This window comes from Pituophis catenifer, unplaced genomic scaffold, assembly GCF_029215685.1.
Source record: "Pituophis catenifer annectens isolate HBS135680 unplaced genomic scaffold, rPitCat1.0.hap2 SCAF_1, whole genome shotgun sequence".
NCBI lineage: Eukaryota > Metazoa > Chordata > Lepidosauria > Squamata > Colubridae > Pituophis > Pituophis catenifer.
The window spans coordinates 317,001,595-317,289,952 of record NW_027256881.1 but is presented as its reverse complement, the minus strand read 5'-3'; the positions used below and the strand labels follow the sequence as shown (position 1 = coordinate 317,289,952).

The window sequence follows — 288,358 nt, the reverse complement described above, 5'->3', positions numbered from 1 at the left end:
TGGATTAGACTGATGAATTCGGAGATCACTGGAATGTGCTTGAAAAAATTAGAGGTGGGTTATGATTGTGGGTATTGGCTAGATGCAACTATGCCTCAACAGATGCCTCAATCTATTTATGACTCTTGAGGTCCTATTATTGCAGATAAACATGGTTGCTTTCAAGTTTGATGACACTTAACTAAATTGGTAGTCCTTTAACCACTTTAACCACTATATAAACAATATATAAACCACACTGGCTTTATATATTCAATTCAATATTCAATTATACAGAAATCAGATAACATTTTGTATGGATAAGCCAAGCCCATTGTCTAAGAGCACTTCTCCATTTGCACTTTAATTTCTGGAGCATCAAAAAAATCAAGAAGCAAGGCATGACCACATGATCAAACACTACACTTCTTTGTTTTTTTATGCATATGTCATATAAATCTCAAACACACAGTCACATCCACTGTTTTACGTATTTTGACACCACGCACACCAAACACCTTATTTAATTGACTGATACTTCACAGAAATATAACTCCTCAGTTAAGAAGCATTTCCCTCTCATTTCTCCCTTGTGTGTCCAATCACACTTGGCCAATAAAGAACCTATTCTATTCTATTCTATTCTATTCTATTCTATTCTATTCTATTCCATTCCATTCCATTCCATTCCATTCCATTCCATTCCATTCTATTTTCCATCAAGTATGCTGAGACCCAACTCTTGTATGAAACTACTAATTACTGTGGGACAGTTAAAGATGCCACCAGTATAAGTGCAAGGGAATAGCCATTCATACTCTTCACATTTTGGCTTGACAACAAATATGCAGTCTTGAACATGAAGATCTCTAGCAAAAAATTTCTTCAAGTTCAGCTAATGATTCAATTTATTTATTTATTTATTTATTTGTTTGTTTGTTTGTTTGATTTATATGCCATCCTTCTCCAGAGACTCAGGGCGCCTTACAATGCGTTAAGCAATAGCTTTCATACTTTTGTATATACCTGCTTAGTAGGGCTTTCGACCCCCTCCCCCCCCGAAGCGGTGTTCTTTTTATACAAAGTCAGCTTATTGCCCCTACAATCCGGGTCCTCATTTTACCTGCCTCGGAAGGATGGAAGGCTGAGTCAACCTAGAGCCTGGTGAGATTTGAACTTGCAGTAATTGCAGGCAGCTGGCAGTTTAAGTGCTACTTAACAGCACTTTAGTCCGCTGCGCCACCAAGGCTCCTTGGTTGCTAAAGAATTGGACTGCCCTGTCTGACTTTTCTTTTAGGTAAGATTTTTACACTCTGAACATTGTACTTTAGGAAAATAAATAATCTCATGCTAAGTTCTTTCTAGACTGTATCATATTACAGGTAGTCCTCAATTTACAACAGTTCATTTAGTGACCATTTGAAGTTACAGCAGCACTTTTGACCAGTTTTCACACTTACAACCATTGCAGCATCCTCATAGTCACATATTCAAAATTCAGGTGATTGACAACTGACTTATATTTATGACGGTTGCAGTGTCCCAGGGTCATGTGATAACCTTTTGTGATTTTCTGACCAGCAAAGTCAATGGGGAAGCCACTTAGCAACCATGTTACTAATTTAACAACTGCAGTGATTCATTTAACAACTGTGGCAAGAAAGATCGTAAAATGGGGCACTTTCATAAAATTTCACTTAAAAATGCCTTTGGCAATATTTGTCATTAGATGTGACCGGAAGCCATTGTTTAATCAGTTCTTATTGCATTTGGCGACATATATTATGAGGGGTGAGGGGTTGCCTCATGGCCCAAAGTAACTTTGTGGCAGCAGCATCTTCTTTTTAGTGAGTGAGTTGGGCTTCCTCATTTTGCTTGCAGAGTTCATAATCAATTTAATTTTCATATTGCCTGTCCAAAAATGTTCAATTGTAGATTAGTCTTGTATGTTGTCAAAAGAAGGTATTTGTTATCAACATTTAATATTCTTAGAAGTACTTTGTTAGTCTGTCTCCTCCTTCCTTTCATATACCAAGGCCATTGTTCCTATTCACCCAGATGCTAGTTTGCTTTCATTTTTAATATTCAGATATTCTGTGGTTATTAGGTTGCATTCTTGTTGTTGCATCAAAAAGGTTTTGCACTGTTTGGTTTCTATTTTTTCTACATCTGTGATTGGAGAACAGACTCAATTGCCTTAATATTGTTTGGCATGTTTTGGACTTGGTCTGAAATCATTCTAGCATTTGGAAGCTAGATCCAAACATTGTTTTAAACGTATGTGTATTAATACTGATGACTATTCAGTTTCTTCCATGAGTTTCTTGTCCATCAAGGATGATGTGATGCTCCTTTGATGTGAAGTGAACCCTTCTAATTGACTAATTGCCAGAATATTCCTATTCAGTCTTGATATTTCTGGTGCCTTGATTCATGGTTCTGACATTCCACATATTATTACAGCATTTCTTTTCTCTCAGGACACATCAGCAGTTGGACATTATTTCGGTTATAATCCAATCACATTATAAGTACCAGCATTATACATGTTGCTATTTGATTTTTCCCGATAGCTCATTTGATAGCTTTTGAGCTAGACAGTCTCTCTCTCTCTCTCTCCCTCCCTCCCTCCCTCTCTCTCTTTCTCTCTCTCTCTCTCCATGTGCATGTGTTTCTGTTTAAATTTTGTGTTTAAACATTGTGTTTTAACATTTTAAACATTGTAAACATTGTTCTGGAAGTGAATGTCCATTTGTTTTCTTGCTGTTGTCATTTTATTGTCTGGGAGATCCCTTTTAATCCATTCCTTGCTCATTACCTCCTTATCATGGTTGACCTTTTCAAGAGTATCCAATCCCAGAGTTCATACCATTGGAACATGCAAGTCCTCTTCACCACTTGAAAGTAACAATCCATGAAGTGGATTTCTTCAGAATGAATTTATTAAGTTTTGAAATTAGTTACTTAAGATATAGTCATGGCCATCAACTCCTGAGAATTAAAGAATTACTGTATATATTCACAGCTGATATGGCCAACACTACTACTTACCTATAATTGTTATAATTTATCTCAAGAATTAGAGGTAATATTCTCCTAATATCAGTTTCAGAGGAACAAAATTGAAAGGATTCTATTGCAGTGATATTTTGCCTGCAGGCTTCTATAAGCATTTGGTTGCTACAGTGGAAAGTGAATATTGGGCTACATAGATCTTTGATCTAAACATAGCTCTTCTAATATTCTTCTGTAGTTGTTCCAAGCAGGGTGGAAGCAAGATGGTAATTTAAGGAAGATTCCAGAGAGGGCCAAAAGAAGAATTTACAATTCAATCCTATGAATGTTTATTCAAGAGCAGGTTTCTTCTCATTGAATGTGATTCATTTCCAGTAAAAGAATTAAGACATTACATAATAAGATGATAGTTCTAGAGGTAAAAATAAATGAATTGTCAAGTGCCGAACTAAGCATTATTTCAAAGAAGTCTAGATTAAGGAAGAAGGAAAACCCAAGCATGGGAGGAACTTACATATAAGTCAAGAAATCATAGGATCATTAGAAAAGCGACAACTAAAGCTTCCTGTAATAAGATCTATGTTGTGTACTGAAACAGGCAAAAATTGGCTACTGTTCATAGAAAACTGGCATTGATCTGGGCAGAATTCTAGAATGATAGGAAGAAACAAAACATCTGTCTTAGAAATTATGCCTTTCTGGAATCTGTGAACAGAGTCTACAATGAGGAGGCAGTAAAATCATCTCAAGGGAACCAGAATAAATATTTGCTTAGACCAGGGTGTCAAACACAAGGCACGCAGGCCAGATCCAGCCCGCAATGTGGTCAGATCCAGTCCACGGAGCCATCCTGGAAAATATAAGGTGGTGTCCTGCATCACTATCCAATGCAAAGAGGAAACATCGGACCAGCATGGCTTTGGCCTCATCTACCCAATACGAAGAGGAAACAGGCCAATGTGGCTTCGGCCCAGTCTACCCAATGCAAAGAGGAAACATTGGGCCAGTATGTCTTCGGCCTGGTCTACCCAGTGTAAAGAGGAAAGTTTGGGGAGTGGCATCAAGCTGCTCACACCCACCCAGTTAGCCACGCCCAGTGAGTGGCATCAAGCTGGCCATGCCCACTCAGTCAGCCATGCCCACCCAGCCTCCAAGGTCAACCATAGCCCTGATGCGGCCCTCAATGAAATTGAGTTTGACATCCCTGGCTTAGACCATTAAATAAGAAACTGCAAGTATTATCTGACTTGTCCTCCAAATGCGGTGAGCTGCTTAGATCACAATAACTTTTCTCATTCATCAAATTGAAAGATATATTTCCTAATTTTTTTTCCCCTCAAACTAAGACAAATTATAATCATGTTTTCTTTTTATAGTGGCACCTGCTCTTCTTTATACACCTCACATACGTTTTTTCTCCTTAGGTTTCCCTCCTCTTAAGGTAGAGGTAGTTCTCAATTTACAATCATAATTGAGCCCAGAATTTCCATCATATGTCATGATGGTTGCAAGTTGAGGCACTCAGAGAACCAATCCAAGTTTACAACATTTTTGCAGCAGTCATTAAGTGAACATCATGGTTATAAAGTGAATATTTGTCCACAATGGACATTCGTTGCCAAAACATGAAGTAAAGGCCAAAAATTGCAGTCACATGACCACAAGACACTGCAAATCCCTGTAAATGTGAATCACTTGCCAAACACCCAAAATGTGATCACATGACCATGGGGGAGAGGCCCATTCATCAGAATTTTAAATGCAATTGTAAGTACCTTTTTGGGGGTTTGTCATAACTTTGAACAGCTGCTAAACAATTGGTCATAAGCCAAGGACTACCTAGACTTCCATTTGAATGTTCCTTTCAAAGATCTTGACTGTTGCAATTGTAACTTACTTTTGAAAGTAATCCAATTTGCTGGATTTTACCAATTAACCCAATTGGCTGGATTTTACTTATAAGTGAAAAGAGAAATGTACCAGGTACAGAAACTCAGTGAAGATGTTCATGTAAAAATTGTGCACCACAAACCATTTTAGAATACATTAATTTATAAGGTGTTAATGGTCACACAAATTTGATCCATTTGGAATGCTACTTGTACTTCTCTCTTGAAACTATATCCTAGGTGCTGTTCTGAAGCTAAAAATATATGCTGGATTTCAAAGTATGTCACAACGAACTTGGTGGGGGTGTGGGAGGGATAGAAAACAAGCTGCGTGGACAAGCTTAAACAGAGAGAAATGAATGGAGAAACACCAGTAAACAAACAGAAGCCCAAGAATTGCAATTAAACAAATATGCTCTGAAATGTGGCACCCCAAATGCTTTGAACAATTGGTTAACAATTAGCATTAATAACATATTCATCTCAAGAAATCCAAAAGAAAGATTTATCCACAGTTTTCAATATAGGATTATTTAAAATTGTCAGTTTCTTATGGCCATAATGCTCAAATTTAAACTTCCTCCCAAACATTACCCAATATGTTTTGCAACCTTTAATTGTAGAAAAGCAAATTAACTTTGAAAAACTAATAAAAACCATGCCAAAATAGCCTTTTTTATTGTATTTATTAAGTAAAACAACAACAAAAATCAAAATATCAAAATATCAAAAGGACCAAGTAATGGTTTACTAATTTTACTTATAATGACTTTTAAATTTTTATTTCACAAATAGAGGTCACAAATATAAAGCCAGTGATAAAACTGGAAAATCAACAAAATTAAAACCCCAATCTTCACATGAAAGTTGTAATTTAAATAAAGAAATGATGGGATCTCTTCATCTCTTAAAAACTTTCTCAGTGTGTTAACACTCCCACTAAGGTGGATGAATTCAGTTGCAGTGGTGATGAATGAATCATTGGAAGATCTGAAGGACTGGATTAGCGAGAGATCTTCATGAAGAAAATCTGTTTATATGGTTGCTGAAAAACAACACTGATTTGATGGCACATAATTCATCAATTTTCATCAGTATTAATTTGAATTAAATAATTTAAAAGATTTACCTCTAATTTTTCTTTAATGTTGAAATAATAATTCCAATATATTAGAAGAATTTAAATAATGTGCAAAATTCCAATATTTAAAATTTCCATAGAAAATTTAAAACCTTTAGGAAGCTATTGCAATTAATGGAACATGCTGATTAATTACCAAACTGTTCTCCCATATCCATACATTGTAGTAATGAGAATTGGTAGTTATTAATTGTACACAATATGTCATCAGTATATAATAAATATTTCTTTTTGACTTCAACAACTAAAAGCCCAAATGTTTTCAATTTTTCAGTAAGAAAATCAAATTCAAGAGGAAATAGTGTACATTTTGATATCTTCCAAAAATATTTTGATAACTGACAACATAATTCTATTTGTAACTATTCTGACAAATTAGAATATCATGTTTTAATCCAATTAACAAAAATAGGATGAAATCCAAAGTTATTCAATGTAATGTAAACTCTTTCATGTCAAATAAATTTTGTAAGCCATGAAATAACCACTATCAAACACAATTTAATGTATTGTGCAGCTAAATATTAATTAATGATCTTATCTTGTAACTATTCCAAGGCATGATGCTGTTTTATACATTCAGATTACACAGAATGAACTATTAAAGAAAATGCGCTATGATATGATCTTTGTATCAGAATCACTGTTAAATTTTTAGCAAAGAAATTAACTGCAGCAAGATTATTATATGCACTAAGGTAGAAAGATTTGACCAGAACGGACAGATGCATGGTGAAGATGGTGGAACTTGCTGAGATGGCCAAACCAATAGATTTAATTAGATTTAATTAGATTTTTTTTTTCTCTAAGTCCAATTTTAAATCCAGATAGAAAGTTTTCTTTTTTGGGCTTTAGTCCTTTAAATTTAAATTATGATTTTGATGATTAGAATAAAAATAGGTTATAAAATGTAAGTAATGATATAATCATAGAATAAGAGATTAATTTATACTTATAACTAGTGTAAAACAAAATCAATTTTCTTTCTATTTTCTTTCTTTTTTTTCTTTTCTGCACTTTTGGCTTTCATTTTTTCTTATTTCCTTTTTTATCTTCTCATTTTAAATATTAGTTCTTGTTGGTTTTTATCTTTCTTCTTAATTTTTTAATTGCTTATACACACACACATTCCTTATTAAAAAATTAAGAAGAAAGATAAAAACTAACATTATACACATACATGCATGCATGCATGCATGCATGTATGCGTACAGATATTGGTGATACCCCATCTTCCTTGTGCAAAAAAAAAATTTAGCCTAAAGATGTGTGATCAGTTTTCCCCGTGACAATTGATTTTCATCAAAAGACAATATCTTATTCAGGATTTAGGCAAGAAAAACAAAATGCACAGGTACAGTATATGTGGTACCTCGCTCAATAGTAGTAACTGTGAGAGGGATCTTGGAGTCCTAGTGGACAACCATTTAAATATGAGCCAACAGTGTGCAGCAGCTGCCCAAAAAGCCAACACAGTTCTAGGATGCATAAACAGAGGGATAGAATCAAGATCACGTGAAGTGTTAATACCACTTTATAATGCCTTGGTAAGGCCACACTTGGAATACTGCATTCAGTTTTGGTCGCCACAGTGTAAAAAAGATGTGGAGACTCTAGAAAGAGTGCAGAAAAGAGCAACAAAGATGATTAGGGGACTGGAGGCTAAAACATATGAAGAACAGTTGCAGGAACTGGGTATGTCTAGTTTAATGAAAAGAAGGACTAGGGGTGACATGATAGCAGTGTTCCAATATCTTAGGGGCTGCCACAAAGAAGAGGGAGTCAAGCTATTCTCCAAAGGACCTGAGGGTAGGACAAGAAGGAATGGGTGGAAACTAATCAAGGAGAGAAGCAACCTAGAACTAAGGAGAAATTTCCTGACAGTTAGAACAATTAATCAGTGGAACAACTTGCCTCCAGAAGTTGTGAATGCTCCAACACTGGAAGTTTTTAAGATGTTGGATAACCATTTGTCTGAAGTGGTGTAGGGTTTCTGCCTAAGCAGGGGTTGGTCTAGTAGACCTCCAAGGTCCCTTACAACTCTGTTATTCTATTCTATTCCATGTCCCAGGCAGAATTTCATGCTTACAGTAGTAACATTCTAATAACAGTCTATGGCCTTCAGTGGATTGTTTCCTATAAGGAAACAAGTTGGAATGTAAGATGGCTTAAATCCATTTCCAGATTTCCAACCTTTATTTCATTTTGGCCATAGTGACAGCCAGTGTCCATTCTGTCCAGACCAAAGTTAACTTTGTCTTCAAGTAAGTGTATTTTTTTCCTCCCGCCTACCGCCATAATAACACCAACTGCTTTCCCTTCTCTGGGCATGTCTTGTCATGCCTGGTTGAAAAAATGAAGGAGGGAGGGAGCCAGTATTTTATTATTCCTTTGTTGAACCTATTTTTAAAAAATCTGCCAGTTTTTTACAGTTTCAGGGCCAAAAAATAGAATTTTACAGATGTAAACTCTGTGGCAAACATCACAGTAGATCGCTATGAAATATCCAGGGAAGGACAAATATAGGAAATGGGAAGACATATTGGTATGCTAGACTCAACCTTTGTCTGAGACAGAATGAAATCCAGCAGGTGGACCAGGAGAAACAACAGAGGGAAAAATGGAAGCAGTATGCTCCGTCCCATAATTGGGTAGACCAGGTTGCCCTGATAGACCGGTCCCACCGAAGAAAAAAAAAGAGGGAAAAGAACATTTTGATGCCGAACAAGGAAGCTCATGTGGAAGTCACCATCCAGCAGACTCGAGGAAGGTTCAGAACTATGTCATCCATTCTATCTTCGTAAAATGGTGCTTGTGCTCAGTGTAGCTCAGCAACACATTTGAGCTTGAATTTCACAAGTGACCCCAAGCATGTACACACTCTACTGTGCAAGCTAAGATCTCTACAGTAGTGATTACGTATCAAGTCAACATATCGCTTACATCCTGTCAGCTCAAAGGTACATAAAATGTACTGACAAACAGGATACAGACAATGTTCAAAGGAGAAGAAAATTTGCTGAAAATTCTTTAGGTGCTTAGCTATGAGAGGCTCTCTATTAGGTTATATGCGAATGTCCTGTCTTTCAGTGTACATTTTTTTGCTGCTGCAGCTTGCAACCTCCCTGAATTCCTACTTCAATTATCTCTCTGGAAAACCATTGGAAAGAGCTCCTCTGCAGGCACATATTCAGAATAAGAAGTCTATACAACTCATGACACCACAAAGGAAAAGAGATTGTTGGGGAAGGGGAGAGGGATGGAAAAATGCATTCTGTCACTTATAATAATAAAACTATTATTATCACATAATAATAGATTTATTAAGTTCACATAAATAAAACTGAAAAACACTAGCAAAAGAATCTGGAAGCAAATGAAAATCCAGATTATAAAAACAAGCAGGGAAAAAAAATCAGACCCCTGCTTTCTTTTCTTAACTTTTCGTAAAAAATTAAAAATATGAACAAAAGTTAATTTGGTATGACCTGACTATGAATTCATAGATGACAAAGCCCATTTTTCTCTTTTTGTAGAAAAAACAAACATCAAGAGGATTTATCTGCCTATTCAAAAACTAAATGCAAAGCATTACAGCAGTTTCTTGTCTATAAAATGTTGTTGACCCATCATTATTCAATGACTTGTGGATAATTTTTTCTCAGTCATCCAATTAAATATCTCATTAAGAACAGATAGCTAGCCTGGACTTGTCCAGGCTTATACTGGTTGCAGTAACTTTGAAGTTTTTAGTTAATAAAACCAAACACTGCATTTCATTCTGTTTACTCCTTGGCCAGATCCCACTTTTCTTAGCACTAATTCAAATTTACGAATTGCAACATAACTTCTTTCACTATAATGTTCAATAACAATATCCCAATTTTGTATTTTGTGTTTAAACTTTACCCAGGTAGAACCTGTTGGTTTTTCACACGCAGCAGTGTTTTGAAGCAAGGATAAAAGACATTTCTGTTTCCATTGCAGGTTCAAGCCAGCACAGAACCACTACAAATAGGCTGTATATCCCTTCGTAGAAATGTTCTTTCCAAGAAGTGCACGTTTTATTGTCTTTTCAACACTAAACAAAAGCTTAAAATCACAACCTACGCTTCTGAAAACTTGGCTTGCATTATATTGCCCAACATTTTGAAATGGAAAAAGTTGTGATTCCATTCTTCCTTCTCCCTGTTGCTTTTATTGGAATTTCTGGATATTGGAATTACAATATATTAAAACCTTCTGTATTGGATTTCTCATGCCCACTCATCTAAGGAAGTCCAGCTAGAGTTGCTTTAATTCATCTCCTGGACATTTGGGGTTGTGATTTCTCTTGTTTTGAATCTCTGGAATGCACTCCCAAATCTACTTATATATGGCAAAGTATTATGCCAAAAATATCAAGGATTTACATGTCCTGATTATATGAATCAGTGAGCACTCAAATTATTTACATCACCAACAATGAAAATTTGAAATCCATCCTTTGAGTTGTCCAGTAAACTCAAAATAAAATCTTTTCTTGAATCAGTTTTGAATTAAAATCCACTGAAATCAATTTGACATTTTTAAGACTTGCAAACATTACTCTTCCATTATTGGATGTTCCTGTTATTTAATCTATCAGCTACATTGTCCTTAATATCAACTTTAAAAATATTCTTAAATTATTGATACTCATAGGATGTGGGACTAGTTTTAGATGTGAGCTCATCAGAGATTAAAGTACCCCAGGTTTCTTGGAATCAGTCAAACTTCCAGGCTACACTGAGCCTTCAAAACATACTTGAATTGATTATATAGTTATTCATCTGAATTAGTGAGAAATAAATAAGTTTGGAGTCAAGAAAAATGCCTTAAAATAGTAATTACAAAATAATTGATTTGAAGTGTGTATTCTAGATTTCACACATAATTTCCAACAAAACGTATTGCCCCATATCTTTAAGTACTGTAGAGTTAAATACATCAGTCTGATATAGTGATTAAAGCATCAGGCTAGAAACTGGGAGACCGTGAATTCTAGTCCCACCTTAGGCACAGAGCCAGCTGGGTGATCTTTGTCTAGTCTCTTTGTCTCAGCCTTAGGAAAGAATAAGGTGTAAGAGTAAATTGTAAGCCAATTCTGAAAAACGTTGCCAAGCAAACTGCAGGGACTTGTCTAATTTCCAAGAATCAGATATGATTGAATTGGAGGGGAAAATATTCAAGAGCCTCAGTATCAAAATTCAATCTATCACCCAGTCAAGCTCAGACGTGACTTGCTGCTCACTATCTGAGAAATGAAATACTCTAAGACAAAATCAGCAGTTTCTAGGACTTTAATGGAAATAAATAAAACTTCCCAATAAGGCCCACAAATATTGATAATCTACTGAATTTTCATTCCACTTAGATACAGCCATTAAAATATAAACAAAATCCAACTCTTTACATTGTTGTATTGATATATTACAATCTAAGAGAGATAGAAAATGTTATGTCCTTATAAGGACACCCGCTGGGGATTGGCTAATCCTCCGGCGGGAAATTCAAAATGCTGTCTCCCAGACTGCCGGGACCGCTTAAAAGGAGAGCTCCGGCAGCGCAGCTGCCAGTCTTATTCTCACTCCAATAAAGTGCTGAATGGACCATGCTGGTCGTGTCTTCTTTTCCTGTGCCTGATCTAACAGAAAAGGTTTATCCCAGTGAATCTTATAATCCAAACACTTGCAAAAATGCTGAACCACCCATATAAACTCCAAGAATGAAATAAAAGTTGTTTAGAATTATTAAAATATCACCAGTGTATATCACTGATATTCAAAACTGGCCAATGCAATTTCAATAATATCACTAGACTATCAAAAACCAATTGCTAACTGTTCAAAAATAAAATAAAATAAAAAAAGCAGAGAAGAAAATGGATACCATGCTATAACTCAAAGCTATCCGAAATAAATTTGTTTATTACAAATCTTACAAGGGACTGCAAATAATACATTTCCAACCAGCTAATAAAATACTGGGAACCCATATCTACTCATCCCTTGCTTTAAAAAATTAATCTGGACCTTATTGAAAGCTATTTCAGTATCTAAAAATACTAATATTGCAGTGTCCATTCTATCTTGAGCTATATCCAGCATATCTAATAATAAATGTAAATTATATGATGCTTGTCTATTTTTAATAAATCCAGACTGGGACAGGATGAATTATGTATGGTAAAACCTTCTGGAGTTGCCTGGCTAATAAAGCAGTTAATATTACAGTATCAACATTATTTAATGAGATAGATTTTAAAATCACCACTATATTATGCCTCTTAGAAAGGAGCTATTTACCTGACTAAAAGAGATACACCTCTTCTTTAAAATAGTAATTTTGATAAAAAGTACACATACTTACTTATAAAATTAATACAAAAGAAAAAGAATAAAAAGAAAAAATGGAAGGTGCAGAAAAAATAGAAAAAGAAAACATAATATAGTAAAGAAAAAGAAAAGAAATATATAAAGAAATTACTACTCAATTGTGAGCATGTAGGTCAATATTCTGTTACCTTTTCATCTCCAATTAAGACTAAGAAAATTAAGGCTAAGAAAATGTCAGAAACTTTATAAGTATTACATTGTCATTCACTGTGTCATAACACAACATTGTTCCATTGCCTATGAATTCAGACATTTCCAATTCAGTGTTCTTCATATATTTTTCATCAACAATCAACATGACCATTTTTCATGGGTTGAACAATATGGAAGCTATAGTCCAACACAACTTGGAGTGGACTGTTGTGACTTCTTAAAGACCACTTTGCCCTTTCCCCAATAGTAAAGAGCTGGTAAACTGAATTTCTATTATATAATATTAATGTGAGATAAGCTCTGCTCTTTCCTCCTTCTTTTCTTTTTTCCCCACATTTTCAAAAGAAACAGTATCTTCCTTTTTTTTTTTTTCACATTTGTTCACTTCCTGTTCAATGATGCTTAACATCATTTGGAGTCATCGTTAAAAAACTGTTGGTATTGCTTAAAATACAGCCACTTCCTGTTACTTCTTGCAGAAGAAACTCAGTGGCTTATTTTTGACTTATTGTCTTATTTCATTACAACAACAACAAAAAGTAACAAAAACCAGAAAACTGAAGACTTCCTGCCTTCAAACTTAGCAACGCCCCTTTTAAAATCAGCCTCAGCTATTCAGAAATATAAATGCAAATACAATTGTGATTGTAGCAAGAATAGTAGTTGGTGAATGTGGGTGTGTGTATTTGTGTGTGTGTGTGTGTGTGTGTGTGTGTGTGTGTGTGTGTGTGTGTGTGTGTAAGAAGCTCCATCAGTAAATGAAATTTGCTCCTGATCCAGGGTCCTACTACCATATGTGGTGGGAGTGCTCAAAAGCAAAAAGTTTTTGGCAGCAAATAAGGAGCTGGTTAGAAGAGATGTTAATGTTAAAAATAGAAGTCAAGCCGGAATTTTTCTTACTGGGCATGACAGATGGCAAATATGACAAAAATGTAACCTATTTAATATTGCATATACCTACCGCAGCAAGACTAGCATTTGCTCAAAAATGGAAGTGTAAAGAAATACCCTCAGAAGAAGAAGTAATACACAAAATTTACAGCTGTGCAGAGATGGACAGACTTACTTTAGAACTCAAAGACAAAAGTGAATCAACATACTATGAAGTCTGGAATAAATTTTATAATGGGTTAGATAAGAGGAAGAATGCCAAAAACAAGGGATAATGAATGTCTGGAAATATCAATGTATATCAATATATCAAGGTATATTGAATTTGTGAATGTAATATAGGTTTATTAAATATGTGTATAGCTGTTTAGGAAGTAAAATACTGTATACTTGATATATAATGAAATAGGAGATATATAAATTTGTATATAGATTAAGGAATATATTACTTGTTAACCTGAATTTGACGCAAATGTTAGAAACCAGAGCAATGTCCATTGTTTTACTTTTAAAACTAATAAAATATTAAAAAAAGAAAAAAGAAAGACATTTGCTCCTGCCCAGTGGTGGGTTCCGCCCGGTTCCGCCCGGTTCTGCCAAGCCGGTAGCAGTGACGACACCAAACTGGTTTTGCCCCCTATCCTCCTACCCCCCTCCTGCGCCCCCCGCCCCTCCCCGCATTATTCTTACTTTTTATTTGGCCCTACCCCCAATCTATTGCTGCCTCCTGAGTCCCAGCAGGAGACTCAAAAGAAGTCTGAGAAGGACTTCTTCTAGAAGGAAAAAAGCTGTTTAAACTCTTGCCATGGGGCTTCAAAGGGCTGCCCTACAGCTGATCAGTGTTAAAAGGCAGAGTGCTGGTAGACCGGTGCCTGCAAAAATAAATGGGTAGACCAGTGCTTGCAAAAATAAATGAGTAAACCAGTGCCTGCAAAAATAAATGGGTGGACTGGTACAGCTCTGCAAGTAGTTAAAAGCCTGGTAGACCAGTACCTCTGCTAAGCCGCCCCAAGTCTCCGGAGAGGGGCGGCATATAAATTTAATAAATAAATAAATAAATCCTAAAGAATTGTCACATGACCCTCAAGCCACGCCCATAAAATAAGCCACACCCAGAAAACCAGTAGTAAAAAAATTTAGAACCCACCTGCTCCTGCCCATACTGGCATTGGCCTCTTAAAACTATTTTAATAAAGAAATGATATTGTTGGAATGGCCCGGCCATGTTTCTAACAAATATATTCATCTGGTCTCCTATAATGGAATTTATATTACATTTCAATTACACAGAGTGTGTGAGAGAGACAGAGGGAGAGGGAGACAGATTTTCCATAAAAGGAGTCACTTAAACTGGAGAAGGGATGTGTTACACTGAAGTAGAAACTGATTTACAGCCAGTGGAGACAAAGATATGTTGAAAAAAGGATGGGGTTGCAATTCCTCTTTTTAGACTTATGTGAATGAAAATGTGCATGTATTGGATATAGCAGCCAGGTATATCATTGCATATAATGTATCATGTAAGTTACAAAGACTTCTATTCACTTCCCAGCCTTTTTTTATGGTTATCAGCATTCTTCAATCTTGTAAATGTTTTATGTCTATATGTGCTTAGAGAATAGTGTACTGTCTGGGTGGATTTGTTTATATCTTAAGTTCCCAATTTCTACATCTGTTATCCAACCATTGATAAAATAAGTCCCAAGTTCAAAAGTATTCTGTGTCCAATATTTTTTTAATTAGAACTTCTTCCATAGGTGTTTCCTCGCTTTTCCAATATTGTGCAAATACAATTCTTGCCGCTGTTAAAACATGTAATATCAAATATACATTCCCTTTATCATATTGTTCTAGTATTGTGCCTAACAAAAATAGTTCTGGCTTAAAATTTATATACTGTCTTGTATATAACATTTTTTCTAACATATGCATTTTCACCCAAAATTATTTTGCTTTTGGCCACATCCACCACAAGTGGTAATATGTGCCCAGTTTTTTATTACATTTCCAACATTTCGTGGACATATTTTTAGGCATTTTTGCTAGTCTCGCTGGTGGTAAGTGTCACCTATAAAACATTTTATACAAATTTTCTTTATAAGTGGTTGCCATCATCAATTTATAGTTTCTTTCCCAGAATTTTTGCCAGTTATCTAGTTCTATATTATATATATAAAAAAAAAAATGCCCATACTATCATTGTCTCTTTCACCTGTTCATCTTCCATTTTTAGGCTTAGAAAAAAGTTACATAATTTCTTAATTAACTTTTCATCTACTATTAACAGTATTTTGTCAAATGTTGTTTGCTCTTTATAAAAGCCATATATCTTGGCATCTTTATCGTACCTCAATTGCATTGGCATTTGTGGCCACCATGATAAATCAACACCCTGTTCTTGTAGTTCTTGTTTGATTTTTTGTTTCCCTTCTGCATTTAAAATATCTTTATATGTTAAAAACTTTTCAAAATTTTCTAGATTAGGGTGAACAAATGCGTCCATTGTTGAAAGCCATCCTGGTATTTTCATAAATATTTTAGCTTTTACTTTTTTCCATATTAAAAATAGCGCATTTCTTACATAGTGATTTTGGAAATATCTATGAATTTTATTGTTATCATACCATAAAAAAGCATGCCAACCTAGTTGAAAATCATGACCTTCTAAATATTTTGTGTCTGAGAGTTATCCATTCTTTCACCCACGTTAATACACATGCTTGATAATATAGCTCCCAATCTGGTAGTACAAAACCTCCATTATTTTTAGAGTCTTGCAAAATTTTCAATATAATTCTAGCTAACGGCCTAGAAAATGGCTGGAAAATGTCCAGAAAACAGCCGGAACGCGACCTGAAAATGGCCCAGAAAACAGCTAGAAAAATGGCCAGAAAATGGCCTGGAAAACGGTCCAGAAAATGCCCCAGAAAATGGCCTGAACACGGCCTGGAAAATGGCTGGAAAACGGCCTGAAAATGGCTGAAAAATGGGCAGGGGTGGGGCCAGCCAATGGTGGGATTAGCCCCAACTAAAGGGTAGGATTCACCCAACCTGGCTGAATCCTACCTCTGCCTTTAAGGCAAGTGGCCGGGAGACGGGGCTGAATGTGATGAGTGATGTCACCCACCCAGTCACATGACCAACTGGCCACACCTACCCAGCCAGAGAACCAGTTGTTAAATTATTCAAATCCCACCACTGTTCATATTTGCTGAAAAGCCAGAAACTCACACTACAATGATTTCAGGGGTTCATTTTGAAACGCTTTGTATGTTCAGATTTGTAGAAAATGACTGAGCTCCGCTTAGCTCAGTGAGCTAAGTGAGCTGAGCTGAGCTAAGAAAGAGGCCAAGTAAAGTTTATCTGGCCCAGTTTATTTGGAGCCATTAAAAAAGCAGTTCTTACTTTGAACTTTAGGTTCAGCAATGAACTCAGAGTCATACCTGTCAGACAAAAATAGTATTAACTGACTCACAGGATGCTTACAGTGCATTCAGCACAAATACTGTTTCTGAGAAATGTTCACTATATTTTGTTCACTATTAATTCAATGTGGAATACAGATTGTTGATAGTTAATCTCCTATGAAAAGTTGCCCTCCTTTGGAATTTTTATTCTGCTAGAAATACTGTTTGGTTTTACTATTTTCAAAAGATTATCTGTTCTCTCTCAGTCTAATAACTGGGTAAATACACACAGTATACACCTGATGTTTAACAGTAGATATACAATCACACTCACATACTCTGCAGCTAAAAGGGAGGATTTTTTAAAAAAATGCATTCATACCCTGTTGCATTTTGAACCAGGGTGTAAGGATAAATGCTTGGCATTTATTCTAATGAGGACAAACAAACATTAAAAACACAGAGGCCCCAGGTCAATCAGGACTAACATGCTCCACTCCATTTGTTTTATGGCACTTTCTCTGATTGTTTTGCAACCCAGAGTTCAGCTGGTGTGGAGTCATGTAGCTTAGCAACTTGCAATAAACATAGTGAAACTTCCCCAAATGATTTTCATACCTAATTGAGAATAAATGAGAAACTGTGACTAGAAACTTTGAAGAAGAGAAAGAAAAGGAAAAGAAAGAGTCATCTTTCGGTGTTTAAAAAGAGTTACCGTAAATTCATGAATTGAGCAGCCCCTCTCAACCAATCTTCAAAAGCATTCATTTCTGAAGTTTATTAAATTTATACCCTATCTTCCCCCAGGTGTTCAAGGTGGCATATAGTCCAACCTATTAAAAGCAGTACCATAAAATAGATTAGGAATAAAGGTAAAGGTAACAGTTTCCTCTTTCCAGTCCTGTCTGACTCTAGATGGGGTGCTTATCTCCATTTCTTAGCCAAGGGAGCCAGTGTTATCCGAAGGCACTTCCAAGGTCATGTGTCCAGGGTGACTATACACCAAGGAACACTGTAAACTTCCCACCGAAGTGATACCTATTTATCAGTTGCATTTGTATGTTTTCGAATTGCTAGGTGAGCAGGAGCTGGAGCAGGTAACAGGCGCTCTCCCCATCATGCAGCACTTGGGTCTTGAACCTGGGCTGTCGACTTTCTAGCCGAAAAGCCCAAGTCTTATCCGCTGTGCCATCACGCCCCTAGATTAGAAATACAAGTCAAAATAGGCAAGAAAATGATAAGGTTTGCCTCCAGAGGTTGTGAATGCTCCGTCACTGGATGTTTTGAAGAAGGCATTGGACAATCATTTGTCTGGAATGGTATGAGGTCTGCTTCAGCAGAGGGCTGGACTAGAAAACTTCCAAGGTCCCTTCAAACTCTGTTATTCTGTGTAGTGAAAGATAGACAGCAAAAAAAAATTCACCCAATTCCCTGATATTATAAGAGTTACCCTTTCTTTATTTTGTGTACCAGCCCTTTAAAAGAGGGTCTGGCTAATGATGAAATATGGCAGCACAGTGAAAGGCAGTGAAAGAAACAAGATAGAAGACACCAAGTCTTGAGCAAAAAAGAGGCAGGAAGAAGTTTGTAAAAGGGCTGAAAGTTCAAGAACAGAACAGATACATGGAAGGCCACAGCGGTCCCTCACCTGAACAGCAAATAGGCACCTACAGGAAGAGCTACCAGCACTTGTAGTAACACCAGTGGCCTTGTAAACAACTTTAGAGACTCTTCAGGGGAAGAGTCTTCTAGAGCAGCGGAAAGTGTAAAACAGGAAGACTCAGGAAGCCTGAAATGCCAGCTGCCTGTTGTTGTAAAGATCTCAAAAGAAGGAAGTCCTGAGCAAAGTTAGACATCAGCTTTCAAGAAAGTTAAATATCCAGTAGCTGCAACCTTCAAGGAGCAAGCAATGTCCTATGTCTCCACCCAATACCAAGTGAGTGTGGAACAAAGTGGGCCCTGGATGTAAACCAGATGGATGGGTTTATTTTATTTATTCATCGCATTCTTATATGACCCATCTAACCTGAGTGACTTTGGGCAACTTACAATAAACAAATATTTATACATGAATTTATACTGCACAATGTGGTTTTTTTTAAAAAAATAAAAATAAATAAAGATGGCAGCAATGGTGCAAACTTTTCTGTCTTTCAGGTACATCCCACATGCAGATACCCTTCTGTATGGATTTACTGATTTATGGGAAAAAAATAATGCTATATTCAGCACACCATACAAGAGTAAGTAGATAGACTATAGAAAATTTAAGTCATGTAGAATTGAATTCTTCTTTTTCTTGTGCCATATCTGTCATTGGACATTGGTGATCATGTTGGTGATCCTATTTTTATCAACAGCCACACAAAAAAGTGCTGTTGAGTTTTGTTCAAACCAGTCCCTTAGATTTTGACGCCATTATGTTCTTTTTCTGCCTGGACCTCGTTTGCCTTCAATCTTTCCTTGGAGGATTAAGTGAAGTATGTCGTATTTTTCTGGGTGCCGCATCACATGTCCAAAATATTCTAACTTTTGCTTTTTTATGGTTTTGATGATTTCCCTTGGCTTTCCCAGGCGGTTTATCACCTCCTCATTTCTGACTTTGTCAACCCAACTTATACATAATGGCCACCTGTAAATCCACCTTTCAAATGCTTCTAATCTCTTCAAGTGGCTTTCTGTCAGAGACCAAATTGAATAATGAACTTAAATAGAATACTGTAAACATAATTCCTGGGAATAAGTACCCAAATCTAAGACTTTGTACTATTTATTTATTTAATTCAAGTTTAAGACTTCCTGACTTCACAAATATTCTCGGTAGTTTAAAATTGAAAGAGAATGGAAAAAAATTATCAAAGAAAAGGAATACAATTAACCAGAAGACCAACATGGAACACAAAAAACCCTCAAAAGATCCAAAATCAAAGGGGCTCAAGCACCATCTTATTCCAAGGTCTATGAGAACAACCAAGTTATTAATTGTTTGTGAAATGTCAATAAGATGACAGCAGTAGGGATCTCTGTAAGGACAGCAACCTAGAATGGAGGATTCATCACCAAAAATACAAATACATTTTGGTGTTGAAGTTTCCTTTTGTAACAAAATCCTTCTGAAGAGAATTGTTCAACCTCTTATCTGGTTTTGATAAGACCAAACATGGATGACACCCTCTCCTCTGATTTTTTTTTATTTCTTTATCCCTTCCTCTATTTCTTTCTTCACAACAACAGTACTGGAGGTATATTAGGCTGAGAGAAAGTAAGTGGTTCAAAGCCATTAAGTGGGCTCCCAAGAATTTAAATCCAGTACCTTATCTACCACACCACAGTTGTGCATTTCCATCACTACCACTCATACCGGGGTTTTTTCTTTGTCAAATAGAAAGCAACCCTTCATTCACTCTTCACTATTTGGAGAGAGAGAAAAAAAATCATTTTCCTGTTGAATAATTATAGTAGTCTTCTGAGCTGAAAAACAAGACGTTGCGTGTTTGATTTTTAAAAAGTCCTAAAATGTTATTTCTGAGAATTCTGACTACAGAATTATGGTTTATAGAAAAAGGTACTAATTCACAAAACACTTCTTTCTTCTTTTAGTGCCTTCCTAGCAGTATGACACACCATAAAGGAGGACTTTTAAATGTCCCATGATGGACTTTCCCTCTATTGGTGTAAGGATTCCAAATCTATTTGAATCTGGAGGGGTGAGCAAACTATTTTTAAGGGGAAGTGAAAATATTGAGAAGTTTTTCAGTGAATTATAACTGTCTGCTATCCAACAATTTATCTTGGTCTGTCATGATGAGTGTTTACATTGCCATAATGTAAATGTTTTCTGATGGAACATCTATAGGAGACCACAGGTACCACTGCTCTTCTCAAAATGCTGAAGGCAGCTCTATCCTGCATCACAAGCTCTGCTTCTTTCCTATGTGCATGCAGTCCCACACTGCACATACATACAACACAATGTAGGTTTCACATTTGACCTCCCTTGATCCCACTACAGATAGTTTTATTTTAGGTGCTGGTTCCAGGAATGCAAAACTTAAAAAAAAGAGAGAAACAAATCAAAAAGAAAGTTTGATGATGATATAGAAAAGCCTTAACAGCAATATAGAACTTCCACCTTCAGAATCTATCAATAAAGGTTTGATAATTTTAATCTGTTTCACTGAAGGCTGGGAAGATGCTAGCGATGGACAATAAGGAAAGCAATGCATTTAACATGCTTGGCAGGTAACAATGACAAATTATTATGATTGGTCACATAGTCAACCAAATGTTTAAACTGGATGTTTGGCATTATTATCCACCTATTCAGTTTTTCCCAAGGACCCAAGTTAGGCAGATGTTGTCGTTTAATGGTGTTAAATGCTGCAGGGTATAAGCCGTTCCAAGTAATGCCGTCTTTTGCAATTGAGTAATGGGGATTTTGTCAATGCTAATGGTGCTCCAGTTGTTTGGGGATTGCACCAAGTGACATATTACTATTGGTACTTTTGGTATTACTATTGACAAGGAGTTGAATGTCTTCTTGTGATCAATCTAAGCCACATTCAGGTCAGTCTTCTTTCTCTTGCAGTTTTTCAAAATCACCTCATCAATTAGGAGCTGATCTTTTGTTTGGGCAGTTGCTTCAGCAGTTTCTGTTCAGGTGGCAGGAGCTTGTTTTCAACTAGATGCTGTTGGACTGCATTTAATTAGCAATTTGAAAGTTGTTGGTAAGCAGGTAATTGACTTGTAATTGCCTGGTGCTGTCCCTTTTGCTGGAGCTTTTATTGTCAAATAGCTTTTGCCAGATGTTAACCAATCTTCAATTTCACCTCCTTACTGAATGCTATTAAACTGCTTTGCAACAAGTCAGATGTTTCAACCAAAAACCATGCAGTTCATCTTCACCAAGTACTGACCCAGAACTGCACTGTTTATTCTTTATCAAGTGTTTTCTCATTTATTGATGGATTAGGAATGATTCTGCCTATAGTTCTAATTCTACTGAAATTTAAGATTTTGACTATTGTGTGTAATTTGAGCTTCCTATCTGCTGATTTTAGCTATAGCTGTTGTTTGCTGCTGTATTATCTCCAGTGACTCCTTGATCTTCCTTGTTTCTAGGTGATATTTCTTCATTAGGTACTCTTTGGTCTTGTTCTTCAGCTTATTTTCTTTCATCTGTTCTAGCTTGTTTGCATCTAATCTTAACATGCTGGTTTTATTTTCCATCCAGATCTTCTATTTTGATGGCACACAGTTTGGCTCTTTTTCTTCTTAGTTGATTTTGCATCCCGGCATTCATTTCATTTCATTTATTGGATTTATATACCGCCCTACTCCCGAAGGACTCAGGGCGGTGAACAGCCACAGAATAAAACACATAAATACAAAATTCAAAAACAGAATAAAACCAAATTAAACAATTTGGCCGAGACAAATTTAAAACACCCAATAATTTTAAAAACAAATTAAAATTTACATTTTAAAGGGGAAAGATTTAGGCCAGGCCGGCTTGATGGAATAAAAAAGTCTTGAGAGCGCGACGGAAGGTGCGCAGATCCGGGATCCTCCGTATCTCCGGGGAGAGCTCATTCCAGATAGTAGGTGCCCCCACAGAGAAGGCTCTTCCCCTGGGGGCCACCAGTCGATATTGTTTGGCCGACAGCACACGGAGGAGCCCCTCTTTATGAGAGCGTACCAGCCGGTGGGAGGCTATTGGTGGTAGAAGAAGGTCCCGTAAATTCAGGTTTAACTGCAGCTGTGCTGTACATTAGTTGGTTTTTCTTCCTATAGTGAGCTGATGCTTATGTTTGAAATTACTGTCTTGGCATATTTTAAAACAGGTCGTTCTATACTTACAACAGTTCGTTTAGTGAGCATTCGAAGTTACAACAGCACTGACATGACCATTTTTCATACTTATGACCACTGCAACATCCCTATGGTCACGTGATCAAAATTTAGACTCTTGCCAACTGACTCATATTTATGACAGTTGCAGTGTCCAAGGATTATGTGATCACCTTTTGTAACCTTCCGTCAAGCAGTCAATCGGGAAACCAGATTCACTTAACAACCATGTTACTAACTTAACAACTACAGTGACTCACTTAACAACTGAGGCAAGAAAGGTCATTAAATGGGACAAAACTCAATAAATGTTTCACTTAGCAATAGAAATTTTGGGCTCAATGGTGGTCATAAGTCAAGGTCTAGTAGTAGTGCTAGCTGTTTCTTCGTAAGCTTTAGTGCAGACAGCCTTGTTTTTTACATTCGGCTCAGTTATTCTTTGTTTCAGTTCCTTTTTTGTTTTACTTAGAAGGCTTTATTCTTTCTGAGAAGAAGGCAGAGGGGAGAGTGTCTGGTGTGGGAATGAAAATATAATTATTACGATTATGATGTGATGTCTCGCTGCCTGGAGGCCGTGCGGTCTGGATGGGGAGGAACAGGCTCAGACTCAACCCGTCCAAGACCGAGTGGCTGTGGCTGCCGGCGTCCCGATATAGTCAGCAGGTGCCATCGCTGACTATTGGGGTGAATCTTTGCCCCCCACGGAGAGGGCTCGCAATCTGGGTGTCCTCCTGGACGCACGGCTGTCTTTAGAAGAGCACATGACGGCCGTGGCCAGGGGGGCCTTTTATCAGGTTCGCCTGATCCGCCAGTTGCAGCCCTTTCTGGACCGGGACGCCTTGCGCACGGTCACTCATGCCCTTGTCACCTCCCGGCTGGAGTATTGTAATGCTCTCTACATGGGGCTCCCCTTGAAGAGCACTCGGAGGCTCCAACTGGTCCAGAATGCGGCCGCGCGGGTGGTTATGGGAGCAACCCATTGTGCCTGCATGACATCCCTCCTGCGCAAGCTGCACTGGCTCCCAGTGGTCTTCCGGGTGCGATTCAAGGTGTTGGTTACCACCTTTAAAGCGCTCCATGGCATAGGACCCAGGTACCTTCGAGACCGTCTTCTGCCACCAATAGCCTCCCACCGACCAGTCCGCTCCCACAGAGAGGGTCTCCTCAGGGTGCCATCAGCCAAGTTATGTCGGCTGGCGACACCCAGGGGGAGGGCCTTCTCTGTGGGAGCCCCAGCCCTGTGGAATGAACTGCCCCCGGAAATACGTAAGATCTCCAACCTCCAGGTGTTTCGTTGCGCATTGAAGACCCTGTTGTTCCGCCAGGCCGGGCTATCAACATAATAATTTTAATTGGAGTATTTTAAATTTTTGGGGTTTTAATCCGGCCAAATTTATTTAATTATTTTAATTTTTAATCATTGTTGTGTCTTGTGTTTTTAAATTGGCTGTACACTGCCTTGAGTCCTTCGGGAGAAGAGCGGTATAGAAATAAAATTATTATTATTATTATTATTATTATTATTATTATTATTATTATTATTATTAACTTGTATTTTTGGATTTTAAGTGTTAATAAAGGTTTTTCAAAAAAGAAAAAAGAAAATGAAAGAAAATGCTTGCTTGCTTGCTTGATCACTGATTCACGGAGTTTGCCATTACAATCTAAGCTATTTTGGCAAGGCTTCGATTTCTTTGCTCTGTCTAGACTAGTGGTGGGTTTCAAAAATTTTACTACTGGTTCTGTGGGTGTGGCTCCATGGGCATGGCATGGCATGGCTTGGTGGGTGTGGCTTGGTGGGCGAGGCAGGGGAAGGATACTGTAAAATCTCCATTCCCTCCCCACTTCAGGGGAAGGTTACTGCAAAATTCCCATTTCCTCCTGGTCAGCTGGGACTTAGGAGGCAGAGAATAGATGGGGGTGGGGCCAGTCAGAATTTTTACTACCAGTTCTCTGAACTACTCAAAATTTCTGCTACCAGTTCTACAGGCTGAAACCCACCTCTGGTCTAGACCCTTGCAGTTCTTCCAATTCTACTTTAGTGAACACTTTATTTCTTATTATAAATCAAAATTGATCTGTTAGCCTCTGTTCTGTTATTTCTGGATGTTGTTCTTTCCAGAACCAGCAAATTCTTTTCAGATATCTTCTTTTCATTGGATTGGATTTGCAATAACAGTTCATTATTTCTTTGCTTTCAGTCTTCATATACTGTATGTGTAAAAGGTAAATAACCTTTTTTCCAGTGATCCTGCAGTTGCTCAGCCAATAGTCCTAAGTTCTGTAGCCTATTTGTTACCAGATGTCCAGGAAATCCAACACCTACCACGGTCCTTGTTGACACCGATGACGACTGATCCTATAAGAATTTCTGTAAATTGTGTCTCACCAATTTATGGTGTTTATGGGAAAGTTTATGGGAAAGGCATTCTTTATCTGGCTTCTCTGATGAGACTTGTTCAGTATGGTTGAAACTCTGACATACAGTAGCTCTCATCTTCCTCAGAGCACACAAGCCCCATATTATAATTATTATTATTTTGGATTGTCACACAGTCAGCCAGATATTCAGATTGGATTTGGCATTTTTGTCCGCCTATCGAGGCCTTCCCAAAGGCCTTATTATTACCAATATTACATTAGATCAAAAAAAATGCAGGATTTTGTAGCATGGTAGAACAAGTAGAACAAGTTCGTAGCTGTAACTAAGGGCTGCAATGATGGAAAATAGTGGGACCAGAAAGCCACTTAGGATGACATCTTGTTTTGACCTTTTCATTAAATGTTACAAACAGAATAGGGAAGTATGTATCATTATAAAAGTAATATTCAAAGTTATCAGGTTTTTTTCGTTTCCTAAAGATCTGCTTTAAAAATTTACTTTGATCTGATGTAACCGAAAATGACATCTGGTGTTTCAAGATGTTATCACAGAAGTGACATAACTTGTATGGCATCCATCAGCTGAGTTATGACATCCTGAAACCATTTGCCATTTGGTGCCATTTGTTTTCCCCACTTGCTCTCCTCCCACTGCAGATGCCTATGAAGAAAGGGAGAAGGAAGGAAACACAATGGGAGAGAAAAACAAAGAAGAGCAGGTGTAAGAACCCATCGTTCACAAGTCATGTTGAGTCCCCAACAAAATTTCAGTGATCTTGGAAATATCCAAGTATGCTCTCTAAATTCAGAGAGGTGCCTTTACCACCTCTCTGAATTTCCTTACTAACTTGCATTGACAAAACCAGAAGATTTCTATTGAAATCTCTGCAATCCAGAACCTACAGCATGCTCAGTTTCACTGGCTAAAACTCTTGAGTACAGTCTTTGATTTACAATTTGAAAATTTGAGCCCAAATTTTCTGTTGCTAAGCAAGATAGTTGTGTGTTTTGCCCCATTTCTTGCCACAGTTGTTAAGTGAATCCCTGCAGTTGTTAGGTTAGTAACACAGTTATTAAATGAATCTGGTTCGCCACTGACTTTGCAAAAGATGACTACATGACCCAGACTAACAGAATAACAGAGTTGGAAGGGACCCTAGAGGTCTTCTAGTCCAACCCCCTGCTCAGACAGGAAACCCTATACCAGGGTGTCAAACTCAAGGCCCTGGGGCCCGAATGAAGCCATGGGGTGCTTAGACCTGGCCTACAGGGCTGCCCTGGAAACAGCAAAGGACTGGCCCGCAGTGCCTCTGCCAGTGAAAACGGAGCTCAGGACGGCTGAGCCCAAGCTCCGTTTTCACTGGCAGAGGGTTGGATGAGGCTGTCGCAGACAAAAATGGAGCTCAGAAGCCTGTTTTCACTGGCAGAGCGCTTGGGCCGCCACAGGCACCCCCAACAGGAGTGACATTGAGCTGGCCACGTTCACCCTGGCCACATCCAACCTGCACCCCCCACCAAGGTCAAACACAATGCTGATGCTGCCCTCAATGAAATCAAGTTTGATGCCCTATACCATTTCAGACAAATAGTTGTCCAATCCCTTCTTAAAAACCTCCAGCTTTGGAGCACCCACAACTTCTGGAGGCAAGTTTAAGACTTTAACACTTTAAGACTTGTGGCTGGCTGAGGAATTCAATCAATCAATCAATCAATCAATCAGAATAGCGTTCCCTTCCAACTCTATTAATCTGTAAATCCCCCCTAGTCCTTCTTTTCTCTAGACTAGCCAAACCTAAATCCTGCAACTGCTCTTTATATGTTTTAGTCTCCAGGCCTTTAATCATCTTAGTTGCTCTTCTTTGCACGCTTTCCAAAATCTCAACATCTTTTTTGTAATGTACTGACCAAAACTGGATGCAGTATTCCAGCTATGACTTTACTAAGTCTTATAAAGTGGTACTAATACTTCATGTGATTTTGATTCTATGCCTTTGTTTATTCAATGAAGAATTATATTAGCTTTTTTTGGCTGCTGCCGCACACTGTTCTCCCATATTTAAGTAATTGTCCACTAGGACTCCTAAGTCCCTTTCACTGTTAGTGTTTTTGAGCCAAATTTTGCCTAATCTGTACTTGTACCTTTGGTTTTTCCTGTCTAAGGATAAAATCTTGCTTTTGTCCACATTAAATTTCATTTTGTTGGATAGGCCTATTGTTCAAATCTGTCAAGATCTTTTTGGATCCTGAGCTTGTCTTCTGGGGTGTTGGCTATTACTGGCAGCTTAGTGTCATGAGTTTCCCTTCTATTCCCTCATCTAAGTCATTTATGAAGATATTCAAGAGTACTGGGTCTAAGATGGAACTTGTGGTACCCCACTGCTTACTTCCTCCATGTAAGTGTAGTACCATTCAGGACGACTCGTTGAGTACGGTTTGTCAGCCAGTTATAAATCCATCTGGTGGTGATGCTGTCTATACCACATTTTACTAGCTTACCAAAAAGTAGGTTGTGGTCTACTTTGTCAAATGCCTTGCTGAAAACTAAGTATATTATGTCCACGCTCTAAGGTAAAGGTAAAGGTTCCCCTTGCGCATATGTGCTAGTCGTTCCCGACTCTAGGGAGTGGTGCTCATCTCCATTTAAAAGCTGAAGATGTCTCTGTGGCCGGCATGACTAAATGCCAAAGGCGCACAGAATGCTGTTACTTTCTCACCAAAGATGGTCCCTATTTTTCTACTTGCATTTTTTTTTACTTGCTTTCAAACTGCTAGGTTGACAAAACCTTGCAATCGACATGCTCAGCATCTTAGCCACTGAGCCACCGTATCCCACACTCTACTAATCTACTAATTTATTCACTTTGTCAAAGAATGAAATAAGATTGGTTTGGCATGATCTGTTTTTAACAAACCCATGCTGGCTTTTAGTTATAACTTTATTTCTAGACATTCACAGATTTGTTTTTTGTTTTTATTATTTTTTCCAGTATCTTCCCAGGTATTGAAGTTAGGCTGATTAGTCTGTAGATTCCTGGGCCTGTTTTGTCTGACCCCTGCACCCCCCACCCCCAGGATACTGCAGCCATTATAAATATGATTTATAGCGTCTGAATTTTGATTATGTAACCATAGGGATGTTGCAATGTCATGTGAAAAACTGGCATAAGTCACTTTTTTCAATGTCATTGTAACTTTGAACAGTCACTAAATAAACTGTTGTAAATAGAGGACTACCTGTAAATATATCTACTTAGGTTAAATGTTAATAGAAGAGGATATATGTAGCTCAGGGTTGAATTGGGGAGTCCTGGGTGCTCTCTGAGTGCTCTCTATTTGCTTGCACACGATTTATTTTTACCTGACTAGATAGTATCTTCAGACCATAAGGTCAATCATTATTTGGATTTGGAAGAAAACCCTTAGACCACGTGTAAGCATAGCACCTCTCTGGTATTCAATCCTTTTTTTATAAAAAAAAAAAAATCCCAAATGAGCCTTTTAAAACAGCACGTCTGCTTTAAAAATTGCATCAACGTTAATGAATCATTTCCCCTCTGGTATCTGCCCATTTATCTATATTTCACATTCTTCTAATTTCTTAACCCAAATGAGAGAGGTTGAAGGACAAATAGGCAAAGCAGCAGTGCCAAGATTGGTGGCTGATTGGAGAAGTTAACTGAAAAAAAAACCCTTGTGGTTATCATCATCCTGAAGTATTTCTACACATGTGGTAAATTCAGAAGGCATAATATGATGATGACTGCATACTATCAAGGTAAGTGTTGCTTCTGTTTTGCAGAAAAAATATTTTATTTCTGAAGCTCTGATAGAACACTGAACTGGATGGCAAATGGAGGCCTGTTTTATGATTATATTAATTGTTGTGATATGTTGGTTCATTCCTGGCTGCTATTTTTGTGGTTTAAAAATGTGTTCTATTGTTTTTTTAAAAAAAATATTGCTAGTTGTGTGATGGGTGGCTGCATGCATTTAATGCATTAATGAATAATTAAATCATGTTACTCTCTGTCTATTGGAAATACAGTACAAAAAGTATCACTGGTTATAATGTTTTTAACATTCCCATTTTCATTTCTACTAATTTTATCTACTAATTTTGGTAAGATTTCAACAATGCTGTTTGTCTTTAAGCAGTCATACTTCATTGTGGTTTTTTAACTGGTTTTACAAAATGTCATATGCCCCTTTGGTTTTGTTTTTTCAATTGTATCTGCTAAGTTGTGTACTTAAATTCATTAATTTCTGGATACAGTGGTCTTCCCATGAGGTAGTAGTTCTTTGGACTTATTTTAAAGATAAGTCTGGGATTTGTTTGAGCACTTTTTTTTTTTTCAAATAAATTATCTTTGGTAATACTAGATTTGAGCTCACAGTTTGTTTCTCACATAATTCCACTCCAAATTCTCTGCATTCATTTTCTTGATTGAAGCATTCTTACTTTTGCACCACTGGGAGTTATGATATTCATTGTATCTACTAGGTGTTTTTTGCAGGAAATATTTAAAATGTGCCTACTTATTTGTGGTTTGGATGATACATTTCCAATGTCTAAATGACCCAAAAGGACACTTTCCGTTTCTTCCTCTTGCAAATGCCACTAATGACTAACTCTAGCCGAGACAACTGACTAAAATGTTCTGAGTTTATTTATGTGTTAAGAGAATGGAAAGAACCATATATGTATGGTGAAATGTTAGGTTTTTTTTTAAAAAAAGCAGATGGACAATCCAGTTATCAGAAGCCACCAACTGAGACATTAATAGCCTGATCATCTATGAATTCAACTTACTGTACACAGTTTTAAAAGAACATTACTACCCATTCTTTGGGCAGTGAATTCCTTCTGTAGCAACCTCCTTCTGCAGATGAGGAGAAGGTTATTATTTTATCTATTCCAGATGCATCAAACTCGTGGCCCATGGGCCGGATGCATCAAGAGCTGGCCACGCCCACCCCCATTTTAGCAAAGAGGAAAAAAGTCACAATACATCACGTGACGACAACTTGACAATGCGCGTGTGATACCCCTATCCCATCATGTTTATTTCATCACCCCTAATTTGGTATCATGCAACAAAGGAAAAAAGTGTTCTCTACCTACATTTGTCTTTCTTACTCAATGAAAAGCCCCAAATGTTCTCACTTTTTATACCAATTTTTTTTTCAACTTGCTAATAATTTTGATTTTTAAAATATGAAGTTTTTGGACCTTGAAAAACGCTTTCAGGATTTGATTAACCATTCTTTTGTTGAACAAATCAGAGAACCTTTCCAGGAATAAGCATACTTTTACAGCAATTACAATGCAAAAAGCTAATTCAGTATACATAGAGGGGATGTACGTTCAGTGATATCATATATTGAAATGGGAATTCAACTTTTGTTTCATTCTAGAACAAATCGTTTTTCCAGAATTGTTGAACTTTATGCCCAGAGTTGATCTATGAGAGACATGGGTGGTTTTTAAATATGATAGATAGATACTGTAGATAGATAGATAGATAGATAGAGAGAGAGAGAGAGAGAGAGAGAGAGAGAGAGAGAAGATACCGGAGAGAGAGAGAGAAGATACCGGAGAGAGAGAGAGAGAGAGAGAGAGAGATACCGTAGACAGACAGACAGACAGACAATCAGACAGACAGACAGATAGTTCTCTTTTACCAACCTTGGAAGGATGGAAGGCTGAGTCAACCTTGAACCGGTCAGAATCGAACTCCTGGAGTGAGCAGTGAGTTATCATGCAGTACTGCATTCTAGCCACTGTGCCACCACAACTCTAATTCAAGCATGGAGTATGTTAATTGGATAATTCCTGTGATAGCCACAACAAATTCACTCCACTGTTGACTGATTAATTTTGCATTTTTAAACAACCTTGTATATTTGGATAAAGCAACTTATTATTACTAATAGCTAATAGCCCACTTAAAGAAAGAGGACAACTATAAGAGGTAAATAATTTGATTCACAAATGGGCATTTCTCTTATGTTTCAAGAATTTGCTCAAATTTACTCATAGTTGGACACTGGCCTTGTTACAAATCCCAAGAGGTATGTGGGGAGACGTTTTGCCCATTTATCTAGGAACAGTTTGAATCCATTGGGCCTGATGAAATGGTTAGAGCCCTTATGCCTGTGAGTGCAGCCACCTGCTCATTAGCTCCATCCCCTGCTGGTTTGTTAAGAAAGCCAAAAGGGTGTATTGTAAATGAGTTTTAACAGTGTTGAAATCTTCTTTGGGTGATGGGGTTGTTTCTTAATATCTTAAGAAGAGCTTGGCCCCCTTCTCAAGAAACCATCTCTGGGACTTTACTATGAGGGACAATTTTTGTCCAGTATCTAATTTCCCTCTTCTGAGGAAGGTAGTTGCAAAGGTAGTCCTGCAACAACTTCAGAGAACCTGAGATGAAGCAGATTGTCTGGATTCCTTTCAGTCAGGATTCAGACCTGGGTATTTTTCTAAATTGACTCAGGGGATATGGGAAGGAAGGTATAGTATTATGTTGGCTGCGTCCTGGGGTCAATTCTAGATGGTGGTGATTGGAGAAGAAAGATCCCACCTTGGCCTCCAATGTGTGGGATGCTCTCTTCAGTCCTATTCAACATCTGTATGAGACTTCTGGGTAAGCTCTTCCATTGCCATGGGATGAGGTATCATGTGGTATCATGATGATGCCCAATTATACATCTCTCAATCTGGCAAATTAAGCAATGCTATGGACATCTTATCCCAGTGCCTGGAGGCTACCAGAGTCCAAATGAGGAACAACAGGTTCAACCAAATGTTGGCAAGATTGAGTGACTTTGGATTTGGGGGCTTGCCAGCTCTAAAAAACTCCCATCTTTAATGTTGGATGGTTTTGCCCTGTCCTAGACAAGCCCTGTGTACAATCTTCCTAGACTTACATGCCCTACTCAAAGGCCAGTGGCAATCATAGTTAGAAGGACCTTTGCTCAAATTCATGTTGTGTACCACTTGCCCTGTTCCTAGATCGAGGGGCTTTACTCAGATCACTCATGCCCTAGTCTTCTCCCAGTTAGACTACTTAATACACTGTACATGAGACTGCCCTTCCTGGCAAAGAATGCAGCAGCATGAGTAGTTTTGTTTGTTTCTAGAAGAACATGTTAAACATCTGCTCTGCAAGCTGCATTGGTTATCAGTTGCCAATTCAAGGTCCTGGTTTTTACCTTAAAAAGTCCTACATAGTATGGGATCAAATTATTTGAGGGATTGCTTCTTTCCAATTACATGTACATGTCACATAAGGTCCAGCAGAGAAGGCATGCTGCGGGACCCATCAACTAGAGTACCACATTTGGAAGGTCCAAAGCAGAAGGCCTTTTCTGCTGCGGTAATTACTGTCTGGAAAGCTTCATCCTTTTGACTTCCCAGAAGTCCCCCAAGACCTGGTTGCACCACCAGGCTGGAGGCTCCAGGAGATTGGTAAAATATTGAGATTGCTTTTTAATACATGGTCTTCATCCAATATTTATTTTTCTCTTTTAGCTTTAGGCTTTTGAAAATTTTAGAGCTTTTAAAATAATATTTATTGTTTTTAAAATATTCATTGTTTTTTAGTTTTGTTATACACCAGCCAAAGTCACTTGTTTCTGAGATGAGCAGCTATATAAATATGACAAATAAATAAATCAACTGGCCAGTTTTCTCTAATGGTTAAGGCACCACGTTAGAAAGTGGGAGACTGTGAGTTCTAATCTCTCCTTAGCTATGAAAGCCAGCTAGGTGACTTTGAGCCAGGCACTTTCTCAGCCCAATGACCTCACAGGGTTGTTTGTTGTTGTGGGGAAAATAGGTGGAGGAAGGTGTGTTGGTTATGTTTGCCAACTTATTTGTAAAAATAATAAAAGTGGGATACAACTAACTAAATAAATAAAATTGGGCTTACTCCAGGAGTAAGATATATTACAATATTTTTCTATTACTCCACACAATAGTAAGATGTTTCATATTGGCTGCAGTAGAATAGGCTTCTTCTACTCTATTTAGACTAGGATACCCCTCATTGAACCTAGCCAGATTTATGGGCACTGCAGTCTAATTCATCAAGAGAGTGCCAGGCTGGGCTATATGGTTTGAAAACTGCCTTTCTCAAACTGAGACATTGGGGGCCTCAATGTGATGCAACAGTTTTTGCATCATCAACTTCTGTGCTAGTTTTGCAAGAGGCCTGAACAACTCTGTGTAATCTCCACCCTTTTCACTTCCTTTTGCCTTTCATATTTTCTATCACACTATTGTAAAAGATAGCAATACCAGTTCAAAGCAAAGAGAATGAAACTTCCTTCAACTTGATGCCCTTTAGCTCCCAGAATCTGTACGTGCAGCATATTTGGAGAACATCAGATTGGGGAAATCCTAGTGGCCACAATATTTTTTTTATATATTAGGGAGTCTGCTCCAACATATATATTCAGCTGTATATTATCTTCATTGAAACAGTGCATTGGCAAAGTGGCCTCTGCTTCACATTCTGTGGCTTTCCAGTTGCTGCTGAATTGTAGTTTCCAGTATCTTTCCCCACTGGCCATGGTAGCTGAGCTTCATTAACATCTGGCGGGTTACAGGAGCAGTCTATGAAACCTTAGATCCAAATACTATGAGTCTTTAAGACATCAGGAGGATTCCTTGTTGAAGTTGCTACAATAGGTCTAGCTGGAATTAATTTTAGTCAGAGGTGTTCAAATTTTTCTACCTCCAGGGAAAGTACCTCTATGCTGTTTACATTATGCACTGATTGGTCTCAAAAGGTACCTTTGCATATTTGGCAGATTGTAGTGGTACACTGCAAACAGCTGCAATTCAGGAGCCTTGGGCTTTTGATGCCTGACTTCTGATTTCAGCCCTTCCACACACCTCATGCAATGTTGTTTCTGAGAAAATGATTGTTGAGAAATTCCAAAGGTGCTTTTTCAAGAGGCAACTGGACTTTCTGGTTTTTCTTTGAAGACGTTTTGCTTCTCATCCAAGAACCTTTTTCAGACGTTTCACTTCTTATCCAAGAAGAAGAAGCTTCTTGGATGATAAGTGAAACATCTTCAAAGAAAAACCAGAAAGTCCAGTTGCCTCTTGAAAAACCCCCTTTGGGACAATCATGACCAGGATGACTAAGAATCTCCATAGATACTGTTGAGAAATGATCTCCAAGTCTTGATCTAGGCTCCATGGCAGAAAGCATAATGAGTAGATTACTTATGTTCTCCAGGTCAATTCCAAAGAGATGCAGTTTCATTGATTTCAAGTACTCATCTCCACCCCAAAGTTTAAAACAAATATCCTACAATCTGCAAAGTTTGACTTACCCCTTTTGTTTTTTTATCCTCACCCCAAACAAAAATAAGAGCTGAAATTTTGATCCTTGTTCATTGGTGTAGTTGCTGATGGAGTCATGTTGACTTCCCGCCTGGACTACTGCAATGCTCTCTACATGGGGCTCCCCCTGGGGTGCACCCGGAGGCTCCAGCTGGTCCAGAATGCAGCCGCGCGGGGGATTATGGGAGCGCCAGGGCGCTCCCATGTGACACCTCTCCTGCGCGAGCTGCACTGGCTCCCAGTGGTCTTCCGGATGTGCTTCAAGGTGTTGGTGACCACCTTTAAAGCGCTCCATGGCTTAGGGCCGGGGTATCTACGAGACCGCCTTCTGCCACCAATAGCCTCCCACCGGCCAGTACGCTCGCAGAGAGGGCCTCCTCAGGGTGCCATCCGCCAGACAATGTCAGCTGGTGACCCCCAGGGGGAGAGCCTTCTCTGTGGCGGCACCCGCCCTCTGGAACGACCTCCCCCCAGAGGTACGCACAATACCAGACTTCCGGACTTTTCGTCAGGCCCTGAAAACTCATTTATTTCACCTAGCCGAGCTGGCTTGATCCCATCTGTTTCGGTTTTAATTTGAAATTGTTAATTGGGTTGTTTTAAATTGTGGGCTGAAATTATGTAATTATTTTTTAAACTGTTTTTTAAATTTTGTATGCTTTGTTTTATCTTGGCTGTTCACCGCCCTGAGTCCTGCTGGAGAAGGGCGGTACACAAATCAAACAAACAAACAAACAAACAAACAAACAAACAAACAAACAAATAAATAAATAAATAAATAAATAAATCTGCCCATTGACCATTTTAAGCCAGAGAAGCACTCCCTTTCAACCTATGCTCTCCATGGCCATTTTGACTTGAGCTACCAAAAAAAAAAAAGACACCTGGTTCTATAACAGGAAGAGATACCAATAACTTCTTCTAAATTAGTTTCTTGGGTTGAAACAAGATGAGCAGATGCTTGGAACATTGGGGTTAATAGCTTATCAAGTTGCCTATCTAACAAGTGGCTGGTGTGGAAATCCTTTGTACCTGCAACCTGTCAGCCAGGGTAAGTTTGAACACAGGTCTAATCCTTTTCTGAAAGAGTGCTAAGCCTGTACCAAAAATTAGCCCAACTGTCAGGCTGCAGGCACAGAAGAGCACAGGGTGAATTAAGAGGGAACTGTCAGTAGTAAGCAAGATCCATCTTCTACCTGAGCTGCCACAATGCTGGCTTGTGGGAGGAGGAAGAAATCCAAGGGAATTTCCAGTTGCTTTCTTTCATTTGTTTCACATCATTAAAGTGTTGTTAAGGCCTTTAACTTTCTGGCCTCCTCACTGAGGCAGAAGAGGGCTGGGCAACTGGGGCAGGATATGTTAAGATTCAAGGAGTAGAGGAGATACTTTAATACAGCCATTTTGTTGTGTGCTTACAGTCCTGAATTAGAAGAAAGTGTACATTCACCTCAAGAGTTGCAAGCACTGATGTTCCTAAAGGGCCGTGCTTTTCCATCTTGGCCACTTTAAGATGAATAGACTTGACTGGAGAATTCTGGGAGTTGAATCCTTCTTAAAGTGGCCAAGATGGAGAACCCTGCTCTAGGGTAATAACATAGTTTCTACAGAAGATAATAATGAAAATGATGTTGATACATGACAGAAACCTCAACTGAAGTTTTGAGACACACACAACACACACACCCTGCAATCAACCCGGTGACAATTCCACATGAATCAGGTTTCCTTCTGGAGGGAAAGATCACTAAAGAACACTGATACTTTCCAATGATTTATCTGTTTATTAGATTTTTATCCCACTTTTATTACTTTATAAGTAACTCAAAGTGGTGAACTTACATAATACTCCTTCCTCTTCCTCTTTTTCCCCATAACAACAACCCTTTGGGTTGGGCTGAGAGTGATTGGCCCAAAGTCACCCAATTAGCTTTCATGCCTAAAACACGATTAGAGCTCAGTGTCCTGGTTTCTAGTCAGCAGAGGCAGAACAACTCTTAGTAAACATCATATACTATTATTCTGCATCACTTCCTAGAATAACAGAGTATACTCTAGATCAGGGGTGTCAAACTTGCAATGACACATTGTCGTCACATGACATATCACTTTTCTCCCTTCGCTAAACCAGGAGTTGGCATGGCCAACGCCTGACACATCTGGCCCACTGCTCTAGATGGATCTCTATGGGAAGTGAAATGCTTTATCCGGAGAACTGTTATTGAGAATTCCTGCTCTCAATTAACCATATGCCAGGACTCAATAAACCAGCATACACAGGAAGCAAAGTTTCTTTTGGTATTATGGTCAAAGCTTTTGAAGGTTATTGCCAGCACCTTGAACTGAGTCCAGAAGTGAATTATAGGCCTATGAAGATGATGCAATATTAGTTTAATATAGCATAATCCTCAATCCCAGTCAGTACCCAAGTTTCTATAAGTAACATCAAATTGAAACTTCCAACTTGTCTTTATTGTGATATCCATAATGTATTGCAGTGATCTATACAAAAGATTGCCTGGGTGAATGAAGCTAAGCTGTTTTCACAGAGCTAATGTTATAGTCGACAAATCAGCCTAAATTTAAAAAACTATTCCATGCCATCAGGAACACCTGTGCTTGTGCAGAAATCGCGGCTTTTAGGAATGAACTTGAAAGTAGATTAGATTACCTAACCAAACCTATTTTGCTTTTAGGTTAACAGGGGCTCCAAAGGAAGGAAGCATTTGTGGACTGACCTCATGGGTATCAGCAGTATGTGCAATTCCACAGACCTGCCATTCGAAGAAAGCCGCGAGCTCCTGATTGTAGTGTACAGCTTCATTTTTGCCATAGGCCTACCAGCTAACTGCCTGACTGCTTTTGTGACACTCGTACAAATTTGGAAAAAAAATATCACAGCCATCTACCTGTTTGGCCTGTCCCTGTGCAACATTATGTACCTGAGCACCCTTCCCCTCTGGATTATCTATGTGAAAAATGGCCATCGTTGGAATATGGGGATACCGTCATGCCTGGTGACTGGATATATCTTTTTCTGCAACATCTACATCAGCATTCTTCTCCTGTGCTGCATTTCTATCGATCACTACAAGGCTGTGGTACGTGCACTGGAAAGCAGAGGGAAATGCTTCAGGTCCCAAAGGACTGCTACTATGGTCACAGTCGCCTTCTTTGGCATCATTGCTGCAATCTATTGCCCTGTGTTTTTCAACAAAAATATCCAGGAAAAAAACACAGCAACTTGCTTTGAAACTCCCCTCAATTTCAATTTGGCCCTTTACAATATCAGCCGGTTCTTCTTGGGATTTCTCATTCCTTTGGGGCTCCTTCTTTTCACAAACTATAGAATTTTTCGAAGTATTAAGACCAGCTGCAGCCTCAATCCAGACCAGAAAGCTAAAGTGAGAAACGTGGCAATTGCCATCATTTCTGTATTTGTACTGTGCTTTGCTCCCTACCATTTTGTGCTCCTTGTGAGAGCCATTATCTTCTTTCAGCACCGAGATCAGGTATGCACATTTGAGAAAAACATATATACTACTTCTGTGATCTTTCTGTGCTTTTCCACTGCCAAGAGCATTGCAGATCCATTTATCTATGTGCTGGCTGGTGAAAATGTCAGGCGTGAGATGTATCGCACATGTAGAGTGTGTGGAATTCATTCGTCAGATGAATCCCAGTGATATCAGAAACACACATGTTGGGAAATAAAGAAGACAATATTATTGCCCTTCACTATTGAAAGTTTGTGTGGCTTCTTTAAAAGACCTGAATGGAAAGTGGATAACATTTTCAAATGCACTGAAACATTCCCTTTCTCTGGTAGTCACCATCTGTTCCAGAGAATTCTGATCTTCATACATTGAACTTAGTCAATGGGCCTTCACAATAAAGTCACAATATTGTGATATGTCTATGCAATGCTGAAGACATAATGATGCATTGATGAAGGATTATATGACATTGTTGAGAAGCTGCTAATATGGTTTTGGGTCATTTATCAATTCTTTGCTAATGAAGAAAGGACTAAAATGAAAAAAAGCACAAGCCATAAACAAATGCAAAGTGAATAAGCAATGCTCCTCTCTGGGATACCTTCTAGGGCAGGGGGGACAAACTGGCGGCCCACAGGCCAGATGTGTCACGCACAGGCCAAGCCCACCCCAGCTCTGTGAAGACAAAAAATGTTGCGATGTCACATTATGGCCATGTAACATGGTGAGCTTGACACCTATGTTCTAGGGTGTTGGGTTGTTTTTAACTGCTGACATAATGTCTTTGAATAAGATAAGTTATTATTGAATTCTTGAATAAATTTCCCAAGTCTTTATTGTATTTCCTTATTGTTCACACAAACACAATGTTGAATTTATGCAGTCCAGATATCTATGAGGTTATATGGCAACTGATAGCACAAATTGTATATGTTCAAAGAAAATATATATTTGTATCTAAAGATGAGTTTCCGACTTCTGAAATATACAAGGGAATTCAACTTTAGGTTAGAAAGGCCCTTAGATCATCTAGTTCAACTCCTTGCCCAATGCAGGATCTACTAGAACATCCTTGATCATCCAGCCTCCATTTGAAGATCTCCTAATGAAGAACTCATCACTTGATGTGACAGTTTGTTCCACTTGCTGACAGCACATTCATGAAGTTTCTCCTGATTCTAACCTGGCTGAAATGCTCCCTTATAGTTTTAACCCACTGGCTCTGATCCTAACCTTCTAAGGCAATTTATTTATTTATTATTAATTTTATTGATCACCCATCTTGTCTCAGGGCAACTCTGGGTGGTTTACAATATTTTTTAAAAAAATTGTTTACAAAACCTACATACAATTCAAACTAAATAATATATAATGATAAATACTCAACCCTAACTAATAAATAAAATAAAAATAAAACATGGAAGGGGCCAAGCCAGGCTGGCTGGCTGGAGCTTAGATCAACTCCAAACTTCTCTTGTGCTTCCTGTAAAAGGCGTTGGCTAAACCAGCTTTGCTTAACCTTGGCAGCCCCCAGATGCAATAATGAATAGATCTACTTCTATGTGACTACTGTTCACATAATTCAAGAGTGTTAACATACTTCCCCTTAGACATCTTTTCTGTAGGTTTAGACATTCTCAGAACATTGCCTTGGCATAGTGATTAAAATGAAGTATTGCAGGCAAACTCTGCCCACAGCCTGGAATTAAATCCTGACGAGGCTCAAGTTTGACTCAGCTTTCCATCCTTCTGAGAGCAGTAAAATGAAGGCTTAGGTTACTGGGGAAAATATGCAAATATTTATATTGGAAGCCACCAGAGAATGCTGTAAAACACTATGGGGCAGTATGTAAGCCTAACTGCTATTGCTATTGAATTATTCTTAATACATCTTGATTGCCAGAACCTTCATCATATGGTAACCTTTTCCTGAACTTATTCCAATTTTTCATTGATCATTTTGAACTATGGTGCCCCAAAATGGATGCAATAATCAACATGAGGTCTAACTAGGGCAGAGAAGAGTGGAACAATTACTGTAATTTCCACAATTTGGTCTCTATTCCCCAGTAAATGCACTCTAATAGCACTTGCTTTTTTAACAGCTGCATGACACATCTAGTTCATGTTTACCGATAGCCCACAAGGTCATCTAGATCCTTTTTGTAGATACTACTTCCAAGATGCATATTATATATGGTTTACACTTTTCTTATTCAGATGTAGAACATTATTTTTTTTCTCTTACATTCTACCTTATTTATTTCATCTTGGTGCTCAAGACTTGTGGAGTCTTCCGTCTTTCATCCAAAAAGTTAGCCCAGCTATATATATATATCATCTGCAAGATTAACAAGTGGCCCTTCAACTACTCATCCGCACATGGCCGAGAGCTGTGAAAGTCGACTCAATTCTTTCCCTCAAGCTGAAGTGGAAACATTAAGAAGCACCCTTTCATGTAGTCATTCACCAGCTGTGAATTCATCCAGCTGTGGTCTCATCTACTCCCTATTTTATCATTTAATTAAGGGGACTAGAATGGGATAGTCTGTCAATGGTTTCTTGATATACTATGTCTTCAGTGCGTCCTCAAAATTCTAAATGAATGACTCTTTCAAAGAAGTTAATTTGATATAATCTGCCCACTGTTATTTGTAGTATGCCTCTTCAAGTGTTCACAAAGATTATTAAGAGTGGGTCTATGTTCACTTCTACTAGTTCCTTCGATACACTGAGGTGTACCAACTGGCCCTGGAGACCTGAATTAATTGAAATTAACTACCTTTTTCTTCTTACCCTCTTCCTTATCTTACCTCAAGCCACAGTGCTCAACTTAAGAAAAATAGTCACAAATGTATAAATCAGCCCTTTATAATGCAACATCTTCCCCAGACCACAACTTCCCAACATAACAGTATGCAGAGTGTCAAGTTGGGAATGTTTGGGCCCGGATTCTATTTTCATATATTCTGTTCATTTACTATGAAAAAAAAAAAAAGTAAAGATGTCTTTTTTTCCAGGCTTCCTTCAAGGTATAGTTTCCTGTTTTAGAGGAATTGAGAGTTGAAAGAATCATGCAAAATGCCAGGTTAACATTCCTTTATTCTATCCACGTCTCTGGTGACTCAAAACTGAAACCTCAAACCATTTACAGTAACTACTACTTTAATCCTACCTTTATTTCTAAGATTGCAGAATTTCATATACAAATTCAGCTAGAATAGCCACTGGTCCAGTTTCACTCAGAAAATGTCATGGCATTTGAACCCAACTCTTTCTTCCCTAATATTGTACCACATAGTAATTGTATAAAATTCTGCTTTGGAATTAATTCATGAATTTCTAGTAGCCAAGATATAAATGGCAATGGTGACCTACTGCTCTCTCTAATAAGTATGATGCTTTGATTTTTTTTCCAAGCAGAAAATTTCCTTTACTATTAATTACTTTGTTGATAGATTGTTCACTGAATGTTCGTTGAAATCACAGTTCCTCCAAATATTATTCCAGCTGCCTGGGTGCTAATCCTGAACTATAATATTGGTTCATGTGCTAAAAGAGAAAATAGATCTCTATTTTACAATATGTATTTCAACTGCAATGTGTAGATGTGGTCACCAGATGGCACCCAAAGCTATCTTATTTCACTAACAGTGCCTAACATTTGTACAAAGAAAATTAGCATGCTCTTTTCTATTTTTCTAACTTTCTGTCTCTCTTTCTATTTAATTCTACTTCTAACCCACCAGAAACAATTCTTTGTGGCAATATAAACAACAATATGGTCTCATGGTTTCCAGCCTGGAAACCATAAGACCAAATTGGCTAACAAAGAGGTGGCCGTGGATGAGTCATAAATAATATGGGAGAAATTGTCTTGCAGTCTTTGTGGCAGGTAGGTGCAGGCAGCAGCACTCAAATGATTTTGCTTGATCTTGAAGTTAAACAAGGTTGTTTTAATGATTAGACCAGATAGATTATATAAAGAAGAGCAATATGATGTAACCTTAGAGAGAGCTGGAAAAGCTTCTTGGATGAGAAGTGAAACGTCTTCAAAGAAAAACCAGAAAGTCCAGTTGCCTCTTGAAAAAAAGCACCTTTGGGACAACCATGACCTGAATGACTGAGAATCTCTGTAAACATATAGAGAGAGAAGTTAAAATATATTAATACTTATATCTGAAGCCATTTCTTTATCTTTTTTCTTTCTTTTCTATTTTTCTTTACTTTTTGCTTTTCTTTCACTTTTTGCTTTTGTTTTGATTTCTTTTTCTTTTTTCTTCCTTGCTTTATACTAGCTTGTGTTAGTTTTTATCTTATTAAAAGTTTTGATTATATATGAAAAGTTAAACAGTCAAAATGTGTAAGAGGACCAGGAAATAGTACGTGGTAACCTAGACTAAAAAACTTGGGGGGGGGGGGAATCACAGAAGATAGTGGCAAACCACATCCCTGTTATTACCAGAAAATCTCTGGTGACTGTGCAAAAGTTAAAATTATTCAAAAGTACTTTGCATGTTGAATCAGTCCAAATGCAGCATGTCGCAATGTATGCTAGTATGACAGCATATTTGTCTCTCAGTGCACAGATTGAAGGAAAACACTAGAGTCCATTTGCTGCAGGAGCCCTTGTCTGTCTTCCTAATCTTCTACCCTTTTCATTAAGAATTCATAAATGTTTTCATATAAAGTGTTAACTTTTTTCCTGTATATTTGCATCCAAATTATTTCATGGCTTGGTCCTTTCACACCACTAGCTATTATGTTGGATTCTGCCGTGTTGATTAATTCATTTTTGTTCTGCCTAGCATCTGGACCAAACTGTGCTTGCTCTGATTGGCTTTTAACCTGCTTGTTTTCACTGGGGGTAGTGAAGAATGCTGCCTCCATTAACTTCAGCATCCACAATTGGTGCAAAAAATAATTCCTAGTTGTCTAAACTCATGATCCCTTCCCCCACCCACCTCTACCCCCCCCCCCCAAAAAAAGCTGGGTCTTTGTTCTGGTTTGTCGCTCCTCCCTCAACTCAAGGGCTGTTTCTTTTCTTCCTACTCTAATTCCCCTTTCTTCATCTTCTGTTTCAAATTTCCAAGCTGCCTTCCCTGGTCCTCCGTCTTCTGCTTCTTTCCTGAAGAATTTTGAAAGCTGTGGGCCCAGAGTTATTTGCTGCTGCTGCTGGCTTCATTTTCTTCCCCTCCCTATTTCCCTGGAGCAAAAATTGGTTTTTTTTCCTTTTCCCGGACCTCCACCCCACCCCCCTTCTTCCTAATCTGGAGAAAGAGACAAAGCCAGCCTAAGGAACACCCAACATTTTAGCAAAGGCTGTGCCCAAAGGGGAGAGGGTGAGATAATTGCAACAGCTCAAACCAAGGAAAGCAAGTGAGAAAGAAAAAGGGAGATGGGACAGCACCGGAAATATCTGGATACTGTTTGTCCAACATCTCACAGAAAGACGTCTTCTTCAACTTCCTAAAGCTGTTGATGTTCTGTGCTCCTGTGAAGTTCACCAAGGCTTATGCCTTTCATTAAAATGTGATGGTCAGAAAAGATACTACCAGATTCCTGATTTTTAGCCACCATAGACTAACATAGTTCGCCTCCTACAATGCCCTATGAAACTATAACCCTGATTTTTTTCTGGAAAGAAATTTTGAGCCTAAAACTAGATTACATAGATTTGGATTATATAAGCACGCTCAAATACACTGGAAGATCCTGCCCACCTAGCAGGTTGAAAACATGCAAACGTGAGTACCAGAAGATAAATAGTTACCACTTTGGTGGGAAGGTAACAGAGTTCTGTGTGTCTCAGTGTATAGTCACTCTGGCCACATGACCACAGAAGTGTCTTCGGACAACACTGGCCCCCTCGGCTAAGAAACGGAGATGGGCACCGCCCCCTAGAGTTGGACATAATTGGACAGGAGAAACTTTTACCTTTACTTTGATATCCTTTGCGTAGGAATAAGTCCTCCCATTTATATAAAGAAGAAGTTCATTGGCTTCTTAGTGGTTATGGGAGCAACATGGCGCTCCCATGTGACACCTCTCCTGCGCGAGCTGCACTGGCTCCCGGTGGTCTTCCGGGTGCGCTTCAAGGTTTTGGTTACCACCTTTAGAGCGCTCCATGGCTTAGGACCTGGCTACTTACGGGACCGCCTACTACCACAAACAGCCTCCCACCAGCCGGTACGCTCTCATAGAGAGGGGCTCCTCCGGGTGCCGTCAGCCAAACAATGTCGACTGGCGGCCCCTAGGGGGAGGGCCTTCTCTGTGGGGGCACCTACTATCTGGAACGAGCTCCCCCCCGGAGATACGGAGGATCCTGGATCTGCGCACTTTCCGCCGTGCTTTGAAGACACTCCTATTCCAGCACGCCGGCCTGGCCTAATTTTTTCCCCTTCTTTCAAATTTTTAAACTCAAATTTTAATTTGTTTTAAATTATAGGGAGTTTTAAATTGTCTTGGGCAAAAATTATTTAATTGGGTTTTAATCATGTTTTAACTTTTGTATTTATGTGTTTTATTTCGTTGCCTGTTCACCGCCCTGAGTCCTTCGGGAGTAGGGCGGTATACAAATTTAATAAAATGAAAATGAAATGAAATGAAATGAAATGAAATGAATGAAAATTGGCTTGAGGATGCCCAAGTCAAGATGTCTTACCTTTTGTAGCTGAGCTGGCCCCCATGATATTCTTCCAGGGAGCAGAGTCCTCTGAGAGTCTTTCCCCAATGCTGCATTGAAGGGCTCACTTATCGTTCCTTGAGTCAGCTTAAACATTTATTGGCATGCCGCAGCATTTGCAGAGGGATTAAAAAGGGCAAGAATGGATGCACTGTTGCAATATAGACCCTGGTTGGGCTTGCAGGGGAAGGATAGGCAATGGGATCCATTTCTGCAAACTCAGTGTCTTCATTGCCACAGTTACAACACCTGTTCATTGTTCTTTCAGCAGTGATCTAGGATAAGGAAAAAAAGATTACCTTGAACTGCTTCCCACTATCCAAATTGTTAAAGATAAGAATCAGCAGGTCATAGTTTAATTTTGAGATGACAATGTAAGGAACATTGTTAGTGTTATAATTAATAATAGGGAGGGAGGGAAGGAAGGAAGGAAGGGGAGAGAGAGAGCGTGGTGGCTACAAACTCTGGTCCAGAAAAAGCTTTGGTTGCCCAGAGTGTTATTTGTCCTAGGCTGGCTTTCCAAGACTTTTCCTATCAGCTGCTACCTGGCTTTTTTTCAACCAGAATTATAATTGACTAAGGCGTGTAGGATTCCCTCTGAGCCATGGCTTCTCACTAACATGTATTTCAACTGCACCTATTTGATGGAGACAGTATAATCATAATGAGGCCACATGTCTGCATCAAATTGTCATTTAAGCTACAGTATAGCTGGCTTTTTATTCTGTTGCTACCTATTGCTGCTATCTGGTCTCCCCTGGATGAATCCATTAATCTTGCTTGTTCCTTGGTTTGAATGTTGAAGATGCCTGCATCGTACTTTAATAATAGCCTTGTTGGTATCACACACTTTGTTTTCAGCTTTGGCAGCTTGAGACTTCACAATGTGCAGGACAGAAACAAAAGAAACAAGAGCTGGCAGTGTCTTTAGGTGCATTTATATATATAATAATATCCTTTTGATCCACAAGGGCAATATTTTGTTAGCTGAAGATGCTGTGTCTCATGACAAAAGGATGAAGGCCACAGATGGCAGAGCCAAATCCCGCACATGCATAAAGCTGGGTTTTTCAAAAAAGAATATACAGATGTTCTTTTCTCATCTGTATGCATGAAATGTGCCAAGAGTATTTTGAGCTTAAATTACTATTTTTTCATGTATTTCATATTTGAGAAAAGGGAAGGAACCCAAAAGTTCTGCACTGCAAACAGAGGGAGCTCTGGAGGGCTAGGAAACAAGGGATAGAAATCAAGAGTTGAGACCATTTTATTGTATGCCACTCAGTCATTTATGTGAAATGGACAGCTATATACATTTAATAAACAATAATTATCTTTTATACACTCCAGAAATGCATAAATTTACTGGAACAATTGGCATGTTTCTGTAATTCTCAAAAATGGCTAGCATAGTGAAAGTGGCATCAACTATAAAGCAAAACTAGTATGATTGGTCTCCAGTTTTCTTGCTCCCCTAGGCCCTTGGGAAGTGGCACACTTCTAAACAAAACCCTGGGTTGTCCCAACATCATGGTATCTGTGGGCCTTTCCATGTTTGGATCTAACCAGGGCTCAAGCATCTCTCTTCTATTGTGTATCCATCAGTGGCGGAATTCAAATTTTTTTACTACAGGTTCTGTGGGCATGGCTTGGTGGGCGTGGCATGGTAGGTGTGGCAGGGGAAGGATACTGCAAAATCCCCATTTCCACTCCACTCTGGGACCAGCCAGAAGTGGCATTTGCCAGTTCTCTGAACTACCGCTACCGGTTCTCCAGAACCTGTCAGAGCCTGCTGAATAGCACCCCTGGTATCCATGATGTTCTATAGTCCCCTATTTTCTTAGAGTTGCCCAGATATTTAATGTATTTAAATACACGCAATAAAGGTAGGATGGGAATTAATACTCAGACAGAAAGTCTCATGCGAGTACAGGTAGTCCTCATTTAGCAACTGCCTCGAACAGTTTGCATTCACAATGGTGATAAAAAAGTAACTTTGCAACCAATGTATTCATCATTTTACAGCCAATTAGTACAAGTTTTTGTGTACTAATTGACCTGTGCCTGACCTATTTTTAAGTTTTTCTCTTCCTTCCAGAGTGGAGAGATTATTTAAACAAGCTATCTCTTCCTGAGCTGCTTTTTTTCCTCAGCACAGGGGAGCGCTAAAAAGTGCTAACTGCAAGTTAATAAACTCAGCTCCTTCAGCTTAATTACCGTAGTTTGCCGCTCCTGCCTAACACTGACAAGACCCTAATCAGTTTCACACTAAAGGCTTTTGTTTGCCTCTGGTTTGCAGCTATGACTGTGCTAGGCAAAGAGCTGGAACTTGGGCATTCCTTTTGATGTCTATCCCTGTTGTGTGCTTGCTTATTCTCTTGTAATCCCTTCCTCTCAAAAAAAAAAAAATCAAATATAAACAATTCCCCTCTTACTGATTATCCCAGTAAGCATTCCACCAGAGTGGGGGAGTAGGGAAAAAGGAATATAAGATTTGTCCTCTCACCTGATTTCTTGGGAGGCAAGTTTCTTTGTCATCCCCCAGCTGCTTGGGATCTTCTGACATAGTAAAGGAAAACTCTGGAGCAAAATCATAAGGACAGTCATAGTCATGTAATTTTCCATTTAGTTACCATTTTGCTAAATAATCAAGTTGTGATCCTAATTGTGATCACTAAATGAGGACTACCTTTATTGCTTTTGGTCAATTCAAGCATGGGGGAAAAGCAGTTCACTCAGCAGTGGGGAAAGACTGATGGGTCCAGATAATGCTGGAGGCTAGTGTGCTGCTTTGCAATATACCGGTTTCTCTTTCATGTGTTTATAAAGTTTTAACACTATAGATGGAGCACACAGTCCTGTGAGAACCAATGGAGGCATCAGTGGCCAAATATCAAAAAACCACATGGGATTTCAGGAGTGGGAATTGCCACCCAGTAAGCAGCAGCAAATAAAGCATGGGATAGAAAACAACGCAATGGCCTAAGGCAGATGCGTGGGGTTCTGGGTCCATACATCTTAAAATCACCAAGGTGGAGAAACATTGCTATAAATTCCCATTTTAGACTCTGGCATGCTGGGCATCCATTGTTTTACCAATAAAGAATATTTGTAGCTCAAGGTTGAAATGGGCTTGGTTGTTTTCTTGCAGACTTTTCATTACCGAAACTAGCCTTGGTCACTAGGAGTGGTGATATTACCTAGTCTGGGTAATGAAACGTCTGCAAGAAAACAACCAAGCTCGGAGAGCACCAAGGGCCCCCCCATCCACTGATTTTTCCGGATTTTCAGAAGAGAAGCACGGACTGACTTCAACTATCTGCATTTAGCAGCTCATGGGTAATTTTCTCCCACTTAATGGCTTTACACGGAGGCCACAAACAAAGCAGGCTTATTGGGGTGTCACAGAACGAAAAGCCGAAAGAGGAGGACTATTAGGCCATCAGTCCCGCCGAGCTCAGGAGACTGGCGCCCAAGGACCCGCGCCAAGGCCTCCGTGATGACCAAGGACCCCGCCGGCCTTGGGCAGATTTTTTTTAAAAAATTCGCCTGTACAGACCCGGCCGCTAACGGCGGGGAGGCGGGGCTGAATACCGTAGTAACTTTGAGCCCCGATGGTAAGCCCTGTATAAAACAACGAGAAGGAGGGGCCACAGGGAGAGCAAGCAGCCCAGCACTCCTCCGGTTAATAGAACATTTGATCTCAGAAGAAAGGATTTCCCTCGCTTACTGCCCAATGGGAAGCTAAAGTTGTACTGGGCGGGCTCACAAGTTGCCCAGATGCCTCCTCTCTTCCAATGGGAAGTCCGAGACGATATCTAGGGCGGGGCTTTCGTTTCTTTGTGGAGTTTTACAAAAGATGGCCAGAGTAGGGAGCTGGAAGAAAGGGGGAGGGGCTTCCGCAGCCGTTGGTCCCTCCCCTTTTTCTCAGGCGCCGACATCATTGAAGCAGGAGCGGGCTCTCCGCGCGGCAGTCGGCTTTCGTCAGCGGGTAAGCGGGTACGGGAGAAACGGTCGCGGTGGGAAAGGAAGGAGGGAGCCGCCAGTTTCGAAATCCGAGAGGCAAAAGGAGGAAATTAACGTGGTTGAGCTAGCCGAGGAAGAAGGACCCGCGCGGGATCGCTGAGCCGTGGCTCCAAAATGGCGGCCGTGGAGATGGAGAGGGGATGAATCATTCCTTCGTTCCCGGCGCCCCATAGCAGCTTTAGCGAGTTTTCTTCTTGTTTCAAGTCACTTTTTTCAATCGGCTACTTTTCCTCAGGAGCTCCTCCATACCCCTCTGGCTCCCTCCTGTCGCGTCTCTCTCAATTCCTTTATCTACTTGAAAATCTTTTAAATGTGGGAATACAGTCCCCATCATTCCCAACCAGCGCGGTTATTAGTCATACTCACTAGGAAATAACAAAGTTCCTACTCGTCTGGGAGTGTTTTAAGAAAGGCCGTTGTATATTGTTTTCTTCTCGGCTACTTTTTTTAGGGTCACTGCCGAATTCTTTCTCCTGATTTGTTTCCTCTTTGCCTCCCAGACGCTCAAAAGTGCTTTCAGGTTCTGCTTCTCCATCCCATCCACTTTCAGAACTTTCACCATCTGGTCTCCTTTCACAGGCAACTTTCCTATGCTTTTCACACAAGCAACTTTGTCACATTGCTTTCTACAATTATTTTCTTCTGCCTCTCGATAGAAAAGGTTTATTTTCATCTGTTTTGTGTTGCCTAGTTACATTCCTTTTTTCTTTCTAATCCGTTCCCATTAAAACTTGGAAGTACTTTTTCTTGGTCGTAACTTTTTTTTATCCCAACAAACATTTCACACAAGGAAATGTGGCACACGTATTTCCCCTCTATGATTGATGGTTTGAAGTTTCAAGTGACATTTATGCCAAAAGATTCTTGTGCAATATGGTTCACCTTTTTATAGATTTTACAAAGACAAGGTGGGTTTTAACAAAAAGTGGAGTTCATGAGTTTGCTTTATTTTTCAGGAGAACATAGGATTAGGTATCCTTTGTCTCCCATCTGTGTTGAAACAGACTCATGTCTGTGGTTGAACATTATTGGAGCTGTTTTGAGAAAATTAGCTTTTGCATCTGTTTGACATTATTTTAATATTTTCAGCTCCTAAACTGTAAAGTTAGAAAACACGCCACAAACAATGCTTTGGATTTAGCTGCCTTTCATAAAATGTTGTTAAACTCAATAGTTTCACAGAACAGGATAGCCTAACTTATTAATCAGAAATAGAAATCTGCCAGAATTCCTGCATACAACAGGAAATATATGAACTGAGGGGAAAGGATGCTAGGTTTATAATGTTACATCTGAATGAATATATCCTCACCAACATTTAATAAAGCTGTTCTAAAATACACTGTACTATTTTTATGTTAAATGGAGAAAAAAACAATAGGGTAGTAATTTTGCCTGTGTTAGAACCATTGTACCTCAGTTTTATTACTATATTATCCATTTTTCTGTACCAGTCATAATTGTTAATTAAGCCTTTCACTGCTCATCATCATCTTTTTAATAATAAAATGCTTATTTAAATACTTTCCTTCTATTGTGGTTTACATTGTATAATAAATTTAGGAATAAAAAAATCACAGCCAACAACATTGTTCTGGGATCCAGCAATATAACCCTGGTAATTCTAAGCAATACTTTAAATTCCTTAAAATACCCCTTCTGCAATAGCTCTTAACATATCAGTTTTGTAATTAGTCTACTCACTGCTAAATAATTTGGTACTTTAGCTTTTTATGTTAACCTTCCAGCTCACCTTTTTTCATTGCATTTATGGGATAAGATTTATTTTCATGCATCAATGTAATCCATTGTTATATCATAATCCTCATCTTCATCCCACTTTTTAATCACTAGATTCCACACATCCCTAGATATTCTACTGATTTTCAAAAAGCCAATTTCCATAATCATGTTAAATCTATGACTAATATTTGTCAGTTCCTTAGTTGACCAGGTCAATAAAATTTATCTTACATCATGGTTTTGCTCAAAAAAATCATTCTAGATTTTTTTTTTCCTCAGCTAATTTTAAATATGCTTTTTCACCTCAGTTATTTGCTAAATACTCTTTGAACTCAGTCCATAGTAACTATGGTATATTTTCTAAGAGAAACTGGTAATATCAATATCCTTAAAGTTTTAAAATTTAAATGGTTGATAAAGCTATAGTTATGAATAGTTGTGTCTTTTAGTGCTGCAGTAATATAATTTGGAAAAGTGGGTAATATTTTTCAGTTCATTTAAGACTATACAAACGGGGGATAAAAATCAATTTTAAAAAAATTAAATCGATTTTTTAAAATTTAAATCAGATTTTTTTATTTTTATCAAATTTATTTAATCAAATGCTTTTGGAGTAAAAATCTAAAGATAGTTTTCTATTTAAGGTAAATTAATAATTTAGTTTATTCAGCATGAAATGGAGCTAAGTTATGTAGCATGAGGCTATATATTCTGCAATATTTACATTTTGTAAACTCAATGAATCCAAGCTCTGCAAGCTGAGATACACTGCATTGATGCATTCACACAATTTCACAGTAACCATGAGATAAATCATGAAGCAAAGTTCAGGAATATTCCTTTATCCCATTGTTTTGCAAATCTACATACACTACAAACTGTATGATTGTTTGAAGAGAAATGCATCTGTACCACCAGGCTCTAAGTGTGAGGAAGAAGGGCAAGCAGTAAAAATGAAAGTGAAACCTTCTAAGCAGCTTATAAATATAATATTAAAGAGCGCGTATAATTTCAGATCCATCATAGCAGCGCCTGTTAGTGGGCATCCACTCACCTGCTGCCTGCCACATCCCTCACCTTGTGTCACTGCCGCATCACCAGCCCTCCCATTAAAGTGAATGGGACTGTCGGTGAATCAACAGTGGGTCAGGAGGAGCTGCTGCGGGACAGAGATGACAGTTGCTCTTTAAAGATTATTTAAATCGAGTTGATTTAAATCAAATTCACCCTGTATGCAACTAAGGAGTAGCAACCTAAAACATGATTCAACTGTGTATGTATGTATGTACATATAGATCAGTGGTGAAATCCAAATTTTTTTACTACCAGTTCTGTGGGCGTGGTGTGGCTTGGTGGGCGTGGCAGGGGAAGGATACTGCAAAATCTCCATTCCCACCCCACTCTGGGACCTCAGCCAGAAGTGGTATTTGCCGGTTCTCCAGAACCTGCTGGATTTTACGCTTGATATAGATGTATAGAAGACATTTTCAGTTATCACAATGAATTTCTTGCAGGAAATCCATGCAGTGTTTTGTTGGACTGAGTTTCAAACTAGAAAGTCTCTATTTAGCATCTTTCCACAGAAGTTACTACGTGGCTTTCCTCTCTGCTACATTGACTTCCACTCCCAATCTGCAATTTGGGAATAACACTGACCTCTCTTATTTAGTAGTTGTAAGAAAGTTTTGAATGTAAATGCTCCATGAAACACATAATATAACCATAACTAAAGGAAATAGTTAGCATACTTTTATTTATATTATTTTGTTCATAGGAACAGCGGAAGTCCCACAATGTATGCCAGATACTTTATTTAATTACTGAATACACTTCTTACTGGTCTCAGGTAGGTGGTGCTAGACCACCTGCTGTATGGAATCTTCTATAAAATGGGAGAAGAGGAAGGACTGCATCAAGCACCATTATTGGTAAGTAATAAATAATGTAGGGGATAAAAGTTTTTCACTAAAAAGAATGAGTGTATAGAAGCTGAAGAAAAATGGATTAAACAATTACTTGTTACTTTATCACTGGTGTCATATTTTCATGCCTACATAGACTTGGTTCTCGGAGCATCATAAAGCAAAAAGTTTAGTTTTCATTCTGTTACTCATGCTAGATCCTAGTTTTTGTTCTATATATCACTAATAGAAACAATGGTATATTTTTCGGTACAGTGGAAAAGAGCAAAGTAACAGTTCCACACCCAATGAGCAGAGGAGGTCAACAATTAAAAAATACATTTAGCAATTATTGTTGGATCTCTCCCATAGGAGCAGAAGTTGTACTTATAAACTTGCATATCACAATATGTCAATTTCTCATTGATATAATGTATGTTTTTAGTTTATATGATTAGACTTTGTTTTTTGCACATACAAAAGTTTGTTTCAACATAGTTTTAAAAATCCTGACTGGTTGCTTTTCTAATCCAAAAATCTGACGTGTTAATTCAGAGTTCCCCCAACCTTTCTGGCTTTGTGGACTGGGAGAGAGGATGGTTCTGTGCGAACAGCATGCACGCATGCCCACCGCTCACACAAATGGACTGTGCATGCACATACTCTCCCGCTGCTCGTCCAAGTAAGGATGCATACGCTTGCCATTTCTGCGTCCCAGTTGCAAATAGTTCACAGCCCACTAGTGGGCTGCAGCCCAGACGTTGGGAACCCCGTGTTAATTTATTACCCTGATTTCCTTGTCTGTTTAAATGTAATGCAAAAAAGACTGTATTTGTCTTTATATTGCAACACTTTCTGATATTTAGATCTGTTAGATCAGTGCCTATTCAAAGTTACATGGTTGATGAATGAATAATGCTTATGACCAGTCCTTGAAGTTCTGGCTGTTGCAGCCCCCCCGAGTCACATGTTCATCATTTAAGACCTTCCCTGCCAGCTACCCACTAGCAAAACCAATCAGGAAGCCAACAGGGAAGGTCCCAAGTCATTCCGGTAAGCCCTGTCTCCCTGCACTTGCGTGGGACCCTGCTTTCCCAAGCTTCTGTGCACTTGCATTAAGCTGCGCCCTTCTTTCCCTAGTTCTCTTCTGTACACAGCCTGCATTGCCCCTTCCCATCCCCCTTCACTTGCTCATAGTCTGTACTGGGCCACCGCTCCCCCATAGCATGAAGCGCACTCTGGTCATAAATGCAGAGAGGCTGCCAAGAGCCTAAATTTTGATCACATGACCACAGGGGTGCTGCAACAACCATAATTTTGGAGACTGGTCACAAATGCTATTCATTCAGTGCTATTGTAACTTTGAACAATTGCTGAATGAATTAAGTCAGAATTACCTATATTAAAATACTAAAATATTTTTGTTGTCTTCTTCAAATATTTCTTTCTACATCATAGTCCAATTCCCCTTAGTGATGGGGAGGAGGAAGGAGGGTTATATCTAAGTAATAACTCTTGAGGAAGGTTGGACTTGACTAGCTGAGAAATCAGAGTACATTTCCATGAATAAAGATAGATTTGAACCCGGTCTTCTCTATCCTAGTTCAGTATTTGAATTGCACAGCTCAGAATTCTTTCCTTCTAATCAATTATTTATTCCTCTAATAGCAATTACATATGCTGATTCTTGTCTTCAATAACCTAAGTCATTTCTGGTATATTGGGGGCAGTTTCTAGGATCACTCTAACTATAGGTGATATTGGCTATGAATGTCTTGGAATTTTATATCAGATTGTGACCTTCTGACAAGCAACTCAATGGGGCAGCCAGATTCACTTAAAAACTACAGTGCTTCACTTCACAACTGTGGCAAGAAAGGTCCTAAAATGGGGCAAAACTCACTTAACTGTCTTCCCTTAGCAACAGAAATGTTGTGCTCAATTGTGGTCATAAGTCAAGGACTACCTATATTTGGTATTAGTCTACGATAGTACTATGGTGAAAAAATAATACAGGTACTCAGAACAGAATAACAGAGTTGGAAGGGACCTTGGAGGTCTTCTAGTCCAACCCCCTGCCCAGGCAGGAAACCCTACACCACTTCAGACAAATGGTTTTCCAACATCATCTTAAAAACTTCCAGTGTTGGAGCATTCACAACTTCTGGAGGCAAGTTTTTCCACTGATTAATTGTTCTAACTGTCAGGAAATTTCTCCTTAGTTCTAGGTTGCTTCTCTCCTTGATTAGTTTCCACCCATTGCTTCTTGCCCTGCCCTCAGGTGCTTTGGAGAATAGTTTGACTCCCTCTTCTTTGTGGCAGCCTCTGAGATATTGGAGCACTGCTATCAAGTCTTCTCTAGTCCTTCTTTTCATTAAACTAGACATACCCAGTTCCTGCAATCGTTCTTCATATGTTTTAGCCTCCAGTCCCCTAATCATCTTTGCTGCTCTTCTCTGCCGTCTTTCCAGAGTCTCCACATCTTTTTTACATCGTGGCGACCAAAACTAGATGCAGTATTCCAAGTGTGGCCTTACCAAGGCATAAAGTGGTATTAACCCTTCACATCTAGATTCCATCCCCGTTTATGCAGCCTAGAACTGTGTTGGCTTTTTTGGCAGCTGCTGCATACTGCTGGCTTATATTTAAATGGTTGTCCACTAGGACTCCAAAATCTCTCTCTCAGTTACTACTATTGAGCGAGGTACCACATATAATGTACCTGTGTATTTTGTTTTTCTTGCCTAAATCCTGAATACGATATTGTCTTTTGATGGAAATAATTGTCACGGGGAAAATTGATCATACATCTTTAGGCTAAAAAAAATTTTGCACAAGGAAGATGGGGTATCATCAATATCTTAAATTTTGAAAGTTTGGAATGGAGTTCTGTGCAGGAATAAGAATCTGCATGAATGAATTCATAAATGACTTTTTTTTTTTTTTTTTGGAGCTTCAAGTCAGGGCTGACTCCTGGCATCTGCCTTGTCACATCCATGCAGGTTTTTTAGCAAGATTTTGGAAGTGCTTTGCCATTGGTGTTGCCTTTTTTCTTTTCTTTTCTTTTCTTTTTTTTTATTAAAAAGTTTTAACAAGTATTACAACAATTTTTTCCCATCCCTCCTCCCCCCCTTCCCTCCTCCGTTGCAGCTGAAAACGGATTTTGGGAGCCCGTTTTCAGTGGCAGAGTATTCAGGCCACCACTGACACCCCTGACATGAGTGATGTCAAACTGGCCAGCCCTCCTCCCCCCCCCCCCCCCCCCCGTCAAACATAATCCTGATGTAGCCCTCAATGAAATCAAGTTTGACACCCCTGCTATACACTATTGCTAACTTAAGAAAATATTTATACCTCTATATAGACATTCTACTTTCAGAGTGAAGGTATGTATCTATTAATTGTATATCCAAACTGCTTTCATTTTAACTTTACTGATTTTCAAATACAAAAAGTTAAAAGATAAAGACAAGAAAGAAAAGATTTTTAAAAGAAAAAAGATCAAGAAAGAAAGATAAAGGTGCAAGAAAGAAAAGAAAATAGAAAAAGAATGATTTCTGACTTTGTTTAGTATGGTTATGAATAAAAATATATCAAACTTCAAAATTAACATTTGTTGACAATATTTCTACAATCACATTAGATATAGTATATGTCATATGATTTAGTCAAAACACCATTAACTATGATTCAGGCTTTTAGAGGTTTATATATTAACTTGATTCCTTTAATAAAATTCATACCTTCTAGAACTTTTGACAATTTGAATTGGCAATTTTTGTTTAAAGTTTTCTTAGCATCTAAAATATTTTTTCATCCACTATGCTAAACAGCTTTCATTTAAAATGCAAAGCCTTTTTAGAAGATGGTTAACTAATGATATTTTTCTGTTTTCACTAGGACACAATGTTTGTACGTGGACTGAAGAGGAAATGCATTGAAGGTGAAGATGATATTGAAGGAACTTTTACTGGCTTTAAAGCTATTCCTTCGTATAACCTTCAGCGCCAGTCACTGCTAGACATGTCATTGGTAAAACTTCAGCTCTGCCACATGCTTGTTGAACCTAATCTGTATCGTTCAGTGCTAATAGCCAATACAGTACGGCAGATCCAAGAAGAAATGACTCAAGATGGAAGCTGGCAGATGATAAGTCCTCAGAGTACAGGACCAGCCTCTCTGGACCGTCTTGTTTCAACAGATATTCTCTGCCGTTCTTCCAAAGAGCAAACTGAAGAAAAGCTTGCTCAAGAATATAGTGGTTTCTCTAAGAATTTTGAGGACACACAGTCACAAGAGAATGTAGACATCTTAAGGCCTGCTGTACTACAAGCATCCAGAAGCTTGCAGGGAAACGTGTGGGAGATGGATAGCATTCCAGAAAATAGAGTAAACTTCCATAAATCGTCATTAGATCAAATATTTGAAACCTTAGAAACTAAAACTTCTGACGCTGTTGAAGATCTTTTTTCAGAAGTTGACAGTTCTTATTACAATCTTGATACTGTATTAACAGGAATGATGGGCAATACAAAAATGGGACACTGTGATGTTCTTGAAACCTTTCCTCAAGGAGCCACAAATTCTAATTCTAACTGTAAGTCTGATCTTAATGAGCTTGATCATTTTGTAGAGATTCTGGTTGAATCTTGAAATTAAGAAAAATCCCTTGAAGAAGCTAGGTTGTAAACAATAAAACTTTTGAGATATTTTGTTCTCTTAAATCTGGATGTGATCTTCCCTTACCGACTTGCCCCCAATTCACATGATTTTGCAAAATTGAGTTAATTTATAAAATTAACCCATAATTTGTAGTGTTCAGTCTTGTTAAGTATATATTTTAGTGGCCACAGTTCAGAGATAATCAAAAGCATACATTTAAATTGTCAAGAGCCCAAACTTTTTAAAAATCAATTTAAATCTACTACAACCCATTCTATATCGCAAATTACTTTGGAAACTCCCTAATTTTCAGCAGTACACTGGCATGTCAAAAGATCTCTAGGTGTAATCATGTACTCTCTCTTCTGACCATGCATTTTTCTATTTTGGGGGCCTAATTTATCAGGAGGTCCTTCTAATATTAAGGGACAAATTAGTATATCAGGATTCTTCTTTCTTGCCTATGTCATAACTGTAGGGTGCAACTGTTAAAGACACTCCAGTCCTTAAAATACCACAAATGAAATCAAATCCCATAATGTCTAGTTTAGGAGTGCTTCCTGCAGCCTACCAGAACCTTTGAGATTATACCACTGAAATTCAGAAGCAAAGTGGTCAACTTGAGTACATTATTTCCCAGAAGTATTTTTTTAACCACCCCAGAGGAACTGAAAATTTCAGTGCATCGCTTCTAGTGATATCACCTTACTCAAGGGACTAAGTTGCAGCCTAGCCCAACAAAAATTATTCATTAAGAATAATTTCAACTTAATTCAAATTAAGAAACTTTCAACTATCCCTGGCATTAGTGCCTGCTGTTTTGTTTTATGGAATTAATTTGGTATAAAGACAAAATGCTTCATTTTTCCCTCCTTAGTTTCACACAAATACTATATTCTGTAAGCTTATTTACCACATGAGCTCTTGAAAAATTGTAAAGCAGCTATTTCTCATTTTCCTAGTCTTGTTTCTTTTTAAAATTATAGTTTTTTTTAAAAAAAGTATCAGTGTTCAGAATATTATAGCTATTTTCTGAAGATATATTTTTGCTATGAATTCTGTCTCAAAACTGCTTATTTAATATCTTGAAATATTTGCAGTTGTATTTTTTAATTGTTTTGAAAAAAGGGACTTTTCTCCCTTATAACTGACTTCCCCTGCATAGTGCAGTACAGTAGAAGTATGTGTAATTGTTAACTACAAGCTGAGCTGTTATCAGCATTCAGCCTTGAAGTAGAGTATTAGAGATCAAGTTATTCTTGAAACCTAAACATCTAAGGAAGAGCTTCCAATAGGCTTCAGGAACTCTTGATGCATTTAAACTTCAGTTCAAGCCATGTTTTTGTTATCTTCAAGCATAAATTATATGGGTTTTATTTATAAATATTTATATAGCTATGCCATCAAACAAATTATTGGCTGAAGTTTACCATTTACTTTTATATTTAGGGGAAAGCACCCCTTTATTGCACTAATTACTAACCAACTGTTACAGAGGCCTTCGAGTTCTCCAAACTTAAATTCTTCTATTTGCCAGTCTGTAAATGTGCATTCCTATGAGTCCTTATAAACATATTATCTCAGCAAATTATTTAAAAGAAACATGCATTCACATGCATGTAATTATCTACTAAAAATCCTAGTGCATACCATTTATAATAAATTGCTGAATTTTTTTCCTTGTTAACTGGCGATATAGGTAAAACAATTGCAAGGTGAGAAAAAAAAAGTACTAAACAATTATTTTGAGAAAGATAAACATTTGCTTCAATATCAATATATTACCATCACAGGCAATTTTAGCTATTTTGCATTTGTTCCCTGTGATTAAAATTGGATTGGTTGCTTGTTTAAAATAAATTCTTTGAAAATGGTTTCTCTGGTAGATGCCTAGATCAAATATAGATTTCAAAATATTGGACACATTTTCTCCCAGCATGTCATAGATGCAGTATACCTTTGTGTAAAGGAAGTTAACCCTAACTCTTTAAACCAGTAAGGTTCATTATGCACAATTAAAGCAACTGCTCTATGCATAAAGATCCATGTCTTCTGTGTACATCATTAAATGTCTTTGTCTTGGTTTATATATTAGAACTTAAGACCATTTTGCATGATTATCCCTTCCTGAGATTTAATGGGGCAGCTTATAAGAAAGTAGCTTCATGACTGTGGCCTTAATAATTTAAGTGCTTTTGAAACAGCTAATTTGAAAATAGCACTGTATGTTTTTTAATCTTGGCAAGTACTGTCTAATTTTGTAATTCAGTTTTGTGCCAGACCACACAATTTGTAAGGAGATCTTTCTTAAGCATTTGGAAGTGACTAATATCTTTTTATATTAAAGTTGAATATGAAATGACTATTCTGATATTAGTAATTTTTGTGTACTAATTTTGGTCTTATAAGAACAGGACTGATGAAATTTCTTTCTTAGTAGTGTTATTCAGAACACTACTTAATGAAGTGTTTTAAAGTAGAAAATATTTATTTAAGTATTCATGTTTTTTTAAGGGTAAAATGTTATATTTACCCAAGCAGGATTTAGAGAAAATCTATTGGAACCTTGAAGAACATAACATTTACAGAATTTTATGCTTATTCTTCAACATATCCTTGACATTTATCTTTCAGATACAGACGCTAAGCTTGATTTGGGGGGGGGGGGTGTCCCTCAATACCTAGTTTTAGTGTTTGGGATCTTCACCCTATTTTGTTCTGTAAAATATTCACAGGGTGTGGATCTTTCCATAACAAAATCCGAAATAGTAAACAGAAAAATTGTAACTGGATAATGGAAAAATGCTATTTTTTATTTTTACTTTTTTGCAAACTGGACAGTCTGAAGCTGTAGACTAGTCATATAAATGACTACAAAACCAGTTGCCTCAGTCCAAACAATATTATCTATACAGAAAGGAACTACAGGTAGTCCTTAGTTAATGACCAAAATTGGGACCAGCCACAGAGGCATAAAGCAAAAAAGTAATAATGAGAATAAGTTCCAGTTGTGGTCATTAAGCGAATTGTGTGGGCATAAAGTATGACATCATGTGACCATGACTTGCAACTTCCAGTCAGCTTCTCCAGTGACTGCTGGCAGAAGTCAGCAGAAAAGGTTGCAAATATTGGTCATGTGACTGTGGGATGCTGCAGTCATAATTACATGCCAAGTGCCAGGTATATGACTAATTACAACTAACAACATAAAAAATTGCTGAAAAAATTAATTTAGACAATGTATGTTCTAACTTGGGTTTATTAAAGGTTAAGGAACAATGTGTTACTTCTAATGAACACTGGAAAATTGTGAAAGCCAAAGGCTACCCAAAAGAAGTCAGTATGTGCTTCATTGGCTATAGAAAGGTTTTTATGCTGACCATCTTATTGCCCTCATGAAAAATTCATACGCCTAACTGGGAGCTATTTATTACTGTTGCAGTTCCCTTCTTAGGGCTAACTTCAGGCTGTACTATGAGCAGGTGAGTGAGACTTCTATTCTTTGCTTCCTTCTGATTGCAGGGAGCTTCCTCTGAAAGTTGGGAGGGTCAGTTTGGGTCCGATAGGGTTAGCCAAAGAAAGCAATAGGTGAGTTTGGTCCTGGTTGTGTCCAAAGGAATAGTGAAGGCAATTTTGTTTATTATAGGAAGTCCTTGACTTAAGACCAGTCATGTTACTACAGCCATTGAATGGATGTTTTATAGTCCGTAAAGCACCCCTTGGCCATTGTATATGGTTGCGCCACTCCCCCCACCCCCCACACACAATTTGACTGCATATCAAACCGGTCAGCTTAATGATTCATTGCAACCTTCTATGGTCACCTAGCTACAATTCATGTTTTTCCAGTTTCTAGCAAATAAATGTTAATTCATATGAGTGAGTTTGCTTAATGATTGCAGCATTCGCTTAATGACATGGTAGATAGCTTCTGTCTCTTAGGATCACCTATGAACAGTAATGGAACAAGCAATCAATAGTACATTTCCCAATGAGGGATCCCTGGTGCTCTCTGAGTTTGCTTGTTTTCTTGAAAATGTTTGATTACCCAAACGAGGTAACATCAGTGCTAGTTTAGCACTGATGATTTTACGTAGTTTGGGTAATGAAATGTCTGCAAGAAAACAACCTCGGAGCACTAAGGACCCCTCATGTCAACCCTGAGCTACAAATATTCTCCTTTATTAGTACATTTCCCTATCTCTGTGATGGCGAACCTATGGCACACGTGCCCGAGGTGGCATCCAGAGCCATCTTTCCAGGCATGCGAGCTGTCTCCCAACTCACCTGCGTATGTACGCGCCTCCCACCTGTTCGGGCCTACGGTGCGCATGTGTGCAATTCAGGGGACCCAGCTGGTCTTTGGAGCTCTCTGCAGGCATGCGCATTTGCGCATGCGTGTAAGAATACTTTGCGCAGCATGCGCATGCATAGATGGTGTTCTCATTTGCATTGTGCGCAAAAACCACATGCACAGATGGTGTTATTGTGCGCGCAGAGCACGGGAGCCGCTTAAAACCTGTGTATGCACAGATGGTACGATTATGTGTGCAGCGCATGGGGGGAGCCACACAAAAGCTGTGCACATGCACCGATGGTGTGGTTGCATGTGCAAAGCATGAGGGCACACGCAACTGCCATGCACGTGCTTAGATGGTGCAGCTGTGTGCGCAGCGCATGGGGGAGGAGCCATGCGTTAGTGCGGATAGCATGCACGAAGCGCATACCTGTTCAGCACTCAGTGAGTAAAAGGTTTGCCACCACTGCCCTATCTTATACTTCCATGGTGATACTTTTTGTTATTCTACCATTGGAAGCAATGGAGGGTGCAGGCTTTGCTTTCTGTTACCCATCTTTCCAACACTGAAGTCTCCCAAGCTTCGGGGGGGGGAGGGGGGAGAAAATCCCTTGCAGTCTTTCTTTGGGATGTAACTGAAACCTGAAAAAAAAAGGAAGAGAAAAGCTGCATAATAAAAGACAGCATTCAATCTACACACACCATTTTTACCACCTTGAAGCAAGTACAGTATCACCCAGTGGTGGGATTCAATTTTTTTAACAACCGGTTCGTGGGCGTAGCTTAGTTGGGGGTGTGGCTTGGTGGTCATGTGACCGGGCAGGCGTGGCTATGTGCATACGGACTACTCGGCTGAAAAAACTCATTCCTGACTGGTCCTCGCACTTATGACCATCCTCACATTTATGCCCGTTGCGGCATTCTTAACAACCGTGTCAGTCATTTCACCACTACTTGTCTTCACCACGGTGACAAGATAGGGCGCAAAACGTAAAATGTGAGGACAGTCGTAAGTTCAAGGACTGGTCAAAAGTGCGAGGACCAGTCAAAAATAACTTTTTCAGCCCTCTGAGTAGTCCATATGCACAAAAGGATACAGCAATAGAGTGGGATGAAGGAAGGAGAATAGAGATGGAAGAAAGAAGGAGAGAGAGGTTAGGAAGAGAAGGGAGGAAGGAAGGGAAGGGAAATTAGAATAGGAGTGAGGGTAAGAGGGAGGAAGGGAGGAGGAGAAGGAGAAAGGAAGAGGAAGTAGGGAGGAGAAGAAGCGGGGGGGTGAAAGAAAGTAAGAAGGAAAGAAAAGAGAGAAGTGGTAGGTTTGAGGAGAAAGATTGCTGTACAGTAAAAAGATAAAATGGAAGAAAGGCAACCCTAAACAAATATAAAGAATGAATTGTTAAACTTTAAAGAATAAGAGAGAACAAATATGAATAAATAGCAATAATTAGAAACACACATACAAACATACAATTTATTTTCTTTGAACAGAGTATTTGGCCGGTTCACAAATTTAAACAGTGTTTAGTCATTTCAATTAAATTTACAATTTCTATATTTCCTTTTTGCCATATTTATTCCTTATCTATTTTTTAAAAAAACCAATACCCTTCATCTTCATCTCTAATCTTAAATCAAATTCAATTTTTCCCTTCTATTCTATATTATACCCCTTCCCATTGTCATCTATTTTTATATCCATTCTCACATTGGTTAATTATGTAATATTACAGTATTATGTATTATTCAACATTTTAATATAAATCAATTAGTTATATAACTATCTTTTTTGTATATTAATTAATATGAACATGAATATTCCAATTTTTTCCATGCAATCCAATTTCTTACAAATCAATTAATTATATTTACCAATAATAATAATTTCCCCCAAATAATTTCCCCCATATATTCCTCCAAACCACAACTTAACCATTTCTGCTTTCAACACAATATACAATTAATAGTATCTCAATTATTACAATTCCCTAGTTAAATAGAGCTTTTTTTCTTTTGTGTTTTAAAATCTTGAACCTCCTCTTTTGCCCTAAATTTCCCATTGTTTGCAGTTTTGCACCTACCTTTTTTGGTGAGGAAAAAGAAAAAGAAAAATCTGCCTGCCTAATTTTCCAACGTTGCAAAACAGCAAAGCCAACAGCCTGTTTTACTTTCAGTTTTGTTTTTCAGCATAGTTAGGGGAAAAAAATCTGCTCAAGCACTCTGCAAGCAAGCAGCAGAGCCCTGAGCAAAACAGCTGAGAGCAAATCAGCTGAGAGTCAGGACGCCGATCTAATCAACGGGCTAATTAGCCTATGCTGAAGCTCCCAGGGCCAATAAAATTACAAAAAAACACTGAACCGTTTGTTAAATTGCTGGCTCCCACCCCTCGTCCACCACTATTTATTGGCAATAAATAGTGGTGCGGAGGGGCGGGGTAAGGGGCAGGGCAAGCCAGCAATTTAACAAACGGTTCGGCCGAACCGCCTAGAACCGGCAGAATCCCACCACTGGTATCACCTATCCATGAGTATTTCTCCAAAATTGTCGTCTTTGTATCCTTTTTTACAGGAAAAAAAATAGAACAACTGAGAACTAGTAAGAAATGTATGATAATTGTAACTGAGACTGGGGCTCTCAATATGCTAAGGGCCTTGTTTCTTGGCTAACTGGTTAATTATCTGTTACTACATGATTCCCTTTTGGATGTTTTTGTTGTTTTAATACATTGTTTTAATTGTTTTTATAATTTTAGAACTATAACTGCCCAATCGTTGATTGAGATGGGTGGCTGTAGAAGTTGAATAAGTAATAATTGAAAACGAAATTGGTTCTCCAGAAGAGAAAGCTCTCATATACTGAACTTCACCTCTTTAGTTTATTTTCCCATAATTACTCAACAGTTTCATGGAATACCAACTGATTAAACTCATTCTCTTTAAACTATACACAGCAACATTATTCTATGATCAGGCCTCTCTGACCTCATCGATATTGTTGAAAAAACAATAAGATGACAAAAAATTGTGATGCTCTTGGATAATTAGTCTTTGAGATATTGTTGGAATTACATTTCCACTATACCTGTTCCACTGGTCATAAATGATGGGGCTGAAATAGTCTCTTAATGTATTTAAGGTCACCATGACAGAGAACTATAGGAGTTGAAGTCCAACAGATTTTTGAGGGCAAGTCAGCAAAAGTTGCTGTATGATGTAGCTACACACCAAAGTATGTCAACAGGCATCTGGTGTTGTCATTTTCTCCCTTAAAAATTAAAAGTGTTAAAAATGTAGTCTATCCATCCATCCATCCAAAAATAAATAAATAAATAAATAAATGCAAAGTTAAGCAAATGAACTGCTCCATTTCAAAATGCTTACAGCCCTTTCCCTACAAACTATTTTCCCTTAAAATTAAAGCATTGTTAAGAAAGTCCATAAAAAATGCAAACTAGGCAGTGGAGCTGCTCTATTTCAAAATGCCCACAACCCCTCCCCTACAGAAGTACCTTGGACCTTGGTTACATAACTTTGTGACACACAACTAGATTCTTAGTTCAAGTCAGCAAAATGAGTGATAAAAAATTTCCTGAATTGTACCATCTCCAATCATCTGTGCCTTTGGGCACAGGTATATATGCAGAACTGCAGTAAGTACTGTACCTTAAAAAAAGGAATACACGACAGCACATTTCATAACTTGACATAATACTATATAAGAAAAAATTTTGTTGATTGTATGAAATTGGAAATTAAAGTTCCATGATAGTGGGTATACATATGCATATATACATACACATATACATACATACACAAAAGATTATCTTGAACATTTTTCTACAAGTATATAAAACTATGAAGGCTGTTGCTTAGCAATGATTTACTCTGAGTCATAGCATTGTTTAATTATTCACTTGAATTGCTCTCTACAAATGATTTCAAAAATGCACACACAAGTTTTACTTGCCATAGACAAGATACTCTGATGGTGCAAGCTTTTTAAGCGGATGCAAGTGCAATAGAGTTACATGATTGGCACAGTACTTATCTTGGAAAGCGGGAGGGGTAATGAATATTTGTATAATACTTATGAAAGCCACATTATTTTCTATTCTGCAAAGCTGGACAATAACTGGTTTAAAAAGTGAAGGATCTCACTTTTTTTTAAATGAACTTTATTAGACTTTTGAAAACAATAAAAAATAACAGGAACTTATATTTAGAATGAAAAACAGGAAAAAAGAACAAAGACAAGTGCAGAAAAACAAGAAAAAGGGAGATTATAAAAAATGAAGGGTCCTTGCAGTGGTGGGTTGCTCCCTGTTTGGTCTGGTTCTATAGAACCGGTAGTAAAACTGGCGGGAGGCTCCGCCCATCCACCATGACGTCATGATGGGTGATCTGCGCATGCGCGCTCCCATTGCGAACCGGTAGTAAAGGTAAGTGGAACCCACCCCTGGGTCCTCGGCAGGGCCGGATTTAGATGAAAAGAGGCCCTAGGCTATTCCACTTATGAGGCCCTTTCACCAGTGGTGGGATTCAATTTTTTTAACAACAGGTTCTGTGGGCGTGGCTTAGTTGGGGTGTGGCTTGGCAATCATGTGACTGGGTGGGCGTGGCTAGCTGGTCACGTGACTGTAGGCGTGGGTAGCTCGTCATGTGACCGGGTGGGCGTGGCTATGTGCATAGGGACTACTCAGAGGGCTGAAAAAAGTCATTTCTGACTGGTCCTCGCACTTTTGACCGGTCCTCACACTTATGACCATCCTCACATTTATGCCCGTGCAGCTTTCTTAACAACCATGTCACTCATTTCACAACTGCTTCTCTTCACCATGGTGACAAGATAGGGCAAAAACGTAAAATATGAGGACAGTCGTAAGTTCAAGGACTGGTCAAAAGTGCGAGGACTGGTGAGAAATAACTTTTTCAGCCCTCTGAGTAGTCCATATGCATAAAAGGATACAGCAATAGAGAGGGATGAAGGAAGGAAAGGGAAATTAGAGTAGGAGTGAGGGTAAGAGAGGGAGGAAGAGAGGAGAAGGAGAAAGGAAGAGGAAGTAGGGAGGAGAAGAAGAGGGGGAGGAAGAGAAAGTAAGAAGGAAAGAAAAGAGAGGTGGTAGGTTTGAGGAGAAAGATTGCTGTACAATAAAAAAGATGAAAGGGAAGAAAGCCAACCCCAAACAAATATAAAGATATTAAGATAAAGAATGAATTGTTAAACTTTAAAGAATAAAAGAGAACAAATATGAATAAATAATAATTAGAAACACACATACAAACATACAATGTATTTTCTTTGAACAGAGTATTTGGCCGGTTCACAAATTTAAACAGTGTTTAGTCATTTCAATTAAATTTACAATTTCTATATTTTCTTTTTGCCATATTTATTCCTCATCTATTTTTGTAAAAAACCAATATTACCCTTCATCCTCATATCTAATCTTAATCAAATTCAATTTTTCCCTTCTATTCTATATTATACCCCTTCCTATTGTCATCTATTTTTATATCCATCCACACATTGGTTAATTATGTAATATTAGTTGTTTAATATAAATTCAACATTTTAATATAAATCAATTAGTTATATAACTACCTTTTTTGTATATTAATCAATATGAACATGAATATTCCAATTATTTCCATGCAATCCAATTTCTTACAAATCAATTAATTATATTTACCAATAATAATAAACCAAATAATTTCCCCCATATATTCCTCCAAACCACAACTTAACCATTTCTGCTTTCAGAAATATACAATTAATAGTATCTCAATTATTACAATTCCCTAGTTAAATAGAGCTTTTTTTCTTTTGTGTTTTAAAATCCTGAACTCTCCTCTTTTTTCCTAAATTTCCCATTGTTTGCACCTACCTTTTTTGGTGAGGAAAAAGAAAAGAATTCTGCCTGCCTAATTTTCCAACCTTGCAAAAGCAAAGCAGTTTCAGTTTCGTTTCTCAGCATAGCTAGGGGAAAAAAAATCAGCACTCTTTGCAAGGAAGCAGAAGAGCCCTGAGCAAAACAGCTGAGACAAATCAGCTGAGAGACGGGAGGCCAATTAGCCTATGCTGAAGCTCCATGGGCCAATAAAAACACCGAACCCTTTGTTAAATTGCTGGCTCCCCCGCCCTTGCCCACCACTATTTATTGGCAATAAATAGTGGTGCGGAGGGGCGGGGCAAGCCAGCAATTTAACAAAGGGTTCGGCTGCACCACTGGCTCTAGGGCGGCCCTCTGAAGCCCCGCGGCAAGAATTTGAAGTTTTTCTTTCCTCTAGCCATTGGAGGCAGCAATAGATTGGGTAAGCGAACGGCCGGCGATCCAACAGAGCAGAGAGTGAGGGTGAGTGAAGGCGTGGAAGCTGCTTTCTCCATCCTGCTCTTTTGCGTCCGGAGCCGGTGGGGAACCACGTGGCAGCCCACGTGGATCCCAGGCAGTGGAACTCAGGCTAGGGAAGGGGTGGGCAATTGTGGCTCTTTTACAACCTGTGGCCTTCCACTCCCAGAATTCCTGAGACAGCCAAGCTGTCTCAGGAATTCTGGAAGTTGAAATCCACAGGTTGTAAAAGAGCCACAATTGCCTACCCCTGGCTACGGTACGCTGGCGCCGCGTGGGTGGGAGGCGAGGGGCGGGTGAGCCAGCAATTTAACAAAGGGTTCGGCCAAACCCCCTAGAACCCCCAGAATCCCACCACTGTATAGGCCCCTCTTGATCTTGAGGCCCTAGGCTGAAGCCTAGTTAGCCTATAGGAAAATCCGGCCCTGGTCCTTGGTGCACTCTTGAGCATAGTTGCTTTCTTGCAGACTTTCATTACCCAAACTAGGTAACATCATCAGTGCTAAAATCACCAAGATCCCCTCATTTCAATCCTGAGCTACAAATATTCTCCTTTACTGATTATAAAAAATGACTTTCAATTTTCATTTATAGCAGTTATAAATATAAATAAATATTAACCTATTATTCTATGGTTACATCATTGCTTATATTTTATAATGCTTTTGTTTTAATCAAAACCATACATCAAAACTTTATTTTTTTTTCTGCAAAAGGTCAATAAATGGTTTCCAATCATTAAATTTAGACAATGTCTTATCTCTAAAGTAATTAATTTGGACATCTTAGCATTTCACCATCCAGTCCTGCATTGCAGGTGAAGTCAAATCCTTCCACCTTTGTGCATATAATAGTCTTGCTGCAGTTGTTATTTATAAAACCAAAGTTGCACAATTTTTTTCCAGCTGCTTATCTATCCATCAATCCCAAAATAAAAGTTTCTGTTTTCAATATATATGAATATTTTAAAACTTCTGTATTAGTAAATGTAATTGAGTCCAAAATTTTCTGATTTCACACATCCAACCAACACTGTTGTTGGTTACATTTCCAGCATAAGTTTGAAGAACCTTTATACATTAAAACAGTTTTTCCACTGATATATACCAGTAATACATCATTTTATAAAAATTCTCTTTAGTGTAAATTTCTATCCTTCCAATCACATATTTTCCCACTGATCTATTTATATACTATTATATAAATGTATAACCCACATTTTAAACTTATGATTACAAACTTCCATTTGTTCTTCTGTTTCATACTTGAGCAAAAGATTTATACATTTTAACAATAATATGTTGACCATTTGTACACAATTCCATTTCAAATTCAGTCTTAATTACTCCAAACCAAAAGCTTTTGTAGCTACTTTAAATCTTTCTCATAACTAGACAAGAAAACTATTGACATAAATACTTTCTACTCCCAACACTTCTCGTTTTTATTCTACATTCTCCTTGACAAAATTCTAAAATGTCTTTGGAAGTCCACTATTTATCTTTAGTAATAATTTATCTTTTGTAAAACGCTTCCTGATCTAAAAATACCAAGGTATTTTTTGAGAACAACCTAGTTTTATATCTGTTCCATATTCTCAGTATGGCAGGTTTAACCATTTTTAAAATCTACAATTACCTTGGCTTTATCATACCATAGATATCCATGCCTCCTAAATTCAAGGTCATACACTTCTAACTCCAAAAGCCTTCTGTTCTCAGCAACAATTAGTCTTTCTTCCAGATAAAATAAATTGCAAAGTATAATTTTACTGCAAAGCATAATTTCAAATTACATTAACCCAATCCACTTTCTTATATAAATTTGTAAATATATATAACAAATATGTTCTTATGCCACCTTTTTGAAGATTATTCTTTTTAAAGACCAAATATAAGTGATGCATGTAAGTGGAGTCTGGAAAATCTTTTTAAAAATATAAGTCACTGTTTAGGAACATATATATGAGAAGAAAAGGATTGTTAGTGTTGCAAATGGGATAAAATATGGGGCGGTTCAGGCTTCAAAAACAATGCTAAAGAAATGCTTTGTGCCTAGTGTGAACATGGCACAAAAATCATTGAATAATTCAAAGGCTTCATAAAAGTAAGCCATAAACCATATTCTACAAATCACTACAGCTGACTTCCCACAATCCTTTAATCCAACCTCATACAAAACACTTCACATGTTGTGAATAGATTTAAACTTTTAGTAGAAATCAACAGTAAAGTTTTACTGGGCTGCATTTTTTGCTGAATAGACTGAGGCAAGAAGAGAGCATATCCTTGATATTTATTGTGTCTAGAAATGAACACAATGACAAACTATTTTTTTATTATTACAAGGATAAGTACATGGGCATATTTATTAAGTCATCAAGAACTGAGCTCATCTCAAAGGAGATTGTTTTCACAGCAGAATTTATATAATTTCTTCTTAAAATGTATCAAAATAGCAAAGCATACTAATTTCTGCTTTTCTGCCTGAAAAAGCTTAGCAATCCTGACTTATGATGCAAAAGCCCAGCAAACTGCCCTTAAAAAATTATGTACTTCTGACATATAAACATACAGATTACAAGGCACATACTGGATAGTGTTGAGGTTCCTACATCCACTGCAACTTTTTTATTTTGGCTCAGGATGTCCTGAGTAGATGATTAACTGACTGATTGATATGTTTTTACATAAAATATGGCTATTTGGCTTATTGTGATATGAATATAAGCATTTATGGGATAGGGAAGAGTTGTCAAAAAAAAAAAAAAAACAAGACAGCAGGTTCAGTAGCACCATCAAAACTCTGGCTTGTTAACAATGTTGTTGCATTCATGTTCAAATAGGCAGGCTTCAACTGTGCTACTGTACTGTGATTGCTATCTTGTCTTTTTTACCTCCAGTACCTATGATTATGTGTACAAGTCATAGAGACCTATGATATATGCAAATATCAAATAGGGTTGTGCAATTTCAAAAAGGATTTAGAAGAAGACTTTGCACTATGACCATAGTGTCACTACTACCAATTAGGACAACCATGTGTTTTTCGGTTTCCATGCAAGCTTTAAAGAAGATATCTCCTTTGCTGAGTGTCTTTAAAATAAATTTTTAAGCATCCTCATTTGCTTTTAGTCTTGTTCAGAAACCTGAAAATAGGGTGGGGCTGTTTTAATGAATACAGGAAGGTGCTATGCTCATACTTTATTTGAAGGGCTTCTTCCTAATCATTTCTGCACTGCCCTGGTATCTCACTGTCCACAAAGCCCAACTTGAATAACAGGTAGTCCTCGTTTAGCTATTGCCTTGTATAGGGAACGTCTACAAATGTACAAATGTAATGAAAAATAACTTTGTGACCAGTTTTCCTATATATGACTTTCACAGGTCTGTAAAGTAAAGCTGAAGGAAGGTCATAAGCACAGTTGTGTTTTCACTTAGTAACAGCTTTACTTAATGACCAAGTTTGCCATGGTTGCTAAACAAGCATTATCTGTATTTTTAGCACTTACCCCCAACAGTTATAAAAATCAACCAGGTTAAAAAAAAACCTAGATCTTCAATATTTCATAACTGCATTCATAGAATGAAAGAGGTTGAAAGGATGTTAGAGGTCACCTACTGTAATTAGGTGTTTTCTGTAGGTTAAATATGCCCCAAACCTTTAACTGTTCCTCCCAGAACTTGGTTTCCAAACCCTTTACTATCTTGGCAACCTACTGTATTTTTCAAAGTATAAGACACACCTTTCCCCTCCCCCCCCAAGAGGGTGGAAATGTTGCTGTGTCTTATACACCGAATACAGCCATTTTGGGCCTCCTGAAGCCCCGCCCCACTCATTCCATTTTTGCGAAAAACAGGCCCATTTTTCGCCCAATATTCACAAAAATGGGGCATTTTTGCCCTCCCCCAGCCCCCAGGAGCACTCTTCTGCAGGCCTCCCAAACTCTCTGCATGCCCCGTTTTTCGTAAAAACAGGCCTGTTTTTTGCAAAAATGGGGGCGTTTTTGCCCCCCCAGCCCCCAAGAGCACTCTACAGGCCTCCCAAACCCTCTGCGCACCCCATTTTTCACAAAAAATGGGCCCGTTTCGCAAAATTGGGGCATGCAGAGGGTTTGGGAGGCCTACAGAGTGCTCCTGAGGGCCGGGGAGGACAAAAACCTTTTTTTTCTTACTTTCCTCTTCGAAATCTTGGTGCGTCTTATACACTGGTGAGTCTTGTAGTCAGAAAAATACGGTACTTTGAATTTGCTCCAATTTTTCACTGTTCCTTTTGAACTGTGATATTCAGAACTGAACAGAGAACTCTAAATGGGGTCTGCCCAGTGGCATTCCATTTGATGTTTCCTTCCAGTGCAATCATAAAACTGTAACATAAAAACATAAGCAATGCCTTGCTTTATTGGACCCACACCTATCTAGTCCAGCAGTCTGTTCTCATCGTAGCCAACCAACTGCATAAAGAAACCTGCTGGTCTACCAGCAATCGTGCTGCAATTTAGGCTAATAAGTGATCATTTATCCATCTTTGAGCCAATCTAATAGTATAATCTAGTCCATATTTTATCACTGTATGAAGGAGATACCATGAAGCACTTTGGTGAAAGCTTTACTGAGGTATACTATCATAGGAGAAAATTAGGTGTTGATTAGGGCAAGCCAAATGGCCCCCCTCAAGTTACCTTTCCAAGCAATAGACCATGTCACCTTAACATTTAGAAGGCCAAGCAATGTTAAGCTGAGAAAAGATACTAGAAGCAAAGGTTCTGGGAAGCAAGGCCACTATAAGATAAACCCATAAAATTATCTCTTTAGAAACAACTGCACTACTAAAATACTGTTTGTCTCAATACACTGTTATTTTTCTAATTCCAAGGTTACCACATAGACAACACTCTATTCCTGATTTTGCCAACCACATGCATTGTTCACATGTAGTGTGCTTATGCTTAACCCTGTGGTATTGGCAAATCATATGTATTCTAATTTGCATAATTATATGATGGAGTTTGCATTCCCACCCCCTTTTAAATTTGCTTTTTCTGCCTCTAGTATCATAATAAACAATTTGTGCTATGACCAAAATGTGTACTTGTCTCCATTATAAACAATTCTTGGCTGAAATTGTTCAGAGAAAGTTCTCCTACAAATTGGTGTTAATTTTGGCAATATGTCTGTGGCAAGTTATTAGACATGTGACCATTGAGGTATGGATTGTTGGTGGGCAATCAGCAGAGATGAAGCAGTCCAAATTATTGAACCTTCCCTAAATGTTTCTATTTATGTGAAAGTCTTGACCATTGGAAACATTTGAGTCAAGCTTTATATTGAGTATAGGAATACTTCTACTAGTTATGTGCGAGATGTGCAGCAGGCTCCTATGGATGTGGCAGCATCCAGACTGATGCCCAAGGTTCCACATTTGATTTCTATCATGTAGGAAGAATCTCAAGCAAAAAATGGGGGGGAGTCAATATTTTCTAGTACATGCTCCTTTTATCCATCAAGACAATTAATATCTGTATTCCTCTTTACTTCTGCACAAAGAAGTTATCTTCTCAGTCACCAGATCTTAATTACAGGAACCCTTCTAAGTTTTGCAGAACACCAAAAAGCAATGTTACATTGATCATCAGGAAAGAATATGTAAGTAGCTTCAACCTCATTAGAAATTTACAGAGGCCCATAGCCAGATCTTATTCCATGCAGTACAGCTCTTGTTCATGAATACTGTACTTGGGACTACGTACTTGTAGCCTCTATCTAGGTTAAAAATAAATTTCATCCCCTTTTCTGGAAGGTGGTATTGGAACTCGTGTAAAACCTCATACAGTAGATGGAGCAGGGGTGAAATGCTCCCTGTTCGGACCGGATCTCCTGATCCGGTAGCAATGTGGCGGCTGGTTCGGAGAACCGGTAGCAAAAATCCCTGCGCCCCCCCCCCCCCCACCCAGCTGAGCCGCACAATCTTCAGAGGCTTTTTTTTTTTTTACTTTTCAAAGCATTTTTTCTACCACCTCTTCCGACGAAAAAATCATCAGAAGCTTTTCAAAGCATTTTTTTCTGCAACCTCTTGGCCAGAGTTGGTAAAAAAAATGCTTTGAAAAGTCTCTGACAATCCCAGCTGAGTTGCCTGATCAGCAGAGGCTTTTCAAAGCATTAGAAAAAATGCTTTGAAAAGTTAAAAAAAAAAAGTTGGCCACGCCCACCCAGTCACATTACCCTCACCAACCCACGCCCACAGAACCAGTAGTAACAAATTTTACATTTCACCCCGACATGGAGGTACAAGGTAAACGCTGTATGTGTTTCTTTCTGAGAGCTTAAGGGAAGGTAGAGTTTATATAACATTCTGATAGATTCCAAAAAGAATGGGCTTTATTATTTGTTGATAACTGTCTGTACTTTTGCAGAAAAGCATCTTACCCATCACTGTGTGGATCCCACTGTAGCAAAGAACCTGGTAACTGTTTTTTTGTTTGTTTGTTTTTTGCTAAATGGGATTTGTTGCTCTCATTAAGATTTGTTGGAAGAAATATCCTTCTGGGTTCAGCTCCAAGTGGGGAAAAAGACACTGGAAACATGGAGACTGCTTGGAAAGATAGTTTAATGGTGGACAGGATCACATGGTTTGAGTTCCTGAACATAAAAGGGGCCGAGATGCTGTGAGCCCCCAGGTTTTATGCCCTCTCTGAGCTTTGAACTTCCTGGGGCACAGGAAGAGTATCCTGATTGGTTGTCAGACTCCCAGGGGGTGGGGGTCTTATCTAGCCTTGCTGGCTGATGTAATCTTCCCAGGTGCCATGTGGTGAGTTTCTGTTGCTAGATGGGTTCTATTGTGTTGCAGATGATGGTCCATTGACAAAGGTGGAGGGGGGGTTGGATTTCTGCCTCTGGCCCATTGACAAAGGGGGAGGGGAGGCAGGAAGGTGGGAGCTGCTTTGTCTTTAAAACATGTTTCTCCATTTCTCATCCAGGGAAACATAATATTCTGTCTTTTTAATATTTCCTAAAATATTTCATTCTTCTAGGAAAGGGGTGGGTTCAAACTTCCTACAAATTCTAGCATGGGTGCTCATTTCAGCAGTCAGATGACAATAATATTTACAAAACTATGATGTTAAAGTTACAGATCCACATCTCAAATCCACAAAGTTCTGTCTGTATAGAGGTGGAACCAAGACATTAAAATTCAGTTGGCCAAAAATACTGCAGATGCTGGTTTCTCATGGCCAGATGTCATCCCACATATGGAAATTTTCATGGGCAAAACCATTCCTAACAGAAAACATGATCTTTCTCCTTTTGAAATTGTGAATGGCTGACCAATGCTAGGACAAACCAGCTCCAATTGGCTTATTCAAAAGAAAACCTTGCTGGTCTGGATGAAGATCTAGTAAAGCACTTTCTGTCCCTTACTAAATGATTTCTATTTCCACCGTGGTGAAAGTAGGATCCTCATCTCCTAATTTAGCAGTATTCTCCTGCATGAAAACTGGGGAAATAATTGTCTGTCATCACAGGGGACAGGTCCACACTATAAAATGTTTGGATAATTCACATTGCTTTTAAATGCAAGGATTAAACGACCTGAATATACACATCCCATTGCTGGAAACTAACTCCTTTGGAGGATATCCTTTCTAAGAAGTAGTTTACTACCACTCCTCCAAAAGAGAAGTGAAGAAAAATCAGTTGAAATACGATCAGGTTAACAATGATCATTACTGGACAATATGAACTTTGAACAGTGTACTCTGAAAGCCTCTACTCCAGCATTATACTGTTTCTGCCCTGAAATTCTTTCACATATACTTGTATTAAACGACCGTTGGCTTTGTACTCTTCTTAATGGTTTGCAATTGGCAGGAGATATATTTGGGAGTAAAATCTGCTGGTTATTAACAATAATCCTTGCTTACCAACAGCCTTGTACAGCAACATTTGACGTTACGATGGTGCTAAACAAATAAGTTTATGACCAATCCTTGCATTTAAGACCACTACAGCATCCTGTCAACTGATCACTATTTGTATGCTTCATAATCAGCTTGCAATGAGCAGATATATATATACATACATATATATATATATATGGCAGAAATAAAATCATACATGATCACGATTTTGCACTTAGCAAACACTGTGTTTAGCAAACCCTAACCTTAACCCTACCTCTTAACATCCTTAACCCCTAACTCTAAGTTGTAAGTCTATCACAATCATGTGATTTTGTGCTTAGCAAGAATTGTTGGTCCTCATTGTTGTTAATGAAGGACTAACAGTACGCATTATGAAACAATGGAAATGTTAAATGGAAGCCATCTATTATCAGTACTTGAAAAGCTTTGGTATCACAGAATTTTCAGGGTATGAATCACTAATGTTAATCTGCATTTCTTAACCCTTTTTTCTTTTCCTGATTTGTGTGTGCGTTTATTTAACAGAACCAAATGGGTGGTAAAACAACATGTGGGAACATTCTTAATATCTGAATATTTCTTGATATCTGAACATACCATTTGAGTGAAGGGACTATGGGTCAAGAAAACCTTTTATTCTGGAATAAACAGAGATTTCCCTCAAGTAGCACACAAGATTTCTCTCTTTCTTTACTCAACTAAATGAAACCTAAAAAGATCTGGAGATGAAACCCGTTTATATAGGTTTATGCAAATAAAAATAAACATATGATTAACCAACATGATTTAAACATATATGTGATTGGTTCATGTGATGGGTGCATATATGGGGCAGTTTTAAGGAATAACAGTGTAGAACTACAAAAACAATGATGTATTGACAAGAGTATTTTAGTATATAGTTCCTTTCTAAAGAATTGTTTTTTGGGGCTTATCTTATATTGGCTTTGTTTCCCAAAGCCTTTGCTTGCCTCCCAGTATATTTTCTGAGCTTTATCAACATTGCTTGGCCTTCTAAATTCTTTTATCACTGAGCTGACATGGCCTATTGTTTGGGAAGGCAATTTAGGTAGAGGAATGTTTTGCTTATCCTAACCAACACCATGTTTTCTCCTACATTATGCATAAGAATGATTCTTATGCATAATGTAGCATGACAAAAGAAAATTAATAATGGGGATAGTTAAAAAATCCTCAATTTGTCCCCACAGACCAACTTCATTTATAGAAACTCACATTCCACCACTTGAAGTGTACAACCATTTATAGGTTATCTTTTTAAGATTACCTCTCCTCAGTTCTCTTGACATCGCAGCTGCTTTTTGACCTGAAATTTAGGACAGCAAATCTCTGCGGGGCACACTTTTGTCCGGTTTCAACTACGTTTCAGTAATATATAAAACAGGTTTATCTGCAAATAAACATCGTCATGTAAAATATAGTAACTGTGATGGGATTGTGTTTTATAGGAAGAACTTGCTCCCACAAAGCCAACAATCATTTTATACAATCCAAATCCGATTCTATGCCCCCCCCCCAAGCATTTTATAATTATGGAACATAAAATACAGTGAACCACCACCTGCAGTGACTCCTCCTGTATAAATAAGTTCCATTTAATTTGGGGATGTGTGTGCCCTTACCGGCGCCATTACTGGCACTAGTAACTTTTCCTCAGCGCCTTGAAATGAGATCCTTGAAGCGTCAGCCTGAGGCGTTTTAACTCTGTTCAAGATGAATTCTTGTGTTCCGCCAAAGCTTCAGGGAAACCGTGACCCCCGTTAGGCTACCTAAACCCAGAAGAGAAGTGAGCTATTTTGAGAGTTCAGGCCTGGGCAAATAACGCAGGCCCGCTACGTTTTTTGATTTCCTCATGTGATTAAAAGTAACTCAATGACTGGGTTACTCCCGGATTGCCACTTTAGCTCAAAGGCAGCGTCCCCTCTGTTCCTTCCTGGTGAACTCGTGTAAAAAGGCCGCTTCACAAGAGGGAGTTTAACGTGGGCACGAGAGAAACCCTGGATAAATGGGCATGATTTGCCTATACGGTAGTCCTAAACGTGGTTATTAGGGAGGAGCTCCCACCGAAATGAGTATGGCCTGTCTCTAAATAAACCCGTCCGCTTCCGGCTACCGAAAGGCCTCGCTTGCCCTTTTTCCACCATCAAAAAACCGCTCCCGTCCTCCCCGAGGGAGCCAAAGACCTTCTGGAAGAAGCCGCGGCTGAGCAAAGGCGGGGTGGGGGGGGGGGAGAAAGGAGGGAGGAAGAAGTAGCGGGTGGATATTTCATTGGACGGCCGCCCAAGTCTAGCTCCGCCCTCTTTTAACTCAGAGCTCCTCTCCGAGACGAAGCCGACCCCGCGAACAGAAAACCAGTAAAAATCGGTTGCTGGGCAAGGTGGGGCGTGGCTGGCCAATAGCGAGGAGCGCTGGAGAAGGATGAGGAAGAGTGGGCGCGCACACGCCCCTCCTTCCTCTGAGTCCAGGGCTATTCCTGCACGGGGGAGGAGTAAACGGCTCTTGTTGTCGCCGAGATCTGGCGGGGAGGGGGTGGGGCTCATTTGCTGCTGCCACCGCCCTCTCCTCCTCCTCCTCCCCCCCCGCCTCGTCTCCTCCTTCCTCATCTCAGCACGCAAGCATTTGGCCATCCCAGCCCCTCTAAGGGATCCCGGCTGGCTGGGTTGGGAGCCAGCGCCGCGCCGCCCAGCCGAGGGAGAGGGGATTCCGTGTGTCCCTCGACTCTCTCTGGAGCCCTAAGCAGGTAAGCGAGACCCTGGCTGGCTGGCTGAACTCGGGTCTGAATCGCGGGAACGATGGACACGGGGACAGGCGTCCGGGAAGGTGCTCCGGGAAGCCAAGTGCGGGCTGGTCGCGGCAATGCAAGGCGAGGAAAGACTCTGCTGAGCTAAATTGAGAGGTGGAGGTCAGGAGTTACAACTAAAAGAGACCTGCATTTTGAGTATCTCGGGGAGTTGGTAAGGAAATAGAGGCTGGCGAATGTGGCGGGGGAAACTTATGATTGGGGGTATCTCGGCCAGAAAAACTAAAGAATTGGGGGCCTGGGAGGGGCACCTTACCAACGACGGTGTGAATCGTCTGGGAGAAGCTTACTTGGGTTAGCAAATAACTACGTTGAGCAAGTCGTCGTCATCCCCCCCCCCCAATATACACAGGCACCGTGAGCTGGGGTAATCCCCCCCCCCAAAAAAAAACATATTTTTCAGATGTTTGGAATGATAATTGCCATCATTTTGCTTGCGATAATAGGGGTCGCATATCACATTTGGAGGGCTCGGATTTGGGGAAGGAACTACAGTTATATAAGGAAGACTGGGAGGGAATGATGGATAAGAGCAAGATGATGGTGGGTATCAGACTGAGATTCACAAAAGCTGCCAATAAGAGGAAATTAGGGGTTTTTTTGGGTTGGGGTGGGGGTCAAAGAGTCTGCTGCTAAAAGAGGAGAAAAAGCCAAGTAAAATTAGTGGGAGGAATTGAGGAGCCCACTGAAGAGATGGCAAGGAAGAAACTGCTGGTGCCCTGGGTGGTATTTGAATGTGGGAAACAATTTTGTGGCAGGCTTGTGGGGCTGAATGAAGGCTTTAGGAAAAGTGGGTGGGGCGTGAATTGGGTAGATTTAATTGACTGAAAGCAGTAGAGAATCAACTGAGGTTTGTTTCTGAAGAGTGGTGCTTTGGTTTAGCTAGTCAGGGTCATGTATAAAAGATATATAGATAATATAGGTTACTTTTGAGGCCATTTTTTCAACCAATGAGTGTTAGGAATACAGTATGAATGGGAGGTGAAAGCTGAATCCAACAATCAGGGAGGGATACTTTACAAATGTTGTGTTGCAATGTTTGGAGAGGTGTATCTTGACAAAGAGATTGAATTTAGAGAGTATATTTTCCAGAAACACTCTTTTCTTGGTAGGATATTGTAGTATAATGGATAAAACATTGGGATTGTAGAATAGGCTTAGAGTATTGATATCTAGATATGTTTTTGGAAACATTTATATAAGGTAGCTGAATAAGATCCCATGTAAGTTGAAGATTGATTAAAAACAGGGAAAAAGTTACTGCCAGGAAATAAATTTAGAGCTGTATAAAAGGTGTGGGGTCTCCTTCAAGTGAGCTTTAACCAAAGAGCTATAACTCTGTCCATCCAAGTATTAACCTGACCACACCCAGCATAATTTCCAAACTTATGCAAGGTTGGCCAACTTAGAATAAAGTTGTATTCAGGTGATTTGAAACAGCCTAGTGGTTTCTTTGTGGATGAATGATAAAATACTAATGTTCCTATTATTCTTGTTTTTTTATTTTGGAGGTGGCTACTTTAAATTCTGCTTTTGACAGAAAAGTAAATTTTAAAGTAATACGCAAATTATGCAAAAAGTTTCTATTTGAGTATTTAGGAATATTTAACATTTTCATTGCTCCGAAGAAGTGTCACGCAAATGGGGATTCATGAGATCTGTATCTCAAAATGAAGGATATATTGATAAGTATGTAAAAACTGATTAAAAATCTAGTTAATATTGCATATTTGAAGAGAAGAGAATTGCATTTAAAATAGAAGTCCAGTACTATAAGATACATTAAATTTGTGTGGGGCTTATTAAAAGAAATTGTGGGAGGATTGGGCACAGACTAGAAACTGGATGGCTAGAAAGCAGATGTGGAAATTATTTGAAACTTAGAACATTGGCAGCATATGAATGAAAAAACATTGAAGTGCTCAAGAATGGTCAGATCAGAGATAGAAAATGTCAATAGGAAAAAGTTCTTGGGTTAGGGTTAGGATAAAGATATTCATCTTTTGCTGGAAACTATCTTGTGATTAACTTTAAGGTGGGCCTAGCTATGGTAGGGACTGAAATAAAACTGTAATTATATAATTGGATGAAAAATTTAGGAACAAGCTTACTATCAACAGAAGTTTTAAGGAGAAATGTTTTCATTTAAGAAATGAGGCGGTTTGAATAAGTTTGCAAATTTGTAAAGCTACGGAGGTGTAGCTTTATCCTTAGGAGCAGAATTGTAATGAGGTTGTCTGTTTTGTTTTAAATAGTTGTCAGTCTGGAGTAGGAAGTTATTTTTCATCAACCAGAAAATAAGAGTCCTGTAAACTAAAATCTTGCTACTGTGGGAGGTGCATGCAACAGCTTCCAGGAACTTCTGTCTAGTTTCATTTTGAATACACTGCCCCTTGTGTCTTAACTCTAATAGAAAATGAAATGCAAAAAGAGGACAATTTCTCACTGCTTTGGTTCCTTATTTTAACAGTTAGAAACAGTTCATTAATGCCAAGTTTAAAATAATGTATTAAGGGCTATACTGCTTTAAGTTTGTTACATTTCTTTAAATTATTGAGTTTTCTACAATAAGCAATACTGTGATCTGAAATTAATCATTTATATTCTTTGTCTATTTGCTGGTAGTAAACTTCACTGGCAATTTCTAATAGCAATTAATGACACATATTTCTGTCCTGTAGTACTTATTTTACTCGTAGGTGTTATACTTGATAAAAAATTAGATTCCAAATTAAAGACTCTAAAAAAAGTAAAGCAGAGAATAATACAATCTGAAAGTATGGCCTATGTAACCCTCATAGCATCTTATGCGGTACAGTACAGAATTTTGAAGATATTGCTTTGTCTGGGTCTTCCTATATTTTTGGAGGGGAAGATCCACGTATAGGGAATAAATCAGTACTACATTTTTTATTTTGGCCTCAGTGTGGTTTTGTAGAGGGGTGTGCATGATGCCTAAGTGTGAGATTTTATACACTTAAAAGCATATCAAGTTAATCTGAGACTTTTCAGCTGTGCTATTAGGGCTTTTTTCAGCCCTATGTGTGATGAATAGCAGTGGTGGTAGTTATCTAGTAGGGAACATTGATATATAATTATTTGCTATACTGTACAGCGATCAGTTATTAAATACATTTATTTACACAGTGCTACAAATATCAACAAGGCAGTAAATATGAATTAGAATATCCTTATTAGCCACAATTTAATTTTTGGATTAATCTTTGTAAAATACTTTCACAGTAACTAAATCTTTAATTTTTCTTCAAAATTGCATCATTTGGTTGAAAAGGACTGTTGACATATCAGAACTGTGTGTACACAACTATTTTGGACAAACTGCACCGTATATGAACTATTCTGAGTTAAACTATTTTTAAGTTTAAGGCTTCATTCTTTTTCAAAATGCTGTTTCTGAGATTGCTTAAGGATTTCACAGGGTTGCTGCCTGCAGGCTTCCTTACAAGTTGTAATAGAAGTAGAATTTTAATCTGCTATTCCTCAATTCTTCATAACCCTCATACAGACCTCCTGTCTATCAGCCACTCCACTACTGCTATCTTTCTTCTTTTAGATAGAAGTATGATTCAGGGAAAAGGTAGCAAAATCTCTTTGTACCAATAAAGAAGTATTTTTGGCTCAGGGTTAAAATGAGGGGTCCTTGGTGTTCTCTGGGCTTGGTTGTTTTCTTGCAGATATTTCATTACCCAAACTAGGTAAACCTCATCGGTGCTAGACTAACTAGTATTGATTTTGAAAACTAAGAAAATATAAAGTTATAAAGAACAAAAAGCGAAGTCTCCAGTCCTCTCCTGCTGCTGTACTTTGGTTGATAGTATTCTAAGCCACTACAGGTAGTTCTTGATTTACAAGCACAGTTGGGATCGAAGGTTAACAAATCAGGTGTGATGCGGTTTTACGACTTGGTTGCTGCTGTCATTAAGCAAATCCAGCTTCCTCCATTTATTTGCTTGTTGGCAGCTCCCTAAGAATGTGATAAATGGTGATCACATGAGCCTGAGACGCTGCAACTGTGGTAAATGCATACTGATTGCCAAGCATCCACATTTTGATTATATGACTGCAGGGACACTGACGGTTGTAAGTGTGAGGACTGGTCAAATGTCACATATTTCAGCACCATTAAAACTTCAAATGGTGGTTAAATTTTCGATCACCTATAGTTACATGAATGGATATATTTTTGATTTGAGCTTATTCTTCCCCTTTAACTTGCCTTTAAAAATGTACGAGATCCTAAAATCTAAGAGAACTAAATTGTAGGAATGAAAACAGATTCGGCAGATGCTACAAGCAGAATCCTAAAGGGTGTTTACTTAAGTGTAATTCCCTTTGTTTTCAGTGAAACTTTATTCCTAATGAGTATATTTAGGATTGTCAGTTTAAAAAACTGTTTACAGATCTATATAAATTTTATTAAAATTTTTAAACATAAAAATAAATTAATAAACTATTATAAAGTAAGGGGGGAAATAATAAAGTACAAGAAAAGAAAAAAATAGAAAAGAAAGAAAATGCAACAAGTGGCTTCCTATATTCACATCAGTTATAAGTACAAATATATTTTGAACTCTCTAAAGTTACATTATATTGCTTTTTCTATAATCTATCCTGTCTAATCTTCAACACTATATCACAAATTCACTTTTTTCATTTTTATGCAAAAAGTCGCCAATAAATGTAGATGTCTTTTCTATAATCAAAGAAGTCAATATATCTTGCAGCAAAATCTGTCATTCCTCCTTAGTGGGTAATGTAGAATCTTTCCATCTCTGTCCATACAGCAATCTCAGTACTGTAAACCATATATTGAAATAATTTTCCATTTAGTTTTCTAACTCTTTACCAGTGTACAAATCTTCTTGCAATGGCTCCCATTCAGTGTAGTTTACGTTAAAATTTTTATAGATTAAACATATTCGTAAGCTGACAAATCAATATTGGTTATTCAGTTCAAATTAACTGTCAGTTTACTTTCAACAGAAAAAGTTGTGTTGATGAAGGTACTTCTTGTAAAATCATATATAAATTAATGTGTTAAAATAAAGTACTCCTGGAATTTATGAATCTTTTCATGCTATTTGTCCACTCGGCTGGGTTCTACTTACCTTTACTACTGGTTCGCAACAGGAGCACGCGCAATATCAGGGTGATCAGCCCAGCTGGGCGCCCCACCCCCAGGTGTGTGCACAAGAGGTGGCGAGCATGCAGGGGCCGATGGTGTCCGGCAGCAGCTGCAGCCTGCTGGCCCCTTGGTTGGCGACTGGGGTTGCATAGCCCGTGCAGCGCAGGTGAGTTGATTACTTATCCAAGCAGCAGACGGAGGCATGGGGGGGGCACATGATCTGGACGCGGGCCATGGGAAAGCTGAGAGTCGGTGGCTTGGAGCAGACAGGTAGCCGTGGGAGGCTCGTCACCTGCACTGCGCAGGCTGCAGCTGTTGCCAGGCACTTTTTGGGGGTTGGGCTTATATTAGAAGCAGGCTAAAAACTCAGGCTAGGGCTTATTTTCTGGTTAGGTCTTATTTTGGGGGAAACACAGATATATATATATATGCATATTCTTTCTAGCCAGGTTTTATGCACATAAAAGCCTACGAAAAAGACACACACACACACACACACGTATGTATGTATGTATGTATGTATGTATGTATGTATGTATCTTTTTTCTTTTTCGTAGGCTTTTATGTGCATATTCTTTCTAGCCAGGTTTTACCTACGTAGAACAACTAAGTTTACGTAGGTAAAACCTGGCTAGAAAGAATATGCATATAGATAGATAGATAGATAGATAGATAGATAGATAGATAGATAGATAGATAGATAGATATAGATATCTCACACACACACACACACACACTCATGGAAAAATTAGTAGGCCAAAGAAATTTAGGCATTACAAAATATTCTTGCATTTGTCCTTGCTTCCACCACTTCAGACACTGCCTTTTGTTTTTCTGTTGTAATACACATTTGAAATAAGTCAGTGTTACATTGATTCATAACAATTTTTGCACGTGCAGCACTTTTGACATCCTTTCATGTGGCCATTAAAGACCAGCTGAGCTCTTCATTTGAAATTATTTAAGGCGTGCTGACTGGAGTTTCTTCTTAACCAATCTTACTTCAAGAGTACAGACAAAAACACTGAAAAATGTATTCAAGTGTTTGCTGAATGGAAGATTCCTTGAAAATAAGTTAATACTAGATTACACTGTCCTGTATTCTTTCCAGTCCCAGATTACATGAGGAGCTTTATTTTCTTATTAACAACTTTGGAGATGGGTAATGGAGTAGCTAGCAGCTCACCTGCTTCATCTGCATACTTTGCTCCCTCCCTCTTCATCCTGGTTAGTTTTAATTGAATTTTAAACTTATGATCTTTTATTATAGTGCATTTTAATAGAATGTCTATGAGCCATCAGAGTCACTTCTGGCAAGATGGGAAGCATACAAGTTTAATAAAATAACTTGCATATTCACATTAATAAAATATTCTATAAAGATGGAAAGCTGTGTTCACATTCAAACAATGGGGAAATACTGTTTTCCTTCAGATCTTCCAATGAACCTGTGGAAGTTAAAGAGAGTTTGGGCAGGAACATCTTTCAAGCCTTCAGGTGTTCAGGTGAATGTCTTAAGTGCACTGTAATTTTGTTTATATGTAGCCCTCGCTTAGGCTACATAATTGGAAACCGTAATTTGGTTGCTATGGCCGGAAGTTGCTAAATGGAAAGTCATATGATTGTGATGGGCTTTTGACTGCATGATCGTATTTCCCCTTCGGTCATTAAATGAAGTGCTCTTCTCTATTAACTCTGCTTGTTGCAAGCCGAGTTGCAAAGTGTTGCACTGGTGATCATGTGACCATGGGACATTGGACATTGTGACAGTTGAAAATGCAAAGATTGGTCACAAAGTTATTTTTTTTAGCCCCACTGTAACTTTGAATGGTTGCTGCACAAAGTCAGCAAGCAAGAACTACCTAGTTCTTTGTATGTATATGTATATTGATACTTATTTGCTTATTGCAAAAAATGAGCATTTTATTGTTTTACTGACTAACTCCATTGGAAAAGAAGGCTTTGAATCTTTCTGTCAAGGCCCTTTGTCTCTGTCAGTTTTCAGACAAACTGGCATACATGTAGTTCTTTGGTGAGCTCTCATGTAGACGCTAGTCAGATTCAAACTTGCTTCGTTCCTACAATCTATATTGTGTATAAAACAGCTTTTAAGCTGTTCTTAAGCCAAGACTAACTACACTCATCTTGTTCATTTCTCTTTTCATTTAGAAATTAAAATACTATTTATGTGACTCATAGGTTTTGAGCATAATGCTCATTTTTAAGTAAACATGTAATTGATTTTTATTAATCAAATTTAATAGTGCAAATATACTTAATTTTCAGATTAAATGAGCAATATAAAACAAGCAAATTCCTCTGTAGATGTGCGATTACTTTGACTGTACTAGCTATTTCATTTATTTTACAGCTCAAATTATTTAACAGTAATTGTATTCTATCTATGTCTTCTGTCTTTACATCAACGATAAACAAAAGATAACATCTCTGGCTTCTTTCAAAAACATTAATTTCCAATTTATTATGTTTTAAATTAAAGTGATTGGCTCAGATAAATCAAATACATAATTCAGGTTATGGAAGTCAGAACATCACTAATGGGAACTCTTAATTTCTGCATTTTTTTTTCACAGTACTCCTTGAAATATGTTCTAATTGATGCATTTTACAAAAAAGAGATAATAGCAAGAATTATTAAAATGTATTACTGGTTCATAAATGTTGACATGTATTCCAAATAATGCTACTACAATTATGTAATAATTGTATAACAATTATGAAATATAATAATATATAAACATGCTTCAATAAACTAGTAATTACTTTGTCCCAGGGAGACAATTGTTTAAAACAAAATTAAAAAATTGAAGCAAGAAAAATAGCTTATTTGAGTGCTTGTATTCCCATTTTTTGTTTCTTACCAAAAACAGAAGTATTGCACCATAGTTGTTTGATTTGCTCCTGAATTTTGGCATCATGTTTTATAGAGCCAGTGTCAACCTCAAAGCGCCGTGGTTGTCATTCAGGTGGACGGGGGGGAGGGAAAACCCCACTTACCAGTTGTCATGTCCAGAGTGCGTACCGTTGCTGATTCCACCCTGCTCGCCATTTCCACAGTAGCTGCCAGCACGTGGAAGCCTTGGATAAGATCGCTGCCGCTGAGGGCACCTCCATTATAGCAGCTCCAACGCTATTGCCGCTGCACAGAAGTAACTACGCGACTTCTAATATTAAAGACTATTCCTTAGTATTTCGACAAGCTGGAGGGGCGGAGCTTTGTGTACTATACCCACGATGACAGAATGTAACTAGCATTGGGGGGGGAGTATGGGGTGGAGTCACAGGATTGGCGGGTAGCTTTAAAAGGTTATGGGAAGCACTGCGCAGTAGCGCTGACAATATACCATTCTCCACGGGTGTTTGTTGGTTCGTGCCGGAGCCAAGAATAAAGATTGCTAAAACACAGATAACTTCTAGTTTGAGTCTTATCTCACCGCAGAAATCCGGAACCTGACAGCCAGGAAAAATAGATTTTAGAAGCTACAAATGGACTTTTACAACACAAGTTCTCCCATCACTTTTTTAATTAAAGGATGAATGAAACATATCAGAAGAGCTCAGGGGCACATATATAATTGTATGTAAATATTTTAGTCTTTCCTATTGTTTGGGATTCATATAAAACATATGCCAGTAGATGTAAGATACAATGTTTAGTTTAAAATACAATTAAAGTGTTGAATAATGTTTAATTTCTACATCAATTAATCAGAGTAAACTATTATAAATCTTTCTTGTGATGTTATTGTAATACTATGTTTAATACCATTTGAGATTCTCTTAAAAGTTTCTGATGACTCATCCATTCATTCAAATTAGAGGCCACCCAGCTCTGGACATGTTATGGCAATATAAGCAAGGGACACTATAAAACAATGAGAACAAATTTAATGCATGTCTGACAAAAAGATAGGTATTTCATTCAACAACTTTAAACAAGAGCTCAACATTACTGTATCGCAAGTACAGTACTAATGGGGGAATAGCCGGATTTTCAATGTCATCAAGTTGGAAACCCTCGGGGGAGGGATGCAATTCCAGAGGGGAGGTCTATAACAGAGAAGGCACGCTTCCTAGGTCCCAATAGAGGGCATTGTTTGAGTGAAGGGATCTGAAAGGCAAGATAGACAGTACTTCAGATAGTCAGACCAGTGCCATGTGAAGGGCTTTATAGGTGGTAACCAGTACCTCAAACTGTACCTCATTCAGTGGTTCCCTACAGATTATAAACAGAAGGGGCAAGAGCATCAGGCCCTGAGGCACCCCAATGGGAAAGGTTTTCTTGTTTGGCCTCTCCTCCCCTGTACAAGGGACATGGTGGCTCAGTGGCTAAGACGCTGAACTTGTCGATTGACAGGTCGGCAGTTCAGTGGTTCGAATCTCTAGTGCCACGTAATGAGGTGAGCTCCCGTTACTTGTCCCAGCTTCTGCCAACCTAGCAATTCAAAAGCATGTAAAAAATGCAAGTAGAAAAATAGCGACCACCTTTGGTGGGAAGGTAACAGCGTTCTGTGCGCCTTTGGCGTTTAGTGATGCCAGCCATATGACCACGGAGAATTCTTCAGACAGCACTGGCTCTTCAGCTTTGAAACGGAGATGAGCACTGCCCCCTAGAGTCGGAAACGACTAGCAGTTGTGCAAGGGGAACCTTTACCCCTGTCCAACACCAACTGGAATCCTTCCCGGAGAAAGGAGAAACCCCCTCCCTGAATCTCCACATTCAGTTAAGTAGGATACCATAATCGATGCTATCAAAAGCAACAGAAGGATCACAGAGAGCTAGGAGAAATATGTTGTGCACATGTGCATGCACCCGCACACACACACATCCTGACTGCCTACCATTCCCAGAAGTCACCAACAGGCATGATCAATGCTATCTCTGTACTATGCCCTGATCTAAAACCTGACTGAAAGGGATCCAGATGATCCACTTTTTCCAGGATAGCAATAGCACTTAGTCTTATATACTACTTTACAGTGCTTTACAGCTCTCTATAAGCAGTTTACAGAGTCTACATATTGTCCCCAACAATCTGGGTCCTCATTTTACCCACCTCGGAAGGATGGAAGGCTGAGTCAACCTGAGGATCCTCTGGATCTGTTGTTTGACCCTCTTCTCACCAACTTTTCCTTAAAAGGGTTAAGCCTAGACAGAAATCTAACTACATGACCCCTCTCAGAGAGAGCCAGTACAAAACAGGAAAGATATGGATAAAAGTCATAGGTTTAAATTAAGGAGAGAAGCAACCTAGAACAATTAATCAGTGGAACAACTTGCCTCCAGAAGTTGTAGATGCTCCAACACTGGAAGTTTTTAAGAAGAGATTGGACAACCATTTGTCTGAAATGGTATAGGGCAGTGATGGCTAATCCTGGCCATCGCATGCCAGGAGAGGGGGGGGCGGGGGAGGGTCGCGCGCACACGTGCCCCAGAGCTGAGCTGGCGTGCCCACTAATATGGCTCCGCGTGCCACAGGTGCCCCAGGTTCACCATCACAGGTATAGGGTTTCCTACCTAAGCAGGGTTGGACTAGAAGGCCTCCAAGCATGGGTGCTATTCAGCAGGTACTGACAGGTTCTGGAGAACCGGTAGCGGAAATTTTGAGTAGTTCAGAGAACCAGCAAATGCCACCTGTGGCTGGCCCCAGAGTGGGGTGGGAATGGAGATTTTGCAGTATCCTTCCCCTGCCAAGCCCACCAAGCCACACCACACCCACCAAGCCATGCCCACAGAACCGGTAGTAAAAAAATTTGAATTCCACCACTGCCTCCAAGGTCCCTTCCAACTCTTCTATTCTCTTCTATTCATTTCTCTTCTATTCATTTCTATTCTAAATTCATCCCAGGTATGCTCACAATACTATGCCCTAGTACAGTTTTCAAACTTAGCATTTCTTAGTGGTCTATCTGAAGTTTCTGAGCTCTGATTAGGAAGGTGAAGCTACCTGTAAGAGTATACCCCTTTAAACAACTTAAACTACTATATCTTTTAAGTAGTGATCATGTAAGTGTTTTGGTATATGGTAAATTAAATATTAGTGTTGTCTTGCTGCCTGATTGGTTTTTGCAGATCATATTAAAATGAGCTGGGGGATACCAAATTTAGAAAAATGTAATTTTATTTTAGCACTCGTATTGGTTTGGAAGTGTGAATTATGTAAATGTGAACCCAACAAATATATGTCTTCCTGAAACCTAACCTTGTGGAATATATTGATTTAATTGTGTCTTAGTCTTATTCCTAGCAACTACATGGGCAAGTCTATGCAGTTCTTCTGACATTTTTGGAAATAATTTTTCCTTCTTCCTATGGTTGAGACCCCAAATCACCCAGTTGCTTCCCTGTCTAAAGCAAGACTAGAAATCCGCAGTGCTCTTAGCATTTGCACAACGTTGGCTCTCATCTTTGTTGGAGGTGGTTTCCTCTATCTAGAATCCTACTCAGGGAGGTGGGTGTTCTTTCTTCATCACTGAACTACCATCTTGGGGCCTTAAAACCTGTATGTTATTTTACTTCACAATCTGTCAGAGACTTGATTGATCACCATGTGATCTTTTAGTCCATGCTTAACATTTGTTAGTCCATACCATTTTTCCTGTCAGTTGGTTATTGTTTAGGTTCATATTTAGATTATAAATATGAAAAAAAATAGCACTTACAATTTTTCAGTGTAAACAGGAACATTACAGAGTGAGTAATTGGGCAATTTTGAAAACTGCCCCAAAAGTTTATTTGAAAAAAATTTGGAGTGGTGATATTCAGAAATAATCTGAAACGGCAGCTAATTGTGATGCACAAAGAACCAGGTCCAAAGGTGAAGAGTTCAAATTTACTGATTTATTGCTCAAACTCTGCCCAGTAATCTTCTCAGCTGATGGTTTGCCCCTGGCTAAAGCTAAGACTAAACTGATTCCTTGTTTGAATCCTTCTCTTGGCTCTGCCCGTCTCCTATATCACCCCTTCCTCAAAACAGCCCTCCCCTTCTTCCATGGCCTCTTCCTCATCTGAGTTCTCATGAGGGAGGGGAGGAAGTGAAGCCGTTTCAGAGGAGACCTCCTCCCCCTCATCTAAAAAATACTTTGAAGCAGGTGATGCTGGCTGTAGAACATCTAGGTGACTAGCAGGTTTCTCCTCTTTTTCCTTCGGAAGTGAAAGCCAAAACTGGACGGTTGGACTGTCCAGTGTCCCACTGGGGATATGCACTCAGTCTGGTTATGTTGTGGCCTGCCAGCGGCCTGCGCAGATCGTGGCTGATCCCGATGAAGAGGAGGCTGGTGTGGTGTCGCGCCAGCAGCCTGCACAGCCAGCACTTGCGTCGGACAACGAGGAGGCTGAAGAGGATGTGGTGCCAGAGGCAGAGACTCAGCCAGGGCCTTCAGAACCTCCAGAGGTTCCTTCAAGTGGAGAGAGCGGAGTGGAGGAGCCTCTCCTCAATGTTCAAGCACGCAGGGCTGCCAAAAGGCAGGAGTGGCTACTCAGGAGGAGGCGGTCTCCTTGAGAGTAGGGCTTGAGGATAGTTGGCCACTCCCTTAGCCTATTTAAATTGCACACCGTTAGTAAGTTTCTTTTTTTTTTTAATTTTAATTTATTTATTTATTTAAAAACAAAAAAGAAATAGTCAAACAAACGATCACGACAGAAACTTTACATGATATTTACGCTTTCTACGGTATGTAGGCTTCAGTCAAATTTAACAAATATTAAACAAATCTCTCACCAAACTGTTGGAAGTGTGGGGAGATCGGCACCTATTTCCACATGTGGTGGACCTGTCCCAGGACGAGGGAATTCTGGAAAACTATACAGGCATGGATTATGGAAATCACAGGTTATAACCTAATTCTGAAACCAAAGTACTATCTACTGAACATTAGGCCAGATAATATAGGCACAAATATATGGTGTCTGTGTGTATTTATCACCACCTCAGCAAGAATATGTTTCGCCCAACATTGGAAGGGGAAAGACCTGCCGGCTGAAGATTTGATTCTGGAGAAAATTTTGGATTATGCGGAAGCCGACAGACTTGACTAAAGCATTGCGAGATCAAAAGGACTCCGTATATTTCCAATGTTGGGACAAATGGTATGTTTGGTTGAACAACAGACACCCAAAAAGTCAAGTATAACCATTAGTAAGTTTCTTGCTAGAAACAACTCGTATTTATTATCAGAGTATATTGGTTTATCATATCTTGTTTTCTGGGCTGGTTGCCAACCTTTGCCAGTCTTGTTTATTCTTGCTACTTAATAAATTTGATAAGGACCGTTGGTGTGTGTCAATATCCTCGGAAATCCGGAGTTGGGGCAGAACAGGTTAACCCTTCACTTACAGATTCTTTGGGTGGTGCAGGGCAGAGAGTTAGGTGTTTGGAAGTTTGTGGCTTTTCAGGGAAGTATTGGTGGAATTGCTGCACCAAGTCAGGGACATGGACATGAACATACCTGGCATATTCTAATCCACATCTGGATTCTAGGTACCCCTTCCACTGCATCAAATACTGTGTACTTTTGCCCCTTTGCCTACAGTCCAGAATTTCTTCTATGTCATATTCCTCCTCCCCTTCCATAATTACTGGCAGTGGCGTTGGGTGCTATGAGCATAAGATTCTAGGAGGTTTTTGTTTGACAAGGTAGCGAATGGTGGAAAACTGGGTGGACTTTCATGGAGGGTAGCAATTGCAAATGAAAGGCCGCATTGATCTGCCGGAGGACCATAAATGCCCTCTGAACTTGGTATCCAGCTTCTTAGAGGGTCTAGGTCTAGGAGAAACAAAGAATTTGGTAAAGAACCACACTTTGTCTCCTACAGCAATTGGTAGCCCTTTATATCAATGGACATCTGCAGCCTTCTTGTAAGACTGTCTGTTCGAGCTGTTGTTTCAATGGGGCTTAGGTAGCCAGATGTTCTTGCAAAATAATTAACTGCCCCTGGGATGGTGCCCTCCTCCCTCAAAGCTGATGATAAAACCCTTGGGTGTCTGCCATGCAGAGCTTGAAAGGGGATCATAGTAATCAATGTGAGCAGAGCATTATTGTAGGAAAATTCTGCTAGGGGAAGCTATATGGGGCAGTCACCTTCAGTGCAGGTATAGTAACATTTTAAGTATTGCTGGAGCATCTGTTTAGTTTTCTCAGCCTTATCATTCATGGCAGGGTGATTGAGGACAAGCTAACCTGGAGATTCAAAAATTGTAACAGTGCCTTCCAGAACCCAGAATAAATTGACTGTCCCAGTCTGATACCAGTATGGACACCATGTGATCCAAAAAGAGTTGAGCTGTTTCTTTGATAGTGGGCAAACATTTGCAAGGCATGAAATGAGGCATTTTGGTAAAACTTTCCGCTACAACTACTATAGATACAGTATATAGCCATGGACCAGAGGGGTGGCCCATATAATAAAATCCATAGAAATCGTATGCTAAGGATGAGGTGGGGTTGGGAGTGGTGGTAAGAGGCCTTCTGGCTTCTGATGATGGTATCTGTAATTATAACCCTATGCATGTGGCTCAGAGGAAGGCTATTAAGAGTTTCCTTCCTGTCCTTCATTGAGATGTGCAGGATTGCTACTCCAACTCGTTCCCATTTTTTTCAGTCCAGCCCAATGGAATACTGAAAATCAATTATTTGAATGGGCTCAAGGCTGCCAGCAAGGTAATTCGAGTTGGTGTAGGGAGAGAAGCCAACAACAACAGAAAGATCAGGTACAGAAATGGGCTGGGTAAATAAAAAAGAATCAAGGGGGAAAAAAATCTCCCATTACCGTATATCCATCCATTTTGGAAAAACAATTTGATTGTGTACTGGAATGCTGCCTGCTCCTCCATTCTAAGGCCTTCTTTCTTCTCAGGCACATGATCCAGAATGGAGCTCCTATTAAAGGGCTGGTAAGAGTTCCAGAAGCTGTATTTTGTATGTAGCTTCTACCTTGTTTCTTTCTTCTTTTTTTTACTTCAACATAAGTGTTTTTTATATGCCAGGAGTTGCTTAAAGCCCTCTTCTGAATACTATGTAATTATCATGAAGAAAATCTTAATGCTTTAAAAAATATTTGTCTGTTTAGCTGTATTTGTTGCTTCAATTCAAATGTCTATTAAAGCCTTTAACCAAGCTGCGGATTTAAATTAAAATGTATAAGAAGCGTTAGAACAAGTAATAATTTTGCTCAAACCATTTTTTTCCGGTATGCATCAAGACTCAAAAAGTCTACCTTCTGAGTTGGCTGGGGAGGGGCCAAGACAATCAGCATGATCAATATTAAAAGTATTCATTGAAGAGCCCAACTTTTCTTCAAAACCCCAACTATTTTAATTCAAATAAGAGGAAGTGATTATTGATGCTTTATCTTTTTGGTAAAGTGGAGGGAAAGAAGAAGGAATTCTCAATCTTTTTATATTAGCTTTGAAATCAGAACTTGTAAAAGAGGTTGTTTATTATGATCCTGCATCCTAAGTGCTTTATGAAAATTAACGATATGCATTTTTATTAGCACAATATGCAGGAGTTTTTTCTCTACTTGTCAGAGGAAGAATAAAGAGACTAGTTTTTCAGGGACATAGGTTTGTAGGATTTCAGTTGCTCTTGCCTACATGCCGCTAAATACAAGATCCTGGCCAGAATTCCTGGTTTTGTTTTTTTTAAGTTTTCATGATGCTTTTTTTCTGGTATTAATAATCTAAAATTCCTTAAATTCTATTCCGTCTTACCCAAATTACTGGTTAGAACAAGACAGATGCCTTCCCTTGTCCAAGATCTAAATGAAGAAGATGCAGCATATTAATGTTATATAACTATCCCTAATTATGTGTCAAGGGGAAGCAACTCTAAGGTCATAATAAATGAAGGAATAGAAAATGAATGGATAAAAATAAATACTATAAAGTCAGAAATGCTCATTGGTTCATTTTTTTTTCTTCCAGGTTCATGTTGGGAAAAGGTTTGAAACGCAAGTTAAGTGATTATGAAGAGAACATGGCTGGTGTGTCAAGTGCCTTTGATTCCAGTCGAAACCTGCCATACCCACTCAAGCGTCAGTTGGTGCTCAATGTTTGCCTTGCCAAGTTACAGACATACAAGATGCTGGTGGAACCAAATTTACATCGTTCTGTGCTTATAGCCAATACTGTCAGACAAATCCAAGAAGAGATGAGGCAAGAAACTAGCCAACAGTCTGTTAACATGTGCAGTGGTTTAAGTACTACCCCTTCCAATTATTTAGGTTTTGATTTCTTTGGAATGCCTTCACACTTTTTTCCTGGTATTATTCAACCGGAATCATATGGTTATGAACCACGGTCTATGGAAAGTCCAATCGAAAATAGCTTGTTGATGGTTTCAGATAATGACATGTCATCAGCCATTTCCTCTATTCTAAAAGATTTGGACTTCATGGAAGATGTGAGTCCACCTTCTTACTTGGCTGGATCTGGAGATGATCAATTCAAGACTTCTGAAATGTCAGTTTTTAAGTTAGAAGAAGATAGACAAGACCTGAAAGGAGTAGAATGTGCATTTGGTTCCTTTGAAATTTCAAATTCAACTAGTTACTTGAAGGACTTAGCTATTGATGACATATTTGAAGATATTGACACTTCAATGTATGATTCAGACTTCAATTGCCCCTCACCAACTCCTCCAAGAACACTGTCTGTGGCAACAACAGAAGAAACGTTGAAGACATTTCCTTCTTGTAATTCTTCCTCAGCAAACAACATCCCAATATGCAGAAGTGATATCACTGATTTAGACCATATTATGGAAATTCTTGTAGGGTCCTGACACCTTTGCTAGCCCAAAGATACATTTTCCTAAGCTGCCATACAATGCTGATTTGAAGATAAGTCCCAGAGGAGAGCGAACTTCAAAGTGTTATGCCAGGAAGGGCAGCTACAGACATTTTTCTTTAATGGTTCTCAAAACCTCCCTAAAATTCCTATAAACCAAAAAAAAAAAAAAAAAGTGACAGCCTGTTATATAAAATGGAGTATTTATTAAATCAATTGTGCAATCTTTTTAACTCTTTTAGGCTATACATGATGAATATTTCTCGTGTGTTTCTAACTTTTTAATGTGCAATTTTCAATCTGTGTGAAGGATTTGCAAAACAGTGATTTTCATAAGGGGAAACATCATCTGAAGTCTAAAGATTTATTTTTAGTATTAAATTACATTCTTTATTGGCATTCACTGAAGTTGCATACATGGATTTGCAGCCTCTGTACAGTATATTTTTAAAGTATTTAAGAAACTACAGATCTCTTCCCCTTTATTGAAGATTCTAGATACTTGGCAGCAAAATCTCTTGCATTTTGTAAAACATTTAAAATTATTTATTTTTGTAAATTTTATAGTCTTTTTACATTTTATTACAATATTCTAGATCAGAGATGAATTTCTGGTTGGATGTGGCTGGCACTACCTCTGTTAGCAGAAATGCTTTAATTCTTTGCTTTGTCTTAACACTGCAGATCTTTTAGTTCTCCTGGATGATATTTCTGGCGGTAGAAGCAAACACAGCAATTTGCTGATTGGTTAAATTTTATGGTATTTAACTGTAATTTATATGTATATTGTCTCAATTTTAGAACTTTGTCAGTATTATGTGCATCAATTTGGAGGTAATATGGCTTTTTACAATTTAGTATTTTCTGTATAGTTAGAGCTATTTTAATTTTCTGAAACAGAATTTTAGATTTTATGTGCAATATATCACTTAAGCAGGCCACTTTTGCACATCCTGTATTATAAGGAAATACATAAAATCTAGACGATGGAAATTTATAATAGTGTATTATCAAGGTATACCGCACAATTCTGTCTGCTGGCAGTTTTGTGCGAGATTTGTAAGAGTTGAATATGGCTTGCCTAAGCACCGCTCTGATTTTGTACATTTCTTTTTCTTAAAATGGAACCTTAGTTGTCCAAAGTGCTTGCAATGGATTGTATCTTCTTAGTGGCAGTTTTTTTATCTTGGTTTGGCTAAATAAAGTTCTAATTGAATAGAAGTCCAGCAAATCATGTTGCCATATGAGAGTTAGTAGTCTGCCTGTAAGAATTACACTTCAAATTAAAGAAATCGTGTTTTTTGCCACATCACAAAATGGGTTTGACATTTGCACATAATATGCTGAAGTGTTCAGTTCGTTGTGTACAAAACCTGTCCTAGTCCAGCTTTGGTGCTACTTGGCAGGCTGTCTCAGTGCTGGCACCATTTGGGAACAGCTCTGTATTGCCAAAATGTTGACATTCGAACCACAAGCTTGTAAGCCTGTACTGTTCCATGGTCATAGAAGCAGCACCTGCTCACTTCTTATTGAAGCCATGTTCTAACATTACATCCCTGAGTCCAGTTAAGTTTGAAAATGATACAATAAACCACTTATTGACCAAACAACAAAACAGACATAGATAAGTTTTTTAAAAAATGGTGGGAAGAACAGAGAAAACGTTGCCATTCTATCTACTACCAGATAGACTTTTATGTGTGTATCTATCCACCTATTCCTCATTGCTTCCAATGCTTGGAAGCAAAACATCCATACTTGCTTACATATTCATAGAATCTAACTTTTGTTTTTCTTTAACAAGGTGGCAGGGGGAAAAAGCCTACCTTTGAGAACACTAATATTTGTAGGTAAGTTTTCTAGAAAGATGGTAGGTACTTTTTTAAATAGAACTATAGAATACACATTGGCTAATCTTCATCTGAATTGCAGTAGAAGCCGCTTATTGTATGGCCATTTTCCGATGGCAAATTCTTGGCATGGAGATTACCTACCGTAGTAGGTTGGACACCTTAAAATAATCTATTGGGGCTAACCCTACATTGAGGATCTCATTATTGCATAACAGTAACTTGCACCAATATCACCTTTCATTTCCATCTCCCATTTTTTGTGGTGTTGGAACCAATCCACTACTCGACTTGAAGTGCAATGAGATTCGGTCACCTGATGTAGTTGCTGCATTATGTAGCATTGCATTTAGGAATGAAAGGGAGCTTCTCTGAAGCTGAACGCCCAGTAGTACCATTTTAAGAGATGTAGAGTCAGACATTCATGGTGCGATACTAATAACCAGCTGTAGAAATGCCAGGAAGGGTTTCTGATTAGTCTTAGATTGAAGGACTATTTGAAGGCCTCAAAGACTGCCATTTAGAATAAAAACTAGACTATTGACAAAGCAACTACTGTAATGTTAGAATATGGTTGATGCATTCGTAAGAGTAGTGATTATCAGGATGTAACACTGGCTATTGTTCACTATCCTGTATCAGTCTTATTTTGCCTTTTCCTTCTTTCCACTTCACTGTACAAAAGGAATCCTCCAAACATCAGTAGAGTATTAAGATTTTGCCTTATGTTTAATCTTCAGCAAGCATCAAATGCAGTCTTTTGTTGAAAACCCGTTCTTCTAATTAGATACAGATTAACAGCATTGGAAGAGACCTTTAGGTCATCTAGTCCAATCCCCTGCCCAAGTAGACCCTTCACCATTTCTGACAGATGGCAGTCCAGTCTCTTCATGAAAGTGATTAAGCTCCCACAACTTCTGAAGTCAAGCCGTTCCATTGGTTAATTGCTCTATCAGAAAATTTCTTATTTCCAGGTTGAATCTCTCCTTGTTCAGAATATGCATTATTCCTTGTCGGGCCTTCAAGTGCTTTGGAAAATAGCTTGACCCCCTTCCTCTGTGGCAGCCCCTCAAATATTATTAGTACTCAAATGAATTAGTATTGGTTCTTTACCCTGGACCCAACTTGAGTCATGATGGAGCTGGATTCTACAACTAATGCCAAGTCAATCCAGTTTTATTTGCTTAATGCATACTTTAGCAGTTGAAATGTATTTATATACATAGGAGATTTGCAGTTACATCTAAATCATAGCAGGCCCTTTTGCAAAATGTTTTCTATCTTTTATGTAAAAAGGGTTAGATAAAAAGAACGTATACAGTTTGTACATAATGCTTCTTTGTACATAGAAAATTAATCTAAAAATGGGCCCGCTACACTGTGATGTAGTGTAGCCATGTAGCGGCTAAAATATTTTTTAAAAGTCCCTTAATAAATATTCAGATCTAATTTGTTGTCATCTACAGTTCTTAAGCTTAAAGATTCAACAATCAGGTATCTAAATTGCACAAGCAATATACCAGTGGCAGAAACATGAAGATGCCAACTGTTGATTAGGCATCTCAAAGGAGATCTGGCTTGAAATAAGGATTAGGTCTTACAAGCTTTCCTGGAAGGTAAAGATGTTCATTTTCCTCCTCGCTGCTCCGACACTCCACTCAATGGGATGTTCTTCACTGTCATTAGACTGACTGGGTGCCACTCAAAATTTCCTCCACAGCTTGGTCCTGCCCACTCTAACTGCGCATGTCCAGTCTTTTCACTGTCGCTGGTGATCAGACTGGAGTGCCCTTTTCCCTATAGCATTTAGCGACTAATTGATATTTAGATTTGCGAAATTTGGACTGGAGACTGAAGAGAGCTACGATTTCTAATTGATTTAGGCGTGCTGCACGATCAGGCGTTTTCATCTTCAGAATACATCCCAGAGTGGTTTCCAAACTTATCTGAAAACATTGGCAGAAATCATTCTTGAGCATCAAACAGCAATGCCCTAAGCATTGTATTTTTCCACTTTTTTGGGACATAAAGGCCTCTGGTCAACTTCTAGCTTCAGAAAAGGAAACAGGCCCCACCTAATTTGAAAGTTGTGTTTCTTTTGTGAAATGGGTAGTCCTGGGGTTACAGCACAAATAAGCCTGGAATTTCCATCACTAAAGCAGCCAAAGTTGAATGTTACATGACTGCATTGCTTGGCAATAGCAATCCTGACAGCCATTGTAACCCAGGACCATGCAGCTTGTTATGTGGGAAGAGCTGGGAATCACAGGCAAGGAGTGTAGGGAGATGCCATGGGCAGGGATAATACAGCTTCACAATCCCGGTGGATTTTCTCATTGACTTTGTTTGTGGAAGCCAGCAGGGAAGGTCACAAATTATTATGAGATTGCAGCTTCCTGCAGCATAGGAGCTGAGCCACCAGGAGTTGATCACATAACTGCAGGGATGCTGTGAAGACCACAAGTTTGCACACTGGCCATAAGTCCCCCTCTTTAGCACGTCATAGTTTTAATTCATCTAAGAGCTTGCATTGGAGCAAGAAAAAAAAAAAGAGTAGGATGTTATTTTAAGCAACAGACTAGCAGCAAGAACATGTGCAGTGGCTGTCAGCAGTTGACTGACCATCATAGGACAAATGATTTCCTTTAATGTGTCAAAACATGTTCATGGTAGAACTTTTACTTTTGATTTCAAGTTATGCAAGATCAAATTTGTTACATTCTTATTTGATAATGGTTGACATGAGTTTATATAGATTCCAACCATCAATTGCACACACATTTTATGTACAAGTTGTGAATAGTAAGTGGTTAGACATGCAGAAATCCTTATCTAAGCCCCATTTTTGCAGTTAAAGGGATCCCATAAATTCCCTTTTTGGGTGCTAAAAGAATGGGTTATTTTACATCTGAGCTAGCACAAAAAAGCCACTTGGGGAGATGAGGATACTTATTTAAAAGGTTCATATAACTGCCCATTTTAGTGCACAAATCTGGGTTCCTCACAATAATAAAATTGCAAACTAGAAAAACTGTCGCCTTGAGCATCTCCTAGCACTTGGACTTATATACCACTCCCCAGTGCTTTTCAGCACTCTGAATAGTTTACAAATGCCAACATATTGCCCTCAACATCGCCCTCATTTGCCCTCATTTTACCAACATCGGAAGGGTGGAAGGCTGAGACAATCTTGAGACAGTCAGAATTGAACTCCTGGCAGGGGGCAGAATTAGTCTGCAATACTGCATTCTAACCACTGCGCCACCACAGTTCCCAATACTGTGGTTTCCCCAACAGCCATCCATAAGCTTCCAACATTGGACCATAATACCTGGGTAAAAAGCCAGGTCTTGATGGCCTTCCAGAAGGCTAAAAGGGTGGGAGCCTGCCTGCCACAAGGGAGGAGCATCTATGGAAAACAGTTCTAGATCCCTCAACTGTACATGGCAGCATTTCAGAGAAGCCTACTCTACCCGGTAGGATGGGCATACAGGGCTTTAATGGGAGCCAGTGGAGCTCATGCAATGGTGTAACATGAGCAAACCTAAGGGCTCCCTACACTATTTGTGTTCTGCATTCTGGGCCAGATGTAGATTCCTGGTGACCTTCAAGGGCAGACCCATATAGAGTACATTGCAGCACTCCAAGAAGTGCTCAGTCTCCTTGAACAGTGAGATGGGTGGCATATAAATTTAATAAAGTGATCAAGAAATGATCGTGAACCAGGCCTCTCCATTCAAAAAAAGGGTGTAATTGACATACAAGACAAATCTGTGCAAATCACCAGAGGGGCCAAAAACCCAAAGTCACCCTATTTTGTAAAAATAATAAAGGTTGGATACAAATCAATAATCTTATCAGGGTTGAGTTGAAGTCAATTCTTCCACATTCAAAACCTCACACCCCCTAGGCACTTGGTTAGCACTTCAACAGCATCACCTGGCCAGCCCAGGGTGGAAATATGTACAATCATAGGGTATCGTCAGCATACTGAAATACTACATCCTATGTATGGGTGACCTCATTCAGCAGTTTAATGTAAATGTTAAAGAGAAATGTGAGACCGGAGCCCTGAGCATCCCTCAGTGCAGGGCATAGGGCATGACTTCTCCCCATCACCACCACTGACTGGTACTGATCATGAAGGAAGGAAAGAAGGAAGGAAGGAAACCACTGCAAAACAGCGTTTTTCACTCCCAACATCCAAAACTTTGGATAACAAGATGGGCAGCATAATCTGGTTTAGAAAGTTACTGTATCACAACTGATGGTATTGAAAGCCGCTAAGACCCAGGAGAGCCAGGTCAGTTGCATCATCTGTCCCAAGTCCAAAGAGATCATCTTCAAATGCAACAAATGCCATCTTACTATATACACCAGTCTGGACTTTGATTGAACTTGGGGTCCAAATAATTGGTTCCATCCAGGGCCCTTTGAAATTGAGTGCCAACTCACATGCACATGTAACCAAGAGGATTTCTGCACTTGCATCAGAGACAACTCATAAGAATGGCTCAGATTGTGATGGTTTCAGGGTTACACACAGAGAAGTCAATAGAGATTTGTTAGTTTTGTCAACTTTAGATTTATTAATGTTACAAGCCCTCAGACAGTGGTAGAAACATGTCTGCATAAGTCTGACGCAGCTGTTTAGTAGCTAAACAGCTACTCAAGCAGGGTTGAAGAATCCTTCCAATGTTGCAATCATTTCCAATGTGACTGATAGTAAGGGACACTCAAGAGTTGTAGCTCAGGAATGTCTAGAGCAGCACAGGTTCTCACCCTTGTCTTACACAAAGACAGCTGCAAATTTAACTAAACTATTGTTCTAAAAATGAATGGTAGTACACAAAAGAGTGCTCAATAGGTTTTACTCCATTAACCGAGAAGAACCTATGCAGACTGTAAACATAGTAGAGGATAGATTAGGCTGCATCCAGATAGCATTTGTCCTGGCAAGTCAGAAGCCACGCGAGTCTTTGCTACTAGTAAGCCAATAGGTATGGACTAAAAGGCTTTATAAAATTTACCAGAAACTCCGAAACATAAATTGCAAACAATTTAAACCAAAAGAAAGAAGTTACTCTAAAACAAGGGGAAGTTAGAGTACTTGATTGTTCATGATAACAGAAACTAAGCATATGACTTCACATACATTAATGGCCATACTGAAAAATCTATTTTCGTAACCATTTCTCAGTTTTGAAATGACCTGGATATTAAAGTAAGGTAAATGCTGAAGTATCTAGCTGCAGCAGCAAGATGTAAAAGTACAAACCAATTTGAATACAAGGGATGCCAGACTTCGATGGCAGACTTTTCTGTACCAAAATCAGCAGACTAATATGAAATGGTTCCCTGAAGTTTAATAAAAAGAACCTAAGATACTTTTTTTAATAAGTGCTAGTTTTAAAAGCCAGGTTTCCAATATGAAACATAGGAAATATAGTTTTATAGAAATGAGGAAAGCAGGTACCCAGGATTGCTTGAGAAAAAACATAGCAAAAAGTGAACTCTGCAGTGCTAACAGAAGCAATTCATTTCAATGTGCACATATGCTCATAAATGGATTTCAGCCATTGAGTTTGCCTGCTACTCAACTATATTAAAACAAGAATAACAAAATAGGTATTTGCTTTTAATGCTATACAACAGTAGAGTTCAGCAATGCAAACCAAACATTTCCAGATTTCTTTCTTCGCAAGTATGTCACAAGAAGGACATACAAGCCTCTCTTGTACAGACTTAAGTGTATTATGCCTATTTTAGGGTGTACAGTACAGCTAGTCAATCTCATAACAACACAAAAATTATGATGGAAGGATCTTCAGGTCACATAAACAGGTTCAGGAATCACCGCGCACCTTTCTACAGCAAGAGGAGAGATCAAGATATAAGGATAGATATAAAAATTCTTGGAAAAAAAGGGAAATAAAATACAAACTTAAGAGAGTAAACAATGGGCGGTTATACAAATTAGTACATACATCTCCCTGCCAGGATACGGTAGTTGGTAAGTCTTACTAGTGGAGTTGCAGTGGATTAAAAAAAATCAAAAATAACCAAAAGACAGGAACATACACTATGTATTCTAGGTATCATATCTGTCCAAAAGAGTTTAGAGGAAGAGTAATTGGGCACACAAATAGTACAACACATGTTTCTAATACAGGGCGCAATTAAAAGAGTTTTAAAAATGTCAGCAAAAGAGCAAGAATGACCACAGCACATTTGCCATCTCTGAAAGCATACTTCTAAGTTTGTTCATTTAATGATTTATCCATTAGTGACATCATGACCAAACTATACCCATATCTATAAAATAAAATACATGGATGAAGCGCACTTTCCCCCAAAGACATTTCTTTTTAAAATTTGTTTAAAAAAGTGATACAATGGCAAACATTTCCATTAGCAAACATTACTGCTAAACATTTTCATCCTTAAACTTTGTGCAGTAAAAAATCTCTTTTTTTGTGAAACTGTTATATATTGCATGTTTGCACTGGACGGAGTCTTCTTCAGGAACAAGTTGTAAGTAAACAGATGATTCTGTCTTGGCTCAGGAGATACAGACAGCTGTACAAAACAAAAGAAAGTAACTGAGTACTATTGAACTATTACACACCAGCATATATACATATATATTTGACATAGATCTGCTGCTAATAATAGTTTGATAACAAATTCATCCTAAACAGTGGTGAAATTCAAATTTTTTTACTACCGGTTTTGTGGGCATGGCTTGGTGGGTGTGGTGTGGCTTGGTGGGCATGGTAGGGGAAGAACACTGCAAAATCCCCATTCCCTCCCCACTCCTGGGGGAAGGATATCTCCATTCCCACCCCACTCTGCGACCAGCCAGAGGTGGTATTTGCTGGTTCTCCGAACTATTCAAAATTTCCGCTACCTGTTCTCCAGAACCTGTCAGAACCTGGTAGATTTCACCCCTGATCCTAAGAAATATCCCATCCCAAGTTTTTTTTTCCTGAGAATACAAACGTACCTATTCTATATTCACTTACACCAAATTTCATTGAATAATTGAAGGATCCTTAAAACTGGGCTTTTGATTATCTGAAACATACTAATTGCCAAATACAATAGAACAGGTGTGTGTGTGTGTGTGTGTGTGTGTATACTCTCTTTTCTCTCAGTCAAGTGTCCACAATTATCCTTATTCTGTTCTAGTAGAATTTCCAACTGACTTCACAAAGTGTTACAAGTTACAGATAAGTGAGACAAGATAAAAGAGAATCAAATTTACAATAAGAGTCTCAAGTATGTCCTACAATTTAGATCATGAAAATGGCCCTAAAGCCCAAATCAAATCAGATATTTACCCATAGTTCCTAGAGAGCTTTAGTAAAGCTTAACTTATAAAAGCGGGCTGTTAGACTATCAAGATAACCAGTGAAATGTTTTCTATTGCTCCCTCTAAGAAGTGAGTGATATGTGATTCAGCCACCAGAATCAATATAATTTTTGACTGTTAAAACCAAGTCTCTGTAGCACAGATAAAAGAAATTCCAGAAAACTCCAGAAAACATAAAAATGTTTTTTATATTTTAGGCTTCTAATATAAGTGGAGTCCTTGGTGGTCTCTCAACTTAGTGGTTTATTTGCAATTGTTTCATTAGCAAACATTATCAGTGTGAATGAATGGAGTTTGCTTCCTGTTTATATACAATAACTTGTCCTGCAAACGTTGTTGGGAATGTGGTTTTCTCTTTGGTAGTTCCTTGATTATGGTATTCCTTGATTAGGGATCTTTCTGCTTGACTATTTGCCTAGTGCAGTGGTTCTTAACCTTCCTAATGCCGCGACCCTTTAATACAGTTCCTCATGTTATGGTGACCCCCAACCAGGGGTGGGTTCTAAATTTTTTTACTACCGGTTCTGTGGGCGTGGCTTATTTTGTGGGTGTGGCTTGGAGGTCATGTGACTAGGTGGGCGTGGTTAGCTGGTCATGTGACCGGGTGGCCATGGCTATGTGTATAGGGACTACTCAGAGGGCTGAAAAAAGTCATTTCTGACAGGTCCTCACACTTTTGACTGGTCCTCACACTTATGACCATCCTCACATTTATGGCCGTGCAGCATTCTTAACAACCATGTCACTCATTTCACAACTGCTTCTTTTCACCATGGGTGATAAGATAAGGCAAAAAATGTAAAATGTGAGGATAGTCGTAAATTCGAGATCTGGTCAAAAGTGCGAGGACCAGTCAAAAATAACTTTTTCAGCCCTCTGAGTAGTCCATGTGCACAAAAGGACTACCCAGAGGGCTGAAAAAAGTGATTTCTGACAGGTCCTCGCACTTTTGACCGGTCTTCGCACTTATGACTGGTCATCATTTATGCCCATTGTAGCATTCTTAACAACCATGTCACTCATTTCACAACTGCTTCTCTTCACCATGGTGACAAGATAGGGCAAAAAGGTAAAATGTGAGGACAGTCGTAAGTTCGAGGACTGATCAAAAGTGCGAGGACCAGTCAGAAATAACTTTTTCAGCCCACTGAGTAGTCCTTATGCATAAAAAGATACAGCAATAGAGAGGGATGAAGAAAGGGAAGGGAAATTAGAGTAGGAGTGAGGGTAAGAGAGGGAGGAAGAGAGGAGAAGGAGAAAGGAAGAGGAAGTAGGGAGGAGAAGAAGAGGGGGAGGAAGAGAAAGTAAGAAGGAAAGAAAAGAGAGAGGTGGTAGGTTTGAGGAGAAAGATTGCTGCACAATAAAAAAGATGAAAGGGAAGAAAGCCAACCCCAAACAAATATAAAGATATTAAGATAAAGAATGAATTTTTAAACTTTAAAGAATAAAAGAGAACAAATATGAATAAATAACAATAATTAGAAACACACATACAAACATACAATGTATTTTCTTTGAACAGAGTATTTGGCCGGTTCACAAATTTAAACAGTGTTTAGTCATTTCAATTAAATTTACAATTTCTATATTTCCTTTTTGCCATATTTATTCCTCATCTATTTTTGTAAAAAACCAATATTACCCTTCATCCTCATCTCTAATCTTAATCAAATTCAATTTTTCCTTTCTGTTCTATATTATACCCCTTCCCATTGTCATCTATTTTTATATCCATCCTCACATTGGTTAATTATGTAATATTACAGTTGTTTAATATAAATTCAACATTTTAATATAAATCAATTAGTTATATAACTACCTTTTTATATATTAATCAATATGAACATGAATATTCCAATTATTTCCATGCAATCCAATTTCTTACAAATCAATTAATTATATTTACCAATAATAATAAACCAAATAATTTCCCCCATATATTCCTTCAAACCACAACTTAACCATTTCTGCTTTCAACACAATATACAATTAATAGTATCTCAATTATTACAATTCCCTAGTTAAATAGAGCTTTTTTTCTTTTGTGTTTTAAAATCTTGAACTCTCCTCTTTTTCCCTAAATTTCCCATTGTTTGCACCTACCTTTTTTGGTGAGGAAAAAGAAAAGAAATCTGCCTGGCTAATTTTTCAACGTTGCAGCAACAGCAAAGCCAACAGCCTGCTTTAGTTTCGGTTTCGTTTTTCAGCATAGCTAGGGGAAAAAACATCTGCTCCAGGACTCTTTGCAAGGAAGCAGCAGAACCCTCCGCAAAACAGCTGAGACCAAATCAGCTGAGAGTCGGGAGCCGATCTAATCAAGGGCTAATTAGCCTATACTGAAGCTCCGCGGGCCAATAAAATTACAAAAAAACACCGAACCATTTGTTAAATTGCTGGCTCGCCCGCCCCTCGCCCACCACTATTTATTGGCAATAAATAGTGGTGCGGAGGGGCGGGGCAAGCCAGCAATTTAACAAATGGTTCGGCTGAACCCCCTAGAACCGGCAGAATCCCACCACTGGCTATAGGGCGGCCCTTTGAAGCCCCGCGGCAAGAATTTAAACAGTTTTTTTTCCTCTAGCCATCAGCTGGGACTAGGAGGCAGCAATAGATTGGGAGTGGGCGGGGTAAGCGAACAGCCGGCGATCCAACAGAGCAGAGAGTGAGGGTGAGTGAAGGCGTGGGGGGGGCGAGAGAGGGCTTTGGCGACCCCTGTGAAATGGCTGTTCAACCCCCAAAGGGGTCGCGACCCCCAGGTTGAGAACCGCTGGCCTAGTGTTAATCCATACTTATATGCCAATGCATTTTTAAAAACAGAAGCAACATATGAACAAACAAGCTCATTTCATTCCTATTCTTACCTTAGTTTGAATTAGTGCTTTACAAGTGCTAAGGTTGAATTTGTCAACACTGGAATCTTCATTTTCTCTGTTAGTTTTTTCCAAAATGCTGCCCTTAAATTCTGGAACAGCCTAATAAACAAGAACCATCATGTACAGAACTTTATTTAAAACCGTGACTTTATTGTATAATGCATTGTGTGAAACATCTTGATATTAGATTGATCCTATATTGGGCCCTATAAACTAGAACCTTCAAGCTGAAGCACTGCCATTGTGAATTTCATAATGTTGTAAAGCCCAGGCAGGAAGTATCTGCACAATTGCAACATTGGGAAGTACAGAAAATTTCATTAGATTACAAAAAGGGGAAACCAGAGACACAATTGCATCAGTGGCAATTTAAAGTAAAATCTGCTCTGGATCTTGGAGTCTGACATCCAATCATTTTTATAAATAAAATTATTTCCCAAGTGATCTTCTTAGAAAGGTTTTATTTTGCTCTGCTTTATATTTTTAGGAAAATAGCAAAAATTTCAGTTTTTCTCCAAGTGCATTCCTATATTACATTACAGCATAAGGGCTGAATTCATATATAATTTTACATGCACAAAACACAACTGCTAGAACTGGACTAGAAACCAGAAGATGGCGTCTTCTCTTCCTTCAGACATGAAAGCCAATTAAATGACTTTGGGTCAGTTTCTCAGCCCAACCATGTCACAAAATTGTTGTTAAGGGGCAAAAGGAGAGGTGTGAATATTATATACATACTGTACACTGCCTTGAGCTGACCAAAAACAAAAGTGAGATAAAAATCTAATAATAAATAAAATTTGTAACATATATACATCTCTAGCAGGTTAAACAACAGCAATATTCAATGATCACTACTGTACCATGAGAAACTACACCAGCAAATGTTTGCCGTGGTACAGTAGCATTCATGATGAGTAAATATTCCTGTTAATTTAACCTGCTAATCACACTGTTTTAAACACACTGCAAGCAGATGATATCCACATCATTCCCTAGTAGCTTCTTAGAACAACCAGATTTTAATGTCCTTCCTAAATTCCAAAAGAACTGGAGAGTGCTATTTTTTGGGAGAGAAGCAGCAATAGAAATTGTTTTTGGGGTTCTGATAAGACTACTCTCTAGGAGAACACACTGAGCCCTCTGATTGTATTGAATAGGCAGATAACATTGGGCACAGGTGGTCCCAAAGGCACCCAGCTCCTAAGCCCTATAAAGCTTTATAGTGTCATGACTAGCTCAGACTCTGATGAGGAAACAGACAGCAAGCAGCCAGAATTACCAGATGAACTGCCTCTTGGGCAATTGCAGGGAGAGGACTGTGCTGCCTAGTAACCAGGAGTCTCAGCTGCTGGTCTTGGAAGATGAGAAATCTGAATTGCTACACCCTCCCCAGAGCAAGATCTCACTGTGCGGAGAGCAGAGGAAAGGCGAACTGTGAGGCTTCCTGCAAGAAAGGAATCTCGCTCTTTCAAATGAGCAACATCAGGGTTGCTTCTCTTTAAGAAGAGCAGCAAGCTCAAGCCCTCAGTTGACGGTTTATTAACCTAGTGTCTCTGTGTGCCTTGCTTACATCTTGAAATCTTGTGACTGTGACTCTGTCCCAGACTGGCTGACAACTCTATGACATTTGGACCCTTGGGCTTCATCGGACCACTTTTGTCTCTGCTGTCCCTTGTTCGAGACAAGCCTAGTGGACTTTGGGGGACGTGATTTCTTTTTCTGTATGTGCTTGCGTGCTCATTTCCTTTGCTGCTTATTTGAAAACTTGCTAGTAAAGTTTGCAAATCTTACTAGTGTTTGTGAGCCTGTGGACCAAGACAGGACATATAGATACAGAGATAACTACAAACACTTTAAAAGTAATTGAAATCTCACCCAATTTCTGAAAATAGTGGTGTTACATAGACAAACATCTTTTGAATAACAAAATAACAGAATTGGAAGGGACCTTGGAGGTCTTCTAGTCCAACACTCTGCTATACCATTTCAGACAAATGGTTGTCCAAACTCTTCTTAAAAACCTCCAGTGGTAGAGCACCCACAACTTCTGAAGGCAAACTGTTCCACTGGCTGATAGTTCTCACTGTTAGGAAATTTCTCCTTAGTTCTAGGTTGCTTCTCTCCTTGATTAGTTTCCATTACTTCTTGTCTTGCCTTCTGGTGCTTTGGAAAATAAGATAACCCCCTCTTCTTTGTGGCAGCCCCTCAAATATTGGAACATTGCTATCATGTCACCACTAGTCCTTTTTTCACTAGATTAGAGATACCCAATTCCTGAAACCATGCTTAATCTGTTTTAACCTCCAGCCCCCCCCCCCAATCATCTTTGTTGTTCTTTTCTGCACTCTTTCCAGAGTCTCTGCATGTTTTTTTCTTTTTTTATAATATGGCAACCAAAACTGGATGTATTATATTTTAAGTGTGATCTTACTAAGGCTTTATAAAGCACTACTTCACATGATCTTGATTCTATCCCTCTGTTAATGTCACCTAGGACTGCATTGGCTTTTTTGGCTGCTACCGCACACTGCTGACTCATATTTAAATGACTGTCCACTAGGACTCCAAGATTGCTCTCAGTTACTGCTATTGAGCTAGGTTTCACCTAATCTGTACCTGTACATTTGGTTTTTCTTGCCTAAGTGTAAAACCTTACTTTTCTCTACATTCCATGTATCTCTTCACTGAAGATTAAATGAGGATAGAAAGACTGCTATGTAAACATGAACAAGGGGGAAATCGGTTTAAAAAAAGAATAAAATTCCTTAGCTTTTAGAAGTTTTTTTTATAAATTTACTAACCCTCTATGTTATTTGGGGTATCAGATCAGATCATTTTCATTTCATTTGAATCCAAATTATGCAGTAATTTTTATACATAATTTTAGGAGAAGGAGCAATGTATGACTGTATGTAGACTCAGAGTGTCTACAAGCAAAGGCCTGAGACCTCTGATCTTTCACCTGATGCGTTAGCTCTGCCACCACACAGTTCAATAAATAACACCAGCTGTCTAGACTTCTACTTTTTTGAGAGGAACACAAAGTTCCTACCCTCAACCATCAATTTTTGAGCTCTTGTTGAACTATCAACAAATTCTAGGATTCATTTTGTAAAAAAGCAAAGAAGCCTGATAAAACTTTCATGTTTTAGTTCTGTAAATCTATGGAAACATACATACATGATATTTTCTAACAAGTGAAATGTTGAACAGTAGCCTTACAGCATAGTATCTATTAAGATTAAACACAAATACTATGACTGTTCTAGAAAGTATTACTGAACACTACCTTTTGATTAGCATTGATTCCAAGCACAGCTAAAAGATTTTCTTGACAATGAAATTCATTTCGATGGCATCTTAAATCAGAAGGGCTATTGCACTGAGTAAGAGTTTTCCATAAATTTGCTGAGTCAAGGCTTTAAAGGAAACACAATTCAGATTAATACAAGGTAAACATCCACCATATTTCTTGTTTGCATTTCAGATCAGCTCTATAAAGATAGCAAACATATTGCCCATGCTTAGTTATATATTGGGTATATGAGCTCTTACTAAACAAAAGACACAGATCATGATTAACTAAATCAAAAGACCATCCATTTTTGACACCAAACTTAATATTTCATTCTATGTTACTTAAAAAATAATCAGACATAAAGCCCCTTTCAACAAATCCAATTTTATAAAGGAATATAAGATTCTGAAATTCTTAGTAATCTTGGGAAAACTAAGACAAAGTAACATAAAACCAATACAAATATATGGATCTATTATTTGGGGTTTGTTGCTTTTGAAACAAGTAAGTAAATATTAAGACGATGCTTGTGTGTCTGTTTCTTTGCCTACATATGAATTTATTTTAGTTTACAGTATCTTAGAAATTATTCTTGATGACATACAATCCCAATTAAATCAATATATTCATTCCTGGCAAAGATAATCAACATCCTGTTTCTTTCTTTTTTTAATTCTTAGTTTAAAATTATAATATAATGTCCATACGCCTCTCCAAAAAAAAGGGGTGGATGGGAATTCTCTTTGTAAATTTTAACAATCATCAAATCCATGTCAAAATTTTATTTTTCTCCAATTTCTGCAAACACTTCACAAAAGGCTTCCAACTACAGATGAACTTCAGTGATTTTTCTCTCATGAGGGCCATTAAACTAGCTATTGTTGCCAATTCTGTCATCTCTATTAGCCATTCCTATATTGTGCATATCATAGGATCTTCCCAATGCTGGGGATGTAAAAGTCAGATGTTTTTATCATATACAACAAAACACCATGTGATTTCCTCTCTTTCCCTCTCCGCCCCCCTCCCATTTTTATACATAAAGCCTAATAAAAAAAGTTTTAGGTCTGAATTGTAGATTAATTTTCAAAATTTTTTAAATTACATTAATAATGTCAATCCAATATTTTTTAGCTCTTTTGCACATTCACCAAAGGTGGTAAAAGGTTCCTATTAGGGCTTTATACTTCCAGCAACTGTTTGGATATCCTTTATAGTTTTTAGCTAATTAATCTGGGGAATCTGTTTCTTGAAGCCTTTTCTTCTTTTAAACCAATTGGGTAATTAGTAAGGATCATTACTGTACCCATAGAATGATACTATTTTACCTAAATAAAGATACATAATGCCAGCATAGTAAACAACTTTCTTGATACGCTTAAAAATAACTATTGATTTAGATGGCTATTTCCAGTCTATTTTATCAGTTAAAAACGCTTGACTCATCAAATGATTTATGAATGATTACATGTTAAATAGTTTATTTCAAATACTTGCCTTATCCATCACTGTGCAATTTAGAAAAATAAAAAAGTACTGTTTCTACTTTCAAGAAAGTGAACTGAAATGGAACATTACAAGTTTACAACTGCAAAACTCTAATCTAAAGCCTTTGAAGGAATGGAGAGTGGAAGTTCTATATTTGGCAGGAAAGTGCAAATACTTTGAAGATGTCTATAGCTACAACTAGAATTTTAATATCTGATTTTAAATTATTTTCAGAAAATATCAATGCCCAATAACAATAACAATAGCACTTAGATTTATATGCCACTTCACAGTGCTTTATAGCCCTCTCAAAGTGCTTTACAGAGTCAGCATATTGCCCCCAACAATCTGGCTCCTCATTTTACCGACCTCGGAAGAATGTAAGGCTGAGTCAACCTTGAGCCTGGTGAGATTCGAACTGCCAAATTGTAGGCAGGCGGCAGTCAGCAGAAGTAGCCTGCAATACTGCATTCTAACCACTGTGCCGCTGCGGCCCAAGAAGTATATCTACTTGGTGTAATCAGGGCACAGTTTAACTAGTATTTTGGAAATAATTATATTCTCTTCTACAAACAGGTGACACAATTCAGATGATACTAAAGTAAATTAGGAGTTTTCCAGCAAAGTTTCCCTTATGAAGAATCAGAGAAATGTCCTGATCAGAGGAATCTGCTAGCTGGGAATCAATCATTAGTGTAAACTGGCTACCACTGACACCTGCAACAGATGCAAAGCTAACATGCAATCAAGAGAAATACTGTTTAATCTCACAAAAACAAAAAATAACCATGTATGGTAGTTGCTAGTTTAAAAAGTTTGATATCTGTATAAAGGCAATATATTTATTAAGACAACTAATAATCCCAAAAATAGCATGAAACCTTTGGAGCTCCTCAGCATATTTAATCAAACAAAACAATAAATAAAAAACATGAGGACAGTTATAATGCTAATATCGTATGCTAATAGTAATAATTTATATTTTAAAAGGACATAATAAAGGAGAGGCTTGCACATATTCAAACTGAACCCTCACTGATGCAGCTATGACTTCAGGTACCCTCTCTCAATCTCCTTGATTGCTAGGCAAATCTATCTCAACAGCGTATGAATCCAATAAGTAACAAAAGGACCAGCCGCAACTGATTTTTCCTGTTTAAAAGATAACTTAGATAATTTATTTAAGATTCTCTGCATTATAAGTAAAATGAACAAATTATAGGAAACAGACATAAAGGAAAAACTAAATGGTTTTTAAAAACTAGGAATAATTTTAGAATGTATACTGGATAAAAAAGACAAATAAAGACATCGTTTTATAATTTGTATAACTGAAACATTATTTTTGAAAAAGTATACCCCCAACTACAGTACCTCAATACTCATTGTTCATTGGTTCCATGGGGCGCGATGAGTACCAAAAACAATGAGTACTGAACACATTTTTCCCATAAAGAATAATGTGTCGCAAGGCAGCTGACACTGACAAGTTCTAGCTTGTGCATCGAGTACCAAACAAACGATGAGTACCTGGACAAAATTTTCACGTCAATATGTGTCAAGTACCAAATTCAATGAGTTTCAAAGCAGTTGAGTACTGCACTACAACTGTACTGATGAGTCTTCCAAAGGTGCTTTTTCAAGAGACAACTGGACTTTCTGGGGGTTTTTTGAAGACGTTTCGCTTCTCATCCAAGAAGCTTCTTCAGCTCAGAGTCAATCTAATAAAAATATTGCCATTTGATCAAGACAATATTGACCATTCGTCCATTGGCCAGAAAAGGAGTACGGTATTTGTAGAGAGTATTATTGTAAGATACAATGCTCTACTCCTATTGAGGGTCACCTGGAAACTAGAAAGTTGGAGGACAACACACTTCAAGCTTATATACCAGCTACGGAGCTGGGTGACTTTGAGGCAGTCATTCCCTCAGCCTAATCTACCTCACAGGGTTGTTGTCGTGGGGAAAATAGGAGGAGGAAGGTTGTTTGGCTATTGTGTGCTGCCTTGAGTTATTTGTAAAAAATAATAAAGGCAGGATACAATCCTGTTGTTTTCCAGCAAGAATACAAGTGAAGAAAAATTGGCTCTGTAGGAAACCAGTAACATATTCAGATAACTCTCTACTTTATTCTGGCTTGTGTGACTTTTCTATTTAGTTTTTAAGACAGAGAGCAGACCCTTACTTCATTATGGAAGCAGCTTTGAGAAAGAAATGTCTGAAATAACAGTAAATAAACAAAACACCATCTTCCAGTTTTTAAATGAGTTTAAAATGTCCTAATTTTAAATTCTTGTCCTAATACTACATTTACTGGCATCTTCAGAAGACTGATCTTCTTCTATAAATGCATGCATTATCAATGACAAAACAAATCTTACCAAGCTTGTTTCTCTGTACATTCAGGAATGTCTGCATCTTGTCTTTCTGGGTGAAGCACTTGCTTCAATGTACTTATTTTACCCAAACATTGTGGTACTGGGATTTCAGGAAAACTCTGTTTAACAGTCTCTTCAGATCTGATGACAACCTAAAGAAGTATATAGTGCAAGAATGCAGCAGCATGTTGATTTATACAGAGGCAAAACAAAGTCTAATTAAGTTTAAAACCTAGAGGTTATTCCTACTTCTCCATAGGATACTTTCTTTTGCAAATCTGCAACAGTGAACTTTAGACTCATTTCAAAGATTTAAAAGTCATGTGGATTCCCAATTAACTATTCAGGAGAGGGGGAAAAATCCCAAAAATCTAATGTACCATGGGGCCAACAATCCAGCATTAACTTAAGTTTCTCATTCTTCAGCAAAATGTAGGATGCTATAGAAATATTTTAGTCACATTCTCATCTAATGGCCCCTGCTTTACAAAATAACCCTCTATACCAGGTGCTGTATTTTTCAGCAAAAATTCTTATATGTAACCAATTATTTTTACCATAGAACCACAACCAACAGTGTTTATAAATCAGGCTCAACTTGACAAACTTACATTCCTGGTATTTTACTAAGGAATAAGTAGTGTACAATTAATTGGTTTCACTGCTAGGATTTTGGCATCATTTTTCCTTTTCACCTTCTCTACTTTTCCTTCATTTGCCACCAAACTAATTTTTATATTTCTATGCTTTATTCCACTAGGCTTTGTTTCTACTACAGTTTTACTAAGAAAAGACTTCTCATTTCTCCTTATTATACTCAAGGACATCTTGGATTTTAGAAAAAAACAAGCATACTTCCAGATGCAAAATTCAGTATAAGTTTGTGTAATGTACAATGGGGCTAAAAACCCTAATTTCGCATATACACCAAGGAAAGCCTAATTCTCTGGAAAAAGGTATTAGAGTTATGGAGAAAAGTGTCATGTCTTTGACTCAGAATGTAGCTGAGAAGTTAACAAATTCCACACAGGGATCCTTCAGCAAGGGGTGGCCTAATGGTAGCCTCATAAGTAGGTGCTATTCTTGGAATCCTTTAGGGGGATCCATTTTTAAGGGGTTCCATTTTAAGGAGACTCCTTTTTTTCTTAAAAACAGAGGCTTCCAAGTTACTGCGAGAAGAGCACATGCTTGCAGACTAGCACGAGGCTGCCTCTGTAGGAAAGCTGAACTTCACATCAGATCATCTGGGCGTCTCTCTCAAAAGCTGCAAAAACAGAAAGCTAAGCTGGGTGCTATCAAACCTTGGAGCTGATTGAGGAACAGGCTGACTCCTGCAAGTCCTGAGGGGCTGCGTGGGAAGTAAGCCCAAGGCCTGCAAGCGGTACCAGCAGCTTCTGCAGCCAGCCTGGGGCTTCCCTGGGTGAGAAGCAAGCCCAAGGCCTGCAGGGATCCCAAGGGGTGGGAAGTGGAGTACAGGGTATCTCCAGAGGGTGAGGGAGGTCTTGAGAGACCCAGGGCAGGTGAGACGGCCTAATCCTAGGCCTTCCCAACCCTGAGGCCCAGTGGTGGGTTGCTATCGGTTCGCCCAGGATTGGGCAAACCGGTAGCAGAGGAGGTGGGAGGCTCCGCCCACTCTCCTGCACCCACAAGCGCACACCCACGAGCAAACTGGTAGCGTCGAGTTTTGAAACCCACCCTGCCTCAGGTCCTATGCTCTGCAACAGCCTTTGGGAGAGCAGGGGTAAAGGTCATTAAGTAAAGGGGCAAACGTGTTCACATGGATGACTCATTTAATGACCCTCATGACTAGCAACCATAATGAGCATCCTATATTACAGCCCTAATTCAAGGACTACCTGCATACATATGAGTTTATGTATATTTTCCAGATTAAGGAAGAACAATAATTTATCATACTTAGCTTGGTTGTGCTATGCGAGCTATGCAGAAAAGTAAAAAAACAAACAAACAGATAACGCTTAACAGCATCATGAACTAATACGCTGCCTTAGTGCTATGACAAATAATGTATTATAGAAAATTAAGAGCAGTATTATACAGTGTTAAATATGAGGAAAAAGAAAGGGAGCCAATCAGAAAAATTGATTGGTCTTATCAATATTTACCTTCATTGTAGTTTTAGCAACTGTTTCTTTTTCGTATCCAACTGCTTTGGAAAGGACTTGTCTGAATGAGGTAGTGGAAGGAGTGTCACTGATATCCATACCGTTTGTATGTGATACCTTTCCATTTATCTTCTCCAAAGGTTCTGGAATGTTACTTAAGTTCACCAGCTTGACCTCACTGAAACCTTCAAAATCACCCCAAGTATTGCTGGATTCCACTGTGTTGATATCCTGAGGCGTCTCCAGTGATCCTTCATCAATTGTTCCATCATCCCTCTTGCTGTGAGTTTTTTCCTGAACCAGTTCCATTTCTAGGGATGCATCCAGATTTCCATTTTGGTTTAAGTAATGGCTTCCGGTTCTACAGCTGTATTCACTTGGTGAGATGGCATATTTCTCTGTAGAGAGCGCTTTTAAACATGACTGGTTTTCGCCTTCCACACTACTATTCATTTGCAGTAAATTCTGCCCTTGCATTTTAGCTGTTGTAGCAGGGAGGAGTCACTTATTAACATCAACAAAAATGTTATTGGGATACAATAAAGCCATTAACATTAGGAAGGTACAGTGAAACACTTCATTGTATCTCGAATAGTTTGCAGTAATGTTGCTAAGCAAACCAGCATGCCTTTGGTATCTCCTAAGCCATCAACAATGCCTGTTTTCAGTTTTGAAGCAAATCCAGATTTCAGTCTGCAAAAGAAGGGTTATAAATGAAGACCCCTGATAATAAGGTGAGTAAGGTTCACAAAAGATAAGCTGTCAGGCAAGAGAAATGTTCATGCTTTGTCAAATAAATTCCAACGTGCTTAAAAGCTTTTTTTTTTAAGCCTTAACCTACAGAAGCCCAGGTCTATGCAACTTGCTTTGCAAGTAGTCCTTGACTTACCATCACAACTCGGAGCAGAATTTCCATTAAGTGATAAAGGCATGAAATGAGTCATATTCAATTTTACCATTTTTTTACCATGATTGTTAAGTGAATCATGCTGTTTGCATGTTTGAAGTCCTCTGGGAAGGTTGTAAATGGCAATAATATGACTGAGGGATGCTTCAACCATCATAAAATCATAAATACATGACAGTTGCCAAGTGCTCAAATTCTGATTACATAACTGTGGGGATGCTGCAACAGTCATAAATGTGAGGACCAATTACAAGTCACCTTTTCCAGCACTGTTCTAACCTCAAACAGTCATTATACAAATGGCCATAAATCTAGGACTACATATATTATTATTATTATTATTATTATTATTATTATTATTATTATTATTATTATTATTATTATTATTATTATTTATTTATTTATTTATTTATTTATTTATTTATTTATTTATTTTGTATACCGCCCTTCTCCCAAAGGACTCGGGGCGGTGAACAGCCAGCAGATAAAATACAGAAAATACAAAAATTAAAACAATATTAAAAAACCAATTAAATTAATTTGGCCCACAGTTAAAACACCCCCGTATTAAAAACCCATAATTTAGCAATTTAAAATTAAAGCAACTTAAAAAATATGGTCAGGTCAGCCCTGCTTGATGAAACAAAAATGTCTTTCAGGCACGGCGGAAAGTGCGCAGATCCAGGATCCGCCGTATCTCTGGGGACAACTCGTTCCAGAGGGTCGGTGCCCCCCCAGAGAAGGCTCTCCCCCTGGGGGCCGCTAGCTGACATTGTTTGGCCGACGGAACCCTGAGGAGCCCCTCTCTGTGGGAGCGTACTGGTCTGTGGGAGGCTACCGGCAGCAGAAGGCGGTCTCGTAAATACCCGGGCCCTAAGCCATGGAGCACTCTAAAGGTGGTAACCAATATCTTGAAGCGCACCCGGAAGACCACTGGGAGTCAGTGCAGCTCGCGCAGGAGAGGTGTTACATGGGAGCGCCGAGTCGCCCCCATCACCATTCACGCGGCCGCATTCTGGACCAGTTGGAGCCTCCGGGTGTTCCTCAAGGGGAGCCCCATGTAGAGAGCATTACAGTAGTCCAAGTGGGACGTGACGAGCGCATGAGTGACCGTGCGTAAGGCATCCCGATCCAGAAAGGGACGCAACTGGTGGATCAGGCGAACCTGATAAAAAGCCCCCCTGGCCACAGCCATCATATGCTCTTCCAAAGACAGCCGTGTATCCAAGACAGCCATATATCCAAGATAGTTTTTGTATAGACGTTTTCAGAAGGCTTGGAGCAAATAAATGTGCTATAAAACATGCTTACTCCTGTTTTTAAACATCAGTTTAAATACCCAAAGTGTTTTTCCTTGCAGAGGAAAAATATGCTAAAATTAACAATGAAATGCTTTTATAATAATTTGATAGATTATATCTGTAGGTAACACTAAATTTTTGAGATATCTTTTGCAATGAATGTATTCATATAGATTTTTTAAAAAGACAAGAAAGGAAACCTTTACTTGCTGAATAATTCAAATAATCCTTTGCACATTACTGCAAAATAATTTACAGTTTGATGATGAGAAATATCACACATAAAAACAATATGCTACAGTGCATATTGCAAAGAACCAAGTTTGTTTCAAATGCATGCTTGACCTCTTGCCTAACAGTCGCTAAATCACTTTTAAAAATATCCCAGGTGTTTATACAAGGCAATTTGAAACATTTTGACATTCTTTGTACATAGCAATAATTTATCCATTTGAAAAATATCCCAAAGATATGTTATACAGAACCTGCCTCAAACAGAACACAGTATTCAGTAAAATCAGTTTTTAAATTGTAAATCAGATTAAACTGTAATCATAATAGACAGTTGGTGTAGTGCGGAGGTGGGTATCAGCAGGTTCTGACCAGTTCTGGAGAACCGGTAGTGGAAATTTTGAATAGTTCGAAGAACCGGTAGTAAAAGTTCTGCCTGGCCCCACCCCCATCTATTCTCTGCCTCCCGAGTCCCAGCTGATTGGGAGGAAATGGGGATTTTACTGTATCCTTCCCCTGGATTGGGGAGGGAATGGAGATTTTACAGTATCTTTCCCCTGCCACTCCCACCAAGCCACACCCATAGAACCGGTAGTAAAAAATTTTGAAACCCACCACTGGTTTAGTGGTTATGGCACCATGCTAGAAACCAGAAAACTCTTGAGTTCTAGTCTGCCTTCAGTCCAAAACCAGCTGGATGACCTTGGGTGAATCACATTCAGCCTATAAAGAAGCAGGCAGTGTCAAGACAAACTAATCCAGGAAGTCACCAAGAGTTAACAGTAACTCAAAAGTACACACACACACACACAAACACATATAGACACACAGGAAATGATAGAAAGGCATTGAATTATACATTATATATTATGTAAATACGTATATATATTATATGTATTGTAAGAAATCACATTACTTTCACTGCAATTTATACCTCAGTACTTTTATTTCACACTAAATCAGTTAAAGATTACTGTATACTGTTCATCCTGGGAAGACTTCATTTCTAAGTCTCGGTTTGAAACATTCTGTGCAGAGTATTCCTATTATAAAATCCAATAAATCCTTTTACTGATATAACTACTATCTTTCTTTCCGGAAGTAGAAAAGAAATGCCACACCCTCTTCCCAAAACCTGTGTATCGTTGAAACAGACTAGAGCGGTGTTTCTCAACTTTGGCAACTTTAGGATGTGTGGACTTCAATTTTCCGAAGTTGATAAGATTGAGAAAACTGCACTAGGGAAAGAAACCCACAACAAATATTGAAGGGGCAAAGAGATCTGTGGAAGGGAGCAGCACCAGATTTCTTATTTTTGGTGATTAAAGTAGTTCCACCACAGGAAGACTGCATTTTTTTCATATTTACATAGAATTAAGTCTGCTGAATGGGACCTGATTTCTGTAAATAACACTGCAGTCCTTGCCACCTAGGATAATTTTCTACTAAAGAGAGAACTATATTTCAGAATAGAATAGAATAGAATAGAATAGAATAGAATAGAATAGAATAGAATAGAATAGAATAGAATAGAATAGAATAGAATAGAATAGAATAGAATAGAATAGAATTTTATTGGCCAAGTGTGATTGGACACACAAGGAATTTGTCTTGGTGCATATGATCTCAATGTACATAGAAGATACGTTAATCAAGAATCATAATCTCCTTATAAATTCTATAAGGAGGCGTCTGGAATAGAAGAAGTGCTTAAAGAATTAATATCACCAGACAAAATATGTATGAGGGTGTGTCCGCACATATCTTTATCTTAATTAGATCTGGAAAGCAATCGTTCACATATTTTGCTTGGTTTTGTTTTGCTAATAGCTTAATGTTTACGTTAATCCAGTTACTGTGCTTTATTCAATAATCTATGGTTAGACAAATTATGATTTAGTACAATGGGAAAAACTTATGTTAATGTTCAGATTCTTTAGGAACAAGTCAGTTGTACTCAGATCTGAAGCTTGTATTTAGAAGATAACTGGGCTAATATATAATAAAAGATATGATCTAGAAAATTAAAGAGATTAGTAACATACTTCTTAGTCTATGTTTCTTATTTGTATTTTTACATGATTGAATGTACTCATTACTCTGAGCACAATAGCTATTCAAATCTAGGCATCTGATTTACAGAAATAAAATTGAAGAAAAAGAAGAAAAGAGAAGGGTTTCCAAACACTCTCCAAAAAAAAATGCACTGAAAAATCTCAACTACTTAAGGGTAAGTACCTTTTCTGAGCTGGAAAAAAGACCTAATCCAGTCAATTCACAGACCTGCCAATTATTCCAACAATAATCTAATATGAAACAGTACTCTAGCTGTCGCACACATTAATCACATTCTATTAAGTATTTCCAACATTCTTCAGTGGCTGGATCTGCAACAAACCATAATTCTTTCATATCCGAAGGACAGCAGGCTCTTTTCCTTCGCTGTACACGAAAAAAATGTTATTAATTAAACAAGCAAAGATAGCTTTTCACTGCATTAAACCATATCTGATTTGTCTGGTTCTGATTTAACATGGCTCAGCCACTGCATTCTTAGTACAGCATTATATATAAATCAGATCAGTTTATTTCATTCAACAACCCTCAATTAAAGGGTTAGTGCAATGTGTAGACTCAGTGATATATTTGGTTCTGGGATAGTGAAACACTTATATGCTCAACATATTTAAGTGGCTATCCTTTTAAATTTTTCAGCCAAATTACTAGGTGTTTAATGATGCTATCTTTCCCCTATAGACACATAGAACACTGTAAAGTATAAATGAATTCAAGGATAATCAACGATGTTAAATAACAGTTTGGCAACTTGCAATGACAAAAGTGTTTTCAGTGGAAAAAAAAAAGAAACAAGGTCTAAGACAGGGGTGTTAAACTGGCAGCCCGCAGGGCGGATGTGTCACGTGCAGGCCACGCCCACCCCAGCTCCGCAAAGGGAAAAAAGTCACAATATATCTTGTGACAGCAACGTGATGCCGTGAGTTTGACACCCATGCTCTAAGACAATGTTGGAGAATGCTTCTTTGCCTTGGAGAATTATTCATTTACCCCACCCAGCAGCAGATATCAGGGAAAAATATTAGTATACCTTCATTTTAAGAAATAAACTTATGGAAGAGTCTATATAAAATATTTAGACTGTCCAATGAGCTAATGGTTCATTTGAATTAAAAGTTTCATCCAATTATTCATAAAATAGTTGTGTATGAAGTTGAAAATTCACAGTCAAAAAATCTTAAAAATGGATGTTGCCTCCAAAAAATGTGAAAGTTTCCTTCCAGCTTAGATTTCAATCCTGCTGTTTGTTACCTAGGAAGCAACACATTCTTTTATAAAGTAGCACCCACTTTATAGTTTACATTGGAGGTGTTAACAACTGTGAATTAAAGTAGAGCATGGTGGGTAGATATGCAGAAATCTGTACTAAAATAAAACCAGTGTGATCATACCAATGTGCACTACTAGTCACATGGATGAATGCTTTCTTAATAATAATTCATACTAGTTTAAAAAGTCAGAGAACAATATAATGCAAGTTCCCATTTTCTTTACTGGATAGTGGGTAAAAACCAGTGGTGAAATCCATTTTTTTTTACTACCGGTTCTGTGGGCGTGGCTTGGTGGGCATGGTGTGGCTTGGTGGGCGTGGCTTGGTGGCATGGCAGGGGAAGGATACTGCAAAATCCCCATTCCCTCCCAACTCTGGGGCCAGCCAGAGGTGGCATTTGCCAGTTCTCCGAACTACTCAAAGTTTCTGCTACCAGTTCTCCAACTACTCAAAATTTCCACTACCGGTTCTCCAGAACCTATCAGAACCTGCTGGATTTCACCCCTGGTAAAAACAACATCTTGCCTAGCAAGATTGTGGGAAGCTGAAGGAGGGAAAGACGATGAATAAAGTGGTTAGGCAGGAACAGGAAACCAGTGCAGTGTCACTTCCAGATGTGAACTGAAATCTCATCTGTTCTAGCCATCTTGACCAATGGTGAACAATTATAAGAACTGCAATCCAATAACATTTGGAGGGCCACCTCCAGATGTTGGATAGAGCTTTTTCTTTAGAGGTCTTTTAAGTCACACCATGCTATTTGGAGAATTCTGAGGCCCACATATTTTAGCTACTGAGATTGAGAAATACTGTTCTATACTCTCTTGGCTGGCTTCACACAGCCTGGCTAGATGGTTCAGTGGCTAAGATGCTGAGCTTGTCGATCAAAAAGGTTGGCAGTTCGGCAGTTCAAATCCCTAGTATAGGTCTCCTGTGTGAGCAGGGGGTTGGACTAGATGACCTCCAAGGTCCCTTCCAACTGTTACCTGTTACACTGTCATTATGTTTTAAACTAGGAGACAAACAATGGAAACAAACACATATTGGATTAACTGGAAAGTGTTAATTTCCTCATATTATGACTATCCATTGAAGAAGTTTTAATGGTCAATACTTGATCATTTAATGTAGGCTAGGTTTAAGTAGTTCTTTTAGGATTTGCGACTTAGAAAAGCAGCCATTGATTTTTAAAAGAAACACAAAAAGCATTCTGTTAATGACTGCATTTTAATTCTTGAGGGTATAGAACTGAAAAGCTAAAAATACAGCAGCTATAAAAGGACCAAAGCATCTCCACTCAAAGTTCACCCAGATTATATGTCCACAAAAGCAGCAATTTTCTTTTCTAGTGTTATTGTTTACTGTAGAATTCAGCTGGCTTCAGAAATAGTATGAATTAAATACTCAGAATTTGCTATCGCTTCTCTCTGCAAGCTGCCCATCGATTCTCCATCCAATTAAACTCTTTTTTTTAGAAGCTATGTGCATGTGCTTTATCAGAAACCCGTTTGAATACACAGCACAATCCACACCAGAACACCTTATGTTTAAAATATTGTTCACACTCACCAGCCAACATGGACAAATTCCAGTAGAGAAAGGTGAAATTATAAGGAAAGCATGCATACAATCGAACCAAAATTGGTTTCCTCTCAAAATACTAATGTTCAAGGGGTGCACAAGAAATAGGGCACTGCTTCACTGTGGGTATCATCAAGGGCACACATGATCAGATCGCATAAAATGCTGAATATACAAGAATTCAGAGTAGCAGGGCCTGAACCCAAAAGTCAGGATCGAAATGCTAAGGCGGCAGCAGCAGCAGCTCCAAATCTATCGGCGCTAAGGCATATAAGCTATTCATCCACACAACCACCAAGACTGCTTTGAGGATCAGATGGGGGAAACAACAAAGCACATCGACCTACGAGGGTTGGCTAAGAAAGTCTTTTTAAAATGTCGCTTCGCTTAAGTGCCTCGCACTCACCGATGCCCAAATCCCTTCTTCCTGACAACAAGCCTCCCCATCTCCCATCCTCCGTCTCCCTTGTCATCCCCCCAACAAGCCGTTTCCCTCTAGAAAGGCGCTCGGGGCTCTCGAGCTTAAGAGGCGACCGGGACCCACAACACCAAAAGCTGACTGGGGTTTAACGGCCGATAAAGAAACACGGCGGGAAAAAAAAAAAGCCACAAACTCCCCCAGCCCCCATCCAGGCCTTACCTGCTCCAGCCCCGCGTTACCTGCCTCCTCACCCGGCGGGGGCCCGGCGCCGACTAGAACGAAGGCGGAGCGCGGAGAGACAGCAGGTGCCGGTTTTGTGCCAGAGGGAGAAGCCAGATTGGCTGATTACGCCACAAAAGGGGCGGGGCTGGAACGCGTACACCGAACGCGGTTCCTTGGACACCCGGAGAAAAACAAGACAGGCTCGGGGAGGCTCGGCCTATGATTAAAAGGGAATGGAGCTGAGCAAGGATGTTTAAAGCAAAGCGGGCTGAGTTGAGGGCTTTTTTTTCCCGGGACGGCGATTTCTCCCTTTGTGGTCTACCAGCTGCCTGGCTATAAAGGGGGAAAAGTAACGCGTACCTGTTTTAATATCTATATCTATATCTATATCTATATCTATATCTATCTATCTATCTATCTATCTATCTATCTATCTATCTATCTATCTATCTATCTATCTATCTATCTATACACACACACACACACACATATACATATATATTGCAAGACAGAATAGATTCTTTATAGCTTCCCCAGGAACACTAGTGAAGTGTTTCTCAATCTCAGCAAGTTTAAGACCTGTGGACTTCAACTCCCAGAATTCCCCATCCAGTTTATCTTATTTTAGCTGGCTGGGGAATTCTGGGAGTTGAAGTCCACAGGATTTAAATTCGCTGAGATTGAGAAACACTGAGCTAGTGTTTTACTTCTCTGGCGGAAGACACCGCTGTGGCTTTCTTTCGAGGGGTCACACACCAAACAGGGCTTTTTCTTAGTTTTTTATTTTTATAGAATAGAATAGAATAGAATAGAATAGAATAGAATAGAATAGAATAGAATAGAATAGAATAGAATTTTTTATTGGACACAGAAGGAATTTGTCTTGGTGCATACACTCTCAGTGTACATAAAAGAAAAGATACGTTCATCAAGAATAAATTATTGTTGTTGTTGTTATTATTATTATTATATACACAAAGATGACAGCATACACAGCAAAAGAGATAACCATGCTGGATTTTGTATCACAAATCACTAGTCGAACACTTCCATCATCATCATCATCATCATCATCATCATCATCATCATCATCATCATTATTATTATTATTATTATTATTATTATTATTATTATTATTATTATTATTATTATTATTATAGTACAACCCTGAGTGAGATTATCACCGTATTTTTTTCTTTTAGTTTATTTCTGTTAGAGATTTTTTTTTTCCTAAACTAAAATCAGGACAATCAGAGCTGAGCTGCAAAACCTCAGAGTGCGGCTAGGTGGCAGCAAAGAGATTTAGAATTTTCCCCCCTATTGTTTTCATATGCTTCGTTCCTTTTCGGGAGAGGGAAGGGGTTACGATTGAATTGCTGGCTAGAGAGGAACCTGGAAGCATCGCCTTTATTAACAGTATTTCTCGACCTTGGCAACTTGGAAGATGTGTGGACTTCAGCTCCCAGAATTCCTCAGCCAGCATGATGGCTGGGGAATTCTGAAAGTTGAAGTCCACACATCTTCGAGCTGGTAAGATCGAGACACACTGCTCTATTGTTTTCGGCCACACAGAATGAGCTCATGTTCAGAAAATGTTCTGGGGGGGCGTGGCTTTCCCAGCTGATTCTTTAGCTCTATGGCAACCTTGGGGTTGCTGATGTCAACCAGCTTCAGTAACAAAGAAATGCCGATAATCAAATTCTAAACTTTAAAGGAGCTCTTTAGGCGACCTAGAACATCTTTCCCTCCACAGCTCAGGGACTCAGATTCAAGCACTGTATTCCCAATATCAAATATCCCCTGTGTTTTAAAATATCTAGTGAAGGGGAGATTACAGTCTTCCTCAGGAACTGATTCTGCTGTCAAACTACTCCCCCAGATGGTTTGGATTTTCCCCACCTAATTTTAGCCAGAATCTCATTTCTGTATCTTTTAAATCCATCATTCTGTATGCTCATAAACATATGCTATTACCTGTTTGGGGATCTTGTAACACCTTTTCTAGTGTCTAAAAAGTAAAAATTGAACCTACCCAGTTCCTTTAATTTCTCTGTATAGGATTTATATTTATCTTTCTTTGACATAGTTCCAGTTTCTGATTTCTAAAAGTGTATCTTCCACAACTGACACAAAACCCAAGGCAGAATCAAACCAACGCAGAACAAAATTAAACGGCTACAAAATGAAATGAATAAATTAACAGATTAACAGAGTTGGAAGGCATCTTGTAGGTCCTCTAGTCCAACCCGCACCCAAGCAGGAGACCCTACACCATTTCTGACAGATGGCAGTCTGGTCTCTTCTTGAAAGCTTCCAGTGATGAAGCTCCCACAATGTCTGAAGGCAAGATGTTCCATTTGTTGATTGTTCTCACTGTCAGAAAATTTATCCTTACTTCTAGGTTGAATCTCTCCTTAATCAGTTTCCATCCATTATTCCTTGTTTGGCCTTCAAGTGCTTTGGAAAATAGCTTTACCCCCTTCCTCTCTGTGGCAACCCTTCAAATATTGGAACACTGTTATCATGTCACCCCTGGCCTTTCTCTTCACTAGACTAGCCATGCCAAGTAGTTGCAACCATTCCTCGTATGTTTTAGCCTCCAGTCCCTAATCATCTAGGTTGCTCTTCTCTGCACTTTTTCTAGAGTCTCAGCATCTTTTTTATAATGTGGTGACAAAAACTGGATGCAGTATTCTAGGTGTGGTCTTACTAAGGCTTTATAGAGTGGTATTAGTACCTCACCTGATCTTGATTGTATCCCTCTGTTAATGCAAATAATTACATGGCCAATAAAGAATTAACATCTATGTTACCTATTAAGATGACTTTACGATTCAGGACAAGGAATATTCACACTGACTGCTTTCTGCTTAGAAACTACACTTTCCTCGAGTTCATGTATGTACATGAAAAGAAGTCTATGGTTGGGGGGAGGCATGTGGTGAAAGAGCCGGACAATGCTGCAAATTCCATACATGTCTGGCTCTGACTCCATTCACTTGCAGCAGCCCTAATAAATTTTTCCACTGGTCAAGACCTCTTCATAGAAAAAGACTTTCCATCCTACTTATAGAAGGCAAAACAGTTTTATCCTACCTTATCACTAATTCCATCACATGCAAGCATTTTCCATGACCTGGATTCATTCATTCATTCATTCATTCATTCATTCATTCATTCATTCTACTAGTCCTGCTCTTACTTCAGTCACAAAATTAATCCATATTTATTTAGTCATTAAGTAACACCATAATTGATTATATATAGGGAAACGGCCATCAACAAAGAATGGCTATATTTGTAGAATATTCGTAGAATATGTTAAATATTCCAATCCAACACCTCACAACATGATTTAATTTTACCGAACTAAGCCAGTGAGGTATACCTCCAAGTCAACAACAGTACGCACAGATTTAATAGTTTGTGCTTTCTAAAGCTCTTTTGCTGCCAGAGGACTGGGAGAGAAGCTTTAGCTGCTTTGTACTCTAGTATCAGCACAAAGGAAGGGAAGAGGAAAGACACAGCTTCAGGCAAAACAAAAAACAAAAAAACCAGCATTGTGACACTGTGCAACAGAAGAAACAATACTTCATTAGGAAACTGGGAAAACATATGCAATACACATATGTATTCTGGCAGATATGTGACTGAATTCACACAAGTTCTAGATTATTTAACTGTGGTTTGTTTTTAAGTCATAATTGGCTGAGTTGGCATACTAAGCAATGTCATCTTTTATGGGCAGCTGTGCTTCTGTTGACAAACATGCTACAGTTGAGTCAAATTGCATTCTAATTTGGGATGATGTGGGAATTAGGTCAATATACACTTATAACTGAATGTAGCACATGCAGGGAAAACTGCATCAAAGCTAAATATATTTGTTCAATGTTGACTTAGAGTGATATATCAGTCACCTTTAGTTTGATAAACAAAACAAACCATAGCTTAGGAAATAACAGACCCAATATAGTGAAAGGCGAAGCATCAACTGCTTATCTCTTTGCTTTATAATGACTGAGTTCATACCACATGATAATCATAATATGAAATACTTGTTTATGGCTTAGCATGTAAATTCAGCCTGGGCAATTTGTAGATTATGACTTACATCTTAATATGTTGGGGGAACCCAGCCCACTGGCTAATATTTAATAAGCCATTATTTTAAAGGTGTCTGATCATGCTATATCGCACAGAGACAATATGTCTCCTCAGAGGCACTAAAGGCATCTAAAGAAAAGAACATCATTTTCACTGCACTTGAATGTACTGCAATAGAGTAAAATAAACAAATGACAACTACATTTGCTCTTGAAATTTGCGGATTATGCCTTGCAGAGATAAAAGCTGAATAAAGCATGGTTAGCAGAAATGAGTATGACTCTATATCTTCTCATTGTTTTAAATTTAATATGTAATCTCACACTCCTCATCCCAATCCTATCTTCCAGACAAAGGAAAAGATTTTGAGAGAAAAAGATTCAACTCTTTAGAATACAAATGCCTTTATTTAGTGTGGCAAGGGTATGTTATTCTATGCAGAATAGCCTCTGTCAATAGAGAGGCAAGACTTCTCTTCTGGGCCAAGAATCTGAAGCAAAGAGTCTAGTAAAAGTGTACCATCTAGCGGTGAAAGGAAGAAGAACATTTTGCACTCTATCTCAAATCTTCTTCTCATTGATCCGCTGTTTGAGGGACTGCCTCACTCCATTTCCATTAGGTCCAGCAGGAAGGAGAAGTTCCAGGTCCCATCTATTCAGGAATGCTGTCTGGCAAGGCCCAGAAAGGGAGTTTTTGTGTTGTGACCCCTGCTCTTTGGAATATCATTCCCCCCCAGAGATTAGTTGTGCTAAATTCTTAGCAATTCATATTTTGGGGTAGGTGAAAAAGCCCCTTTGCAAAAGTAAAAGTTCCTCAAGGACCAAGTTCTTCTCAGCTCCATGCCATACTCGGGGTGCCCCATGTTTCTGGGCAATGCTGGATCAATTGTAATTTCTAGATGGAAAGTCTCATATAAAACAGGTTGCAGTAATCCAGCCAGGAAGTACCATAACTATGTCACGGATGACCATGAGCCAGGTCTCCCGGTCTAAATTATCAGTCATCCAGGAATATGCACAGTTGGCACACAAGATTCATCTGTACAAAGTCACCCATCCCATCACAGACATGCTGTCACCTGCTCTTTAGCCAGGAGTTGCAAGTCCAAGAGAACCCCCAAATTGTGCACTACCTCTGTCCAGAGTACAACCCTGATAACATTTCAATGGTTTTTTTCATGCCTTTTTTCATCTTAGTTTCATCCTCTGGTCATGCTCCAGTTTATCAATGCCCTTCCTAAAATGAGAAAGTACAGTGTTGATTAGTGATCCATAAAGGTACCTAGAAGGTTTTTTTTTATATGTACTGGCCTACAATATGGTCTCTCTCACCTTTAATCAAAAATCGTTGATTTTTCCTATCACAATGAATGATCAGCTTTTGCCGCTACTGAAACTCATGTTTAGGTTTTGCTCATTGCATTAGCTGTTTCCATTGTCTTGTTTTTTGAAAAGCATATGAGGAGGAGGAGGAGGAGGAGGAGGAGGAGGAGGAGGAGGAGGAGGAGGAGGAGGAGGAGGAGGAAGTAGTAGTAGTAGTAGTAGTAGTAGTAGTAGTAGTAGTAGTTTTTGAACCTGCTTCAACAACTCAGCAGGAGGCAATTTTTAATCCCACACAACAGATCGTCATCAGCTTCCAAGAAGGCACCAGAGAAATTGGGAACCCAAGCAACAATAATCATTCAATTCTTTCTCCTTTTCTTCTTTATTCTGTTTCTCTCTTTTTTGCCTCAGTATGTCACAATAATGGATTTTAGGGAAGAACTGGATTTATATTTGTTGCTTTAAAAGTAGATTATAAATAAAGAATAAAGGCATGCCCTTTCTGCAAATAATGACGTTGTGGCTCTGTTAACATTTTTTCTTCATTCTCCTGTCATATTTAGAGTAAAAAATTGTTCTGTCTATTTATTTCTTTTTACCTAGAGATTTAGCCATGTAGGGGAAAAATCTATAAATTGTATTGTTCACTTCTGAAATAAAAGGTCAATTAATTCACATTCATGCATAATTACACAACTGGCTGGACCAGTTCTGAATTCCAGAAGAAAAGATGGAACATTTGGTGGAGGTGGTGACCCTCTGAGATCTGTATGCAACGAAATTTCATTTTAATATATGCCGACTAGTGTACATTCAAAGTGACAATAATGTTATTCTATTCTATTCTATTCTATTCTATTCTATTCTATTCTATTCTATTCTATTCTATTCTATTCTATTCTACTCTACTCTACTCTACTCTACTCTATTCTCTACTCTATACCGCATTCTGTTTCCCTGTTCCAAGTGACTACAATTCCATACATTTTTATGTTTCCCATCAGTACTTGGCCTGTCTCACACTGACACTTTTCATATACCTTCTGATATAGTATTTTTTCACAATTGCTTTATCCAATTCATATGAGAATTACCTGCTACTTTGAGGTTCATATTTTCTTATGCAAAACATACCTCGTTGTGTTTTCTGCAGACTTCTCAGTCTGGTAGTTTTCCACATCTTCAGAAATCTTCCTGAACAAACTTTTTGACCTCTATAACTTGCTTTGAGTTGGTCCTATGTATTATATCTTTTATACGTGGCGCTCTACCTGGAAAAAGGTAGAAAGAAAGACAAGAGGCCAATCACCAGTAAGGTAAATGGACTCAGTTAAAATGGCAATGAGTGAACTGTCGGGAGGCCTGAAAAAACAGGCTGGGATCAACCATCATGGGCAAAAATCTATCTATGTGGTTTCTAGGAGTTAAAAACAGATTGATGGCACATAACTAATCTATATGGGGCTGCCTTTGAATACTTGGAAACTAAAACTGATCAAGAATGCAGCAGCCCAAACTTATTAGGCACTTGATTGTATGACATCACTTCTGCTAGATCTACCCTGCCAGTGGTACAAATCACAAGTGTTTTAACCATTAAAACCCTACATGATTTGGCACTTCAGTACATTCAGCACACCATTTTCCAATTGGATTTAACCCATTAAAGGGTTTTGTCCCAGGGGAATTGGTTACAATTCCTAATTTCTGGAAAGTTAGAGGGACTGAGTCATAAAAGCAGATTCTTCATGATGGCCCCATCATCCCAATGAGATGTTCTGAGATTCCCACTTTTAAGGATATTCCATACCTTGCCATTGTCAACCCAATCAAAGGCCTTCCAAGGACCAATTAAATACATCTTGACTTATTTGTTGCATTATTTGGTTTTACTCAATTAACCAGATTATATTAGAAATGATTTTTCTTGTTCCTCAGCCTTTTCTACATCAAGCTTGAACATTTTCCTTTCCATATAGGCAGTAGTGTACTGGAGCCAGTTCATACTAGTTTGCGAGCTAGTTAAGAGCAGAGTTAAGCCAAGATTGCTGGCACACAAATTAGCTGTTTAGCAGCTAACAGCAAGGTATGGTGGAGGCAACGAAGAGAAAAAATTTTTTTTTGTAGAATTAGTTGTAAAACATTTAGCAGCATACCACTGCATTCATGTAGATAGCATGTGGAATTAAGTGTGTGTGTGTGTTGTGTATGCATGCATGCATGCATATGTGCACATGACTTCAAGTCAGTTTTTGACTTCTGGAAACAGCCTGCACTAGCTTCTGTAGTTTTTTTGTCAAGGTTTTTCAGAAGTGGTTTGTCCCTACCTCCTTTCTAGGAATGAGAAAGAACACTGACCCAAGGTGACCCAGTTAGTTTTGTACCTAAAGTGTGACTAGAACTCACAGGCCCCCAGCATCTAGCCTGATGCCTTAACCACTGCATCAAACTAATTCTTAATTATGTTAAATGTCCTTTCTTTAATATCAATATATAGACACATATCTTCCAATCTATCAGCCAGTCTGACTTCATCTTCTAGTACTAGAAGTTCTTGTAAATAAAAAGTAACTTCAAAGGTTCTTGCAAAGTAAAGAATAGGTTTAAAGGTACTTTGGGTGTTGACATCTCCATTCCACTTTTCTTTTATCTTCTCTAAATCAGTTGCTATCTGACAACTGATATCCTTCAGCATACCCTGAAGGAAAGGAGCCCTGGTGGTGCAGCAGACTAAAGCACTGTTATTAACAGTTATTAACATCAGCTGCCTGCAATTACTGCAAGTTCAAATCTCAAATATGTATTACATGGTTGTGGGGCCCATCTTGGCTTTTTAGTTTTTTTTCCTGGGGATGACCTGGGACTGAGTTCATGCAACATGAGAAGACAGAATGTAGTTTATAGTTTAGGGTGTCATGCAAACACAGCCAACAACGGTATCTACAAGCTGTACAGTAAGTTGCTCAGCCACATGGATGAGAAGCTGTTCAAGTTGCTTCCTCCAACCCATCCAGACAACCCTTGAGGACAGCACAAGCATCATCAAACAATGCACATGCCATTACTTGTCCCCCATGTGGCTGCCATGTAAGGCTTCTCCCTCAGGTGCAGCAGTCCTGCCATGTTGACTCTCTTAGTGTTATATTTTAATATTTGCAACCATTTTTTCTAATGAACATTCTGAAAGCATTCCTAAAAAGTCCTTCATTTCAAGAGCCTGTTGGCGCAGCAGACTAATAGCCTGTTATTAACATTCAGCTGCCTGCAATTACTGCAAGTTCGAATCTCCCCAGGCTCAAGGTTGACTCAGCCTTCCATCCTTTCTAAGGTAGGTAAATTGAGGACCCAGTTTGTGGGGGCAATAAGCTGACTTTGTATAAAATATACAAAAGTATGAAGGCTATCGCTTAACGCACTGTAAGCCGCCCTGAGTCTCCGGAGAAGGGCGGCATATAAATCAAATTTTTTTAAAAAATTACCTCCATCCCTAGCCTGAAGCACTATGTGTGTGCACATGTGTATATACAGGTAGCCCTCGACTTACAACAGTTCATTTAGTGACCATTCAACGGCACTGAAAAAAGTGACTCATGACCATTTATCACCCTTATGACCGTTGCAGCATCCCCATGGTCATGGGATTTACGTTTTGATGCTTGACAACTGACTCACATTTATGACGGTTGCAGTGTCCCGGGATCATGTGATCCCCTTTGGCGACCTCCTGAAAAGGGAAGTCAATGGGGAAACCAGATTCACTTCCCAACTGTGTTGCTAATTTAAGAACTGCATTGATTCCCTTAACAGATGTGGCAAGAACGGTCGTAAAACGGAGCACACTCACTGAACAAATTTCTCACTTAGCAACATAAAAGTTTGGGCTCGATTGTGGTCATAAGTTGAGAACTACCTGTACTCTGTGTGTGTGTGTGTGTCCGTCTTGTGTATCATACACATCAATCTCCCTCAACGCTGTATGCTGTTGCTATTCTTGTAATATCTGTAGCCTTTATCCGGCTACAGCAGTGTTTCTCAACCTTGCGCTGGCTGGGGGATTCTGGGAGTTGAAGTCCACCCATCTTCAAGCTACCAAGGTTGAGAAACACTGGGCTACGGTAATTACTATGCAACTCGCGCGAGGGCGCGCGCGTGCATCCTTATACAGCCACAGGTTGAACAGGTTGCCCCCGCGAGGCCTGCAGCCGCCCCTCGCTTTCCCCGCGGATTCCCCCTTCCCATCCTTTCAGTTATGTGTCTATCCTTGCAAACCCAATTCCCACCCTCTCCATTCAAATCCACGACACCCACCAGCGAGGGCGAGAGCGACCCTCCCCGCCTACGTCAAAGCGCTGGCTGCGCTCTGGTTGGCTCCCGGTGTCCTTAAAAGGCGAGGAGCGAGCCGGGGGGGGGACGGCGGGCGAGCGCGCGAGTGGCTGCTTGAAGCTGCCTCGTAGGAGCGACCTGTTCGCCGCGATGTCGGGCACCCGGGCGGCTGTGGCAGCTTCCAACGATCGCGCCTCTCGCCCTGCCGCCGGCGCTGCTCTCGGCGTCGGTTTGAAGCGGCTGCGAAGTGAGCCGGGCGGCAACCGTGTGACGGTCGTGCTAGGCTCTCAGTGGGGCGACGAAGGGAAAGGGAAAGTGGTGGATCTCCTGGCCACCGAAGCCGACCTCGTCTGTAGGTGCCAGGTGAGTAAGGGCTGCCCCGGGACAGAAAGGGCAGCACCCCGACCGGTCTCCTTGTCTGCTACACAGGAGCCAATTTCCCCGCTCGTTTTTGCTGCTGTGGCTTTTAGGATGCACTTGTTCACCTGCGCAGGTGAAACGTTTGGTCCCTGGAATGTATGAACACTGGTGCGGATTGAGGTGCAATGGAAAAATGAAGAAACAAGGGCATACTGAAATATTGGTGATTACATGTTGCTTCTCTGTTCTGATTCTTGTTTCTTTTATTTCAAACGTTTCTTTTATTTCGAATTTTTATTTTAAATTGTATTTTAAAATCTCCTCCACGTTGTGAATGCATCCTTCCCCTGCTTTTGCTCTTCAGAATATTGGATCAGGTAGCCCCTTGTTTCCACTCACCTTATCCAGTTATGAGTTGTAATTGTACACGGGAGAGAAATGGATTACCTGGCTGGTGGGCCTAATGTGTGTTTTCTTAAACTTTCTGGTAAATTTTTCCCTGTCACTAGGTAGTATTTTCTGTTTTGTTCTATCCTGGCTCAAGGGCTAGTTTTGTTCAAAATCTACTTCATTATTATTTTTTTCCTCTTTTTTTCCCTGTCGTTTCTCTGCAACTAACATTTCTTTTGGCCTTTCTTGTAATCTTCATAGCAGCCTTGTGAAGTGGGCTAGTCTGAAAATGTACCATTAGTCTAAGGCTACCTCTGCACATAATGCACTCCCATAATTTGAGCTAAGTTCATTTATTCTTGTTTTTGAAATTTACTTCCTTTTTTGTCTTTTGTTTCTGATGCATGTCTTTCTTACCCATGTCTAGAATGAAGCTGCAGTAGAAAGGGAAGGAGGCTTTTTAAGACTGGCTACAGACTAAATGCCATCTGGGAAGTGGAGGGGAAAACAGTTCTGGGTTATAAATAGAAATAGCTGAGCCTTGGTGACAAATGACATAAGATCTAGAAGTACAGACAAGCATGATGAACCTACCAAAACTGTGTGCGTCTGGAGAGTGGCACATATGCCGGGGTGTCTGGTGACGGCTGTCTGCAAGAAAGGTTGAAGGTGAGCAGAGGAGCACAGTGGAGATTTATTAGGCGTTGCTTTGGACTCATCGGCTTCATGCTTCTATGCTATGGTACAGTATTTGAAGCCAACTTTGATCACTTGATCAACATTGTGTGTGGGAAGTATGTCTCTCTGAGCCCTTGGATCTTAAGGATTATATCAGTGTAGCCCCGGAGGGATGCTGTTTCAGTTTGTTCTGCAGCTCCAGAAGAACAGATTTTTTTTTTTTCTCAGACTGGCTTCATACAATGTGCTAAACCAAACCAAATACATTCTACTGCAGTTTGGTGTAGTTTGTAAGCAGTAGCTTATGGCAAGATCTTGTATGAATGTATTCTTTTGTGGTTGAACAAAATGTGACTTAACATAATGTGTGAATCCAGGCTTACTATAGTCCGCCTCATACGTAGGATTATTGTGAAAATGAAGAGTATATATTGCCCTGAGCAGTTTGGAATAATTGTGAAAGAAAGATTAAAGGTAGAAAACTGAACTCGCATATCTTCTTGCACAGTTTCTCATATGATCATTTTTCACCATCATTAAAGCAAAAGAGTGCAAAGTACGAAAGCTGACAGTGTATGTGTAGGTGTGTAATACACACATATGGCAGGACTTTGAATAATAAACATGACTACATTTCATCTAGTTCTGCATTCATTCTGCTTTAAATTAATTGCAGGTTCTAATAAATAAGTTAAATTTATTTTATTGTTTTAAGATCTAAAGCAATTGTTCTGGAATTATTCTAAGGAACTTTCACCAGCCAGCAACATATCCTACAATATACCTAAAGCTGGAAAACAACTTTCCTACCTATTTTCTTTTATTCAAATTAGATACATGAAATATCTGCTTATATTCTAGAGATTGGTTCAGAATGTGAAGCTACCATGTGGCAGTGGAGTTGTAAAACAGCGTATGGAGAAAGTAGTTGAACATTTTCTTCTGTGCCTTGACTGCTATGAAAATTGCCAGCAATTCTGTAGTTGTAAAGAAAAGTTAGCATACACAGCATCTTCCAGGGCAACGTTATGAGATTGTAGTAAAAAAGAAGAGAGCACCTAGTAACATTGGATGATCTCAAAAGCTAAGCATGGTCAGCCCTGGTTAGTACTTGGATCAAAGACAGACATGAAACACCAGGGCTGTAGGATAGACCAGGAAGTAGAAACTGACCCAGCAGAAGGCAATGATAACCACATTCTTATTCCTGACAAGACAAGAAAAAACCATGATCCATCTGTATAAATCACTAAGAGTCATGCACAATGCATTTCATGTACAATCTGTTCTTGATCTTGTGTTTTTTTTAGATAGCTGTACTAAAACAGGGATGGGGAACTTTGAGTATCGGGAACCATACTTTTTTTTTTTTGATGGGGAGCTGAGAGCTGGCAATGTGGCAAAATAGGTGGAATTGAAGCTCTAATGAGCAAGTGTGGAATTTGGGGGGAGGAGAGGGTTGTTGGTTGTCTACCTTAACATTTTCAGCAAGAAGGAAGATTCCTGGTATAAAATTTATGTGATACAACATTGGGCTTTGGGATTCACTTTTAATTGCTTTAAGTCAGGGGTGCAAAAGTGATTCTTTTGAAAAATAGAAGTCTTTGCCAAACAGGAAATCAGAAAGAACTTCTGGCTAACATTCTGTTTAAAGATATGCTGTTTTAAATGCAGATTATTAACCTAGCAGGTTTGAAAAGTGGTATGCATGATAACTGTTTTTAAAAACCTACAATTCAAATGGAGAGAAATTGTTGGTACAAATGAAATTTAATAATTGTGATACAATTGTTTATGTAATGTAGTGTTACCTACTCCCTCAAATAATTTTAATATTTCAAATAGCTCCAGAAAGAAAAATCAACATGAGAGAACAGTGTTGAACAAAGTTAAAATTCCTAAATCTTGTAGGCTAACAGTAAAGATAACCCACTTAGTCCACAGCTATAATCCAGTCTTTTGAGTTCCATATTTGCTTAGTGTAGAACTCATTGCGAAATGAGTGCATTTACTTGATAAATCTGATTGATCATAGTTGGGCTTTCTCTTTAGTAAGGAGACTAAAGTTTTAGGTTTTGTCTTTGGCTTTCTGAGGGTCATCTGTTTGACCAATGCGGGAATAGAATGGTGAGCTGATATGGCTCAGTTCCTATAACAGTACTATAATGACTTCTTATAAGCTTTTTAATGATTTTACAAAATCTGCAATCTTAAACTGACATGGCCTTATACAGAATGAATCAAAGTAGTAAAGAATTGGAAAAGGAACTGGGCATGGCAGTATGGGAGCAGGTATGAAGTGGTAATGATGACTGTGATTAAAAAAAACCATACATTTCAAACTTTTGTCTTTGGATGTAGGAACCTGAATTTTGTTAGTAAAACTAGAATGACTAAACACTTTGAATAACATACTACCTTTTAAACATTCTAATGTATTATGACCTGCCTTTACTTCAAAGTCTCAGAGGTTTCTACTTGTGTTAGTCACATGTTGATTCTTTCTAGTCCTCAGCTGTAGTGAACAATTGGTGAATTTTACGTCTGAGTAGGAATTTATTTCACCGCCAAGTCCAATAGATTCTTGACAGCTTACAAAATCTAATGCAGAGTTGAAACAATTAAAAACAGACAAAACAAGATAGCTTGGATTAAAAATAGCCACAATAAACTATGACACAGCAGTCTCCCTCACCCCCCAAATACATTAATCCCAGGCTTGGGAACAGAACCAGGTTTTAAGTGTTTTTCAGGACCCCAGGAGAATGGGTGCCATCCATACTGCTGACAGAATGCTGTTCCAGAGAGCAGGCTGGAATCTGAAAAATAATGGAAATTCATATCCCAGTCCTTTATTTGAAAATTGTGCATTTCACACAATGTACAACATTCAAAGATGGATTGGAATAATAAGGAACATCGTGAGATGCAGAGGCTTTGAACAAAGTCACAACTTCAGATTGGAAGTTGTATGTTGTGCCTAACCAATGACCAGCAAGGTAGCTAGGCATGTATAAACACTAATACAGGTGGTATACAAATCGAATACATAAATGTTTTGTATAAACATGTACCACATGCTGCCATAATTGCACATGTACCGTTTGCAATCCATAAAGTTTTGCCCAAATTTTATGGGGACTAGGATTAGAACAATAAATGTTAATAAGATGATTTATTTCACATGCTGCTTTTTAAAAGCCAAGTAAACTGATACAAAATAGAAACTTATAGACCTAGCATCTGTTAAGCACCTGCTTGTGCTAAGAGAAAAAAAATGGTGACATTGCTATTTTAAACTTGGTTTTCTCCTTGGGTAATTATAAAATTGCAGCAGGATCACCCGTATTCTATGAAAAGGTCAAGTTTAAAGTTACCGAACCTCTGTCAGAAAACAAGGTTGGTTTCCTAGGCTCTTGTTTGTGCTTCAAGCTCAGCTATGGGTTAAATAAATAAATACAATATAAGTCTGCTGTTTTGTGTAACAGGTGAAGCAGTCAACTAAGTACAAATGGCATTTGTTTAATCTTTTTCCTTGCTTTCTAAGATTTGCAGGTAAATTAATAGCAAAATGTAATTACTTTGGCTTAGTTCTCTAAGAAAGTAGAAGTCGACACAGTTGTGTTAATACTACTATAACATCAGAAAAGGAATTTTTTTTGCAGCAGTTTTGTTAATGTCTTTTAGCCCTTGTGCTACTGCTGTAACAGAAATTATGGGAAAGAAAACAAATAAGAGCTTTTAAGTAAATCCTGATAGTCTTTTGATCTGACATGCGGATATAGAAGACACAAAAGGCCCAACTTATGAAATCGATCTGTGTAACAGTGATCAAATCCCCTGGGCCATGTGCTGGTTGATTTAAAACTAGCCACAGCTAAGTTCAGGTCTAGGTGGTTTTGCAGCTTTTATCCATTTAGGTTTAACATTGACATTATTGTTCTGAGCTGACAGATCCTGCAGGCCAGGTCTTTGGAGCTTTTCATTTAGGTGTATCGTGCGTTGCTCAAATAAACTGTTAAAAGAAATATTTAACAGGAATTTGCTTCTCTCTCAAAAGGTTAATGGTAACACTATAAGGCCATGGCCTGATTTGTAGTTTATCAGGATACAGTTATGCCCTGGCAATGCCCATTTTTCCATGATACAGTACTGCTCTCATCTTGTCCCAGCCCATGGATGAAATAACCTTTAATTATCACAAGGTGTCCTGTTTTTAAATACTATTTTCTTCCTTAAGCCATCACTGTTGTACCACAGCTTCAGGATGGTAGATTCTGTAATGCTGTGTTGCAACAAATCTTGAAGCTGAAATAAACTAACTTCTTGTGAATATGATCAAATACGTGTTTGGGAACATTACTGCTTTATTACCATATTAATTTGAATTTCATTTAAGATCAATAAATTCTAAAGTGTGATCATAGGTCAGCTTCCACTGTAGCCATTCTCTTTGCAGCATTCAGAAAATAAAAGGTATTAAGCATTTTGTTGCTTGTGGTTTCCCCTTCAATTGCCAGTTTCAATCACTATAATAGAAAAATATAAAAGAGTGAGTTTGGTCTAATCTAGTGGTAAAGGCACCAGGCAAGAAACTGAGAGACCTTAAGCATGAAAGCTATCTGGTTGACTGGGCCCCTTACTCTTTCTCAGCCCAACTCACCACACACAGTTTTTGTTGTACGGAAAATAGGAGGAGAGGAGAGGATTAGATATGTTCACCACCTTGAGTTATTTATAAATATAGTAAAGGTGACATATAAATAAATAAAAATTAAAAATAAACAATGGCTACAAGTTACAAATCTGGTTGCCCAACAGCTAGTTGGTTTCAATTTATAGGAGAAGCGAGAAGCTAGTTGCATAGTCTCTTTTCTGTCTGAAACTATTTCCACCCTATTACCGTGTTTCCCTGAAAATAAGACCATGTCTTATAATTTTTGAACCCCAAAATAAGTGCTTAGTCTTATTTCCGGGGAGGTTTGCTTATTTTGAGGCACATGGAGCAAGATGTGGCTCCTCTTGCCATTTTATATGATTTCCAGCTCTGCGTTTAAATATTTTTGGGGAGGGCTTATTTTCAGGGGGAGGCTTATCTTAGTGCATGCTCTCAAAAGCCCAATTGGGCTTATTATCAGGGGATGTCTTATTTTCGGGAAAACAGGGTACTCTCCATATATCTTCATATTATTCAAGAAACCTGGGTGATGCTCAAATGACGAATGAAGGAAGAGTAGACAAGGAGCCTAAAGACATAATATCTATCTCTGCTGTAGTACCACAATTTTTTTTCTGTTAGCAGTAGATATGTTCTTCACCAATAGTAATCAATGAAAAATTACTTAAATATCTTATTTTATTTTTTGGTAGGGTGGAAATAATGCAGGTCATACTGTCGTTGTTGATGGGAAGGAATACGATTTTCACCTCTTTCCTAGTGGTATAATTAATCCTAAGGCTGTTTCTTTTATTGGTAAGTATTCCATTCAGACTCATAAAATCCAAATATAAATTTATTCTTTACTTCAGCAACATTTATGTGTTATCCTTTTCAGTAAGGAGGAATAAATCTGACTGAGTTTAAATTAAAGATAAAACAACCTCTGCATTTTCTTGTTTCATATTCAGATTTTGAGGAAACACTGACCTTTTATCTGTGCCTTTTCAGTAAAAGAAATGAAGAAATAGTTAAGATTCAGCATAAGTGACTGAAATTTTTTAATGTTCAAGAGAACATAGAACAGCTGTTAAAAATCCCACTTTATGTCTAATTTTCATACATTTTAGTTACATTTTGCCATTACAGGAGAAGTGATCTCTTCTAAGCCAGTTGCCCCAGATCTGGACCCAAGTGATGGTACTATTAGGTGCCTCCAGCTGCTGCTGGTAAATGCCAGGTCAGTGTAGAATGAGATTGTGTCCATCTACAGTATTGTGGTGGATGAATATATTGATCTGGCATGTGTTGCTAAGACCAAATTAGGCAATGACAGGATATAGTACTATCAAAAATATTCTCAGCTAAGTTTCAGGTCCTGCAGTAACTGCAGCACATTGGTCTGGCAGAAGGGATAGTACAGAGATTTTCTCAATACGGTACCAAAGAGAAAGAGAAGGTGGCTGGCTACAAATGCTTATATGTGGAATTGGGCCATGGAGATAAGCTAGCTAGGAGTCCAGCAGCAACCTGCATGAGTTTCTTGATGTCATCTCAAGGTCAAGGCTCCTAAAATTGGTCATCTAGGACATGGGTGTGAAACTTGAGGCGTCACGTTGCTGACACGTGACGTTTCACAATGTTTTTCCTATTTGTGGAACTGAGATGGACGTGGCCTGCACGTGATGCATCCGGCCCACGGGCCGTCAGTTTGACACCCCTGATCTAGCAGGACTTCAAACTCTTTGTCCTGAGAGAGGAATCTATACAGTTTATAAGTTTATGGGCTCCCTGGCAACCATGGACCTGTTCCATGTAATCTTGGCTGCAGTAACCCTGAATGGGCATGTGCTAGATATCTATGGTCTTGTTTGGAGCAAATGAGACATAATCTGGAGATGAAGGACTGTGATGCACCTGCAGTTGCCACGTCTCATTTCTGGCTTATACTCAGATTTCCATGATGTAACCTAAGCAAGCATTGGGGAGGGCAAGCTATCCTCTTTGCAGATCTCAAGAAGCTGAAAGTTTATTTTAGATTCTCTTAGGAATCTTTCTGTCATAGGAGAGAAGGAGTGATGGTACTGGTATCTGGGAAAGATGTTGAGAGACTGGGTCAAGAAATACTACTAAGAGGATGGTCAGGTAAGATACAGCATACAACCACAAGTGGTTTGAGACCTTGCAGTGTCTCACTTCAAGAGTTACAAGATTGATGTCAGGCTTGTGGGGAAAACAAGATAGAAATTGCAACAGGCTCAGCTAATTCTACTTTATTGTAAAGCTATCATGCAAGTCTGAAAATACATGTCTCACCACATCTCCTTTATAGCCCAAGAAACTAGGGAGGGTCCTTTCTGAGCCTCTTGCCCTGCCCACTCTCCAGTTGTGGGTTATGCTATCTCTTATTGGACCATTCCTTTGACAACATCTCTTGATCTAGTCTCCCAAGGTCTTTCCCGCATACCATCACAAAGGAAGAGATACTGGATTAAGCTAGCTTCAAGACATAGAAAACATCAGAAAGACTTCTAGAGGAATGGAGATTCAGATTAAATTGGAATAGACAATAAATGGCTGTTGAAGATGGACTGTTAGTTATGGGACACAGAAAAGTTGGCTGGTAAGCTAAAAATAGCCTGCTTAGTGTTAATACTGCTGAAGGCTCATTAGCTCCAGAGTGGTTCAATGTCTACAAAGCAATCTGGGGAAGTGTACTAAAGACCGGAAAAAGATGAATGGAACTGGGGGACAGTCACTCAACCAATGCAAAGGGTATCCAATGAGGGTGGCAGAATGTGCCAAAAGGTAAATCAAAGCCTTCCAATTAGATAAAGGCCAGCTGCCAGATTGTCTGAGACAGGGGTCTCCAACCTTGGCAACTTTGAGACTTGTGGACTTCAACTTCCAGCTGGGAGTTGAAGTCCACAAGTCTTAAAGCTGCCAAGGTTGGAGACCCCTGGTCTGAGAAACACCGAAAAAAACTTTGCCATCAATCTCTATAACCCTTCCTTAGAGGAGAAGGCAGAGAGAGACAGCAAAGTGAAACCTTATAATATGGATCTTAACTCAATAGTCCATTCTCCAATAACTCCATTTAAAACTTTAATTAGAAAAGCTGGAAAGGCCCAATCTGTTGCAAATTCTTCTGATATGAGAATAGTTGTATTTGCCTAATGCTTACCCTTTTAAGGATGATATTTGATGTCTTGCTTTTAAAGCAAAAGTTTTGTGTATACCTTTTAGGTAATGGTGTGGTTATACACTTACCTGGCTTATTTGAAGAAGCTGAAAAAAACGAGAAGAAAGGTTTGTACCTAATATTTTTCTTTAAAAAGAAAGGAGCTTGTTATAAATAGTGGCACTCACCCTTATTTTAAAACGATATTTTAACGTTCTGAAAACAGAGAAAATGGACCTACCTCAGTTATTGTGAAGGGTTAGTTGGGGAATTCTGGGAGTTGAAGTCCATACATCTTCAAGTTGCCAGTTGAAAAAGACTGCTGTAGATTGTTCAGTCGTCTACAGCCACATTCTTCTAAATGGTACACATTTCTTCTGATAGGATTAAAAGGCTGGGAGAAAAGACTTATAATATCAGACAGAGCACATCTTGGTAAGTAGTATTCAGAGAGAGAAAACAAATATAACTCTTTCATACTGTTGTTAATGTTATTTGTACTGGAAAGAATTCACATTTTTGTATAAATTTTATTAAAAGTTTTAACAAGAACATAAAAACTAACACAAATTAATACAGAATAAAGAGAACAAGAGAAAGAAAAAAGAAAGTGCAGAAAAAATATAAAAAGAAATTGAAAGAAGCTTATTAATCTTTTGCAGCTAATACAGGTATGATTGCAAAGTTATCTCATACACTTATGATTACAAAAAAGCTTTTTCAATTACCCAATCTTTTTCTAATCATGAAAACTACAAGTCATAAATGCATTTTTTCTGCTTCTTGCAAAAAATCTACAAGAGTTTTCCAGTTAACCATAAATATAGATACTGTCTTTTCTCTAATTAAAAAGGGTAATTTAGCAAGCTTCATATTTTTGTCTATGAACAAATCTTATTTTAATATATTTAATACAACAGATGGTAAATTAAAATTAAGATTGTTTTGACATGGGCAATTTCTTTATTTTGAAGCACGATGCTGCTAATAATTACACCAGCTTGATTCCTTCATTGTTAGAACATTAAAAGCATAATTGTATGAAGTATTTGAAAATCAAACCTTGTTTTATCTCCCTTAAATCTTCATGCTTTTCCTCTGCTATGCAGTGTTTGATTTTCACCAAGCAGTTGATGGTCTTCAAGAAGTACAGCGTCAAGTACAAGAGGGGAAAAAGTAATTATGTATCTTGGTATACTTGAATTCTGCTACTAGATCTGGCATAAGTCTGGAAAGAAAATATAAAATGCAATGTAATGCAACGATTCTTTTACTTTTTTTGCTGTTCTTGCTTAAAATATCAACTTACACAGCATGCATGCACAAATGAGTTTCAAATGTGCAAGAGTCACAAATTGTATAAGAACACTCTGATCCCTATATGTGTCATGTAAATATGACTGTGCTTGTATAAAAGGGATGCACCAATAAAAGCTGTACCTCTATACAGCTGGTATCTACTCTGAAGAAAATAAATATGCTTTACAAACAGTGCATGGTGAGGCAGATCAGGTGGTGAGGTTTTTATTATGTGGAGGACTTAAACGCCAGTCTGTATCTGATGCCCATATTTATTTATATTGCTGCCTTCTTCCTATCTACACATGGGGCTCTGTTATAGAATCTGCACTTTAGAACATGGCAGCTCTTCATGACACAGCACATAAATAGAAATCTTGATGTTATTTCTTTGTGAGAATGATGAAGCTATGGGAACACTGACTAATGTAAAATTTAGACAATGAATCATATATATTATCTTTCCTGAGGCAAATTTAGTGACATAGCACTACCGCCCATATTATGTGTGAGAATCTCTTCAGGTTTGTTCAGTTATACAACTGCCACTGCTAAATTAGTATTACAGTAAGGTTGTAAAAGCTGAACAATGAACAAAAAGGCATCTTTGTATTAGGGATTTGGATTCTAAAAGTATTTTAGAATACTGCCAGAATCAGCCTCAGGCGATATTAAGGTTAATTATGAGGTGACATGTGATACAAATGGATCATGGAGTAGAAAAATCTCTTTTATTATTAAAGCCAGGTTACGCTAGTGAGTATTTACTGATATAGTCACTAGGAATAAATCCTTACATTGTATCAGAACTGCACATGGTAGGGAGGAAATCAGTTCTGAGTAAAAGATAGTTCATACTCAAGTAATTATTGGTAAACTTTTCCAATGTTTTGGGAAAAACGATATAGTTATTGACATGCTTTTTTTCCTTCCAGTTGACCATAGTCATGTCTCTGTGCTGGAGGTTATATTTGATAGGTCACTGAGCTGGAAAATGATACCCAGTTAATCTATTTAGAACAACTCTGAAAAATCTGGCAGTGAAGTAGTGAAAGGAAGCATCCTCATAGCAACCTTGGCACACAGTACAGTATGGAAAAGTACTTGTACATGCGTAGCTTTTTGGTCCAGTTCAGTTAATCAGTGTGTGGTAATATAGCTACTGCTGGATTCTCTAAAAGAAAGACATTGTGATCTTTGAGATGATCAGAACATAGATGACTGAAGTTTGGAGGATGTGCAGTCAAGAGGAATAATGCCTTGCAAAGACAATATATCGCTCAGTAACCTTAAAGAAACAGAGGTTGGGAGCATTATACTTTTCCGGTTCTATTTGTTTTTTACTTGGGTTGCCTTTTGCCTGAGAATCTTCAGAATATGAATGCCTGAGAATATAAGGGAGAGAAATATTTCCATTTGGATCATTTATTTAAAACATTTATATAACCTTTTCTTAAAGGCAAAACTCTGTGAGGCTCACCATATAAAAATTAAGCAATGTATAGAGCAATAAAACAAATTTAAAACATAAAGACCAGTAAAACCAAAATAGAAAAATGTGGTGCCAAAATCACACTTTTAATTTTAAAGGGATAGCTACATTCTTCCTCCTTGTTCCTGTTATCCCTTTATTTGTTGTTACTTTTCAATTGGTGAGTTGAATTTTGACTTACGTTGGGGTTGGTCCTGATATGCTACCACTTTATTTCTTTTAAAGTGAAGTTGGTAGTTGATGAAACAGGAGATAATGTTGTTATTCCAATTATACCAGCCTTCCCCAGTGTGTTGGATTTTGGCATCCAACTTGAGTTCCAAAATAATATTGTTCAGTGAGAGTCATCTGTGCAATCCATGCAACTTTCTTCTATCCAAGCATGAAAAAGTAGAAATTTAATTTAATTTAATTTAATTTAATTTTAATTTAATTTAATTTCGAATTTATATACCGCCCTTCTCCCTGAGGACTCAGGGCGGTGTACAGCCAAGATAAAAAACATAGAATACAAATATTAAAACATTTAAAAATATATATAAAATTTGGCCCAAAAAATTAAAATCGCAGACTAATTAAAAGGATTTAAAAATTTTAAAAATTTCTTCTTAAGCCAACCCGGCTTGCTGAAAAAGATAGGTTTTCAGGGAACGACGGAAGGCATTGAGGTCCTGGATTCTTCTTATCTCCGTGGGCAACTGATTCCAGAGGGTGGGAGCCCCCACAGAGAAAGCCCTCCCCCTGGGGGCCACCAGCCTACATTGTTTGGCTGATGGCACCCTGAGGAGGCCCTCTCTGTGGGAGCGCACGGGTCGATGGGAGGTCATCGGTAGCAGCAGGCGGTCTCGGAGATAGCTAGGCCCTATGCCATGGAGCGCTTTAAAGGTGATAACCAACACCTTGAAGCGCACCCGGAAGACCACCGGGAGCCAGTGCAGCTCGCGCAGGAGTGGTGTTACATGGGAGCGCCATGTTGCTCCCATCACTACCCGCGCTGCTGCATTCTGGACCAGCTGGAGCCTCCGGGTGCTCTTCAAGGGGAGCCCCATGTAGAGAGCGTTACAGTAGTCAAGGCGAGAGGTGACGAGGGCGTGAGTGACTGTGCACAGGGAATCCCGATCAAGAAAGGGCCGCAACTGGCGAATCAGGCGAACCTGATAAAAGGTCCCCCTGGTAACAGCCGTCAGATGTTCCTCCAAAGACAGCTGCCTATCCAGGAGGACTCCCAGATTGCGAGCCCTTTCAGCTCTTTCAAAAAGAAAGCTTTTTTTCTAATTTTGTTTGATTTCTCAAAAGAAAATAAAACTGTATCTGTTCTGAATCTGAAAAGATCAAAGACCACATAGGCGAATATTTTTTTCTAATGCATGCCTGCATGCATGCACAGCCAAACTACTCAATTTCTATTACAAGACATTTGGAAATATCTGTACCACTAAATAACTGAATAGTTCAGCAGTTGATTCCACTCAATTGTCTTTTTTTGCTAGCATTGGCACGACAAAAAAAGGAATTGGACCAACTTATTCTTCCAAAGCTGCACGGACAGGACTTCGGATTTGCGATCTTCTTTCAGACTTCAGTGAATTTTCATTAAGGTATTCTAGTCGACTGCACAGCAAGGAACCTCTTGGATGGGAACTTTTTCTATACTCTTAAGATACTGTACAGAAGGGAAAGTATGTATGAATGTGCTCTGTGGGGAACTGTGAAGATAGTTGTGCATATATTACTGAAACGAGCTGGATTTGGAAAAATATTTATTTCATTTATTTTAATAAGATAAATTCTGATTATCTTTGACACTTAAAAACCTGTTGTTTGAACATACAACCTGGTCTTCATGCATATTTCACCAGGTATTTTTTTGCCTGTGATTTATAGGAAAAAATATCTATGTACAGTGTATGCTGCTAATTGTTGATGTTTTGCAGATTTAAAAATCTGGCTCACCAGTACAAGTCAATGTTTCCTTCTTTAGAAGTTGACATAGAAGGACAACTAAAAAAACTAAAGGTAAACCTCTAACATTCCCATCTTAAAACTTTGAATTTTAACAGAATAGATAAACCTAGATTGGATTATCTTTCCAGGAGAATGTCATGATTAATGATGATGATGAAAATTTCTGAGATGACTAGAACTAGTGTCTTTATGACTGGAAAAACTTCTTCACCTAAAGAAGAATTTATAACCTCTTGGACGCAGCTGAATATTTTTGTCCTATATGCAATTACAGGTAGTCCTCAACTTACGACCATAATTGACCCCAAAATTTATGTTGCTAAGTGAAACATTTAAGTGAAACATTTTACCCCATTTTACGACCTTTCTTGCCACAGTTGTTAAGTGAATCATTGAAGTTGTTAAGTTAGTAACATGGTTGTTAAATGAATCTTCTTTATCCATCAACTTTGCTTGTCAGAAGGTAGCAAAATGTGATCACATAATCCCAGGACACTGCAACTGTCATAAATATGAGACAGTTGCCAAAAATCTGAATTTTGATCACGTGACTATGGAAATGTTGCAACGGTTGTAAGTGTGAAAAATGGTCATAAGTCACTTTTTTCAGTGATGATGTAACTTTGAACAGTCACTAAATGAACTGTTGTAAGTTCAGGACTATCTGTAGTTATGGGAGATAAGTATTTCAGTCTGAATGGGTCAAACTTTTCCAATTATCTTGTTCAGATTCTTAAATGCCCAAAGTCATCCAAAAGAATTTGAAAAGAAGCCATTTATTCTTCTGCAGATTAAACTGGCAAAACTTCAGAATTTGTCATGATAAATATAATCAACCTTATTCTTGTGTCTAGCAAGGATGTGGTGGCTCAGTGGCTAAGATGCTGAGCTTGTCAATCGAAAGGTCGGCAGTGCAGTGGTTCGAATCCCTGGTGCCACGTACTGGGGTGAGCTCCCGTTACTTGTCCCAGCTTCTGCCAACCTAGCAGTTTGAAAGCACGTAAAAAATGCAAGTAGTAAAATAGGGACCACCTTTGGTGGGAAGGTAACAGCGTTCTGTGTGCCTTTGGCATTTAGTCATGCTGGCCACATGGCCAGGGAGACGTCTTCAGACAGCGCTGGCTCTTCAGCTTTGAAACGGAGATGAGCACCGCCCCCTAGAGTCGGGAACGACTAGCACATATGTGTGAGGGGAACCTTTACCTTTAGCCAGCCTATTACGGTTAGCAACCTGTGTATTTCTTCCTTAATTACCTAGAAAGTGTGGTTTTTCTGGTTTGGTTTCTGATATGCTTCTATTCTTAACTTTCAGTCAATATAGGAGAAATATAGTAATTTTTTATATATATATGGAATATTGCAGGGATATGCTGAAACAATAAGACCAATGGTCCAAGATGGAGTTTATTTTATGTATGAAGCACTACATGGCCCTCCGAAGAAAATTCTGGTGGAGGGGGCCAATGCAGCACTGCTTGACATTGATTTTGGTATGTCACTTGGTATAATATATGGTTGTCTAGCTCCATAGAAATCTGTGTAATAAATTATTTTGTCCATGCACATAGATAGATATGAGAAGGGTTAGATTATTATTTCATGAGTAAGATCCATATTGATGAGAAATAATAATGCATACAGATGAGAAATAAAACATGTCTTTCCTGAAGCCAGACAGGCCACTGAGAGAAATGGTGGTTAGTTTACCCTTTTCATACATTCTTAAATATTCATATTTTGTATGATCATGAGTCTTAATCATGGTGAGAGTAATTGAAATTGATGAGACCCTGGTGATTTCAATGGGCATATTATAACTATGACTTAATTTGGATCCAACCATATCAGAGTATCCCAAAGCGTATTTTATTTAGGGGTCAATGTGAGAGAATCTACTACCTCTTTTAGAATGCAAGTGAGTAAAGATTAGGAGCAGAATTCCAAAAATTTGTTTTGTGCTGTAGGAGATGTGCTTTCTTCTCAGTTGGCTTATTAAACCATTTGTTTAATTTGTTGCCTTCTGGAACCAAATGTACGGCATCTTTTTACAAGCATATAGTTATTCCTCGTTTTACAACTGTAATTGGAACTAGCAACTCCATTGCTAAGCATGACCACACTGACTTACAATAGCAGTTGCAACAGTTTTGGTTGCCATTGTTAAGCAAATCCCGCACAGTTGTTAAGCACAATGTCACATGATCACCATTTGTGACATCCTGCTGTCTTCCCCATTGACTTTGCTTTTTCGAAGTCAGCAGTGATGCTGCAACCATCATAACTGCAAGCTGCTTGTCAAGTGCCCACATGGTCATCATGTGACTGTGGGGACACAATGATGCCCCAAGTATGAGCAACAGTTGTAAGTCTCCTCATTGAGCACTCTCATAATTCTGAACAGTTGCTAAATGGGTGGTTGCTAAGTAAGCACTACCTGCAGATGGATGTTAAATGTAACAATATTTACAGAGCCATGGTAGCGCAGTGGTTAGAATGCAGTACTGCAGGCTAATTATGCTAGCTGCCAGCAGTTCGGCAGTTCAATCCTGAGCGGCTCAAGGTTGACTCAGCCTTCCATCCTTCCGAGGTTGGTAAAATGAGGACCCAGATTGTTGGGGGTAATATGCTGACTCTGTAAACCGCTTAGAGAGGGCTGTAAAGCACTGTGAAGCAGTATATAAGTCTAGGTGCTACTGCTAAATGCTGTTTAATAATATATATTTAATAATATAATGTGCTTGATAAACCTTCTGACCTATGCAGGTTTCTCCAGCACATGTTCATGTGATTCCCTGACCTTTAAAGGTCTTTAAGAAAGTGATATGTTGAACAGCTGTTTTAAATAAAGTGCATTCTTTTTTTTTAAAGCAGGATGTACCTAATTTTTGCTTTTTGCTAGGCACATATCCTTTTGTGACATCATCAAACTGCACCGTGGGTGGTGTATGCACTGGGTTGGGCATTCCTCCTCAGTATATTGGAGAAGTTTATGGAGTAGTAAAAGCCTACACAACAAGAGTGGGAATTGGAGCCTTTCCAACTGAACAAATAAATGTAAGTTTGTTATTATAATTAAAATAGTACAAATAAATTAAAATAAGCATAGGATAATACAGACGTGAATATTTTACAGCCCCCAGGTCACATCTGGCGCTTTGGTTGTCCCTATCCAGCCCACATGAGGTCAATCAGAAATTAGAAATAAAATGTAAATAAGTGCACCGCAGGGAGCAGGAGAAGCTGAATCGGGTCTGGTTCTGCATAGTTGCCATGCACTTCTTCAGCTAGTCAACAGCCATGGGAGGGGGAGGAGAGAGAGCACTTTTCTGTATCTGTGCAGGTGCTCACCCCCTGCCTGGGGCAGCCTGAGGAGACAACAGCAACTATGGTTTAGGGAGGACACAGGCTCGTCCACCAACCACCACCTTTCTGAAAGCGAGGCTTTGCGGGCAAGCAGGTAGAACATAAGCAGGATCTAGCAGGAGAGCAGTGGTGGTGGCAGAAGAGTGGCAGCTGGGCCAGGATGGGTTGAGGTGAGGCTCTACATTCCCACCTCCCTCAAAATGTTGGTTCCAGCGGCCAAAGTCACCAGGAAGGAGCTCAACTCTAGCCACAATGGGGCCGACAAGTTCTCCAACAAAGAGCAACAGGAAACCTATTGGTTTGGCCCCCCACTACAGTCCCAGTTTCTCATATGGCCCCTTGGGAAAATTAATTGCCCACCCCAGGATAATATGTTGCAATGATCCTGTGCTAATACATGCAAGTATTATGCCAATCTCAAAATTTATTATAAAATAGAAAATGTGTGGATGGTATTAACTTGCTCTCGCAATTGTCTTAATTTTCTTTGAAGTGTGATTCCCCACCACCATCACAGCTCCATTCTATAGCATACTTTCAAATATCTTTTTACAAGGTATCCTGATATGAATCTAATTTTAAAAATTATGTCATCTCCCAAATTGATTCTTTCAATTTGGAATTCTTAATTTGTTTAAATTATTTTTTTTTACTGTAGCTTACAAATGCCACTGGAATAGTGGACAAAGTGGTATAATAAAGTAATCCAGAGTCACATTGGACACAGATTTAATCATTAAATAGACTATTGGGGGGAAATGAGCATCATAAATAACTGTACCCCAAATTCTGCATTTATGATTGAATTAAAAATACACAATACTCTAAATCCAAAGTATGATTTGAATGACTAAATGAGGATTAGATTTTGCATTCTTTTCTGCTTCCTTATGTACCTTTGTTTCATGCATATATTAAATGCTTCGATATATACATTTACATATGCTATAATCTACAATTATTACTTACATCAATGGTAATTTGAAATAAGTTTCTAAGTCTGATTTTAGGGCTAAACACCAACCATAATTTACCAGCTTGCAACTTGAATCCAACCCTGATTAATGCTAAATGAAGAAAAAAAACTGCCTTTTGGAGAGTTTGGAAAATTGTTTGACTTAGTGTGCCATGTTGAACATCTTTTGTCTTCTAAATGTTTTTTTTAAAAAAACATGCATTTTTGACATGACAATAGTTCATTTACTAGTGGCTTTTCACACTTGGCTATGACTACTGTTCCCATCTCCTGGGTATCTTTGTCTCTGGTAGGAAATTGGAGACCTTTTACAGTCACGAGGTCACGAATGGGGTGTGACTACAGGCAGGAAAAGACGTTGCGGCTGGCTAGACCTTGTCATTTTGAGATACGCTCATATGATCAACGGCTTTACTGCGTAAGCATCACAGATTTTGACCTACACTTGGAACTCATAACTTTTAACCTGGTGGAGTACAAATATATAGGTAACATTATAATTAGTCTAGCAAAATTATGTTTTATATTTTGATAAGAAACAGTAGCACTTTATCCCAAAGAAAATAAAATATCTCTTCAATGGGCTTAAACCAGGGGTGAAATCCAGCAGGTTCTGACAGGTTCTGGAGAACCGGTAGCGGAAATTTTGAGTACTTCAGAGAACCAGAAAATACCACTTCTGGCTGGCCCCAGAGTGGGGTGGGAATGGAGATTTTGCAGTATCCTTCCCCTGCCACACCCGCCAAGCCATGCCCACCAAGCCACACCCACAGAACTGGTAGTAAAAAAATTTGGATTTCACCACTGGCTTAAATGTCTTAGGTCAATAGTACTGTACAATAAATAGCAGTCAGTTTAGGGGCTGTAAGCCAGAAAGAAGCAGGAAATAGAAAGTGGTATTTACATATACAAATACTTGGTATTTCTGCCTCATCATAAAGTTTTGCATCACTGTTTGGTCTTGAAATCTGAAAGGGGATGCACAGTGTTTATTTTAAATTCTGACTGAAGTGGAATGTCGATTAACACTAAAATTAATGGAAGTAAAAACAGGCCAAGTGATATCTGTGATTGGCCTGTAAATTGTTCTGAACGTAAGTTCTGAATTCTTGAAGCTTAAAAAAATAAGTTTGATATCTCTGGATTGCTAGTACTTGAAAAAAATATAACTATCCACACTGTGGAGTTTTTAAAATATGGAACATTTAATTCTTAAGTGCCATACCTAAATTCTCATCATTTGTATGTAGCTAAAATTTACTGTGTGATACATACCTAAGTATTTAAAATGCTTCTTAATGTGTATATTAATTTAAACTTTATCTGACTTGTAACTTTTTTTTTTGGTGATTACTTCAGAATAGTTCATGTTGTTGGGATATCCCATAAACTTAAAAAAAACAGGTAGAAGAGATTCAATGAGATGTTGAATGAGACTAATATCTATCTAATATTTTCTGGGCAGTTTGGCATTAACAAAACTCGATATTCTGGATGTCCTTGATGAAATCAAAATTGGTGTAGCTTATAGGCTAGATGGGAAAAGAATTCCATACTTTCCAGGTATGTTATTAATTGAAAATGTTACTTTGAACTAGGTTGAAAAGTTTAATTACGTCAGGTGTCCCCAAAACATCAGGTGACAAAACTGATGAAGATTTTGTTGCCCACTTTCATTTCCCTTCCAATTTTCTTGCATCCTTTGGGAAGGTTAAAGAAGATTTCTAAATAAGCACATGGCTACAGCCCTTCAAAAATTTTAATTTCCAAGAAAGCCTAAGAGCTCCTACAGAAACTGCAGCTGTGCTTCATAGCATGCCAGTTTTCCTTTAAAAAAAGAAAAGAAAAATCTGAAAAATATTTAAAGGGACATGTGCAACGGGAACCTGAGAATTTTCAAAGGACAGGTTTGTACATGTGCATTTTGACACTTTTGTGCACCACATATACACATTCTGTAATGTTAATAATTAAGAACTGAGGGGATCTGGTCTTTTCCCTCTCTCTTTTAACTGTTAACTATTGCAAAACTTACATATAACCAGTGACATTGCCACTTCTGTGAACCAGCCTTCAAACACACTTCATATAAGTAAAATGAGTGCCAATAATTTTCTCCATTATTTCCCTAAAGAGACTTCTAGACAAATAGATAATTGTACAGTTATTTGGTCTTTTTGAAGTCAAGAAAATGACACCTAAATGCTGTGAATAAAGTAGGGCGATTGTTCAGTAAAGAACTTACCTGGTTGTTCTATATAATCTGATTTATTCTAAAAGCAAGGATTTTTGAGAAAAAGAGCTTTTGAGACCAATGGTCACCAAAAGAGCGAAAGCTTCCAAGATTAGGTTAAAGGTTTTTTAAGTGTAAATGCTAAATAATGATTACATTATTCTTATGACCTAAATAGTTGCCTTTTCACTTTTAAAGCTAATCAGGAAATATTACAAAAAGTGGAAGTGGAATATGAAACAATGCCAGGTTGGAAAACTGACACAACTAGTGCCAGAAAATGGGAGGACCTTCCACCTAAGGCACAAAATTACATTAGATTTGTGGAAAACCATGTTGGTGTGTCAGGTATGTATTTTCATCATTACTGCTCTAACAGGGTTTGCTATGTTTATTAAGTTGTACACAGAAAGGATTGTGCCAATTAGACAAAGCAACAGCTTTCTAGGGATTGAGATAGATTAGGGGTACTAAGTAATTCCTATTGCTAAAAGAAAAATTAACTAGAATCATTGTCATGCCTTTGTGAAACTAGCATATGGTAGATTTCTTGCTCTGCAGATATTCCAAAGGTGTTTAGTAGCTGCATATGATCCAGGGGTGAAATGCTCCCGGTTCGGACTGGATCGCCCAATCTGGTAGCGATGGAGGCAGGTGGTTCAGAGAACTGGGAGCAAAAATCCCTGCCCCACCCCCATTGCCCAGCTGAGCCGCACAATCATCAGAGGCTTTTTTTAATTTTTAAAAGCATTTTTTCTACAACCTCTTCAGCCAAAGAGGTTATAGAAAAAATATTTTTAAAAAGAAAAAAAGCCTCTACCGATCAGGCAAGTCAGCTGGGATCGTCAGAGGCTTAAAAAAAAAAAAAGCTTCTGCCGATCAGGCAAGTCAGCTGGGATCGTCAGAGCCTTTAAAAGCATCTTTTACAACCTCTTCAGCTGAAGGGGTTGTAGAAAAAATGGTTTTAAAAGTAAAAAAAAAAAAAAAGTTGGCCACGCCCACTGTCATATTATCCCCACCACCACCAAACCACGCCCACAGAACCGGTAGTAACAGATTTTACATTTCACCACTGATATGATCCCTAACTGATCAACTTTAACTTAACCCATCTCCGTATTGATGGCATTTGTTAGAGGAGACTTGCTGATTAAATAATACCACTGCTAATACTTCAGTGCCTAAGAATTATATGATATGATTCACCATAGTATTTGAACCACAGCAGTGAAACAAAATTGATATATTTTTAAAAAATAGTATATAAACAATACTAATGGGTTTTTGTTTTTTTGCTGTTTCCAGCCAGATAACAACTTTTATTACATGGCTGCCTTTTGAATTTGGATTCTTTAATTTACCCTCTAGGATTATAGCCTATATGGGCAATCCTCAATTTAGAACTATAATTGAGCCCAGAATCATGGTCGTAAATTATGGTGGTCATTAAGCAGCTCACAAATAATGATGCTCAGTTTTACGACCATTTTGTGGTGGTCGTTAAATGAATGCCATGGTTGTTAAGTAAGCACCATGGTCATTAAGAGAAACCTGTCTTCCTCAGTGGGCGGGTTTTTTTTGCCAGAAACTGGAAATAAAAGCCGGAAACTAGCAAAAAAACCCTCACACCCAAAATAATGACCATGAGATGCTGCAAATGGCCATAAATGCGAACCAGTTGCCAAGCGCCCAAAAATGCAGCCATGTGATCATGGGGGTTTATGTGTGTGGCCATTGGAACTTTAAAAATGTATTGAAAGTACCTCTGGGGAGGTCCATCGAACTTTGAATGGTCACTAAGTGACCAGGACTACTTGTAATATATTTCATTATGTTATTTATTCGCTATTTATTTATTATGTTATTTCTAATTATTTCTTTTTTTCCTCTTCAGTTAAATGGGTTGGAGTTGGAAAATCAAGAGAATCAATGATCCAGCTCTTTTAAGGGCCCATAGAAGAGCTGCACTGGGAAAGGGTTCACCTAATCTTTTCTGATCCCAGACTAAGATGAAGATGCTTTTAAAATCAAAATAACCTTCCTAGACTATGATTAGAAAAGAGCATTTTCTCTTATTTTAAAGTATTAAAATGGCTTAGAAACTACATAAAAATAATTGAAGTGAATTGGTTGAGAAGAATCTTAAGATGTATATACTACTAAAACTCTCCTGTTTGTCTGTTTGTAATCTTCAATTGGGTGAAATGGTGCCTTGTAGGGCAACCATTTTTTAATCAATGTACTTTAAGTGGACTAACTTAAAGAATGCATCCAAAACCCAGAACCCATTACTCCCATGGAATTGAAATTTGGCAAAACTGTGGCCATTTCAGTGCCACCACACTGCCATGGTCAGTCGAAGTTACATAATCATCATTTCCAATGCCCCCTGCCAACTTCCCACAAGGAAAGTCATTAGCAGGTAATTGGAAGTCACTCACACTCCAACTGCATTTTTACCTGCACGTGATCATTCTGTTTCTCTAGTGGTAACAGAAATATCTCTGGAACAATAACCAGAGTGGGTCACAGGCTGTGTACTAACTTTTTAAAAGTGTCAAACTCATATGGAATTATTTTTTGAAACTGCTATCAAAAACAATCTTTCTACCATAGTATTCCCATTGGTATGTCAGGAAATGGTGAGATATGCACATATGTTATTGAAAACAAAATGCCTAATGGTGCACTGAAAAGATAGTAGAACTAAGCAACTCCTTTTAAGTCTGGGAGCCAAAGCAGAATTATCTTTGAGTCTGCATTTCTTATAAATAAACATTCTTCAGATATCAAAACACAAAGGCAAGGAAAAGAGGTTATGTCATAGAAGAAGGAGGCAAGGCCTGAAGTCATTTGTTGGCAGTGGTCAGACTGGAGTGGATACAGCTGTTAGAACCTAAGATATAGAACTTCCCTTCATTCAATATTTTCTGGTAGTGCTCCAAATGAAGCCCTCAGAAGTTCTGTACTTTTAGGTCATTATGTTAGGCAAGAAAACAAAGAAAAGGCAAGTAAACAAACTTATAGCAATGAAAATGTATTTTAAAAGACCATAGCAAAATATTATCTTGCTGTATATCACTGTGAAAATACCACCTGTAACTTCACTTTTTTTTATTATGTTCTCAGATCATATTTTTCACTGTTGCTTATTACTGCTCACTTGGCTTTCAGCAGAATATAATATTTTTCCATCACTCTTCAGAGAATAAGCAATTCAGAATGTTAGTTTATCAAATTCTGGGTAATAAACTGTTCTGGAACAACCCTTAAAAATGCAGTTGACTATTGACAACAAAATAAGTAACATATACAAAGGAAGTGTTCTGGTTGTGGATCCGGCAGTATGTCTACATTTATACAATTTCAAAGTAGCATTCCTGAGAAATTGGGGCTCACTTTCAATCTTTTAGATGTACCCCTTCATTTAAATGGGAAACATGCAGCAGAGTGCCAAATGCTGCTCTTTTAAAATCACTATTTTCAATAAAAAAAAGCAGTTGAGAAATGAAAAAGGGAAAACATTTTCAGAAAAGAATATAGCATATGTTGTTTTTTGTTGCATTTGCTGTTTGCTGATTTTTATAGGCCACCCAGACTCATGCTGTCTGAATTGGGTGGCAATATTAATGCTATAAATAAATTTATGACACACTTAGCATACTTGACTGAAATTTGAAAAATTTTCTGTTTGTGTACTGCCACATCATAAATGTCTATTTTGCTAGTTAGGAGTAGGACCACAATCATCATAGGACTTAATAGCAGTTCCTTTATGGATGCTGGTACCCTGGGCACTAATTGCATATGCTAAGTGCTTACCAGTGCCATAGTTAAGATTTTACATAAGTGAGTATAAGTATTAAAAAGTCTAAAGAGTTTGAGTGAGAACACGTTCCACATGGCCAAGTGTTCTACTCTGTTTTTCATTGTAGCTCTCGCATGTTAGATAATGTACAGTAAAATTAAACTCTTTTGGAATACTTTGTTCCTAATTTTCTGGGAATGTGGTCTTTTCTTAGAAATATAAAAGATGATGGAAATTCTCTTTCATTAGCAGTTTTGTATACAGGCAATCATTGACTTATAAGCACAACTGGGACGATAATCCTAGTTTGCACAGTCCTGAGCGAAGCGGTCATTAAGAGAGATGCTCACATGACTACTTTGCTCAGCGACTGCAATCCTACCTCTCCTAATTATGATTACTAAGCAACTTTGCAGACCATTAAGCAGAGCAGCAGAGATGGGGCCCACTCCACCACGCCCAGGAGACCCAGGCCCTCCCTGCCCCACCATGCCTGGATCCACTTTTTTTTTGCTTTTTTCTGTAGCTTCAGGCCTACCAAATTGATGCAAGGAGGGGCATTTCTCCTGAGACTGCCCTGCATCATTCTGCATACAGACCCCATTCTCATAATCTTTGGATGGCTCCATCTGCAAATCATGCACTTTGGGGAAGGAGACTTCCAAACAATCACAAGAATGATCGTGTTTGCTAGCCTTCCTAAGCATTTCAACCCTCCTATGGCTAGACAGCTAGCAAATGCCATGGTTCTGGAACTTACAAATCTCTCTAGTCTTCAGAATGGAGGCAAATCCTGGAAATGGGGTTAGAAAACTAGCAAACGCCATAGTTCTGAAGGCTAAACAATTTTCTAGCCTTCAGAACCAATAATGTTCGCTAGTTTTTGAATCAGCATCCACTGAAAGGCAAAAGTTAAGTCTGTCAGGTTTTCAGGCCGTCAAGATGCATTTATCCTAGTGCTGACAAAGTCATGATGTCATAGTTCAAATGATACACATTATATAACTTACAGCATTTTTATAGTGATATGGCATGTATCATCATGACTTGTATTTGATATATATGCTTGGTCAATACCTCTGCCTTCCTTTTATTAGTACGGTCGGGTATTTTCTAGAGAAAGAAAACCATCCTTAAGGCCCAAGAAAAATAAAGCTCTTTAGGGTGCCACAGAATTCTTGGTATTTGCTGCAATATAATGCTCTAAAATTTCCTATGTGTTGTTTAATAAGAATCCTATGTGTTTTGCCTTGTCTTTGTAAAAATACATTCTCTTGTCTAGGCAATGTTAACAAGAGGTCAATGTTTTCTAAATGACTTTTTAAAAATGATTTGGTGCTGCCCTAGAAGGAGTACCATTAATCAATTTGCAGATAGATTTTTAATCCTGTCAGAAATTATTCAAGACTTTCCCTCAACCTACAATATCTCTGCACATCCTATCTGACCAAAGTTTACCAAAGTGGCCTTTACCCTACATTACATATCCATAATATGTTATCAGTTATTTGCTCACTACATTTAATGATTTGTTTTCTGTATCTCTTTAAAAAGTCTAACTTTGTAACTGAAATGTCTTTGCTATAACTTTTTGTTCAGCATGACATTTTTCCACTGCCCAGCTGTGCATTTTCTCTCAAGTGAGTATCTGTTGCATGGAAAGCTAGCTATAAGAACATACAGTCCTGCACATAGGCAGCTTAATTTCTTTAGCAGCCACAAACCATTGGTAAATACTTCCACACAGTTTCCATCTATATGAATGGGTGTTATGCAAGAACACTTCGGTAGCTCCCATTCATGTCAGTGGATCTTCCTTAGGCCTCTTAGTTTGCACTTGTTTAAATCAATATTCATAGAGAATCTATTAACTTTGGCATATTTTAACAGACATCTTTGTTCCCATAAAATAACATCAAATGAAATTAAATATTTAGTAGTCAGGATTTGTTATACTATAGTTCATCCTTCATGAAAAATATATATTGTATTTTGACTGTTTCCTAGGATACTGGAGCTTCATGTGAAATTTAGTACAACTTTAGTATGCTGTTTAAATGCAATTGTTATCTAAAATACTTTATGACTCAATGTGGGGAACAGCATGATAAGACACTGAAAATGTCTTAACTGTACATCAGGCAAGAATAGGTCAGGTTTTGAGCCTAATATTTTTATGATGTGTTGTGCCACACAATTCCTGATATAGCAAGTATAAACCAGATGATTAAAATGCACTAAAACTGTTCTCTTGATTATTTTGTATATTGTAAATGGAGCTGTATTGATCTTATAGCTCTTTATTTACTCAATAAAGCCTTATAAGAAAGTAATATTGTCTCGTTGTTCTGAATCTTATGAATCACTTCTGGTTTTAATACAGAACCAATAAAAAAGTTCTATTTTTATAACACATTTGAAAGTTCAAAAATTACAATCTAAATCTCATTCTAATGTGTGACTTTATATACTATTTAATCAAGATCACCCTTCTATTAGCATTTTCCCTGAGGCTGCCAAATTCTTTATGGCACTCAGACATTACTCCATTATCTTTTTTCTTCCAGTAAGAGGTTGATGGCACTAATGCAAGACCCAATTTTGTACGCCAAATTTGATACAATGTTTGGGGTAGCTGAGTTAATTATATTTAGCTTTTTTAAAGTGCATCACTAAAAGACATACATGCACGTGACTATATGTTAACAAAATTCAGCAGCAACATTTGTTATATAGATGCAAGTCATATATTAATTTTTTGAGGAAAACAAAGAGGTAACATGAACAAAGCATCACCAAAGCAAATGTTATTGCTGGTTACTTCCTGCTTTCTCTCTGAACTAAGTTAGGTAGTAATACCAAACCAATGTGGACTGAAGTCAGCAGAAACTGGGTTCAGGTTGAAATAAATGTCAGCTAAAATTTACCTTTAGTAACCAAAAGATTATTATTGGAATTGTTTATAAGAACATGCACAATCAATTAGTGCACTCTGTACTTATTATTCTATATGTAGCTTACCTGTTTGTTTATAAGAGTTCTATGGTCATTCTTTTGCTTTCTGGGCAGCCAACAAGGATTAGTAACTGCAGAATATATACAAACCAAGACAGTAACTTACATACAACATACCGGTAGTAAGTTACCATACTATACCAAAGGGAAGAACAAGATCTTTTAAAAAGCCAGCAGGATCTGAACCATCCAGATCTGGAGAGAGGTTGCTGTTTCACAATGCAAATGCAGTGATAGATAAGGCATCCTTCTTGGGCTCCATTAAATGACACTGATAAGACTTAGAACATGCCAGATCTTGTTAGGTAGGCAGAGATAAGAGAAAGATGGCCCCACTAATATCCTAGCCCTGTCATATAGGGCTTTGCAGGCGACTATCAGCACTTTGAATTGCATCTAGAAGCCCAAAGTAACCAATATAGATCTCACAGTAGCATGACCTATGGGCATACTGAGGTGCATCCATAACTATACATGCTGCATCAGTCTGGACCAGCTTTTCATCTGTTTACTTCATCTGTTTACTTTGTTTATTGCATATATCTTAGATTTATCTATTATTGTACTACTTAGGATTGTCTGTATACTGCTGAAGATCCTAGGGATTTATATCTATAAATGTAAATGATAATACTACAATATTTTTGTTTTTAAAAAAATAGACATGGCCAAAATCTTCCAAGATCACCAAATATGGTAAATTCTAGAAGAGGATATCTGTAGCTCAAGATCATATGTCACTTGTAGCCAAGAATTCCATAGTAAATTCTACTATGTGTTGTCACATGGTGTTGCATATGCATGGCACCAGTAGGATAATTACATAACTTTTAGATAAAATCTCAACATGCATAAGAATATGTTGGAAATTTTGCATATTGTCCAGGTTTGGTGAAAAACACAGCTGAAATGCTTATTCTACAAAACCTGTGGAATATACTGAATAGAGATTATTTACAGCATGTTCGTCCTTAAAGCCACATTTTATTCTTCACCTTACCTTCTTCCTCCTTCCAAATTTATGACTGGGAAAAACATTGGCATCTTATCACCACGGAAAAAAATATTATTGCGCAACATGACATTCATATCATAGAGGATAAATCCCACTGCTTTCAAGAAATGTACTCAGTGAAGAATTTGGTGACACAAGAGTGAAGGCTGCAGTGGAGTAAACCTAGTCCTTAAACGTGTGTGTTTTTCACATACAATAGTTAAATTTCTAAATTTTAAAAGTTAAGTTAAATTTTTGGTTAAGGTTATTCAAATGTAAACCATAACGAGGTGGTAAATGCCCACCTCATTTGTGTTTTTGATGAAGTGTTGACTCCAATATTGAATCCTAAATTAGGTTTTTTGAAGAATACTCAACAAAGCCTATATAGGACCTATTGGTGGAAAAAGAGTGCAGGGGAGGAGGAAAGTGTTCAAGCGATTAGCGTTTGAGCTATATTTTTTCTTTTATGTACACTGAGAGCTTATGCACTGGAGACAAATTCCTTGTGTGTCCAATCACACTTGGCCAATAAAGAATTCTATTCTATTCTATTCTATTCTATTCGATTCTATTCTATTCAGATTGGTCCTATATAGCTTTCAAGAAGAGACTGGATTGCCATCTGTCAGAAATGGGGTAGGGTGTCTCCTGCTTGGACGGGGGGGTTGGACTAGATGACCTACAAGGTCCCTTCCAACTCTGTTAATTTGGTTTGAAAGCGGACTCTCCAAAGCTCCAAAGCTAATCGCTTAAAGGGCTTTCCTCCTCCTCGCCGGCGCGCTTTTTCGACCCAGCCCCGCCCCTCTACCGTCACGTCTCTCCCCCGCCAATGCCAGCGCCCACTAGCAGAATCCCAGGGTCCTCTCTCCCCCGTGTCCCCTTCTCGCTTCCCGATTGGCCGAGGGTCCGATGACGTAAAAGGCGCGGGTGACCAAGCAGGCGGGCCGTGCAGCGGATTCCTCCCGGGAAAGGCGTCTTGTTTACGCCTTTTGCCGCGCAGAAAAGGCAGCGCTCGATTGGCGCGTTAATTGTTCCAGCTCAGCCGGAGCTGCGGGTTGCCCCGTGCCACGGTCGGCGTGTTGGTCGTGGGGAAGAGATGCCGAAGCGGTCCTGCCCGTTCGCGGACTCGTCCCCGGTGCAGCTGAAGACGCGCGTGCGGCTGAAGGAGCTGAGCCAGGGCGTCATGGGCGAGAGGTACCGGCGCGAGATCTTCGGTGAGGCGACGTGGGGGGTGGAGGGGGGGAAAGGGCAGAGAAATCGCTCGGCGAGGCTTGTCCTCGCGAGTTTTTCCTAGTTTCCTTCCGCTGCTTGAGGGCGCGTTTCCCTTCTGTCCCCCGCGGGGCCTTTCCGCCCTTGGCGTGAGCGGGATGCGCCTTCTTTCTCCCGCTCGGCCTCCGGAAAGGCGGCTGCCCGGAGGAGGAAAAGCGAAGCTCCCCTCTTTCCTGTTAACTGTTAACACGGCGGGAACGGCCACTCTAACTTGGCTGGTGCGTGACCAAAAAAAAAAGTGCTCTGTGTATGCTCAGAGGTGCTCCGCCTCGCCTTCCAAAGCAAGCCATTTGATAAACAGCCGGGATTCGTTGTTCCTCTGTCAAAAGAGCCCGTGTCATTTGATTGCCTTGCTTTCCCTAAACACCCTTGATTGCAAAACTTGGCTCCATCCCCCCCACAAAGCAAAGTGCATTCAGTTGTAGTCCCTCTTGCTTCATCTTAGTGGCTATTTTATGTTCTTGCTGGCTTAAAAGACTTAAAACAGCTGAATCTCCAACCATTCAGCTCGGTTCAACATCTAATTTGTATGTAATGTTGCATATAGATGTTCCCTGTTTAAGTACTGTCACTATAATACTGTGATAAGCTCATATTAAACCAGCTTGAACTGAGGTATTTAACATTAAATCGGCATATATATATATGTGTGTGTGTGTGTGTATGTATGTATATATATACATATACATACATATATACATATACATATATATATATATATATATATATATATACATACATATATATATACATACATATATATACATATATATACATATGTATATATATGAAGCAGTACGGTTTGGTTTTGGGTAAATCATATGTTTATGATTTCCAACAGCTAGAAATTCTTTGCAGGAAAAGAGATTTGGAAGTTGCTCACAATTTTCTTTCTTGGTTAGCTTTGGAGGGTACGATATTTGGGTTGAAAAGTCCAGCCAGCCACCAGAAGGCAGAAAAAAGTAACTGAGGTCATATTTATTGCTATAAATTTGTACCCTGTTTCCCCCAAAATAGGACATCCCCTGATAATAAGCCCAATTGGGCTTTTTGAGCGCATGGCAATAAGGCCAAGCATTTATTTCAGGATTCAAAAAAATATAAGGGTCTTATTTTCGGGGAAACACGGTACTTAAAAGGTTATACAGTAGACACAGATTGAATAATGCACTGTAATGTCACTCTGGACAGTATAATTAAAATAACATTGTCATCTTTGTTTTTGTTCTCATTATCACAGAGAAAACCAAACAACTACTCTTCAAAGGGGCTCAAACATACATGAACAATGCTTGCAATGCAAGTGCAGTGGGAACATATCTAATTACACAATATCCAGAATCATGTATAGACAAATCAGAAATTTGTTCATTGCACAGATGTAATGGACAAATGTTAATTGGGCAGGATGGAAAACTTCGACAACCCTGTGCAAGTGAAATGGGTAAGGATGGTTAGTTATCAAGCACTTAGGTACTATTAATTTTTCATTTGCAGTTTTCAACCTGTTATATATTTATATCTAGACATGCTGTTTGCTTGTTGTTTTCAGAGATAAGAGAATTCATAAGTTGTAATTATGACTAAACTTGTGCTCATATATTACTGTCATTGGATCATGTTGGTAGCAGCTAAATTTCAGTACTTAAGTTTGTGGTGGGAATTTTCTCCCAGTTGTTTAGAATTACATTATGTAATTCTGCAGCACCAACTTTTTTGCAGCATGGATTTTTGGAATATGAAATTGTAATTGGAAAAGGCCTCAGATGTAATTTCATTTAGGCAGTACAGAAATGATACAGGTACAGAAATTATAAGGATATACAGCCAGCCTGTGTCAATTTTTCTCAGTTGTCATTCATAGTTTATTATTTCTCTCACAACTACTAATCATCTGTAGTTTCCAAGAATACTCCAAGAGCAATGCAACTATATATGTACTAGGAGAAGAATATATTATCAAATTATGCTAAATTGAATGTTTCTTTATACTCAGGGTAACTGTACCTGTGTATGGTTAACGATAAATTATAGATTATTGCCAATGCAATTTTAATTGCTTGGTTTCTGATGAAGTGTGTATGAAAGAATACTCTCCTGGGCTTGTGGATGTATCTAGCTAGTTTTCCTTTTAAAAAGAGGAGACAGCAAATAATAGCAAGCCTTGTTCCCAATGTATGAAGTTTTATATGTATGTAGAATATTGTATTGTTAAATAGATTTCTGAATATATTGTGTAAAAGTTAAATGCAATGTTGTATTTATTGGATAAATGCAATTGATCCTGAAATTGTATTTAAATGATCTTATCTGGTGTAGGAATGTATAAAAAATAGTATCACCTGATTTGCATATAGAAAGTCCCAGGCTCACTCCCTGCTAACTTCAACTCCACTAAGTGTTACCTTATCTATTGGATAAACCTATTTCGATCAATATAAATGATTTTGTACTAGAGTCCAAATAATCTGATTTGATTATATTATAAAGGAGATGCTTATGGCAAACAGTGCTGAAATCTAATTTACCAATCTGTTTATTTATACACAGTTTTGCCGGTAGGAGTATCAAAAGCCTGTTCCTCCTGTATAAGAACAGTTGACATCAAAGATGTTTGCACACAGTGTGATCAGTACATATGCCAGAACTGCAGCAAACTCTGCAGCTGTTGCAGCACCATTGTCTGTTCATTATGCTCAGTTATAGAGTAAGTGCTTATCCAGATAAGCTTTAATTTCCTTTGGTTGTATTCAACTGATAAATTCTGGAGGGGTTTATAGTTGTAACATGACAAAAACTAGGTGCAAAGTTAATAAAGGTGGTATGAGATGGGGCTGTAGAAAGTTTTGCATTAAGAATTTTAAGAACTGATACCCAGAAATCAAGTTCATTTTTGTTTCTTGACAGAAGGGAATTTTTTACATACTACAATTTATTACTTGAATTCAGTAACGTTGGAGACTTAGATATGGCTGGATTAATTACTATAGTATAGCAGCTAATTCAATCTTTTATGTCAGGATTGTCTAGTTGGATCTTATTTGAATTCAGTAAGACAATTCTTACGTTTTATTTCTCCTCACAGCTTAATTTTGTCACAAAGCATTGTGGTATGTGGAAGAGCCATAACAGAAGTTGTGTTCTCTTGGAACTTACTAATCAAAAAGAGACATTAAACTAACTTTTATCTTCTTCTTCTTCTTCTTTTTTTTTTTTAGATCAGAGGATGTTGGAGATCAAATCTTTTGCAGTGGCTGCTCAATGTACAAATAATAAACAGCTGTTTTTAGGAAATGGTTGTCATTTGTGTTGTAAAGAAAGTATTGCTTTTAAATAATTAGGTTTTTGAGATACTGGAGTGCCTTTTTCTAAATATTGTATATTCTGTAATTGTAGTTTAATATAATAAATATTTTCTATTTTGATAAGACCTGATTTTTGTGTTGCTTGATAAAATATGGATCTTATATTCCTTGTAGAGAATATAGAAGGGATTCTTAGTATTTCCAGACAAGCAGTCAGATTTGTCTTGGAGACCTAGTGGAGTACATATGTTGCATCAGCAGGGGGTTAGGAGTTGGAGACTGTTCAAATATCTAAGTGAGTAAGCAGGGTGCGTTTACTTGAACATAACGTGACATATTGTTTTTGCAGTATCCAATAAAAGAAAATAGTTTATAGATTTGATTTCTAATTGAAAATCACTATCCTAATCTTATAATAATTCTTCTCTTATCTGTAATCTGCTAATTCATCTTTTGGCGGAGGGGGGGGGAGTCCTGGGTCTCAAGATTGTATTTTAACAATTCTTCCATGTGAAAGAAATTTGATACCATATTTAAGAAGTCAGTAGTATTTCTTTTATTTAAAAAAAGATGCATGTCTTTTTGTATTAAGCTAACTGATACTAGCACTTGCCATACAATTCCAGTCTTCAGAGAGGTTAAGCTAACACATAGTTTCTCTTTTTATCTTATATAAAAGATACCAGCTATGTTACATAATTGACACAGGCCCTTAAAATAATGCCTGCTAATGTGTATCATATGCAAAATTTACTTATAAGGACATGTTATAGGTTAGTATGATTAGTTTTATCATATTTTAAGATCATTACAACTTTAATTTCAATGTGAAATTAATACTAAAAATCCCACATTCAAAAAATATTGCTTGTTTCCTTGTATCCCAGCTTGTTTCCTTGTATCCTAGCAGGTATTGCATTCAAAATATTCTTAGCATTCTTAATTCTGTATTTCTGGGGAATGAATTATCCTACTGAAATAGTATTTCATATCTGCAATTAAATTCTTAGGTGAGGAAATATAAGACTTCATTGGAAAATATGTAAGATGCAGTTTGATCACAATAAGGATCAGCAGTAAAATTGCCTTGTGTGATCTGAACTGCCCTAGAGAGACAATATGACCCAACTAATTTAGGTTGGGAATGAGTAAGAACTCTTACCTGCTTTCACTGCTATCAGTAATGATCTTCCTGCACAGGACTTTGGTGTAGAGCTGTTTCTAGACAGTAATGCTTTCAACCACATACCATTTAAATTTCAGGGTGCCATGATCTGTCTCAGCACTCTTGTCATAATCCCCATACTTGAATAATATTTTTCTAACATTCAAATTAAGAATCTAGTGCTAATTCAACAAATCCCTACTGCATATGTCTGAGTTCCAAGTGACATGAGTTGGATTGCTTAAATATGATTCTGATCCTCCTGGAAAAAAATCAGTGTAGAATTTCAGGAATGGCTGCAGTTTTATTACCATTTTTAACACAATAACTGCAACTATTCTTCATTAAAAACAATATTATCATTTTAAACACTTTTAGTCCCCCTATCTATGATGTGGCTTTATACATGGTAAAGAATGTATTTACACTAAGCAACAGCAAGACTGGCCAAATCTGAAATATTATTTGCAAAATGTTTTGAGCTTTAACATAAAGTAACCAAGCAATTGAAATTTAAGCATTTAATTAGAATTGCAAAACACCTTGGAAAGAGGTAGTAACTATTGATTCCACCATGAAATAGGATGTAAGAATGCAATAGGAGAGGAGTGTTTGGCCTTCACTTCATGATTAAACACTGACTTGCATTTTTCTATAGCTTTTAAATTTGAGCTATCTTGTGGCAGAGAAGATTGATGATAGAAAGCCACACTTTCAGCTCCATTGTGTTAGGAAGGAAGCCTATTATCTTTGGGTGCACTGGTAGGCAAAATCCTAAAATCATTCTTATTAAAGGAGAAGAAATTTGTTTTCTAATTTTCTGTCTGCCACGCCATGCATGTCATTCTTCTGTATTTTAATTGCAAATGACAATGATCAGAATATAGGAAGGATATTATGCACAAATGTTTGCATGGTTCTTAGCTACCTCTATGTTTTGAGTGCAGCCTAACACTTTCTCCCAAATTTGGGTTGAACCTTGTTCTGTAACTAGCTCATCTTCTACCAGGTAATTGAATAGGAGAAAGTGAAGGAGAGGAGCATAATTTTTCTAGGAAAGTGTGTAGTTCTGAATTCATCTTCCCTGTAAAAACTGCTGGATTATTTGAAAGATATTTCAAGAGCTACCACTACAAGGCCCATGGGCACCATTATGTCTGATGATGGGTCCCTTAGTGACTTCCACATTCCATGACTTGAGTTTTCTGTTCTATGCCTGATTAGGATACCCTAGGAATCATATTGAAAAAAGGCAGCACTCCTTATCCCAAAGCAGCCAGTGTATCAAACTAAAATTCTAAATGCCAAATGTCTGTTGGCCAACAAAATATGGGGAAGCCCTAAGCCTGTGATTGCGAATTTATGGCACGCGTGGCCAAAGTGGCACTCGAAGCCATGTCTCCCGGCACACATGGCCTTGCCTGTTTGTCTTCCGGGTTTCTGGCGTGCATGTGCATGCAATGATCAGCTGTCCTTCGCACATGCGGCAATGCTGAAAACCGCTGTGCGCATGTATGCTGGCCAGCTGATTTTGTCAGGTGTGCATGCACACCAGAACCCAGAAGTTCGGCTTTTCCGGAGCGCGATCCCTTTGCACACATGGCAGTGCCGAAAACCAACCTGTGCATGTGTGCTAACCAGCTGATTGTTGGGCACGCATGTATGCACGATGTTTCCGCGCAGGTTCGCCATCACTGCCCCAAGCCATTTAGTTCAACCTTTTTTACTTGTGGATCAGGATGAGGACTTCAATCTCTATGTGGGGATTACATGTCAAGTTATAGATTTATAGACACTTCTGCTTTTGGGATAGGTCTGGAGATTAGAATCACTGTGGAGTGGGGAGGCAGCTAATTTACATCAGTTTCTTTGGACCTGTAGCCTCCCTCACTGGGATATATTCCTTCAGTGTCATTCTGCAGTGATTCATATTAAATCCTATTGAATATGAGTTAGCTTTAAATAAAATCCTTTTTTTCTCCCATGTTTTGTCTTGCTCTGGATCATGCCACAAACACAATGGGGGTGGAAGTGTAATTTACCATTGGATGTTCTCTCCATGATTTCTTACCAAGCGAGTTTCTAGGATTTTGGTTAAGAAGCTCCTGGTTGTGTAAAATTCAATCTCAGCCTGGGAGATTATATTAGACTTCAGTGCTACATTGTTTCTCCAGCCTTGTTTATTGATAAGTCAGGTCTATGGCAATAACTATATTCATCAAGTTCTAATACCAATCTATGAAAATTAACAAAAAGTTAATGTTCAAACAGGGAGACAGAGTTACTGCCTCAGCCATGAAAGCTGGCTAGGCGACTGGGCCAGTGACTCTCAGCCCAATCCACCTTTTGCACTGCACTGTCCAAGTCTTGGTTCAGCCTTTTTTGTATTTTCTGACCTCACTCTATCTGCTTACTGGAACAGGGCAATGAGCTGTGCATTTTAAAAAAAAAAAAAAACAGCCAGCTTTTACCCATGTGTGTTATGTCCTAACCTGCTGGAATCTCTTCTATCTGGAACTTTCTTTGAAAGTATTTTGAAGTGAGAGTTAATGCAGAATAGGGTGGCATTTTATGAACTCTTAAGTTTTCTAATTTATAAAGCCTTATATAGCTTAGGGCCAAAGTAGCTAAGGAGCAGCCAGGCTCTACATTTTTATTTATTTTTTATTTTAATTTGATTTATATGATCAAATCTTGCTTATATAGATTGATTATATTGATTGATTATATAGATTGATCTATTTATATAGATCAAATCTACATGATATTGCTTCTTAAGACTGGCCATGAAGACTCTGTCCCATTATCCTGAAGTACAGTGTGTGGTGACTCATGAGGAATCTGTGTCTATTAGGACATTCCTCTTGCCTTGTATCCTGACTGATTTGCTTGTAATATCTCTGGATGCTTTTCCAGTAAACAGCTGAATATTCCATTTATTTTATTACATACATTTAACAGTTTTGAGAGTTCTATCAGGTGTTCCAGATAGACCAAGCAAAAAGAAAACAAAGCACAAACCGTCCTGTTTCTGCTTGCAACAGTTGACAGTTTAGGTGTTAATGCAGCACAACAGATAAAGAGTTGACACCAGCATCCATCAGTCCTGCTAGGACCTACTGCCAACAGTTGGTCCTAGTGCCTCCTCACTCTTTTCTTCTGACCTGTTATACTGAGAAACACCGGGAAGCTTAATTTAGCCGTGGGTGGGTGTTTATTTCCCCAAAACGCTTTTCTCATCAACACTCAGCACTGGGAAAAATGTAAAACAAGATCAAGCTGCTTTATGCACAACTATTTCATCACAATTAACTTTCCAACATTGGCTGATAGAAGATCCATCAAGTAATACTTTGCCCTGCAAAGCTCCAGCTTAGAAGTCAGCCGGGTAATTAAACCATTTTCTTCCCTGCATGCTTGGTGTTACAGAAAATCTTCCTTGGGGACATTTCAAGTTTATATTTGGAGGTGAGGACAGAATTTTTAACAGAAAAACCGGGACTTTGTAGCTCATTCCTGTGGAAATATACCCTGCTCCCTCTTTAACATCAATTACGCAGTTTATTTAAGAAATGTTTTGGTTAAGAAGATTCTTTGTACAATTTTACCACTTGTCATATTGGGCTGTGTGTGTGATGAAACTTAACATTTTAATAAAGGGGAGATAAGATTTCAAGATTGTGATACCAGTAAAATAACAGGTGGGATAGAAGATAAGACCAGACACAGTATATTAGCTTCAGCTGGACAAATCAGTACACTAGTTGTAGCAGAGTCTGAGATTCAAACACTCAGTCTGCTTATAGCTGACAAAGCACATGCAGGCATGGTCAAAGGTAACCTACAGTTGGTGTCAATAAATGCTGGACTGCACACTTTTATTTTGGGATGTTTAAAGTCATTATTATCAGCCACTGAGAATCTTCTGATTGAGAAGGACGTACATTTGATTAGTAAATCAATAAACTGTCCGGCACAGCAGGAGTAAATTACTGGATGTTAAGGATGGAATCTGCAGTCCAATAATTATATAGGCTACACGTTTTTGAAGCACATGACCAGTGAAGCCGGGCAACTGGGAATGAATGTGAAGACAATAATTGAAGATCATTCTTTTTTGTTGTTCAGTTTACTATTCTATTGCTATTAGACTATTGAGGGTCTAAAGCTTATGCTTTCTGCAAAGTATTGCTGAATTTACTGCTGTTTTAAAAGAAATGTGCAAGCAAGGTATGAGTTCAGGACTTTGTTTCTAAAATTGTCACTAAATGACTTTCACAAATTCCTCTTCTTGCACCTGAAAATACAGAGATAACCTTCATACATTTTCAATGAAATCAAGCAGACTTTGTCAAGATCATACGACGAAAGAACTTACCAATTTCAGTATACTTACAACCAGGGGTGAAATGCTCCCAGTTTGGACCGGATTTCCTGATCTGGTAGTGATGGTGGCGGGTGGTTCGGAGAACCGGTAGTGAAAATCCCTGCGCCCCTCCCCCATGCCCAACTGAGCCGTGCGATCATCAGAGGCTGTTTTTTTTATTTTTAAAAGCATTTTTTTCTGCAACCTGTTCGGTCGAAGAGGTTGTAGGAAAAAAAAAATGCCTTTAAAAGCCTCTGGCGATCCCAGCTGAGTTACTTGATCGTCAGAGGCTTCTAAAAGCATTTTTTTCAGCAACCTCTTAAGGTTGTAGAAAAAAATGCTTTTAAAAGTAAAAAAAAAAAGTTGACCATGCTCACCCAGTCACATTACCCCCCCACCAAGCCATGCCCACAGAACCGGTAGTAACAAATTTTAGATTTCACCCCTGCTTACAACCCAACAAACTGAACCCTCCCCATTTCTTCCCTGCTCAATCCTCTTTTCACTTTAAATCCCTGCTAATATAGATCAACTTTTCAAATAAGTAAGATTAATCCTCATAGCTACTGTTCAGCCTTGGCTACTGAGAAAACTGCATAATATAGAAAAATCTGCATCATTTTTGCTTTTTTAATCCCCTATACATGCTACCAAAACCAAGACAAAACTAACTTGTTAAAGCACATTTTATTGAAGTACTTTTGAGGGAAACTTTCATATCATAAGTAAAAATACTAGAACTGAATGTTGTTTAAAAAAAAAGTACAACGCACACAACAATGGAATTTTGTGTAAAGGGAAAGTTGTGGGTATTTTAAATACATTCCCTTTCAAATAAAAAAAAAGTTAAGGAACTGCAATATAGGTCTTTTTTTTTTTTTAAACAGGTAAGAGAACAGAAACACAAGCGTGTCTAAAAGAACATAAAGCCACAACTGAATAAACTCATTCACAGTACGAGAGCTTAAAATCCTGGCCCGTGTCAAAAAGCAAAAAGATAATTTTGTTTGGTAAATCCAGAATGATGTGGCTGTGAAAATACAAAATGAAGTGACAAAAAAGATAAAAAAACGAAATGAGAGGGGAAAAAAATCTTGATCGTATAAAGTTTCACCTTAATATTTTTTTTTTTTACATATAGCCATTGCAACCACTGATGGACTTTTCTCCCATACATCGTGGTACCATCCAGCTTGCCCTCCCTCCCCCCTATAACCTTTATAAATGTACATTGAAGAGTGGAAAACAGATGGACGGGATTTCAATGTGCGAAGTATCTTGCCATGTTAATGCCTCTCTAAAACCTGCTGCTGCAATCTGGTGCCCTCCAGATGTATCAGGATTACGCATTGCAGAATTCTGTGGCAGCTGAAAGCCCATGCTGCACAGACATATTTGGAGCTGTGACCCGCTTCTGGAAGGTATCAGGCTGGGAAAAGATGTAATACATATGTGAACAGGGCCTATCGCTTCACTGCCAAAAATATGACTCCACTGCCAAAAATATGACTTTTGCTCAGTAAGATAGATGTTTCTTCACTTAAGACTATTGTGCGTGGTTTATTTTTTAATGTGTACAAATCCTGCCCTCTCCCCTGATAAATTTTTGCAACTTTAAAGTGTTTTCAGTTGAAATAGGTAAAACTGATTTGTTTCTCTAAAGTGTAACTTCCCAGAAACATGCTGGGACAAGAATGTAGTATAACTAATGTGATGTCTTCAGCAGGACATTGTGTAATTTTGAAAACAGATCATTCAGCTCTGTTTGATATGTAATGTGTAGTAGCAGTTGTGCTAACATCATTTTCTTCTTGACTCTATCTCTCTGAAGTCCGACATGCCATTCCTATAAAAGGCTTCCTAGAATTGCCAGCAGATTTCTTGTGGCCTTGATGGCCCAGAGTTTGTTCGTTTTTTGTGTTGCTGCTCTAATTATTGCACTATCTAAGTCTGCCTCTCATCCTAAATAAATCTAATTGTTCAGAGTGCAGCTTTTCTACTTACACATAATGAACAGTATGAAATAAATAAAAAACAGTTGTGTTTTTGTTTTGTTTTTTAAACAGCCAACATTTGCTTTAGACTTTTTGAAAGAAAACTTTTGGTGCACATTCTTAAAAACCTAAAATGTCCTTTTGTCTCTCCAGAAGAAAAAGTTTTTTTTTTTTTTTTAATAATGCATTAAGAATGGTTTCTTATCTTCCTTCTCAAAATTGCAGAGATTCTGACTCAAAAATTCATCAGGATTGTTTTAAATACACAGCCTGTGAGGCTTCCTACAAATTCAACTAAACCGTAATACAAACATAGTTTGTAATTCATGTATCGTAGAGAGTTCTCTAGTGTCCATTGAAATTAAAGGTCCCAGAATGCAGTCTGATTGGTTGAAGTTATGGACAAGTGAAACATTAAGCTGTTCCACTGGCGGAGTAAGAGAACTGAGGGAAGTGTGGCCGCCGTTCGTTATCAACACAATCCATGCTGTCATCTGGAAACAGAATGAAAGGATGGTTAAAGCATTGCTACTGAGGTATGGAAAGTACACTGTGCATTAAAGTGAGGTGAGGTAGACATTTTCAAGGCTAGGATACACTTGGAATTCTGAAAGCAGATCTTGGGTGTATACACACAAAACACCATGAGAGACTTACCTGTTCACAAAATTATAGTCATGATGGCATGGTTACTCACAAAACATCCATTTACCAGAAAGTAAACCAGAGTGTTCTCTACCAATGCAATGGGACTCAAAGGCATTTTTTTCAAAAGATTACAATTCTAGAGTATAGCTATGGGTTTTGCACTTTATCAACTACCGATACTTATTTATTTATTTTAAATGATTTTTTTTTAAAAAAGTCAAATTGGGAATCAGTATTTCCCCTCCCAATTTTGAACATGAACTAGCTGTTTATGCAGTTAGTCACGGAAAACACTGTCTGCATCCCACATCAAGCTATTATACCTCTGTTGCATTCATGTATTCTTTGTGTATTAGCAACAATGTGGTTTAAATTTGCTTTGCTGTTCCCCCAAAAAATTGCTAATGCGTAAGAATTCAGTGAGTAGGAATCTCAGTGTTTATATTCTTAAATAAAAAGTCCTATACAAATAAACGTGCTTTGGTTTTGATAACTGAATCAAACAAAGAATTTTTTTAGTTAATTAAGGATACAGAATTGTAGGGCACTCAAATTGTAATTCCACTAGTATTCTCACAAGACTAATAACTGTTTCCTAGAAAGAGGATATTTTTGTCTCAAGATGAGCACCTGTACAACAAGCATTCCCCTCACAAAATCACTTCTATTAATTTTTTTTAAATAAACTTTTAATAAAAGTTGATACTTTTATTACTTTATATCTACTATTATTACTTTATATATACTTTATCAACTTTAATAAAAGTTGATAGAGAGATTGGAAATAAATCTTTAACTCTTACCCTCAAGCTTTCAGCTGGTATTTGCACAAAGAAGGATTTCCAAGACATATACTTGCACAGAAGTCACTTATATTCCAAGGCCCATCTAATCCCCAGAAGGGACTAGAAAAATGTAGCTAAGAACTGCATTACATTTATTTTTTTCCTGTGTCTGCTAGCTGATGTCTTATCATTTTCAATATTTATGTTCTGTGAAAATTGCATTTTATGAAAACTTCATACCACTTCTATTGGTTGGTAAAGAGTTCAGTAGCATTATGTGATCTGCTTAAAGGGTTATATCTAGTCTACAGCCCTTTATAGCTTGTTATGGGAGATCCTTTTAATTCACAATCTGTGATTTGAACACTATATTTATCTTCCCTGCCACTGAAAGCTTTATATTAACAGCTGACTAGGAATTTTTAGTTTTTGTTTTCCTTTCTTTAGAAATAAAATTTAATTCTATTTATTCTTTGTGAGATTGATTCATCTGTCAGAGGAAGGAAGTGATTTCCCTGGTCACAGCCTTTAATGCTAGGGGCCAGGAGATAACATGACAGAATTTATTTAATTTTTACCAGGTGTTTTCTCTTTTACTTGTCAGTAAGATGCATAGGCTGTCTGAGCTCTCTGTATCATGAATGCTGGAGTTAAGATAAAAATAGATAATTGCAGCTCAGGAACTAAAAACCTGCTACATCAGGGATGTCAAACCCATGGCCTGTGGGCCGGATGCATCACATGCTGGCCATGCCCATGACCGGTTTAGCGAAGGGGGGAAAATCGTGATATGTCATGTGATGACTCGAGTTTGACACCCCTGTACTACATCAAGGCAGAAGATGGAGCTATAATATATAATCTAGAAGTTTTGGAAAAAGGACCCAAGAACTGCAAACTTTTACCCTATGGATTAGTCCTCCAGTAAGCAACTACTTCTTAAGAATAATCTCTAACTACAACACTTCTGCTAACTCTTGTCATTTTAACAACTGTGGTTTTCCTGGATGTTGCAGTTTACTGAGGCAGTTATGAATTCTCTATTGCAGATTCCCCCCATCTACTGCACTAATACAAAATTTGCCAGTGGTGTATTACAATTAAGATTGCCAGCTAAATCTAAGATAGCCAGTGGTGTATTAAGATTGTATTAACCCTTGCTACGTGGATCAGAAAAAAGGTAAAGAAACAGCTTTCATTTACTGATGTTTTTTTTTTAAGCGTATGGCATGTATTAGCCAGGGATCACCAAGGCAGCTGGCTGCCTCTGTGAAATAAATTTTTTCGGGCAGTGTTATCTTTACCCACGGGACCCCTGAATGCTGGTAGGCAATTGGGGAAGGCTCCTTTCTTGTCCCTATGCGGTTTATTCGCTCACAGGAATCGAGCCACCAACCTCAGCGGTGTACAAGCCCAGCGTCTTACATGAGCCACCGTGACCCCCTACTGATGGGTGGGGTGGGGACGACGACAATCTGTCTACAGCTGGGAGGATAAGCTTTTTTTAAAAAAAATAAAATAAAATCAATTGCTGTCAATATGGCTGTGACATTTTTGTATGGCATAATTTTTTATCCATTCAGAAAGGAATACTTAATATTTATTTTCTGTCATTTTCCACAAAAATTAGGCAGGAAATGGTAATGCTGCTGTTTGGCAAATCTAGTGGATTTTAGTTTGTGGATATTCTCAGTCATCCAGGTCATGGTTGTCCCAAAGGTGCCTTCTTCAAAAGGCAACTGGACTTTCTTAGATACGTCTTTTTTTTTCTTTTGAAAAAAGTATCTTTGGGGTAGTGAATTTTAGAATTTGTCAAAAAAAAAAGGAGCCCACAAGCAGGCCTAGTTTAAAATCTGTTTTTAAGAAAAACTTCCAGTACTGCTTGATACAAGCTCAGTCGCCACACTTAAGTTTTCTTGTAGTTCCACCTTCTGCCTTGATGTAGTAGGTTGGTAGTTGTTGCTGCTGCCACTATCTACTTACTTTTATCTTAACACCAGGATTCATGATACAAAGAACTTTGGCAACTCTGAAAGCTCTTATTTTTTTTAGAAAAACGTGTTTTGTGCAAAGAAACAGTCAAAGACAACTTATGTTGTCAAAGTTGGAGCATCTTGCCCAGAGCCATCATTTCCCAGAGTTTCAGGGAAGAATTTATTGAGCTTTCAGTTGAGCCGTGTGTCCTGTTGTCCAACTAAAGCACTTTCAAGCAGTATTACCTTGATCAGGGGGGGTGATAGTAATCATCTGTGCTGTGAATTCTTCATCAAAATAGCGTGTATCTGTTTCAGACGTCACCTGGGGTTTAAATGGAGGTACCAGCTGTAAAAAGAAATAAAACCTGGAATTGAGTTATTAGAACAGGGAAATCTCAGCAACCCTCCCCAGGTAGCCGAGCCTGCGTTGCTGAAATTTGGCAGCCAAATAACCAACTTTTGGCAGTAAAATATTTTTATATTCTTTTAAAAATGTAGGATAGGAATGGGAACGCTTCTATTCCAGCTTTAAGCCCACTCAGATCTCTTAATCCCATATCGCATGAACTCATCGATGCTTGAGCCAATTGAGCTTATTTTCTGACTTTTAGTTAAATTTCAGATAAATTGTGATAGAATAATAATAACAATAACAATAGTAGTAGTTGTAGTAGTAGTAGTAGCAGCAGTAGCAGTAGTAGTAGTAATAATAATAATATAATCTTCTTATAAAGGAGAATAATGTAATTAAATGAAAAGCCACTTCTCTGATTCTGTGTGGGTTCGTAGTTTTGATCTCAACACTTCATGTCCTGATAGTTTTTGCTCATCGTGGACCTAAATGATTAGTGCAAAATCCTTGCTGTGATTATGCTAGAAGGCAAAGGCTTCCCCTGCCAGTCATGTCCAACTCTCAAGAGTGGTGCTCACTTCCAATTTCACAGCTGAAGACCCAGCATTGTCCAAAGACCATTTTGTCCCATGATTATAATGCTGAAGGCACATGGAATGTTGTTACCTTCCCAGAGAAAGAGTATCTATACTTATTTACCTCCATTTACATGCTTTTGAACTGCTAGATTGGCAGCAGCTGGTGCAAGTATTGGAAACTCACTCTATCACGTGTTACTTAGGTCTTGAACTGCCAACCTTCCAGGTGACAAGCCCAGCTTCTTAATTCCTATGTAATCACATCCCAATTATGTTGTGAGTACATAAATTCAGAGCTGGCTGTCAACCATTGATTGAGAACCCTAACTCTAAGGCATTTGGCGGTAAATAAAGGGTGAGATAAAAAGTGGAGACATGATCAACTAGTGCCGTGATGGCGAACCTATGGTATGCGTGCCAGAGATGGCACGCAATTCCCTCTCTGAAGGCATACGAGCCATTGATCCAGTTCAGCTCTGCTGGCCATGTGCCTCCAGACGGCCAGCTGGTCTTTGAGTCTCTGCTGTGCATGCACGGGAGGCAGGGTGCATGTAGGGGGCCGCCACGCATTGCATTTTGGGGCAGTGGTGAAATGTAAAATTTGTTACTACCGGTTCTGTGGGTGTGGCTTGGTGGGGGGTTAATGTGACTGGGTGGGCGTGGCCAATTTTTTTTTTTTTTACTTTTAAAAGCATTTTTTCTACAATCTTAAGAGGTTGCAGAAAAAAATGCTTTTAAAAGCCTCTGCCGATCAGGCAACTCAGCTGGGATCATCAGAGGCTTTTTTTTTTTTAACTTTTAAAAGCATTTTTTAGGTCGAAGAGGTTGTAGAAAAAATGCTTTTAAAAGTTAAAAAAAAAAAAAAACTTCTGATGATCGTGCAGCTCAGCTGGGCATGGGGGGTGGGGAGACAGGGATTTTTGCTACCGGTTCTCCGAACCATCCGCCACCATCGCTACTGGATCAGGCGATCCGGTCTGAACCGGGAGCATTTCACCCATTTTGGGGGTTCGGGTGCATGTGGGTGCATTTGTGTGTGCGCGTGCATGCCAGTGGTGGAATTCAAATTTTTTTACTACTGGTTCTATGGGCGTGGTGTCGCTTGGTGGGCGTGGCAGGGGTAGAATACTACAAAATCCCCATTCCCTCCCCACTCCTGGGGGAAGGATATTTCAAAATCTCCATTCCCACCCCACTCTGGGACCAGCCAGAGGTGGCACTTGCCGGTTCTCCGAACTACTCAAAATTTCCTCGACCAGTTCTCCAGAACCTGTCAGAACCTGCTGAATAGCACCCCTGCCACACACGCTTTGGGCACTCTGTCCGGAAAAGGTTAGCCATCACTGAACTAGTGTATGACACTCATTAGTGTGCAAAAGTAGAACAAGAGCTTCCCTATTTTTATCTTGTCTGGCTTTTCTGCTAAAAAAATTCCTAGGGTTATTTGAGAATTTGATGGGGTCTCCTGGAAGCTTAAAAGGGAGGGGGGGTGTAACCAAATGGTGTTTAAGGCCATATTTTTGGGGGTACCAGCAGAGATATGTCTCCAGTAAAAAACCAGTCACTGTCATTTTGTGGATTAGGGGTTCTGGAATTTTTTTTTAAAAAAAAACAGGTTCAGCAGCTTGAAAATACTTGAAAACCCCATGTTAAGTCACCTTGCAATACTAATAGAGAGACAGAGCACATCAGGTTGGGAACTGTGATTAGGTGCTAATATATATACATGGCAGTGTTGAATGATTTTCTCTGAAGAAATAAGTATTACATGCATGGGTAGGATGAGATGTTGCCTCTGATAATAGTCGGTTATAAAATATAAAAGGGAAATGCTTTATTTTGCAAAGCAGATCTCGGTATTTTATTTTTTGCCATTATACAAAAGGATACTTAGAACAGGGTCACAAGCAGGGGTGAAATGCTCCCGGTTCAGACCGGATCGCCCGATCCGGTAGCGATGGAGGCGGGTAGTTCAGAGAATCGGTAGCAAAAATCCCTGCCCCCCCCCATTGCCCAGCTGAGCCGTGCAATCATCAGAGGCTTTTTTTTATTTTTAAAAGCATTTTTTCTACAACCTCTTTGGCCGAAAAAAATGCTTTTAAAAGTAAAAAAAAAAAGCCTCTGATGATCGCATGGCTCAGCTGGGATCATCAGAGGCTTTTAAAAGCATTTTTTTCTACAACTTCTTCGGCTGAAGAGGTTATAGAAAAAATGTTTTTAAAAGGAAAAAAAGCCTCTGCTGATCAGGCAAGTCAGCTGGGATCGTCAGAGGCTTTAAAAGCATTTTTTTTACAACCTCTTCAGATGAAGAGGTTGTAGAAAAAATGGTTTTAAAAGTTAAAAAAAAAGCTGGCCACGCCCACTCAGTCATATTACCACCACCACCCCAAGCCACGCCCACAGAACCGGTAGTAACAAATTTTACATTTCACCACTGGACACAAGTATTTATGACAGGAAAAAAAATAAAACAAAATTGTATACATCCACACACTCATCCTTTTCAAGTACCTCTGTTGACCTTTACACCTGCCAGCTACTTTCTTCCAGAAATTAAGGTCTAAAAGATAAAACCTAAACATTGCATTGTTTTAGTTCAATATCCATTTTTCTATCTTAAAAAAAAAAAAGCGCTGTTGAATTTTTGCGCCAGAAGTATGTTAACGCATACATTTACCAGATTTACTAGAATAAAGTAAGCTTTAATCAAGGAATTTGAGAAGATGATAATACTTTCTTAATTGATAGGCTGAAGGATTAATGCTCTGGCAGCATCAGGTGGTGGCTTGGCTGTCATTGTGCTGTGTTTTTCCCTAAGGAACGGGAAACCAAAACTCTGTAACGGTAGTGCTTTTAGCTCTATGGCTTTACCAGTTTAGCACCAGGCTAGCACAGCCAAAGTGCAGAGACTGGACGACACTACCCTGCCCTTATTGCTTCCCAAACATGGCAAACAGGGATCTGAAGTCAGCTTCTGTTGCTGATCAAAAAGAAAGGAAGAGAGGGCAACAAAACTCCAGTGACTCAGCACCTTCCATGACTTGGCTCTGCTGGGCTTTTTCAAAACCCGTTACTCATCCTGCGTTATAACAGGATGGGGCAGAGGAGAAGAAGCTGAAGAAGAAAGCCTAGAATGACCGTGTCCTGCAACCAGACCGGCCTCAGGTCTTCTGCAGAGCCATGACTGGCAGATTTATTCCTGCCAGCTGGACGTAACGGACAGAACAGCAAAGCCAGCATCCTCCTTCAGTGAGTCACAGCAGTTGCAATAGTGGCAGTGTAGTTTGGTGGCACGAACAACAAATGTTACACTCAAGAATCAGTGGATAGCATTTTAATTCTGCAGTGGGAAAAGGTTCAGATTTTTCAAAACTGTCTTTTTTTTTTTTTTAGCATTTAATAGTGTGGAAGCTCAGAGTCCAAGTTTCATTGGTGCAGGATAGAAGGTTTAAGGATATAAACAAATTTAGCCTTTCATTCTCAAATTAAAATCAACCTTCCTCCAGTGTACGATTTGCTCCCAGCCCGCAATTTGAGAATTGCTAGCTCCTTCAGAAGCTTCAAACTAGAAGAATAGTACATATTGCAGCTGGTTAATTTTTTAAATAATTGCGTTGATGCCCTGAACTACTTTGAATGATGACAGCATTTTGTATAATACTAGAAATATCCACAGTTTAATTTTTTAAAAAGCATTACGTAGAGGAAGTCGAACATCTTGAAGACCAAGTTACAAAATGGATTTAGAGGCAGCAGTACATAAAAAAAAAGATAAAGTGAGAATACTATTAGCTTTTTAAAGCAAGAAACTATTTTTTGCTTTTGATGTTTCAGTGGATATATTTTTTTGTCTTGAACCATCTCCAATACTTTTTGTATTTATAAAAATGCTGGATATATTCTCCTATGGAGAACTGGAGATGTAGAATCTATAATCATAATAAGTTATCTGTAAACTGAAGATATGATCATTAAAACCTTGATTCCAATACAGAGAATACATTAACCATAAGGCAGGCAAACAATGCCTACTAAAGAAAATGAGTCTTTTATATACTGTGTTTCCCAAAAATAAGACCCTGTCTTACATTTTTTTGAACCCCAAAATAAGTGCTTGGCCTTATTTTTGGGGAGGTCTTATTATTTTGGGGCACATGGAGCAAGATGGGGCTCCTCTTGCCGTCTTACCTGATTTCCAACTCTGTGTTTAAATATTTTCGGGGAGAGGCTTATTTTAGCGCATGTGCTCAAAAGCCTGATTGGCCTTATTATCAGGGGATGTCTTATTTTCAGGGAAACAGGGTACATAATACGATTAGCATTTTGGGGTTTACACCTGCAGGGAAATCCAAATATTGAGGGGAAAATGACAGCTCAAATTAACCCTGGCAGCAATGTGATTAATGTTGCCATTTAGATACTTGGGGAGAAATATAGTTCAGATGGGAGGTCTATATAAAAATGCACAGAATTGGCATGTAATTACATGATCCTTGAATGACAATCCTCTTTCCCCAATACAATTAGAGTAAGAAGAAAACAGTAACCCAAAATATAAAGACAACAGGTTTCAAATATAATTTTTCTTTTCAAACCACAAAACAAAGCTGAGTTTTTCAAAGATGTCTTGGGGCATTAACTGAAATGCATGCTAATCAGAGAGCATGGCTGGCTCTTTTCTCTTCTTCATTTTTCTCTTTTAAGTTCCACTGCCAGAATGGAGGCAATAATGGAGAAACGAAAGTGAACCTCAGAGCAAGCTTATGAACTTAAAAGGAGAAAAGTGGAAGCACGTTGCCAAGTACTGGTAAATTTAACTACAAACATCTTTTTCATCTTAATGTATTAGGCTCTTTTAATTAACCCGAATGACAATATGCTTGGAAGTGTTCATGCTGACCTCAACATTCAATAAAAGATTAATGAAAAAATCAGCTTCAAGGGCCCTGCATCAAAGCCTGAGCCAAAAAATCCATCTCAATCAGCAAAAAGTTGGTGCAGTTCAATGCAGTAGTTAGGATCATTTATGTGCTGTGCCACTAAGGGGGAGCAGAGAGCTACTTTAGGAAGGATATTAGTTGTGCAGAAAGAGAAAAGAAGCCTGGACATCTGGGACAGAACAACTTTTGCAATGCAACATTTGCAAATATGGGGGACAGGTTGGGACCTTGCAATTCTAGCTTCTTGATGGGAACCTTGTGCAAACTGAGCTGCATTCAGGAAAATTAAAAAAAAAAAGACTGCAATAGAAGAATGGCTGAATGAAGCACAGAAGGAAAATGACTGTTTTGGATAGTTTTGTAAGCTGCTTAAATTCTTTTTGTTAATTGAAGTGACATAATATCCACTTATAATCAATCAACTCTGCATTATGTACAGATATACAAAGTACATATCTGTACTTTGGATCATATCTAAGATTACCTAATCTGCACTATGTCACTTTAGGTATATAAAATTTCAAGATGCAACAAAAAGTTTAGGTTTTATGTGTAAGATAATTTTTTTTAAAATGGTGGGGGGAAAATTAGGAATGAGAGGAGACCCATTTTCTCAAACTGCAGCATGCTAGCTGACACAGAATTTTAAAGTCTTTAACACAATCTAAAAAATCCCATCTTAAAAACTGTAAATACCTTTTTTTCATACACATCTTGCCAAACAATGCCAGAAAAAAATTTGTGCTGCATAATCTCCTTTGCATCATCTGGTCCACCACCTAACCTGTTGCGGGGTGGGGAAGGGGGAGGGAAATCACCAACATTAATACGGTGCATTTATTTTAAATTCATTTGCTCTGAAGTGTTTCTAATGGCGTATTTTCATTCACAATAAAAGTACAACTTTGCTAAGAATTAATGAAGAAATGCAAGTTCTAACAAGCCTTTTTTTTTAAAAAAAATTTTTAGGACCTTCCTGGAAGTGTTGAACATATGCTACTAAAATTTAAAGCAAATCACAATAAAGTCATGTAAACTTGACCAAAACACTCAAACACAGCTACCCACAGATGATCAAGCTTTTGAAAAAACCACTCTTCCCACATCACTGCCTTGCTGCCCTGCTCACTGTGGCCTACGATCACCCCTCAAGATACAGAAGATTTTGTTCTATATCAAGGAGCGAGACCTGAGACATACTTTACTGTTTATTCTCCAGGGATAGTGAAGAGTATTCACAATAATTGTTTCTTTAGAAGGCAGCTATGTCCCAAACATAATTAAGAAACAGCACTGAAACAAAAGCAAACACTGTACTTGAAATGAAACATGTAGTGATCTTATGGGAAAAAGAATCTTCATTTGCTCTAAGAGTTTCTATTTCCCCAATACAATACAATAGAGTTTCTCAAATATCTATGCATCTATTGATACACTACTAAAACTCTCATGGTGTTTACCTATTTGCACCCACAAGTTAGCCCAAACACTGCATTATACTGCAACACTTTCTGAATTACAGTATCTAAAATCTGCTAAAGGATGCGTAAAAATCTTATTCCTATAAAACTGAAATTTCCACCATATTCAGGCCAGTTTTATTTGTAAAGTTATGGCCACTGCAGTGTCCCTGTGGTCAGGTGATCATGATTTCTGATGCTCCCTGTCAGCTTCCACAGCAAAGTCAATGGGGAAATTGGAAGAAAGTCAGAAGTCACTTCTGCTCCTGCTGCTGTTTTGCCTACCCATAGTCATTTTGTTTATGTAAGTTTTATTCCTAAAGCTTGCTTGCCACTATAATTATTTTTCTATTTATGATATATGCTCTTCTTAAGATGTTCACGGGACCATCCAACATTGGGGTAAAAATAAATATGGTCACCCTAAAATTTAATGTTTATTCTAGCCACATCAAATTGCACTACCTTTTTCTTAAGGGATGACCTAGTGCCCTGTGTGTGTGTGTGTGTGTGTGTGTGTGTGTGTGTGTGTGTGAGTGTGGGTGGGTGTGTAGACTATATGTTTGGAACTTTATCAGGGGACATAAAACAGCTAAACAATAACAAAGAACACACATAACAGACTTAGATATACTGAGAAATCAAAATCACAATGAATGGAATAATGCAAAACATACAGAAGACACCTGACTGGTCATTCAAGAATCTGGGAAGCATTCAGGTCAAATGCATTAAACCTTCACCTTTGCTTTGGATCCTTCTTCAGCAAACCTGACAGAAGAGACTTTGCTTCGGGTGACAACGTACGTGGAAACCTAATCTCTTCCATTAGGATGAGCTCAAAGAGTTTCTCGTGGTCCTGATTATAGAAGGGAAGACGTCCACACATCATTTCATACATGACAACTCCTAAGCCCCACCAATCCACTGCACGGCCATAGTCATTATCCTCCAGCACCTGTAGACAATGGCAAGAATTCTAGATCAATGGCAAGCTTTTCACAAAACAAAGTAAAATGGAATTGTTCCCTCTAACAAGTTGGCAACTTAAAAGGAAATCCTACTGAATGGCCATCTTCAGGCACGATGCAGTAAGTACATCTCACATCGTCCTTAGCCAGTTATATTGTCTAAGATGCCATAGCCTCCTGGAAAGCGACCTTCCTTCCTCTTTAAGGAAATGTCCTTCACAAGTCTGGACTGCACATCATTTCCAGAAAACAACACTGATTGTGCTGGTTATCCATGATGGATATTGTAATTTGGAGGTACCAAATTGGGGAGAGTCTGTTGTAAGACCTTTGCAACAGACTTGTTATTTCAAGGGTTAAAAATCTGTGACACACACACGCCCTCAATGAAAAGTTGTTGAACTTCCATCTCCTACAATTTCTGCTGCCCAGGCACAATACAAATTGGACTTCTGCAACTTCTGTTCAGTTTCTAACTGTTTGTTGGCTGCTGCCTAACTTGCAAAGATACATTCATACTTAACAACATAAGCAGTACAACTCAAACAACATGGTCGTAATGAAGATCTCAAACATAAGACACTGAAAGCATCGAGAGCAGGGATAGAACATCTTGGAAGTTTGTTCTCTACTTATTAGTGCCTGCTAACTGTTTGCTACTTTGCTTTGGGGAAAAAAAAATTGGAACCTAGAAGATGGCCTGCAGTGAAAAACCAAAGGCTGCCAGGTATTGGATTACCCCACGCAGGTCTATTTACAGCATCTTCTGCTGTATGATTCACACCAAGCGACAGCTGGCTCTGCAGCTGCCCCATATATGTAGAAGCCCAACACAGCTGCTTCATCTGCTAGGATTCCAGGAGCCAGGCTCATCAGCCTCTATGAGCAATCCGGGAACAGGGAGGAGGGGTGTCACGCTCCTCATGTGGGGTTGTGCAGCATGCCAGTTGACCCCTGCTCAACCAGTTGCACTCTTCCCCGGGAGGACATTTCATCTCCCTGGACAGAATTCAAATCAGGGCTGGATTTTGCTAGTGCAGGAGACACGGTACTATATTGCCTTTTTTTTTTTTGGCTGCTTACTCCTCCCTCCCAGTTTTTTTTTTAAAAACAAGATTCAATGCATTTTACAAGGCCATTTAACAGGTGTTTACAAAATCGCATTTCTCCCAAATATTCCTGGGATGGTCTACATGATTTTCTGGGATCATTTTTGAAACAAGAGATGTTCTTCCTCAGTTTTTTTTAAAAATGCAAACATTGAAGAGTTTGTTAAAAAGGCACACATCCATCAAAATAAATTATCCTAAACACTAAGCAAACAGCTATATAATTTATCTCAATGATCAGCAACAGTAGCCAGAGGGGAAGAAACCCTTTCATACATTGATAGTGGGATCCATCGCAAGGGAATGCAGTTTTATTAAAAGTGAATTTCCTGCACTGGTTCTATAAAAGACATTATGAAGACACATAGAAGACATCTTATAGTATCTGCACTCTCATTTATACTGTAGCCTAGTACTGCTTCTAGAGGAATGAATGCTTCAATGACCAAGAGCAGCCCCAAATACAATCCTCAACTGTATGTTTTAAACTTCTTACTGGCTGTATGTTTAATACATCTGGATCCTGCCAAGTAAAGGAGATTTGAACATGAAGAACTATTTTCTTGAGTCTCCTAAGTGGAGGTTTTAGTGGGTTTTTTTTTAATTGTATTGATGGTTTTTTTTTTTTAAATAAAGATGGTAAATGTCTTCAATATGGAAAGCCAGATCTTCTCTGAATTATGCTCCCTTGCAGTGGATTCAAGTAGTTAGCCTGGAAGACTATCATCAGCCTACAAGAGTTCTCATAAGTACCAACAAAAGCATGTTCTACATCAAGATGCTATTTTAAGCTTGTCAGTGTTTGGAACACAAATGAAAAGGGGGAAAAATCTACATATGGTAGTAGGAATATTAATGCCCTTGCATGTTTTTTAATTGAATTTGGGAATAAATAAGGATAAGACAAAAAAAGGTCATTTTACTTAAAATAACTGACTGGTCAAGTTGGGAGCCAACAATGCTGAACAGCTGCATGGTTGGAATTTACAAGAGAAGGCACAACAGCTGTAAACACCTTGGTGACCAATACATCTAACACATCAAAGCTGACGTGGTACAGCCGCAGCCTTCAATGTACCAAATTCCAGCATGACCTTAAAACAACTATGCAGCAACTGTACAAACAAGTTTGAAGGCCAGATTCCAATTACAAACAGATGACAACAAGGCAAGCCTCACTTTCCACTTTTTAAAAAAGGTTAAGTGACTTCATTGATGTGGGACATTTGCTAGTACATGTTCATCGGCTGATTTGAAAGCCAACTCACTGACATGATATCTAAAGGATAACAGAAGTTAAACATGCCCTCTCCCCAAATGAGATATTGTTCCCAAACCCAAGTTATTTAGTATTCTTTGAAAATTCAAACATGCTCCCCATATTATCCAGGTAACTGTTTCTACATTCATGTAAACAGGCCATATTATTAGTTCCATCTTGCAAAGTCATGGGGGAACCTATGGATTGAAATAGAGTAGCTTTTCTTTGAAACTATTTTTTTTCCCAGATATGCTAGTCTGTAATTCTTGTCACCCTTACTCAACACAGACAGTTGTGGGGACTATGGAAGACAAGGGCTAGAGGAAAATGTTAACTGGATTTGGAGAGACCAACTTCCCCAAGAGAAACCTAGAAACCATCTCAATCTTATATGCAGGGTTACTGTGAGGACCAAATGAGTACAGAAGAAAGTCACGTACAATGTCATGTTTCCCTGGGAAGAAGGATGGGATAAAAATGTACTACATAAATAATTTGGGTTAGACTATACAGCTTGCTTAATATATACACCACATGGTGTGTATATTCTCATAACTTCTGGAGTCATTAGTCACAAGGAGAAAACACTTGGTTTGAACTCATGATGGAAAATTAATTTTTGCTGATGTAATTTATTGCTATAATATATATTGACAACTGCTAGGGAGTTGATGGTTTTTATTGTTCTTATACCTTTGTGTCACCCCTGACTCTTGTGATGGTCTATGAGTCTAAAAAAAGACTAATCTGACTCCTGGAAATTACTGAAAGTAGACTAGACCAGAGTTTCTCCACTTCTGCAACTTTAAGATGTGTGGACTTCAAGCTTTCGGAGCATTCCACCTGCGGAATTGTAGGAGTTGCAGTCCATACATCTTAATGTTACTTAAGTGCAGAAACAGTAGATTAGATGAATTCTTTGAAGGCCATTAATATGGCATTTTCACCATTTGATCCTGCTGCAATTATAAACCTATATATTCTCATTCATTCATTCAACTCAAGAATGGCAAACATACCTAATACTCCTGTATTCTATTTTCTCCACAACAACAACTCTGTGAAGTGGATAGGACTGAGAGACTGTCTGAAGTCACACAACTGGCTTCCATGCCTGAAGTGGGTTTAGAGCTCACAGTCTCCTGGTTTCTAGAATAGCACCTTAATAGCTAAACCAAAATTCCTCTACTAGTTCACAAGATTTGGGCAATGCAAATTCAGAAAAGCCAAACTGAATTCTCAATAGCTTCCATTGAGCTTTATATTTACATGCCTAGGTAACAAATTTCAAATCAGATTAAGACTGAGACACATCACATTATGCTCATTAAGGCAACCCAAGATAATCAGAGAAAGGATGCTTTCTCTGCTTTTATCCCACTCCCCAACTTTGTATTTTCTCAGATGCAAGTAAATGGCTATTCTTCTTTTTTATGAGAAACCCTAACTAAAGACACAGTGTATGAAAAGCAAAATCTGTTTTTTGTGCATTTCAAAGTGATTAATTTATTACAATTACATCACACTATAACCCAATTAACTCTCAGCAATTCACATAAACATATATAAAAATTTAAAGATAAGTTGGTTGCAGAAGGTGCACAGGAAGAGAGCCAATCAAATTTCAAATGGAAGCTGTTCCAAGGGGCTGGTACTATTACTGAGGGGCAAAGCCTCCTGACTTTCAGCTCTTGGGAGTGGGAACCATAAACTCCTTCTCATTAAAAGATCATGGAAGTGCCAATTTTATTAGAGAATGCAATTCTGACAGGAACCTGATGCCAAGCTACTGAGGGCTTTATAGTTAAAACCAACATTTTACATTGCACCCAGAAGCTTCTTGGTGACCAGTGCAGGTGTAACGTGATCCAACACCAGGTGTTAGTGAGCTCATGGACCACTGTATTCTGGACCACCGGTTCAGAAGCTTCTAAGCAGTTCTGAAAAACACCCCCATGTTACAGTTCAACATGAGGTACTGCAAGTTTTTTTCCTCTCCTGATAGCACTGCAACTGGCACACCAGCCAAGGCTAGGCCAAGGTCATAGGCCATGGCATCTCCTTACTATTGAGCAGAAACTGCATATCCATGAGGACCCTTAGTCATGGACCTGCTCCTTCAGGGATAGTAGCTTTCCATCTAGAGATAATTTTGGAGCAGACAGAGACCTCTTGCTTGGGTTCAAGTTCAGCTTGTTCTCTCCCATCCAGAAAAGTGAAGTGGCTTTCAATAAAAGAGATACTTTAGCAGAGTTAACTCCAGCCTCTAGTGTCAAGGCAACATAGAATTAATGAACACTCACAGTTGACTTTTATACAGTAATATTTTGGGAAATATCTTAGCATCTATTTTTGACGAAGGAAAATCTCTTGTGATAATATGAATATAATATGAAAGGTACCTCTGGGGCAAGGTATTCTGGTGTGCCACAGAAAGTCTTCATTGTTGCTCCATCCTTGATCCCTTCTTTACATAACCCAAAGTCTGTTATTTTTATGTGTCCATCTTTATCCAGCATCAAGTTTTCCAACTTAAATAAAAACATATAAAAAGTTAGACACGAAAATCTTCAACATATTTGTAAAAGAATCTTTAATATGTTTGTAGAAGTATCCTAAAATGATGTTTTTTGAAAGAACTGCTACAAATCTTACACTTACACTTTAAGTGTTTATTACTGTAACACTTATGTTCCTCCATTTCCAATGATTCTGAGCAGCCTTCTGTATTAAACCAAAATCAATAAATATGACTATCACTTATCAGTCTAATATGCCGTGTGTGTGTGTTGTTGTTGTTGTTGTTTTTGCATGAGCCTTGAGTTGGGGTTGACTCCTGATGACTGCCTGGACAAGTCCCTGAAGTTTTCTTGGCAAGAATTCAGAAGTTGTTGCTATTGACTGCTTCCTAGGGCTGAGTGTGTGTGACTGGCCCAAGGTCACCCAGATGGCTTTATGCTTTTTATAAAATGGGCAAATATGTAAATGTTTTAAGTAAATAAATAAATGTTGCAGATATGGGATTTGGAGATTAGAAGAATAGTGTAGAAGTCTGTCAAGAAATTAAGAATGGATGGAGAATTTTCTGAATTATACTATAGAGGACTAATTACCCAAGGCATCGGCTATCCATGCTTACATCCCCTGCTTCAAAGCTGCTGAAACAGAGAATCAGGACTGGATTATTTCTTTCAGCATGATGAATAATGGAGATTGGAGAGTAACCCTTTGCTATATATTTTTTCTCCCAGAATAAACAAATCCTCATGCAAATAGTAGTTATTTAAGATGTGGAAAACAGGGAGAATGATAAGGGAAATAACATAGAGGGACAAGTATTTCAATTATATCATTCTGTACATGTGGGGAGTGGGAGAGGAATGAAATGTCAAATAATTTCCATTGTCTCACCTATATTTTGTATATAGCAACCCAGGCATATATTCTGGGAAATAGTGTTTTATAAAGTATTGATCCATTGGGAAACAGTCATGGAAAAAAAATATCTTTAGGAGAATATAACTACCCTAATTCTAACTGTCCAGCGTCACTGGGAGTCAGGCAGCACCAAAATTTAGTAAGTAATAATGATGATTATATATGTTACCATATATTGCATACAATTAGAAGAGGATTCCTTCTTCCTTTCAAATATGGAGGACTTATTTTTTGAAAGATAATGCATGCTAGTTTGACTTTTTATATACATTACTTCTATACTGTCTTTTTTTTATAAAAGAACTTATAATTTTAACAATTCAATAGCTAGCATAATAAAACATTAAACAAACTGCCAAAAAGTGTAAATCTTTGGTGGTATATAAGAGACAATAAACATGTATAAATAACAAATAAAAATACTGTAAACACTTAAGACCCAATTAAAATAATTTAAAAGTATTTAGTTAAATTACACATTTTACTTTGATATCACTTAAACATGATAAAATTTGCTTTATAATAGAGTAGGGGATATTTTCTTAAAATTAATATGATCTCATTAGCTGGGAACATATGAATAGGACTTTCATATTGCTGCAAAAATCTGAGCCATCTATATAAAAAATGGAAAATCAGGGCTAGATGAATATTCAAACTCAATATTATTACAATGTACTCTATAACCATGAAAAGTTTAAAGACCTCAAAAGTACAGGCCATCAAACCTCTTCAGCTTACTTAAGTGAAGTTTTACTACTAATTGGGGCAATTTCTTCTATAATATTCTGTTAATTAACTTCTGTTGGTTCAGAACAGCTATTTTTCTTATTCACAAAAGTAACCAAATGGTAGCTAAGCACTCAGACTGGGATTACTGGTCCATCCAATCACTTTCACTTACTTCAGTTTCCTTTACGTTCCATTCCAGTCCAATTTAATACATTGTTTAAAAGTGTAAGTGCTCTGTAACTGACCAACATGCAGAACATGATGGTTATGCTGAGCTCTATAAGGATTAAAAAACTGACAATATATCCTAGCAGAGTTTCAATAGATAGCAACACTTGATCAACCTTAACATAACTCAGAGGCTAAAGAGGACCTGGTTAGTATTGGGATGGGAGATCTCCAGGGAATTCTTGAGCTGCAGACTAGATTGGGAAATTAAAGAAAAAAATTCTAGGAGAAGCCAATGGCCAATTATCTCTGTACTATCAACAAAACCTTTTATCAATGCCTTCATTTAACCCTCAGGCACCAGGCTCAACTCAAAGGAGTCTTTACCTTTAACCATGGCTGCCTATTCAGACTGGCCACAGCTCTTCAGAGTTTTGAATAGAGAAATGCTCCTTCTATCAGTTTTTACCTGAATTTATTAGGCTTAATATAGAACAGCACTTTATAATAGGAGAGGAGCCGCAAGCGATATTAGAAATGTGATCAATGAGTCATCCAATACAATCAACTGATGAGGCCAAATTTAAAAGTTCAGAGCGCTTTGATTTTTTTTATTCTGAAGATGATTTTCAGTTTAGCTTCTTTAAAATGTTGATGTTTTGTACTGAGACTGTATTGTACAAATGAAGACCTCCAAGATCCGTTCCAGCTCTGTTATGCTGTATTCTGCAAATGTATTTAAATGTTGATTTTGTATTGGTTTTCAATGCAAACTGAAAAAGAACATACTAAAGAGGTATTTCTACAACTGAATGGGATTTTTGACATGTGAGGAGAGGAGCGCTGTCAGAGACGGGGAATCATTGATCAAACTAGTATTTTTTCACAGATTTAGCACTGCTCCACCTCCAATCTACATACCTTTAAGTCTCTATATACCACATTTTTCTCTGAATGTAGGTAGTCCAACGCCGATACAATTTCAGCTCCATAAAACCGGGCACGATCTTCAGAAAAAACGCGTTCTCGTGATAGATGGAAAAATAGCTGGAAAGACAAATAATTACATATGAAAAGTAATTTATGCAATGTCTATAAAGGGAAGTCAGTGAAAATAATTAACATGCATTGCTTATTTCATGTTTCCACTTGGCACATTTCCTTCTGGTTTTGTTAAGTCTTGTGTTTGTTAAGTGTTCTATGTGCTATAATAGAGCAGGGGTGAAATGCTCCCAGTTCAGACTGGATCGCCCGATCTGGTAGCAATGGCGGCGGGTGGTTCGGAGAACTGGTAGCAAAAATCCCTGCGCCCCCCCGCCACCATGCACAGCTGAGCCGCACGATCATCAGAGGCTTTTTTTTTTTTACTTTTAAAAGCATTTTTTCTATAACCTCTTCCGATGAAAAAATGCTTTTAAAAGTTAAAAAAAAAAAGCCTCTGATGATCAGCTGGGATAATCAGAGGCTTTTCAAAGCATTTTTTTCTGCAACCTCTTGGCCAAAGAGGTGGTAAAAAAATGTTTTGAAAAGTCTCTGACGATCCCAGCTGAGTTCCCCGATCGGCAGAAAGGCATTTTTTAAAGAGCCTCTCTGACGATCCCAGCTGAGTTCCCTGATCAGCAGAAAGGCTTTTCAAAGCACTAGAAAAAATGCTTTGAAAAGTTAAAAAAAAAAAAAAAAAAGTTGGCCACGCCCACCCAGTCACATTACCCTCCCCCCACCAAGCCACGCCCACAGAACCGGTAGTAACAAATTTTACATTTCACCCCTATAATAGAGTCTGTTTAGTCCAGTGGTTAAGGCCCCTAGCTAGAAACTGGGAGACTGTGAGTTCTAATCCTGCATTAGGCATGAAAGCCGTCAAGAGTGACTTTGGGCCAGTCACCCTCTTTGAGCCCAACCACTTCCAGAAAGTAGGAAGAAAAATGAGTGCTAGATATGTTCAACAACACCCTGAGTTATTTGTCAAAATAATAAAGGCGGGATATAAATAAATAAATTTAAGACAGAAATGCCAAGGAGCAGAACTGCCTCCTTATACATACAAAGCTTCTGCTCTATCATTAATCAAAGGCCTGATCTTTGCAAGTTTTTTTTAAAAAAGTTAATAGACAAACTGAGAGGTTTTCCAACCATTAAAATGACATCACTTAACAGCATTTGATTTTGAGGAACATGATCCTTACCTCCCCTCCATTAGCATATTCCATAACAAAACACAAACGGTCATGCGTCTGAAAGGAATATTTCAATGCCTATAAAAAAGTAGACAAAAATCTTAATTTTACATCATCTGTTATGCTTTATAACTAACCAAGAGATTACTGGAGTTGGACCTGTGCCCTGAAACTTCACAAATCGCATCTGCTGTAACAGGAAATGATGAATCCCTCTCTACTGAATGAACCCCTGCCCCTTTCTAAAGTGAACACTTTTAGTATGCACTATGAATATTCTTGTTTTAATTGCAAATTTCCTCTTTCTTTTCTCTTGCTTTTTATACATATTTCTCTACGGCACGGTCTTTTAGACTGTACTGAGCAATACAGTGCAATACAATGCCAAACTGAGATAGCAAAATTTGTGGAAGAGTTTGCAATGCAAGAAGAACAGTGTCAACGAGGAGTGTTGTTTATATTGGAATGAAACAACTTTAACAATATTCAATAATGTTCAATATTCTCCCTAATTTAATTTTTCCCTCTGATGATTGTTACATGCATGTTATTGAATAATGGAATGATGGTAGCAATTGTAATAAAAGTAAAGTGTATAATGAATGAAAAACAAAATAAAGTAGACATTACTTTATTTAGCTTGGACATTTCTTACAATTCAGTAACGACATTCAGCTAAGCTCGAGAAGTGAAGAGAAGATAGATACAAGAAAGATGCTGGAGTATTTCACAGAGACAGCCAATACTGAAGATTATGCCCAATTCTGTTTCCAAAATTGTGCACCAAGAAGACATCCTAACTATAATTTTTATTATTTATTTATTCACATTTATATAAAAGTTATTGATTTTTTAATTAATATGAATGTGCTTTTAATTATTTTTGTTGTATGATTCTGAATTTTTTGTACTTTTCTATGAGCAGTGAGTCGCTCAGAGTTATGTGTGTGAGACTGGGGGTTATATAAATTGAGCAAATAAATAAACAAATGAAAGAGCTCTACTATATCTGATCTAAAGCTCCATCTAGCAAGTGATTTCCCTTTCACTAATGTTTTGCTCCCAGCAACCAGAAATGCATTGCTTCTGAATGGGAAGCCCCCAAGTGGTGATGCCTCCACTCATCATGAAGATTTTTGCAGCGCAAGGAGTGCCAGCTTGGTTTGACATGCTCTCTATTTCGTTTTGCTTGGGCTGCAGCCCAGAAGTTACAGCTGGGGTTTCAGAGCCAGAGAAGGAGTCACAACGTTGGCCTTAGATAAAAATAAACATATCCATAAATAATAATGGATTGTATAAGTCACCATTTTCTGGATCCAGAACAAGAACTCCCCCCCCCCAAGCTCTGGCAAGTCCTGCTGAAGATCCATTAGCTGATCATGAATCACCTGGTTCTCTTAATGAAAGAATGATAAAATGACTTTATGTTACAAAAGTTAAAGAAGTCAAAAGTACCGCTTATCCAAACTTTTCACTTATTTATTTACTTTGCTTTCTCTGCTTCTCAATTCCTATTTGCTCTGAGTGACGTGCTGAAGTAACAGAACACAAGATTCAAACCAAACTAAGACAAATATATGTGTTAATCTGATGTGCAGGAGTAATAACAAACTTTTTAGATTCAAACGCTCTCTTGAAGAATCATGTTTTCACTGGTTTTTGGAAGAAAACTAAGGAGGAGGTGATCCAAATGTCTAGGGCCACATGTTTCACAAGAGGGAGGTATGATTACATGACTGACCTTCCAAGCAGCTGAGCAACCTGGGTTACCATATGCTGAACCAGCTGAAGGTTCTGCGTAGTCTTCAAGGACAGCCCTATAAGCAGTGCATTGCACTAGTGCATACACTGGATGGCAAAAGAGTCTGAGTGAGCTGGGAAGACAAGAAAGGTGACCTTTCCCTATAACTAGGATGAGTTCTGCAACAATATTTGCCAGGTGATCAAGCACAACTACAAGATTGGCTTTCAGACCTAAAGAGACCAGTGAGTAATTAAGGACTTTTGAAATGAAAAAGGATAGGCAGAAGATGATTGTTTTCAAAGTAGACTAGCCTCAATCAAAACTGGATTTTAAAAAACAAGCATGTTTTAGAATACCCTACTAGAAGTGTTTTCTAAATAAATAACACTAGACAAATTTTGGTATCTCTGAAAAATCGCTTACATGGTATTTGGGTTGATTGTGAGCATCCTGCTATTTTCCGCAGAAGGCTGGAAAGCAAATGTGTGCGTAAGGAACTGCATGCCTGGAAGAGTATGAAGATTACAAGATATGATGTTGCCTACCAACTTGTTTGGATTCAAAAAGGGTTGGACTAATTCACGGAAGTCATAGGGACCAATAGCTATTAGACTTGATGGCTGGTTGCCTCCCTCTGAAGGCCATCTGCTGGGAGAAATATGGGCGTCCTTGTGCAGTTGGTTTGCCACTGTGAGAATGCTGGACTTGATGGATCACAGGTCCAACCCACCAGGGCACTGCTTATGTTATGTTCTAAAGTTTTGCCAAGTTACACATTTTATAAGCTTAATTTCAAGGCTGTAGTAAAAACAAATTGTCTCCGATACTAGAAATACTATTCAATCATCATGATGAGCAGGCACTAATTACTTTATCTAACATTTTCCAGGTTCTAGAACTACCAAGTCTCAATCTGTACCTCTTTGGATGGAAAAAAAAATGGTGTGTGCACGCACCTGTGTCTGTGCATGCACGTCGAGTGAAGTTCTTTCCCTAACAATTGGCATAATAAAGCACTATTTGCTTGCAAATTGACTCTAAATTGTACTGCATAAACTGGATTAGGTTGCTTATCATATATTCCATCCAATTTGGAGAAATATATGCCTCTGAAATCTGCTTTTGTTAGTGAGAACAAACACAGAGGCAACCATCTTTTCTCTTTCATAAGAGACTTTAAGAAAATTACAGAAAGAATGCTTACTGTTAAAAATGGATGCCTAGAATTCTGCAAAACCCGGTTTTCTGTCAGAGTATGTGCCACTTCATCCTGCAGGACAACCCAAATAGTAAAGAATTATGTGACAATTCAATTTTACTTATTAAAAACTACTTTTGACAGAAGAATAAATAAAACAGCCTTTCTAAATATCCTAGAAAACGAAGCAGAGCATTTAAAAGCCACTTTATATAATACAGGTAAGAAAAATGTGGAATCTTTCCAGACTGCATCTCGGAAAATCATCAATTTGGAAAGGGCCATTTAGGCCCCGGAGTCCAATCTTCTGCTCAGCTCAGAAACCCAAATTCAAGCATCTCTGCCAGATGGCTCTCTATCCTCCATGTGAATACATCCAGGGAAGGAGACTCAATCACTCTCAGAATAACTGGCACCACTGCTGAAGGTTACTGCTACTGTCAGAATACATTTTTTGTGCCAAGGTAAAGGTAAAAGTTCCCCTCGCACATATGTGCTAGTCGTCCCCGATTCTAGGGAGCAGTGCTCATCTCCATTTCTAAGACGAAGACCCAGTGAAGAAGTTTCCGTGGTTATGTGGCCGGCATGACTAAATGCTGAAGGTGCACGGAATACTGTTACCTTCCCACCAAAGCTGGTCCCTATTTTTCTACTTGCATTTTTTACGTGCTTTCGAACTGCTAGATTTGCAGAAGCTGGGACAAGTAATGGGAGCTCACCCCATTATGCGGCACTAATGATTTGAACCGCTGAACTGCCAACCTTTTGATCGACAAACTCAGCATCTTAGCCACTGAGCCACCACTCAGTGCCTTAAGTAACTTAAAACTATTATTCTATGTTTTGCACTCTGAAGTGTTGAAGGTCATGAACTCTGCAACATCTTGTCAGAAAATGGAAAACTAGTATTTATGCCCTGATCTCAGACTATTCAGACCTTTTAATCTCTCTTTCCTAGACTCTGTTCCTAGTATCCTGATCATCTTTATAATTGTTCCCTTAACCTTTTTTCCAGTTTGTCTGAATCCCTAAAGTGTGGTGCCAGAACTAGAGAGAATACTCCAGGGGTAGGAACTGACCAGTACAGAATAAAGTGAAATTATGATTTCCCATTGTTTAGAAACTATAGCTCTGTTGATGTACTTTAATACCTCATTTGTTTTTTGTAGCCGCATCTTGTGGCTGTTTCACACTCAGTTGCACTCAACTACGACTACAGATTTCAAATATTTCAAAATTAATATTGCTAAGCCAGATGCCCTGCATTCTGTTCTTCTGCCTCTATTTCCTGTTTTCTAAGTAAGGAAACTTGCATTTGCTTCTATCAAATGTCTATGGAGATTCTATCTTGCTTCTATCAAGTTTTATTTTATGAGCTTGTGCCCAATTCTGTAAGATCCTTTGAATTTTATTTCTGCCTTCTAAAGCATCAGCTGCTATTCCATAAATCAGATAAGGATTCCTTCCCCCTCTTCATCCAAATGATCAATAAAATGCTGTAAGAGTGCTGGACGAAGGCTGAATTAGTGCAGTTCACTTGATATTTCAGCTGCACAGCTGATGAGAACCCCGGGTAGTATGATGTTTGAAATAGCTATGTATCCACTTAACTGTCACGTCATTTAGCTTACACTTAGCCTGCACTAGCTCGCTGGTCAGTATATTATGCTTTGTCAGATTCTTTGTTGAAATCAAGATACCATACATCTCCTGCCATTCCTTGTCATTGACTCAGCTGGCTAGGATTGAAGGGAGCTGGAATTCAATGCCTGGAAGGGCACACATTCACCATTATATAATTAATTTGTATTTTAAGGACACATCTTTAACCCAGGTGATATTGGCCAATTTCAGCCAAAATGAAACAACTATGGAAACACCCTGACATCAGGAAGTTTCTTCAAAAAAAGATTATGATAAATCAAATTTTGTCTGTCTGTCTCTATTGATTTAGGCACCATGGCTGAGTTTTCAATTAGATTTGATAACCACAGATCAATTCAGATTGAACAAACTATAGTTGTCTAACTCACATATAATGCCAATCCATAAATAATAGGTTACAAACAACTGCAGATATCATCTAGAACCAGAACCAAAACAACTACACTGACTTAATTTTGTGTATGAAGTTTGCTCAAATTGACAATTTCAAGTTTTATCAATTGACTGACTTCAGTTACACTCTGTTCTGCAACATGTTTTCAAAGAACAGAACAGATTCCCACATCCCAATGTTATTCCCTGATTCTTTTAATTGCCCGATATAATTACACAAAACATAGTTGGTCTAACTCTGATATTAAACTGTGAAGGAAGGAATTCATGAGGGAGAAGGAGAACGAGAAGCTGAGGCTTGTACAGCTAGTACTAATCTATGGCTTGATGTCATATTAAGGGGGGGAATGATCTCAATTCTCTGAGAATTTAATTCATAAATGAGATGAAATGCATCTTGAGGTTCAAAAACTTCAAGTTTGAAAAAAAGGAAACAGTGCTGACATATTCAGCATCCCTACTGTTCTAGAAATCGGAAGGGGTAAACCATGACATCCTTACCTTTGCAACAATTACTTCCTTCTTCAAAATTTTCATGGCATAATAGCGTCCAGTTGCTTTCTCTTTCACCAGAATGACCTTTCCAAAAGTACCTTTTCCCAAGAGCTTAAGATACTCAAATTCATTCATAGTCTGTGGAAGACAGGTTTAAAAAGTTATAGGCCCATTAAAAAGTAAATGAAGGAAAATAACTGACAACTTAGACAGATCAACCAGTTCTCCTATCACATGAATCCAGGGTTTTCAAAAGAAGGATAAATCACAGTGGCTGAGTTTGCACAATATGCTAAAAACCAAAAATAAACTGAATAAATTATGGCTTAAAAAGATGAATGAACCCAGATACTCTAGGCATTTATATAGAGATGTAAAGAAATACCTTACTAACTGTATTCCAGTATTATCTGACTGAACAACTGTTTCAATGTATGTCACTATCTAAGGCAAAGTTTGTCAACTTCAGCAATTTTAAGGTATGTGGACTTTTGACTCCCAGAATGCTGCTGGCTGGGGAATTCTGGGAGTTGAAGTTCATACAGCCTGAATTTGCTGAGTTTGAGAGACATTGACCTAAGTAAATGAATTAAACTTTCCTATTTGCTACAGTAAATACAACAAATTTGTTGGACCATCTGCAACCAGCAACAGCTCCCCATCGCCTGGTGTGTTCTCACAGGGAGGGCCTATTCAGGGTGCCGTCGGCTAGACAGTGTTGACTGGCGACCCCTAGAGGCAGAGCTTTCTCTGTGGGTGCTCCCACCCTCTGGAACCAACTTCCTCTGGGGCTCTGGTTGGCCCCTGACCTCCGCACCTTCCACCGCGACTTAAAGACATAGTTGTTCAACCAGGACTGGGGGGGTTAACATGTATTTTAACACGTTTTATTGGATATTTTATTGTTGTGAGCCGCCCTGAGCCCTATGGAGATAGGGCGTCATATAAATAAAATAAAATAAATAAATAAATAAATAAAATAAATTTAGTACCCTGGATAAGCTACAGATTACAAGTTAACAATAGCAATAGCACTTACAATTATATACCACTCCATAGTGCTTTACAGCAGTTTTTGAGCAGTTTACAAAAGTCAACATATTGCCTCCAACTATCTTAAGTCCTCATTTTATTGACCTTGGAAGGATGGAAGGCTGAGTCAACCCTGAGCCAATCAGGATTGAAATACTATAGTCTAACCACTGTGCCATCGGGGTTCTTTAATTTATATTTAATTTATATTAAGCTATACCTGCCTTACAGTCTAAAATGCAGAAATGGTTAAGCATAATCCAATTTCCAGCCTTCTGGATATTTCCCTGCCTGTTGTAAAATTTTATTAGAAAAGCACTGTATCCAACTATATAATTTGCCCCTCACCTCTACAGGGGCTTGGCACTACCCCTCAGTAGTTTAACTCCTTTAACTTTTCAAAAAGAAACTCATCTAAAGTTATCCCAGGCATTCCTGCAGCAGTTTCTAAACCCCAATGAAAACAGCTATTGCTTAGGGATAGTAAATGCTGAAATCAAAATAACTTGAAGAACACAAAGCAACAAAAGATATTTTGTGGTCTCCCAATTTGATGGTCTTTAGATGCATTGAGACTACATGAGGATTTTGGAAACTGGCAGGTACCATATTGAAAAAGGCAGCTTATGACACCAAAAGGCATGTGGAATTCACATGAGTGTGTGTGACTGAGAAATAATACTTACTACTTTGTGTTTTGGTTTTGTCATTGAAATTTCCATTTCTTCAGCACCTGAATTATCACTGGGCGAACCAGATCGAAAATCCATGTTTTCTTCCTCCTGCTTCTTAAGGCTGTCTGCTACTGTTTGGATGGCTTTTGTCCATTCTTCCCTAAGAAAAAATAAACATTATTTCATTGTGATGCGTGATTTTGGAAAAGAGTAGGGGAAAATGCAAAGCTTACTTCCAAGCTTACTTTCCAAAAAAAATAATTGGGCTTCAATCGTGTTTGAAATGTTAGAAAACAGGAATAGGAATACTGTTAGAAACCACCATTTTCCTTCCTAAGATATTTTAAATTCTAGTCTGGAATTAAATGTGTTCTTCTGGTTATTATATAGGACAGTAGGATACCTGGTTGGCAAGAGGTGACAGAAATTTCAGTCCAACATACTTGAAGGCTATTTTTTGGGAGAGGTAGAAATACTAGCCTCTGTTGTGTATGCATCCAACGCACACTTTTATTAGTGATGCACAATTGCAAGCAGTTCCTTCTACAAGAGTTCTCTATTCCATCCCAACCCAGTCTGATAAAAGTGAATTTCATGGCAAATGAGACTGTAAAGCCCATAGCACCAAACCAATAAAAAAGGAAGCATTTGAGAAGATGGAGCTCTCTAATAATGCTGAACATTTACATCTGCTTTTGCAAGTTGTTTTTGTATTTAAGATTGAAGGAAACATACCGCTCCTCTGGAGTCTCCACATGAAATGTTCTTTCAATTACTGTGGTCCACTGGAGGCATCTGATGATGAATGTGTTTGGTTTAGGTCTCTCTGTCTTCATCAACTGGCACTCTAGCGCAGATTGAGGGAAGAAAGTCATGGTACGTAAGCAGGTTTAAATAATCATTTGTCTTTATTCTTATCCAGCAAACAGTTGTGATTAATCAGGCATAGAAATCTCTGTAAGTAGTTCTTCAAGAAAGAGACTAACAGAACGGATTAAAGCAGGACTTCACTTACACTGCCTTATGATATGGAAAGCCATCAGTACTTTCGCCTGGCCCCAAATCAAAACAATATGTTGTTTCCATTTCACTAAACGTATAAAAATTAAAGAGTATGAAAAAAACATTCCATATTTGACCATTTAATGTAATTAGACCATGTATAATTGACATATCATAGATTTTAGTTGTTATTTATTATTTTATACGAGAATTTTTAATTGTACATTTACTGAGTGTTTTTATTTGTTCTGGTCTCTGGTCTATGACTGTAATAAACTAAATTTGGTTTATTATGGCATAGGACCTGGGTATTTGCAGGACCGCCTTCTGCCGCCAATAGCCTCCCACCGACCAGTACGCGCCCACAGAGGGACTCCTCAGGGTGCCGTCAGCCAGGCAATGTCGGCTGGCGACCCCCAGTGGGAGGGCCTTCTCTGTGGCAGCTCCTGCCCTCTGGAACGATTTGCCCCCGGAGATACGAAGGATATCGGATCTCCGGGTCTTTCGCCGTTCCCTGAAAACTTTTCTTTTCCATCAAGCAGGGCTGGCGTGAACCCCCTCCCCCTTTTTTAGTCTTTTTAGTTTTTTAGTTTTAAATTGTCATGGGGTTTTAAATTGAACTGTTTTAAATTGGGCCAGTTATATAATTCTTTTAACAATTTTAAATTTTGTATCTGCATGTGTTTTAGCTCTGGCTGTTCACCGCCCTGAGTCCACTAGGAGAAGGGCGGTATACAAATTGAAATAAATAAATAAATAAATAAATAAATAAATAAATAAATAAATAAATAAATAAATAAATAAATAAATAAATAAATAAATTTGAATTGAATATTTCTGACCAAAATAAATAGCTTGCCAAATAGCCATCTTACTTTGTGAAAAGCACAACTGCCTTCATGTAACTTAAATCCTGCACCAAGAACTGATTTGAGCTCATTGGCATTTTTATACCGCACCTTTTACAGCTTTCCCAATTCACCCTTACTCTACTACAGGTAGTCCTTGAGTTACAAATAGTACCTGCGGGGCACGGAGAGGCCCAGGGAAAGAGAGTGCAGTATGTGTAAACTCAGGAAGGCCTAGGAACAGTGTGGTGTGCAAAAAGGCAGCAGGCGAAGGGGAGAATAACCACAGTGACTTGCGACTTTCCCTGCTGGCTTCTCCATTGATTTTGCTTATGAAAAGACAGCAGGGAAGATCACAAATGGCAACTGTGTGACTGTGGGATGCTGCAACCGCTGTAAGTGTGAGCTGGTTGCCAAGCACCTGTATGATGATGACATGACTCCGGGAATGCTGCAACAGCCAGAACCCAAAGGACTGGTTGCAAGGATCCCTTATTCAGCACATGGTTGATAAATGGATGGTCGGTGCCTGAGGACCAGAGGTTTCAGCAGATTCTGACCAGTTCTGGAGAACCTACTGGAGAACCAGTAGCGGAAATTTTGAGTAGTTTGGAGAACCAGTAGTAAAAATTCTGACTGGCCCTGCCCCCATCTATTCTCTGCCTCCCACGTCCCAGCTGATCAGGAGGAAATGGGGATTTTGCAGTAACCTTCCCCTGGATTGGGGAGGGAATGGAGATTTTACAGTATCCTTCCCCTGCCATGCCCACCAAGCCATGCCCACAGAACCGGTAGTAAAAAAATTTGAAACCCACCACTGCTGAGGACTACTTGTAATCAGATGAAGAGAATGCATCGAGAAAACAAACCATTTCACTGCATGGTTCATCTTCTAATACCATTCTGGTTTCACTCTTAAATGGTTGTATGAAGCTTAAGAGCTAAAAGAGCCTCTTTTAAATTTAAATGCCAAATGCCAAAGCAGACCTGCTTACTGAAGTCCAAGTGTTAATAATGGGGATATAAACATAGTCTACTCTCAAGAGAATGTAACACATTTCAGTTGTAATCATTAGATTTTTGGATGCTTTTGTGTTTATACTCTGGTATTATTAAGGCAATAACTCAAAGTTCATGCTTCCTTTTAAAACTAAAAGCTTCCAATTTGCACACTTACAATAAGATTAAGTATTCATCATCACTGGCTGAATTTCTTTCCTCTGCCTTCTCTTTCTCTCTTTCTTCGCTGCTGCATTTGAGGCCATATATTTATGCCTAATTTCCTGCTGAACTGTGAAGCCCCTCAAAAAGTACTTTGCTTTTTTCTAATGACATAAAGATTTAGTTTTTCATTCAAAGCACACCAAGGATACTCTGAATCCAACTGAAAGAATTCAAGTAGATTTAAAAAGAAAGAGTGCATTACATGACTAAAGAAAATAAGTTTTACCAAGAGAAGTGCAAGGAAATAACTGTTTATATCTGTGTTAATTCTGTGGTCATGGGTATCACTTTTTAAACTGATCCTGAATTCATTAAACAATTCTGCCAGAATAGATAACCTGGCATTATCCAGATCATTACGACTTCAATAAGCTTCAGCAACTATAAGAGTTGCATTCAAAAAGGTCATCAGGAAACTACCAGCTTGCCTACTGCTCATTCATGGCTGCCAGATCTAAAGAAGCTGCCTTTTACAAATTCTGTCCAGTAAGCTATTTATGGAAAAACTGATGGTTTGGCCAGAACAACCTGAAGTCCCAGGACATGATATGGTTGGAGTCACTTTAAGGCACCAAAGTGCAGCATGAAACTTTGAAAAGTGATTATGGTACCATATGAGTGTCAACTTGATGGCCTTCTCTGAGATAGAAGAAAGACAGAGAATATCTATCAGCTGCTGTCAAGGGGCTTATTTGTGCAGTTCATATATGTGCAAAAGAACAGCCTTGAGGCCAAAGGTCAAGGGGAAAGTCTCAACAAACCCTATCTCAAATGCAAAGAAAATAAAAAGGCTAAGCACAGAAGGGCAACTAGGAAGAATGAAGTAACAGAATACTAATTGCTGAATACTCAGCAGTGATCGAGGCACTTCAAAACATTGCCAATGTGGCAGAAGAACAGAAGCAGAGGAATATCTTACAGAAAGGAATGTGCGTTAGAAGATAGTTCTGTCATAATGCTCAGCTTTGGGACCTTCCTAAAAAAGTCAGTACTGAATAAGTCAAAGTCCCATAAATGTGATGCACAGAGACTATAAAGTGTGCATTTCCTATCCCTGAGCAAATGCTAAGCCAGACATATATGGAAACTTAAATGGAAACAAATGAATAAAGTATGTATAGGCAATCTGGTACCCTCAAAAAGATTTGGACTACATATCCTATAACCCTGAATCCGCCTGGCCAATGAGAAGAGACTAGAGGAGTTACAGACCAATACAATTCAAGGATATTAGATTAATTATTAACACAGGGGAAAGATGGCATGGCTTACCTAAGATGATGACATGAAACATTCACGCTCACACTTTTAATGGTTGTTGGGGTATCTGTGTATCACTATCATCCAAATTAAATCCAAATCCAAAGGATACAGGGACAGCACTTTTCTTATTGCCACACAACCAACACATCTAGTTGTAACTACAGTATATTCTCGGAAGGCTCAGTCTCCTCACAAGAAGGAAAAGGGGAAAAAAGAAGACCTGGACCTTCTGACTTGTAGGAATCCAATTCTTTATTAACACAATGGTAAAAATCTAAATTTATTACCAAATTCTAGTTGTTTTTGTTGCCTGCCTTGACCTGGATTTATGTTTCCCATAAGCAAGGATAAGCCTTAATATACCAACCAAGAGCTATGACCAGATGAATAATTAACTGGTGTGGGCCAAAATTATTCCTTCCCCCCACGGCAATTGTTGACCCCAACCTGACCCAATTGCAGTATTTTTTGAATAGTCTAACAAGAGAAGACTAGAAGAGGAAATGTCGTAAGAGAGTTAAAATTATTTTGACCTCTAATGTGACAAACTGTACTATTATTGCTGTATGCTACAAGCAGTGGAATAAGACCAATTAAAATCGACATGTTTCCTCTAAATCAGCACTCTCCCATTGATATTTGTTAAGCCTGCTGATCTAGCAATCTTTTAAAGTACACAACAAGATGAATAATAAGAGATTTGTCAGTTAATAACCACTATAATTCAAGAATGTCACAGAGAAATGTTTTGTTTAGTGAACAATATGCTGTCTAATTACCCTGCTCAATCATTACAGAGCACATCAAGAAGCAAAATTTATGTGGAAAAAAAATCCTGTAGAATACTTTAAAGAAAAATAATCATACTATATTTCACCAAAATTGCTTTTTGCATCATCATCCTCAATTCCATTAAGTTGCTTAGATTCATGGTTATTAATTAATTTATTATGGTATCAATTTATTTCCTCACTTCTAATGTATCAGACAAAGAAGAAAAAATAGAACAAGCCCACAAATTATTATTTAAAGAGCAAGGAGCTACATCTGATCTTAAAGCAGACAGAGTGATGACCAAACATAACCTCAGTGAATGTAGGTTAGGAAATGTGCCAAACACCCTTTTTCATATTTACAATAAACAGGTTTACAAATGTATTGAGCTGAAGAGAACTGCAGGAAAAGGAAGACCCACAGGAATAGCTTTGTACAATTTTCAAACGTTCTAAGGCAGGATCTGAAATATGTTCCCTTGGGTAGGACCAAGGCTGCAACTGGAAAACCATCACCTGATCTGCCATTGCTTAGCTGAACCTGCTAGGTGTTTTGCGTTTCCATGATTTTGTAGGGAAAGCAGCTTCAGGCTCCTGTGTCTAGATATCATCAAAACTGAACAGGAAAATTGGCTGGATGTAGAACAGAAAATACAAACAATATGATTTCTCTCCATAAAATGTAGCGCTAACATGGGAGACTTTTAATTTTCTATTTTATCAAGCTACTTAATAAAGTAAAAAGTCAAATTTAATTCTCATAAGCAATGGAAAAGCAGAATTTAATCACAGTGGCGAGATTGATATACGCACAATTTTGGAAAAAAATATCCCATCGGAGGAAGCAATTATAAAAAAGATTTTGGACTGTGCGGAAGCAGATAAATTGACTAAAAAATTAAAAGATAAAGATCAAACTCAAACATGTTTATCCTGGGAAAAATTATATACTTGGCTAGTGAAGAGAAAGCCACAACCCAATTGAAAAGAGGAAAGGTATTTACTGAGAAACCTATATTATACTAACAAAGTGAGGTCGGATAGACCTAATTGATGTATAAAGAGATATAAGTTGTTCTGTCTCCCTCGGAATATAATGTACTTGCAGATATGTTTGTTATTTGTTATGTTGTCTTGTATGTTATTTATATGGTGTGTTGTTATTTTTTGTTTTTTTTTAATGGAAAATGTAAATAAAGATTATTTTTTTAAAAAAAAAAGAAAAGCAGAATTTAAAAAGGGCTGGGAAACTGTTTAAAAAACAAAACTAAAACGTCTGACTCAGTGGTGAAATCCATTTTTTTTTACTACCAGTTCTGTGGGTGTGGCTTGATGGGCGTGGTATGGCTTGGTGGGCATGGCAGGGGATACTGCAAAATCTTCATTCCCACCCCACTCCAGGGGAAGGATACTGCAAAATCTCCATTCCCATCCCACTCCTGGGGCCAGCCAGAGGTGGTATTTGCCAGTTCTCCGAACTACTCAAAATTTCCGCTACCGGTTCTCCAGAACCTGTCTGAACCTGCTGGATTTCACCCCTGATCTGACCCCTATTGCCCCTCAAATCTTCTTCTTTGCAACTTTGTGGAGAAAAAAATAATACTAATTCAAATGTGGGAAAACAATACATACAATATCTGAAAATAAGACATAGATTTCTTCTTCCAGTATGCTATAATAAATCTTTCAGACAGTTCCTATGCATTAAAAATCACCATTCCTGAATCTTTCAAATACTTCAGTGCATGCCAATAAGATTGTATGTATCTTTAACTCACAATGACTGAACAGTAACCCAAAGTCATACAAACAATCCTATTGATTTCAATTCAAAACGTGGCAACAAGATTTAAGTGTAAGGAAAGAGCACTAACTTTCTAAGGAGTTAATGACATCACAAAAGATTTAGATGCTGAGTTTTGAGAAGGGGAAAGAGATCTGCTGGAAAATATTCTAGTCTAGTCTATGCATGATTCTTTCCCCATGGAAAACCAAGGATGCAACAGAAACAATTAGTCAATCACTAAGCTAAGCTGGGTCTGACCTGGTTATGGGAGACTACCAAGAAATTTGAGCCTGTTGGTTAGGCAAGGAAATAAAACTAAAAGTCCTGAAAGAGGATAGCAACAAACAACTTCCCTAGTGCTGCTAAAAATAGATAAAACCATTAAGTCATTAGGAGTACAGTACTGGAAGTTGAATTTAAAGCACATTTACTTCTTCAGAGATACTACAACATTCCAAAAATTTGCCTTGAGAGGAAAAAAACAGCAATCCATTCCTGAATCTTGCACAGACCTAAAATGTGCAGAATTTTGACTGACCCGTGTAAAAGCAACAATAAGAGAGATAGGCCTCAGGTAGTGCACAAAACGCAAGCAGAGGTAGAAGATGATCAGGAAATATTTTGCCAAAAGATTATGTGAGTAGATTGATATTTAGGAGGAACCCTGACAAGCTTCATGCAACAATTTGCCAGAAAATACACAATGCAAACCTGTGTTTTAGAAGGGGTGAACAGGTAGAGGCAAAGGAGTTGTGGGTTTTTTTCCTGTTGTTTCCAGCAGATCAACTAGACATTTTTGACAACAATACACCAAGAATAAAACAAAATAAGGCAAAGTCTGCACTAAATCATAACCTTTATAGACCAAGACTGAGACAGCGTTATTGTTATGAACCCTGTATAATGGCCTAATGAGATATATGAACCCAGAAATGATGGCTTATTAAATGAACCCAAATTAAGCAAACAATAGCGAACAAGTGAACCCTATCTTAATTTAGATGAAGAGATAACACTCCAAAGATATTTCACAATTAGCTTCAGCCAGAAGACCTTGTAATTTAAGTGAAAAGCAGTGACATTTCTACAAGGCAGGTATCTACTTTATATTATGTTTAAAAGCTCCAGAAACTAATCATGTTGGGTCTTGAATGGGGAAATTCCCAGATCAGAATTCTAACTAAATCACAGCTGGGAGCTGTATGGTGCAATAATATTTAACATGGCTGGGGTGCTTGAAGGCACCATGGTTCATGGTGCATGACCTGATGTACATATATAAAGTATAAATGCCTTGGATCTTCAAGGAGGGATGGAACAATTTTCTGAAACAATAAAAGACAAGTTCCAATATTCCTATGTTGCCTATGAATGTCAAATGCTTATACCTAGATGTGGAAAAAATACATATTCTCAGATGTATTTTTCTCATCTTTGTAGTACCTGCATTTATAAACCTGCATCACACACACAACCAATTCCTCATTTTTCAAAAGAGAACTAAATCAGATGAAAATATTATTAATTCCTATTTGTGATCAACTGTTCCTTCTTCCCCAAATACATTTCTTCACCAAAATAAGGAAGTTCAAGTGTGTTTTAAAAGTCTGTTGTTAGGAGAACTCTAAACTCCAATTCATTCATAGTGGCTGGGTCTTTGAAATATAACTAGGTGGTGAACAGTGTTTCTGACATAAACAGATACCAGTGCATTCAGATGCAAATTGCCATTATGTGGTTGAGAGGCACCCTAAATTACCCTAGTATCTTCCTAGAATGTCAAAATATTTACTCTACCCCAAGCACTTAAAACAAGAAAAGAGTCAGATTTCACATGACTGTGATGGAAGTGTCAAACACCTTTTTCTGCCTTTGTTGGCATCACCCCACAGACTGATAAATGTCAAGAAAAGAACCTTCCATCCATCTCCTTTTATCTGTAAATGACTTTCTAGGAAACTGAGGGAAAGGATAGCTGAAATACTAAGAGAAAGAACATGAAGGACAAATACATAACTGAATTTCACTACTTGCTATGATGCTTCAGAAACATCACTTTTCCTATAAGAAGTAGGTTGCCTATGGCTATGTTGCAAGCATAAACAAGAGGTGAGATAAAATATAGCAAAAAATAAAAGGGAGTGAAGGGGAATGCAAGGGAGTTTTGTGTTAATAAAAATATGTAATACCCATTTTGTTAAATAGTTTGCACATTTCTCTCTGTTTCATTTTCTTTTTAAGTTATGGTCATCAATAGACTAAAAATTATTGCCACACAGTTCTGAAGCTGAATTGCTTAGGTATTGCTAGGTTTGTTTCTTTAAAGGTATTATATTTTTTTACACAGGGCTTTAGAGCAGATCAGATGCTAGTAGATCCTGCAACGTGCTTCTGTTCAGGATTTTGAATGGATACGCAATCCATTTTGCTAGATTTACCTTCCCTCTTCCCAGACAGAATTTTTTCCTGAGCCTAATAAAACAGATTCCCCTATTAAGGACTGCTTTGAGGGTTTCTCCCTTGTTTCTTCTATTTTTTGCTTATTTCTACATTCCCCCCTCCCCCGCAACTCCCAAACTTGCTAAACTTTCCTCTTAAGCAGAAAGGGTCATTTTCATTTAAAAAATGACTATAAAAATAATGATTAGTATATATAGGGTAACTGAGTCATGATTCAGCTACTAAATGTTACATGAAAAGAAAAAAGCTCCTGCCCCCCCCCCGCCCTCCCCCCATTTATCTTGGAAGTGAAGGGTATGTTCTTTTATTCACAAAAGAGAGGTAGAGCAGAGCTTGTATATCAATACAAGTAAAGACTTCCAAAACTGCATGTGGATTCCCTGGATGGAAAGTCTGGATTCCACACATATTTTAGTAAAACTTTTAACCCTCTATGAGAGAGGAATGATGGTAGCAGCTCAACCAACACATCCCTTATATTTTCTTTCCTTCTCTTTCTACCTCTTCCCTCCTCTCTCCTCCTCTCCTCTCCTTTCCTCCTCTCCCCTCCGCTCCCCTCCATCTTTTCTTTCTTTGGCTGTTTCTGGTGGAAGGAAGGAAGAAGAATAAGTATGTGTATGTACGTGTATGTTTTGTATGAGAATATTTATGTGCACATGCTTTTATAAATTGGTTAGTTTCTTTTAAAGGGGAATTAATTTTAATCAATACTAATTGTTTCCCAACTATTAATTTAGGGGGGGTTTCCTTTCTTTTGGAGTATGGTTTGGCCATGAACATATACACATATAATAAGTATGTCGTACAGTGGTAGTATTCAGCGAGTTCGGATCGGTTCAGGCAAACCGGTAGTGGTGACCTCCGCCCACCTGCCTCAGTGCTATGCCATCCTATTTAGCCACGTTTTCTAAGCCGCGCACATGAATACAAGCCACACGCACAAGCAAAGCACATGTGCTGAAGGCCGTGCACATGCACGGAAGGTGTGTGCACGAGCTAACACGCACACTCACATTTTTGGTGCACGGCAAACCGGTGGTACACTTATGTGAAACCCGCCTCTGGTCGTATATACACGTTAGCAGAAAAATGACTTTTAAGTAGCTAAATCATTTTCAAAATTTGTTACAATTTACAATTTGTTAGGGACAGATCTTGAAGCCTGAATCTTGTGAAATACTTACTAGCCACTGAAAAATTATTTAAGGGGGATTCTCGCTGGTCGACATCTTGAGGTCGCTCTTTATAGCCAATAAATGTTCCATCATTCTTCAACAGAAAGTATCTTGGCCTCCATGTTTTAATGTACTCTCCTGAAATGTAGAAAAGAAGAACCAGAATTAAGAATGATTCATAAGTTTGGGATATTTCCTTCATACCAATGTTACTGCTACAGGATATATTTAAAAAAATGACTAAATGCGCTATATTTCAGAAAGCTGACTTCAGATTTTATTTTTTAAGAACTCACTTTTGCCCTTTATTTTGATCATTTAACTTTTATTATACAAATGGTACCACTTAATACACGTTTTGATTGCAGAAATCCTTTTTAATACTTGTTTCTCCCCTCCCCCACCTTTTGTTCAATCAGGTCTGATTCTCAGAGACTGCCTGGACAAATTCCTACAGCTTTCTTGGCAAGATTTTTCAAAAGTGGTTTGCCATTGCAGCATTCCAAAAGCTGAGAGAAAGTGGCTGGCCCAAGATGGGACTAGAACTCTTAGTCTCCTAGTATCTAGCCTGATTATTTAGTCAGCCAAATGTTCAGATTGGATTTGGCATTTTTATCCAGCTATCAGTCCTTCCCAAGCATCTAGGATAGGCAGATGTTGATGTTTGATGGTGTTAGAGGTATCACTGCCAGATGTAAGCTGTTCTGAGCAAAACTGCCTTTTGCAATTGGCTTATGGTGAATTTGTCAATGCTGATGGTGTTCCAATTGTTTTGGAATTGTACCCAACATGCCTATTATTATTGGTGTTTGCTTTCTTTTGCCACTGTGGTTCTATTTCTATTTGCAGGTCTTTGTATTTTTGTTATCTTCTCTAGTTTTTTCTCTTCTATCATGTTTCCCTGAAAATACAACCTATTCAAAAAGTAAGACCTAGCCCGACTTTTTTTGGTGGGGAGGTAGGCCTAATGTAAGCCCTACCCCAAAAATAAGCCCTATTGAAGTGGGTGGGTGTGGCCAGCACAGGAGGCAGCCCTTCCCTTCCCCGGTCACCTCACGGCCGTTCAGCCCCTTAATCAGGGTCTGTGGATCAGCTGAGCCACTCCAGTAAGTGTGACCGCTTTTGAAGCCAATTGTGGCTGCAAAAGAAGCTGGAGGCCAAGCGACGCACCCCACATGCCTCACACCCTCCTTACCTAATGATGACAGTCACAGCAGGCAATTCTGTCCACAGAAGAGCTGCGTCATGGGTGCCACACAGGCTGCCGCCTCCAGCAAGCGTGGCCAGGCAGGAAAAGGAGTACCAGCAGGAAAAGGAGTACAGACAGGAAAAAAACCCTCGCAATTTTCCTGCCGATTGCCAAAAAGGCTCTCCCCCAAGCCTTCAGCGTATCCCAGGACTGCAATGCTGAAGGCTCGGCAGGAAAATGAGTAGGCATGACGTTTCACAAAGCTCCTTAATCCACGGCTGCTGGCTCCCTCGCTTTGTACCCAACCTGCTTGGGGCTGCCATTTCCCCTTCCCAAGATTCCATTTCCAAGGAAAGAAGAGCGCTGAGGCGGCACTGGACTTTCCCCCTGCCCTGGCTCCTCTCAGCCTTAACTTTGCTCCTGAAACCAATTTCGTTGTATATATGATGTACAATGACAATAAAGGCTATACTATAAGCCTGCGGGCCACTTCTCTGTTTGAGCTCTGTCAGGAAAGGCTGAGAGCAAGGGGCAAGGCAAAGATGATCTTTGCCTTTTTTCCCGAAATTGCTCCTCGGGCGCAGCCACTTCTGCAACAGGAGATGCACCCCACGAGCCTCGTGCTGGCTTTCTGAAAGGTATGTAGCAGCAGCCGTTTTTGACCGTTATTTCATCACAATCCACATGGCCCAGTATGTGTTAAAAGTTAACATTTCTGAAATGTTACTGTAGCTATGGAGGAAAGGATGATGTACAGGAAAATCTCCACTCCCCGTCCCACCTGCAGATCGTTCTTTCAAAGAGGAGCCCTGCATAGACGATCATCCAAAAACGCTCCCTCCGTGGCTTCAGAGCCTCCAGTCTTGCAATCCTGTGCAGGGAAGGCAGAGGTTTGCTCTGAAGCTGCAGTGGCAGAGCATTGCAGAAGGAGACCTCTGCAGCTATGGTAACATTTCTGAACGTTAACTTTTAACACCGTACTGGGCCACTTGGGTCAGGATGAAATAATGGTAAAAAAATTGTGGATAGCTGCTGCTACAGTACCCTTCGGAAGGTCTATGTGAGGTGCATGAGGCTTGACCTCCTGCTGCTTTTGCAGCCACAATTGATGGCAAAAGCAGCCATGCTTGCTGGAGGTAGTAGCCAGAGCAGACCCATGAGGCAGCTGTTCCATGGATGGAATTGCCTGTGTGACTGTCACTGTTAGGTAAGGAGGATGCGAGGTGTGTGGGGCGCATCACTAGGCCTCCGACTTCTTTTGTGGCCGTAATCGGCTGCAAAAGCGGCCACGCTTGCTGGAGGCGGTTGCCTGAGCAGCACCCATGAATCAGCTATTTAGTGAATGGTCGGATGGCCTGTTGCGACCCTTCAAGAAGCTGCCTATAGGGTCTGCTCGCCCCGCCCCCCCTCATACCGGTACATGGGGGGGGGGAAATAAGACCTCCCCACCCAAAAAGAAGCCCTAAGCCATTTTTCCCCGGTCTTATTTTTGGGGAAACACAGTATTATTATTAAATTTATTTGTCCTCCATCTCATGGTTTGAGAAGACTCTAAGCAGATCAGTGGTGAAATGCCACTGGTTCACACCGGTTCGGGTGAACCAATAGTAAAAAAAAAGCTACCAGTTCCTCCGAACCAGTATTTCTGATGATCAGCTGTGCTGCTTTCTAATGAATCTAAATTGCATGGCACAGCTGATTTCCCCCCCGCTGCTCTATTTACCTTCCCAAGCCTCATTTTGGCATGTACTGCGCATGCATGCATGCATGCAGCACGCGTAGCGTGCGTTTGGCGCACAGCACACATGTGCGGCCAGCAAACCAGTTCAGATTTCACCACTTAGTGGATCCCTTAACGACTGCACCAAATTAGTTCTCTATTTGCTTCTTATAATAGCTTTTTATACTTTTTAGATATTTTTATTAAAATATGCTTTTTTGAAAAATTGCTCTTGGTTTTGCTCTGGAAATTCCTTTGTAAAGCACAAATTGTATAAACACAATTACAATTTTTTATCCTCATGACTTCTTTCAAATTTGCCTCTTTTTCAGGTTCATTCCTTCCTCCCCCCCCCCCCAATATGGTCACCATACATTGTTTTGATCATCCCCAGCATGTTAAAATAGAAAACATATTTTGGCAGAGTCATCTAATAAATAAAATCTCTTAATATTGTCATTCAAATCTTTTGCTTCTTCCTTTTTTCTTTTCCCACTTCTAACATTTCAAAGTAATTTAGAAACTGCATGGATTATCTAGGCAAATATCTTACCTTTTTAATACAGACTAATTAATTGATAAATAAATTGATGCATAACATAAAATGCAACAATGAGCACACCTGCTTTTCCATTCAATACAAACTCCATGATAAGCAAATATTTTCTACCTTGTTTATAAATGTCAGCTTCAAAAGAGAAAGCATACTTTCTTCAGCTTCTTGCAGAAAAAGATTATTTACTCTGTGTGTGGTCAAATATTGCATTTATTTAATCATCTTTTTAAAAAAATATTGAAGCAGAATGTCACTTGAGAAATTTTACATACTTTTTTACAAATGGCAAGAAAAAACAAAAATATCTGTTTTAAAATATTATTGAAGAGAAATTTTTATCCATTCCTATTTCTAGACTATATCTTTTGAGTGAAATTCCAGTCCATGTATTACAAATGAACTCCCTCTCTGTTCTGCCCTGTTCTGAGTTTTTATGTAGACAATATAATCCCATATACAATATATGGTGAGGACCACTAAGATTTATGGAATTACAAAATAATTTATGAAGACTGTCAAGCTTAAAATAGCTAATGGAGGACTGTATCCTACATAAACTGGGACACTGATTCTTGCAGCTGGGTGTGGCCTTAGAATTATCTCCAACCTTAGGGAAGGGAAAAGGAAGATCTTAGCAGGAGGCACAACTGGCTAGCTGAACAGCTCTTTGCTACAAGTCTCACTCATATTCATGCAACTATATAGCTCAGGGGTGTCAAACTGGTGGCCCACAGACCGGATGTGTCATGCGCAGGCCACGCCCATCCCGGCTCCACAAAGGCGAAGTCATGATACGTCACGTGATGCGATCAAGTTTGACACCTGTGATATAGCTATAAGTCTTCTGTAAATTAAAAAACAAATGCATCAATACATGCTACACATATGCTAGACAAACTGGGAGAGGAGGAAAGAGTAAGACATGTGAATCTTGCCTTTCATCTACTATTGTTTCTCCCATCCAATAAGCCAGGGCGGTCAAACTCACGGCCCGCAGGCTGGATGTGTCATGCGCTGGCCACGCCCACACCCAGTTTAGCGAAGGGGGAAAAAGTCGCAATACGTCACATGACGACACGAGTTTGACACCCCTGCAATAAGCAATACCTCCAGCAATTATTCTACTAGGCTGGCAAAAAGTCATTAATTTATCACAAGGTACACCTGGTACTGATTTAGCAACTGGAATTCATGACTTTCAGAGAAAATGTTCAGTGTTTCTTTGACATGCCCAGATACCTCACTTCCATCTGTGATTTAATGCACTATTTTTCCACTGCAGTAGAAGGGCTTTTGAAAAGCAATTTCATACCAGATAAGGCTTTAACAGTTTCACAATAGCATTAACTACTGAACTTGTAAAATGTTAACACAGCTTTGTTTTACTTTTTAATCTGCTTGCAATTTAGGGTTTGAATTCTATATTATTTTCCTGGAATGCATTTTTAAAATCCTGTGTAACCTCAAAAAAGAAAAGAAAAGTCAAAACAGATGTCCTACATATTATTTTTCTGTTATTGTCATTTTTCATTCTGACAAGTGAAGTTTTTTTTTTTCACATTTACATTTTGCAGTGCAAGTATTTTAAAACAATGGGTTGTGTCACTAATTAGCCTGCTGTTTTCTCAAAGCAACAGCCTTATTTAAGCAAATAAACTGACAAACCTGACCTTTTGGGGCAAACCTACTCATTAAGCTTCTCTTTTTTAAAAGCATACTCATCTTAATGCTAATTGCTTTTTTTTTCTTTTTTAAAGAACAAGCAATTAATTGCATATCCTTATCGAGATTGATGTACTTGAAGAAAGGTTTTTTTTTTCTGAAGAAGCAAGGTCATATGTTGGAAATGCTGAAGAATACTATACATACACCTTATTTTCTTTTTCTGAATAGAACCCAGGTACATTAACTGACCAAGCAGTAAATATATAGAGAGAGTATTCATTGGAACACAGATGCTTTGCATAATATAATTTCCTGAAATACAAAATAGTTTATTAGAACAATTATAGGAACATAATGTATTTGGTTTGCATTCACCATGTGTAAAAAATGCCTCTTTAAGGTCACAGTTCTAAATTTGAAGTAACTCAAGGCAGCTTTCACTTAGTGATCCAAATAAAAGTTTCCTAAACGCTCAACATGGAGTTTCTCTAGTAACCAATTTCTGCTGAAGCATCCATTTCACATTTTATTCCTTATTTTTCTAGGAACAACTGCCCAAGAACTATTGTACAGCAGCTGGTACATTCATCAGTACCAAATACTTCACACACGGAATGAAATCAACCAACCTAAAATTTAATATTACCAAGAGAAATTATTTATCAACAAGTCAAACCCAGTGGAAAGTACCAGTTATACCTAGAGTATTTTTCTCCCAGACCTCTGAGCAAGTAGCTGTTATGGTTGTTAAAAACAGGATCATTTGGGGGACAAGGAGACACCTGGAAATAAAGGAAACCTTTAGGTACTTTCTGGAGACAAAGGAGACCTTTAGGTACTTTTTCAAGGTGAAGAAAAAGAGTCCATACGCTCTAAAGAAAATAGCAGCGAGCAGAAAAAATGCAGCATTGCAGGCTATTTTAATTTTTTTTTTTTTAAGTCCAACTAATGGCCTATTCAAAGGACAGGGATGAGTTATTTATTCACAACCCAGGCAAAATATTCTACTTGCCATCCCAAAACAAACAAACAAACAAAAATAAAATCTGCCACTGATTGATTGGAATAATTATTGCCCAACTCAATTTTTATTTATGAGCTTCAGAACCAGACTTCGATCACATTTATTTCTGGCTCTCCATCTCATACTCCAGCTGTTCTACCTTCTTCCAAGAAATGTCTCCCTTGAGAATATGGACTGTGCCCTAGACACTCCTCTACAGATGGACTCTCTTCCTCTCCCCATCTCACAGACCTCCTCTCCCTCTGTAGCACAGCCTGCCACCACTTCTTCCACCTGCTGTAAGGCCACTTCCTCCTCCTCAATGATGACCTTCCTCTACTCCCCCCTCTGCCCACCCCCAAAATAAGGAGAACCAGCTGGCTTGAGTATCACGTTAGTTTTCTTTCTAAGTTGCTCTTAGCTATAATTGCACATAGCGGTTTCATTTGTCTGAATTTTACAAAGCGTATCATAGGAAAGACCAAGATCAAGATTCCTTTCCTAGATGAGAGATGTATGTTCATTCCTAGCTATGAAATTTTATTTGTTAAATGATTCTAGTAGAGGCAGAAAAACTTAGATTTGGCTCTCAAAGTATCAGAAAAGCTGAAAACTCCTCTGCTGTCTTTACTAGGGAAATAATTTAGTACAATTAATCCAGTTACTTTTAACTAATGTCGAATACTCTCTTTTGATTTAAAATAAAATTATGACTTTAGTAGGTGAAAAAGGATATCTTGAAAGGAAACAAATAGATGACAACAAAAGGTGATGAAAGCAAGGTATACAGGAAGTCCTTGACTTACGACCACAATTCAGCCCAAAATTTCTGTTATTGAGACATTTGTTAAATGAGTTTTGCCCCATTTTATGACCTATCTTGCCACAGTTGTTAAGTGAATCACTGCAGTTAATAAGTTAATAACGCAGTTATTCCCCATTGACTGTGCTTGTCAAAAGGTTGCAAAGGTTGACCAAATGACCTTGGGACACAGCAACAGTCATAAGTATGAACCAATTGCCAAACATCTGAATTTTGATCACATAATCATGGAGATGCCACAAGGGTTGCAACTGTGAAAAATGGTCATAAGTCGTTTTTTTCAATGCCATTGTAACTTTGAACATTCACTAAATGAACTGTTGTAAATCGAAGACTACCTGTATTGGGAATATTTCTTTTTAAGTTATCTTCAAGTAATTCTGACTCTTGGTCATTGCACAGTCAAGTCCATGTGTAAATGGTTTGCCACTGCCTCCTTCCTACAGCTTAGAGCAGTGATGGCTAACCTTTTCTGGACCGAGTGCCCAAAGCATGCACACACACGAATGTATGCACACGCGCCCGAATCCCCAAAATGCAATGCATGTGTGGCCCCTGTGCATGTGCCCCCCACCCCCACACATGTGCGCACTCCGTGTGCCCTGCCTCTCGCATTCATGGGCACCCCCACGTGCATGCACGCACCCTCCCGCCCCCATGCATACGCGGCAGAGACCTGAAGACCAGATGGCCAGTGGGAGGCACGTGCACACGTGCAGCAGAGCTGAGCTCAGGCATGCCATAGGTTCGCCATCACAGTCTTAGAGAAACTGGCTTGGTTACCGTTCTAGCATGTGGATCAAACACATGACCCCATAAATTACTTCTTTGGCCCACTATTAGCAACCAGAGCAATTCATTGGGGCATCTGATCTTTTAACAATTCCAATTTCCTCTACATCGTAACACACAATTCATTCCCTCTTCTTGGTATACAATTTGTATCCCAAGTTCTCTCTATTGTACCAGATAGATAGATTTTCCAATTACTAGAGTGAAACATGGAAATATTTATGAAAGAGCAGAATGAGAGGAAAGTGAAACTTAAAAATGAAGTTATGAATGAATTTACATTATAAAAAACCTTGTGAATTTTTTAAAAAATTGCATCTCTGCTTCCAGGCAACATTCAGAAAATACTTCCGCATTTATGACTATCATAGTAGAAAACCAATTGTCACTCTAACTTGTTTAAGAATCTATTGACAACCAAGTAAGTCAATTATGCAAAGTTTTGAATGTTGGCTATCTTGTATATTGAAAAGACGGGAAATTATTCACAGGGAAAGGAAAAATACAAAGCTTTTTCAATTGCTTTGTCCGACTTAAGATGTTGTAGCAGTGTAGAAATGCTTGGGGGGGGTTGTACTTACCCTTCAGCGAAGATTAAATAGATATATACCCTTAAGTTCCTCTTCTAGTCATAAATACTCTCAGAGGAAAAGAGAAGTGGAACACCCACCCAATAGCCATCTGTATTCAAAAGAAAGCACCCTTTTAACTTTAAATGATAAAATAACCACATTTGTGCTACGTCCTAACCTGAAAATAAACAAGCAAAAAAAAAAAAGATGGAAGATAATGAATGCCTAATTATAGTTACACAAAATATCTGCTTCTTTTTCTTATAGATTATACTACAAATATTATTTGCCATGGTGCTTCCACAGTAGAATGCCAAATTTAGCATATATTCTGCACATTCTTGCTTTTTAATATTAATTATTTTATTCTTGTTTTTAACTGTTTTTAAATTTATATTAAGCTTTTATGTTTTAATAAACACTGTTTATTAATAAACACTCTATTTAAACACTGTCCAGAGTTGCTCAATGAGGGAGCATTTATATTAAGCTTTTATGTTTTAATAAACACTGTTTATTAATAAACACTCTATTTAAACACTGTCCAGAGTTGCTCAATGAGGGAGATAGGTGGTTTCTCAATTAGATAGATAGATAGATAGACAGACAGACATGATCGACAAACAGACTGACTATAAAAACTGTATATGCAGCATAGACCAAGTCAACCCATACATACTATGACAAAAAAGGTGAGAGTTCTTAACACACTTGTGTTCTTAACACAAAATGCTTCTCTAGCATTTTGGAAGGAATAGTATGCATTAACAATCAGAAGCTAAAGTATACAGAAAAATTGGTTCATTTTGTATTTCAAGGTAAAATTTCATCCTCAGAATAAATCCCACCCTGACACCTTTGCTGAACAATTTTCCATTACAATTCTAACCCACAGATCTACAAAAGTTGCCTTAACTGAATGTTTTTCTAATGTCAATGCTCTACGGCTTTCTCTTACAATCCCAAACTTCTTTCCTTTTTTGGATAGAGAGCAAAAGCTATTATTTTTTGGTTACAATTTTTTTATATTACAAACAAATTACTTTTCTCTAGTTTTAAAAATTACTACAGTATAAGTTCAATCTTTTAGATAGGGAAGAGTCAATACATTCTATCTGAAAGAATACTAATTTTGGCCATATCTGCAATACAGGATAATTGATTTCTGCTTGATGCAATTACTACCATGTAAATGACATTCATAGTTTTGCGTATATCTCTATTTAAGATCCTTTTAAAAGTTGGTTATGGCTTCCTCAATCAGAACCATGGCTCAAGGATTTATCTTTTTTTCATTTAAGAGTAGTGCTACTTACACAGACATATTGAACAATTTTGTTTTCACAATTCAATTGTGGTTTAACACTTGAATACAATTGCTATCAACAAAGCTGCAAGAAATCTTCTAAATCCTACCTAAGAAGCATAAAAATAGTAAGAGGTGTTCTCGGGTACCCTATTCAGTCTGCTGTATTATTTTGACAATCCTCTGGAACCTGATGCTCTTCAGGTTAGTTGAATTTTATTTCCAATAATTCTAAGTTAACACTGCCACAATGATAGGAGGTTATGGCGACTAAAATCGGAAGTACTTTGGGTTAGGGAAGGCTGATGTAATAACATAAGGCTGTTTCAGCAAGCATAATTACCGGTATATAATGAGGGGTCTGCTGTCTACCTTCAAGGCAGCAGTTCTTACTGCTGAAGGAAGGAAAAACAAAGCAAAACCAAACCAAAGAAAAGGCTATTAATTTTAAAACCAGCAGTTGACTTATATGAGTAATTCTTCCCCAGACACACATACCACATCTTTGGATTTGAGCCACTATGTTGTAGGGGCTATAGCATGAATATAGCAGCCAGTTTCTTTCCCCCTTTTCTCTTCATATACATTCATAAAATATAAAGTAAAAAGAAGTACAAAGAATGTATCAAAGTGGTACATTCACCACACAAAAATATCATAGAACGAAAAGGATGTTTCTCTGTTTTACATGGAGTTTCAATATAGCAAGTGAAGCTAATTCTTTTTCACATCCTGGAAAATGACTCAAAAGTTGAGTTTACATTATGGGAATGACCATGACTGAATGGTTCAGCACATACTTTGCATCAGGGGTAAAATGTAAAATTTGTTACTACCGGTTCTGTGGGCATGGCTTGGTGGGGAGTGGTAATGTGACTGGGTGGGCGTGGCCAACTTTTTTTTTTTTTTTTTTTTTTTTACTTTTCAAAGCATTTTTTCTAATGCTTTGAAAAGCCTCTGCCGATCAGGCAACTCAGCTGGGATCGTCAGAGACTTTTCAAAGCATTTTTTTTACCATCTTTTCGGCCAAGAGGTTGCAGAAAAAAATGCTTTGAAAAGCCTCTGACGATCCCAACTGAGCTGCACAATCATCAGAGACTTTTTTTTTTAAAACTTTTAAAAGCATTTTTTCTTTGGAACAGGTTGTAGAAAAAATGCTTTTAAAAGTAAAAAAAAAAGCCTCTGATGATCATGCGGTTCAGCTAGGCATGGGGGAGGGGCAGGGATTTTTGCTACCGGTTCTCTGAACCACCCGCCGCCATCGCTACCAGATCAGGCGATCCGGTCCGAACCGGAAGCATTTCATCCCTGCTTTGCATTCAGAAGGTCTTTGATTCTACCCTGAGTTCTCTTTAAAATGTATCAGATAGGTGATGTTCTCTGCTTAACAGACTGACGGGCTGCCTCAACAGAAGAAACATTAACTAGATAGACAAGCGAGTCACATCTAGTAAATGGAAGATTTTCATACTCCAAGAACAGCTTCACATCAACAGTACACCAATATTTTGTCAAAACATCTATACACAGAGGGAAAAGCTTTGACAAATACCAGACAGGTATGCACAGATATCATATTTTATATCTTTATTACAAAAAATATTGATACTCCACCAACCAAACAAGAGTGCCACATTAAGCAGGGAGATATTTTGAATCTGGACGCTATTATCCTTGATTTTTAGATTCTTACATTAGCAATAACATAGAAATTAAAGGTATTATTTGAAAGGCAGGACACTGCCTGATGTTTAACTTGTATTGCCTTCACTGATTCAACTCCCTGGATTTCAGACCAGGATCCTTTGATGAGTAACATAAATTCTAATACAGAGCCCCGGTCTATTTTTATAATAGCTCTGATATGCTGCATTCATTTAGACATAAAATGAATATCCAGAACTAGGAAAATGCATTAAAATCTAAGTACAAATGCATTTTCTGAATACAATCCAACTGTGTTAAGTAATTTAATATCTGTTCAATTCTAATGGATTTAAAGACTAAGTTAACCCTGCTATAGAAATCAATGAAAGTTTATTGTAAATACAGGTAGACCTTGGATAGTTTATGCCTGTGTATATTTGCAGGTCCCAGCTATCAAAATATGTAAGATAGATGTTTTCAATAAATTTGAACCAGTTAGACCAGTGGTGAAATCAATTTTTTTTTCCTACCGGTTCTGTGGGTGTGGCTTGGTTGGGTCATGTGACTGGATGGGCGAAGCTATGTAGTCATGTGACTGGGGGGGTCAAAAGACAGAAACTCACTTTAACAATGTCCTGCTGGAGCAGGGAGTTGGACTAGAAGATCTCCAGGTACCTTCCAGCCCTGGATTGATTGCTGTGCTCTTTCAAGGTATCCTCTGAAGCTGCGTCTAGTGCCAGGTTTGTGGTCCTCCCTCCCTCGCCTTTTTCCCTCCCTCCCTCCCTCCCTCCCTTTCTTTTTCCTTCTTTCGTTCTTTTTCTTTCTTTTTTCTTTCTTTCGTCCTTCCTTCCTTCCTTTGCAGCACCCACCCCACCCCCTGTTTTTGGCCTAGCAGGCTTCAGGGAAGCCTCCTGGGAGCAAAAACGGATCCCCACCCCCCATTTTTGGCCTAGTAGGCCTCAGGGAAGCCTTATGGGAGCAAAAACGGACTTTTCCCAATAGGTAGTAAAAAATGCTTTAAGAAGTTTTTTAAAATTTCCGAGGATCGCACGGCACAGCTGATTGTCACAGCTGATTGTTGGAACCTTTTTTTTTTTAGGTTTTTAAAGCATTTTTTTACTACCAATTGCCTGAATGTGTAGTAAAAAAAATGCTAAAAAAAGGTAAAAAAACCCAGTTCAGACGATCAGCTGTACCGTGCCATCGTCGGAACCTTTTTTTTTTTTTTGCTTTTTAAAGCATTTTTACTACCAGTTTGGTGAATCAGTCACATTTGTTACTACTGGTTTGGGCGAACTGGCCAAAACTGGTAACATTTCACCCCTGAGTTAGACCCAATCAACAGAAATGAACTTTGAATAATTTAGAATTGCAAAGGCATGTGTACATACTGTAAACATATAGTACAGGCATGTGGAAATTTATATAGTACCTACTATATATGGGCAACATCATACGGAGCTATGTTTCTCTTAAATGTATAAAATTATGCACATTTATGTATTAAATTCTAATATTACATCTACTAAAAAAGTCATACCCTGTTTTCCCCAAAATAAGATAATAAGCCCAATCGGGCTTTTGAGTGCATGGCAATAAGGCCAAGCGCTTATTTCAGGGTTCAAAAAAATATAAGACAGTTTGTTAAGTATGGTTTTATTGAATGATTCAGAGTTCTGTAACACCTTAGCTTATGTTCTCAAACAAAAGATTAACTAAACAAAAGATACTTGGATTAACAATTCAAGATTATAAAATGCTTTCTTTGAAATCTATTCCTCTTCCAAACTGCCTACTTTTCAGCAGACAATTTAAACTCTTCCATCAGTTGCCCCAAAGCAGTTTCCAGATAATGAGCACAATTTTACAATGGTTTCTCATGTATAAAGACTTCATGTCCATTGTTGTATCAAACCCATATGCACAGCACATTAAAATTTCACATTTGTACCATCTTACAATGCCAACCCAAAAAAGCTCCCCTAGTAAAATGATCTTTAAAAAAAAAAAAAAGTGTATATGCTTTTAAATATTTCAAGACAGGAAACCCTTTTGTTTCATGAAAAGTTAATTCTGCAGAGAGCTGCATTATGGTCTCTTTCACCCAACTTTCCACCAGTGTATTCACCAAATTGGGAGCTGTCTACAACTGATGGAGTGCTGAACATCAGAAACAGCTGCCACTCCCTGGGAAGTAAGTAGAGAATAATGAAGAGCAAAGCACCAGCAGAACAAAAGGAAATCCATCTTTATTTACCAACTGCTGCAAGCTTCTTGACGCATCAAGCTTATTTGAACATCAGTCTCCAATTCATAGCAGAGTGCAATTAAGAAATAGCAACTTAACAACCATATTATCCCTATTTTGGAAGGGTTTAAAAAAAAAGAAAAGCAGCAGTAGTTTAAAGCACCAGTAGTCTGCACAGTCTAAATGTTTCAACTCTGAAAGGACCAATAAAAGTCTGCAAAACGTTTCAAGGTTGGAAAAAGACACATCAGAGTTTCAATGATTCAGGTACAAAATGTTTTGCATACCTCTGCGCATCAATTCTATGCAGGCATGTTGATTTGGCATATGTGCCCCATCAAGAATAGATAGAATTTTCTGTTAAACAGATAGTTCAAATCTCAACAGTATCTTAAAATGTGCCGAGTTGCTTTAGGCAAAACTGCTCCCATTCCATGCCATAGTTGTCCTAATACATGCATAATAGACTTTTACATGGTTGCATTAAGTTATTATGTGTGAACCAACTTGAAGATTCAGAAAAAAAGTGCTATATAAATGCTAAGTGACAGCCGGTATACATGTGAAAAATGCTACTTGCTCTCTGGTATGTGTACCTGATTGAGATGTCCCAGTTTTCTTTCACACTGGCAGGGGTGGGTTCCACTTACCTTTACTACCAGTTTGCAACAGGAGCACGCACTTGCTTCACTCGCTCTTCTGCACATGTGATGACGTCAGGGTGAAGGGGCAGAGCCTCCTGCTGCCATTACTACCAGTTCTCAAGAACCGGACCGAACCGGCAACAACTCACCACTGACACACAAGTATTGTGTGACATACAGGAGGGGTCCCCAACCACTGGGCTGTGACCCAGTGCTGGGCCTCAGCCCGTTTGGAACCAGGCTGTAGAAGTGGTGAGCAAGTGTGCATGCGCACACGGGCAGCTGCATTTGTGAAAGCAGCGAGCCCACGTGCATGAAACCATCCCCTCTCTCCCCACACACCCTGCCACTGCCACCCCCTCCGGTAGTCCGGAAAAGTTGGAGACTTCTGATATATAGGATTCAAATTATTGAATCCAGAAATCCATGGAATCTTCAAATACTAATTCCAGTACAGGTTAGAGACAAGTTTCTTACTGTTTCAATTTAAGTTTATTTTGCATATAGGTTGTGGGGAACTAAAACTCATGTACAAACTCAAACACAGATTGATTCACAAATGCATTCAAAATCAGCAAGACTTGGAAGTTCTTGGGCATGCCTTTTCTAAACCTCTTAGAATAATACAACAAATAGCTATGAAGAAGCATAATGCCAACTACAATTCAGACCTTACCCATAATTTCTGATCTAGTTAGACATACAGTATATATATTTAAAGCCTATTGACCAAAGAACAAAGAAATAAATGGTACTAAATAGTTCATGTATTAATTCTAGAATCCTAAAATTACTAAAACAATAACTTCTTTAATTAAAAAGGGCATAACACATTCTCTTCAGCAAGTTCTGTGTTTACTTAAGTTTTAAATTACCAAGAAATGTTGACTGCTGGGGTCATGTTCTTAACTGACCTGCATTATATACCATGTTTCCCTGAATATAAGACCCTGTCTTATATTTTTTTGAACCCTGAAATAAGTGCTTGACCTTATTGCCATGCGCTCAAAAGCCCGATTGACCTTTTTATCAGGGGATGTCTTATTTTGGGGGAAACAGGGTAGGTAATATGGACCTTGTATTGTAACCAGTGTTTCAGTTCCAGAATTCACCACTACTTTGAAGGAGGATAATTGCTGGGGCCACGATTCAGAAGTGTTTGGTTTTCTACAATGGAAATTTGGATGGGGACTTAAGTGAAGCTCTCATTCCAATCTCTGTGCAAGAGAACTTATGCACTTGGGCAGAAAAAGAATTCTAGAATTTGCATTAACATGTGCCATAAAAATAGTGTTAACAGCCCCCCTCCATTACTCATAATCACAGGATGGCTTGATTCCAGTTCTGTATGGAAAGGCAAGGAAGATAGAGATCAAGATCAAGGACAAGAAACAATGGTTGGAAACTAATCAAAGAGAGAAGCAACCTGGAATTAAAGAGAAACTCCTAACAGTGAGGACAATTAACCAGTGGAACAGCTTTGCCTTCGGAGGTTGTGGATGCTTCATCACTGGAGGTTTCTAAAAAGATTCTAGATAGTCACTTATCTGAAATAGTATAGGTTCTCCTGCTTGAGCAGGAGGCTGGACTAGAAGACCTCCAAGGTCCCTTCCAGCTCATTCATTCTAAAGTCCTTTCACTTATCTCTTTCAAATGTAAGGATTAAATCAGCCTCCTACACTGTAGTGACATCCAGGTGTGATAGTCTTCACATCTGGAAGGAACCAGGTTGGGAAAGGCTCAATCAGACCCGTTCTTCAACTTGGCTGTTACTTTTGTGACTAAGCTGGCCCTTCATTCACAGCAGATAGTAGATCAGAGCTAGAAGCTTCAAGTTCCCATATCAGGCTTCTTAGCTGCAAAACAACTATTTTCAGTTTCAAAAAAGTCCACTCACCATCATGTTCACTTTTATTTTTCTATCCTAGAAGCCCTGGAATATGCATGTAGCTCATTGCCCCTTTTAGATTATTAGAGCAGCTGGAAAAAAGAGAGAAATTCCAGTTGAGGAATCTATTCAGCAGAATTTTGTGGGATAGGGCGGAAAGGGAGAGAGAAAAGGAAAGGGGGGAAAAAACCGGAGAGAGAATGTGAGTGCAAAACCCAAAATATGCTAATGTGGCCACAAATATGCTTTTGAGGAGATGAAGAGTTCTGGGTTGCCCCTTGAGGAGAGGCACACAAAAGCAACAATCCTGCAGATTATTTTGTTATTTTTCCATGCCCAGTCACTCTTTGGGATGCACATTCAGACTCTGCCTCCAACAGACAGCTGCAGGAGACTGGACTGTGCTCTGCATTTCAATCAGCCTGTAGAGACTCCCGTGGAGGATGCTCCCCAATAGGAGAGGTCAAGCCCGAGTCAGCAGACGGTCTGCACCCAGACCCTTTGCTCTGGCAGCTTAGCTTTCACTGACCATATATGGAAGCCAGTTCTGATGGCAGCCGTGTTCCGAGGAAGGCCAATTAACAGCAACGTGGATCTGCCTCCGCCTCCTTCCACAGGCTACTATGGAGAGAACCCCAACCGCTTTCTCCATCTCCCCCCTCCTTCCTGCAGTTCAACCCTACATGGCAATGATTGACAGGAATGGCAACAGGTTAAGAGTGGCCTCTGCTTCAGGAATTGCTCTGAATTGACTGCTGTTTCTCACGGCCAGCAGAAAACTAACAATATATTTGGCACCTGCTTCATTATCGTATCTTCAGGGAATTTGAGGGCGGGGAGTGTAAGGAATGATTAAATAGTCTCATGTTTAGAGCAACATTCATATAAAGGACAGATGGGAGGAGAAAAGGTTTTGCACTGTATCTGAAAACAACCTCATTAAAAAAAAACAGGGGATTTTATCTATCTGGTACCAGCACACATCTGCACATCAAAATGGAATAAATGGCCGGTTGATTAGACTAACCTTCTCCAACTCGGGAGATCCCCAGATGTGGCAGGCTTTAATTTTCATAATTCCTAACTTCATTCACATAATTCCTAACGTCCAAAAGAAATGGGTGGAAACCTACCAAGGAAAGATCCAACCTAGAACTAAGGAGAAATTTCCTGCCAGTGAGAACAATTAATCAATGGAACGGCTTGCCTCCAGAAATCGTGGGTGCTCCAACATTGCAGGTTTTATAAAAAGAGACTGGACAAACCATTTGTCTGAAATGGTACTCCTGCTTGAGCAGGGGATTGGACTAGAACTCGTTGGCGAACCTATGAAACGCGTGCCGGAAGCAGCATGCAGAACCATCCTGCGAGGGATGTGAACCTTGAAGAACAGAGTTCTGTCATGTATGCGCGAGCCAGCACCCGAACATCTAGGATTACGTCACGCACATGCGTGATGGCCAGCTGTTCGTCGGGCGCGTTTCCATGCTGGAAACCAGAAGCTCGGGTGCTGGCTCGCGCATGCACGACGTAACGCTGATCTTCTGCGTTTCAGCGCTCACGCATGTGCGAAAGCCATCAAGGCCACGCGGTCCAGGCGGGATGGTTTTGCGTGCCATTTCTGGCACGCAGGCCAGCACGCGGTGATGTAAAAGGTTAGCCATCACTGGACTAGAAGATTTCCAAGGTCACTTCCAACAATGTTATTCTGTTATTCTCCCTCTTACACCAGAGGAACAAGGGTAGTTTCAGTACAGAAGAGAAAAACCACAAGTGTTTTGTACAGAATCACAGAGGCATTTTATACAGAATTACAAAACTTCAGGAATTTTGAAAACACTTTGCGATTAATAGTTACATGATTTAAATTGCAAGGGAAAGCTCTGTCAAAATTACTTAAAGTAAATAAATATGGATTCTTCACATCAAAGTTTTACGTTTGAGAAAGAGGTGGGGAAAACACAAAGCCTAAATTCCCAATCCTAATTTAACTGGTCTTAAAATCAAATCTTTGTTTTGTTGCAAACTGAAGACATATCTAAGCAATGTGCTTAGGTTTTTATTTTTATTTGTTCTTAATAGTCTTTTGGGTACTCTCTGAATGCCCTGGACTACTCAGCCAGCATGGTCATGGTAGTCTAGCACACCTGGAAGGCACTAGGCTGGGAAAAGATAATTTAGCAGGTCCAAACAAACAAGCAAACAAACCTTCCACTGTATTGCTTTCAGCAATTAATTTTCACTAATGCAAGATATTCCCAAAGGAGCAAAAGAGAATTAATCAGCATACAAAATCCCTGATGCTCTCCTTTGGCACAGCTTACTCAAACTGCTTCTCAAGCTACAGCTGCCTCTGATGGAAAAAATGCAAATGAAATCTTATTAAGCACAAACATATTTAAAAAAAGCTTTAATAACTCTCCATTTTTGTTATTTTGAAAAATGATCTAAGTGTCACATTCCAAGATATTAAGACATTGGGGTAAGGCAGAATACCATAATCTGGTTGTGCTTTATGGGAGTTACAACTCATTGTTATCTGGAGGGAGAAGTCTCAAGTTATGTTTACAGTGCTAAAATCAGGGGTGAAATGCTCCCGGTTCGGACCGGATCACCTGATCCGATAGCGATGGACGCGGGTCGTTCGGAGAACCAGTAGCAAAAATCCCTGTCCCCCCCCATGCCCAGATGAGTCGCACAATTATCAGAGGCTTTTTTTTTTTTTTTAACTTTTAAAAGCATTTTTTCTACAACCTCTTTGGCCGAAAAAATGCTTTTAAAAGTAAAAAAAAAAAAAAGCCTCTGATGATTGCGCGGCTCAGCTGGGATCGTCAAAGGCTTTTAAAAGAAAAAATGGGTTTTTTTCTTTTAAATGCCTCTGACGATCCAAGTTGAGTTGCCTGATTGGCAGAGGCTTTTTAAAAAAGGGTTTTTTTCTTTTAAATGCTTCTGGAGATCCAAGCTGAGTTGCCTGATCGGCAGAGGCTTTTTAAAAGCCTCTGCCGATCAGGCAACTCAGCTGGGATCTCAGAGCCTTTTGAAAGCATTTTTTTACAACCTCTTCACCGAAGAGGTTGTAGAAAAAATGGTTTTAAAAGTAAAAAAAAAAAAAAGGCCACGCCTACCCAGTCACATTACCCCCCCACCAAGCCACGCCCACAGAACTGGTAGTAACAAATTTTAGATTTCATCACTGGCTAAAATGTTTAATTGCACTTATCCATTATACTCTCAACGTGCTTTTCACCATCCGTGCATCCAAATGTAAGCTGTACGTAGCTTTGGGCAGAAATGATTTGGTAAGCCTTGCCCTTACGAAACCAGTTTGCTGAAGCTACACAAGATCTGATTGGTGTCAAACTGGCTGAGCATGTGACAATTGTACTTCTTGCCCCATATGTATTTCATCTTGATGCATATCCCATGAATCAAGGAAGATCCAACATAAAGTTGCTATATAAGACCGGTATAATGTGTAAGATTAACACTTAATAAATTCCTGTATTTAGCCCCACTTACATCAACTGATATCTTCTTCCTTTCCAGCTGTTTTTGCCAGTACTATAGAATTACTAATAATTCATGGGTAAATTACTAATTACTACCGGTAATAATTTACCCATGTTATAAGATGCATACAGGTAATCCTCGACTTACGACCACAACTGAGCCCAAAATTTCTGTTGCTAAGTGAAACATTTGTTAAGTGGGTTTGCCCCATTTTACGACCCTTCTTGCCACAGTTGTTAAGTGAATCACTGTAGTTGTTTACTTAGTCAAACTGTTAAGTGAATCTGACTTCACCATTGACTTGGCTTGTCAGAAGGTCGCACAAGGGGATTGCCAAGCATCTGGATTTGGATCACATGATCACGGCAGTGGTGGGTTGCTACCAGTTCTCCCTGGTTTGGGCGAGCTGGTAGTGGTGATGGTGAGGTGAGAGCGAACCGGTTCCCTCCGATCATAAACTGGGCCCTCCCGCCTGCCCCTGCGCTATACCTACCTATATTTGTTCATTTTTAGCCCAGCTGGTAGGCGCAGCAGAGCGGATTGCCGTGCCTCAGCTGTTGTGAAATGCAATGCACTTGAGTGGAGCGAATCACATGCAAATTGCATGCATGAAGCGAACCAGTGGTAACACCGGTTGAAACCCACCACTGAACCACGGGACCATGCTACCACGGTCATTAAGTGTCAAAACTGATCACAAGTCACGTTTTTCAGTGCCATTGTAACTTTGAACAGTCACTAAACGAACTGTTGCAAGTCGAGGACTACCTGTACACGAAACAGACTAAATGCTGGGAATTTTGCAAGGCTAAAGGAAAGGTAAGAGGGGGCGGGGGGAAGTGTTGCAACTAGGTATCTCAGTTCTCCCCCCCTGCGCCAAACTTTTCATTGCTTCTGATCAGTTCCTGCCTTCCCCCATTGCAGCTGCTGAAGTCTTACTGTTGCTGCTGCTGCTGCTGCTGCTGCTTCTGCAAAGGTCAATCTGACAGAGGCCACCCTGGAGAATCTCGCTGGTGCCAGCAACTTCAAGGCAGTGGAGGGAAGGATGTTGGGGAGTGGGGGAGAAAATAAGCCTAATAGAGATTGACTAAGATATTCTCCAGCTGGGATCAGCTGCACTGCAATTCCTGCTCTGGATACTGAAAAAGGAAGAAAGAATGAATGTAATGGGAGCCCCCCCTCCCTTCTCTACTCTGCAACCACACACACACATGCACACACACATGATGTCATTTTCCTGGCAGCACCTGCTGCCACTGCTGGGACCAGAAGCCATGAATATATAGCATTCCTTCCTTTAAACATCAGCTCTCCCATCCTTCTGGGAAGCACGGAGAGGAAAAAGAACATATAGAAACCTGTCTGCTGACCGCAGCAAGAATTTTGCTAATGAGAGCACAGAGTACTGCGCTGGTTGTGTATAACTTGGTGCATGGTACAGAAGACCACATTCATCTCTGGGAAAGAAACATTCAAAATCACCAAGCATTCTTTTTTTTTTTGTTTCTTTAGAAAATGTATCCTGTCCGTACAATACAGTTAACTAGCAGAACTAAGGACACCTAGATCTCAAGAAGCATTATGGGGGTGACTTGGTAAAGATGGAGGAGTTCATTGCTGCAATGTTTCTCAACCTCAGCAACTTTAAGCTATCTGGAATTCAACTCCTAGAAATTCCTAGCTAGCAAAGTTAGCATGGCTGGGTGGGGAATTCTGGGAATTCTGGAAGTTCAGGTCAACACATCTTAAAAGTGTTAAAGTTGAGAAACACTGCATTATTATAGAATTTTCAATCCGATATCTGATACTTCCACTCTTGCCTACCAAAATATATTCGGCAGGCACACACACCCCTTTCTCTCTGCCCCCATCGGATCTAAGGAGGAGAGTCATGCCCCCTGGGTTGATTAAGGGTACTCATCTAGAGGGACCCAAGAAATGGAGCTTTTCTGTCACAGATAAGTCCTAACCTTGTTGGCCTTAAGACCTGAGAGTTTTCCCCGTACAGAGGTCAGGAGGTTTTATTAATTTTCTGTTGATAGGCTATGCTTGATTACTATTTTATGCTTTTTTAAAATTATAGGTTTTTCTTTTTATTCTTCTATCTATAATTGCTCTTGTAAGCTCAGAGTTGCCATGGTGGGATGGACATCCATATAAATCAAATATACATAAATAAATGTATTATTTAATCTGTTTTCTTTGATATTCTAAGGCTTTTAAACCCACTCACAGCCTTCATATCCCCCTACGGAAAGAGACATTCATTTTAAGCACTTCCTCCATCCCTGCAAATTTTTTTTTGCTCAGCATCTAACAAGGAACAGATACAGTACAGTATCAGAGGTACCTAGGAAGATACCAGGATTTCCACACAGCAAAAAGATATCTCTCATAAGCTCAGTTAGGTATGGGAAATAATTAGTTGTAATTAAATTATATTTCCCATCAACTTCAGATGGAGCTGATGGGATTGGGAGTACAAAATTGTTTGGAGAATGGGAAAACTCTCTTGCAGTCAACTTCATGGACAAACTAGCTCAACCCAGCCACATACTGAGCATTCACCAAAACAATTCTTAACATCATTCATGCCAGCATGAGAAATCTGCAAATGATAGATGGAAAATAAGCAGACATTCCAACCTCAAGCTTAGCAACGGCAAGCCCAAAGGCCAAGAGAGGAGGGTGTCATCTATTCTATGAGATTTTAGCAATTAAATTGAAAGGCTCAGTCAAATCTTGCTAAAATGTATAGCTTAATATTTAAACAAGAATTTTAAAGCCATAGTTGGGCACAATTTAGTGGAAAAAGTTTCATGTTTCAATTTATTTTTCAAGCCAATACCCACTTCAAAACTGATCCCCCACCAGATTTAAAATATTTTTAAACTATTTTAATTGATGTAATTTATTTTCAAAAGGCATCCACATAGACAACCAAAGCCAAATTTGATGACTTCAATTTTCTATGCACATGCTTTACCATTCACCCCTACATTTCATATAAAGACATAATGGAGGTGTGGACATTGTTATGGGTTTGCACCAGAATCTGAAGAGTGTCAGGAACTACAATGGAAGCTTCAAGGCTGCAAGTTGTGCCAATGGTATAAAGGAATGTTTCCCAATAAACAAAGAAAGAGAAAGGATTCTACACTGTGACCAGTTTTCTTGGGAAAAAGAAAACAATGAGATGCAAAACAAGCAAGCAAACAAGAAAGAAACAGCTTTTACTCTCATTCTCTTTACTTCCTTATTGAAGTTTAATACACATTATTGTGGAGCTACCAGTGTTAAGAAAATTGCTGGATAAACACTTGTGTTAAACTCAGTGGAATGGCTTCATGCCAAGCATAATGCTAAAGTTCCCCAGTTGTGAAATGAGCTGTTTTTACACACCAAAGTAACCACACAGCAGGCCTGTGGAGCCTGAAGACAGCTGACAGAGATGACTGTGGCCATCCCCCTGTTGTACAGACAGCCACCCAAATACCAACATCTGCTGTGGCACAATTTACTTTTTACACAACATTTAGCAAAACAGTGCCTTACGACTGCAGCATCGTTAAAAGAGAAGGAACAACAAATAAATCGTTAAGATGCGAGTCTCATCAGACAATCCCAAAATTAAAGAGCAGTTTTTCTTGTGCGAGTTGAGCTTCGGATTCAGATTGTTTTGGGTTTTTTTTACATCTCAAGTCTTAAGCAAGAGAACTGGTTTTATTATAACTTAAAAAAAGAAAAAGAAATGAGGTGGGTGGGTTGGGTGGGTAGATTGGGGAGATGAAAGGGAAAAAGGGGGGGGGGAGAACCAAAATGCAAAAACCAGATTTCTATCAAGTATGACAAACATAATCCATCATTACAGTGAAAATTACAGTTTAGAAGTGAACGAGGTTGATGCAATCGGCAGAAAAAGCAGATGTTGATGAGGCATCTCAACCAGTTCCAGCTTTCTCTTTGTAATTCCAAAGGATGAAAAGGATTATACAGTATGACTAGTAGCATTTACAGGATGAGGGAAGGTGAGTTAGGAGAGAATAATGCCTATTCTTTCACCAAACAACCTAAAGACTTTAGTTTGTCAAGTAAGGAAGTTGCAACTTTAAAGTTCTCTGTTTAGAATAGAATCAATATATTAAAGCGAAGAAGGAAAGACCTTGTATCCACAGCTTTTGCGTAGGTGCCCAGCCAGAGTTCAAGTACTCATGAGCACTCACAATATTGCCACAGAAATGGCCAGGGCAACCTACAGAGCAAGACATAGGAAGATGGAAACTCTCCCTATCCTGATTGACCATGAAAGACCATGAAAGACCATGAAAGACCCTCCAAACTTAAATTGCAAAAGCATCCAAGTACAGAAAAACATGCTAATTCCATCTGGAGACTATACCAAGTATTAAAATCACAAACGTCCAATGCATCATATTTGATGTTCATGATTGTCAATTCAAATGGAATTTAACCCGGAAGCACTTCAGCGCTCCCAGCTGTAGTAGTATCCCAATAAACATCAGGACTACTAACTACTAAGATATGTAAAAGCAACGGGGTCTGAAAAACATGGGTTTTTTTTTGTTTTAATTCTTTTCAAATATGATGGTAGTAGACAGCAGAAGCATTCATAAATGTTTTGAGGTCAAAAGTTCTGACCCCAAATGCCCCCTTCTGACTGAGAAAAGATACTCCAACTGCACAACAGATGTTCGAATAGCTCATTCCAACACTGCACCACTTTGAGCGAAATTGTAATAAGACTTCTGAGGTAAAAATATTTGGACCTCAAAACACTTTGCACACTATTATTAGATAGTTTGTGCAAAGTGGAAAAACACAAGTTGCCGGATTTTCTTTATATCTGGCCTTAATTTTGTTTAAAAATCCAATCTCAAATCCAGCTTCCTTCTCCCCCAAATTCTGTTTCCTTGACCTTGCTCTAAAAGAAGGGAGACAGTCTATAAGCAACAAAGACACACCAACATGTTTATAAACATAATCATAAAATATAATGGCATCTTGAAGATGCCAATGTTCAAGATGAAGGGATAGAGTCCACCTTTTTAGAAAAGCAACATTATATCTTGTGATGAGGGATATATCAGTTATCATGAGATGAGATACAAGATTTCCTACAGAAAACACATACTATATGATGTTCCTTGAATGTAAGCTTTGTCTTTCCTATGACAAAAATAATAAACATAGTAACTGTAATAGGTGCCTTGGGAACCACCACAAAACAACTGCAGCACCACTTGAATGCCATCGGCGTTGACAAATTCACCATCAATCAATTGCAAAAGGCAGCTTTACTCGGAACATCTTATATCCTACAACAATACCTCTAACACCATAAAACATCAACATCATCATAAAAAGGTCCTTGGGAAAGACTTGATAAGCAGACCAACTGTGAAATCCAGTATGTGAACAGCTGCTGTCTTGGTGACAAACCATAATAAATTAACAAAATGGGGCAGCACCATGCAATTTCAGGACAATTACCTGCTTACCAGGGGTGAAATGCTACCGGTTCGCTTGGGTTCGGGTGAACCGGTAGTAAAAAATGCTTTAAAAAGAAAAAAAAAGTTGACCACGCCCAGTCACATGAACCCCCCCCCCCCCAAATCATGCCCACAGAACCGGTAGCAAAAAAATTTGCATTTCACCACTGCTGCTTACCAACAAGTTTCAAATTGCCAACTAATGTGGTACGGTAGCTAATGCAGTCCAACAGTATCTTGTTCAAAGCACAGCTGTAGTAGTGGACTGGACTCAAATAGAATTAAAAACCCTGCACAGGAAGACCAGAAAAATAATGACAGTAAAACATGCCTTTCATCTGCAGTAATGTTGATAGACTCTGTTTGCCAAGGAAAATAGGTGAATGTGGAATGTTGCAAGTACAAGAATACCAGAGAGCAAAAGAAGAAGAACAAAGCCACAGGAAGAATATCCGAAGGACAATGAACAAGATGCACTGAAACTGATGTACTATGAAGGCTTACTGAGTACTGAAGAGAGTACTGAGTACTGGATCAAACTGATTTACAAGAAAGTTCAAATGGAGAAGAGAAAACAGACATGAAGATAAGTATTACATGGCCAGTAAAGTTAAAAAAAAAAAATCAGACAAAGTAGATAACAAGACCTGGCAATGGCTAAGAGCAAGAAAATTGAAGAAAGAGACAGAATGGCTAATTCTGGCTGTAAAAGACCAAGCCTTAAGAATAAAAACATACAAAGCCAGAATCGAGAAGGGAGGATAAGACAGCAAATGCCACTTCTGCAAAGAAGCTGAAGAAACAACGGAGCACCTAGTTAGCTACTGCAAGAAAGATTGCCCAAACTACTTCAAACAATGGCATGACAACATAGCAACAATGGTGCATTTGGAAGAGCTGCAAGAAATACAATTTGCCTGGCAAGCAAGAACTGATGGGATCACAAAATAGACAAAGTAAGGAAATGAAAGTAAGTAAGTAAGGAAACTACAGAATTCAAAACGACAAACACCTGCCACATAATCCTGCAAACTTTAAAAATTGTTGATGAGAAAGACAAAAATTCATACTTATGACCATTGCTGTGTTCCAAGGTCATGCGATCACCTTTTGCAACCTTCTGACAAGCAAAGTCAGTGGGGAAGCCGGATTTACTGGGTTACTAACTTATCAACTGCAGTGATTCACTTAACAATTGTGGCAAGAAAGGTCGTAAAATGGAACAAAATTCACTTAACAAATGTCTCACTTAACGACAGAAATTTGGGGCTCAATTGTGGTCATAAGTCAAAGACTATCTGTATAGAGATCTGGATATATACAACAACTGTGACAGAAAGAATGACAGAATAACAGAGTTGGAAGGGGCCCTGGAGGTCTTCTAGTCCAACTCCCTGCTCAGACAGGAAACCCTATATCGTTTCAGACACGTGGTTGTCCAATCTCTTCTTAAAACCTTAAGTGTTGGAGCATCCACAACTTTTGGAAGCAAATTGCTCCACTGATTAATTGTTCTGTCAGAAATTCCTCCTTAGTTCTAGGAATATACCAATAGTAGTACAACTTTTTTTTAATTATTTTATTAAAAGACAAAACAAAAACAGCAAACACAAATATGACAATTTGGTATACACAACAAATTAACATATTGTATGTTTATTGTATTTTAGGTATTTTAGGTATTCACATCAGTAAACTATATTCCTCTATATATATCTCTACACCTTTACTTATATTACGATATCTTAAATTCCCTTTTTGGTTTATTGTTTGTCTTATTTGGTACTTAATTCCTATCTAATGTTTTCCTTTCTTTTTTTCATGTTCCTAGTTCTATTTTGTTTTCTTTTTCTCCAGCCAGTCATACCATCTTTGCCATACTAGATAATATTCAGTATCTTCTTTTTCCTGCATTTCTTTCGTGAGTTTATCCATCTCCGTGCACTCTATGTATAGTAGTACATCTTCTAAACCACCATTCGAATACCACAAGCATTGACAAAATCACCATCAATCAATTGCAAAAGGCAGCCTTTCCAGGAACAGCTTACTTCCTATGATAACTTTTAATATTATTAAGCAACAACATCTGCCTATTTTAGGTCTTTGGGAAAGACTTGATAGGTGGACAAAAATGACAAATTCTGTCTTAACATCTGGCTGATGTGAGACCAGTAATGATGAAAATAGGGCTTTTCAAAATACCAGTTAGGGTGGGAGCTATTCAAATTTGAGGAGGGAACCTCATTAGAGAGAAGAGCAAGATACTAGTACGGAGAAGGCATGCTTCCTGGCAGTTTTTATTTGATGGAACCTGCTAGATTATTGCAAAAGTACTACAAAAGTAAATACGTCAATTCACATTTGGGTTAAGAAGGACACTTAACCAAGAACACAAGAGTCATACTTGAAAGCAAAACTTCTCAAACTCTGGAAGTATGGCTTGCATTTAAAAAAAAAAAGTTTATTAGGCTTGTGTAGACCAACCAGGAGCAATGTCAGAAGCTGCTCCTGCTTAACTAAGTTAGGGCCTGTTCACAATAAACAGGAGAACAAAGCCTGAAGTGAATTTTGAGAGATGGATCGAAGCATTTTAACACCATACACCAATCACAGCAGGGCAATAATTGGGGGATAGTACCCTGCTAGTCAGTATGTTCATTGTTGCTGGAGTGTCTGTATAAGGTTATGTGCTGTATATACCATGTATAAGTCCTTATGTGGATTAGTTGACCCTTAAATTTGTAATCAAAACGAACATTGTCTTACCTGAATGTTCCTTTTCGGAGTACTGCGACTGCAGTCCATAGCTGGGTTTCTTCATCATCAGATCCTTTTGACTGGGTGATATTTTTAGATACATCTCTCCTCGCCCTGTGGCCACGCCCCCTGCTCCCATAATGCACCAGTCTTTGAACGAAGGCGCGACCACTTAAAATAGTCCAAGCAAAAAAACCAACCGGTCGACAACCCTAACGAGTCCGACCTGGCATAGACACCAGTCGTCCAATAATAGAGAAATGAAAAATCCAAGGGAGGGGATGGACTGCAGTCGCAGTACTCCGAAAAGGAACATTCAGGTAAGACAATGTTCGTTTTCCAGAGTACTGCTCCTGCAGTCCATAGCTGGGATATACCCAAGCTCAGAAAAAAACAAGGGTGGGAAACTAAGGGCCCCCGGAGTCCTGCCTCGCTAGCACACTCTGCAGGACACGATGGCCAAAGGAAGCCTCAGCCGAGGCAAATGAATCCACCCTATAATGTCTGATAAAAGGTGTCACCGAGGACCAGGTGGCAGCCCGGCAAATGTCAGAAACGGATGCCTGAGTGGCCCAAGCAGCTGACGTTGCCGCACTACGGGTAGAGTGAGGCAAAATCCCGGCTGGGACCTGCCTGGCTTGACGCTCATAAGCAGTGGAGATACAGGCCTTAATCCATCTGCCCACAGTCGACGGAGATATCTTCTGGCCTAAGGATCTTGGATGGAAGGATATCAAAAGGGCCTCCGTTTTCCTGAATGACTCAGTCCTGCGAATATAACGCCGGAGGGCCCTGCGCACGTCAAGGGTGTGCCAATCCTTCTCACGTTGGTGCTTGGGCGACGGGCAGAAGTCGGGAAGGATTAATTCCTGAGCGCGATGAAAATATGAGTTCACTTTCGGCAAAAAAGCCGGATCCAGGCGAAGAATAACAGTATTAGCGTGGAAAATACACAAGTCGTTCCGGATCGACAGAGCTGAGAGTTCGGATATCCGTCTCGCGGATGTGATCGCCAAAAGGAAGGCGACTTTATAGGACAAGTACTTAAGAGACACAGAGCCCAGCGGTTCGAAAGGGGGACTCATCAGCGCTTGAAGAACAAGGGAAAGGTCCCAGGTCGGATATCGACGAACTGGAGGCGGACGTAAGTTCATAGCCCCATGCAAGAATTCTCTGAGTTGGGGGTGCTGAGACAGAGACGAATAAGGTGGACAGCGAACGACAGTGGACAAGGCAGCGGTCTGTCGACGAAGGGTAGACGGTGATAAGCCCTTGTCCAGGCCAGCCTGTAAGAAGCAGAGGATGTCAACGACCTGAGCCGACGTAGGGTCTACCAAGTTGTCAGCACACCAGACGCAGAATGCCCGCCACGAGGCCTCGTATATGCGCGATGTCGAAGGTCTGCGAGACGCCTGTATAGTGGCTATGACAGAGTCGGGGAGACGGTCCTTGCGCAGGATGACCCACTCAAACGCCAAACGGCCAATTGGAGCCACCCGGGATCTGGGTGGAAGACCGCCCCTTGGCGTAGAGAGAGACGGTTCGGTGGAATCTCCCACGGTGGAAGTATGGACAGAGCTACCAGGTCGGCATACCACGGCCGACGAGGCCAACTGGGAGCCACCAGCAGAATTTCCGCACGTTCCTCCAATAGCTTCCGAATGACTTGAGGAATCAACGGAAGTGGCGGAAAGGCGTACAAGAGACCGGGAGGCCAGCGGCACCGTAGAGCGTTGTGGTCTTCCGCCATCTGAGTTGGATAACGTGTCACGAACCTGGGAAGCTGGGCGTTCACCGGACTGGCAAAGAGGTCCACGACAGGCAGGCTGAAGATGTTGATGGCTTCCTGAAATATCTCGGGATCCAGTTGCCACTCTGACTGGTCTATCAATTGCCTGCTGAGCCAATCCGCTCTGACATTGTCCACGCCCGAGATGTGATCGGCCCTCAGAGACAGAACATGACCCTCGGCCCAAGAAAACAACTTCTCTGCTTCCAGCATCAGGTCCCTTGACCTCGTGCCCCCTTCCTTGTTTATATGGGCCTTGGCGGAGATATTGTCCGTAAGGACAAGAACGTGCTGGCCCCGCAGCAGGGACTGAAAATGACAGAGAGCTAGGCGAATCGCTCTCAACTCCAAGATGTTGATGCTCAACGTCTGTTCCAAAGGCGACCAGCGACCCTGCACCATCTGATCGTTGAGATGGGCCCCCCAGCCCAGGAGACTGGCATCTGAAGTCAATGTCAGCCGATCCGGGAGCAGAAATTGAGTGCCGAGAAGAAGGTTGGGACCCGTCCACCAGTCGAGGGACATGGAAACCTGAGGAGGAAGAGAAACTTTGTGGAGAGAATCGCTGCGACCCGTGCGCTGAAAAGGCAGCAGGAACCACTGCAATGGCCTCGTGTGTCTGCGCGCCCATGGGACTATCGAGAAGCATGAGACCATTTTCCCCAACAACTGGGACAGATGTAGAAGAGGAACAGACCGTTTGGACCGGATGAGCCGAATCAGGTTGCGAATGCTCTCCGCCCTGTCCGGGGATAGGGAGACCTGGCCCCGAACTGAGTCGATCACCGCCCCCAAGTGTTGTAGAACCGTGGTCGGGTGCAGATGACTCTTTGGGAAGTTGATCGAAAACCCGTGGTCCTGAAATGAGTCGATGACACGGGCCAGGTCCCGAGGTGCTTGGCTTCTGGAGGACGACAGGACCAGAACGTCGTCCAAATAGCATAGGACCCTCACAGGTAACACCCGGAGGGCAGCCGCCACCACCGCTACCAGTTTTGTGAAAGTCCTTGGGGCAGATGACAAGCCGAAGGGCATTGCACAGTATTGATAATGGTCCTCCCCAAGTTGGAAGCGCAGATACTGGCGATGGGCCGGGAGGACCGGAACGTGCAGATACGCCTCCTTGAGATCGACAGACTGGAGAAGATCGCCCCGTCGTACTGCAGCAAGGATGGATCCCAAGGAGTGCATCTTGAATCTGCGGTAGCGGACCGACAGATTCAGCTGCTTCAGATTTAGAATGGCCCTGCAACCCCCCGAGTGTTTGGGGACCAGAAAGAGAGTCGAATAGAATCCCTTGCCCCGCTGATCCAATGGAACAGGTTCTATTGCATGGATAAGGAGCAGGTGGAGGACCTCCTTCCGCAAAAGAGCCGCCTTGTCGGGGGACAGGTGAGTCGGACAGTGGACGTAGCGAACCGGAGGGCGTCCCATAAACTCGATGGCCAGGCCTTGAGATACTGTCCGAAGAATCCAGTCCTCCTTGGTGGAGCGTTCCCATTGGTGGCTGAAAAATTGAAGTCTCCCGCCAATGGGATTCTGCAAACTGTAGTCATTTGCCTCGACGGGGCTGGCGGAAGCCGGCTCCACGGAAAGGGCGTCTGGAGCTACTGGTTCTGGACCTGTCCCGAAACCGTTGTCTGTCCGAATAGCGGTCTGTCCCTGGAAAGTAACTGCGTTGTGAGTAGGGGCCCCCTGACCCCGACGAGCCCCGAAAGGGCTGACGTTGAGAATAGGGTGCATAGCGCCGTTCCGGTCTGCGGTACGAAGACGCGGGCATCACCTTTCTTTTATCCTTGTCCTCGACCAGGACAGGATCCAGGGCAGGACCAAAGAGGTTCGGGGCCTTAAAAGGAGCCGCCGCCAATTTCCACTTTGCTTTGGCGTCAGCTCTCCAATTTCTGAGCCAAAACAGTCTACGGGATGTCACAGACGAGGCCAAGGCTCTCGAGGCAAACTTCACCGAATTTAACGAGGCATCCGCCGAATATTCGGTGGCAGCAACAATTTTATTTATATCCTGATGAAGACGTGTGTCTTCTGGCGGTAGTTTCTCTTGAAGTTGCCTCAGCCAAAGCAATGTGGCTCTATTAAAGAACGACGTAGCAGTCGCCGTCTTAATTGTCCAAGCAAGAGATTGATGCTCCTTACGAAAGGAGAGTTCAGACTTCCTGTCCTCTGATTTAAGAACGTCCAAAGCATCCGAGGACAAAAGCGAAGAAGAGGCGAGGCTGGCAATCGGATGGTCAACCACAGGTAAAGATAGTAAGGAGTCCAATTCCGGAGCCCCACAATACAGTTTTTTGTCCAGGCTGGTGGGACCCATCTGAGAGCCCGGTTGAGACCAGGGGGACTGTAGAACATCAGCAAAGAGTTGGGGACAAGGAATAAAGTCCTTGCCCGGCTTGGATGACGAAAACAAGGCCTCATGAGGGGCCGAGGAAGTAGAAGGTTCAGCAGACGGGACTTCCATATTGGTGACCTGCCTAGCTTTATGCAGCAGAGATTTAAACAACGAAGGCCGGAACAAGCCGGAAAAGGCAGGAGTGTCCGGTGCAAGGCCTTCATCTTCCGAGAATTCTAATTCCTCAGGAAGCTCTCCCTCCTGCTCAGAGTCATCAGAAGAGATGTGAGCCAACCGGGATGGAGATCTGGAACGACCGGGAGCCGATGAGTGAAACGTACAAGGCTGAGCTGGAAGGGGTTGTTGAAGAACAGATTGGTGAAGTCCTGCAGCCAAAATGGAGGACAGAGCAGTAGACAACGCCGCTTGCAAATCCACCTGGGGAGCCAACAGCTGACCCTCCGGGCCCCGAAGTCCAGCAGCAGTCGGGGTAAACGTTGCTTCTGCCCGACGGGAAGACGGAGCATGGGGCTCCGCAAGGCCCACGGTTGAAACGTCAGGTAAGGAGACAGAGGCCCTCTTAGCATGGGCCAGAGCAGTCGCAGCCTGTGAGGTGGAGGTGTCACGATCCTCACCGAGATCCGGGACAGCCTCAGATGTCAATGAAGAGCCATGTTGTAGAGATAGGTGTTGGTTGGTAGCAAAGACAGAGGCCGAAGAGGCCAGTCTGGCCCTATCGTACTGCCTCTCGAGCGCTCTGTGTCGGCGCTGGGCGTCTTTCTCCGCCGCTGCTGAAGGCCTGTGCTGGCGAGAACCAGTAGGAGCGACAGTAGACCTGCCCCTCGATTTTGATTTATGTTTAGACGGTGCCCTTGGCGGACTGGGCTCCCGTTCTGAGTCGGAGGACAGGTAAGAGTCAGCCATCTCAAGAGTGTGAGTCAAGGTATCTATATATACAGATGCCTCCCTTCTTTCCCTCTCCTTTTTTTTTTTTTTTAAATTAGTGTCTTTATGATTTTTTTGATTTTTTTGATTTTTTTTTTTTTTGTACTATAAAACAATAACTGTAAAATTCCAGGAACTATATACAATAACACCAGTGGCCTTGTATGATGGGGCAGCAAAGGCGCAGTAGAAAGGTCCAGAAAGGCCCCAAGAAGAAGGCCAATAAGGAGGCCTAGGGCAGCAAGGCAAGCCTCAGGTCCCAGCCCACAGGGACAGCGATGAGGCAGAGATGGCCAAACTAAGGTCCCGCAGTCAACGTGGGCGAGAGGGAAGGCAAAGATCTGCCGCCAAGGGAGGGGAGCGACCTGCCGAGAGCTTTACACAAAATGGCCGCCGGAACGACAACCGCCCCCAAAATGGCGGCCGCGGTGCACGGGACCGCGTGGGCTGATAGCGGTTAGCTCAGGGCGTGCTTTGAAGGCAATCAGAGCGCCTCGCACACAGACCGGCAATTCCAAACTTCAAAAGACGCCGCCCGAAGGTCGGACGCCTCGCTCTCTCACCGCCCGCCGAAAGGGCTCGCCCGGCGCTCCAGAGACTGACGATTGAAGAATCTCGTCGGCGCAGCACGCTCAGCAGGAGATTAGATCTGACTACGTTAACCGTCGCTCTAGCCAGCCAGCGCCAAAGGGAAAACGTCAGAGCTTGCAGGGCAAACCATACAAGGCTCCGGAGCCGCTTCTAAGAGAGCCGATACGAGCAGATCACAGGAACGGGTGTGGGGATGATCGCGGCAATCCGCAACCCCTGCGCTCACACCAGCGGCTTTAATTAGAAGCAGGGACCCGCCCCGAAGGGTCGGAAACCCCAGGCTGCGGTCTGACGGCCGTCAGAAGCCCTGGGGAGAAACGGACTGGCGCCCCAGACTCAATTGTCACTCCCTGCAGCCTCCTATTAATACCGGCTCTCACCGAGAGAAAAAACTAAACAAAAATAAATAAAGGCCTAAACGCTATAAAGCTAAAACCCTACAAGGATAACGAGGAGAGAAAAACACACCAGTCTTCAGTGACTGAGTGAAAAGACTGGTGCATTATGGGAGCAGGGGGCGTGGCCACAGGGCGAGGAGAGATGTATCTAAAAATATCACCCAGTCAAAAGGATCTGATGATGAAGAAACCCAGCTATGGACTGCAGGAGCAGTACTCTGGAAAATACCAAGGAAAATGTTCTACCCACAGATAAGACAACCTGCATTTTTTCATGGCATTTTAGTTAAAAATTTGAGGAGCAGCTTATCTGCAGATGGGCTTATATGTGATATATTCAGGAAAATATGGGTACTTCAAAAAAAAGTATTACCATGTATAGTGAAGATAAGCCTATCTGTGGATAAGCCAAACCTGATTTTTTGGGTGTACCTCAACATCTGAAATTTCACCATGAGCATACATTGTATTGATGAAGTTCAATATGTTTATCCACTATTTTAGAAATGAACAGCATAAATTGAAATAATAATTAAATAATGACCCACTTCATTACAACTTTTTGTTGCAATGGATTGCAATCAATTAAATTTATGCCATAATACATCTGTTAATCTTCAAGAGGCTTAAAGACTCCATTGATTGTGTTGCAAGAAACAACCAATAAATTATTAAACAGAGATCTCAGTCTGGCCTGCAGAATTCTGACTCAAATCCAAAAAAAAAAATCTAACTCTTCCCCAAGAGTTAAACCCAAGGTTTCCAAAGGCATTTTAACTAATATATAGCCGTAGTTTTGCCTAAGATTTCTTGCTAACCTTACAGTTCATTAATAATGTCGATATTTTGTCTATCTTGTGGACAAAAAAAAAAAAAAATCCATTGAGGAAGCACATTTCAATCAAAGTGGCCAGATATGAATGTAAACAGTAATGGATTCTGTACTGCTGACCACCATTATTTGCACCAGCTTGTGTTCCAACCACAGAAATCTATGATAAAACACTAGCAGAGAGTATAGTAGTATATAATATGAAAGATACAGATATGCAACACAAGTGTGCATTTCTGAACTACCACAACCGGTTGTAGGCCATTTTACATCTAAAATGGAGCATGGAAAAATGAAGACTTTGGGACCACAAGAAATCCTTCCAAAGTTACACCCTGCTAGCCAGACTATGGAACAAATCATTCACCAGGATGAGGTACCAGAGGGCAAGTTTGTGAGGAAGCAGTCTCTTCGACAATTGGCAGCGGTGCAGAAAAAATGCTGTGTAACTATGGAAACTCCAACATACGTCAAGAGGGCATCACATGAAACAGGCTTTATTTAACTCACTTTTAAAATACGAGAACTCATCAATCTTCCATTCATACATGTACACATTTCAAGGCAATGGTTCCAGCACTGTGTCTACTACACGTACGTCCGCTGCAAAAGGGGTTAAATGATGCCTTGAAGAGCTAAGCTTGGTTGAAGGCTGCAGCATTGATCCCTTCTCTGCTTCCGTCAGAGCTTCAGTCTAGGCGTAGCAATAAATCTCTCATGAGCTCAAAAGATTCAAGGTCAGAGTTCAGATGCTGCTATTACTGCAGATATGAAAGATGCTCTCATAATGACTATGATTAGCTACTGCAGACTCCAGCCACATTTACATGTCTTACAGAGTAATTGACTTTTCACCCATGTTTGTCAACCTTTGAAGGCGAAGGCACCTACACAATGTTTTCATAACAGTCTTGTCAGATCTCAGACTCCTTATTTCCTGCCTTACTGGATTCTGCCCTTACACCTTCCTAGCAGACTCTGAGCAGTAACATTATCCTGAGAGCGGAGTAAGAATGCACTGAGATTGTCTTGATGAAGCTTTGCCAATGCTGACAAGCATGGGAAAATTTCAGAGGATCTCATTCTTATCCCCAAAGCACAAACCCATTCCTGATCTCTAACAGAGAGAGTGAAGTGGGCTGGGATCAACTTTAATGAGGATCTCCCATGTGTGCAAATATGTGTGGTCCTGGTCCTGGGAAGTGACTGGATATTTCTTTTTCTATGTAAGCTGAAGTATGTTTCCAGCTTGAATCCAGAAATGGATATTTTTGCTATCAAATCCCAGGGGAAACAGCCCCTGACCAACACATAACAGCTAACTTCTGTGATGTTCACAAGAATGAGAAGGCAAACCAAGCATTCTTGGATGAAAGCAAAACAGGACTGCAAGCTTGCCTGAAAATAAGTTACTAGGCTTCAGAATGAGGTGAAATGCATCTAAAAGGATTGTCATGTACAATAAAGGTAAAGGTTCCCATCGCACATACGTGCTACTCGCTCCCGACTCTAGGGGCCGGTGCTCATTTCCGTTTCAAAGCCGAAGAGCCAGTGCTGTCCGAAGACGTCTCCGTGGTCATGTGGCCAGCATGACTAAATGCCAAAGGCACACGGAATGCTGTTACCTTCCCACCAAAGCTGGTCCCTATTTTTCTACTTGCATTTTTTACGTGCTTTCGAACTATAGGTTGGCAGAAGTCATGTACAATATAGATGTATAAAGGAAAGAAAACCAGGAAGAGACCATTTAAAGGTGGCTTCTTTGGGGGTCAATTCGTTCTCCTTAATTGGTTTTGAAAGTATAAAATAAAAATCTAGATGCTAGAATAAAACATTTATTTATGATGTCAACATATAGAAAGTATTTAAAAATACTGAAAGCTAACTTTAGAGCCAAATAGACCAATGATAAGATATTAACTACTAAATGTTATTACTAAAACTAGATAAAGTTTACTCTATGACAGTTTATTCAGGGAGTGTTTGAGCCCAAAATTTCTGCTGCTACACAAGACATTTGTTAAGTGAGTTTTGCCCCATTTTACGACCTTTCTTGCTATAGTTGTTAAGTGAATCATTGCAGATATTACGCTAGTAACAAGATTGTTAAGAGAATCTGGCTCCCCCATTGACTTTGCTTGTCAGAAGGTTGCAAAAGGTGACCATATGATTCTGGGACACTGCAACTGTCATAAATATGAGTCAGATGGCAAGCGTCTAAATTTTGATCATGTGAATGCTGCAATGGTCGTAAGTGTGAAAAACAATTGTAAGTTACTTTTTTCAGTGTATGAACGATCACTAAATGAACTGTTGTTAAGTCGAGGACTACCTGTACTTGTCAAAAGAAGCAGTTGCCACTAGAAGCAATTTTAATGCATTCTCCACTTTTGCTAAAATACTCAGAGAGAATACAGTTGAGAGTTTATTAAATCTTTTGCCTTCAGTTTAACATCCAGTATTCATAAGATCAGGCTAACACTGCTGCTCCAAGAAAAATAATAAGCTCTTTTCTTGACTGATGCAGGAAAGACATAAAAATTATAGTACAAGACCAAAACCATTAGCAGAATGTTTATGTTCAAATTAGCAACATTGGATGAATGGGCAACTTCATTTTAGCAATGAATGTTTGCATTGTCATTTGCTTTTTTTTGTATTAAAAAAAGAAAAATATGCTATTCTATTCTACTGTGTTTCAGTGCTGGAAAAACTGTAACAGAGGAAGGAACTGTTCCAGCAGCTAGAAAACCTACAAAATTCTTACCATAACTTTGGCACAGTACATTTTTTAGCATCACAACAGCCCCATTATGCTGCATGATTTGCTTTTTTCTTCATAAATTTACCATCTACTCTACCCCTTTCACTCCATATGTTAGTTTTATCTTTCTTTATTAAGTTAGAGGATGGGGAGAAGGATCAGACCTTGCTTAGTAACTGCTATGCTAAATGGACAAGCTAAACCATTGATTGTTATATCTATTTCCGCTTTAAAGGGAACATACTTTTTCTTTAAAGCACATCGATTTCTTGGCCTCTGAGAATCGCAGTGAAGTGAGATAATCAAAAATGGACAAGGGCAAAATTTCAGCCTTCAGAACACTTCAGTGGAAGAATTACTTTTATTTTTAAAACTGTTATGTTAAGCATGCCAGAATGTTAATGCACCAATTTTGTTTGCTGTTCCCTGCACTGTGCTTGTCTGCGTTTACTCTAAAGTTGTGCTGTATTGCCATCCTTGGAATAAAGAAAGAAATCAATGTAAATTTCAATCTGGATGATCGCAAAGCATTTTTGGCTTATTTATAGTCAATCAAAACATTTAACCAAGCCACAGAAATATGACTGAGGCCACAGTCTAAAGCGAAATTCAAGAAGCAAGCCAATCAAAGAGCAAAGCATTATGCACACTGGAAGCAGTAGCATTATTCAGAATGCACATGCATGTTTCCCCTATCTAAAGCAGAGCCTACCAAATAATGTCTTGGATAATTCCTGAATTCTTCAAAATCTGGAATTTGTCTCTACTAATTTTCTACATGCAATTTAGGATGTGGGAGCAGATCCTGGAATTGGATGTGTCTTCTATACTTGAATACCTCACTCCAAGAACTGCTCTCCAAATCAAACCCAATTTAAAAAGCCTTCTACTGAAAAAAATTCATTTCATTCACATAGTCTCCCCCAGCCTTACAGTTCTTAGGAACCTTACAGCTCTGTGTACTTCAATTCCCAGAATTCCCCAATAAGCATAGCGCATGAAATGTGGAAGATAAAACTCCTGAATCTGATGTCCAGATTTGGAAAGATGCACTAGACTGTTCTCCCTTTTTTATCATCTGCCTACAAAATACTGCTTTTCAAAAATATTTATAATATTCATAATCTATTTTTCTATTGTGGAGTCCCAAGCAATAGATACAAAGTGGTAACTGATCTGCTACCCAAACCTAGTTGTTTAACGTCAAGAAGTCCCTGTGCTATTCTAGATCTTTCAAACTATAAAAATGTTATTATAACACAGGGGGAAATGTGCAAAGCAAGATTTATTCTTTGGTTTCCAAAATACTCTACTGGTTTTTATTTCTGTACAGACTATAGGTAAGCAAACATACGTCATTAAATCCACACCGGGGGGTGGGGGAGACAATAGGTGCACTTACAACTCCAAATTTAGACTGATTTAATTCATTTAGAACTGTAAATTTATTTCTGGCAAGGACCGAACATTCTCAGATTTTATTTCAGTATTTATTTAAAAAGACTTATATGGTTGGCCACCTTACACAGTATAATTCCTGGTGCAGTGATGGGGTTCAAAATTTTTTACTGCCGGTTCTGTGGGTGTGGCATGGCGGGCATGACATGGCATGGTGGGCGTGGCTTGGTAGGTGTGGCAGAGGAAGGATACTGTAAAAGCTCCATTCCCTCCCCACTCCAGGGGAAGGTTGCTGCAAAATTTCCATTTCCTCCTGATCAGCTGGGACTCGGGAGGCAAAGAATAGATGGAGGTGGGGCCAGTCAGAGGTGGTATTTACCGGTTCTCCTAACTACTCAAAATTTCCACTACCAGTTCTCCAGAACTGGTCAGAGCCTGCTGAATACCACCTCTGTCCTGGTGGCTCAAAACCATAAGAATCTCTCCCCAAAATCAGAATCTGGCATTTCAATCACAGTCTCCAGTACAATTCCCACGTTCAACCTTACCTTAGCTCAATGCTTAAGGAAAAAGCCAGCTTTTTACAGTTTTTAATTATCTAAAGGAGAGAATATAGGTAACTTGGGCTTGAATGTGGAGCGCTGGGTGCACTCTGAGCTTGTTGTTTGCTTGCAGACATTTTGTTAACCAATTAAGTAACATCATCAGTGCAAGTGTGGGGTTTGCTGCCTGATTATATATAGTAGCTTGCCCTGTCCACCAGTGTTGGTGGAAGTATGGTTTTCTCCTTGGTAGTTCCTTGATTAGGGTTTTTTTTCTGCTTGACTGTTTTGCAGGTGTAGCTGGGTGTTGGCTGCTGAAGGAGATGTATTCTGGTCTTTTTCCAATACCATGTGGTCGTAATAGTCTGTTGATTGTTTCTGAAATGTTTGTTGATGCATTGTAGTCTGGCACACAAACCAACTGAAGCCTTCTAAAACATCTTAAGTAAACCAAATGAACCAGTCACCCAAGAAGAAAAAACAAGAGTCATCTTCAACATACAGCGCAAGGACCATAATAGTCACTATGTAGGACTGACCGGCAGAAAAACTCATCTATAAGTCTGTTGGTGGTTAATTTGTCTGAATGCAAAGCTTCCAGGAATTCCCCAGTGTGAACACCTACCAGCAGTCAGAAGACACAATGAAATCACATGGACAGACTTAACAACCATTTCATCTGAGAAACTGTGAGCACTCTAGTCCCAAGACAACTCCAAAAACACTAGGGAATTTCTGGAAGCTTTGCATTCAGATAAATTAGCCACTAACAGACTGACAGAAATAAACCATATTACATACCATCCAAGAAGACAATACAAGGCTAAAAAGGAAACAAAAAGTTTCTCTTTAGGAAACAAAACTCAGACTAGACTAAACCAAACCAAACTAAGTCTCTTTTGGTGAAGAAACTACAATTGTCTTCCCCACACCAAATCAACAGATAACTCCTATTATCTCACAGACCAATGGAAGAATGACCGGCCTCTACCACAAGCTTCAGGAGTTCTTTCAGTTATTCCTTTTGTGAGTCAGTGTGGCCACACAATGAACTTTAAGATGATTACTCAGTTTATCTGAGCTTCCACTGCATATGCCACAAGCTGAGTAACAGCTGGATTTCCTTGCATCGTTCTCTTATAAACAACATATAGTAACAATAAAACTGGTTTTCTTAGTCTCCTATAACTACTTTCATGTTTTAAAATGCTTTCCGTATTTACTTCTCTATTCAAAAACTTCCCTAATTGTTACAGAACTCTGCTCTTTGTAGTAAATCTGCTGTGCAAGATATTTTGAAGCCCACCTTTAAATAAATCTAACCAAGGTGTTTTGCAAGCCATATGTAAGCAAAACTGTACAACAAATATTAACAGAATACAAAATAAAATTTCAGCTTCCCTCAGTTCTCAGAAAAGAGAACTTTTTAAAAAAGTGTCCTGGATGAAAGTAATTTTGACCTAGAATGTGAAAAAAGAAGCAAAACAAACTTTTCCAGGATTGAATTTCACAATTATGATACGACTTCAAAGAAAACCTATGCTGGCATACTTTAAGCAAAGACAACATATAAAGCAGGAGCACCAGCAAATTTATATGGAAGTAAAGAGTCCTGTAGCCAATACAGTTAAATCTATGAATGTTAAATAAATTGGGTTAAAAGCCAACTGGGAACCACAGAATTTCCTGCAAATGGTTTTGGGCACTGTATGTAATCTTTGACAGTCAATACCTTAGAAACAGTCATTTATATTAGTTAACTGGATAAAACAAAAGTGAACATCACCATGGAGAAATCATTCCTGTTCAGAACTGGTAAACTATCCTGAGCTGGAAAAGCTTATGTCTAGCTTCTGCCAAACCACCCAAAATTTGAAAATACAGTCTCAGAATTAAGGATATCCAGAAGTTTTCTCAGCCTAGGACATTTAGCCTTTTGCAGTAAACCCATGATGAATGACCTCTCTTGCCACCAAAGAACAGAAAAATACAAAACACATCTGTACTTTTTAGGGCTGTTATTGTTTTAATAATGTTTTAAGCTGGCCTTTATTTTTCATTTTGGATTTGTTACGCTTTTGTGTGTGTGTGTGTGTGTGTGTGTATAAGCACAAGCACAAAGCCAACTCTGGAACTTAAGATTTTAAAATTTTAAAAGAATTAAAATTTTATTTTACTAAGCTTTCATCAGACATCTGCTGACATCGTCAGAGTATTAAACTACCATTACAGAGATCTCTGCCTTTACATGCCATTAATCAATTTAGCCCTTGCGTGTGTAATAGGCCCTTCTAGCCGTCTCCCACTTGTAATCAGCTGTGTTGTTTTGTTTCGTCAGATGGCTGACAAGAGCTTAGTAAAATAAAATTTTAATTCTTTTAAAATGTTAAAATCTTAAGTTCCAGAGTTCGCAGTATGTCTGCTTCTTTTTTTACTAATATACCTGGAACTCGTATTTTTAGAATAGTTTGTAATATATATGTATGTGTATGTAATAAGGCAAACGAATTAGTCACTCTCCCTTACCCAATAGTAAATTATATAATTCAGTAGCAATTGCCTCAAGAAGTACCATAAAAACCCAAGAAATAAGAGGGAGGCTTGCATAAAAATGTTTTTTAAGGTACAAAGTATAAGCTGAAATGCATTGAGGCCCACCATCAAACTTCATGAGATTTTTTGCGGGGGAGGAGATACATACAGGATAGAAAAATGCTTCTTCTCCTACCATGTACCAAACTTCCTCACTTTTAGCAGCCACAAAAACATTGCACCTTTGCTTTCCTTGTACTAGAGCTTACGCCATGTGTTTTCATGCCTTATGTATAAAACACAAGCAGCAGAGGAACTCAATTGTAACTGCTGCTGCTATTGCAAGCCCAAGTCACTGCAATAGGAGTCACAAGGCTACTCAAGGTCCATTGAAAACTGAACAGTTCATTCATAAGATCTGCAAACTGTTGGCTTGAGGTCAGAGAGATGACTAGTTTTTCCACGAGCAAAACATCTGCTGTCCTGGAAGTAGCACTTCCTTTAAGTGACTGACTCATGGCATTGCCAGGAACTACAAAGACTGACACAGAGGAAGGAGTCTCATTTCATTTCCTCATTTAGTGCAGGCAAAAGGCATATAGGAGGCCACAGTGGAAACTTCTTACACTGCCACACAGAAAGTTCTGCAATAGATTTAAATGTTCAACCCAGCCGCTGCTCCTAGTTTTGTAGAAAATTTGCATCCCCACAATGGACATCAGGCAATTGCCAAGCCTAGGCATCATTAGAAACCCTGAATTTAATTAATTAATTTGAATGCGGAAATAAATGGCCATTGGGAGACAAAGAGAGCCTCTATTTACTTCTTTGATGCAAAACTGCAATACTGAACTTCAATGAGAAAAAAAAACCTTATGCAGGAACCTTTGTAAAAAGGACACATTTCTCATTGTTTTAATGAAATCTCAACTTTCTGGGAAACACCCCTCACCACAAAATTGCAGTAGAAGCATCAGAACCTTTGTTGATGTTCCTAGCACTTCCTCAAGGTACAGAATTATTATTTTGATTTCCAGATGTGTTTCTCTTCATATACTAACATACATGACCTTCATCAAGTACAGGCAATGTGGCATCCTCCAAGCATCTATCAGATTTATATCCTGCTTCTTCTAACAGATTGTCGAGGTATATTTTATGGGTAGCTCACTATTTTCCTTGTCTTCCTAGTCTTTTAACTATTACACTACACTGCAATTCCCACATGCCTCAGCCACCTCAGCTGGTGGTCAAAGATGGCAATAATTGTGCTTCAAAACATCCAGAGGCTACCCCATTGCCAACCTTAGACATGGCATTGTGCATGTAAGCAGATATTAGAAATACATAAGCATTTTAGCACTTGAGCTACTTGTAAGCTGTCTTTAACTCCCTTTTTTACAACCATCTATTCCAGAAGTGTCAAACTCAAGGTGGTTATGGGAGCGATGTGGCGTTCCCATGTAACACCTCTCCTGCGCGAGCTGCACTGGCTCCCGGTGGTCTTCCGGGTGCCTTTCAAGGTTTTGGTTATCACCTTTAGAGCTCTCCATGGCTTAGGATCTAGTTATTTACGGGACCGCCTGCTACCACCAATAGCCTCCCACCGGCTGGTACACTCTCATAGAGAGGGGCTCCTCCGGGTGCCGTCGGCCAAACAATGTCAACTGGCAGCCCCCAGGGGGAGAGCCTTCTCTGTGGGGGCACCTACTATCTGGAATGAGCTCTCCCCGGAGTTACGGAGGATCCCGGATCTGCACACCTTCCGTCACGCTCTTAAGACTTTTTTATTCCATCAAGCCGGCCTTGCCTAAATCTTTCCTTTAAAATGTAAATTTTAATTTGTTTTTAAAATTATTTGGTGTTTTAAATTTGTCTCGGCCAAATTGTTTAATTCGGTTTTATTCTGTTTTTAAATTTTGTATTTATGTGTTTTATTCTGTGGCTGTTCACCGCCCTGAGTCCTTCGGGAGTAGGGCGGTATATAAATCCAATAAATGAAAAATGAAATAAATGAAAGGCCTGCCAGGTGCTTAAATCTGGCCCGTGAGGCCGGCCTGGAAATAGCAAAGGACCCACAGTGCCTCTGCTAGCAAAAACAGGGGACGGGGAGGGAGGGGTGTCACGGGTGTCCTCTGCACAACCTATTTTCGACCTGGATGGCCTCCTGCACCACTCTGCCGACCAAAACGAGACGTGGGAGGGCTGGCAGAGTGGTGCCATTTTGGCTAGCAGAGTGGTACAGGCCGCCATCCTGCCCGAAAATGGAGCACAGGAGGGGTCGCTGCAGGAGGCATCCATCCCCTCCTCCCTCCCATGGAGAACTACAATGATGATCCGGCCCTCGAAAAAATCCAGTTTGACACCCCTGCTCTATTCCCTTATATGTACATAACTCTAGCTGAATGAAAGAGCTAAATTTAAACAACCACTTCTGCTGCACAGGGGACATCATGATCCTTTCGTTTGATTAATTATGTGCCATCAAATCAGTGTCAATTCTTAACAACTATGCAGATAGACTTTGAGGATCAGTTGCCAATCTCATTGGCCATGTCTTCCAATGAAGCACCCATTGATGTTATAACTGTTGTGGTCCGTCAGCAGCCTGCGGAGCTGACAGCAGAGTCGGACAGCAATGAGGCTGAGAAAGAACATGGGCCAGTCCTGGAGGCTGGGGAAGGCCTGGATGAGAGCTCTGCATCGGAGACAGAGATGGGGCCAGGGCCATCGGGGAGTGATGTGCGGACTTCGGAGCCTCCAGAGGCTGACAGAAGAGAGGCAGAGGAACAGGAGGAGCCTGTTCCTAGTGCACGTATGAGAAGAACTGCCGGAAGGCAGGAGCAGCTAAAGCAGGGAGGACAACTCGGGAGTAGGGCCAAGAGATGATTGGCCCTTCTCATAAGGCTTAAAAGACCAGCAACAGCTCTTGGCCTCTTTGCCGGAAAACAACATGAGAGAATTGCTTTTTGTTTTGCTGTATTTATTTCTTGTCAGCATCTTCTGCTTCTGAACTTCTGCCAAGAAAAGCCTTTGGCAGTTTGCCTAATTATACCAAGGTCGGTGATAAACTGAGGAATGGTGTTTTGAAGAATTTGCTTTAATTTAGTTTGGACTACGCTGAGAATGAGTTAATTCTCAGCTGTTCTAATAAAGTCTGTTTTCAAACTATTTGCGTTTAATACTAACTACTTGGGCCTGGGTCACAACAGTTTGTTTTCCGGCCCCACCTCTTCCTTCCATTGCTCCACGTAACCATCGTACCACTGCACTTCCCATATCTGAGCCCTAAATCCACTGGAAAGACTCTACAGGCAACACTGTCTGGAGTGGGAGCGGGTCTTCGATGTGGGAATACGCCGGTTTCCGCGAGAGCACATCTGCCCTTTGGTTGCGACCACTGGGGATGTACGTCACACAGAAATTGAACAGGGCAAAGAAGAGGGACTACTGGTATCTTGGTCCGTTCCCTGTGGAGGTGGTTATTAACCCGGTTGCCTACCGCCTGACCTTGCCACACTCGATGCGTGTCCACCCAGTCTTTCATAGATCCCTACTTCTCCCAGAATGATCAGCCTGTCTGCTCCACCAACCTGACCCAACCAGCGCCATGAGACGGAGATGAACCACCTGAGTACGAGGCTAAAAGGACGGTTCCAGTATTCTCATTGAGTGGAAGGGATATGGGCCAGAGGACTTCACCTGGGAGGATGTGACCTCTGTACATATACCTCTCTTGGTGAAAGCCTTCCATGACCAATTCCTGTCACGACCTCATCCGGATCATCAGACCCGGGGGAAGGGCCCTGCAGTGAGGGATAGTGTTGTGGTCCGCCAGCAGCCTGCAGAGCTGGCAGCAGAGTCGGACAGCAATGAGGCTGAGGAAGAACATGGGCCAGTCCTGGAGGCTGGGAAAGGCCCAGATGAGGGCTCTGCATCAGAGACAGAGATGGGGCCAGGGCCATCGGGGAGTGATGTGCGGACTTCGGAGCCTCCAGAGGCTGACAGTAGAGTAACTACTAACTAAGACCATCCGTCTTGCTGCTAGTTGTCCTCTTCTTCTCTTTCCTTTCATTTTGCTCAGCATTACAAACTTTTTCAGAAAGCTGTATCTTTTGAGTAATGTATCTGAAGTATGATAATTTGAGACTTTGTGTCTTGAATGAGAACTCTGGGTTGATTTGTTCAATGATCCAATTTTTTGTTTTCTCCATTATCTGTAATATTCTCAAGAAACTTCTCTAACATTAACACTCTTTCACTTCTGCCTCTTCAAAGTCCAACTTTCACTTCCATACAGTATTATGAGAAAATCTGTTTCTTGCACAATTCTAATCTTTGTAACTATGGGCATCTGAGCATTTTTCCCAAGGACATGTTGCTATTCTACACAATAACAATTATTGGTAGTGTATTACTTGATGTTGCTTCCTGCCCCATTGACAACTGACTCTACAAGGCAGAAGCATTCTATCACTTCAAAACCTTCATTGTCAGTTTTAAGGGTGGGTGCTGTACCTGTTGTCATTAAGGTGGTTTTCTATATATTTTAGTCCCATTATTTTTCCACTATGTACCTTGACTTCCATTAATAGGGCTTGCAGATCATTGCATTTCAGCTATCAAAGTTACTGTTACAAAGTTACTGTTATCAGCATAGCATAGTTTATTCTTTGAATTTATAAACCAATTTATGAATCATCTTCTTCTAATCCAGTTTCCCATAATATATATTCTGCATATATGTTGAATAAATAAGCATATACAGTCTTGCCTCCATTCTTTTGCCAACCTGGAAAAAATGGAAGCAATCTGTTTGTCCTTCTTCTAGTCCTTCTCTGGCTTCCTGACATGTGTATACGGCACATGTTCATTAGGGCAATCAAATGGTCTAGGAGTCCAATTTGATTAAGCACATTGACATAACTGACACAATTTAAGGTTGCTCTGTGAAGCAAATGATAATAATGATGGTGATGTTATCCATTCAGTTGTATCCAACTCTTGGTGATTCTATAGGCCACGTCTCTCTACACCTTCTGATCTTGCACTACTTCTCTGAGTTGTTCTCTGCTCTGGCTGGTGTCTATTTGGTATTATTTGCATTTCTCAGTCCAACATGCATCAGCTTTAATGTCTCATATTCTTCCTTTTCTAAGCCAACTTCAACATCTGGTTTCTCTCTTTCCATGTAAAGCTCTATTCTGCAATGGATGGCCATAAGCATTCATTTGCTGGCATGTGAGAAGGTCACTTATCCTATTGAAATCTGTGAACCACTAAGGCAAACTTAAAATTCAGACATAGCAGCCATTCATATGCTAAAATTCACTTTATGTTTTTATGCATCAAAATAAATTCAAGGAAGCATGGGGAATTTACCCCCCAAAAAGTTACCGAATATACATTTTCATTTCCTTTTAAAGAAATGAAGGAAGAGAAAATATTAAGAAATACACATATTTTTACTGTAGATTTTCTTTTCGCAAGCTTCTCTTGTAATTATAGCCTGAATATGTTTCACAAGCTCACAGTATCAGACACTGGTTTTGGAAACATCCTGTGGTTAGTTTACTTAAAACCTTTCAAAGTCACTTTTTTTTCCTCTCCATTCTCAGTTTATTTTTAAACTGCCACTATTGTGAACGGAAAGACACTATTAAAAAGACACCCAAAAATGCAAAACAAAAATAAAAACAAAGGGCTGATATCTTCACACGTGAATTAAATTATGGTAAAAGACAATAATTGTTAAAATCTCCAACACAGCAAAGCGGTCAGCAGTCAAACTGAGAAAAAACAGCAGAGTTTAGTATAGAGAATGGACATTGACTTACCTGAATGTCCCTTTTCAGAACGCTGCGGATACACTCCAGCACTGGGAAAATCCTCATTTCTGACAGCAACTGAGAGGACTAATATTTAAATTAATCCCCCACTCTGTGCTCCTACCACGCCCCCTTTTGCACTCAGATCCCCAGTCTTGAACGAAGGACCAGCAAACAAATGCAAAAAAACTTTATTAACAACATCAAAAACCAACAACAACAAAAATAGGGAGGGAAATGGAGTGTATCCGCAGTGTTCTGAAAAGGGACATTTAGGTAAGTCAATGTCCATTTTCCAGAACGCTGCTCCTACACTCCAGCACTGGGACATACCCAAGGCTAACCATCAGGGTCGGGCAAATGAACTCCACCCACAGAAGCCCCAGAAACAACACCCTGTAGAACTCTGCGTCCAAAAGACGCCTCAGCCGACGCATAAGCGTCAATACGATAATGTCTAATAAAAGGCGACAAGGAAGTCCAAGTGGCCGCCCTACAAATGTCCAGAACAGAAGCCTTAATCGCCCAAGCCGCCGAGGTAGCCGCACTCCGAGTCGAATGAGGCTGAATCCCCGCAGGAACCGTTCTAGACTGCTTCTCATAGGCAGACGAAATGCAGGCCTTAATCCACCGACCAATCGTGGACGATGACACCTTCTGACCCATTGTGGCAGGATGAAACGACACGAAAAGCGCCTCCGACCTCCGAAACGAAGCAGTTCTGCGGATATAACGCCTCAAAGCCTGGCGAACGTCCAGAGTGTGCCAAAGAACCTCCCGCTGATGACTGGGCGAAGGACAGAAATCTGGCAGAACCAGCTCTTGTGAGCGATGAAACCAAGAATTCACTTTGGGCGTAAATGCCGGATCCAGACGAAGCACCACAGTGTTAGGACGAAAAATGCACAAGTCCTCCCTGACGGACAAAGCAGCCAACTCGGAAATCCGTCTGGCCGAAGTTATTGCCACAAGAAAAGCAACTTTGAATGACAGAAACTTGAGGGGAATCGAACCGAGGGGCTCAAACGGAGCCACAGTAAGAGCTTGAAGAACCAGAGACAAATCCCAAGAAGGATAACGATGAACAGTGGGAGGTCTCAGATTCGTGGCGCCATGCAGGAAATCCTTCACCCAAGGATGATGAGACAACGAGGTGTAAGGAGGAAAGGAGAGGACCGTGGCCAACGCTGCCACCTGACGCCTCAGGGTGGCCGACGCCAGCCCTTTGTCCAATCCTGATTGGAGAAAGCCTAAGACATCCTGGACAGTTGCAGACGTCAGGTCAACATGAGCCCCCGCACACCAGCAACAAAAGGCTCTCCACGAGGCTTCATAGATCCTGGTCGTGGATGGTCTGCGGGCCGCCTGCATCGTACCAATCACCGGATCCGGAAGACGTCCTTTCTTCAAGATGACACGTTCAAATGCCAAACGGCCAACTGGAGCCACTGGGGCTCTGGGTGACGAATGGCCCCTTGGCACAGAACAATTCGATGAGGGGGAATCACCCACGGGTCGGTTACGGAAAACTCCACCAGGTCCGCGAACCATGGTCTGCGTGGCCAATGGGGCGCCACTAGCAACACTTCCGCCCTCTCCGCAATCATCTTCCTGATCACCTGCTGGATCAACGTGATCGGTGGGAAGGCGTACAGTAGCCCGGCCGGCCACCGACACCTCAGCGCGTCCACGTCTTCTGCCAACGGAGTCGGATAGCGAGAGAAGAACCGGGGCAGTTGGGCGTTGGCGGGACTGGCGAAGAGATCCACCACCGGCTCTCCGAAACGAAGAGAGGCCTCCTGGAACAGCCTGGGAAGCAGCTGCCACTCGGCTTGATCGATCACCTCTCTGCTGAGCCAGTCCGCCCGCGTGTTGGCCGCGCCCGAAATGTGATCCGCTCGAATCGACAACAGGTGACGCTCCGCCCAGTTGAACAGTCTCTCCGACTCGAGCATCAACACCCGTGACTTCGTCCCTCCTTCTCAGTTCACGTGTGCCTTGGCGGACGTGTTGTCCGTGAGGACTAGGACGTGGCGACCCTGGATCAGCTGTCCGAAGTGGAGTAGGGCAAGACGGATCACACGAAGCTCGAGAAGATTGATGCTGAGTATCCGTTCCTCTGGGGTCCACTGCCCCTGGGTCACCTGATCACCCAGATGGGCCCCCCACCCGTGTAGACTGGCATCGGTGGTCACTATGATCCGGTCCGGTTCCAGGAAACTGCAGCCCTTCAGGAGTGCGGATGTCTTCCACCAACGGAGTGACAGTCGGACTTGGGGGGTCACCCGCACCCTCCTCGCAGAGTTGGAACAGCCCTTCCGCTGGAAAGGAAGGAGAAACCACTGCAACTGGCGAGAGTGTCTGCGAGCCCACGGCACCACCCGAAAACAGGAAACTAGCTTCCCCAGCAACTGGGACAGAGTCAGCAGAGACACCGACCTCCGGCTCAGGACCTGGACCAGCAACCTCCGGATGCTGCTCACCCTCTCTGAAGACAGGAACACCTGCCCTTTCACGGAGTCTATCACGGTGCCGAGGTGCAGAATCGAAGTCGAGGGAACGAGTTGACTCTTTTCCAGATTTACAGTGAAGCCGTGCTCTCGGAAGGCGGAAAGCACGTGCTCCATGTCGTGCGCTGCCCGCGCCTGGGACGACGAGAGGACCAGAACATTGTCCAGGTAACATAAAACTCTCACCGGAACCGCACTGAGCGTTGCAGCCACCACTGCCACCAGCTTGGTGAACATTCTGGGAGCCGAAGAAAGTCCGAACGGCATTGCACAGTACTGGTAATGCTTGCCCGCATATTCGAAGCGTAGAAATTGTCAATGAGAGGGAAGAACCGGAACATGGAGGTAGGCTTCTCGTAAGTCCACCGACTGTAAAAAGTCCCCTTTTCGGACCGAAGCCAGGATCGAACGAAGGGAGTGCATCTTGAAACGACAATAGCGCACCGCCAGATTCAAGTGCTTGAGATTGAGAATCCCCCTGACGCCTCCCGAACTTTTCGGCACCAGAAACAGGATCGAGTAGAAGCCGGTCCCTTGTTGAGTCAGCGGAACCGGTTCTATCGCCCTGATCTTGAGCAAGTGTGAAATCTCTGCCGCCATGAGACAGCGACGGTCGGCTGCCAATGGAACTGGACACCTGATGAAACAGCGAGGAGGGAATTCGGTAAATTCGATCGAGAGGCCCTCTGAGATCATGCGCCGCACCCAAACGTCCTGCGTGGACATCTCCCACCGGCGATGAAATGCTTGAAGACGACCGCCCACAGGACCCGACATCGGTGAGTCATTTGCCTCTACGGAAAGGCCTGGAACTGGCCCCACGAAATGGCCGCTTCGACGTGGTCTGAGGTCTGCTGCGGTCTCGGAACCGTTGACGGTCCGTGAAACGGTCAGCCGGCTGAAAGGATTGTCTGTAAGAAGAGGATCCACTCGACCCCGAATAAGGCCGAAAGGGCTGGCGCTGAGCGTACGGCGCGTAACATCTGTCCTGCTTGCGAAAGGAAGAAGGCAATACTTTCCTCTTATCTTTATCCTCCACCAACACCGGATCTAGGGCCTCACCAAACAAGTTAGGCGCTTTATACGGTGCTGCCGCCAGCTTCCATTTTGCCTTAACATCGGCTTTCCACGGACGCAGCCAGAAAAGGCGCCTTGACGTGATGGTAGCTGCCATCGCTCTCGATGCAAATTTGACAGAATTCAGCGACGCATCAGCTGAATATTCGGTGGCTGCAATGATCTTGTTGACATCGTGGCGCAGTCTAGTTTCTTCCGGAGGCAGGCGCTCCCGAAGCTGACGCAACCAGATTAACGAAGCGCAATTGAAGAAAGAAGTGGCTGTGGCAGTTTTGATAGCCCAGGCCCCTGCCTGGTGGGACCTCCGGAAGGCCAGCTCTGTACGCCTGTCCTCTGACTTGAGACCCTCAAGTGGATCAGACGAAATCATCGATTGAGAAGTAAGGCCTGCCACTGGAGCATCCACTGTGGGTAAGTCCAACAACTTCTCCAATTCAGGAGCCGGACAGAACAGCTTTTTATCCAAATTACTGGGCGCAGTAGACGACCCAGGTTGGGCCCAAGGAGCCTGCAACACTTCAGTGAACAGTTGAGGGCACGGGATGAAGTATTTTTCCTGCTTGACTTGCTTGAACAAGGCATCATGCGGACCTGTTTCCGACTGTACATCTGGAGGCTGGGCCCCCACCGACCCCAGGTTCGTGGTCAATCTAGCCTTGTGTAGAAGCGATTTAAACAAGGCCGGACGGAACAAGCCCGTGAAAGCCAGTGAGTCGGGCAGTAAGCCCTCGTCCTCAGAAAATTCCGGCTCATCAGCACAATCCTCATCCTGGTCCGAGCTCTCAGACGTATCGGACTCACGGGGAGAAGTAGGCCTGATCCGACGTGAAGACGAGGAAGGCAGCACACCTGAAGACGTTCCTGCCGCAGAAGATTGGGCCGCTGTCTGTGCACTCGCTGCCATGATCGAAGCCAGGGCCGTAGAGAGCATTGACTGAAAGTCCATCTGCGATAGAGGAGGAGAGGGCTCCCCTGCCCGAAGTCCTGCAACCGTGGGTGTGAATGTGGCTGATGGATGTCGCCCAGGAGGTGCTGCAGCGTCCAGACCCACTAACGAAACATCCGGCATCGATTGTGAAACACCCTTACGTAAGGTTGATGAAGCGGGTTGTGCCATTCGTGTCTCAGGCTCTACTGTGATAGAGGGCGACTGATGACTTGATCCCGCCTCCCGGCCGGGAGACAAAGCTGCTGCTTGCTTGGCCTTCTCCCATTGTCACTCCAAAGCGTTGTGATGCCGAAGTGTGTCTTTATCCGCTGCCGATGAGCTCTTGGATGAGTGGGCCTCATGACCGCTTGAGCGAGACTTTTTGCCCGACTTTTTCTTGCGGGACTTAGAGGGCCGTACTGGACTATCCTCCAGCTCAAAATCGGAAGAAAACGAGGAATCGGCCATGTCTGGTTTTTTTGTTTTTTTTTTAAATATTAAAATGCAAGGACCACCTCTGCCGAGGGCTGTAACACTGTTCAGAGGTACTCAGAAATTAATGGTAAAGCGCTCTGCCCAGGGATAGGCAGGTAGCGCACTAGGCAGACCAAGCGCTACCCCTGAACTGGGGGAATATCCAATGGGGCCAGTGAGTCACTGGAGGCCCCCCCTCTTTTTTTGTATATTGCCCCCGGCAACCAAGACCCCCAGGGCAAGGCCTCGCCTGCACCTGCGTTCAAAATTGGTAGGAAGAAGACGCTGGCCCAGAGTAAACCAGACAAAATGGCGGCCGCCCTAGTGTCCAAAATGGCAGCCCCGTTATGATGGCGCAGTATCCACTCGCTCCTGTTCAAGGGGAAAGATCCCTGCCGCCTTGGCCTCCCCCGGATGCCTCACCCTTGGGTGCCTCGCGGGGACCGGCTCCCAGCACACCAGCTGCTAAGCGGAGGGGCGACGAGCCACACCGCACCCCTCTGATGGCCACTCACTAGGCCGGCTCCAGGTCGCGGATAGGCCTCACCACGTGGCGCCGCCCGAAAGGCAAACGGGACGGATGCTGGAATGGAGCCGCGCTGGAAAGCGCTCCTCACCAACGCTCTTGATCCGCCGTCACCACCAGCTCTGTATAGCCGCGGAAGGGGAGCGACGGCTAACCGCCCTACCCCCGACTCTCAAGCGGCAGGAATACAGCCGGCTCCGCCCCGCAGGGACAGAAGCCGGCGGCTGCGAGCGCTCCACGCGCTAGGGTCGGAACGGCCCAGCTCCTCGGGCACGAAGCCGACCAGCAGCTGATCAGGCAGAATTAGGCAGCAAATAATACAAAAAAACCAAAAACACCCTAAAGGAACAGCAAACCTCCGAAAATAAAAAGGGGGGTAATCAAAAATAAATAAAAAACCTCACGCAATTCTGGAGCACAGAGAAAATCCTCCCAGTCTGTCAGCAACTGAGAGAAAGACTGGGGATCTGAGTGCAAAAGGGGGTGTGGTAGGAGCACAGAGTGGGGGATTAATTTAAATATTAGTCCTCTCAGTTGCTGTCAGAAATGAGGATTTTCCCAGTGCTGGAGTGTAGGAGCAGCGTTCTGGAAAATGCTGGATTAGGACAAGATCTGGGTTTAAATCCCTTCTCAATCCCGAAGATTAACTGATTCTCAGTATGACCTACATAATCTTGTAGAAAGATATGCTTTGCAAGTTCTCAAATGTTTTCATCCTCTGTGAAAGAAACTTCTGGCTTTTTTCCTCCTTTGTAGGTGTTTAGGAATTGCTTCCAAATATTCCTTGGTAATGTTTTTCAGTTACTTTATTGTAAGAAGTGGTGAAAAGTGCTACTGCTGTTATTTTTTCAGTTGTGTATTTTTTCATCATTGTGAAACATCCAGGGTGCTCATTCTTCCTAATCTCAAAAAGGCCATGAGAAGAGTTTTATTGTAATAGCTTTCCCCTAAGGCAAGGGTGTCAAACTGGTGGTCTGCGGGCTGGATGCGTCACATGCAGGCTACGCCCACCCCAGCTCCGCAAAGGGGAAAAAGTCGTGAAACATCACGTGATGGCAACGTGACACGGCAAGTTTAACACCTGTGCCCTAAGGGTTTAAGTGAAGCCTTAAAAGCCAGAGCAATCATCTGCTGAAGAGACTGTAGTACAGCAAGGAAAACCCTGACATGCACACCTGTCCCTTGGCCTCTTAGTCACTAAATAAGTAAGAGCAATTGGGCCTGTATGTAACACTGAGCTTTATAAGATGGGGCAGCTGTTGGTGGAGCAGGTGCCCCAATATCTAGCAGCAGCCATCCTTCAGTTCCTGGATTTTATTGCAAGGTTGATGGTGGAGTCCCTTTGCTTTCAGTTATGATGGATTTCATGTAAACCTTTGCATAAGATAGTTGGAACCAGGTGCCTAATAGACCCTTTAGGCCAGGGATGTTAAACTCAAGGCCCGGGGGCCTGATCCGGCCTGCAGAGTGCTTAGATCTGGCTTGCGGGGCTGCCCTGCAAAAAGCAAAGGACCGACCCGCAGTGCCTCTGCCAGCAAATACGGAACTCGGGAGGGCCACTTGCTTGGAAGGCACACGGCCCTCAGGAGCCTGTTTTCGCTGGCAGAGCGCTTGGGCCACCACAGGTGCCCCTGACACAAGTGATGTCAAGCTGGCCACGCCCACCCTAGCTATGCCCCCCCGCCCGGCTCCCCTGAGGTCAAACACAACCCTGATGCGGCATTCAAGTTTGACACCCCTGCTTTAGGCTTCTAGAGACACTTACTAATTTCACAGGAAATATGCAGGCAGCTTTGGCATTTGCCTTATTGATCTCTGGGACACAGAGATTACAGGAAGAGATGAAGCAAGTTTTTATTTTCAAAATATCTCTAGAGTACTATGTGCGACATAGAGGATCTCTTAGAAATAGAAATTACGTTGAGGGCAAATGTTTTGTTTTGCAGCATGACAGCTTCCCATTAATGAATCTTTTAAATAGTGACATTTTGAGGAAGGAGAAGACCTGATGTACAAAGAAGGACATAGGAGTAGTTGCAATATGATCTGGGGTTGGGGGAAGTTAACATCACTTCCTTGCCTCTTGACTCTATAATTCTCTGTAGTCAACCCCTGCTGTAAAGGGGAAGGGACTATATCAGCCTTCCCAGATTACAGGCAGGGGTGGGGAACTATGGCCTTTTAGGACCTGTGGACTTTAACACCGAGAATTCCTATGGCAGCATGGCTGGCTCAGGAATTCTGGAAGTTGAAGTCCACAGGTCATAAAAGGTCCACAGGTCCACCCCTGCACTAAGGTATCAAAGGGAGCTTGGAATTATTCCTGAGGTGGATAGTCCAGTTGAGGTCTTGGTTGCAACTTGGAATAAGCATGTGACAAGGGAGTTGGATAATCCCTATGTGAACTTTCTGTGTTTGTGGATCTCATAGAGTGCCCTAGTTTACAGAATAGCTCCAGGAGAAGAGACAGCACATGTAATGTCTAGAACATTGGTGGAGGAAGATTAAGATCAAAGCCAACTAAGCACAAGAAAGAACCTTTGTTAAGAGTTATTTTGTGGTGGTAAGAGTAGTGAAGAATAGTCTACTTCTCCACTTTTATGGCACCTGCAGATAGCTGGGCAGCAACCCAGCAGGTGACTATGACTCTTCTGGGTAAATGGATTGCTTGGAAGTATACCCACTTGTTCAAGATAAGAAAGGGAAAAGAAAATTCTGGGGTGCCGGAGAACCATCTTAAGGGCTAAAGAGATGGGTTATTGCTAAATGGGGTGATTAGTCAATTTGCTAAAATGAGCATGTTCCTCTCAAAACCTCAAACACATCCTCTGAATTAAAAGAATCACTGAGCTCTGCTTTAGAAGCCCATAAAATCTAAGCACTCCCTTTTCTACTGTTCGTTTTGTTTTCCAGAAAAAATCTTGCACAAAACAGGAAGCCTCATTCATACATCTGTGGTTGCCAGCTTTAATAGATGTAACCTGTTTATTACAGTAGCACTAACAACACACAATTTTCTTGCAACTGTAACAAAAGAGGCAAATATTTATTTCACTCCACTTGGCTACCATTCCTTATTTGGGAGCGCATTTATCTAAACAGCTTCAGGACTATCCCTCTTCGGCTTCTGAAGACTAGTATTTTACTGGGCCACTGAAATGTAACAAAGCAACTTTTATGCTGGTCTATGACCATAATAAAAAAAAATTAAACAAACACAGCACTTTTGTTTTAGTGACTTTAAATTGAATTTCATTCACTGCTTTTACTCCTACTGTTCCTCCATCACCTGGTGTCTGAGGCAACTTACAAAATGTGACAAAAAGTCAGGTTTAAAGGGACTGAAAGTAGCATGGGATCCATAGGGATGGATGGGGAAAATCAGGAAAGTCAAAAGAGCAGCCATGGCTGCAGGATCAAAATCTCACTCCTTTTTTTACACGTAGGAAGGGCCAAGTTTTGATTAGGTAGTTGCAATCACCTTGACTTTTTTGGCAATACCTGGTCTTCCCTAAATAAGAAGAATGAAGGGATGGATGCTGAAGATGCTATGTGCACGTAGGTGAACTGGCTTACCCCTTTTGTGCAGCCATCCCTCCTTCACTATTGCGACTTCATTCATAATGGCGGAATTTCAGCTGTGTTGGTTGGCGAAAGTTCCACCCCTTCGCTGCAGGTAAAAGGATCCAACCCCTCCTCCTCTACTTCTTTTCTTCAGCTACACCTAACGAAAAGAGAAGAAATAAGCACACTATCAATCTCACGTAAACAAAAACATAGGTTAAAAATAGAAATACATGATGAAGATTTATTTTGCCTGAAATGCATGCAAAACACACAACCGGAAGGAAAAGAAACAGCAAAGGCAGTGATTTGTATTTAAGGATCCCACATATTTATTCACAGGATCAGCAAATATGGAAATGATTTCAGTAGTTAAGATGCTACGTCATCTGGACAGAAAGAAATCAATCTCAGTAAGATCTTGAACTATGGAGAATTGTCGAAATGAAGATTTCCTTAGTGTTACATATAAATACCAGTATTTATATTTTAGTTTACTTAAACGTGCTGTTATCACTCACTACTTAGCTGTTTTGGCACTTCAGATACTGACTCGTATCTCAACACTGAAAACTATTCTGGTTGCATCTGTGTGTAAAACTTAGGTCTGAGAGCTTTCTACATCACCATCTAAGTCACCCATGCACCCTAGCCTTGTTTTGTTTTACTTTGCAAAACAAAAACAGGGCCCAGCCACAGGATGCAAATATTTGCTCCATCCTTGGATTCAGATAAGTTCTTGAAAACGTGCAAATAAATATTGGTGATTCGGTGGAACATAAAACAAAGATAAGATTCATCCACTTGGTCCAAAAGATTTCTTTGCTCCCAGTTCAATGCAACATGGGAGCTCAGCCACTGTAGTTTATAAACCATAGTGCATAGCTTATACACCATGTGTGAACCTAGCCAACTGGGTCTGTTTATTTGGGTAAGGGAAATTACATGTTTGTTGCTATTGCTCTCATATTCCCCATTTTTTGCTTTGGATACTGAAATCTTAAATTTACCAGACTTTGATATAACAGTCTTCACATACAACAGACTCTGTTTTGCAAAAAGAAGGATTGTCTGGCTAGGTGGCTCAGTGGCTAAGACACTCAGCTTGTCGATCAGAAAGGTCGGCAGTTCGGCGGTTCGACTCCCTCGTATAGGTCTCCTGTGTGAGCAGGGGGTTGGACTAGATAACCTCCAAGGTCCCTTCCAACTCTGTTACTGTTACCTGCCTCTGCTAGCTTTCTGGTTTACAGAAAGCCTCTCTAAGCCTTCAGAACGATCATTCCAAAGGCTAGGAAGACTCTTTTATGATCAGGATGCTAACGAATGTGATTGTTCTGAAGGCTAGAACATCCTGGAGCAATGAGAAAAACTGAAAAAGCAGTACGGTTAATATATAGATAGTCCTCAACGTATGACCAGTTACTTATCATTCAAAGTTACACAGACCTCCCCAGAGGTACACAGGACCCTTTTCTGAAGTTACAATGCCTCCTTCCACCACACACACACACGGTCACGTGATCACATTCTGGATTGCTTGGCAATTGAGTCACCTTTATGAACATTTGCAGTGTCTCACAGTCACAACTATGATTTGGGATACATTTTGCTGGTTTCCAATGCTTATTTCCAGTTGTCATTAAAAAAAAAATCTACCATTGGAGAAAATTGATTCACTTAATAACCACACCGTTTGCTTAATGACTATGGCATTCACTTAACTGCAGCAAAGATGTTTTAAAAAACCAGGTCTGGTCACAGGATGCCATGACTTAAGACCATAATTCTGTGCTCAATTATGTTGTAAGTCGAGGATTACCTGTAAGTTAGTGAGACCCACTGATAAAAGCTCTAACATCAACTCAGTTTAAAATCTCATCATATATCGGACCAGAACTTCCCACAACAAGTCCCACAACAAATCCTCAGTTAATGACAATAATTGGGACTGGAATTTCCTTCGCTAAGCGATACGGTTGTAAACTACGATATCCATGACCGCATTGCTTAGTGATGCCAATCTCAGCAATCTCTGTTGCCATTGCTAAGCAAAGATTACCTCGTGTCTTTCTGGCAGCTTTCAACAAGCAAAGATAACAGAGAAGCTGACAGGAAGTGGAGGAGGGGCTCGCAAACAAGCCAGTGACCAAATAAGTGACTGTTATGGCCCAGCAGAAGGACAGCCAGGTGGGGGTGGCTGCTGCTGGGGGTGGGAGGGGGCAAAAGACCCCTCCCACCCCCAGACCCCTCACATTCTGGACATAAATTGTTTCAACTTCTACCCTCAAAACGATGTTATAGAGCACTGCACACCAGAACAACTAGACATGCCGCATTCCCGCATGCCTTCACTCTGCTAAACAACTACCGTGTTTCCCCAAAAATAAGACCCTGTCTTATATTTTTTTGAACCCTGAAATAAGCATTTGGCCTTATTGCCAGGTGCTCAAAAGCCCAATTGGGCTTATTATCAAGGGATGTCTTATTTTGGGAGAAACAGGGTAATTCCCACAATACTGTTAAACTATTTACTAAGACTGTATTACTATTATCCTTCTCATCCTTCCCATTACCTATCTCCTCCTACTTATGACTATAACCTTGTTGCTTGTATCTTTACAGTTTATATTGTTTTATTTAGTTTCCTAGTATGATTTTGATTGCTTATTTAGTATCCTATGTCTATCACTAAGTGTTGTATCTTATGTTCATGATGAATGTATTTATGATGACTATGATCATGATTTATTAGTTATATCTTTTATGTACAATGAGAGTTTATGCACCGAAGACAAATTCCTTGTGTGTCCAATTACACTTGGCCAATGAAGAATTCTATTCTATTCTAAAAAGTGACTGCTGAATGTAGTGTAGGGTCAGGGCAGCCAGGCCAGGGGGGGGGGCACGACTAGTGGGTATTTAAGACACCCTGTGCTCCACTACCCCAAATCCACCATCTTTTCCGTCCTGCAGACAAAGTGTATCCAACTGGACATTCGTAAGGCAGCTGCTGGCCATGTGAAACCTTCTCCCTGAGGCCTTGGATGACTTTGAGAAGCCGAGAAGAAAGCCTTGCGAAGGGCCAGACCAGACATGCCTCATCAATAGTGGGAGGAAGAACATGGCAAAGATTAGCTGTGGGCAGTTGTGGCGATGGAGTGCAGGGCGACAGAGTGGCGGAGTGCAGAATGGCCAAAAAGGCAGAGATGAGGGGAAATAAGCAGTGGGGGAAAGTTGAAGCACCTCCTATGATCTTAAAGAGGGCAGGATGCCAAGTGCCCAAATTTTGATCACAAGACCACCAGGGCACTGCAATGGCCATAATTACAAGGACTGGCCATTAGTGCCATTCATTCAATGCCATCGTAACTTTGAATGGTCACTGAATGAATGGTCTTTAAGTGAAAAGTACCCGTACAATAATGAAGCTGAAACCAGCCTAGGAAAAAGCTGCTGATTCCTAACTCACTATACTGAAATTTTCAACCAGAAAGCTTCTTTCTTTTGGAAGCAATAGTTAATAAAGAAACGTTAAAATGGAGAGTTCTATTGTAATAAAAAAGCTGTTATCTACTAAGTTCAAAAGCAACAGTTCAGAGAAAACCTTATCTTTTCCTGGTATTTATTAATTAAGAAAAACACTCATAACAAAACAAAAACTTAGCACCTTAGCAACGGACTTCTCACTGTAGTTATTTTTCCTTTAAGGAAATGTCTTATCTGCTGCTTGTTAGCAAAACTGAATGTAAATCTATGCAAATTCACCAAGGAAGTGAAACAAAAGTCTATTATCAAGAGAGAAAAACCCCACTTCCAAGCACAGCATTGTAGCTGAAGCTGAAGTATCTTTCATATCCTCAGTTTTAGCATTTTCCCACTCAAATGTTTTCTAAAGCTGCCTTGCACTGACTCACACAGTACTTCTGAATGGATGACTGCAGTAACAGGCAGTACAGGTAGTGCTCAGTTTGTGACCACAGTGGAGCTCAGAATTTTGGTTGTAAGTTGCAGTTGTAAGTTGATGCATCACATCACTGGACTTCCTTTTACAACCTTTTTTTACAACTGTCATAAAGTGAATCATGTAGTTGTTATGAAAATCAAATGGTTATTAAACAAATTCATTCTTTCAAATGGGCAATTGTTCTTAGAAAACAAGTAAAAAATGTCACCAATTATAGTGATGTGATTGCAGGAGAATGTTTACAAGTTGTAAATGCAAGCTCGCTACCATTTCCCTAAAGTGCAATCATGTGACCACGAGGTGTGGGTCTGCGTAACTTGAAGGATGGGTCGTAAGTAGCTTTTTTAGAAGTCTAACATAAATTTAAATAGTTGTCAAGGACTACCTGTAGTTCACATTTGGGAATATAGCCATTGCTTCTTTTTTTTCTTCAACTATTAGTTGAAGAAATTAGTTAAATCAGTTGACCTGGAGGCAACCAAAAACTAGGGGAGAAATCCACAAAATCATGGTCTATGTGATGCTTCAATGTAGTCTCCTCAAATTGTACCACTAAATGACCTGACACTGTTTTTCCAACAATTCTGAGATGCAAAATAATGCAAAAATACAGTTGCTCACCTTGTCCCCAAATAAACACCCACCCACAATCTAAGCTTCACATCTCCAATCGGGAAGACTAGCCCATTATCAAATACAAGGGTAGTATACATTTAAGTACAATCAGTGGTGGGTTGCTATTGGTTCGCCCTGTTTCGGGCGAACCAGTAGCAGCAGCGGCGGGAGGCTCCACCCACCTGCCCAGACATCATCAAATACACTCTGCACGAGCGAACCGGTAGCAAAGGTAAGTGAAACCCACCGAGTACAATGCAAGAAACTTTGAAGAAGTGAATCATGTTAAGAGGACACTCTTGCAAATAAGCCTAAACTTGTTGGAAACCATATTAATCTAGTAAATAACTAGTAAATGTAAAGGCAAAGATTTTCCTTGTCCAGTCGTGTCTGACTCTTAAAGGGCAGTGTTCATCTCCCGACTCATAGGCAGTGTTCATGTTCCCTTCTCCCTTAGCCAAAGGGGCCAGAGTTGTCTGAAAACATTTCCATGGTCATGTGGTCAGCATGACTATATGCCAAAAGGACATGGAATCCTGTTATCTTCCCACCAAAGTGGTATCTATTTATCTACTTGCATTTGCATGCTTTCGAACTGCTAGGTGGGCAGGAGCTGGGGCAAGTAATAGGAGCCCACCCTGTTGCATGGCGCTCAAACCCAGCTTTCCAGCTGACAAGCTCAGTATCTTTAATCACTGAGCCATTGCATCCCCTATAAATAGGCTAGTAAAACAATACAAATTGCTACCAAATAAGCTGAGGAAGGAATGTCACCAATATCCCTTTTCTTCAATCTGATGCTTTTCTATGAAAGTGAAATAGAGAAATGATGAAACAAGCTGTTTGCCCTCTACCAAGATTAAACTCCAGTTCATCTATGGCTAGAAGTGATTCACTGTAAAGCCACATCAAAAGGAGGCTAGATATGCACATGATAAGCCAGAAGCAATTTGGGATCTACATGTGGCTTCTAAGTAGTCCCAGCTCTCATCTCTAAAGGCACTACCATGGTCCTCAAACAGCGGAGCTGAATGAATGATAATTATGATTGGTCCATGAATTTCCAGCCAACACAGTGCATCCCGTGGTCACAATATAGGTACTTGGCAACCAACCTGGATTTCCAATCAATGCAGTATCCTATGGTCACATAACAGCAATTTGCAACCTTCTCTGCTGGCTTCCCACAAGCAAAGTCAATGGGGAAGCTGGCAGAAAGTCGAAAGTCATAAGTCTCAGTTATGTAAGCTTCTCACTTAACGATTCATGATGATTCATTTAATAATGGTAACCGGGGACTGCCAGAACTGCTGTCACTAAGTGCCATGGTCACATGACATCATGATTTGCAACTGCATCACTTAGCGATGGAAATTCCAGCCTCAATTACCACTGTTAATGACGACTACCTGTTCAATGCCAGAAATTTAGTGGGACTTTTTTGTTGTTTTTCTACAGCTAAGATTAATGTGCTACATGATCAAAATCAATAATTTCCTGAATCTACTACAGATATCTCCCCAAGCTTCTCACAATCTAATAGCTAAGAAATGACTTCATTTATTGATTTTTCAACATTAAAAATTCCCTGAATGTTAAGTCTCGTTTTTTTATTTCTACGTTCAAGTGTCAGTATTAGAATTCACTTGACAGTGCAAAGCCAAGGAAAAGGTAACACCACTTTTAGGAATATGAGACAGCAACCTTATATGCAGGTTTGCAAAGATGCTATGGAACTCAGTGGCATTTAGGTATGAACACATGTGCAATGGATTGCACCACTCACCTTCCCCATTCTACAAAGCTTAACTCCACAGAGGAGAGAAAACAAATTCTGAATACCTTTGCTCTAAATTAAATAACATGCAGGGGTCAAAATAGTTCACATTCAGGAAGGAACAGAGCCAGAGCAACAATGTTATAGAAGCAACATAACTTAGCAATCAACAATGATTTATTCTGAATAGTCTATAATGGAGCATGTTTGTTAATATGCAACTATGCAAAACTTAGGTTTGCCGCAGAAAACACACAATATGTTTTCCAAATGGCCTAAATTACTAGAAGTTTTCATCCCAGCCATCATATATCAAAAATAAAGAGAACAATTTTCCTTGATGGGTGATGGTACAAATTATAAAAATTAAACCAATAAATAAAATGGGATGCAAATACCTTCATTTGGAAAATAATTCGTAGAACTGTTGTGAACATGGGTCATTCAAGGTGACCATATCTTGTTTTCTTAGCTATTGGCCATGTGATAAGAGCAGTAAAAGTAAATCAAAGTACAAAGATGTGAAACTTCTATGGAAGTTTATACAGTACCAGAAATATGCCACCTTGTAGATTAATAAAAGTACAGTAAACATTCACTAGCATTTCTGACTTAATGAAGTTACATTATATATTTATTTATTTATATATTCACCATAATATTTAAGCCACTCATACCCAAACTATAATTCTGATGAGAAAATATCTATTGTCAGAATCCCTTTAGATTAGAGGTGTCAAACACAAGGCCCACGGGCCAGATCCAGCCCATGATGTGGTTGGATCCAGCCCGTGGGGCTGTCCTGGAAAATGTAAGGGGCCAGCCCACATTGCTTTGGCCCGGTCTACCCAATGTGAAGAGGAAACATTGGGCCAGTGTGGCTTCGGCCCGGTCTACCCAATGCAAAGAGGAAACATGCCAGCAGTTTGGGGAGTGGCGTCACGCTGGCTACGCCCACCCAGTCAGCCACATCTGGCTGGCCCAAGGTCAACCCTGATGCAGCCTTCAATGAAATTGAGTTTGTCATCCCTGCTTTAGATCAAGGTAATTGTATTGTAAACTGGGAGTGTAAATGGCTTAGTTGGTGGAATCAATCAATCAATCCGTCTGTCCATCCATCCATACTCTGCAAGATGCATTCGGTTGTATGCTGGGGACAGATCTATTTTTATTTTCTTAAAGCCTCCTTACAACATCTAGACAGTGCTGTGAAAAAGTATTCATGCCTACTTGGATTTTCTGAATTTTTAAATGCAACTGCCACTTTAAGTAATCAGAGCTCCAATGTGGGTCCTATTGATATAGAAAGGGAGTTTGGGTAAACAAACACTATCAAAGGTTGGTGCCTACTGCATTTGTTTCGTAAACAAAGTAATTCAATGTGTGATACGTCAATACAAAAAAGTAATCACTTCCTTAATAAATGGCTGTACAGAATGATCTTTATTTGCAATAAGTACAGTACAACCAAATATTTCTTGCAATTGGTAATCGGTCTCTCAGTGTTCTGCAGGTATTTTGATCCATTCTTCCATAGCAAAGTACTTCAATTCAGTTTCTAGCACTAACTGTTTGTTTTAGGACTTGCAACTTCTTGATGAAGTTTAGGACTTCCACTTTTTTTCTTTCTCAACTACTTTCCTAGACTTACTAGATCTGCAATAGCTATCTTATTGCAAAATCCACTTACGTTTCACTTTCATCTGATAGACAGTTTGATAGTCTCTTGAAGAGAATTTTCCAATACTGCAAAAAGCAAAGGGTATGCTTTCTTCAACAATGCCACTAATAGCAGACAACCCGTTACATTTCATATAATCTAGATGAGAAAATCAAGTTTACATTAATTTTATCATTACAACAGCCACATAGATTCTAAGCAATTTTTTTTTCCAAAAAAATTACAGGTAGTAATTGACCATAATTGAGCTCAAAATTTCTGTTGCTAAATGAGACAGTTAAGTGAATTTTGCCCCATTTTACAATCTTTCTTGCCACCGTTGTTAAGTGACTCACTGCAGTTGTTAAGTTGTAACACGGTTGTTAAGTGAATCTGGCTTCTCCATTTACTTTGCTTGTCAGAAGGCCCCAAAATGTGATTGCATGATCTCAGGACACTGCAACCATCATAAATATGGGTCAGTTGCACAGACTCTGAATTTTGATCACATGACCATAGGAAAGCTGCAAAGGCCGTAAGTGTAAAAAACGGTCTTAAGACACTTTTTTCTGGGTCATTGTAACTTTGAACAGTCACTAATGAACTGCTGTAAATCAAAGACTACCTGTACTAATGCATTTAATGTATAGTTGAGATTAACGGTCTCATCTCCATTCCGTTAGCCCAGCAAATCAAACCCTCCCTGTAACTCAGATCTGGTTAATTCTCAAAGCTGAGTCAGAAATACCACAGGATGATATGGCTAGGCAGCATACTTAGGGGAAAGGCAAGATCTAAGAGCTACAATGCAAAGCAGATAGCTGGGATTTCCCTGTTTTTGCCTAGATTTTAGAGTGAACAGAACTGGGGGCACTTTATTTTTCAAAAATTGCAGTTTCATGTACTGTGTTGTATCTCAAAATGGTAAGAATTCACGCCTTTCATTGTCAATCAAAATCGAGTTCCTATAACATACTCATCATTCTGAAAGACAAAAAAAAAATGTTTTCTAGAAAGTACCTCTTAAGTAAAGAGATTGCAAAGGTAATACTAATTCTTAAAATATGCATGAAAGCTAAATATAATCAAATTACAAATATAAATAAAACATTACAGTATTGTGTGCTCCTGTACCATATTTCAACCTGTCAATCATGCTCTGTGCCAGGAGGCACCATCAATTCAGAGTGAAGGACATCTCCACCGTGAGCCGAGCAGGAGATGCAGCAAAGTTCTTAATGTAATGTTTGGAGGATGCGAGAGATCAGATGGGATGAAACAGGGTGAAATTGTATCCCAAAAAAACAATATGGCTGTTATCCAGAAATCTCTCTAGTTCCAGGTTAGTCGCACTTTTGGTCTTCAGAAAGAGCAAGGGGGTGATCAGAGGTTCTCTTAAGACTTCGGGTTTCTGAATAACAGAAACTATTTTATTTCAAAATAATTTTTTGAAATGGAGAAATCTGGGGCTCTCAACATTACTTGACTCAAACCTCACTCCTATTTCCTTTTTTGTTTAGGATGACCGAAATTTGAAGAATCATAGATTATGTTAAACCAGCATAAACTAGTAAGCCATCTGTGCCCTTCCAACCATATTACAATTCCTAGCATGCCTAAGGTAGCAGGGCTAATAGTGAAGACTGATGGAAGATGTACTTCAATAATATAAGAATGCTATAATGTGGTTTATTATATACAGGTTTTGCAGCCCGCTTGTATCCAAGCACTACAATTCTCAAATCATGGTTTATGGCTTACTGTGTTGAAAATAAAAGCCAAATCAAGCCTCCAAATACAGTATGTGATATTAATAAGTAGCAGTACCATTGTTAATTCTCTGCAAGTTATTTTACTTGATCTTTCAACTAAATAAATATGTGCTGGGTGGGAGAAGTTTAAAAATGGTGTTGTTTAAACCTGCCACTGCCACAATGGTTGATCCCCTTTTCCTGAATGTTATCACAACAAATGTAAGGTACAGCTTGTGAACTGTGGTCTTATTAAGCTTCTCATGTAAACATGGACATAGTGCAGGAGAAGAGTTTCAATGCCCTCCACATAAACAAGAGCTAAGAAATCCCTGCTCACAAGATACTCCTGTAAATTAACTAATTGGCTGTCACAAAATGCTGATCTCCATCAATAATCACTTAAAATGCAAAGAGACTCCTCTTTTTGTCATTTGCAAGGGAAGGCGACTATACTAGTTACTTTTTTATGAATTCAGTTTGCATAGCTCTTCAGAAAAATGAAATTACAGAATGAAAAATTACAGAATGAAAATATAGGAAAATTTAAAACGCACATTATAAAACCACACACCAAAACAGCAATCACATCAAAAGAAATTAAAAAACAAGGTAGAAAGATGCATCTTAAACAAGAATAGATGGTTATGAGTTGAAATGGATATTGTAGGCCATGTACTCCAATTATGGAACCACGTCTCCCAATGGTTTCTACCATCCTAACATATCGGACAGAGTGAGCAAGCTCTGTGTCCCATCAGTGAAGCAACGTCACTTTAGGGGATGGGCAACTAGGATGTGTTCCTTCTCTGTCATAACACCTATCTTTTGAACAGCTTTCTGCTTCTGAGGCAGAGATGACTCCAACCCTACTGATATTTTGAAGACTATGAAGACCTTGCTATTCTTCCAAGTACTGGGGCCAATGGAGTCTGATATGGGTGCAAGTGTATTGGTTGTTAGATTTCTTCCTTAGGGACCTTAATTAGCTCCTTTTTGTGTTACAGATTGGGATTTTGTTTTGTTTTTATTTACTTGTTGTTCAGAGTGCTTTCAGTAGATGGACAGCCATACAAATGTGGCTTTATTTATTTACAAACAAATAAAACCTTTTGCTCTATTAAACCATCCCCCAAAGATGGCAATCATCTGGTCCTCATTTGAAACTATTCTATGAAGAAGATTCCATGACAATTCTAAGCCAACTACTTCAGCCTATTTAGAATAATTAAAGACATTTGATTGTGGAAGATGCTCAGTGAATGTCCCAAAGGCAGAGAGAGTGAGATTCGGTATTGCCAGTCTGACAACTGTTTTGCAGAGTCTCAGGAAGAGGATTTTCTCATCAGTGACTTGATCATTCAGGTCAAAGCATGATCTTTCAGTTTGAATCCCCTCTTCATGCACCTCAGCCAGACCCATTACTTGCATATTCTATTGGGTCAATCAGAGTCTTTCAAAGAAAATGAGAAAATGAAAGTGGAAATGCACTTGCACTTTCACAATCCTTGTGAAAGTAAGATTTGGCTTTTCTAGCTTCATTTAACACATAAATAGGGGATTCCTGGCTTCCAGGGGGAAATATTCTGGTAGTAAAGGAATACCACCACCCAACCAACCATTCCCTCCACCCTGTACAGTGGGCACAGTTTCGTGGTTGAATAAATATTAATGAACTGGAATAGTAGTTTCTCACTTGTGTGTCTCACATGAGCCTCATGGGGCTGGCTTCCAAGGAGCCAAGTATAATTGAAATTACTGGAGTATTCTTAACATTTGTTTGAGCTATAAAATCCAAACAATTAAGTATGTCAATTAATATAGTTCCTAGGCATCATCTCCATTCCTACATAAAAACATACCCTCCACTCCCACCAAATGTCCCATATACAAGTAGTAAGTAGTATGACAAGTTCCAAGTTATCTTTTTTCTACATTGCTTCCAAACAGCCCAAGGTTGTAAGCAAGAATTTCCTCTGGGTGATTAGCAGGGAACATTACAAAAAGTGGACATGCCTTTCATTTCATGCTTCAAAATGTGAACAGGACTGTAACTAGGTAAAAACATCAGTGACAAGTAACTTTCTTACACAAGGTTACATACTACAGTCTTTAGTACAGCCCCCCTTTCTATACTTTACAAAATGTTACTTTCTCTAAATAAACCTCCAGCCACCACTCATCAGTCATCATCATTGCGCAGAAAGCCAGTAGAATAAGATGGTTATGGAGTACTGTAAATCAAAGATACTATGGTTTAAATCTCCACCAGTCTAGAGTTTATTCTTTCTCAATTGAACCTACCCACCTGACTGCTAAGATAAAAATTCCCATGTAAACCCTCATCAAGCCAGATATAAATACAATAAATAAACATTGTTCCTGCTTCTGGGCCAACAACCTTTAGTAAGCTAAACCAAATCTCATGACCTCTGATTTGTGAATTTTTAAGGGTACAGAGAATGGGGAGGATAAATAATGAAAACTACAAATCCCGTATCTTGAATTCAACTGTCCTTTTTTGCCAAGCTATATCCCATATTTAAAATCAGCAACTAAAGGATATATCAAAATACAGAGAATTAGAGGTCCCTATCAATTCCATATCCAAAGCTAAAATCAGAAAAAGTTTGCATATTGTAGTGACAATTCAGAATATAGATAACAACTACTGCACATATATGGCTTCAGCAAGCTAACTGAAAAGTACAAACAAAACTGTTCCTGAATTAGAAATATTTGGCTATAGTGGCATTTAATATTTGACATTTAAACAGATCCATATTACAGAAATTGTGATAACAGAAGCTGGCACAATCTTGCACTCGTCATTTCAGACTGTAAGTACTGTTTTTAAATATGGTCCTTTGCAAACCCCCACCCCATCTCTGCATCTGGAAAAGTATTCCTGCCATTTTAACACAAGTAGGATTGTTTAAAGAAATGTATATGTTACGTTGCACACAAATCTATGTTGTTTGGCATGACAATTTTAATGCTTTTACTGCATCCCACTGCAAGTCAGACTTTTTAGGATAACTTTTCATGAAATGATGGAAGAAAAGAAAAGAAGAGACCAAGTTGACAATAAATACTGTATTTTAGATTAGACATGATCATACCAGAGAAACAGATATGATGAAGCCAACATTTGTAAGCAAAGCAAAATGGTCTGACTGTTGTAAGCTGTCCAATGCCACTTAAGTGAGATGGGAGGCCATAAAGAATGAATGAATAAATAAATCAGCTTTAGACCCAGGAATATAGACTGAAATATATAGAAGAATATTCTAACTTCATTAATATTATCACACACTTACGAAGAGGCAGAGTAACTTGCATCTCTAGAAATGTGCAAACTACGAAGCACTGCAAAGGCACTTCTTGTACATAACCACTTAGAACATTGTGCTAGAGATGCAATGACTGTCTGGAGGCATTGCAGATACTGTATGCAGGGCAATTTTTCAGAAACTAATGTGCCATCCTGCAACTCAAACTTCAGATTTGGACCACTGGTCCATCAACCAAAGAGTGGACAGGCATAAACTTTGCAGGGTTTCATCTTCCCAGCCTGCTCTAAATTTGTCAAGATTGAACCTAGGAACTTCTGTTGCTTAGCATCTAATGGAGAGACTGGCCTAAAGTCACCCTTCCTGCTCCAATCCTATTCCTTAATCACTTGTTATACTGGTCACCATCAACTCCAATTCATCTATTCGGATTTTTTATCTGGGATGCAAGAAATTTAATCTGATACCTTCTACAAATACACCATGTGCTATATCAATGAACAGATTCTTTCCAAAGAAGAATACAATGTGCAACTTTGTTTGATGCCCAGGAAAAGTTTGAAATATGCAGGGACTTTACTAATATTCTCCACCATTTGGGGAATGCAAAAGTAAACCCCTGTCAGTTTACTGATCGTTCCCATGCATGTTGTAAAATAAATCACTCTTTTGTGCAGGGGACTTGAATCACACTTAGCATGGAGAAATGTTCCATTAGAATCCTACCAATTCATTTTGTTGGACATGATGACATCTTATACAACTTGATACAGAAAAGAGAAGGACAAGGGTCAATGCACGGTATTTTTTAAAGCAAGTTCTCCACATAATAAAGGAAAAAAGCATCTTGTCCATTACCTTGTGTTATTACTACACATTTGTTGTTCAAGCACAAAATCTTAAGTATGGGCCAATTTTTTATGGTACCATGCAGAGTTTTTCTTCACCCTAGGTGGATTTGATTCATTTGTCAGATAACCTGCGGTTCACTTTGTCCTTGGCAAAAATTCACCTTGTGATACTCTTTCTCTACTGACCTACCACTAAAAACTGTTGCAAGAATAAATGAAAAACAATTCTTAAGGGAACTATTTTGAACACCCTGAAGTAAAGCAGAATATAAATTTGATATAGGTAGATCAGAAAGATTTTGATTGATTTTGGTTTACATGTTCATTTTATACAGTCTTTCCTCCACAAGTACATATTATCTCTGGTAATATCTCCCTCAATAGCCATCATTTCTGGCACAAAGGTTTTAAAACATTAATAACTCCATTGGTCCAAGATAACTAAATGAAAATATTGTGGCTATGAATAGAAAGTCAATAGTTCAGCTGTAACAGCAAAAGAACTTATGAAGTTCATTTACCTGTAAACAAATATAGTGGTGATAATTAACCAGGACAGCCTTGGGGGAAAACCCCCAGAATTTATGCTACAGTGTAAAAGGAGACTTGTTTTTGGGTATATTCATGGCAAAGACAAAGGTGAACGAATTACACAAACCAAAATTTGACTGCAACTGAATTCTGTCCTCACATTGAAATTCTTCCTCCCTGAAAGTTACCCTGTTTACTTTCTAGCATGTACTCAGATAGACAGATAAAACTTCCAAAAGAAGAAAAGAAACTGAAAAAATGATAACTGGTATCATACAAACAACTCTCCAGAAAGAACCTGAATCCTGAGTTTCTTGATCCTAATTTTAATACTGGGCTAGGTTCACACAAAATGATAAGACATCATAGGATTGATAACATGATAACATGACCCAGCCACTTTGTTTACATATCCTGCTTTAGGGCAGGGGTGCAAAAAAGGCGACATCCAAACCATGTTTGTTTTCCTTTTGAGGAGGATTTTAGAGACCATTAAAGGGAAAATGGATGCTCTAAATGTGGCATGTGCTTCTGATATCAATATTAAGCTTTAAAATTCCTGCATCCCCTCCAAAAGGGGACCCACCTCTTTTTGGATGCAATTCTTGACATGCCTTGCAAAGTCTGGCTTCATCCTTCAGCTTACAGGAGTTGCACATTTATTGTTTAGGCTTGGGGATGTTATATTGTGTGAATCCAGCTAATTATGATGTGCGCAATAAACCAAGGCTAAACAAACCATGGCTCAGCGCCATCTATGAACCACAAATGATTCTCATATTAAAGAAGAAGAGGACATAGGCAGAAGCAGAAGCAGCAGTTTTTCCTGGCATTACTGTTACCCTTCTGCCAGCAGTCAATGGAACCACTGGTTGCTCCCTAGCCAGTCCTTTCAGATGTTACTTCTATCATCACAAAAACATATATTTAAGTTATCAAGATTGTTCACAGCAAGAAAACTGGATGTATTTGTATGGCTGGACTATTTCTGTATAGGTTCATAGTGTTCTCTGCCATTTACACAAAGATAGACATGTGCCAAAAATGGCAGGAACTGAAATTTGCAATCAACAGCTAACCTTGATTTCAAATCCCAGCTCCTGAACATTTTCATTGGTGGTTGCTTTAGGTTCATCATGGTGCAGTCTGTGGTTAAAAGGATATATGAAGAGGTGAGCAACATTAGCCTACAATAGACGGTTAGTCTCCCATACAAATACTATCCTCCTGCGCAGCTACTACCCATGATTATTGAACCTTTAACAGTCTGAACATGTTGTAATGCAGAGACTATACAATCTGTATGACTTCAAATCAATGGGGCATTTTCAGGACATTAAAACCATGAATGTCCTGTCCAAGATACACACGTATAGAGTTCACCTAAGAATTTGGCTTCCCAAAAACCCTTGTTTTATTTTAAAAAGTAAATCGATCGAACTATAAACTTTTCCACAACACTCTATGTCTAAGACAAAGGATACTTAGTTATTTCACTTTACCCAGAGTTAACTTAAAAGGGGGGGGGGTTTACACAGGGCCACAGGCTTTGGCAAGCAGCTGAGGACCCTCCACTTGAGTAGACAGGGACCATTACAGCAATCCAATATGCGTCCTCCTAGCATGACACACGGCTTTGCTTCATTTACGTTGTCTGGCCACGCATCTTAGAAAGACAACGTGTGAAGTGAACCCGCCGCGTGTCGTTTACCAAGCTGGGATCCACGAATCAAACCCAAGGGGATGGCGCAGGGAGAGCCGTTGGGTTTTCTAGTGCTGAATGGAGAGGGGGGTGGGGGCAGGACAAGAAATATTGGATGCTCCCTTCAAGCTCCCTCCTTCCTCGCTGCTGCGCAGGCAGAGCCTCGGCTACCTAGGAAGTAAAGAAGGAAGACGAAGCGAGATCCTGTCTCTTTCCTGCTCAAACAGCTGTGGCCAGCAAATGGGGAAGCCAGAGGTAAACAAACACCGCAGAGAAAAAGGGGAGGGGAGCCAGCGGAGCGACAATTCTTTGCATCCGATTCTCTGCAAAGGCAGATCCCGCTACGGAAATTCTTTCAGCTCCTCTCTTCCCCCCCCCCTTTTTTTGACTTGGGTCAAAAAAAAAAAAAAATTGTCCCGTGAGTCAACTACCCGGGTCCCGGGCGAAAATAGGAGATGGAAAAGAAAACAAACGGAGAGGAACCCAAGCAGGGCGACAAAAGACTTCTCGCAGGCGCCCACCTAGAGACACCCCCCCCTCGCCGTTTTTCCTCCCTTTTCGGGTGCAAACCGTTCCCAAAGCCTGGCGCCCAGCTGCATCTGCAGAAAGCAGCCGCCGCCGCCGCCACTGCAATGCACTAAAAGGTGGGGAGAGGTTGGGGGGGGGGAGGGAGAGAAGAGAACACGGGGAGAGGAATAAAGAAATTGAATCCGGCCAGGCCTCTAAGCGAGCGACAGACAGAGAGAGAGAGTCACTTTTTACTACGAGCCATTTGCCAAACCAACAGCTTAACCAGACGCAGCGGGAGAGCAGAAAGAGGTGGCAGCGCAGCTCCGGCCGGGCGCTCCAGACAATGAGGCAGCAAGGGCAGCCGAAAGGCAGAGCAGGCCCCAGAGCTGCTTCCTCCCCATCTCTAACCTGGGAACGGCGCGACGGCTCACTTACATGGCCTGGAAGGGTTGCAATGAAAGCCGCTGGCCGGAGCCGAGGCCTAGGCGAGCTGTTGCAGGCGCCTCCGCCTTCTGCTGCTGGTACCGCTGGTCTCCCAGGGAATCAGCCCATGGAGCCCTTCGCCTGCATCGGTTATGAATGGAGGCCAGAAAGGTTGCCAGCGGCCGAAGGCGCCCGTGCTCGGGCTCCTGCTCTCTCTCTATCCAGGCTCCCTTTGAAAGAGAGAAACGAGGCAAGCTGGGCGTTGTGGGTTTGGAGCGTAGCTGCTGCCGTTCCCAGTTCCTCCAGCTTCCCTTCCTTTCCCTTCTTTGACTCACTCGCGCACACACTCTCTCTCTGTCTCTTCCCCGGAACGCCCGCGGGGTCCTACCGCCCGGCATGCTCCTCTCCTTGTTTCCATTCAATTTTTTAAAATAAATAATAACAAACGGCGGCCTCCCGCGCCAACGTACAGACTCACAAAACATCCTTCAGGAAGCTCTCGCCCACTTTCCTCCCGCCTCCCAGTTTACCAACGCGCCCCCTTTTTTTCTTTCCTTCCTCGGTTCACCCGGCGCTGCTTTGGCGTTTGGAGGCTGCCGGCCGACCTAGGTACGTTTACCTAGCCCTGAACTCCAAATGGGTCTTACTCTGGAGGAGAGACACGGAGACTTGCCGTAATTACTGGGCTAGGTAGGCAGAGTGAGACTAAATCGCAGATAATTCAATGTAAGGAGTTCCTCTATATTTTTAGATCGCTTCTCATTGTTAAAAACCTCAAAACGATTTGCATTAGATCAAAGGCAACAACTTTTTTTTTTTTAATAACATACAAAAAAAAAAAAAAAAGACGGGAAAGGGGAAAAACAATTAGTTCATTCAAAATTCATACACGATTTTAACATTAATAGGAATAAACTATTTTGCTAAGTTCATATAGTGTCTTAAACTTTTGTTTGGCTTGATTTTAGTGTGTTTTACAAACTCAGCCAAGTGCTATTTATCTGTATATCCTAGTTAAGCAAACTCATTTGGGATGTGTGAAACTAGTCAGTTTTTTTAAAAAGAAATAAAAAATACAGTGT

General features: G+C 39.4%; 7 protein-coding genes across 8 annotated transcripts; 5 read left to right on the top strand and 2 right to left on the bottom strand.

Moving 5' to 3' along the window:
- Window positions 1–37,216: 37,216 nt before the first annotated feature.
- Window positions 37,217–38,161, top strand: GPR132 (G protein-coupled receptor 132). The gene has a single exon (XM_070931595.1). The coding sequence runs from the start codon at window positions 37,217–37,219 to the stop codon at window positions 38,159–38,161; it is 945 nt and encodes a 314-aa protein (XP_070787696.1).
- Window positions 38,162–48,585: 10,424 nt separating this feature from the next.
- Window positions 48,586–59,352, top strand: CDCA4 (cell division cycle associated 4). The gene is made up of 3 exons (XM_070931594.1): window positions 48,586–48,648; window positions 52,201–52,354; window positions 56,228–59,352. Exons 2-3 carry the CDS (start codon window positions 52,316–52,318, stop codon window positions 56,978–56,980), a joined length of 792 nt encoding a protein of 263 aa, XP_070787695.1. The 5' UTR covers window positions 48,586–48,648; window positions 52,201–52,315; the 3' UTR covers window positions 56,981–59,352.
- An 18,837-nt stretch (window positions 59,353–78,189) lies between these two features.
- LOC139308142 (SERTA domain-containing protein 2-like) lies at window positions 78,190–96,717 on the top strand. Its single transcript, XM_070931593.1, has 2 exons — window positions 78,190–78,311; window positions 94,464–96,717. The coding sequence occupies exon 2, from the start codon at window positions 94,468–94,470 to the stop codon at window positions 95,320–95,322; it is 855 nt and encodes a 284-aa protein (XP_070787694.1). The 5' UTR covers window positions 78,190–78,311; window positions 94,464–94,467; the 3' UTR covers window positions 95,323–96,717.
- Window positions 96,718–103,588: 6,871 nt separating this feature from the next.
- Window positions 103,589–117,359, bottom strand: CLBA1 (clathrin binding box of aftiphilin containing 1). Its single transcript, XM_070931592.1, has 5 exons — window positions 116,724–117,359; window positions 114,601–114,749; window positions 110,721–110,850; window positions 107,414–107,524; window positions 103,589–103,756 (listed from the first exon to the last, which is right to left on the bottom strand). Exons 1-5 carry the CDS (start codon window positions 117,198–117,200, stop codon window positions 103,589–103,591), a joined length of 1,035 nt encoding a protein of 344 aa, XP_070787693.1. The 5' UTR covers window positions 117,201–117,359.
- A 17,233-nt stretch (window positions 117,360–134,592) lies between these two features.
- On the top strand, window positions 134,593–158,824 carry ADSS1 (adenylosuccinate synthase 1). The gene is made up of 13 exons (XM_070942328.1): window positions 134,593–134,847; window positions 141,283–141,385; window positions 143,816–143,878; window positions 144,135–144,185; window positions 144,860–144,926; window positions 148,032–148,139; window positions 148,476–148,557; window positions 149,870–149,996; window positions 151,406–151,560; window positions 153,139–153,263; window positions 154,311–154,408; window positions 155,277–155,426; window positions 156,973–158,824. Exons 1-13 carry the CDS (start codon window positions 134,635–134,637, stop codon window positions 157,023–157,025), a joined length of 1,395 nt encoding a protein of 464 aa, XP_070798429.1. The 5' UTR covers window positions 134,593–134,634; the 3' UTR covers window positions 157,026–158,824.
- Window positions 158,825–163,848: 5,024 nt separating this feature from the next.
- On the top strand, window positions 163,849–167,595 carry SIVA1 (SIVA1 apoptosis inducing factor). Its single transcript, XM_070931591.1, has 4 exons — window positions 163,849–164,112; window positions 165,408–165,611; window positions 166,718–166,874; window positions 167,386–167,595. The coding sequence occupies exons 1-4, from the start codon at window positions 163,995–163,997 to the stop codon at window positions 167,438–167,440; spliced, it is 534 nt and encodes a 177-aa protein (XP_070787692.1). The 5' UTR covers window positions 163,849–163,994; the 3' UTR covers window positions 167,441–167,595.
- Window positions 167,596–173,691: 6,096 nt separating this feature from the next.
- On the bottom strand, window positions 173,692–287,588 carry AKT1 (AKT serine/threonine kinase 1). 2 transcript variants are annotated; one of them, XM_070942309.1, is made up of 14 exons: window positions 287,289–287,588; window positions 270,212–270,359; window positions 213,334–213,462; window positions 203,529–203,640; window positions 202,806–202,953; window positions 201,094–201,225; window positions 198,541–198,606; window positions 195,602–195,670; window positions 194,337–194,462; window positions 191,480–191,608; window positions 186,480–186,694; window positions 184,973–185,060; window positions 178,650–178,752; window positions 173,692–175,491 (listed from the first exon to the last, which is right to left on the bottom strand). In XM_070942309.1, exons 2-14 carry the CDS (start codon window positions 270,255–270,257, stop codon window positions 175,412–175,414), a joined length of 1,443 nt encoding a protein of 480 aa, XP_070798410.1. In that variant the 5' UTR covers window positions 270,258–270,359; window positions 287,289–287,588; the 3' UTR covers window positions 173,692–175,411. The 2 variants fall into 2 exon arrangements, with proteins under 2 accessions (XP_070798410.1, XP_070798418.1); XM_070942317.1 differs by lacking the exon at window positions 195,602–195,670.
- Window positions 287,589–288,358: the final 770 nt, after the last annotated feature.

What these genes read in the sequence shown, in the direction of transcription:
- GPR132 (XM_070931595.1), top strand. Translation starts at nt 37,217, where the DNA reads ATGGGTATCAGCAGTATGTGCAATTCCACAGACCTGCCATTCGAAGAA.
- CDCA4 (XM_070931594.1), top strand. Translation starts at nt 52,316, where the DNA reads ATGGGAGAAGAGGAAGGACTGCATCAAGCACCATTATTG. An exon ending in TGCATCAAGCACCATTATTG is followed by an intron (nt 52,355 to 56,227) that starts GTAAGTAATAAA and finishes TGTTTTCACTAG; the next exon opens with GACACAATGTTTGTACGTGG.
- LOC139308142 (XM_070931593.1), top strand. Translation starts at nt 94,468, where the DNA reads ATGTTGGGAAAAGGTTTGAAACGCAAGTTAAGTGATTATGAAGAGAAC.
- CLBA1 (XM_070931592.1), bottom strand. Translation starts at nt 117,200, where the DNA reads ATGCAAGGGCAGAATTTACTGCAAATGAATAGTAGTGTGGAAGGCGAA. An exon ending in TTGCTAAAACTACAATGAAG is followed by an intron (nt 114,750 to 116,723) that starts GTAAATATTGAT and finishes ATACTTCTTTAG; the next exon opens with GTTGTCATCAGATCTGAAGA. An exon ending in AAGCACTAATTCAAACTAAG is followed by an intron (nt 103,757 to 107,413) that starts GTAAGAATAGGA and finishes TGTTTTGTACAG; the next exon opens with CTGTCTGTATCTCCTGAGCC.
- ADSS1 (XM_070942328.1), top strand. Translation starts at nt 134,635, where the DNA reads ATGTCGGGCACCCGGGCGGCTGTGGCAGCTTCCAACGATCGCGCCTCT. An exon ending in TGAAAAAAACGAGAAGAAAG is followed by an intron (nt 143,879 to 144,134) that starts GTTTGTACCTAA and finishes TTCTTCTGATAG; the next exon opens with GATTAAAAGGCTGGGAGAAA. An exon ending in TTCCAACTGAACAAATAAAT is followed by an intron (nt 151,561 to 153,138) that starts GTAAGTTTGTTA and finishes TGTCTCTGGTAG; the next exon opens with GAAATTGGAGACCTTTTACA.
- SIVA1 (XM_070931591.1), top strand. Translation starts at nt 163,995, where the DNA reads ATGCCGAAGCGGTCCTGCCCGTTCGCGGACTCGTCCCCGGTGCAGCTG. An exon ending in ACCCTGTGCAAGTGAAATGG is followed by an intron (nt 165,612 to 166,717) that starts GTAAGGATGGTT and finishes ATTTATACACAG; the next exon opens with TTTTGCCGGTAGGAGTATCA. An exon ending in TCATTATGCTCAGTTATAGA is followed by an intron (nt 166,875 to 167,385) that starts GTAAGTGCTTAT and finishes TTTTTTTTTTAG; the next exon opens with ATCAGAGGATGTTGGAGATC.
- AKT1 (XM_070942309.1), bottom strand. Translation starts at nt 270,257, where the DNA reads ATGAATGAAGTCGCAATAGTGAAGGAGGGATGGCTGCACAAAAGGG. An exon ending in GTGGAGACTCCAGAGGAGCG is followed by an intron (nt 202,954 to 203,528) that starts GTATGTTTCCTT and finishes ATTTTTTCTTAG; the next exon opens with GGAAGAATGGACAAAAGCCA. An exon ending in AAGAAGGATCCAAAGCAAAG is followed by an intron (nt 185,061 to 186,479) that starts GTGAAGGTTTAA and finishes ACCCCGCAACAG; the next exon opens with GTTAGGTGGTGGACCAGATG.